General features: G+C 43.8%; 8 protein-coding genes across 35 annotated transcripts; 1 reads left to right on the top strand and 7 right to left on the bottom strand.

Moving 5' to 3' along the window:
- Positions 1-14,793: 14,793 nt before the first annotated feature.
- Positions 14,794-26,860, bottom strand: LPAR3 (lysophosphatidic acid receptor 3). Its single transcript, XM_005445511.4, has 3 exons — positions 26,720-26,860; positions 23,279-24,036; positions 14,794-15,645 (listed from the first exon to the last, which is right to left on the bottom strand). Exons 2-3 carry the CDS (start codon positions 24,012-24,014, stop codon positions 15,296-15,298), a joined length of 1,086 nt encoding a protein of 361 aa, XP_005445568.2. The 5' UTR covers positions 24,015-24,036; positions 26,720-26,860; the 3' UTR covers positions 14,794-15,295.
- Positions 26,861-27,015: 155 nt separating this feature from the next.
- Positions 27,016-58,163, bottom strand: MCOLN2 (mucolipin TRP cation channel 2). Of its 9 annotated transcripts, none has more exons than XM_055724622.1 (15): positions 57,993-58,125; positions 55,538-55,623; positions 54,524-54,683; positions 52,342-52,515; positions 48,609-48,753; positions 47,978-48,065; positions 47,732-47,828; positions 47,198-47,297; positions 45,540-45,655; positions 44,034-44,183; positions 42,609-42,710; positions 42,367-42,489; positions 39,538-39,744; positions 38,069-38,184; positions 27,016-27,241 (listed from the first exon to the last, which is right to left on the bottom strand). In XM_055724622.1, exons 2-15 carry the CDS (start codon positions 55,603-55,605, stop codon positions 27,034-27,036), a joined length of 1,854 nt encoding a protein of 617 aa, XP_055580597.1. In that variant the 5' UTR covers positions 55,606-55,623; positions 57,993-58,125; the 3' UTR covers positions 27,016-27,033. The 9 variants fall into 9 exon arrangements, with proteins under 9 accessions (XP_055580597.1, XP_055580598.1, XP_055580603.1 ...); XM_055724624.1 differs by lacking the exon at positions 27,016-27,241 and adding an exon at positions 36,287-36,663 and having other exon boundaries at positions 57,993-58,123; XM_055724627.1 differs by lacking the exon at positions 27,016-27,241 and adding an exon at positions 36,436-36,837 and having other exon boundaries at positions 57,993-58,121.
- Positions 58,164-61,606: 3,443 nt separating this feature from the next.
- MCOLN3 (mucolipin TRP cation channel 3) lies at positions 61,607-76,826 on the bottom strand. 11 transcript variants are annotated; one of them, XM_027814380.2, is made up of 15 exons: positions 75,492-75,680; positions 74,748-74,834; positions 73,939-74,195; positions 72,088-72,255; positions 71,393-71,546; positions 70,835-70,919; positions 70,658-70,754; positions 69,953-70,052; positions 67,850-67,962; positions 67,620-67,769; positions 65,563-65,664; positions 65,329-65,451; positions 64,592-64,798; positions 64,155-64,284; positions 61,607-62,443 (listed from the first exon to the last, which is right to left on the bottom strand). In XM_027814380.2, exons 2-15 carry the CDS (start codon positions 74,797-74,799, stop codon positions 62,433-62,435), a joined length of 1,749 nt encoding a protein of 582 aa, XP_027670181.1. In that variant the 5' UTR covers positions 74,800-74,834; positions 75,492-75,680; the 3' UTR covers positions 61,607-62,432. The 11 variants fall into 11 exon arrangements, with proteins under 11 accessions (XP_027670181.1, XP_027670180.1, XP_055581255.1 ...); XM_027814379.2 differs by lacking the exon at positions 75,492-75,680 and adding an exon at positions 76,620-76,826 and having other exon boundaries at positions 61,607-64,284; XM_055725280.1 differs by lacking the exon at positions 75,492-75,680 and adding an exon at positions 76,620-76,825 and having other exon boundaries at positions 61,607-64,284; positions 73,939-74,168.
- Positions 76,827-76,905: 79 nt separating this feature from the next.
- Positions 76,906-106,163, top strand: DNAI3 (dynein axonemal intermediate chain 3). 7 transcript variants are annotated; one of them, XM_055725270.1, is made up of 23 exons: positions 76,914-77,047; positions 82,811-82,942; positions 84,288-84,326; positions 88,277-88,458; positions 88,972-89,076; positions 89,934-90,083; positions 91,559-91,758; positions 92,037-92,153; positions 92,859-93,049; positions 93,984-94,108; positions 94,208-94,297; positions 94,736-94,825; positions 95,536-95,664; positions 97,609-97,682; positions 99,056-99,203; positions 99,982-100,069; positions 101,017-101,147; positions 101,957-102,020; positions 102,425-102,555; positions 103,366-103,570; positions 104,001-104,092; positions 105,200-105,322; positions 105,920-106,163. In XM_055725270.1, the coding sequence occupies exons 2-23, from the start codon at positions 82,825-82,827 to the stop codon at positions 106,061-106,063; spliced, it is 2,736 nt and encodes a 911-aa protein (XP_055581245.1). In that variant the 5' UTR covers positions 76,914-77,047; positions 82,811-82,824; the 3' UTR covers positions 106,064-106,163. The 7 variants fall into 7 exon arrangements, with proteins under 7 accessions (XP_055581251.1, XP_055581247.1, XP_055581246.1 ...); XM_055725274.1 differs by having other exon boundaries at positions 76,915-77,047; positions 105,200-105,333; positions 105,920-106,063; XM_055725276.1 differs by lacking the exon at positions 82,811-82,942 and having other exon boundaries at positions 76,906-77,047.
- A 4,771-nt stretch (positions 106,164-110,934) lies between these two features.
- Positions 110,935-141,464, bottom strand: SYDE2 (synapse defective Rho GTPase homolog 2). Of its 2 annotated transcripts, none has more exons than XM_055725269.1 (7): positions 141,199-141,464; positions 136,990-137,718; positions 127,679-128,778; positions 124,820-124,946; positions 119,203-119,384; positions 118,100-118,331; positions 110,935-113,442 (listed from the first exon to the last, which is right to left on the bottom strand). In XM_055725269.1, exons 1-7 carry the CDS (start codon positions 141,305-141,307, stop codon positions 112,940-112,942), a joined length of 2,982 nt encoding a protein of 993 aa, XP_055581244.1. In that variant the 5' UTR covers positions 141,308-141,464; the 3' UTR covers positions 110,935-112,939. The 2 variants fall into 2 exon arrangements, with proteins under 2 accessions (XP_055581244.1, XP_027670194.2); XM_027814393.2 differs by lacking the exon at positions 141,199-141,464 and adding an exon at positions 140,089-141,095.
- A 20,948-nt stretch (positions 141,465-162,412) lies between these two features.
- On the bottom strand, positions 162,413-164,824 carry C12H1orf52 (chromosome 12 C1orf52 homolog). The gene is made up of 3 exons (XM_055725166.1): positions 164,314-164,824; positions 163,978-164,185; positions 162,413-162,966 (listed from the first exon to the last, which is right to left on the bottom strand). The coding sequence occupies exons 1-3, from the start codon at positions 164,572-164,574 to the stop codon at positions 162,884-162,886; spliced, it is 552 nt and encodes a 183-aa protein (XP_055581141.1). The 5' UTR covers positions 164,575-164,824; the 3' UTR covers positions 162,413-162,883.
- Positions 164,825-165,731: 907 nt separating this feature from the next.
- On the bottom strand, positions 165,732-174,002 carry BCL10 (BCL10 immune signaling adaptor). Of its 2 annotated transcripts, none has more exons than XM_055725008.1 (3): positions 173,845-174,002; positions 169,278-169,566; positions 165,732-168,139 (listed from the first exon to the last, which is right to left on the bottom strand). In XM_055725008.1, the coding sequence occupies exons 1-3, from the start codon at positions 173,926-173,928 to the stop codon at positions 167,772-167,774; spliced, it is 741 nt and encodes a 246-aa protein (XP_055580983.1). In that variant the 5' UTR covers positions 173,929-174,002; the 3' UTR covers positions 165,732-167,771. The 2 variants fall into 2 exon arrangements, with proteins under 2 accessions (XP_055580983.1, XP_055580984.1); XM_055725009.1 differs by lacking the exon at positions 165,732-168,139 and adding an exon at positions 168,149-168,638.
- A 234-nt stretch (positions 174,003-174,236) lies between these two features.
- On the bottom strand, positions 174,237-238,823 carry DDAH1 (dimethylarginine dimethylaminohydrolase 1). Of its 2 annotated transcripts, XM_055725005.1 has the most exons (7): positions 238,444-238,823; positions 197,319-197,418; positions 196,066-196,139; positions 195,361-195,480; positions 182,829-182,972; positions 182,243-182,406; positions 174,237-177,364 (listed from the first exon to the last, which is right to left on the bottom strand). In XM_055725005.1, the coding sequence occupies exons 1-6, from the start codon at positions 238,747-238,749 to the stop codon at positions 182,290-182,292; spliced, it is 861 nt and encodes a 286-aa protein (XP_055580980.1). In that variant the 5' UTR covers positions 238,750-238,823; the 3' UTR covers positions 174,237-177,364; positions 182,243-182,289. The 2 variants fall into 2 exon arrangements, with proteins under 2 accessions (XP_055580980.1, XP_055580979.1); XM_055725004.1 differs by lacking the exon at positions 174,237-177,364 and having other exon boundaries at positions 177,781-182,406.
- Positions 238,824-239,324: the final 501 nt, after the last annotated feature.

The following is a 239,324-nucleotide window of genomic DNA, read 5'->3' as shown; positions in this document are numbered from 1 at the left end:
CACGCTTATCTGCTCTCTTTTTAAAACACTCAGTAATGGTGTTTATTCTCCCTAATGAGACAGGTCTAGTGCCCAGCTCAATTTCTTCAGCCTTTCCTCAGTGGTCATACTTTTTACAATTGCCAGATGCATTGCTGTCCTCTGGACACCTCCCACTTTGTCCGGAAAGTCCAACCTGGTGTTCCTGGATGTCCAAGCCACTGTAAAGCAAAACAAGATACCTGCCCCACCATGCTGCTGGTGCAATCATCCCATCAACATATCTCGGAAAACGACTTGTGCTTCTTTGCTTGCAACAGCCCAACACTAGTGTTTTATATCCAGTTTGCCACCCAGTATTTTTCACTGGTTTTTGTGATAGCCTTTTCTGGTTTTGCACTTGATTCTTCTTCCAAATGCAAGGCTTTCCTCACTATTTCATTAGCCTCATCTGAACCACGTGCCCAAAGCCATTGGGATGACAGCACAGGCAGGAATATCAGGCAGGTGAAGAGATGTGTATTGGGGAGGGAAAGGGCTGCATGAAAATATGATGATGGGAACAGAAAAAGCAGAGTGTGATGGAAAGGAACTAAAAATCAGAAACAGAATAAGAAATAGAAAAAGAAAACCTACAGAAGAAATGAAAAATCTGTCATGGGAAAGAAGAAAGAGAAGGAAATGAACAAAAGAAAAAGGTACAGAGAATGATGCTGAAAATAATGTAGAAGAATTACACAGAGATCCTTGAAAGAACAATGCAGGCAAGAAGGGAAACATGAAGTCTTACAGAACAAGAACTTTGTCCATTTTTAAGCTGTTATCAATCAACTTCAACCTGAATGAATGTTTATATCTAACAAGCAGCTGTTAGCTAGCCCTGACCTGCCCTGGGTAGTAAAATGAGCCCTAACAGTAAGATGTATTGAATGCTTTTCAAAGCTGCAGGACAGAGATGTGAATCATAGCTCAGAATGCAATATTTTAATTCTTGCCAAGAGAGGACAGAAAGTGGCCTGGAAATGTCCTTTACTATCAGCCTTGAAAAAAATAAACTTAGCCACTCTCAGATCTCCACAAGCCACTGGAGAACACTGTTCTCCCAGATGAAAGCTCAGGTGGTCCTTCCTTTTCTTTATTAAAAGAACAAACTTCTGGGGGGTATTTTCTCTAGACAATATGGCAAAATTACTGACAGCAAAGGCTCAAAGATAAGACCTCTGTACGTACAGTAAAATGTAAAGATATCTGTGCAAGTCAGTACTCAGGATTAGCAGGCACCCATACCCTTCAGGAGCAGGGATTGCCCAAGCAGTGCGATATTTGGTGGCTAAGAAGAGTGCTGAAAGCTAACAGTGCAGATGGGGTACTAACAGGCTGCACAGATGCTATTCAGTGTAAACATCGGAGAGGCCAAGAATTTCTCAAAACTCTTTCTCTGGGTTTTTTTGGGCCTTATTTTCGCTGTAAACTGAAAGGCAACTGCATTCAACTTTCTCCAGGGAAAGCCAAAGAGGTCTGCAACAGCAGTAGTGCTTGGAATCTGTGGCCGTAATCTCATATAACAGGAGGAACCCTCAGGAGAGATGCATAGCTGATTCAAGGCCTGTGTGCATCACAGAGCACCTTAAATAAGGTTTCTTATGAGTTTTATGCAATGTCAAATGCACTTTGATAGCCTGTGTACAGATGTTATCCCCTCCCATGCAGATACACGCAGTAGGCTGACCCTAAAGGAGCAGCAATGTGTGCACAGCAAAGGTGAATGCTGTACCTTGCCTCCAATAAACACCTTGTGTCTTTGCCTTTTGGTTTTTCAGTTGGGTTGGGTTTTTTTGTTTGTTTGTATGTTTGTTGGGGTTTTTTTTGGTTTGTGGGTTTTAGTTGGTTGGGTTTTTTTGGTTTGGTTGGTTGGTTTTTTTGCCATTTTGAAGCTGTTCTTTGGCTCTGGACAGCCCCTCCATGCACTACTTGGACTTCTCCACTACAGGACAACCTGAAGCTGCTCTTCACAGGAGGCAACTCACCTGGCTGGGTAGTTTGTGCAGCCTTTGAGGGTGCTGTGCACTGGGTGGACTTGCTCTGATGCTGTTGGTTGATGTACCCCTCACTTCTCCTTCCACATGTGGACAAAGGAAGGAACAATTAAACACCAGCCTTTCCCAGGTCTTATGTAGTACACTCCTTTCACCCCTGACTTGCAACTGCTGCTCCATTAGGCGGCATTTTGTCTCTCATACTTAGCAATCTTATGCCTCGCTCACCATCCCAGACTTCACCTCTTCCCCAAGATTGCCAGTGCTGAAGGTCTGTGCAACATCACTTGTTGCTGTAAAGAATTAGCTGGGGAGTCACCTCTGCAAGCTTTGCAGCAAAGGTGTATTAAAAGCAGTCACAGAGTCACTGAGGGGGTTCCCAAAGCATTGCTCAGTAAAATGGGAAAAAGTTTAGAAGACAAAAGAACTAATTTTCCTAGGCAAGCAATGCTGCAACTCTGAGGGGAGCTGGTAGATATTTAAAGCCCAATGGGGAAGTGACTAAAAGACCTTCAGCAGTCAGAAGAAAGGAGCACTCAGCAAACACTGGTGGTTTCATTCCCTCCTGTTTTAGCTTCAGCATCCTGCTTATAGGATTCAGGCTTTGAGGTGCCACATTAACCATACCAAAGCATCATCCCTGTGGATTGACAGTAAGACTCACACACATCCTTAGCTCAAAACACACAGCAGCAGTCCCAAAGTCAACATTTCCACACTTACTAGCACTATCCCTGGGATTTCCTATTCAGTCTGAGCCTTCTGCAGTAACTCGCAGCAGCTCCTGTTCCTGTTTCAAGGACACATTCACTTATAGGCACGCATGGTACCACACCATAGTGCTGAAGGAGAATGTAAAATTAGATAACACAATCCTGATAAGATACAGTTTTATAGAGGTTACAGTTTTCTAACTGGAAACCAGCCCTCTTATTTTTATTTCCCCCCTCACTAATATTTAAAAAAAAAAATCTCCCTGCTCCCAGCCATTGGCTTTTTTATTTCAGTGAAACATACTCACTATTTTCAAATTCAGAACTCAAGTCAATTTAGGCAGATCCATTAGGCCACAAACCCCTCTAAAGCTCTGGCCCCATGGCCTGGGGAGCGACTCAAGGCTCCTTCCGAGCCGATGCTCCACGTGGGCCCTTCCTGCCCCTTTTGTCACCACCTCCGTGGGGCAGGCACATGCTGTGGCTGTTAATTAACCCACAGTGCAGATTTGCACCCCCTCAGCTAGTGCAGGCGGGATGAGCAGCAGGAGTGGCAGCCCCTGGCACTGGCATTGCGCCGATCCCCTCCGAAGCGCAGCGGCAGGAGGGGCGCACCAGGTCCCCAGCCATGGCGGCTGCCCGAGGAGGAGAGGGGCCCGCTCGCCAGCCAGGCCAGCATCCCACTGGACCTCAGTGCCATGTTAACCATTGCCAGGGGGACGAAGGCAGCCCAAACCTGCAGCTGCCTGCCCTTGCCGAGAGCTTAATCATTTTTAAGCTGGGAGAATGAATGCCATGACCTGCAATTATTCACCTTTTGTGTTGTTAGCTACGGCTCTCTGTGCTGTGCCAAATCACATGGTTTCAGACCGGTTCAGTGGTTGGAACCTTATCAACAGCCCCATCTTCCCACCCCTCTGCCTGCCCTCCCTCTACACCACCCTGTCACCCCCCTGCCCAGCCTCCAGAGAGGGGCTTCAAGTGGCTGGGCAGGATCAGCGCAACACGGAAAAGCCCCCCGGGATGGTGAGGGAGCCCTCAGGGCTGGCACGTGGCCAGTGGGCACCAAACAATGATGCCACCAAGGCGCTGGGCCGTCCCGGCAGGCGCCGGGTGAGGGGGGGCCCTGGGAGCACCATGTACCATGCAGGGAATATGCTGTGCCACCCCCTGGAGTGGCTCCTGCCAGCCGTCCCACAGCAGCACCAAGCGTACTAGGGCTGCTGGGGAAAGAGAAAGAAAAAAAACCCGCACACCAAAAATACACCATACCTGACAGTGGACTGTTGTTGCTGCCACCAGTAAGAGCCCAGGCCCCAGCACAACCCCGTCCTGCCTCTGGTTTTAGCCCTAAAGCATGCATTTCTCCAGCGCATTATTTACACACCCCCGGTCTTGGTCAGGGAGATGCCTGTGCAGTGCCAGGAGAGCCACCGGTGCTGCCGCCGTGTCTTCCAGCTGTGGTGGGACCAGGAGCTGCAGGGCACCGCTCCCCTCTGTGCCTCCGCCTGGGGCGGACCCAGCCCCAAGAGCAGCTGGTGGCCATCACAGCATCACCCCATCCCTGGTGGGCTCTGCTCGGGAGAAGTCCTCGCCTCAGTGGTTTTCCAGGCAGGCTGAAGGACCAGTGGGTGCTGAGCCTGTGGGCACAGAGGTATTGGAGCAGGGATGGGGCGCCCGAGCCCCCTGCAACGCGCAGACACAGCCCTGCAGAACCTCTGGCTGTTTCCTCGTGGCAGGCCAAGGCTGTGGGGCTCCCTAGGGACACACAATCCATTAGGCAATGCTTGTTAATAGGAACACCTGCCTTCAAGAAGTCTTCAGAACTACTCAATTAATATAAACAATGTTTCATTTAATTTGTTGTCCCAATTATCACTCATATTTAAGCGCGCTATTCACTATGGAATTGTAATTTTCACTTCTAATGATACACAGGACTTAGTTCAGGACATCTCTTGCTTCACGAGCTATGCTTATAATTTCCCTTTCAATTTGACATGAAGTCACTGGGCTTGTACAGAAGCTAGGAGATGGGCTTGGCCCAAGTGATTCCTTTTTACCCTGTGTGAAGCAGTCCGGTCGTAGGTGCTGTCTCCCAGGGTTGGGGAACAGCCACACAGAATGCTGAGGCCAGATTTACACAGAGGGTTATTATATATTTGTACATGAGTTGTAAACAAGAACGTAACATTGTTTAAACCAGGAATAAACAAATAATTGTACTTATAGATGCGTCCCACCTCCCTCCTATGCAGGAGTAAAAATCCAGAGGTGCTATAAATAGCAATATTCCTAAAATCACATCCAAAGAAAGTTTTATTGTTACAAAACTTGGCTTATCTTCAGTGGTATCAGGGTTTAGTACTTTTTGAAGAAGACTAAATAAGACCTTTGACAGCTGCTACTGTCAGACAGTGGTATTTCTGCTGCTGGAACCATGGCATTTAACAGATGGAAAAGCAGATAACGTAATAATATAGCATTCACAAGTAACATTTCAGAAGCGGTAGTCACGGTCTTTAAATAAGACTGAGCAAAGCAGAGCGGAGACAACTTTGCTCCTGGATCAAAGCAAGCTCCAGCTGCTTCAACTTTGACAATGTCAAAAATGTTCCTTAAAAACTACAGGGACAAAAATTTAACTCCCCATAACTGGAAAGATGCGTTGGTGCCTGCGGGCTCTCCAGGGAGAGCAGTGGTGCAAAGACCCTGCAGGAGGGTTAGGAACTGGCCGCAGCACGCTGACTGACTGGGACCACCAGGACTCCTCCAGAGGCCACCCTCCAGCTCTCCTCCTCTCTTCCAAAACATGGCAGGGATTGTAAGGAGCTCCCAGCTGAGCCCAAGGTCCTCATCCTCCCAGCAACGTCTCCCACTTTAACCTATGCAGAAGAGAGGTAAACAGAAAGTGAGCAGAATACAGCAGTGCCACCCCCTCACAGAGAACATTTTTAGTTCACCATTCATGAAGACAACACATCACAAGAGCATTGCTTGTCCCCCAGCCAGACATGGAGACCAAATAAAGCACTAGCAAAAACCCACTTTGCTGGACTGGGTGAGGCACCTGTTGTGTCATCTTTGGCATGTTGATATGAATACATGCTGGATCCAGCTTGCCTTATGAAATAATAGCTCACTCAATCTTCATTATGGGACTAAATGAATCAAGAGCCCTTCAGGGCAGCTCCTGATGGAGCCTGTTGCTGCCATTTGTATCAAATCAGTCACTATCGGCCCACAGGAAATTATCGTAGCAAGTCAAAATACTCGGCGTGACTGCCGCAGGGGAGGACAAACTGCTCATACCAAATCCAAGTGTTATCGCTTCCCTGGCACCTCTCCTAATCAACATTTGTCTTTATTTGCTGAAAGCTCTTTGCGCTTCAACTCTGAAGCTCGCGTTGCTGCTGCAAAAGGTGAGGAGGGACAGAGGCCAAGAGAAGAGGGGACAGAGAGAAGTGAATTGCCGTCCACCAGGGACTCCTGTCTGGCAACCCTCAGCAAGTCATTCGGGCTTAAATCCCTTGAGATATTGAGGTGTCATCTCTTACTACTCCTTTAAGCTTCCTACCCTCGTCTCTGGGTGCTGAATGCCAATGCCTGGTCCTGCTGCCCCTGAGCGTGGCCGCTGAGGCTCTGAACACCCGCAGCACCACTGGGATGGCCCACTCCCGCTCAGATGAAAAGGCCTCACAACCACAGCTGTTAGCTGAACAGCCCAATGAAGAGACAATAGCATCAGGTTTAGTTAGAGGAGCAGCCACACAGGGAATCTCCCGTGACCATCTGCTTCCCCTGAGGCTCCCTCAGGTAGATCAGTCTGTGATCTCTGGCACATTTGAACCACTCCCACCGGACACAAAGGTCTCAGGATTCACACACAGAAGCAAATCCTCAAGCTGCTTTGCAAAACCTCTGAAATTTGGCCATCACGAAGTGAAGAGACCATGCACAAGCCAGGCAAGCATGGGAGCCTGATTTTCCTTCATTTATAACCGTGTGTTTACAGGTGGACTCACAGCTCTTCGCTACCCATCCTGCTACCTTTTGGAGAAACACAAGCCTTATTCACACTCCTGCAGAGAGTCAAACCTACTTCACCTCAATAATTCCTTAATGATCTTGTTGGCTATAAAATGGGATAAAGATAGCAGATTCCAGTATTTTCCTGGCACTGACTAGGTGAGATGAGTAGAGACACAGTAGTGGTGGGATATCAGGGTCCTAGGGGGTTGCTGCAAAGCAGCTTTGGGGATTGACTTCATCCTCCCCCAGGGAGCCCTCACCTACGCACAGGCAAGCAAAAAATTGCATCCATGACTTACACAGCTTGAACCAGAGAACCGTTTATCCTGATTGCTGAATGGAATGAGGCATGTGCAGCTGTATTGCTTTTTGCCTGCTTAGTGCCTCACAGTTCTGAAATCATCACTTTCAGTAAAACTTCCTGAGAGGAAGAGATCTAAAGATATTGCCACACCAACAGGTTTTGGGGAAAGTTGGGTAGAGGAGAGTCTGCTCTCGCCTCCACCAGAGGAAGGACCATGGGGGGTTCCCCAGATGCCACTGGGGAAAGGGGGCACAAAGACTTGCCAGAAAGTCTCCAGCCAGAGCTCACGCCATGTTCAGCAGAAGTTCCTCTGTTCTCGGGCTTTCATTTGTTTCTGTGAATCAGCAAAGCTCCTGGTGCCCATGGAGACAGAAATGTGGGGTGGAGCTTTGCTGGGGGAAGGGGTTCAGGAGATCACCCTCCAGCCCTGATCTCCCGTGCTGGGAAGGAGCTGAATGCGTGTGGCAGCTTTGCTCCAGTTCAGAGAAGAAATCAATTAGAGAACAGTTTTCTTCAGTTCTGCAGTTCAGAGAACTCACCAGTTAACCATCTAGGACTCCCAACTCAAGTTCCAATTGTGAAAATCAGTCATAAGCTTAGGATCTATTTTAATTTTGCTGAAGTATTATTCTCCAATGTTTTTAACTAATATATGCAAACATAATATTTTTTTTCATTGTTGTTATTCTGACCTTTCAAAAACCCAAGACTAAAATCTCTGCTCAACCATATTTATTTCTTTTTGTGGCTCTCTGGTCTGTGAAATTGGAGGGTTGCTCTAGGACCCAATACTGCTGGAATTTATCTGTTTAGAGAAAACTGTGGTTTAATCTATGCTTTGAAGAACAAAGCAGTACACACAAAAAATTACATGGACTGTGCAAAGAGATTATAAAGGAGAAAATAGGCCAAAACTACATAGGGAAAATTTGGGATATAATCCAACATTGTACATCTGTGCTTATGGGTCCAAGTGTTTCCTCTTTAAAATCAACAGTTGTGCCTGCGAGGGAATGGTGTGCGAGAGCAGCCAGGCTGCCACAGCTGTGCCTCTTGGCGAAGGGGCAGTTCCCCATACAGCAGAAACTTACAGTCTGAAACGAGACGTTAAATGCCCTCATCTCACAAATGCCAAGACACCTGGGACTCCTTCCACAGAAAAAGGTCTACTGAAAGCAATGCAACTGCACAGAAAGTTAAAGCTAAGCATGTGGGTGAGCAGTTGTGAGTTCACGGTCTGTGGGCCCTTTATCCCTATAGGCACAAAACCTTAAGTTTCTAATTAAATTAACTCTTTCATACCTGTGGGAAAATCCCAGCCCAGTATCACAGAGTGTGCTGTACAAACAAATACACTGACATTCATAGCAATTGATGCATTAACTGGGATTTGAATAGAATCATTTAAGCATTAATAATATTTCCATCTCTGGAGGTCAAGCCTTTTCACTCTCATGCACTTTGACATCCATTAGTAACTGAACATATTTCTAATGGAAACCTAATTAAAGCCAACATACCAAGCATTTGTTTGCATGAATACAAATGGAAGCTGGAGATAAAATTCACCCTACAGTACTGAGACAGTCTAGCATATGCAAGAGAATCTTAACATTTAGGGTCAAGATAGTAGATATATATTCTTAACTATTACGTATACGAAATGTAATGCTGGGTGAGACCAACAACAATGCTTGCAGGCCAGTATCCCATCTCCTTCCACAGCAGCTTTAGGAGGAAAGCTAAAGAACCTCTCTAGATGAGCAGCACATCCCCAGGAGATCCCCTACCAAAACCCCAAGCAATTACTTGTGCTCAGAAACACAACTTCCTTGTTTTCATATATACCAAAGCAAGTCAGGTAAACTAAAGGTTAGAGAAGATAAGTATGCTTACCTACTCCTGGCCTACAGATATGCCAAATTGGGTTTGGGGTTTTTTTTGTTTATTTTGTCATGGCTTTTTTAGTGGGAATTTCTGTTCACTTGTTTTGGGGATTTTTTTTTAGAGAAGTTAGACCATATCTATAGTTTCAATGAAGTTAACATTTAAGTTAAAATACAGCTATTGATGACAACAGATTAATAAGTGATTTGAACTTATTCTGCATGTTAATTTTCTTACAGGGCTGTACATCAGGGTACTAAGTGCACGGCTGGGATACTAGTAAAGGCTAGTTCAGAAAAAACATCCTATTCCTAGCACAGTTGTCCATGGTAAACATAGCAGATGTTAGCCTGAAAATTATTTCAACACACACAGGAGACAATGCACGGATGCATATACAGACAGTTCAAAACAGCATACCTATGGGCTGCAAAATAGCACTTCTAAGTAGGTTGGAAGAAAACAGATGCTTCTGCCTGCTGCAGTGAAAGAACACTCTCAGTATTATAAAAAGATGTATAAAAGAAGCCCAGGGACCAATTACTACTTGAAAGATAAAGCAGGATGTTTCGAAGAATGGCTCAAAACATAGAAGTGTCTAACTCCTTATCTTCCGAGAGACCTTGGAGAGAGGGGGGAAGACCATCGTGACCTAATTCCTTGTTTCCAGATGGACTTTTTTACTTTCCCTCTGATAGAAGCATGCCTAGTCACTGCCAAATGTAGCATTCAAAGTGGACTGTATTTTACAAAGATTTCTAGAAAACAAATCATCTACAAGACTCTATATAATGAACAGAGGAAATAATAGAGCTGCTAGCTCACTACAAGTGGAAAATTTCTCTAGTTACTAGCAACATATATCACTCAGGGTTATTTTTCAGACCCCACTACAGTTCACCATATGGTCTCACAAATGGCTGCACCAGCATAAGGAGGGAGTGGGTGCAAGGGGGAAAGTAGGATTACTTCTTTCAAGTGATTTAAAACATTTTAATTCATTGGAATTATAGGCTAAGTTAAATAGCAGTATTTCCCTGCCACCTTCTTTTCAACATTTCCATATATTCTCACTTTTTGGCCCTAATCATGCAAGCTACAGTTGCTTTGGGCCAGACCAAAGGCTGACCCTGCACTGCAACTGCTAGGATAGTGGCCAATAGCCAGGAAAGAGCATAAGAAATATGACAAGTTTAAAACGACCCTTCCTCCACTAGCTTCCAATAACTAGTAGTTTAGAAACATTCATACAGAGTTCACAAAAAATGCGAAAGAGTCATAGAAGTATTGCTCCTATAGTTAACTGTTACTTAGAAGAAAGTTTTAGGGGGAGGTGGGGGAAGAGTATAAATATATATAAAATACAGATCTGGTGAGAGAAAGGCACCATCATTAACATAGCTGCAGTAGCTGTTGCCGTTCACAAATACATGCACAAGCTGTCATATGCACAAATACAGATGTATTTCACCAGTCTGCAGTAATTACTTAAAAAAAAAAACAACACAAAAAACACAACAAAAAAACCCCCAAAGAACAAAAAAACCCAGAAAACTATACTGAGGGAAAAGTAGTCATGGTAAGGCATCCCCAAAGCAGTGGAGAAGCCACACTTAAGAGCCGCTCAAGCTGTAGCGATTTGGCTGCTGTCCCAGAGGGACTCATCACCCACACCACCTAGGTCAAACTGACAGTACAGATACTAGAGAAACTTCTCTCCCACGCACACAGTTATTAAACAATGATCAGTCTAGCTGCTTATCCAGAAAGATTCAAAAGCTCTATCGTGTAAGATAAAACCCCATTGTTCCCGGCTTTTAGTAGTAATTCTCTGAAAAGCATCTCTAATGATTGTGACCACAGAGGCTTTACAGGAGAGCTAGCCGCAGAGGACAGACCTACATCTTTGCCCTGGGAAAAGCCGTGGAGCGTTTCTTCCTGGACACACTGATCAACTGGAAAAGCAACTTTGGTTCAGGAGACAAGCAGCTGGAGAGGGGAAAGGGAGGAGAATATCACAAAGGGTTTCAAACCGTAATTGCTGTAAAGATGTTGTGTTAGAAGTTAGTTTGCTACTTACTGCAGTGCAGCAGCCCCCAAGGCACTCTCGGACACAGAGAGGCCTCCAGCATCACCAGGAGCACGCAAAACCTTGCAACTATCCACCTTAATGGTAATTCTACCCTTGCCTCCCTCTGCCTCTTAAGAATTAACACCCTTGGATTTCTGTGGGTGTTCACCCTAAAGCCTTCACCAAAAGAACAAATTTCATCTCACCCATCAGTACGCTGGCATATGTAAATAGAGGCAGGCACATGCAAAGTCAACAGATACCAATATCTCTTATTCTGGGATATTAGTGAAAAGGGCAACAGAGAAACACTGTAGAACTTGCCTTCACCAACTGCACTTTGCTTTTTTGCCTTTTTTTTTTTTTTACCTAAGTACAAATAATGTTTTCCTTGAGACAAACTATTCTGATAAATGTTTATGGAGTTCAAAAAAAAAAAATCCCTGCTACACAAGTAGCTGGATGTTTAGACAATTTGATGTAGGAAACATTATACAGTCTCTGTTGTAGCAGTTTGTAGGAAAGTTTGATGCAAGATCAGTTTGCTGTTCCACTTGTGTCACATTGTAATTTATAGTAGTAGGCAATGAGGTAGCAGCTCTGAGGGAAGCATCATGCTGCAATAGAGGACATGTCACTGCAAATAATGCCATTCACAGAGCACCAGTTCGTCAGCTTTTGGAGGCTGGTTGGTTGGCTTTGTTAGGTTTTTTTTTTCTTCAGATGAGGCAACAAAAGGATTAAGAGTGCAGACCTCAAATTCTCCCACTTTCTTATAGCAGAATGATTTATAGCACCTCTCAGATCTTAATCCAGACCAGGAGTTCGCTGTATGAGATGCTCAATAAACAATGCAGTCCTTCACCTTTACAGGAGTCACCTCTTCCTGCTTACCTGGAAAAAACATCCACATGCAGCTATTTTGCAGCCCAAATGTCAAGCTCTGCAGGAGACCTAGTATTTTCTCCACTGCTGCAGATGTTCCAGATCTTCACCCAAGCTCTCTTCAGGGCCTGACTCAACCAAGTATTACACTGCCTAGTATTGCTAGTAAACACGAAAATTTTATTAAAACATCCCTCCCTCCACCAGCCCACCCCATGGTAACATGGAACAACGTTTCCCCATCTTCATTATTATCTGCAGTTCGATCGGGTTTAGCCTGGATGTATCTGTGGAAACAAGTAAAAGTAACAGCAGCCATTTACAGCTGACTTTAGTGACAGGTAATATTCAACCACCATCTGAATAGGAAACAAGTATTTTATTTTGAAGTAGCATTTTATTTCCCATTAGCTTTGTATTTGGAGCTTCTGCCTAGCTAACAGAAACGGCGCACTACAGGTAGGGACAGGAATGCTTGCATGCCGTGCCTCTGCAATGCCACCTGCATCGGGTTTGGCATGGCAAGGTTTGGTGGCAGGAGGGGCTGCAAGGGTGGCTTCTGTGAGAAGCTGCCAGAAGCTTCCACCATGTCCAATGGACCCAATGCCAGCTGGCTCTGAGATGGACCCACTGCTGGCCGAGGCCGAGCCCATCAGCAACAGTGGTAGCATCTTTGTGACAGCATATTAAAAAAGGGGAAAAGTTACTGCACAACAATTGCAGTGAAGAGAAGAGTAAAACTATGTGAGAGCAACAGCTCTGCAGACACCAGAGCCAGCACAGAGGGGTGGGGGGGCTCCAGGTGCTGGAGCAGAGATTCCCCCCAGCCCATGGTGAAGCCCCCAGTGAGGCAGGCTGTGCCCCTCGGCCCTCAGAGGTTCACAGTGGAGCAGATCCCACCTGCAGCCCAGGGAGGACCCCGTGCCGGAGCAGGGGGATGCCCGAAGGAGGCTGTGACCCCACGGGCAGCCTGTGCTGGAGCAGGGTCCTGGCAGGACCCATGGAGAGAGGAGCCCAGGCTGGAGCGGGTCTGCTGGCAGGGCTTGTGACCCCACGGGGGACCCACGCTGCAGCAGTCTGTTGCTGAAGGATTGAACCCTGTGGAAGGGATCAGTGCTGGAGCAGTTTGTGAAGGACTGCAGCCCACAGAAAGAAGTCACATTGGAGAATCTTGTGGAAAACTGTCTCCTGTGGGAGGGACCCCACACGGGAGCAGGGGAATTGCGAGGAGTCCTCTGCACTGTCCCTCTGCACTGCTTGGCAGGGGAGGAGGAAGAGAAAATTGGGACTGAAGCCTGGGAAGAAGGGATGGGTTGGGGGGAAGGTGTTTTTAAGATTTTATTTCTCATTATCCTACTCTGATTTGACTGGTAATAAATTAATTTAATTTTCCTCAAGTCGAGCCTGTTTTGCACATGATAGTAATCGGTGAATGATCTCTCCCTGTCCTTATCTCAACCCACAATGCTTTCAATATATTTTCCCTCCCCTGTCCAGCTGAGGAGGAGGACTGACAGAACAGCTTTGGTGGGCACCTGGCATCCAGCCCCAGTCAACCCACCACACCGCTGGCTCTAGAAAGCACCACTCTACATACTTCACAGAAACACCAAAATAATGAAGTAGTATTTGCACAAGAAGATTGCATTATAATGGCAAAACGTGTAAACCTTTTTAGCATTACCCAAACGCAGCATCTACCTTGAATGTTAGGCCACGTGCCTACAAAGTAACTTGTGTTATGGGAGAGCTCCCTAAACAGGGGCTTGCTGTGTTTGTAAGCCAAGGCTCGCTGTGTAATCACCCAGCACCTTCTACAGAACTGCAACTTGGCCTTTGAGCCAAGTGCTGGCTCTGCTTTGACCAACACAGTCTGGATATCGACATGCAAGTTGCACCAGAGGAAGAATTTGCCTAAACCACAGCTGATCGTTATCTTTCAGACTCACACAACATGCTCTTGGTGTTGTTCTCTGACAATTCCGAGTGGCCAAAACTTCCAAAATTTTCCAGAGTGACCTCTGGTCATCATCACCTGCTTCAATACCAGGGATCAGACTTTCTAACACAAGTAACTCCTCCTGAAATTAAGATGGGTAGCAGGGAACTCACCGCTGTTGAAACCAGACAGCAGGAGCCAGGTTTTTAGAGTAGTAAGAAAATTACATTCCAATTTTTCATTGAAAAGTTTAAATTGAAAAACTTTACCCTAGGGCTTTAAATTGCCGGATGCTCCATCAGAGCATACTCCATAAGTAGAACTTCAGCTTTTGGGGCTGCGGCTGCATCGACACTAGACTTGGTTAGTCACAATGCTGAAAGCCCTTCATTGCTTGCTGTTCCTCACGTACCTTCTGGTAATATCAGCTTAAAAATCAGAGGCTAAACATAGTCCAGACAAGGTCAGACAATCAATGCACACTGTAATCTTGCAGGGGTTTAGGCTGGTTTCATGCTTTTCTCCTGTAAATTAATTTGTATTTACAATAGCTTGATTGAACCTGTATGTATGTATACTTAAACTTCCCTTAAAAATTTGCCCTCTTAAAACGGTGTTTTGGATTTCATTTCCCTCAGTGGCAGAGCAGCTGAATTGGGGTGAGCACACCCATCTGCTGTTATCTGGGGAAGTAAGAAATGAGCATAATGAACACAGCCACACCACTCTTCAGTTAACCCACCTCAACACCTGCCTGCACAACAGCAGCAGAGTGCACTGTATGTCCGTGCAGCTTCCACCCCACCATGGCAGTGATACTGGCTTTGCTGGGACATACTCACGCACACCGGTGTCAGGTCTGGGCTTCCCATCACAGCCAGGTTTCTGGCATAGTTTTAATAAACCATCAAATTACCTATTTTGAAAGCAAGATAAGGATGAGGAAGAGAGAAGGTAAGTGTGAAACATTTCATGAACTTAGTAAACCAAGAAAACAGGTCACAATTCTGTCCAACCAAGCCTATGATCCTCCTCAAGATGCACAGAAACTGTTCAAACCAGAAGTACTCAGTGAATGCCAAGCCTGCACAGTAAGGCAGGTTTATTCTCTCTGCAGGAGCTTAAGGAGGATCTTGCTACACTGCTTACATTTTGTTTCCACACACAAGAAGTCTCTGAGATGTATTTATTCCATTCATACAAAAAAACAATTTCATGTACTTAAAAGAAAAAAAAAAAAAGAGAAAAAGACGGCAGCACAGAAAGTTTTCTTCATTACAAAGCGTTTTTTCCATCAGGCAATTATTTATAAGAACTTTTGTTAACACTGGAGTTTAGACTCTGGAACAAAGTGGATATATTGTTTACTAGCTTTGCCAGTCAATCTTCTCTTACAAAACCTCTCCCTTCCCCCTCTCCTTTTCCAGCCAAGTCAGTCCCTTGAATAGCTCAGGAGTTTCCTTTGTCACCAAGATCTCCTTTTCCACAAATTGTCCCCTGAATAATGCCATCTTCAATGTAGTGCCCTGAGTTATCTGTGCTCCTGCAGAGAACTGTCGAGGGGATGCGCGATGAGCGCCTGTCCTGGGTCTTATCCTCAGAGGAGCAGCAAATCATCCTTTTCATGGTACCCCACATCTCGTCATCTTTGTATGAATAAATTATTGGATTCATGACAGAGTTCATCAGGGCCAGGAGAAGAAACCACCTTTTAACGTTCTGAATCCCACAGTAGGTGCAGTTCAGACCATCAAGCAGTAAGACAACCAGGCCAGGGGTCCAGCAGACAACAAAGGCACCTAGATATAGAGAGAAAAAAGAAAGAAAAAAAAGACTTCAAACTGCTGGAGATTTGGGGTGTTCTGCATCTTACAACATTATTTGGTTCATCACAATTCTACACAAAAATGATAAAAGCAGGAGAGGACAAAATTCTAATGACAGTAGCAAAATTCTGTCTACTGCTTCTCTTGCCAAGCCCTGAGCATGAGGCAGGGCAGCTCTCAGAAGGCTGCAGGGAGCAAGAACACAGCTGCTAACAGCATCAGCTCAAACACAAGTGGGAAAAGGCCATCGCAACAGCGATTCGCCCACGCTGATAAACAAACAAGAGCTCTGGAGCATTAACAAGTAGAGAACTGGTGCTCTGAGCACAGACTGCCTCTCTTCATCTTTCTCTCATGTGCTGGAGGAGAATCATAGAACCACAGAATCATTTAGTTTGGAAAAGACTTTTAAGATCATCAAGCCCAACTGGTAACCCTGGACTGCCAAGTCCATCACTAAACCCATGTCCCTAAGCACCGCATCTATGCATTTTTTAAACACCTCCAGAGAAGATGACTCCACCACGTCCCTGGGCAGCTTGCTCCAGTGCTTGATCACCCTTTCAGTGGAGAAATTTTTCCTAATATCCAATCTAAGGCTCCGCATCATAACTTAAGGCTGTTTCCTCTTGTCCTGTCACTTGTTATCTGGGGGAAGGGACCGACCCCCACCTGCCTGCAGCCTCCCCTCAGGGAGCTGTAGAGAGCAGTAAGGTGTCCCATCCCCCCTCCAGTCTCCTTCTCTCCAAACTAAAACAACCCCAGTTCCTTCAGCTGCTCCTCGTAAGACTTGTGTTCCAGAGCCTTCAGCAGCTTCATTGCCCTTCCCTGGACACGCTCCAGCACCTCAACATCCCTCTTGCAGTGAGGGGCCCAAGCTGCACACAGTGTTTGAGGTGCAGCCTCACCAGTGCTGAGCACCAGGGGCAACCACTGCCCTGATACCATGTGGCACATTTCTTCCACTGCCACAATACGATCCAAAGAAGAGACGAGTCTTCTGCCACACTCCAGATGACTCTGCAGAGCTATGGGCACACTGCCTAATTCACAGAACAAGAGTCATATAATTTGAACACGTCCTGGCTGCAAAACTCCACAGCTGGTGTAGGATGCCTGCCACTGCCTGCGACACACCAGCCCTGCCAGCCCCCCGGCCAGAGCAGCAGCCCACCCCTCTCCCCTGCTCCCCCCCCAGGCTGTGCACGCTGGATGCTTGAGCCCCAGCAACTCAGATCCAGGAAACAAACTCAGTTGTAACAGAAAAGAGAGAAAGAAACAAATAGATGAGTCAGCAAAGATGAACCAAGGGATGTAGCAGCCAGGGCAAAGAAATGAAGCAAAGAACAGAACAAAAAGGAAAAGAAAAAAAAAAAAGACAAAAAGGAGAAAGGATGAAGAAGTAAGAGTTTAGTGATAGGGGAACAAGAAAACTCTGCAAAAGAGGTATTTCCCCAAAACACATCAAGAAACCACAGGACAAGCCCAGGAGCAGCAGAGTTTTCCTTGTGTTTCAGCTGCGAGGCAGGAATAACAGCCACAGGGTGCTAATAAAAGCTGAAAGAGGCAGACAGACACCTCTCCCACCAGCCCTGTGCAAAAAAAAATACTTATTAAAGAAAGAAAGGGGGAATAAGAGAGATCTTAGAGTGAAGACAACATGAAAAAAGCAAAAAAGCCACAGCTTAGAAGGAAGTTCAATATTGCGCTTACATCCTTTCACGTTACTGTACATCCCCACCATACAGGCAGGGGCGTGGGCAGGACTGGTGGGGAGGGGGAACACCGTGACCAAACACAGCCTTGGCCATGAGCCTGGTGGGCCCCGAACTGCCCCGGCTGCCCTCCCACCTCCCCCGGCACCGCAGCCTGGCATGCCTCGCCTTCAGCCCGAGGAAGGAGTAGCCATATGCATGATAATACTAACTTAGCACAAGCCACAATTGCTGTCTGACATACAAAAATAGAAAATTACAACTCTGTACAACAGTCGGAGTTTCAACAACGCACTGAGGAAATTCCAATCATTTGTGACAGTAGTTTCCCCTTTTATGGGCTTAGAAAAAAATAATCAAACAAATAAGGATGATAGCAGCCACATGCTACAAAGCTCTCCTGGGGGTGTTGGTATCTGTTAATCAATTTTAGTAGGGAAAACAAGTCCAGCTCAGGGTTTTTTAAGCCACTGGTTTTCCCCTAACTGAGCTGTGCAAGCAAGCGGTGGGAGGGCAGCCTGGCTTATGGCAGGACCCAGGCAGTGCCGGCTGGAGCCAGGACTCGGCAGCACCTCAGGCATCCCATCCCATCCCATCGGCTGTGCTGTGCACACGGGTTGACCGCACGGCACCGGGCACTTCTCCTCATTGGGGATTTTAATGGATGCTGTGCCCATGTGATTGGCACGCCATAATGGTATATAAAGTGAATTCATGTGATTTAGTAAGCATTAGGATTGCTGCAAAATGTATCTAGGACAAGGTATTGCAGAGCTTGCTGCAAATCTGTGCTCCTGGAGTCCAGACAAAATCCAACCAACAGATAATGTTCCAGTCAATATTGAAGAGAACAGAAAAGCGAGACCATCTCCTTCAGGAACTGCATTTTCTACTCTTCTGTACCAAGATTTTTGTGATGCTGCTAAGTGCTGATTTCATGGTGTTAGTTTTGAGATACCGGTTAACATCAGTAACATTCCTCCATTGCCCACTGGCATCGGGAGCTGCAAGCTGCTACCACAATGCTTATTTTCTCTGGTCAGTCTCTATATTACACACAGATTTGCTCCAGCATGCTGAGTAAGCAGTTATGACACCAACTCTCATGGTCTATAATGGAGAAAATATTGTCCTGATTTATTGCCCTGGGGTTCACCAGCAAACCCTATCTGTTTTAACAAGCAGTGGAATTGGCCCACCCAAACAACAATACGGTGTCTAGCTGAGTGTCTCGGTAAGTATTTGGATGGAGAGCTTTCATTAGCCACCAAGGGTCATGGGCAAAGTCAGCAATACACCAGCTCCATGCAGAAATTAAGAGAGTGACAAACCCTCCTTAGAACAAGCACCGAAAGCATTTTGACCCCTTGTACCACAAAGCATGCAAAGTTCAACCATGCTTTCAGGGACATCAGCAGGAGAGGAAAGAGACCCCAGAACCACATTTAACAAAAGATACAGAAATCTCTCCTTCAAACAAAACCCCAAGATTGCAGGTAGGATTGCTCCATGAACTTCTAGCACATATCCCTGTCCACCTACACAGGCAAAACCCTAAAAGGTCTCAGTGGCAAAAGTAAGGGAAGATAAAAGACATCTGCAGACATCTCTCTGCACATTCCTCCTCCGGCACGACTGAAGACAAGGACAGGGAGCAGTGCAGACAGTGTCGGTTACTGCCTAATGCTTTCACAGGGTGTTGTTTCAACTCCATCAAAAATACATTTTGCTGTGTGTGGAGACAACACAAGCGATTCACACCCTGCTCTTAGCACTGCAGAGATGAAAGCAAGGCATGGCTCAGACTCTCAATCTTGCTCGGATTTTGCTATTTTTACCATGGAGCTTTCAAAGGGAACCATAGTTAAGCATAAATATATACCTTTGTCTTGGCACTTTGGTGATTTTCTTGTTTGCAGACTTTTTACCCCGTAGGAGCTCCTCTCATGACAAAGTGCCACACTCCAAAAGCAATTTTGTTTCTGGAACTCTCTAAAATTCACCGAAGTTATGTGAAATGTTGCCTGGATGCAACATGGATCAAAAGAACCGCTCTGAGCGTTCCCACCAGATTATGGGAGATCCGGTGTCACAACGCCTTGAGGTTAGTTTGAGGATGTTCCATTAGATTTAAACACGGGTTTTCTTGTAGGTTACATCATCTCTGCTTGAAAGTGAATTTCTGTGTACCTGGAAGCACTACTCATGCTTCAGCAGCACCACATCATAAAATTCTGCACATCAAAGCTGTCCCTAAGCATGCCAACACTGAGGTGAAAAAAAAAAAGGGGGGAGGGGGGAAAGAAGCACAGTAGCTTCCAGTTGCCTTTGCCACACCGTACACCCAAGTTAAAACAGCAAGTTACCAATTAAACTATAAATTCACTGAAACTGAAAATCATCCGCCCCAAAGCTGCTATTTCAGCAGAAATTGGACTTCTAAGTTCAGATGAGCTAACACATACATGCCACCTGAAAATCACGTACCCATGCAGCCACCCTCCTTCAAAGTTACAGTCAGAGGCTTAGCTAGGACCATGCCACGAGGTCAGCTAAGATGACTTCAGCCCCTTTTGCCAGGTTTCACATCTTCCCATTTCAACCAGATAGCTTCCTATGGTTTAGCATGCCAAAGGAAAAGCCTTGCTGCTATCCTGTGATGGACCACTTCAGGTGTCGCAGTAGAAAATGGCAGATGACAGGGACCTGAGTCCCAGCCTCTGGAAGGGGCCATCCAAGCCCAAAGGGTGGTGCAAGAAGCCTCCTGCAGCTGTGACCACCATGAATCCAGAGTCACACTGAAACCCAGATCCCCCCACCTCCTAGCTGTAAGAGCACAGAAGGAGAAGACCCAGCTAGGACAGCGATGTCTGTGGAGGGGCAGCCAGCCGCAGGTCTGGCCTCCCCAGGAAGGGGAGGGGTGCAGACAGGAGGAGCAGCGTGCCAGCACCACACAGCTACATGCAGCCGCCTTCCACACTGCAGCAGGATGTTGTCCTGAACCTCCTACGAAACTAACAAAGCACATTAACAAGAATTCTGGTTCTCATCATGCTTCATCCGGCAACAGAGCATCTTGGAATCGCTTTTAGTAAAGACCGTACCAGGCATGTGCCCCAAAGCACTTTCAGGTGTTTTGGAACAAACCATTAAAAATAACTGCCTTGGGCAAAATCCACATGCTGCATGTAGCTGTAGGTTGCTGCATCAGTGAATGTAAGCAGAATTGTGGAAGAATCACTTTGGTCACTTGGTGACTCGTTTGGTAACTGGAAAGCCCAGAAAACATACTATTCAGTTTCTAACACATTTTGCCGTGTGCTTGAATGGCTTAGCCAGAATACGCATTTCAAACTGTTTGAAAAAAATAAATTCTCATTCCTAGAAATAAACATTTATAAAAAGCCTCTCAGAGTCAAAATCTGGAGAACTGATATGAAGGTACATGCCAAGATCCACTTCCTCTGACACAGGAGTTTGGGGTAGATCCTGCACCCAGCAACACACGCACTAACTGGACTTCTTTGGAAGCAGGCTCTGTTTTGGTTTTGCTTTTGACTGACAGAGTAAATACACAAAATCATGATCTCTAAAGTAGCACTCAGGCTAAGTTGAATTTGCCTAGCCCAGTATACAGTATCATTAAATGCTTTGCCCGAATTATAGTTTAACCTGGTGGCTGAAAAGCCACGTTCTGCAAGTAAGAGAAAGCTAATGCTGGTCTTTAAATCAGCCCATAGCCCTAAGGCCCCTCTCCCTAGTAAAAGATAGAATAAGCTGAAAATGAAGTTTGAAGCGGGGTTTATGTCCACACAGCAGCACAGCTGTGGTAAGCACCGAAAACCTGCACAGGCTAAAGGACCACAAGGGATTAGTAAACAGTGGCCACGGTCACCGCCCTTCCAACTCCTACGCCAGCCACGCAGGTGTCCTGCCCAGCACGCAGACCACCTCTCTGCTCCGACCTGCAAACACGCACGGATGCCCTGACAGCTAACAATGTCATTCCAGCGCTCACTCAGCACCCTCCAAATTTGGCTTATACAAAACCAAAGCAATATTAACTATAAATATACATATAAATTAGGCATGACTATGTATCACGATTTATTTTCATGTGACTTCCCAGAAAGCAGCCTGCAGTTCTGCTTTCAATAGAAAGGCTCAGAGAATTGCTTTTTAAACATGCTTTTCTTTTTGTCTCTTTCCAATGCAGCAGTTAACAAAAGTCTACCCAATGCTTATGCATTAGGGCAAGATCATATTTGGAGCAATTCCATTTTCCTGCATGGATTTTCTCCTTCCAGGTGGATGGGTTAAGTTTCACTGCACAAGAGCTTCAGGCAGGGTGAAAGATCAAATCTTGTCCCTGCAAGTCAAGGGGGAAGGACAGGAACAACCACTACATTGTCTCTCTATAGGTGCCATAAAGTCAAGGAGGAAAAGAAAAGGACAGTTGGAAAGAGATTGAGAAGGGAAAGGCCCTGCCAGTGGACATGCCAATTGCAGAAGACACAGGAGTATAAGTGAGAACTTTGTACTTGCTTGAACCATCAATCCACTTTCTTTTCTGAGGTCAGGCACTGTAAAGTTTAACTGATCACAGCTTCTAAAGCATCGTAAAACATTATTTGGTAGACAAAGGCATTGTGTACTACAGCACTATTATTTCAGAAAGAAAGAAAAAAAAAGAAAAAATAAGAAGCAGGTACCAGACTGCAAACAGCATACATAGACCGTAAGGGGAAGAAAGTGTCCTCAGCCTGAACTTCCTACCATGGCAACTCCTACCTCCATGAAAAGTGGCACTTTTCTCCCAGAGCTCTCTAGCACTACCATGCTGCACAACTGTGTCCCAGGTATGCATAGACAACAGCTTTCCCAAAAACTCCAGCTTTTCCATGCTAGCTCACACAATATCAGAACAGTTGTCAGAGTGGTACGGCCTTATTTGTGGTTTTAGAGTCCCCAGCTCCACAAGCACCCCAGCGTACCCCCACTTCCACCCACACCGAGCTACACAAACCATGCTCATGCAGTGCCTGGCTTCCAGAAAACACTTTGCTCCGATTCAAGTCTTCCCAGGGAAAACTGACTGCTACAGCTAGTATTTTGTTCCAATGATCAATCATCCACTATGTGCATCTCTAATATAATAAACAGCTACATCACAACTAGCTGATGAGGTGATCTGAGATGCCCAAACATCATCAGTGTCTCTAGGGCAGAATCCAGGTCAAATCTCACGTTATGAGCTAGGGATCCAAGGCCATACTGTATCATCACTTGAAAGTATTTCGCACTGTGCAATCTTCACAGAATGAAAATTCATTTTCCCCTTACAAGACAAAATGTCCTGTCAATGTCACAGACCCACCAGGCATCCTCTCCTTTCACCAGGGAAGGTGCATTTCCAGGGAGAAGTCATTTGTATGTTTAGAAAACAGCCAAGAGGAAGAAGTGCAAAGAAAACTACCCACATCCAGCCATAGCGTTCATGGCCTTCTACAGATATTAAAGAATATTATTTTGAAAACATTCTGCTAGGCAGTTGTGAATCTTCACAAGGCTTTCTCCAAAGTGATTTTGTGTTCTGGCCCCACCCCCCAAAAAACCCTGCAGATAATTTTTCTTCTGCATGTTGACCAGTCCTCTACTTTGCATTTCTGGATGGTGCAACACTTATTTCACTATGTAAAGCAGAGCAAAGTCTAAATGCCTCCAGCACTTAAAAGTCTGGTGAGGGTGATTTTGTTTTCTTTTGGGTTTAGATGGTTAGGTTTGGGGGTTTTTGCTTTGTATTAAAACAAAGCCCAAAACAAGCAACAACAAACCAACAACTTATTCATTGGCACTGCCAGCCTTCCATACGATGGTTTGTAATCTCTTACCTAAGAGAGTCATGACAGTCTTCATAAGCTTCACAGGGGTTCTCCTGCGGCTAATGGATCCACTAGTGTGTGACGACAAGACATTAGTTTTCCTCTGAACATACATGTAGATTCTTATGTAAACCACCACCATAATGAAGAAGACAACTAGGTTTAAGACACTCCAGAACACCAGGTAACTTCTGCTGTAAATAGGTGCCAGGGATGAGCAGGCACTAATGTCACAGAGGCAGTTCCAACCCAGGGTAGGAACTGCACCCATGAAAATAGCAATGGCCCAAATGGATATAATTAAAAAAGTGACTCGCTTCTTCGTGAGATTACTGTGGATCTTCATCCGCATTATCGACATATGCCGCTCAACAGCTATGACGAGGAGATTCACCAGGGAAGCTGTCAGGCTGGTGTCCAGAAGACCCTGACGCAAAAACCAGCGGTTAACAGTTAATGTCTTAGACACTGGGCCAGTGTTGAACATCAAGAAGACGTAGGCTATTCCAGCAAAAAAGTCTGCAGCAGCTAAGTTGGCCAGGAGATAGTAAAAGGGAAAATGAAACCTCTTGTTCTTGACCACAGCTGCTATGACCAATGAATTTGAAATGAAAATGAAGAGGCAGAAAAATGTCCCAAAACACAGAACAACAATAAGCTGTGGCCCTGTCCACTCATCTACGGTGTCAGTGTTTGTCTTGTTATAGAAAAAGTCCATGCGCTTATCATAGTAGCATTCGTTCATCCTGGATTAAAGCCCCTGCATCCTAGGAAGGGTAGAAGGGAAAAAAGAAAGAAGGATTAAAATTCAACCACTGGTCCTTGCTTCAACCACCATACCTAACAGTTGTTGGGGTTTTTTTGGGGGTGGGGTGGGACAGGGATGCAAGAAGGTATATATCTGGAGGCCTTAAGTAAAAACTCATATTGTACAGAGTTAAGGCAGAAGGAGATATTCTGTCCACTGGAGGACTGCGGTGCACGATGCTTGGATGAATCATGGATTTTTAACAAGACTTACTTGCTTACAAAACCCCAGCACAGTCCCTTTGCACTAGCAGTCATACTGCACAGGCAACAAAGTGGAAATTAAGAGGTTAAAAGCAACTTTCTGGAGGTCACAAAGAGAATCTGAGCAACGGCCAAGCCATTCTTGCTCTGAAATCCTGCTTGAGCCACAGACCCATCATTATTTCCATTTCCTAAAGTATCCAGTCAGGACAGGGAAACATAAATCATAAATCTTCCACTTTACTGACTAAGCAATAAAATGCCTATTACTGGAAAAAATATTTTTTGGTTTTTCAATTATACATTAATAAATGTAAAAGTGTACGTATATAAGGTGCTACAGGAATATATATTCTGAGCACATGCTTGTTCCTTACTGCAGGATTTAAGTAAATGTCCTGAAAACGGAAAAAAATATTCTGTGTATTTGACTACTCTAAAGCCAGGGATTATTTTATTGGGCTGTCAACCAGAGCCCTGTGAGCACCACACAGTCCACTTATCTTCAAAACCAAAACACAGGTCCCTACCCAGGCACAGGACAGAGGAAGCCCCAGCAACAGCAGTAGTGCCGGGGCTTTTCCTTATACCCACTCGGCACTATTTTGGACACAGGGCTCTTAAACACGATGGAAGGGGAATCTGTGTTCCAAATTACATCACACCAGCTACTCTGAGGTCAATGTCAGCTGCCTTAGCAATTTTACTGCCTTTACTATGAACCAAACTGAACTTCAACTAATTTACACAGGCAGATCTGACACCAATTATTCATGCTGGCCAGACTCCAGGCAGGGTCTCTCAGCCTAGCAGGGAGAGTTTGTGTCTGATCATCACTAGCCCTCACGCTCTCCGTCAGTATCTACATAAGGGTTTTAACAACGACTTCATGAACAGATATTGTATACTTTTAGCAAAACCTAGGAACCCAACCATGGCACAAGATCCTAATCACGTTAGATATTATACAGAACAGCAAACCTGTGACTGACTGCAAGGACAGAGAGGAGGAAGTAGCAGGATACAAAGCTGCAAGAGAGGCAGCAGCACTAATAGCTTTTGTAAAGCACTTTGTGAGCCTCAGCCTGTCACGAGTGCCAGTGACGGACTGAATGAGGCTGAAAAGAAAAAATACACCTAGAAGTGGTTACAGGCAGAACCATACAAAAAAGTACAAGCTTTTCTGCTCTGCAGCTAAAATTGATCACAGATAAAGATCAGGTTCACTTAGTCTGTTATTACCCTGTGGTTACTTAACAGTTATATCTCATCACTCCAGGGACCGGGAAACTCATTAAGCAATTGCCAGCAAGCTGGCTAACAAGCCACATTTCTATTAAAGGTTCCTTCTGAGTTTTAAGAGAAAAAGGTTAATCTTCTGGCATATAAGTTACTGCATGAGAGAAATAACACAAATGGCATATTTGTATTATCTGATTTTAAACCAACTTGCACTATTCCATGATTAATATTTTTAAAGTTGGGGGGTTTTTTAATATTTCATTTTTCTGAATTTGCTCCATAGCCTTTTTTGCTTGGTTCCCACCCTACATCTAGTAGTCAACATGAAAGCAGGCCACTTGACATCGTTGACCATTTTATTACCCTCAAGAACCTAGGCAGCTACTTCTTTTATAGAATATTACTTAAAGCATCAAATTCAAGTACATAGTCAGAACTAAGAACAATTACTTAAGGATAAGAAGTGGAAGGAAACCAGGAAATCATCCCTTGTGCTGAAATATTACAGAGCACCCCTTCATCTATAAAAAAGCCTCAGCAACTCAGATCCACCGCAGAGAGTCACCCGGAATGCAGCGCCTGCCACTCCCTGTTCAGGGCAATATGGCAGAGTGGGGCAGTCGGCACATGCCCCGTTCTCACCTAGGAAGTACTCAACAAAAGTCAAATTCATTCTGCAAATACCCAGAAGTCACGGAGGAGCTGCAGACAACAGCTACTCGAGCAGCCAGGCGCGGGGACCACCACCAGCCGAGGTGGCTCTGCCCTCACCCACCGAGGCAGTACGGGACTTGCTGGGCTTGACATGAAGCTTTTACAGAACAGCCCAAATGCCTGCAAATAGAAGCAGCATTTTGGGCAAGAATGGCAGAGAAAAAAGAAAAAAAAAAAAGAAAAAAAATCTGTGAAAATTATAGGGAAGGTTTTCTGAACATGCTGTATCTTACTGTGTAATCATCTCAGCAGATGAAGCTCTTTTATTTGCAGCGACAGGAAAGATCTGCAGATACTTTTTGCATCTCATCTGGAGAACAAGCTTAAAAGAAATCCAAAATACCAACTATGAACCCTTTCTAAATACTTCAGCTTATTGAGATCCCATCCTCATTCAAAGTAGTAGCCCTCCCACCACCACAACAAAAAAAAAGTCATACACCCATAATTCTCCACTGAAATAATCACACTGCAAGCACTCACTGTCATACAGCAGAGCTCAAATGATTTTGACAAAGATGTCTTGAGATGTTGAGATAAGGCAGGAGGGAGCAGAAAAGCATCCAGCTGAGGTCTCAGAGTCCCAGGGCAGACTTTGGAGGTGTCCAAATGGAAGCTGCAGGATGGTAGCTGAACTGGAGCTAGTCTGCATCCCAGTCCTCCAGAGCAGAGATGTAGCACTTGGCTGTCTGTACTAGCCTATGTACAAAAAGCACTTGTCATGCCAGGGTCCTTCCAGACAGTTTATTTCACACCTTCATTTTATTTTAAGTCCTTCCAGAAGAACTAGTCTGGCCTCAGGGGAGCTGGGCAGCTGTGACAGAGCTCTGCAGCTGTATCCTCAGTGGTCCTGCCCCAGTCCACACCAGGCACAAGAGATGTGTGATAGGATATCCCATATTTCCTGGCACGTCACAGTTTAACACATTGCAGGACTTTATTCTCCACGTCTTTTCTTCTGCAGCCAAATCAGAGATGTTTAACTTAATCAGGGCGGGTTTAAACCTAAAAGGAAAACAAACCACCCTTAAATATTACATATTTCAGAGTTGTTTATTAAGTACACACAGATGTGAAGATGCAAGCAAAATACTGTTCAAAGTTTTAAAGGTAATAGAAACTGAAATAGTAATGAAACAGGTAAACTGGTCAGCCCAGCTTTATAAAGACAATAGCCTTCTGGAACCTGCAGCAGGCAGCTCCCCAGTTCTGCTACTCACCTCATGAAGAATTACCTTCTTTTGCTTTGAAAGCGGCTCTCACAAGCTTGACACTTCTCATTTTTTATGGGAAAGGACAGCAAACAATCTCCAGTCACCTCTTCTATGCCACACTGTATTTTACAGCCCTCCATCTAGACCTCCAAAAGTTTGACAGCAGTAACCTCATATTGTGTATTCTACAGATGGGTTGAGTTATTAACCTGCCACAAGTTACTCACAAGCAAATACATCAAAACTTTGCAAATGCCAAAAGCATACTTCCGTCAAAAAGGTTCTTCTCCTTCCTTCAATATATTTAATTGCTTCAGTTCAACCATTAGTGGCTACAAAGATCAGAAACTGATGGACTGTGAAGTGTGTTTTCCTCTGCCACTCTGAATAAACATAAGCTTTGAGTGGGAGAAATCATCTGTTCCAAAAAAAATCTCAAAGGATTTGGTTCAGTTAAACTGATTTCAAATGCAAAAGCACACATTAAGAATCCTTCCCAATCCAGCACTTCTTGAGCTCTGTTTGTCTTAAAGACAGCTTGTATATTTGAATTAATTTTGAATTCCTCTAACTAAGTGCAACTTGGATCAAGTCAGAATGTGTCCTTCACCATTCTTAAAATAAAAGTCAAGAATTTGCATGAGTATATAAGAATATATTACACTAGCTACCTAAATAAAGAGTTAGTGAAATAAAATATCACCTCTTGTTTGGGACAAAAGCTTTAGCTAGTTGCAAGCTAACATGCTTTAATACTCAATTAATGCAAACTATTCAAGTGAATCTAGTTTGCTTCAAGAAAGTTACTAAAATCTGTGTATTTACAATGAAATTTAATTAATTAAATTTGGCCTCTAAACTAGCTCCGAGTTACTCGTTATTAATGCAGCCATTTCTGAAAGAAAACCCAGAGTGTTTTAACGAGAAGGTCATTACAAAATTTAGCCTGCGAGCCCTAATGTGATTCATGGCACACCCCACTGCTTTCCTGTCCATTAAAAACCAAGTTGTTTCAATGCATCGGCCACAACCTGATTGAAGGGCTGGCGTCAGTTTGGGGGACTTTGATGGCTTCTGCCCTGCTCCTGGATGAATGAATGCAAGGGTGGGGGGTGAACAGACAAGCCTGGCTTGGCACAGTGAGATACTGTGAGAGGATTTGAGCAGAGCTGGCAGGTGGGCTGCAAGGCCTGTGGAGCAGGACCAGCCCTATAGGGGTAAGCAGTGAAGTCCTACAGCAGGACTGAACGTTACCGTGGGTGAAGAGAGGCAGGTTTGCCCAGGCAGAACCCCAGCCTGGTTTGCTGCTGCTTTTCCTGAGCTGGCACAGGGATTTGTTACAGACGCTGCTCTTCAGAAAGCAGAGTTTATTGTGCTGACTGATTGCAGGCACTGATGGCAGAGCAAGGAGGCAAGTCACTTCACTCTCTTTGCATTCTAAGTGTTACTGCAGAGAGACATTAAGCAGCAGCATCTGCACATACTGCTTATAGGCTGCTTAAACTCATCCCACCAGCAGCAGACAGCCCTCAACAGAGCAGCGCGACAGCTTTGCCTGGTGGTGTGCAGCCTGTGCAGCCCTGGGCTCCCCGCAGCAGCGCTCCCACCTGCCTGCACCCCATGCCACAGGCAGGCACGCACACCCTCTGCCCCCTCCTCTGCTCCCACATAAACCCCTGGTGCCGATTTTATTTCTCTTGTTACTGAGCAGCACACTCTCAGCTCATACCCAAGAGAAAGGCAGAGGCAGCAGCAGGACGCCAGGGTGCTGGGCAGCCCAGCTACACATACAAGTAGTACCAGTTCATAAAGGGAATCAGTTCCTTGTTCCCCTCCACACCCTGCATACATGTGTGGCCACAGAGGAAAACACAGACAAACGATTGCACGGTAACCCAAGAAACCCATTCAGGTTACCTCAGCTTAAAAAGAAATACCAGGGCAGAAAAGGGTGTGTAACACAGCAGAGGCCAAAAACGTTAATATGTAACTGTAAGAAGGGGGTTTGTAAGGTAGGTACTCTGGTTTGCTTTTAATTCTTTTTAATAGTTAATTGATATAACCAAAATCAATTTAGAGAAACAAACTGAAAGGAAGCACATAACACAAAGTTATGCCCAAATATCTCAATCTAAAGGTGGTTTTTTTTATCCGCTACTATTAGAGGACACAACAGAAGCTGGCATTAGTTTAACAGGTTTTACAGAGAAAAATCATCTCAGAAGTAACTTCTACACTTTTAAGGAAACTCTGTGGGCAGCACCTGTACTTGGAACAGCATGCTACATGGTCCACTTAAAGGAACTGAGAATACCCTTTCTAAAATACAGGTTTACAAATTGGAAAAAAATTAAAAAATTCTACAGCTCAATAATTAAGTTCTTAATCCAGAGAACAAACTTATTAGCAAGATAATCTACTTATGATTGCTTGGTTATATATTTTCTTTGTAACTTAGATACCCCCAATTTCAGATAATTGGCTGGACTCAAATTGGGCACGCACAAGCAGTGTTACCCCATTATCTTGGTCTTCAGTGTCTTTTAGACTAAGGAGAGCAGAGCACCACATCCACTTCCACTCCATGCCTGCTTCATCTGCATAACGTTAACTTGATGGTTGATGGAATGTACAGCAGCACTCATGCTTCCACTGGGGTTCTGGTCATTTCCAGTAATAGCCCATTTTAATGACATCATCTTTTGGATGGAAAAGGGAAGGGAGTGGGGTGAAGGGAATCAAGATGAGTCTTTGACAACTTCGATGTATCAGCGGTAGAAGCGCCTGAAGTTGTTATATATCATATACCCTGCATGAAATACCAAGGCTATATGGTACAAGCAAAAGAATCTTAAGTAGTATTAAGCCTATCAAAAGTATAGAACCTCAAGACTAAATATTTAAGTTGCAGAGAGAAAGTAGTACCGCCAGCCACAGACCACAGCACTCTGTACACACAGACTGATAAGAGGCACACACAAAAAAAAATTGGTTGAGGCACCGAAGTGTCACCCTGCCCATGTAGGCGACAGTGCTGTTCCTCTGAGCTGCCGTAGACTGGCACAGGCAGCTGAACTGTGAGACACAGATACAGGGGCACCTACACCGAGGTGTTGCAAAGCTCAGGCTCCAGCTCCTGAAATCCTTTTAGTACAGAGCTGCTCGACTGCACTAAATTGCTTTTTAAAGCTCTGACCCACTGCAGAAAGTTGTTAGGGACAGATACTAAGTAACTCACTAGTTACCACAAGTTTAGACTTCAGACTTCAGTAATTTAAGACTTTCTGAAATTATGGTTTACTAAATCTATATATGGAGTTCAAACTAAAAACTTCACTGCAAAGCTTTCATTTAGTCTCCTTTAAGTGTGGTTCTGGAAGGAGCTGGCAGGTCATCCTATAATGCGGAAACAGACACATTTAAAGTATTTAAAAGCCATTCAAACAGCCTGTACATTGTGAAACATGCTTAGAAGAAAATACCTGTTCTGCTTCTAAGCTAGGTTTTCCATTTCTGCAGAACTTGCAGGTCTGCTCCTCGACCACTACCAGCTCAATTTTATAGTTCAACAAATCAGCTTGCTTTCATGAAATCTCCAGCACACGCACACTATTTCAGCACTGTCACAACCAAGTGAACTTTTATTGTTTATTTTCAGCACACAGCTGATGAGGACCTGAATCATGCCACTGCTGATGAAAACAGGGCACCTGGCCGCACCCGATCTGGTAACAGATTCGGAGCCCCAGTTTGGAAGCAAACACTTCAGTGGAGCTGGTAGAAATGGTGGGCACCAAGAATTATTTGGTAGAGACTTAGAAGTGGACCTAACCGCCTAAAAGTAGAATCTAGGTATGTGAATCTTCAAGACTCTTATCTAAGAGGAACATGTCCTCTGTGATGTCACACCTTATACTTTAGAGATTTTATTTCACTCTCTGACAGCATAAAGACTGTGCTGGAGGATATTCCAGAACTGTGAACAGTCACAGCAGCACAGGCAGGTAAGGGCACAGTCAATCCAACTTGTCTGAAACTATAGTCTAGTATTCTGCAAAGAGCCAAACACACCTTGCAGCTTTATTTGCTGAAGCAGCTGCTGCTTCTCTATCGATTGTGCAAACTTGGTTGGTTGTTGGGTTGTTTGGGGGGTTTTTTGTTGTGTTTTTTTGTTGGTTGTTTTGTGGGTGGTTTTTTTTTTTTTTTACATTTCACTTCATTTTCAGTACACTGATGAACTCTGTGAAATCAGATTTTTCAACACCTAACTGGATTTGAGTGGTGCTTCCTACTACACCTCTTAAAATACCACAAGAACATGGAAGAAGCCACAGGCTCCGCAGAGCTTAAAGGGCAGAGCTGCACAAGGCACCCGAGCCACCTGCGGTGAGAAATGTCCTTTCCCCGCCACCCGCTGCCACCAGCGGAGCCGATGTACCCACCTCCACCAACACCGAGGCGGTACAACAGCACTGTTTCTTTCCTCTAGAAAAAAAACTAATCAAGAGATATAACACAAGTAATATCACTGTGTTTTTCAGTATTGTATACGTTAAGATGACACCTTGTGAAGAGCTCCCCAGCAGTGCCCCTGCCAGCCCCCGCGGCGCGTACTTACGGCCGGTGCCTCCGCAGGGCGCGATGCACATGCCAGTCCAGGGATGCGCAAACCCAGTGCCACCTGCATGAAGCTCACACTGTGCAGGTAGGAAGCGCCTATAGATTTGTGAACGCGTACAGATGGGCACAGAGCGGTGCCCGTGCTGCGGCAGCCCCGTAAGCGCCCCGGCAGCGCTGGGGGAGCCCCGGCGCGGCTCCCCGCTCACCGGCAAGGGCCGGGGCTGGCCGGCTCGGGGCACACGGCTTCACAAAGCCGCAGAAAGTTCCGCTCCGCCCGGCTGCGAGGGAAATCGCGAACAAACCGCGGCCGAGGCGTTCCCGTGGCGGCCCCGCCGCCGGCCCTGCCCCACTCCCCGGCCCCGCCGCCCGCCCCCGCCCCGCGTTAACCCGTACGCCGCTGCCAGCGGGAACCACATCTATATTTTTTTTCCCCCGGATACGTCCCGTCCCCGTCCCCCCGGGTGCGAAGGTTTGGCTCTCCCGAGCTGCGGGCAGAGCCCAGGCACGCAGGTCTGACCTTCGAGCAACCGAGAGCGGCAGAAAGCTAGAGGGCTGTGCTACCCCGAAGAGCCCGCCAGGTCCATCGCCATCATCCACATTTTGGGAAGCAAAAGGCAGATAAAACCGCAGTAACTTCCATGACTGGGTCATGACAGCACAGGCAGGCACATGTTCTGCTTCCTTCCAGCATCATACATAGCTGTTCTTTTAAACATAGTACAAAACCAAGCAACCCAGACCCACCGCACACCCAACGGCGGCACGGAAACCTGTAGCTTGGCTCAGCACCGAAGGGCAGGACCGCGCATACAGCTCGGCCACCAAGGGCAAGCCAAACTCAGACCTGGGAGCTGGTACAAGATCCAGGTTATCTTGAGACCACGATCACATGGATCTAACCATTACTACCTACCCTAATCAGTTACTGTGACCAGGTGTAGTGCCAAGGAGTACAGAGCTCCACACAGGTCTGCTCAGAGCTGGAGAATGGACAGAAGAAAACCTCAGCAGAAAGTCTCTGCTCCGCTCCTCAGAAGTCCTGATGATTATGGTGTGAAACCTGGACACAGTGTTAAAGACTAGATTGAGCCTTGGGTGAGAACATCATATACTTCGTTACATACAAAATGCCAGGCAGCCTCCGCTCCAGCAGCTTTTTCCCCGTTTTATCCACAAAGCCCCAAAGTACGAGCCCGAACTCTTATTAACCTTGTCCTCCTCACCTAAATGCTCACCTTGAAAATGGCTCAGGAAGCTTGCTGCTTCCCCTTCCTGCCCGTTTCCTTCTAATGCAACCTTCCCACCCACTTCTCTCCTCCTTTCATTAAGTCCTAAAGGCAATTAGCAAAAGCTTCATACTCCCAGGAAACAAGACAACCAGAAGTAACAGCTCATTTTCAGAACACTTTGCAAAACTTATGCTCCAGTTCTACTTCCATCACTGTGCATCACCTCCTCAGCAGTTGAAATGTCAGCAACCGTATTTAAATCTGTATCAATGCACGGATTTAAGAGACAACGTACATCAGATTTCCTGTTAAGTTTAACCTCCATGAAATAGAGAGCCAATGAGAAGCTCTAGCAAGTGGCCCTTATCTTTTTTCCAAGAGAAAAAAACCCCACAACACTAAACAGATGGTGAAGACACAGATTGGCTTCTACTACACAGTCACCTGCTCTAATATGCTAAGGCTGAAGCAGTGGTCTAGCCAGCAAGCATCTTTGAGTTTTTTTAATGTATTTTTTTTAATCAATACTGGACAAGAAAGCTTTGATTCTATTATAGAAATTAAGTCTTAAAATCAGTAAGAATAGGTATTTTCTACATTCCTTTGGTTGGTAATACTTTCCCCCTTAATCCCTGAGGATTCTCTCACAAACAAGCATTTATCTAAGCCATGGCTTTGGCAGGTCACACTCGATGCCCTACTAAATTGGAAAGGAGCAGCGAGTCAGAGCTTGGGGGCTCCTGCACAGTGGCTCACAGTGCCAAGGGGACGGGATGCATCTCACCTGCTTTAGGGAAGAGAGGCACTAGACCTCAGAAGGTCAAGAGCCTGTCACACTGTTCCTAAGTCAGAAAGTAATTCCACAACTTGCTGTCATACCTTAGATAGCACTGCACAAAAATTAAAGAGAAAAGAAAAAAAAAAATCCAAGCCCAAGGACTTCTGCTGCTGCCATCAAGTGTTGGCAGTTCACAGCCACTAGCAGTAACGACATCTCACCTTCACAGAAGGGGCAGAACTGCACGGTCAGGCAAGAGCCCTTGGCAGCATGTACTGCCCAAGGTATCTGTATGCCCTACCAGGGCAACACATACTGAAAGATGTTATATGAGTAGTTATCCACTAACGTAGTATTAATTACCTGCTTCTTCTAGGTCCAAGTCTCTAATTTAAGATTTCTGTTAGTACTGGCAGAAGGTACAACACAATGCATTTTCAGATGTGCTGGATTTTGGTCCTGTTTACTAGGGAATTGTTTGATTCGGAAACAAGGCATTCCAGAAAGCCACCAGTAAAACAGCAGTAAACACAGAACACACCAGCATCTTACACATAATAAAGGCAAGACAGCACACAGCATGGGCCAAGAAACTCTGCCAGCAATCAGTTAATGCTGATCACCTCTGTTGTCTGCAGAACACTTGGATTGTCCAGGGCTCCACAGCATACACTGCAAGACTAACACTGACTCCAACAAGTTCTGCACACGAACACTAGGAGAAAAACTGGCTCTTCTGTCCCAAGTGGAAGACAGTAATCCTCTGTCCTAGATTACACAGTTAGCATGTTTGATGAAAACAGTTACTGAAAATCTTTGCCAACAGTGTGAAATCTTGGTTATTGGTAACAATTTAATTTTTATCCACAAGCTGTAGTGACAGCTGAAGCCACAGGAAGGTATTGCGCAGGCTGGGATGGAAAGATTCTCTGTCCCAAAGACATTTCAGCAAGAGAAGCACTAAAATTTGCCGAGCCTAGATGCATAGAAATGTTGACATGAAAACCATCTCTCCTAGATATCTAGCTGTAGCCTAAGCAAGACAAAACGTCATTCCTTTCCAAAAAAAAAAAAAAAAAAAAAAGAGCCAGGAAGGCAAATGCTAGGCAGGAAATATTTAAACGGCACACCTTTCCAGACCTGAGTCACCACTGCTCTTACCTGATGGCCAGAAACACTGATGGAGAGTCTGCAGTTACCAACCTCTCTTCTTCAAACATCCCAGAGTGGAAGCAGAGAATGAAAACAGACCTGTTAAAAAAACAGGTCTTTCAACCTACCAAAAAAGGTATGAATCCAGCACTGGTTTTTCCCACTGTCCAGTTTCTTGGGCAGGGAGGGGAAGAAGCTGCTACTCACCTTATTCATGCAAGGGCAGCATATCTAATTCCCTTTGCCATTTGAAACATCAAACCACCAGAACTTGCAGAGTCCACATTAGTATTCAAGAACACGTATCAATCCCATGTCCTAGTCAATATACTCTGACTGAAGTGAACATCAGCTGCTACAGGTGTGGGTTTGGTTTTTTTACGGAGCAGATAGCCCCATTCAAAGTGGGGCACCTAATATAACAGTCTGCCCACCCAGGAACAGTCAGTAGCACTAGAAGTTTTCAGAACTACCTGGTTAACACATACACAGTACTATACTGGAAGTGCTTTAGAGCTACAGAAAGTGCTCTACTGTCATTGAAAAGGAGTTTATGAAGATCTAAGGGAAAAATACAGTACTTTACAGATGACCACCCCAAAGACACCTAGAAAAATCAGCTGCCAGACTCAGTTGTTACACATTTTCTTCCAATTAACACGTGCTTGAAATGGAAGTATTTAGGCAAGCCAACTCCATGGCATTGTTTTTGCCATAATCTGTCCTCCAGGATATAGCAACACAACAATGCAATACCCAAAAAAAACCAACCCCAACAACAAAAAAAAGCAATAAACTTCTTATTCTTCACACGATGCTTGCCATGGAAGTTTCCAACCACACAAGAAAAGAGTTTACATATAGCTAAAGTAGTAATTTCAACTTAGACACAGTACATACCAAATATTGTATGCATAATAGAAAAGACTTACAGCCAAAAAAAAAAAGCTTTTGCTTTTAGTAAAGCTCTTGAAGAAAATACTGTGATCTATACAAGGTTTGCATTAAAATGATACACAAGGGGGAGAATAGCAGTTATTTCACACTTTCGTGCAGCTTTGTAGTTTTACAAAAATTTATTTCAGGGAAATGGAGTTGTACCACATAGAAGTTACAGGCTGAATGCATCACTTTAAGTGAAGAACTCCTCCCTTCTTCTCGATTACCTTTTATTTAGTATTTTTAACATGGAATATTTTTTTTAAATTGTAAATTTTTCTTAGTAACAACAGCTTATTCAGGGCCACCTTCTTTCCTCCTAGATGTGATTAGCAAAACAGAGCTCCCACGGACAATGCTCAAGGATCAGCCTTTAACATGACAGACATTGCGGCAAGAACACAGAGTTCTTCACAGCTCTCTTCCAGATGCAGCTTCTTGGCTCTCCTCCTGGTCAGCCAGCTGATGTCACAGCAGCTTTTCTTCTGAAAACACCTTAATTAGGTAAGATTAGTCTGTTCACAACGAGGCAGGTCCAGATAGTGAGTTTCATTGCAATCTGGAGAATTATTCTTCTCCGTACAACTATGCTTTCTTAGCATGTATTAGTTGTGAATTTTAATGTATAACCATCAATTAATAAGTATCAAGCTGTCATCACTCTGTTGTCTGCAAAAAACAAACCCACAATTTTTAATTCAGCAAGAAATGCAATAGGAAGCGTTTACCCATACAAGTTGGGTTTTAATCCTCTGTTCTGTGCTCTCCTATTTCAGCATACAGCTCCAACACCTGCACTGGGACAATCAAGCAGAAACTGCTATAGTAGCAAAACCTCTAGGTTTTTACTCCAGCTACTAGGCTTGAGCCCTCAATACTCTGCAGCATGTTACTGTAAAGCATATTTATTACACTCAAGCAGACAGAAGTCTCTGATCCTGCACAATGACTTGGATGTGAAACCTGAAGCTGTACCTGGCTGGAGTTCCTGTTAACTAGCTGGCCTTCAAGCATCCACAGCAACTGCTGGGATACCTGCCCATCATCATCTCACATACTCCTTTTGGCTATGAGGTTTCCATCTACCAGAGTAGATCAAAAGTATGAAGTTGTATTTCACAAAAGCCTCAGTATCTAAGTAGACAAGTTCCGTACTGCTAAAACAGGATTTGTTACACCAGTCAGGATTGAGTAAGTGTTCACATTGAGCTCTATTCCTCCTCCCAAAGCCTGGCTTCCTTGCACAGTGCCCACAACCAGGTTTTCTCAGAAACAGAATTCAAAGAGTCAACTTCCAGACCAGCAAGCACCAGGCGAGATGTTCATCTCTCACCAACACAAGCTCAAAAACACTGCTAAGACCTCCAAAGGCCTGAGTTTGGTCACAACCAGACATTTACAAGTGTGTTTCCCAATATTCTGACCTATGTTATTGAACCAGTTTGCCTCACAGGCACAGCATAGCTTCAGGATTAAGTACTGGTCCCCTGGCCGAATTGCATTCTCTTACTTTCTGCTACAACTCTCAGCCTAGCTGTGGAAAAGCTTGCTGGAAATAGGAGACTGGCAGAACCCTATGAAGCGGACTTAGCTTGCTTCTGACTCCTCAGCAGTTCCATGTTATACTCTGCAGTCCTTCCATCAGCTTCCACCAGTTTCTGCATGGTAATTTCCCTATGAGCAAAACACTTAAAACATGCATTTAAGCTCAGAATGGCTGCTCCTGCACTATCAGCAGACTAAAGATCCAACACAAAGTAAAGCACAAGAGGAACAACAATGTCCAAATATTCCACAGGCTGAATTCTGGGTGCTCCAGCATTTGTGAAACAGCACTTTGCAGTGAGAAGCTAACTTGCATACTTCTGAGAAAAACACTCAGTAAAAACACCCTACTGACCTCCTACAGCAGCAGATGAATGGCATGGAAGTTTCTTCTTTTCTGTAACCAACAGTGCCATGGTCTTTCAGAAATTCATGTAGATCTGTTACTGGAAACCCACTTTGTTGGTATTTCTGAAAGAGAATGTGTTTCATTTGCAACACACAAGAAGTTACCAGGCATGATGTGTTCTAAAACTTCCTCTAGAATGTGATACTCAAAACCAGAGTACTTTGTTCACTTGTTCAGTGTTGCTGTAGGAAGAAAAAAAAAACACCATCCAATCCCATCCTAGAAACACCACATATGTAGTTGATGGAATAAAGCAATCTAAGTGACATAAAATGTAAGAGAATCTGTGACCAACATTAATTTTGTTTGCTATCCATAAGACCAAGAAAGTGATCTCAAATCATACTGACACTGATCCTCCCTTGTTCACACGAGCTGCTTCACTCACTGTGGGCGCCCTGGGCTCATTTTCTATAGCCACCCCAATGCTAGATTTGAAGGGCCCTAATGTGGATATTCAGCATTGCAGGCTGAAGAAATGCTCTGCAAAACACTAGTTCTGCACATTGGAACAGCTCCTCATTGATCCACATGAGTGCTTGGAAGGATGAATAACAGGGAAACATTTCACGGGTCAGACCATGCAATAAACTCAGAAGCAGAGACAGTTAAGTTTTATTTCGAGATGCTTAGAAAGTGGAGCTTTTGCTTGGCCTGGAAGCTGCAATTCATGCCAGACTAGCCTGATTCTGCTGGCCTGTTTATCTGATACTAAGACAAGAAAAAGGAATGAGAGCCAAAGAGCATGATCCACATTGCCTTCCCCCTGGTTACTGCAGCTACCAGGAGCACAAAGGGGACACAGTACTAGAGGACAAGAACAAAAGGTAATTACTGAAAACTTAGTTTCACTTTCAGCCAGTTTGTACTGGAAATGGATGGCACAATTTTAACTTGAACAAGAAGTAGCGCGTCTTTTGGAAGACACTTCCTTTTAACCACACGTTTCCAAGCAGCTCGTTAAGCAAGCCTGGACACTTAAATGAGTTTAGAGTTATCTGCTTGGCCTTTGCCACGCTACTGCCAAGGGGATATTCCCTGAGATGCCAGAAAACTCTTCCTGACCTCAGCTTCTGGTGCCATAAGAAACATTCACTTCCAACATGACTTACCCAGCTCTGTTTTCCTAAAAAACTGACTCTTTCCACTCATCCCTCCACTTACCTTTTGGAAGCCAGGTGAAGCAGCAGGAAATACAAAACAGGGATACACACTAAGGATTATCTTCCAAACCAATTATTGCTTAGTCATTTGTATGACTACCCAGTCATCCCCCCAGTTTCACAACAGGCTAAGCTAAGAGACTTTAATAGTCTCACCAGTCATCATAACTAATGCTAGAGACAGTATCTTACTGAGTGATTAACAAGAATCAATACAAAACTGATCAGAAGCATAGCAGAAAAATGTTTTACCTTGATGGTGTCATAGGAGTCAGTAATGAGTGCAATAAAAAGGCTGAGGATCATGTATATGAACAGACTAATGAAGGAATACAGATATAGCCGACTGAACACCCACACCAGGGTGCTCTTCTGCTGGATTTGAGCAAACGTTGCAAACATATCATCACCGTTGACCAAAGAAAACAGACACTCAGCCACTGTGTTCAGATCTTCAAACTAGAAAACAACAAGTACAAATTATTGACAGAATGTGAAGAACAGTCACCCAGATTAAATGGAGAGTGAAAAAAGGGTTATAAAAACAAAAGTAAATTTTGGTTTTGTTTTGTGTGTTTGTTTAAAAAAAAGTTTTGCTCATTGCAGAATTAAAAAGCCAACCCCATCAATCAAATGCTACCACACTTTCTTTCCTGTACATTCAGGCCAAAACATACACATTAGTAATAGATCCATGTAGAAATATAATCTTGGCTAAGCATTATATATTGACATCAGAAATAAAAGATTAACAAAAAATAAACTTCTTGTGCTCAACATGCAATACAGTCAATAACTGACCAGCACTGAAAGTTTAAGTTACCGAATTTTAAGCAATTTTAGACCTGCAGGAAAATATCATCCCATTTGCCAAAGCACAGATAATGCGATTCCACAGAATCTATACAGTAAATCAGTGGTGGTGCACTGGGAACAAAATGCACATTCTCTGGTTTCCCAGCTCGGCCGCATTACTAGATTATGGGTAATCAATCAATACTGTATTAAGGAATTGGAGACAGCATATAGCCTTCAGAGCTTGAACGATCTAAACTAGATTTGTCTTGCAACAACATCATCTACCTGTCATTCAGAAAGCCTTCCGAGTTGTAGGTACGAACTATAGCTGTATTGTGAACCTACTGAAGCAGACCCTGGACAAAAACATGGTTTCATTTCAAGGACATTCTCTGAAATTCCCAGCTCCATTTCCCCAGGCTGGAACATTCCCTGAGGCTAAATTCCATTCAACCACCAGGTAAGCACACTTCCCACTCTTGCTCCACCCCTCTAAAGAACTGGATTTGTTAACTATACTTTATTGGACAATATGAATTAACACACAATGTTTTAATGTAGTTATTATCAATGAAGTAACACAACTACACTCACTTGGACTGCAGTCCTATATTGAAAACAAGAGGTGAAGTAGCATACACTTGTAAGGAGAACACAGTTGTACAAGAATAGTAGGTCTGGGTTTAACTATGGCGCTTTTTTATTTACTCTTAGTATGCATTTTTAGAGCTAGTATGAAACCCAGCAGTATGTTATCTGGGAAGAAGTGGTGCATGACACAGGTAGTTTTTGAGCAACCCATGAGTTTCGATGCACTGACACAAAGACGGACCTGCGAAGGGCTGCTCACCTATAGCCCCTGGATCAACGTAACAAAACGCAGGATTCCCACTCCCTCTCCCTGGCTGTAGTAGAGGAAGGAAAAGCAACATACATATTCCCCTGGTTTTGAACATAGGGACTTGGCTCCTGCATACCTGCAGAGCAGGGAAAGCCCTTCCCATGTGTTACTGGGGGCACTGGTGCAGCAGGAGAGCCTGGCAAGCCCAGCCACGGGCTTGGGCAGCACTGACTTTCAGCGGGGAGCTGTCAGAACACCCCCCCCAGCTGCGCTGGCTTTCCTCCACAGTGATCGGTGACACTAGCAAGAGGTAACATTTTCATAGATAAGCACATTGACTACACCTCCTTCTGCTCAGATAATTAACGTACTTGCTGCAGGGAAGTTACAACAGTATTTACGCTGTGCTTGTTATAAATAATTGAGCCTCTGGCATGACTAAGGATCACGCAGCATCCAGCATCCCACAGAAATGTATTGTCACCAACTTAAAACATGAAAACGTGTGGATTGAATACCTACATTTCTCAAAGGAGCAAATTACATTATGTTAGAGGAATCCAAGCTCTGGGGAAACAAGAAGCTGAAAAAGCGCACTGCAGCATGTGTCTGTTAAGACTGTATACTGTCACCAACAAACAAGAAGTCATACATTTGTTACTCATCAATGGACATCTAGAATATCACAACAGGAACCTGCCTTTTTTCAAACTGTCACATAGAGCATCCACCAAAGGGCGGGGGGGGGGGCAGGGGGGAGCTTTACAGTTGTTTTTGCTTGTGTTTTGGAATGTATGAAGCCTTACTCCTGTACCCATGTTTCAGACAAGATGACCTACCAGGCACATACTCTGGTATTAACCTTAAGAAACAAAACAAAACACCCCACCCCCCCCAACATCCACGAAAATCCAAAGCAAAACACCCCACAACACACACCCCCACAGGAAGCCAAGTAAACGAGACAAGCACTCATCCAGCCCTTTATGAGTCAAGACTTAGGAGCTGAAGTCATACGGCACCAGAAAGATTTGGAAAAACAAAGTCAAAGCCAAAAGATTCCCAGGAACAGTAACTAAACTAGTTGGTGCATCTTCAAACCCCACTGAACCGGGATTGCCAGGAGAGGGCGAGAGAGACGGTGCAACGCGCTTGTGGTCTCCAGCCAGACATCGCCTGGATAAACCATCCACTCTTCACAAACCCAGCCTTGTGCTGGGGATTACATCGAGTTCAAGCACACAGTGAAAGCAAGAACAGTTATTTTGTTAAAAGAAGCAGGTGGCAGGAGGTACATATGGAAATGGAAACGCTCCCGTGTTCTTCACGTTACACTTTTTAAACAGAAACTTGAATTTAAGATCCACTTCTGTTGTTATAACTAGGAACTATACACAGATATGTGTCATTAAAGCAGAAAAAGAGTAAAACTACTGATGTACCTTTTCATGGTAAGGTCCGAGGACAATCCAGCCACAGAAAGTATAGCCAAGATAAATCATTCCAGCACAACAACAAAACCTTAGCACTTTGGGCAATGACGCCTGCATAGTCAAAATGAGCACCTACAAGTCAGGGTGGAGGAACAGAGAAGCGGAAAAAAGCCACAAGTTAAAGAGACCTGAATAAGAGTGACAGACATAAATATATGCTTTAATCGTTAAATATTTGACTCCTGCCTTACATTGTAGGTTTGAAAATATCCCAGGTATCTGATGACTCCAACCCAGACAAACAAAGTTGATGTTCCAAGTAAAATGCTGCAGACATCGTAACTTGTGAGGTTCTGAGGGATCCAAACAGAGCAGGTGGTCAAGTTACAAAGCAGTAGGTATGCCAACTTGACAGCTATTCAAGTTCCAGCAGCTCAAACAAACAAAGCAGGGCAAGCCAATAGTGAAGGGATGTTGCTACATCACAAAAATCAGACCAAAGTGAACAGCAGTTATTTACTGAGATCGCTCATAAGCAATAGTGCTGCAAATGAAAGCATATCTACGCTGATATTCTTGAAGTTTTGCACGAAGTCTGGAGCAACTAAAGACCTTACTTTGGTTGCAACAGTTTTAGAATTAGACTGAATACCTCCAAGTTTTTGTTTAAATTAGGTTAATATATGCAATCATTAAGCAAGCAAGCTCTCATTCACTATTTAGAAAAGCATGAGCCTTTATTTAAATGAAAAAGTAAGCCTCAGGACTACAGCTCTTTCCATGCTACATGTGTTTACATCTCTGAATGCAACAGGCTGGCAGCTCTTTGGAGCCCAAACATCATTTTTACTACCAGTGAAGTTTATAACCAATTCTACTTGCATTTTACTTCAGAAAGCTAGAACTGGTTGCAATAAGCATGAGATACCCATCTAGCTCAAGATTTCCTACCCTCATCCCCCCACCTCACCATGCAGCTGGAGGTTCTCAGGTGCCTCCCCTGAAGGCCACTCTGGGCATCTGCCCTTTGAGCCTTAGCACACAAGGCAGGAGCAGCACACTACTGACCCTGTTTTTCCCAGAACACAAAGTTTAGTGAACACATGAATTGTTGACATAATGCTCTATTTAAACAATTAAAAAAAAACCACAACCAAAAAACCTAACTCCAAAATCCCCCTGAAGAGTTGCCAGCTGGACAAAGCATATTGATTTCATCAAGCCCAGACGGGGAGGTCAAGGACTAGCAGGTGACACTGTGCCTGTAGCTCAGAGAGCCATCAAGACCCCTGTTTTATCCAAGGAGATGACTCTTGGTGCCTTTGTACAACGTACCATTTCTGTAAGAAGCTGTAACAACCCAAGTTGTTGTTAGACAGCTCCTAACAAAAAAAAAACCACACACAACCCAGGTCCTATACCAGGGATTAGGTGTCTTAGCACTGTGGAAGTAAGATGTTTGAATTGCTTACACGGTCTTACTGAAAGCCTTTGGGGAAAAGGGACTGAAACCACTTATTAGTCAACCTAGCACTAGGAACTGAAGTAGTAAGAACCAGCAAAAGTAAAAAATGAGCTATCATAGTTACTAGTCTTCTTGTTATTTGTCCAAGTTTAAACACATTACACTTGGTTGCAACAAGACTAGTATTTTATCTGAAGTATTAAACACTCACCTTGGCTTTTATTTCCATTTTTAGGATCGACCCAATGATTGTCATCACATCACTGATAATTACCAGGACATACCACCCATTTATGAACTCCAGGCGATCAGCGTGACAGACATGACGCTTATATTTCTCCAAGAAGAAGTTCACAAATCTCTATAGACAAATATTTAGGTGTTTAGTTACAGGTCACCTTAGATGAAAATTATGTACAGATGCTCCAGTAGTGCAGCAGTGCTTAAGTTTCACATACCCCCTTTTCCTATAGTATTCATCAGAATACTAGATTAAAACCCACTCAATAGCAACAGAAATAAGAAGAAAATTAAGATTGGTTTAGGCCAGTGAAAGCCAGCTTCCCACAGAAGAGCTAACTTCATAGCCAATCCCTACTAGCCTAACCATGACCTGTCAGCCCCTTTTTAACACCCTTCACAAAAGTTTCTATCCACCTCCAACAGAGCAAAGCCACCCAACTGAAGGAGTGAAAGAAAATTAATAACTCAAATACAACTCTAAGGTGAGAGCGCTCACTTCCAAGAGGGCAGACAATAGCACATCTCACTCCCAACACTGCCTACCTGCTTTCACTTGCTCTTTTTGCTCATGAATAAATGCTGATGTCCCTATTCCTGACAGGAGTTTAACAATGCCTTTGCTGAATTGTGTCCTCCTCACCCTTGTCTTGTTTACAAGCTACCAAAAGGATATATTGAACAAGATCAGCAAGTACCTGTACTTCCATATCCCACCTACCCCACGCTCTTCTCTCATAAGCTGTGCGCTTGCAAAGTTTGTGTCAATTAATGGTTATAAAGCCGTCACATCTCAGAGCCTCGCTGTTTTTTCTGCATCAGTATTTGGACCAGAAGAGCTGACTCTGCTCACATGAAGCTCTGCAAGCAGCTTTAGATGAAGTTGGACAGGGCTAGTCTCAGTCCACCAATGAGGGTGAGCAGGGAAGGTGACAGCAGACTGATCAGGGATTGCGGCAGGAGAAGGAAAGAAGAACTGAAAGAGGGTACTTCCAGCCCCAGAAAGACCAAAAAAACCCCAGCCAGTTAGACTCTATGCCATACTTTACATTTTCTCCAGTTAGAGCTGGCTTTGAGGGATGTTTAGATGGCATTAGTTTATGTCCAGACCTCTATGGGAATTCTACTCTGAAACCAGGGAAGGAAGAATTCATGTTTTGAAGGTACAAGGTGTGTTGGCTGTTAGCAGCCCAAAGACTCAGAAGTCTTTTTTTGCGTAAAATCCTGGACAAAGAAAAGTCTCCTTTTTCCATTGAGAGACATAATGAAATTCTTTCTCACTTACAGCACTACACAAACAGCTAGAAACACTTCATAGACATCTACACATCCTTTCCAGAGATTGCTGACTTCCTATTATAGCTATCTCCTGCAACAGATTTTACTACTCAATGTTTCAGAACACGTCATTTCACAAGACTAGTGACAAACAAGACAGAGACAAAGCAAGCATTGAGATTGCCAGCACTGTCCTTACCTTTTGTAGTCTCAAGGCAAGAACGATGGATCGTGTGCAGAGAATGAGAGAAGCAGAACAACTTAAAATGACAAACCCATCAAAGACTAGAATATATTGAGTGTTCTTCTGCAGAACTGTAAAGAGTCAAGGAAAGGATGTAGAGTTAGTCTTTTCACATCTCTCTCAGCACAAATTGCTACAAGATATTTAGCATTTAAACACTCTCAACCCATAAATAGATGGGTTAAGAAATATTCTTCCTGCAAGCATACCTTGAGCTTAACAGACCAGAGAATTCCATGAAAACAGCTATGGAAATTGGGCCACAAGAGTGAAAAGCATGTTCACTTTCTTCAAAATAAACCCCAAATGGGTGTATTAATACAGGTGACCCCCTTTTCCACTGTTTACCTGTCCGTCTGTGCTCAAACAGTGTTATGACTGCAGAGGGTAAGAGAAACACAGACTTTGGCCCATATCAACACTAAGTTAAAAAAACCAACCAAACCAAAAGATCCTGCCTTATTTCTTATGCCCTCACTGGCAATCAGAAACTTGTATGACTTTCTATACTATATTCTTTTCATCCGATGGTTTAGAAGCCATTATGTGAACCCAAATCAGGTGTTTTCCTTTGCTTACTCCTCTCAATTGTCCCTACCTTTTTCACAACATAGATTTTAACTATATGAAATAGGCAAACACCTATCTTTAACTGTTGCAATAGCACTTCACCTTACCTTTATTAAAGAATTATGCACGCTCCCTCAACTGGTTATTACATGCAAAATAAATTACTCAAGAACAGCTAGTTGAAAGACAGCCACAAGAAGTTATACATAGACACAAGCCTTAACACTTCATGGTTATTCAGAGTGTGCTCTAAGAGACCCCTTTAGTATCAGTACTCCGTGGTATTATCAGAGAAAAGCTGGCTTTGCCCAAGCAAAAGGCAAGCCAGTTGACATATTTGCTAATCAAGATCCTATATAGCACAGTGAAAACATTATTTCACCACAGTCCTTTACAGCAAGTCAACGCATGGGAGAAGCAGTTGCACAGTGCTCAGTCATAGCTACTATTGCTCTGAAGGGGCTTTTAGCATATATTCCTTAGCTATCAGACCAAGCCTTAACACTAGAAATACAAGGCAGATGCCACCCTTTGTTCATGCACATCATTAAATCTAGCAGCAGTGGTTAAAAAAAAAAAAAATCTCTACTTCCAGAAATAGTACACTTCAATTAGAGGAGAAAAAAACCCAACACAACAAAAAACTGAAAGCTGTAGAAGGTTTGAGTTAGGATTTACCATTGTTAGTGCATTAAAATTGTTTCAGTGATCTCAGAGCAGCAGAAAAATTAAAATCTATAGAAGAAACATTCACCCTCCTTCCAGGTACAGCTTGCTGCTAACACAGAGCACTAATACAGAGATGCCCATGTCACCTCATTTCAATACCCTCATGAAAAGGAATTATTTCGCAGCTCTTAATTACAAAGAGGTAATGAGTTGCATCAGGCAAGGGGTTTTGGTGGGGGTTTTTGTCTTGTTTTAAGGGCGGGAAAGGGAAGGACAGAATGGGGAATATCTTGCTGGACAAACTGTTATAGAGCAGGGGAAGCGATGGGAGTTGCCCAACACTTATCACGCAACCACACATGTGCCATACTTACCAGAGCTAAATATGTGCCAGTCCTTGCACTCTTGAATATCAGTGTCACTATCAAAATAGATTTTCATTTTTCCACTCTGAGCTCTATTATTGAAAGTTATCTGGGAACACAGAAGTATATCAGAAACAGAAGTAGCAAAATTTCATTCCAGAAAACAAATCCTGCTAACTGCAATATTTGTTAGTCAGGTAAGCTTTAAGAACACTGTCACCCTAAATGGTGGCGTAGACATAACTTGCGGATGTGACCCATACTGCATAAAAAGCAGTATTCCAAGAGGCCAAGCTTCAAGTTTAACCTTTAGAAGAATAATACTTATTCCTTTCTCAGGTTATGAAGTTACCAGCTGGAATACCACAAAACATTGTGCAGTGGCAACACCATTTCAGAAGCCTTTGGGAAGGAGGAGTAAGGGCCAGGACATGCTCAGCTGCTTCTCTCTTGCTGTCTAGATACAAGGACGATACCTACCCCTTAGCTTAAGCTTTTATTATACATAGAGCATTGGAAGTGCCATACACCATATTCACTTACAGTATTTTGAAATGCATAGCAGTCAGGCAATTCACGGGCATGGATTGTCTGTAGAGCAATGCCTTTCAGCTTGAAGGAGATTTCAACCTGTATAAGCCTGCATGTTTTAAAAAGCACATAAGTATATTTAAATACACACAAAAAAAGATACACACATACACCAACTGCATGAATCAGAATCCATCATATAATATATATGAAAGGACAAGTTGAAATAAAAAAAAAATTCCCCCCACCCCACTTTACCTGTAAAATTCAAGATTGAAAAAAGAGGAGTTCAGCTTCTGTTCAGCCTTCTTACTGGCTAGCTCCTGTGGCTTTAAAAAGATACATTCTGGAGAGAGAAGAGGAAAAGCTGTAATCTTAAAAACTTAGGAAACAGCATAAAACTGACTTAACTAGAAAACAGACAACGAGTCCTAATCAGGCAAAATGTTAATTCTGAGCAAGCCTATCCATACAGAGATCCAGCCAGTGGGATCAGAAGCAGGTTCATGTACTTACTCCAGAGTAGCTAGCAGCCAAGACAGCTCCAAGAGGCAGTAAGGGCACCCACCCACTGAAGGTACAGACCAACCAGCACCCCAGATTCTGTACCTGAACTTTGGGGTGTGGGGGGTGTGTGTGTGAAAAAATCCCCCCCCCCAAAAAAAATAATCAACCAAACAGAACAACCTGCTAATGACATCTTCCTATAGTTTAGGAACGACAGCTGTCATTTCTGGGCAGGTACTAAACACCAAGGAGGAAACAGGCAGGAGGCATGGTAACATCCCTGCTATTGCCACATAAAGCTATTGGTTTTAAGCTTTACTGATTTAGCATTAGAATAGTAGTACTCCATAGCAAGACATTTTTTAATACAACAGTACCATACCTGTTTCAGTAGAAACATCTATGTTCAGCGTATCATTGGAATGAAGCATTGTGCTTTTCTTATACTGTTGTTTACAGATTTTTAAACCCGATCCATCATGTTCATAACCAAGCGTCCCCAGGGATATGTTCTTTAATTGCTTGTACTAGTTTAAAAACAAAACAGAAGCAGAAGTTAGAGTCATCTTTTTTTGCATTAGATAGTAACTTGCAATCTCAGAGTTATGCACATCAATATTGCTTTTTACATTTAAAAAAACAAAAACCCCCATTTATTTCCACATAAAGTCTGTAAATTGAGAGTGGGTATCTCATGGGAAGCTAAGAGGGCTGCTGGACACTAATTATTAGTGATTTGCATCCTGGTGACACAGTGGCTGGCAGCCCCATACCTACTGGGCTGCCTGCAAACGATTACCCATGTGCCAGCCAGCAAGCCAGCAGACAGCTTTTAATTAGATGCCTGGCAGCAACTTCAATGCTGTATTTATTGCTACTAACCATACACACTCCAGGGATATCTCATGTGTTCACCTCATGAAGGCGTTAGTTTTCACATCACTTGACAGTTGATTGCTTTACATACAATCCAAATCACAGTTCTTATCAAATCCACCCCCACAGCAAACCCGAAGCTGTTCCCTGTGCAACTACAGAAGAGGAAAGCCATGTGTCCGCTATATAACCAGCGACCAAGGAACATACACAGAGCTTGAGCAGCCTCCAGAAGTAATTTAACCCACCTGCTTTACACAAGCACCAAAGCAACGGCAAACACACCTGTGAGAAACATGCTTTCTTTTTCCACTTACTCTAAACACATACAAAGAAGGTGACTTGTGCCGTAAGATAAGCTTGAAAACAAGGACTAGAAGTGGAAGTGACTAAAGCTATGCCAAGCCAAGCACTGTCCACACATGGATCAGCCCTGAGCACCACTGAAGAACTCCATTCAAGGCCAGTCCTCCCCCAGCTTGCCTTCCACACGTCCTTGGTGTCTGCTGGAAGCAAGACAGATCCTCTGATCCCTGGAGTCACACCTTGCAGCCCTGCACAAGCAAGGCAAACCCTGGGGCACAGCTCTCCCTGTGGTTCCTGGCTCCTGAACAGCTGAGCAATCAAGGACTAACCATGCAGGCAGCTGCCTGACAGCTCAGCTTTGCACCAGCTAACATCGTCCAAGAGCAGCCAGCCAGACCCATGGCCCTTTGAGGAAGAAGGCATAAGCATCTAGATATTCTTCAGATGTCATCAATACCTCACCTAGTGAAAGGGCTCAGGGCAGTGCACAGCACTGGTCTGCTCCGAGGGAAGCATCTAGCTTCCCAAGAGACCCAATATAAATAAACATGGGAGGTCAGAGAAAGTTTCCCATGCCTTAACTATCCAGCTGACTTTGATATAGATTAAACCCTTTTTCCCTTAAACATAGATTTTGTTATTATGCACCATTCCGTGTCATCTTATTTCCTCCTTCCTATGGGCATTACAGCCACTAGCTCATCTTGCGGGGTACAAAATCCCAGCAGTCATTAATAACCACATGCTCCACATCCAAAAGGAACTACCATGTTTCCACCCAAAGCTCTGCCTCACAGTGTCACTACTAGTCTTCACAGCTGAGCTTGCAACAAGTTTAGACAGCCCTGGAGAAAAGCACAGCCTCTGTACCATCAGAACGTTATCTTCAACTCAGAGTAAACTAAGGAAGCCAAGTCTAACTAAGGCAGGTCGAGTGAGTGGGAACAGTCACCACTCCACTCTGAGGACACCTCCAGATCACTGCACCCAACAGCTGTTGCTCCATCCACGTGCTCTTTCGGGCTCTGCCTGACTGACAGCACAACACGTGGCTCTGGGCTGCTCACAGGCCGCTTTCAAGCAATACTATGCAGCAGTAAAAGCAAAATTTCCATTTATACATTTCTAAGCAGCCTCAGACACAGAGCAGCCAGCAGAACATCCCAGTCCCACAGGCACTGTGCAGGGAAGGTTACAAGTGTAACAACTCCACACAGCTTCTTCGCAGTAGAAACTTCCCAAATTGGACCCAGGAAAGGAGCAAGGAAGAGCTGCACACTCTTCAAAGTGGAAAAGTATGTTTGTTTGGGTTTTTGTAGGGTGTTTTTATTTGCTTGTTGGTAGGGTATTTTCCCCAAAGAGTGAAAATATCCCAGTGGTACATTACACTAAGCCTAAAATTTATTTTTTTTTTTAACAACTCTGCTTTGCTGTGCCCTATTACCACCTTACACAACATCATAACCTTCTGCTCGCCCCACCTCCCAGCTGCACAGTTTAAACTAAAACGCAAAACACCAAAACCTACGGCTTCTAGCTGCCCAGCTCAAAATAAAAAAGCCTTACTTTTAGCTTAGGATCACCTGGTTTGGCTCTTCCTAGAGAGCATCCTTGAAAATAATTTAAAAAAAAAAACAGAAAAAAAAAGCAACACCATAATGTTCACCTGGAGGCACACTTTTTGAAGTCTTACATATGATGAAAAGCCTCAGGAACTCCATATGACACTAAAGAACCCAGATTACACAAGTTTAATCTCCTTAAAGGATATGTCTACATTTATAAAACATAGACATTTTATGAAGAGACCTTTTTCTGATGCCTGTATCACACATTGGCTCATTCTTGATGATATAAAGCTATTATTTCTCTACTGTCTTCTATCTGGACTTCACCTCAGCCTTAGTGCCTACAAAAGAAGGAGAGTGAGACAAAGCAAGCAAGGAAGAAGAAGAAAAAAAACAAACATAGTTTATAGCAGAAATAGTGGCAATATTGAGAGGTCAAAGCAAGGCTGAGAAGACTACTTCAACGCTTATTTAACATACCAGGACCGAGTCTTGGCCATGTCCCGCACAGCGGAGACAGCTGATGGTTTGATCTGTGGATGGCTCTGCTGTAGCTTAGAGGAGATGGCAGAGCAGGAGCAGCCGCAGGTGGGTGCATGTTTAGGAAGGAGATATAGCCTTCACACCACGCCTGACTGACAGCAGCAAAACTGCTTTAAACCAACTGCCAGAGTTTAAACAGAGTTTAACAGTTCCCAAGGAAAACAAAAGGTGATTTAAAGCCACTTTCCATTCATCCAGCATGAATTGTTTCTGGGCTTATCGGCATCCACAAACACAAGAGATGTTTCATTTTACACACACACTGTCATCTCGTGACTTTCAATATATCAATATTAGACACAAAAATGCTTACTGAATTTTCATCCTAGGCTTATTCACTTTCTTCCCATGATTGTAAAAAGGAACCTGTTCTTTAAAATACCACCCCCCTAACCAAGGCAAGTGCCCCTACACTCCTGGATGTATGATAGTCCCCATTTTGAAGCCTCTGGCACTCACTACAATGCTGCAACTCAGTATAGCTGTAAGCAAAATATTTTTAAATACCATGCATAGGTATGTTCAGGTCCATAGCTCTTCAAAGTAAGACCTAAACAAAGGTTCCAGTTCATGCAAGATGACCGATTTTCAAACTTGCTGGCTTTCAGTACTACACACTACCCGAGTAAAATTTTGGTTTGTATTCTTCTCCAAGAGACAAAAACACAGACAACAACAAACTTCAGGACACCCCACCTACAGTGATTTGCTGAAATATCAAAACTGAAATCCAAGAATGGAGACAGAAACCCAGAGCCTTAGCAGAAGCTTACGATGAACAGTGTCAAAGCCAAAGCTACAGCTGTAAACACACACACTTACCTGATTAATAACATAAAAAATGCTATCATAAGCATCCTGTTGTGTATATATACTGCAGCTGTAGTCATCTTCATCAACTCCAGAATAGCCTTTCAGGAATAGGTGTTTAAAAGCAACAGTGTTTTCCTCTTTGAATGAGACCACCAACTGGTTACTCAAACCAAAAAAAATAAGCTGACAAGAAAAAAAAAAACACAACCAAATTTGAATTGTGAACACCAGTCAAGCAGCAACATTTTGGGAACAGCTTTGACTTTAAGTGCCTGTGACTATAACCCTGCTACAACAGGAGCAAAGAATCTGTTGACTAATGCCATAAGACTACTAAAGTCAAGGTCACCACATGCAGGGCAAGGGAAACAGAAATCTAAGTCTCCTACCAATTCCAAAAATTACAGGCAGCAACTGAACAGCCAGCTAGATCACTGCCACCTTTCACACATCCTGGACCAACAACTCTAACTGGGATTTGCCAGAACTTTTGTTGAGGATGCAAATGGCAGAAAAGCTAACCTGACAGCACAGCCTGCTACCCCAGAAATGCCCTGCTTTGCTATGGGACAAATTCCTGCACCTTCTTCCTACCCCTGACACAGCACAGGATTAGAGCAAACCTATGTGGGACCCCACAGAAACAAAAAGCATCACCTGCCTGACCCAGGTGCTGGTTAAGGAGGCTGTAATAAGCAGCAGCCCAGCAGAGTTACTACTCAGGATTTGTGTTGCCCTACTGTTTGGATGCTCCCATTTCCCACCAGCACTAAGGAAAATGTATAAATGGAGCCTAGAAGCTAGAGACTCAAGCAGCAAGAGTTTCTTCACTAGTAGCAGGAAGATATCCCAAGCACCAAATAGCTAATCCTTCAGCCTAGGTTTAAACTACTTACTAACAGCAAATGTGAAACTGTCCCATTACTGCACGGAGCTTCCAAGCGCCGCAAGTAACCAGCAGAAGTAGGGAAGAAGCAAGAGTGAGAAACTACAAGCAAAAGAAATGTAAACTTAGAAACCTCTCAAAGCAAAAAGGAAGCTCCACTAACATCTAAATCCCTTCATTCAAAACAATGAAAACTGGAAAGCACACCTATTTTTTCCCCTTCACTGGAATACATCATCTTTTGATCCAGAAAGAATTGCTTGGAGATGGGGCACCCTTTCTTCATAGCTTATGCTGCCCGCTGCCTCCTTCCCCACCTCCACTTTAATACACTCCCTGTTCTCAGCAGCCCTGTCACCATGGGTCGCAATGGTGCCAGCACTAGTGTAAATAGCTTATTTTAGCTAGTCTGGCCCAGAGAGCCCGACCACGGCATCCTGCTTGTGCCTGCAGCCAGAGCCCCAGCAGGACACCAGCATGGCACAGCCCCAGCACCAGCTGCAGAAGCCAGGAGAGGAAGAGCAGGAGCTGCCAACACCCCGCAGGCACACCTAAGCCACCTTCATTCTAGAGGGCGAGTCAAACACAAACCTGGAACCTGCAAGTCTGTTTTTAGGAGCTGTTTGCAGACTGTCAGATGTCAGTCCTACATCTCAAAGGTCCAGAAGAGCAATTTCTACTTTCAGAAGTGTCCCACTTCGCTCCCCTCAACCTCCAGTCACCATTTCTTAGTGGACTGTAAAATAACCAACTGCACTGTGATACCAATGCACTTTAAAAACACCCTCTGCCTCTGCCTATCTAGGGACCGACTGTTTGAAATTCATCATTTGATGACAGAAGCAAGGGGCACATCTCATTCCTGTAGCCCAGCCATCACCAGAGACCACAGTACATGTTCTTCACATTACTGACCAGATTTCAAAAAAATATCACTTTTGAAACAGTCCAGTGAAGCTATAAACTCTGAATGTAACAGGAAGCAGAACACAGAGCAGTGGTGTGACAGCAAGCCTGAAGACAGCGTTGGATTTAGGGGGAAGAGTAATTTGCTTTAAAATGTGACCTTAAAACCAGCAAAATACCTGGAAAAATGCTGCCCCAAAGTCTCCCAGGAGGCTTTTGTAACTTAGTTTATGTTATTCTTCCCCCTCAACACGCCTTTCATAGTATTTTTTCTTTATGAAGCGGGACATTCAAGTCAGTAACAAATATCCAGGGATGGCAAAGGCCCAGAACTACAGACCCACTCCTCCTGCACACTATTGCTATGCTTTCTAAGAGCAAAAACAGAAGAAGGATTACCTGTGTAGTAACCATAAGTATCTTCAGAATCTGCAAAACCAGTTTCCACGGTATTTGATGTCTTGCTCTGTATTTTTCACATGGGTTCATGAAGTAAAACTTCAAATCCTCCTTCAGGGCCGCCTCTTTTAGATCTAAATCTGACTGAGCCATCATATTTCTGCCATAAATAACGTTAATTAGAAATCAACAGAATGCTTTGACAGACAAGTTCCTCATATTGCAGTTTCACCTCTGCTCACCACACGACATAAAAGGTCTGTAACAGTCTTCTGTTTGTTTTACAGCAAAATGCAAGAAATTTCCCTAAAATCACATCATTTAAAAAAAATAAAAATCATTCAATCACATTAGATCAAAACACAACACTTACACAACTGTTTCTCAGGAAACAGGCATTAAATAAAAGGATCTGTAACGCTAATAGGTTTAAGAAAGAAAGGCATGTAGACTTGCTAAGCATTTCAAATAGAGCCACTGTTAACACATTTCTCTGAATAACCCACATTCTACCATGAGAAAAGGTGTCTTCAAGACAGAGCAACCAGAGCAGGCTTCACAGCATGCTTCTTTTATGAACACACACCTTTAAGGGCTAAACTCATAGGCATTTATTTATTTAAATATCTAGGCATGTATAAATCCAACGAACAAGCACAGAGGACTTTTGTTATAAGCATCTTAAATCACTCTAAGTTTCCCCCTCTCAACTGAACGGGACATTGAAAAACTTTCCCCTTCTCCTAATCTTTTCAACCCTGTTTTCCAGTACCATAATTATCAGAACTTTCCTACTTCACACTAAGATCAGAACCAAACTTGTAATTTTTTTCCCCTCCCTCTACGTGTTAAGGTAGAGCAATCATATCTGAAACTGGCTACATTAGCCAATTATCAGCCCCATTTACCACCCAGAAAATTACTCCCCATGTTCTTAATTTTATAAAAGATAACATTTTCTCTCAAGGTCAAAACCAAAAGCATTTGATTTCAAGTTTTCAGATGCATTCTTACTTCTTTGAGTCCTCACTTGTCTGAAGTATACAGGTATTTAAGCCCAAAGCGCAGACTGCAAAGCACATTTGATTTGCTAGAACAAGCTGTCTCACAAGGAGAGAAACGAGAGTTAAAAAACACAGCAAAGTCTACAGACGCTGTTATGTTTCCTCATAAGAGGAAGTGAGAAAACAACAAAAGTATTCTATTTTAACATTAGGAGTTCAAAGGTTATCTTGATTATACAGCCCTAAATCAATCATTCATGAAGATGACAGGTGGTGGGCTGATTTTTATTTTGAGACAGTTTCAAGAAAAACAAACTGCAGAGTACATCCCTATTTAAATTTATCATTAAAAACATACTGAACTAGTTTTAATAACGTTTCAGATATAAACACTTTGAAAAATTTAAAGACCTCTGACAGAAAAGCACATGATATAGCTGTGAGTGTCTAAGGAAACTGGTACATATGTACTTAAGTCCCGCACCGACACCCAAAGACAGCACTGCTCCTGTACCAGCTTCTCTTGAACAGGCAGAAGCATTTTCGTGGGTACACAGCAAACAGCACCTAACCCAAAGCAAAAGTCATAGCAGTAGGTGGGAAAGAAAGAGGAAATGGAGCAGGTTTAACCTGGATCTGGTCAGTATTTACAGCATGAAGGTATGACACAAGAACCACTCCAGGACCTGGGCAAAACCCTCCCCTAAGCTTCTAATAAAAGCACATCAGAACTGACAGAACTTAATAAATACATCAACCAAACTTTATAGCAAACACTGTTTCCTTTGATATTCAAATACATTTCACAGAAGATGAGGTTTTTTCCAAAGTTGGCTTTCAAGCCCCTACAGCTATTTTAAAAACTTGATGCTGAACAATAACAATACTTCCACTTTTACACAACCCTCACTTTAACTTTACAGGCTAGGGATTATTTCCACTGATGTCTTTAGCTTCCTTTATTAATTAGCTGTAGAAACTGTGAGTAGGAAGTTCAGCCAAGGAAAGCAACATACTTTTTCAACTTAAGATGAAGAGATTCAAGCCTGTATCACTGTTGGACTTTGTCTTCAAATAAAGAACAGGCATTCTCTGGTATAGTATTTAACAAATAATTCATTTGGCAATAGGTGAGATATGGCAATTGTTTTCCACTCCATTTGCTTCCAGGATAGATTCAAAATAACATCCGAACAAAGTACATTAAAACTGCAGAACTAGAAATGTCAACCAAAGTATTAAGGCAGCTAAAAAACTCGCAGTGATTAATGGTGACTTACTACATTTACTAACATCTAGCTCTACCAACTGCTTATTAGCCTAATCATCTAAAAATAATCCAAAGCACCTAGCTCAAGACAGAGTAACGGAGCAATTTGATTCAGACACTGCACTGTAATTAACATTGCTCAACAGGTTTCCATAGCACATTTTGTAAAGCACTGATACAAGCAAGTTTTGTGAATGCAGACCAGAGCTACTATGCATGCTTAAATACATATCTAAATGTCATCGAGTTGTGTGTTACAGATAGTAATTGTTACTAATTCAATTCTAAAAGCTGCATTCCTATAGCCACCACTGCATTGCAATACCGTATCTGGTAAGAAAACCTACTGTTCGGCTAACATGTTGCAGTGAGGCACTTTAAGCTCAGTGTTCTATTGAAGAAAGATGTGCTTCAACAGCAATGACTACGACTTACAGTTACCTACTTCGGAAATACGCTTTCAATACGTAGCTCTTCACCTAGCAGAAAAAAGCACCATTGAATCAAGTGGCTAAAAAGCCACAGAGCATAGATCCGCTTTTAAAAAGAAAAAAAAAAAAAAGGTAAATGAGCAATTCAGTAGAGGAGCAACACTAACAGTGTCCGTCAGAGCTCCGTATTAACGACACTTACCTGCTTGAGCTCTAGGTCTTAAAGCGGTATTAACCAGATGGGGGGGGTGGGGGTGGAAAAAGATATCAAGAGAGTCACTGAGCTGAGTTCTACACATGAGACCGGGCAACCCCAGCTGCACCTTCACCGTCTTTCGCCAAGTTCAGGACTCGCCAGGGGCGGGCATCGCCCAGCGCTCTCTGCAGCGCGCCCCAAGAACGCCGAGGGACCCCCTCCCCGCCGAGGCTGCACCCCCACCGGCAGCGGGCAGGGCCCAGGGCACCCGCAGCTCCCCCGGGCCCGCGGGACGCACCGAGCCCCGGGGGGGGGGGGGGGGGGGGGAGGGGAGGACCGACCCTGTGCGGCGGAGGTAGAGCCCGGCTCGGCGGTAACGGCCCCGGCTGGCGGCCCGCCCGGCTCCCCTTCGGAGGGCACCGCGGGAGCCCCGCGCCACCCGCCCCCGGTGCCGTTACCGCGGTCCCGCACGGCCGCCGTGCCCCGCCCGCGCCCCGGGGCGCCCCGCTCCCGCTCCCCGGGCGCGCTGACCCCGGCGGGCAGCGCCGCGCCCTCCCGCCCCGCTCACCCGCTGGCGGCGGCGCGCCCGCCGGGCAGGTACTTCAGGGAGATCTCCATGGGGCCGGGGGCGCGGGGCTGCGGCAGACCCTCGGCGGCGGGGAGCCGGCGCCGCCACCCGAGCGGCCTGGGCCGGGCAGCCCCGTCCCACCGCCCGCCAGCCCCGCGCCCGGCCGCGCCGCCTTTATGGGGCCCGGGCGGAGGAGGGCGCCCCGCCGGCCACGTGCCTGCGCCCGGCCACCGCAGGTGGGGCTGCCGCGGCCCCCTCCCCCCCCCGCAGCCCCGCTCCCTCCGCAGCAGCCCCCTCCCCCCGCAGCAGCCCCCCTCCCCCCGGAGCAGCCCCCCTCCCCCGCAGCAGCAGCCCCCCTCCCCCGCAGCAGCAGCCCCCTCCCCCCCCGCCGCAGCCCCCTCCCCCCCGCAGCAGCCCCGTCCCCCCCCGCAGCAGCCCCCTCCCCCCCGCAGCAGCAGCCCCCCTCCCCCGCAGCAGCCCCCCTCCCCCGCAGCAGCCCCCCTCCCCCCCCGCAGCAGCCCCCCTCCCCCGCAGCAGCAGCCCCCCTCCCCCCGCAGCAGCCCCGCTGCGCGGGCGCCGGGCGTGGGGCGCGGGGGCCGCGGGGCGGGTGCGGGGCCGGATCGGCTGCCACGGGGCTGGTGGCTCTGCAGGTCCGCAGGTCCCTCCGGGAACGTGCTGTAACGGGGTTAATGCAGACCCGCGTGTCCCCATCTCCAACGCGGGCTCATAAGAGGCCGCGCTGCAGCGCCCGGCCCGCGGCGGGTGGCCCCGTGGCGCTGCCGGCCTGCGCTCGATGGATGCTGCCCGTGGTAACAGTCACGTTGTTTAAGGAAGAAGAAGGAACAAAAGCCCAAACAAACATCAATGTGCAGTGACAAAATGAGCAGCAGGAGCGTGTGTCGGCTCGTGCATGGAAGTTTTCATAAGGCTTTCTCCGAAGCATCTGGTGTCAGCCACTGCCTCAGGCAGGAAGATGCTCCCAACAGGTGCGATCACAGTTTTGGTCTTGCACAGCAGCATCTGTTTTTCCCATCCTCTGCCAGAGATAAATTAATGCCTTTCCATATATTTTTTTTTTATCAGAAAGGTATGACCATATCTGGACTTTTATTTCTTCCTCTTTTGCATGCACGCTCTTTACCTTGAGAATATGCTTTGGTCCAACATGGAAACTGGTAGTTAGAAAAAAGTATGGCCCCCACCTCTTTCTTCCCCTCGGTGTAATTTCATTCTGTTAAGAGATCTGAGCTCTGCTGAAAACAAGAAGTTCTCACTACCTGAGCATATGCAAAACATTGGCATGGAAATGAGCCTTGGTATGAAAACAGCTATTACCCAAGTTTAGGCCCCTGCATCTTATTTTCATGAGGAAATACTGACTATCAATACTTTTCAGGCAACTCTTTCCAGAGACCAGTGAGAATCAGAACAAAGGAATTCTCTTACCCCTCCACACCTTCTTGGGCAACACTGAAAGCCCTGTTTTCCATAGGATGGTGTTTTTAGGCATAATGAGTTTATCTGATGCTTTATCTACTTCTTTGCTCTCCCCACCTGCATTTTACAGTTCTGTCTGTGTCTGCTTAATTGTATCAGCATCAAGATACTGATGTCTCCAGGACGCAGCTTTACATGCCTTTCTAGCATTACTGAAGTTGAGATCACTGATACCGTTGAAGTCACAAGGTTTGTTTTAGAATAAGATCGTTGTCACACTTCTTGGTTCTTGGCTATGCAAGGCCATAACCAGCACATCATATATTGACATGAAATAAGATCAAAAAGCTCCACGACCACGCAGGCAACAGCAGCAACCACAGATCTCCTGGCTGAGGAGCTGTGCTGCACCTCAAATGCAGCCAGTAGGCTAGAAAACACAGCACTGACTGGTGAGGTCTCAGGTGAGCAAAATACTCAGGCAAATGAAAATCCGGAACACTGAGGATCAAGCAGGTCAAAAAACCGGACAGCAGGCGCTTAAATTGCCAGCAGCACTACTGAGGCAAACAATACATGTCTGAGTGTCTGGTTTTCTTGAAGAATGAAATATAGATAGGTGTCAGATAAGTAATACAAGCAGCATTTATTTTTCCAGTCAGAACAGGGCATTTTGAGCAGGTGTAAGCCAGGAACCTTTCAGGGTATTGCTCTTCTTTCCCCCATGTAACAGCCTGCACCCGTGGCCAGAAATATGCAATTGCTGCTCTGTTAACCTGTTAAGCAGTTGTCCCTTCTTTTCCTTCCACACCATCCTATCCTAGACTTTACATATCCTTCTACTTTTAGATAGCCCTCCCTCCTGGCTTCACACTGTGACCCTGCCCATTACTGTTTGGCATTCCTGATAGTGTTGAAAGTTGCCTTTCATCAACTCTTTCCTCCCCAAACCTACACAACGGTCAGCAATGCTCAATTAAAAGCCGTGCAGTCCAGCAGAAGTAGTAGAGTGTGGGTTTCCACTGAATTTCTGCACCTCAGTTGATTGACTTTTTAGCTGTAGCACAAGCACAGGTCATCACTTAAAGACCCTTAGCACAGATTGCACTGCAAAACAAGCTTCACAGTGAAGTTTGCCCTTCAGGCAACACAAACCAGTCTTCAGTGGAAGATTTCTCCTATTAGGAGTTGAAAGAATCTATACATGGTATCCTTTTCTACTTTGGCATCACCCATGATAGCTTTCCATGCATTATGCTCACAATGCAGGCTTCTATTGTGGTTTCTCCCTGCTTCTGTAAAACTTTGTAAGAATTTGATATTTTAGAGCTCTCTCAAATTTTGTTGAAATTTGTTGCCATTTTCCTAAGTTAACAGTCATCAAGCATATGCTCTGCCTCTTTTTTAAGTGAAATGAGACTACTACTTGCCTTATAACTTGTTGGCAAACAAAGTATTCCATACCTGTTTACAAAATGCACCTGCATTTTGAGCAGACTATTAATCTTAGCTTTCTCTTAACTCTGTGTGAGAAAGCCTTGCTAAGAAGTCAGCCTTCTGCATTTCAGGGATCCTAAAGTGCTTGCCATCCTTGTCAGAATTTCTTTCACAAACTATTTTAATACAACAGTGATGTGCACATTATATATTGAGCGTTGTTGGAGATCCATAAGGAGTTTAATGTGTCAACAGAAAATGCAGTCACTTAATAATTGCTTTCTGAGGCAAGATTGCCTTGAATCTCCTTGAAAAGCTTCAATCTTAGGGACTGTTGGAAGACAAGGACCTCAATACAGGAAACTTTCAGGTAATGTGAATAATCTGTTCTGCCTACACCTTGAACTTAGTTTGCTTTGCTGACTTTGAACTTCGTGCAATGTACAGGACCATTTTTAGTGTAAGGTTTAATACTTGCTTATTTGTTTCTATAGCAAACCGAAATGCTGTTAAACAGGATCAGCTGGGAACAAGTCCTTACCAGGGTCCACAGGAACTATCCTGACTACAGGAAACACAAGTTCGCACACTCTCCACACACTGTTTCATGCCAGCAATTGCATATTGCTCTTAACAAATAAATAAATAAATAAATAAATAAATAAATAAAGCGCTCCTATATTCCTCTATTAACCTGGCAACATATTTACTCTTAAGATGGATACTGACGCACACAATACTTAATGCAGCTGAAAGTGTTTATTGTAGCACATTTATAATGTGTAAACCTTCAGAAAGAACATGATTAGTGTCCTCCACCTTTGTGCACAGCATTATACGTTGTCACACACAGCTATAGGAATGTTGCTCACAAATGCAAGTTATCTAAAACATGCTTCCCTTTGGTTTTCTATTTTGCTCCCAGAGTGAAAAGACTATAGAAAATAAGGCATCCACTAAATGGTATCATGCTCAACAAAGTATATAAACTAAGTTGTCAAAACTGAACTTTTATAAGATCTAATGTTTCAGACAGCTACTAACAGTACCAGGTTATTAGGTTGGTGGGAAACATCCAATTTCTAAAGTGTGGGCAGAGATGATGCTCAGAGATGTATCTTCTGTGTATTTGACTTAGTTTGCACTTCAGGTTAATGCCTGTGATACTGAGTGCTAGGTTGGTGTTCAAAGTTGCAGTTGTCCAGCGCTGTTTCTACTTACAGTTGAAAGTTACTGCATTTCTAATCTACTCATAATCTAGCCAAGTCTCTGAACACATACAGCTTTTTAATGCCCTTTGCATTCTAGTGCAATTTAACTGAGGAAACAAATAGAACAAAGCTAATAAAAAAACAACCCCCCAAAACCCCTGAACTAGCAGTGAGAGTGCCTAATCAGAAAGACTTGAAGTTTATCATAAGCTTCTTCCACAGGGTTACACTGTTTTTCAAGAAAAGCAAATTCAGTCTTTAGGTATAAGGTCTTCCACCAGCTCCACTGTCCAGTTCTTGCTATGTGTGCTGCTTTAAAGCCTCCATGACACAATCCCACAACCCATCAAATATGTTAACTACAACCTGTACAGGAAAGGGGAAAGAAGTTGTCAGGGGCGTGCATCAAAATAATAGTTTCATTATACAAGGAGCCTTAAAAATGCATTTGAACTATTTAATTACTAATGTGACATGCACTGGTAAGAAACTCCTATGAACCACCATAAAATATTTTGAACATGTGAAAGAATTAAGAGAAGCCTTGTGTGTCCTGTAGGACCGTATGACTATTTTAAGGAGCAGAAGCCCTAGAACAGGTAATGCAACATTCTGCTGAAGGTACTTATTTATTCCTGCAGATGATTTGTTTCAAAGTAAAACCGAAAGACCACTGTACAGAGCTAATGGAGCAATGGCCAGTATTCAAAGGTAACTGCAAAGTCAGCCCCTGGTCTAGCTTCTAGAGAAAGAAACACACCATTTCCAGATGAAAAAAATCTTTTAACACTAACATGCATATGGTAGGAGGCATGCATGTGGATCGAGGCATTTGGTACCAGGATAAAAATCATCAAAGAGCAGGTAATCCATTTAGGAAACAAGGCTCTGAAACAAGGCACTTAAATGCCTACAGCTCTTTTCAAGTCCAGGGTGCTGCTGGATGCCCAATGGTCCTGAAGAAAATTGCTTGAAAGTAACCAAATTTTCCTTTTCAAATGTTCTTCTAGAGTCCCGTGCCTCACAGTCAGTGGGAAAAGCATTAGTATTACATCCCCATCCTGTCCCAGCTCACGCTGGGTTTCTTACCTGGTTAAACTGAGAGGTGTGTGCAGAAAAGGAAATATTAACACGCCCATGCCCTTTACCCAGGAGCAAGATGCCCTGCTCTGCTTCGTCCGACACTTCCATCTCCAGTAAGGCACTCAGTCAGAACAGTGGCTCTCTGCTCTGGACTGGCTCACAGCAGGCTCTGTTGTCTCCCTATTCCAAAATACGTCCCCATCTCCTTCCCCTCATAAATATATTCTGTGTGGCATATAACAATATAGCACACCAGAAAAGTCCAATACAAGGAGCTACAAATACCTTTGATCTTTTCAGTCAAGCTGCAAATATTTCAAGGCTTCCCCACCAAGGGAGCCTTCAGCAAGCAAGACTCAGAGTTGCTGCCAGCCAGGTTAAATATAAACCACATATCCTGCAAGCAGTATTCCTGAAGGAACAAAACTTCAAGTAACTGAAGCATTAAGCTCTCCACAGCGAAAGTTAGGCAATGCTTTTCCAAGTGTTTTGGTAGTATCTTAAATTGCATGCTGTCTTAAAACCTTGGCAAGCTGATTTTGTCTCTAAGTTTCAGGCCTTCTACCATTTAAGTTGGGACACCTTACTGCACGTTATCACTAAAAAGTGGGTGAGAAGACACTGAATGAGTTCTGCAAGTTCTGCCTATTACAGTGAGCACAGGAAGTGTTAATGCTTACACATTATACATATGGGGTTCCCAAGTTACTGGATATATTACCTAACTTTCTGTACTGTTTTCATGTTAAGGGATTCTTGATTTAAAAGTACCCTAACCTCTCCTAAGGAGTTTGTTGGCTGCAGGCATTTTGCTAAAGTGCTCCATTCTAGAGCATTAGAAGTAGTTTGGGACATTTTTTTAGGGGGAGGTGGGCGTGGTATCCACTCCACTCCCCAAAATTTAAGTACTCTTCATAAACATTATACCAGGGACATTTTGTGGTGGGTTGCTTTTGCATATACCTTAATGTCTAATTTTAATATAGGTACATACCATTACAACAACAGAAGAGAGATGCAGAACTCTCCTCCTCTAACCTGTACCTTCCAGAGTTTGGTAAGTCTTTGCACTGAGATATAAATCTCTGAAGTTCTGTCTCCGGAAAGCCGTCTTGCTGGTAGTGCTAAAAATTGACATTTAGTTAAACATTTAACAAAGCTAAAACACACAACAATCCACATCCTCCCCAGACCACTTTTCAGATGTTGCTCTAGCCTGAAATCAGAGGATTCACAGAACAAAATATGAAGTTACTGCTTTTTGTCGATATTTAGCTTCTGTCAGAGCAGGAAATCAGACAGGCTTGTAAGAAAACTGAAGCAGGGAGGGATTAAAAACCTGTCTTCATCACTCTACAGCCTCAAGAGTAGCCATTACATTTATTCTTAATGCATTTTTACTGCAAACAAAAAGTAAGAGTCCATGCTTACCTTGACAGTTTCATACGTATCTGTAATAAGTGCAATGAAGAGACTCAGCACCATATAGATGAACAGACTGATGAAGGAGTAGAGGTAGATCCTACTGAATAACCAAACCAAGTAACTTTTCTGCTGCATTTTTGCAAAGGTGGCAAACATGTCATCTCCATTGATCAATGAAAAAAGGCATTCGGAAACCATGTTCAAAGAACGAAACTAGAGAGGAGGGAAGAAGACAAGTACATCCATCGCCACTTTATTTGGATCCAAAGACTGTACATAACACAAAGAAGATACACAGCTGATGACTGGCTGCCTCAGATCTCTTTTTACACCCAGGGTATGACAAGGTGGAAACAGTAAAACATTTGAGGAATGTAAACATGCACATTCAATTCAGGCAAGCCAATTTAACTTTTAAAAGGGATAAGGATAAAATCTCCAAAGCTTTAGTCTGACACCAGGGTTCTGCAAGATGAAAATTATTTCTCAAAATACCAGCATGTGATTGGGAGTCACAGCAGCTTCCACTTCTGACTCAGAGCTTTCATAACTCAAGGAAAGTCAGATTGAGTCATGGAAGTCAGACTCCTCAAACAAAGCAGCAGCATCATGTTGAAGATGCACTATTTTTATATTAAGGGAAGCCTTGACATGTAAACTTAGAAGACAACAGCAGTAATCTCTCATTTGTTTGGAATCCATTCTGTTATTCAAGTTGTCTTTTTTCATGTTAAGTATATTACCTTCACATGGTACGGTCCCAGTACAATCCATCCACAGAAACAATAGCCCAGGTAGATCATAGCAGCACAACAGCAGAACCTCATTACGTTGGGTAATGCTGCTCGCAGTGTTAAGATGAGAAGCTGCACAAAGCAATGCAAACCGTTAGAATTCAACCAGACGTCTCTTCCAGTCCTCTTATAGCAACAAACAGAATAAATACCAACAGCATGAAGATCTCAGGAGATCCTTACATTATACTTCTGAAAGAAACCTAGGTAGCGAATGACTCCAAGCCACACAAGCATAGTGGATGTTCCTAGGAGTATGCTACAGACATCATAACTTGTCAGACTCTAAAAAACAGAAGGAAAAAAGAAATCAAGTATTATAACAACTGACAGGCTCTACATTGTGACTCTCATTACTACAAAGATCTGTTAAGAAACATTGTTTCCCCTGACAATCTCTTCCATTAAAAATTAGTTTCAGGCAATGTACATTAAAGAGCAGAAGTCCCACCAAAGAGCAAGGGCACTTTCAAGTGTAACTCATTTCACTTGCCTTTACATAGGGCAGTTTGTAAATAGCCTCTGACAAGACAAGCCTCATTTGGAAGACCTAGAGGGCAGCTGCACTGCAGGTACAGAGCCACCCCTCTGTGCCTGTCTCACTGGGACCTGCAGAATGGCACTGCAAACTATGCTGCTTCCAGACCCGTGGCAACTGCTTCTGGAATCTGCATTGACAGATTCCCCAGAGCTCAGGAATCTCTCCACTGCATCCCAACGGACCGTGTAGACATGACTTTAGAACCGCAGAGCAAAGAAGGTTCTTCCAGTACATAGGCAAAGCAGGTTTTAAAAAATAGCATGACTTGTCAGCAAAGCTCAGATAAACACTAAGGAGGATCTTGTTAGGTAGCCAGGAACTGTGAGGTGTAGAAAGTTATCAAGGACAAGACTAATTAGCTTCTAATTAATTCTAACTGGAACTTCATTTATATTTTATTGGCACTTCACTGGTTTTTTTCCACCTGTACACACTGGCCTGTTTCCATTTGAGTTAGCATATACCCTGTTCCCTGAACTGCAGCTCTGCTCTGAAACAGATCATGCCAGCTTACTTGAATAAGTTCTTACTATTTTGTGTTTTTATTCCTCTACGAGTTGGCTAATCTTTTATATCAGCGTAATTCATTTACAGCTTGACAAAACACAACTTTAGGCTACTTTAATATGAACTCGTTATTCAGCCACTGGTTTTCACACAGTAATATGGAACAAAATCTTGTTCTTATGGTCCACAAGTCTTGCAAAATTAAGTGAAACGTACCTGTAGAGAAGAGTTTTAGTAAAATTCTCTCTTAGAAAAATAACATACATAAATAAATGTATTTATATATATATAAGATACCGGAATCCCAAATGCAGGATCTTACTCCAGTCTTGTTCTCGTCTTCTCTTCTCCCAAAGCAGGATGGAGTTACCTCTTATCTTAGCCAACTTCCTCATAGCTTCTTTCTATTCCTAAGATCTGAGTTTATAGTTCCTAAGGTAAGATAAGGCAATTTGTACAGGGTGTTTATGATCGTCAAGCTGTCACCAGATGGATTTCAGACCCATCCCTTCATCACTACTGTCCAAAGTCTGCGGTGTTGCAATGTCACACTTCAAAGTCTGCTACAGATTCGGTGAAGAACAACATTATCTAAATATTAGAGTGCCTCAGCATAGCATATTGTAATAATTTTTCTTCCCTAATTCTGGCTGCACATTATATGTTTTAGAAAGACTTTTTTTCTATATCAAGTTTATTTTAGAAATGGAAGGCCCAGAACCTGGCTGTGACTGACCATTATGTACATGCTGGTAACCAGAAGCTGGAAAGGCAGCAAAGTGATGTTTAGGAGAGAGTCTCTGTGCTAGTTAGACACTAGTTAAATGGGGAACAGAAATTTAAATGCTAAATTTTAAAAAATCCATCAAACAAGCAAATATAAGTGGTCCTAAATAGGCAGGAGAGGAAGTCCACAGTCTTAACTTTCAGAGATGAAGTTCAGTTTATTCCTTGGAGTCACAAAGGAGCAATGATAATTGTAAGTATAATAACTAGTGATATCTGGAGTTTTTAAATCTCACAACTGGAAACTACACATTTCAGTTATAATTCCAGAGGAGAAGATAGGAGTTTTAAAATTTCATGCCACTCAGAATCAAGTATAGATGGCCTGAAGTCCTCCGAGATATTTAAACCTAGCTGGGACAGAAACAATCAGTTTTGCTTCCACCTGACAGTATGAAAAGCTTACCTTGGCTTGTATCTCCATCTTTAGAGTTGATCCAGCAATAGTTAGGACATCACTAATCATAATCAGGATATACCACCCATTGACAAATTCCATTTGATCACTGAAAGATACTTCTTTCTTATAATAATATAGGAAAAAGCTTACAAATTCCTAGGAGGAAGGAAGAAATAAAAAATTTAATGAGACTAAAACAAGATGTGAAGGCTTCCCAAGGAAAGAGTTATACCCACCCTTTGGAGCTGAACTCCTTTAACCACTGATCGTGTGCAAAGGACCAAGGAAGCCAGACAAGTCAATATCACAAAAGCATCGAAGATCATCATGTAATGAGTGTTCTTTTGTACTGCAAGGACAAAAATGTACATGTTTATAGTCTGATGCATTTCATCTTGCTGACCGTCTTGAGTATTGAAGTAAGAGGCAAGTTTTGATGTTAACTATGATTATACAACTGAATTAAGAAAAATCTTAGCATTTTCCCCACAAAAGTTTATCTGACATATTGTCACAAGAGACACAAGTGCATCTGCACTACAGGTACCACTTCAGTTCATTTAGGAAGGTTGATACCACATCGAAAGCATACCAGAGCATGAGTGCTTCTTAAAGCCCTGCAGAACTAGAGTGGGAGTTGCCCACTTTATAAGCACTGGAATGGCCTTTGCAGTGACAGAACTTATTAAAAAAAATTTAAAAAAAACATGTCTGGAACTTTAGAGTGTATATCTTCTCTTCCAGACCAGTATTTGACTATCAGATAGGTTTTCTGACCTAGAACAGTGCAGATAATTTGCAGTGCTGCTCAGCTAGCCAAGACCAACATTGAACTAGACAGGAGTTCACCATCACTTATGTTACTAAAATTCCTATTTTTCATCAACTAAATCTACAACTACACCTCTTTTGGGGTTTTATACCTATCATACTGCTGAAACTAGATGAGGCAGTATAAGGATTAGATTTTTAATGCTAAAAGAGTGATTGAGGAAAACAACTTAACGCTAAATTGGCAAGAAGGTGCAGCAATTCTCCCAAATTGGATACTGAAGTTCTAGTTGACATCACAAACTGCACTACTCAGAAAAAGCCCACCTACTTCTTGCTTATACCAAGGTTACTAATACATGTGCTGTTGCCATTTAAGTTAGTTTTGCCATGTAGTCCAGAACACCAACGACTTATTATTGTCCAATTGCAATCATTACCTTTGTATTTTCCCTTGGCTTTCAGAAGATAATACAGGGTACTCCAGGAAATTATTTTGAAAACTGTTATGGAGGCAATCTACATAGAAATCGAACGTGGATTATAAGGGAAGCCTGGTATCAAAACCGCCTTGCACTGCTAATCTGTTAGAGACAGCATGCCATCTGGTGTGCGTTTGTAACACAACAGCTAGCAAAGCTAGTTGATAAAAGGATATGCATTGCGTAAGTGGTGTGGTTTGTACTCTGTGATCCGTTTCGTTTAATTCCCCAAAATTAACTCCAGTCTGGATCTTTAAAAACAAACAAGCAAACCTATTTCACTTTTTTTTCACTACCAGCTCTTCATTTCCTAATGTAGGCATAGCAAAGGGGAAAGTAGCAAAGTAGAAAAATGGACCTGATTCATCCTATTGCTTATTTCAGCAAAAAATTAAAAATTAAGTGGAATTTAGAGTCCTGGAAAACTCCTGACTTTCAAAGAGATTGTTTTCTCTAATCAAAAAAGATCTCAGACAATGTTTTGACCAGACCAAAGAGCTGCCAAAAAAGGGTGCTCTTGTGAGTAACTGCTTAAGACAATATAACCATACTGGGTGTCTCAGTTACACCCAAATACACGCCAAACAACATTTAAGCAGCAGTCAGAAGTGTTTCCAGCCATTCCACTCTAGCAAGCCTTAGCAACAGTGCCTCCTTATCATCTTTCCCGGTGCTATGTCCTGAAACAAGAATGAATCAGTTTCAACTTTCCACTGCTATCATGTGTCCTTCTGTTGCCTGGTGCTAGAACAACAGTTCATGGCCCTACCTTAAGCAATGAGCAGCGTAAGTTCGGTAGCCAAAGCTAGAAGGAAGCATGGTAACGTGTGGAAAAATATTGGTTTGACAGTGCCAATGGTGCAAGGTTTGAGAACTTCTAAGGAAAGCAATGGTGTGACTGGGTTCCCAGGATTTCAGATCAGAGCTTGAAGAACATAATTGTTTAGAAAATCAGGTTTAGAGGGCACTCACTAGAAAATGTACGTCAAGAGTCCCTCATCTTTTAATAAAGAAAATGGTTAACAAATATTGTGCTAGTGTGACAAAAGTTTAGCATGAAAATTTGAACACGTTTATGTCACTTACTTGATCCAGAAACATGCCAGTCTTTACATTCCCTGATCGCTATGTCGTTGTCTAGACTTATTTTAATTCTTCCACTGTGTGCTTTATTATCAAACACTATCTGTATTAACAACAACCAAAAAAAAAGTGCATGTCTTTAAAGTTAAACCATTACATATGTAGCATACTGTATTGCTAAGCTTGTATAATGATTCAGAACAATTCTCCTAGGGGAGAAGTTACAAACCTTGTTTAAGCTTAATGTAACTCCAGTTCATTCAAATAAATACTGTCAAAGTGAAAGACAAATCTGGTAAACCATGTATTTGCCACAAATTGCTTGATCAACTAGATACTAGGTGAAATTCTTTTGAACTACAGCCCCATTCCTCTATGATCTGAAAACAACCTTTCCTAGAAGCATCTCTCTAAAGAGAAGAGGTTTATCCTTTCATTGCACTTCAGATGAATTAGAGCGCAGAAGGCTGTAAGCCAAGTCAGTGCTTCAGGACCACACCACAAGCACCCAAAACTGAACCTCCCAGCCACAGCTGGTGGGTGTTTGGAGGGTACACTAGGCCATGACAGAGTAATCCAGGCACCGCTGGGGACCAGTCAGTGGTGCCCAGCACTTATCAGAAAACATCTGCACTGACTGTGTATGGTAAACCAGTGAGAACGATCTCTCATTTCGAACAGAAAGACACACAGCAGGCTTCCACGTACCCGCAGACTGAAATCGTAACAGTCAGGGAGCTCATGGTGACGAACGGTCTGGAGGTTGATTGCCTTCAGGTTGAACATGAGCTGCACCGTCACCAGTCTGCAACAGAGCTTCGGATTAGCTTTTCACAGGGAAAATGCATGAATACCCCAACACAGGGGGTGCTGATTCCTCCTCACCTGTGGAAATCCAGAGTGAAATTCAAATTGTGCTTTCCCACTGTTGTGCTGTCTAACGGCGACGTTGGCTCAATGTACAAGCAGTCTGCAATGGATAAGTACTGACAACAACATCTCATGGGTTATCGTGCCCTTTAACTGTATCTGCCTTTCCCATGCCCGAGGCTGTAAAGAGCTGTTGACTATACCAGACAAGATAGCATGCTTAAGTGAGGAGTCATTTGGGAAGCTAGCTGACAAATACATTGGCTTCCCTCAATACCAGCCAAGTTACTCATCATGAATTCACAGGGAAGGCTCCTGAAATTAGCCCAGAATACAATATTAGATGTCCATCAGTGCTAACAGCTCATCACTTGTTTTGTGGCAGTGGACACGAAAGACTGTTACCTTGGAGGTGAGGGCTAGAGGTCAGTTATACAGTAGTTTTCTTACCAGTTTTGGCTGCTAGTAAATTCAATACAGATCATGTAATAGGACTACACAACACTGTGGGATTATTTTTTTCTTAAGAATTTATCCTCCCAAAGAACTGCTATAATAGATTAGGTTCATCACCAGTCACAATCTCTGGGTCTATATCAAAGGTGTCGTTTCCAGGACAGATGATTCCTCGCTTGTAGAACTGCTGACACACGGCCAGAGGTGTCTCTTCTGCTCCCTTCTTCTCATAAGCATGGTTTCCAATGGAGATGTTGGGCAGCTGTAAGTACTAAAGTTCAGAACAAACAGACACGCTGACTTATATGGCAACAAAACCATTAATCTCTAAAAAAACCCCAAAACCAAAAACTAAACTGAGAGAAGTTTGGATCTGTGCCATAACCCATCTTTTTTATTTAAAAGGTCACCCAAAGAACTCTGAAAACTACACCACACTACAAGCAAGTCATCAAATACTTCAAGGTATTTGACAGAAACACTAAGTGCAGGACTTGGATCTAAATACCTTGTTGTGTATCATTTTTCTCTCTTTACAATCCTTACTGGAAAGCCTAATTTGTTACTTGCAAAGAACTCTGGCTCAAATCCAAGGGCTGCATTTAGTGCATAATTAGCATGTTGATTAGCTTTAAGGGTGTCACCACAAGTACAATCCTCTGGCAATGACAGGAAACCTAAGTGAGTTGACACTCTGGTCTTCAGCAACTGGCCCAGAAGTTCAATTTCAGACACCATCAGGGAAGGTGGAAAAAGAAAAGGTATCCAGGTAAAAAGCATATATATTGTATATGTTGCAGCAACATCCTTACCTGGTTTATTGCAAAGAATATCTGGTCATAGACATCTGTTTGTGTGTATACAGCATAGGTATCATCCATTCTGTCCGTGTATCCTTTCAGGAAGAGATGTTTGAATGCAACAGTGTTCTCTTCTTTGAAAGCAACCACCATTTGATTGCTCAATCCGAAAACAACCAGCTGAAAAAGACGTATTTCCTGTTCAAAGTTGGCTTCTGGATTAACATACAAGTCCTGTCCTACAAACAGCCACTCTTTTGTCATGATGGTAGATACGGCAGTTACACACAGGCTGCTTACTCCTTTTCACATCTGGTCAAAAGAAAGTTTGACTTTAAGGAAACAATGGGTTTCAAGAATGTTCCTTTAACATGTTTACCAGCATCTTGGCCAAGGACTCTCATTTTTGCAAAGAAAAGGATACCATCTCAAATTCAAGCTACCTATATAATGTTACACGTGCTTTGTGAGTTCAGCTTGACATTAATATGATTTGCCTTGGGGAATATCAGTGTCCCTCAGCCAAAAAGGCAGGACAGGACTTAACCAGACCCCACTTTGAAGTCCTTACTCCGGTGCACAAAAGGCGAATTGAGGACAACTTAGAAAACCAAACATCTCTTCCTCATGTTTCAGTGAAAGGTGCTTTGAGAATAACTGACCAAAACTGTGCTTGTAACAGGATAACCTCTAACTGTTCACGAAAAACATAAAACCCTCCTAGCTACTACCCAGGCTCTAAAAGGTTTCTAGAAAAATGTGATGTAGTGTTTGTGGGAGCTCACAATTCCCTTCAATGACTATTGTTTCACTAGTGTCAGGAGTGTTGTAAAGAAATTCATCAGAGATAAGTCTGAATCGGTAGTCTACAGATTAGTTTTATGGCCATGATGCATAGTGGATATGTAGGTTTTGGTAAGAATAATTCGGTTACAGAGATACTGAAATGCTTTGTGGGCGATCTCATCGTGCAGGCATGCAGGAATACACCAGCAAATCAACAGTGCTAGGATTGCATTACCTATGGGCAGATTTTCTCTGAAAAGGCTAAATCAGCATTAGTTTCTTTTTTATTTAGGTTCTTCCACCATCAATTTTTTTTTCTAGTTGCAAAATGGGACAGATGACAATCAGAGAATGATGATACATTTAAAACTGAAGCAGTAAGGGATACAAACATGCTGCCAGATGTATAGCAGGAGAACTATTCATGCAACTGTGGCAAACATGCTGACACCACCATAAAGGTAAACCACATGTGGGCAACTCTGAAGGACCATCATCTGAGGTATTAGAAAGGTTTTATAAAGGATCTTCATCCTCCTTGACCACAGAACTTAGACAAACAACTGTGTTTTGTGCAGCAGGTAAATGGGTTGTATGAAATTTCTGGTGTAAGGCTGGGTGAGAGGAAGAGTGGGGCAGAACTTCTGGGTTTTTTCCAATACAAGAGTGCGTATACCATACACAAGATACAAGGAAACATCACTAAAAGGCCACCAATTTCAGTTCGTATCACTGTGATATTGAAAGACAAGCCACTGTTTCTTCCCTTGAACACAAACACACCCAAAGTGGAGATGCTGGGGGGAACAGACGTATGATGCCATCTTTTGCAGGGGAAGGAAAAAAAAAAAGTAAAAACATGGTTTCTCTCATCTCTGTTCTTCGGAAAGATCTTTTTTTCAGTCAATATTTTTAGGAGAAAATTATGCCAGCTGAGATCTAAGATACATATATGCAACTACGACAGTTTTGTGTTCTATCCTCTGCCTTTCTCTGCACCGCACCATGAACAGCATTTGTCACCTGCATTCATTTGACTTCCCATGAGCTAAGAAGAGTCCCTGCTTCCATACTCACCTGAACGGTAACCATTGCTATTTTGAGTAGTTGAATCCCAAGTTTCCAAGGTTTCCTGCCCCGGGCCCAGAATTTCTCACATGGGTTCATGAAGAAGAATTTTAACTTCCTTCTAAGCTGGTCTTCCAAAAGCCCCTCCTGTGATACTGACAGGTGCTGTTTGTAGCTGCAAAGATTTTCATCATCGTAAGCACTGCAGCTGCTCACAGCCGCTTCAGGATTTTCCATTTCTGGAATGAAAAGAAGGTCCATGTCGGCTGGAAAACATGCAAGCATGAATACAGTAGCATCAGATCGGCCTGCACTGACAACCTGGACCCCAAAGATGTTTATCTTCTGTGAAAGGCACTTGCACACTACACTGAATTTAGGACCTACCTCATGATACTCCACATGTTCCGCAGAACCCAAAGAGAAGTCTGGACAAGCTCTTAAATTTGCAGATAGGATGTCACAACATTTATTTAATAGTGGAATTTCTGTCCCTTTGGAATTATGGAGTCACTTGCAGAAAACTTCATCATCTGTCCCTTGCCAACAACATTACATATGCAAGACATCCTGACTCATTTCCTTCTGAGGAGGATACTCCAGAAGAGTATCAAAAGCCTCTCATGAGCATTCACTTTTCTGGAAAACTTGCCTACTTCTGTAGCTAGTATTTTCCCCCAAATCTAAAAGCTTGCTGTCCAGTCCTTGAAAGAAATGGAATTTCCAAGACAGCCAGCAGCTTTCTTAGACATTACTATTACCATCATTCCCTCTTGGAAATGGGGACCCAGCATGCCAAATTGCAATCCACAAATTACCTGAGCACATTAACTTGTCATTTAGCAAGATTACATCTATTTCTTTGGCCATAAAAGACAGAATGCAAACCAATGGTGATCATGAACCTAACAAAAAGACCAAAAGGTAATTGTATTCAAGCACTGTGATTAGCTGAAGAGGCTCACATTTTAGATGAGTATGAGGGGAAAGATTAGAAGAGAACCTTATAAACACAATTTGAGACACTACTCTCTATAGTATTGAATGTGTTTAGACGTTAATCTGTTGCTGACCTCACTGACTCACAAGTATGTTATAAATGCTTTAGAAAGTACTTAAGAGGTAGCCAGGAATATCTACTTCAAATAAAATATTGTTGACATTAAAACCAGAGGAGACAGGCTAAGTTGTGAATAAATGTAAAGATGCGCCATATGAGACAAGTCTATTTTAGTTTACCTAAGAAAATATAAGTCAAAGAAAAAATCATCACTAAGATTAATTTTTTAAAAAGTGTAGGTCACATGCCCCCCCAGCAGCCCACACACACCAGAACACCAGCCCGCTCTCAGACACGATGCCAGCCCTTCCATTTCCCCCGCTGTCAGAGGGAAAGAAAAGTTTTCAATCAGCAGTTTAATACTAAGAATAGGCCCATTAATAGGCTTAAAAATACGCCAGCTCCGCTTCTGTCAGGTCTCCATTGCCCTGTGGGATACAGCGTGCCACAGGTCCCACTCATTTATTTACAGCGGATCCGTCGCTTCTAAGTTAAGCCTTACTCTGATACTGCGATATTCGGGTCCACGGATGTGCTTGATTTAAAAATCAAAATAAAAAATTTTAAAACGTCTTGACCTCGGGGTATCGGCTTGAGCAGACGTTCCAGGCAAACATGACACACCGGCGGTATTTTCTCTTTAAGCCGGGCGGAGACCCCGCGGGTCCCGGCGCCCCCTGCCCGGCGCAGCGCTGCGGACGGGCACAGCCGGCACGGGGGTGGCGCCCCCGCCGCACGGCACCGGCCCTTCCCCGGCAGCCGCCGCTGCCCGCCCCGCCTGCCCGGCCCCGCGGAGCGCCGCAGGCCCCGCCCCGCCTCGGCGCCGGTGCACCCGTCCCGCAGCCGTGAGCTGCCCCCCCCCCCCGCCTCCCAGCACGCTCCGTGCTTTTGGAGACAAGGCTCCGACATACCTGCCGCCGGCTCACGTCGCTGCCGCGGGGGTCCCGCTGCTCCCTGGGCTCCCGCCCACGCAGGCAGCCGGGCCGGGGGCCGAGGGGGCGGCCGTGGGGGCCCGCTGCCCGTGTCCGCCCTCCCGGCTCCGCGGGGCAGGGCGGGGGGCTCCGCCGGCCTCCGCCAACCTCGCCGCAGCCCCGGGCCCGGGCCTCTGTCCCCGCCCGCCTGCCCCCTGCCGCGCCGGGCGGGCTCTCGGGCGGGGGGTGCCGGCTGCAGGTTTGTTAACTGGGGCTCCTGCGTCGGCAGAAAGAAAAGGCAGCGCGTGCCTTGTAATTAGCGGTGCCCCATCTCTAATGAAACCGCGCCGCTCAGGCCACAGCGCTGTATTGTGAAGAGCCGAGCGGGACGCCTGCCACGCTCGGGTCATCGCACTTAGGCGCAAGGAAGCCGTTACGGTTGTTGGCCGGGCTCCAAAGCGCCGCTCTCCTCGCCGGGCCGTGGCCGGCCTCAGCGCCCCGCGGCCACCAACCTGCGGGTCGCTGTCCGGGGGTACGGCCCGGGCCGCCGCCACTGCGCCCCGCCACCGGCGGGTGCCGCGGGGACACACGCAGGCGCTGGCGTGGAAAGAGACGGTAAAACAAGGGCGACGCAGACCCAGGGAGAGCAGCGGGCGTTTTAAGAGGGGGAACCTCCCGGCTGTAGAGAGAGAAATGGAAAACGGGTCCCTCCCGCTTACCACGAGCAGGGCGGGTGGTCCTTGGGGTGCCACCAAGGACCAGCGCTGGGTGCTCCGCAAACACAGCGGGAAAGGTACTCCGGGGCTCCCTGTGTGTTGCGTTGCAGCACAGCAAACGCAATTGCCTTTATGCATCAAAAGCGCGAAGGACGCTGCACACCCGTCCTCGTATCACCACATGGCACCGAATCACCCAAACCTCCTCCCCCGCGGGAGACGCCCCCCGCTGCCGCCCCCCGCGCCCAGCAGGCCCCGCGCCCCCGCGCAGCCCGCCGGCACCGGCACTCGTGGCGGAGGCGCCGCGGCCCCCGGCGCGGCGGGGCGGAGAAGCGGGGCGCCGCCTGCCCGTCGGAGGCGTCAGTCCCGGCCCGCCCCGGTACCCTGACAACGGCGCGGCGCCCGGACGCGGCGGGGCCGAGGCCGTGCAGGTAGGGGCGGCCGGGCGGGACGCGAAGGGGACCCGGCAGAGCGAGGGAGCGGGTGACAAGTGGCAGGCTGGAGAGCACGGGCGGCAGCCGGCAGGAACCGCGGCTTGGCCGGGCCGAGGCTGCGGCGCGGGGCCCGCGGCCTGCCCCGCGCGAGCCAGGCCGCCTCGGCCGCCTCTTGACCGCGGCCCGCCCGGCTCTGCGCCCCCCGCGGCCCCCGCCGGCGGTAGGGGAGGGCGCCCGGCCGGGGCTGTGCCAGGGGCCGGGGAGCTGCCGCTGAGGGGACCCGGGCGGCTGCTGGCATTCCTCGCAACGTGGAGCCAAGCGCCCCGCAGCCCCACCGGCAAGGACCCTTCAGCGTCCACAAAGCACCTGCAATCCCACCCCCCGGCCCGGCCTCAGGACAGGATTTTGTTCTAACAGCCTGTCACATTCCAATGAAGGAATGATTACTCTTCCTACCTTTGCTTAAAATATGATGTATAAAGCCTTATCAAGTGTAAACCTTTATGATACAACATTTCTGATTCAAAAGCCCTAACAAGGCACCCTACTCTGCTGTTTGCTTCCTGACAGGATGATGTTATGACAACTAAATATCACACGTTAAACATTGTAACTATTGAAGTACAGACCAAATAGTCAATTAATTTTAATTATATAGACCAGCTGTGCTGGCTCACACCACAAGTTCTGTCTGGACCAGTAAGAGCCAGGGCAGTTAGTATAACCTACTAAAGGTACACTTTCACTCTTGGCACCCTTTTTCCTTGGATTTGCAGCTTCATTTCTATAGCCAGAGGTTGGTTTTAGTAGCCCTCAATTTTTCGTCTTGTCAGTTTGCCCTGTTACTTTTTGAAATTGTACCCTTTGGCAGCTATCCTGCCCGCAGGCAGCATGCTCTGTAATCCAGCCACCTATTGTGCAATGAAATACCTCTGTGCTCCTTTTATTTGTTTTCAGTCTGTCCCTTGGTAAGCTCGTGATGCCAGCTAGATCTTGTGTTACGAAAGACCGTAAATAATCATCCCCTGGTCACTCTCTCCATGACTCTCATGATTTTATTGACTTCTTTCACATCCTCTTCAGTCCAGGCTAAAAAGAATCCTAGTTTATTCCTAGTACAAAACATGTTCCATATCTTCAGTCATCCATGTTACACCTTTTCAAATTCTATTCTGTTTCTCTTTGAATGGAAGAGAGAAACAGAACACAGCGTTATCCAATATTTTAATGTTTCTGTTCTGTTCTCTGTGCCTTTCTTATTAATTCTTAATGTATTGTACTTAACATCCCAGAGCCTGTAACTACCTCTACTGGTTTCTGTCAAGTAACAATATCTACACCTGGTTCAAGTAGGCCTACTTTAATAAAAAGCAGTATGTGTGAAATCAGGCACATTCAAACAGAACTATTCATAATGCTGAAATGATTTGGCAGTTGCCAAAACTTCAGCTTCACTCCCTACAGTTTATACGATGTTGTGTCCAAATATGCGCAAGCATTATTAATAATAAAAACTTCAGGTGTCTGTATTATTTGCTCTTCATGTAGAGCAAAGTAGAATAAATTTAATTATAGGAAACATTGTATTATGAATTTCTGGAGAGACTAGGTCATTCTCAAGGTGGTATTTTTAGCAAGTTCCTAAATGTTTACAGGCAGAAACGTGATTTTTAGCTTGATGGTGACACACACAAAAAACCAAGTAGCACATGTTTTCGATAATTTCCTTGTAATGCTTTTGTTAAATGGAAGAGCACTCAATTCTTACGCCAATCTAAATTGTAGTAAATTACAGTGCTAAATTAGTAAAGCACACAGGCTTGACCTTAAATCATTCAATTAGGCAACTAATGAATCATTCTGTGTCCTCAAACCAGACAGCATCTTTTGTAGTACTCATAGCTAATTAACTTTCCACTTTTGCAGTACCTAGCAACCTCACAGATTTGTTTTCTAATTGTAAATGTTTCAGTACATTAAATGATTAGGAGAACACTCTGATATTTTTTCTCTTGAGCCTAATGTTCAAAATATTACAGCCATCTATAAATAAACTAGGCTACAAAATGTTGAACAAAGTTGTCAATATTTACTTGGGCTTTACCAACTAAATAATGTAACACTGTATTCCTCTGAAAAATTGCTGAAAAAATAGACTGAACATATTTAATGCAGTTTTAATATTACCTACTTTTAAAAATAAAATATACAACAATACTTATGATGCTTTTCCAGAGCTATTCTTTTTTGTAGGCTTTGCACTCTTATATTATACAATTTAGGTTAATTTAAATGTTGTTTTCAAACTCTGCTCAATCATAGAATCATGAATTTATATAGGCATTAATGGAAAGGCATAATACGTTTGCATGTTTCTGGACAAATATATATATATATTAGAGTCCCCTCTAAATAAGCAATATAGAAATATCCCCAAGGACAGGAACCAACCACGGATTAAAGAAGTTGTCTTTTTTGTCATATTTTCAGACAGTCCTCTAATACAGACCCCAATTTTTTCATGGTTTTCTTGGTAGGATTTGGTACTTTGTGTAAAAACTTACGTAGTGAAAAAAACCAAATCCCTGAAAAGGTAACTTCTGAAAATACTAGCTTTTATCTTACACATTAAGAACCATTAGGATTTTTGTTCCTTTATTTAATTTTTGGAAGAGGGCGGTGCAAAAGATGGCTCTTCAGTACCTGTTTTAAAGTTCTTGATGCATTGGTTTCCTGCAGGGTGAGCTTGGGGGTTAGTAGCATAATCTTGTGTAAAAAACCAGCTTTGCATACATCATTTGTAAATGGCTATGGGTTTGATTATGTTTCCAGATAAGTTTTTAGAAGTTCTGCCTTTGCTTTCTTTGGAGGCCTTACATGTTTCCTAACAACTGACAATCATATGTCCACAGGACGACAAATGGGCAGAGGCGATACGGTATTAGGGGTATTGTGAAAGGAGATAATTACTTTGTACTTTTCTATCTGCTTTCCAGCTGGTGAGGTTCTGTGCATCACAGATGGAACCATGAACAGTCCTATTGATTTCTGTATTCATTTGCAACCCTTAAATGGGGATACTTTTTGTATTAACATACGCATGTACATACACACTCAAGTCACCGATGCCCCCTTTGCCAGCACTGCCCTTATATCTGTATAGTGCTGCGTGTACCTCTGCACCTGATTTTTTCAGTAAAGGAGGAGAAACTGCATTACTGGGAGACAATTTGCAGAAGCTTTAACTGGTTTTGTAAGTATAATATGCTTCAAGTCAGTTGAAGGAAAAGGGATGTTTTTACTTGCAAGTTACTGTACTAAACATAGGCATGTGACTTATCTCAGCCCTCTCAGTGTTTCCTCTATTCATGTGACTTAGGGTTTAGGTTACTCAGAAGAAAGAACTCAAAATTTCCAAATTGGCTTTGTTTCAGTGTATAATTAGGAAATGATGAAGTAAGACAACGTGACTGTAATATATATCTGGGATGGTTCATGTTGTCCTTCAACTAATTTCTAAAACGGCTGGCCTCTCCTCCTGTCCTAGAGGGCTATTTCTTCTATCCAGAGGCATCAAGGTTGGTTTCAAATTAGAGTAGTCACAGAACCCATTTATAAAAACGGGTCACACATTTTTTTTAATGTAAAATATACAAGGAGATGGATAAGAAATAGCTTTAGGTTGTTTTTTTTTAATAAGGGAAAATTCATCTCTTAACCATCTGAATTGACATGCACTCAAACTTAGGTAGCCCTCAGTGTTTCAGAACTATAAACTAAGTATATTGTTCAATGTAGACGCTCCTTTGAAAGACTGTAACTGGGAAAATATACCGAATGTTAGACATAAATATACTGTCAATGTTTGTAGTCCTGTATTTGACAAAACGACTGAGAATGAGGACAGAAAAAACTCCTAACTTTCTCCTTGTATTCATTATACGTGACTTGGTGTGTGTGTGTGTGTGTGTTAATCTTCCAAAAACATTATCCCTTGCAAGGCAAAAGTTTCAGAATTCTGAAACATTAGTCTGTTTTGCATTGTTATTATCATTGCTTTTTGGAAAAAGCAGATTAAATTGCTACAGTTCTTCAGATGGATTAATGAAGGGGGCTGTATTTGCCATAATGATGAAACAACAGAGAAATGCACAAACATCCCATGGATGCAGCTTGTCACCTGTGATCTGCAAGATTCAATATGATAGAGAAAAGAGCCTGAGGATTTATAGAGTATATTTTTCTGTCTTGCTTAGAGTGAAAAAGGAAAACACTTAATTGTAGTAAGTGTCAGACGCTGCTCCCATTAAAGTCAACAGCAAAATTTACCCTGAATTCATGGGAAGTTAGCATAGATCCCAAACCCAGGCTATACCACCAGGCATACATCCATGACCTATATCTTGCCATCAGTTGCCATCTGCAAACTAAAATTCAGATCAGAAGTTAAAATTGCATTGCTTGCTTCTGGAGTATTTGAGAACTGTGTTTCGAAACAGAAAAACACTGTTTCTCAATCTGGGAATGAAAGACCATCCCAAAGTCAGGGTGACCACTGAAATTGCAGACGCACAGGTCATGGTGTGTTTGCTTTAACACTCATGTTATTTTAGGCCTTTCATCAGGAAAGTGTCAAGATTGAACATTTATTTTATAAACTCACCTTTTCACCTTAAGCATCTTGACAGTAAATGTGCTGTTCACGTGTGTGGGCAGGCAGGCTGTAGCTCCTGTAAGAGTTCATCAGAAATAGTTGTCATGACACAGTTCCCGAAGGTGCTGTCTTTTTCTGTCCTGTAACCTGCTTCGCTTTTATTAGTGTTAAAATTATAATAGCATCCAAATACTGTAGGTGCTTTGTAGACATTTTTAAAAAATGGTTCCTCTCCCAGTCAGTTTAAAGTCTTAAAAAAAAAAGTGGGAACATGGGAGAGGGGCGATGTAAACAAATGGAGAGTCCCACTGTCCTTATCCCAATGGAATGCCTCTAGCTGTTGAATAATAACATCAAACCCTTTTTAATACCGCGAACAGAATTTGGACCATCCCCATGCAGTTGTTCTATCGGCACCTTCCACACGATGGTGCTGGCAGCGCATCTTGTGGCAGCGCGCTGTCCTGCCTGTACGGTGGGCAGGCTGCACGGCATTTCCTTCTTCCCAGTGGAACCGAGCCTTTTCTATGCTGCTGTTCTCATCCTTTATCCTTATTCCAGGTACTGGGAAGAAGGAGAGTCGATGAAACAAGAGTAGCCTTCTATACTGTATTGTCTTCGGTGTGTGGTTGCTACACATAATTATGCATACAACTTCCTAAATTTGTCCTCCACAGAGCTACACTGAAAAGTGAACTGGAAATAGAAAAGCGCAGAAATGCTTTGTACAGTTGAGACTATGGTGTACACTTAAGGACGTTAGGACAAACATTTATAACTGGAGAATTTCCACCTGCACTCTTCCCACTGTAGCTCAGGTCCTTAGTTTTCTGTAAGGGAAACACCTATTCTCATTTAACCCTTCACTGTTTTGCATCATCGATTTCCATACTTAATCACCCCTGGACAGAAGTATTTCCATCATATTTCCACATAGCAGATCAAAATACAGTTTATGATTTAAGATTATGGAACATACCTTTGGCAGTGTATGAAAATATTACTATAATGGTAAACTACATAAAGTCATGGACCAATTTTTTACTTGTAGATGGTGCATTCTGTTGCCTGTTTGAAGTTTATTGATGATATGTATCTTTATCTAGAGAAATCTGAAAAAATGTCAGAAAATCTCATATCCAGTGAGACCTCCTCAAAAGGTCCAAAAACCTCGGCAAAGAAACAGAAAGGTGAAAACAAAGCTAAGGAATCCTCAAAAGGAAAACGAACACAGCTTGGTACGTAAGGTACAGCAGCAATGAAACAGGCAGTAACCTGGTCTCACATGACAGCTACCTTAATTATTTTGGGCCCATGTATTTAGGTAAATGCGAGAGAAATAAGAATACGCTATTGTATATCAATGAGAGATCTACAATTACTGATTATGGGGTTTTAACTAATATATGGAACACAAGAAAGCTACATTGCAATATTTACACTCTGTCTTGGTAGTTTAGATGTAATAGTTTGTGGTGTCATAATAACAGTATTGAATGGGAAATTGGGAGGCTTCATATAAAGTGGGGAGATTCACAAAAGTTAACAGCCCAGAGAGAGCATCAGGCAGAGAGAGGTGTCCCCAGAAGCAGGAGTTCAGATGCTCAGGATCACACTGTAAAGGTACGATAATAGAGCCTGAAAATATACCAAAGTCTCACAACGTAATTTTGAAGTGCATTGTATTGTGTTTCTTCTGAGATGTGCTGACATACTGCCTCACTTGTGTCATTTAATAAGTGTATAGTTAATGAAGTGCAAGGCTAAAGAGTCTGCTATATACAAATATTTGTTTCCAGTGATTCACGCACGTTCTCAGAAAGGGTGGGCATGTACTCTTCCTTGGGTTTTGTTTCATGGATTATTTTTCTGTCATGACAGCCATCTTCCTGAAGTTGCTTTCACCTTTTAAACACCTTTTCCCTCCAGTTGATTAACAGCTGTGGTGCTGCAGAGAATATCCTGCACATCAGTGCTAATCTCTTCCTGTCCTACCTTGCTGCGAGGTTTGCAGATCCTCTCTCAGGAGCTGAAGAAAGCCCAGCTCCTGCAACACCCTGCCACCCAGAGCAAGCCTGCCCACCTCACCACTGTCAGAGGGCACTAACATCTGCTCCTACCTGCACACCTGCCAGTTCTGCTCCTGGCTGGTGTTTGTGAGCCTTGCCCGTTTCTCTCCTCTTCCCATGACTTGCAAAGGTTAACTGCCCCAGGCAGGTGCTATCAGGTAGCAGTCGCAGTTTTCAGCCATGGAAACTGCGGTGTGTGCCACAAGAGGACAGATTTCTTATGGCCTCTCTCTTATGCAGACCACCTGCTCAAAATAAAAATTAGTTTTAAAATCTCCATAGTTTCAAAATATGCTAACATCTCCTTAAAATAAAGGCCTATTTTAAAAGGCTTTGCACATTTCTTATACTAAATGCAAAGTGAATAGAAATTAATTTTTGTTTCCTTGTCACAGTTTAGTTTTAAATATAGAGAGACATTTTAAATATTGCCCCAACAAGGAAAGGACTGTATATTTAGAGTTACTTTGTTAGGAAGAAAAATGCCGGATAACAGAATGTTGTTATATTCCAGGTAAAAAAGATGAAGTTGATCTTTCAATGGCTGGTATAGGTAAGTGCTGTGTTGACTGGGCTTTAAAGTAATAGCTTTGGAATACTTCAAGCATTTTGAAGCTTCAATGTTACTGATGCCAGGGAAAGAAAAAGAAAGATTTTTTTATGAATGACAAAAAAAGAAACTATGAAGAAATGCAGCTATTACAGTAGTGATTCCATACCACTCTCCAAGTAGAGGGCAGTGCGACAAGGAATGCTGGAACAGGTAGGGGTTTGTAGAAGATGTTTTTATCTTGGGTCGAGAGGAGCTGAGATCAGGGGAAGTAAAAACCATCACAACAGAATTATAGGATGCAAAATGTTTACATTTAGTAGTAGTTAAGCAATTGAAAGAAACACTTGAAATATTATAATTTTTAAAGCTTTGATCTTTGTTAAATCATTAATAAATTTGGTAAGATGATTTTTAATCATAGATATCAATATACATTAACACCTTTTGCTTTGTAGGGGAAAAGATCTGCCATTTAAAAGTCACAAGATATCAAGCATTTCTTCTGGCTTATGTGCAAGTTTTAAGTGTGGCCATAGTTAAGAGCTAAAATATGAAATTATTTGAATTAAAGTATTCTTTTTTCTTAAACACCACCTAATTTTTAAATTTTTTTAACATTTCTGGTTGGATTTTTCTTCCGATTTGCGCTGTTCTTCCTCGGGTATAACTTACATTAATGTTGATGTCAATGTAAAAGTAATAATGGTTTACAGGAACAGCCCAAAGGGTTATCTTCTTAACTGACTTTTAACAGTACAGCTTTTATTGCTAAAAGCTAAAATAATGTGGTAACCTTTTTAAAGAAATTATAAATCACTTGTCTTCCTACATAATCCTATTAGCACACAGGTGGAAGTGAAAATTGCACTCCGATTAGCATCACTGAAATGGCTAAACTGCAATTAATGAAAACGGACAATAAATGATCCCTCAGATGGTGAAAGTACTACTTTAAAAAAAAGATTTATTTCGGTGGTGCTGGAGATACAGTTTTGTCAGAATTTTACCTCCACCTAGTGGCAAATAAGGTTAGAGTCATAATATCTAAACTTGCTAGAAACCTCTTGCTAAAAGCAGGAAAATAATGCTACTATATGCACACACTGCACAGATTTAAACTGTATACATGGTACCTCCTCAGCCTAAGAACTGCAAGTGTCTTTACTTCTCTAAGGGCTTCTTGGTCCTTTGTGAAGGACCATAGCACTAAGAGCTGTTGACTGTTGCAGATCATATGAGTAAAAATTGCTATTAGAAAAAACAATGTGAAGCCTCTGATTAGATGCTACGTACTTTTTACTGGAAAACAGCATTCAATAAAAATGTTCATAATAGTTAGAAATCCAGTATCAGCTTCTTGTGTTATATTATAGATTCTATAGTAGAGAACGTTATAATGTAGTATTCTAGAATATATAATTTTAGTCCATTAGACTAGAAGATGTACATATTTTAATTCTGAACATTATTTTGGTTTTAACTAGGACTTACAGCAATAGAGCATTGAAGAAAATGCACTTAGACTATCTGGCCTACTCTGCTCTCTCTCATAGTAATGTTGATGGTATTTTTGCTTAACTTTAATGCATGCTTGCATTGTTTCATTTGACATTGAAACCTACATCTCTTTGAAAGGATTTTTTTAGCGTTAGCATTTGTGAACAAGACTGTAGGCACAATTCAGCATTTTAAAAAATAACATCCTACAAACTTACTGAATAAACAACAGTTACTCCTGGTTAGGATTTTTGATGTATAAAAGAAAAAAATCTAATTCTGATGGGTTGAATTCTATTTATTTAAGCCATGGTAATGATCCAAAAAAAATTCACAGAAGAATCAGCAAAGTATAGATTTTCTATGGGTTCTAGCACTCCTAATTGCGCTAGCCACATAACCAACTCGGAGAACTGTGATACATACAAATTTCTTGTTCTTTTGCTCTCCTGTCCATTCTCTCTTGTGAGCCAGCTGTGTATGGCAGAGGGTGGAAGTTGCATTCTCTTCTGGTGCACAGCTCTAGGTTTCTATCCTCTTTCTATCCTATGAAATTTCATTTGCAAAAAAGAGGTCTAATTTTTTTTGCTCCATTATATTGAAATGTGAAGTGTGTCTGTAGTGTTGCAGTTTGTACTAGGGTTTGAGTCTGCTTCCTAACGACACCCTAATGGGGCCTCATGCCCTTGGCCAGGGTGACCTGGGGGTCCTGCAGATCAACTTCTGCGGTTCCTTAAAAGGATTAAATGTTGGTCTGCTGTTACCAACAGGGAGTTTGGACTGGCTGACTTGTAGAGTTCTTTCCCAATCAACATACCTATGATTCTGTGTTTTTTGGAAGCGTCCACAGAGCAATCCTGGAAATCCCTGAGATATCAAGAAGTAAAGTCATGCAGTATTGGCTAGAACTTGTGAAGAAAGTGAACTAATAGACTGTGCATGCTACAAATGGATTGTGCGCGCTACAAAATGACTAGTGAATGCTGAGTAAATGACACTTGGTGTAGTGCAGGGTGTAGCAGAAGCATCATGCATGTCATTAATTTTAGTGGATGACTACAACAGAGCAGATGCAGTGGAGGAGCAGCACTGAAAGATTTTAAAGGATAAATGTCAGCTTCATCAAACATTATGTATTATGTGATAGGCTTATGCAGAGATTTAGCTTCCCAAATGATAGAGATTAAGGAGGATTTATCATTTTGTCAGGCCTTGTTGGCTTAGGTTAAAGATGGCTTCTCAAAACATGCTGAGCCAGCTGGTCAGTATCATCACTTTAGAAGTATCCACTTCAGTTTAAGGCATACACAAAGAAAGATACCACAGGTGCCGGGAATTAAGATAAAATATTAAATAACTCAAAATGAGACAAAGGTGACAAAGTATCAGCTATTATCACAAAAGCCAGCCCACTGCAGTACATAAAAATCCCATGTATACATGTCCCTAAATCTTATACGCTTTCCAGTTTATCAAAAAGATGAACATTCAAAGTGACCATCTGCCAGCCTTCTCAGACCAAGTATAGTAGCTGCCATGGTAAGAGCATTCTTCACAAAGGCCGAGACAGAGGCTGCTAGCATGGCAGGACTGCAAAGGAGGAAAAGTCCCTTGGGCAGCAGGGTTCAGCTAGCTGGGCCTATAGTGCTCTTCATCACTTACAGCTGTTATGTAAGCTGGAAGGCAGAACGTGTAATATGGGAAGGACCAGTGTTCCTACATACAGCTGACACACACTTAACAAGAAGCACTGGCTATTACCTTCAGATTGAGTGTTTGCAAAGCACAGTTGATGGGGCACCTGACAGCACCCAGCCTCACTAAAGCCAATGAAGATAAGAGTGCCGGAGCCAGGATAAGGAATAGCTTGTTCTGAATTAATATGAATGATCACATGTGTAGAAAACAACAGCTATATATTCTCCAGCAAAGCTGAAAAGAAACATCTGGCTCAAATCTTAATGATCTTGCACTCTGAACTCAATGAGAGGAAGATGAAAGTCCAAAATCACAAAAGCGTCCTTACTTGTGAGGGTGTTGAAGCTTCATCTAGATTAAACATTGGCTTAAAATGGCACCACTCTACAGGAAAGGACTAGAGTATATTTATTCAAGGCTTTTATATGAGGCATGCAATTGTGTCCTTAATGTATTTAAAAGAGTCCATTTATAACTCTTCACTAAAGCTCTTAATCACCTGTTGATTGAGAGGAAAAAAAACCCCCTCATACTAAGAGTAGCATATTCATTAAGTAGGAAGTGTTGGGTATTTTCCAAGATTAACAAAATGTAATATAATTTGTATTCCATGCCTTCAAAAATACCAAAAACTAAGCTGAGAGATTCAAAAGCATGCTGCTAGGAAACAGTAAAGACCCAGAGTTATTGAGGTATATGTTTATGTTTAAACAACGCTGAATTTGTTTATCAAGCAATTTTACTTTCTCTCATAGGCCACCCAGAAATCTTTCCTTTATTTTTCACTGCAAAGACCCAAGAAATTTTTAATTGCCGAGTTGATGAAGATGTCACAGAAGAAAATTGTTTCAAATTTATTAAAAAAGAGGACATCATTCAGGACCTGAAAACAAGAGCTACAATTTCTGATTTCCACCCCGTCAAAAAAGTTGTCCTAGTACGTAGCTTATTTCATTCTCACTTTAAGACTTCATGCTCTCTAAGTGTATATTCTTTTGATGATAAGGTCTGTCCCTGTTTGACTCTGTGTAAATACACTAATGCTGTAATATCCAAAGGCTCTCCAGGCACTTTTTTTTTTTTAAACTAACTGTAGATTGGAAGTATGCTAAAAGTAATGTAAATATTACTAGTTTTGATTCTGTGAACTGGCAGAACTTCACATATTTTGGCTTCTCCTATTTCATAGCCCATTTATTGAGAATTATTAAAACAGTTTCTTTTCTGTTTGATTCTCTGTATGAAGAAATTTTGTTTGGACCAGAAATTTTTATTACAAAATAAAATCCACCTGTTCTTTTCAATTAGTACATGAAAATCTCTGTTAAAACCACAAGATTAATCAAAGATAGTGAATTTACACTAGTACTGGCTCTGCCAGTCACAGGCTCATGTCTGTTTTTTATGTTATTTGTTTTCAGTTTTCCACTAATTGTTTTAATTAAAATAGGAATATCCAGGGGAAGAACTTTTGGTAGTTTTTGATGCAAAGTTCCAGTATGGGCAGAACTTTTACTTTGTTGCTTCTGAGGAAGCCAAGGAAAACTTTGTGAAGGTAAGAAAATCCAAGTGTCCCACAGCATTGTTCTATCTATGGATATTTCAGAATCTTGTCGCAAACATATACCCCAGGAATGGTATTGTATTCGTAAGCATCTGATGTGCTTGGCATGCCAGAATGTTTCTCTAAAGGTTAATCTGATCATGCAAAAATACCTGTATCACTGTAAAAATATCTTTTATACTGAGAAAGACTGAATTGAATTTCTGTATTTTACTTCAGAGTGCCAGTTTAACCCTCATAAGTATTAATTTTCTCTGCCAAGACCCAGGTCTCTAAGCAAGACATAAATATAAAAGATAATATATTGGGCGTCTTCAAAGAAATATTATACTTATTTCTCACAAAATGTATGTATATGCTTTTCAAATTATACTTCAAAATGTTCTTGAGTTCTAAATAACTCTAGATACATAGAAGATTTCCCCTCGTGCACTGCATCATAGGAGAAGGCTTACGGGTAGATTATATATTTTTTCAACATGAGTTTGCCACCCAGCATCAGTAGAAGTAACAGTAGAAAAGCAAATTGCAGCTCCAGGCAGGAGGGCCTAATGTAGATAATCACTATAAATTCTTTTTATAGAATAGTTATATGCTTTCAAGACAACAGTCTCTCTTTAGCAGTTAAATATTAAATATGTCATGTTTATTGGAAAATTCTAATGCACGAATGAATAAAATGGGACCTAACCCAAGCCTCCCCAGGGGCACAGTGTAGTCAGGCTTACTGCATTGAGACAGAAGTAAAGAACATGTAAATAAAGACTGAAAACTGGGTTTCTAGTTTATACTTACATTTCAGCAACAAATTTTTGAAAAGTACTATGTCTCACTGTCTGATATCATAGCCTCCAGAAACTGCAGAAGAAAAAGAAGAAGAAATCAGAGAGGAAACTCTGGAAATCCATCCTTATAAGCCTTGTATCCACAAACCTTGGGTTTCTCTTGGCAGCGAAAAGGAAGTTGAAGAGGAATCTGTTAAAGAGAGTGTTAAAAAGGTCAGACTCAACAAATGTTAGTCAATAAAATTAATATCAAAAAAACAAATTTATTTTAAGTTCCTTAAAAAAAAAATAAGTCAGGAAACTGAAAGTTGTAATTCTAGTTTTGTTTGAGGTCTTTCAAGAAAACAAATCAACTTCTAACAAAAACTGAAAGTGCTGGCAGAAACTTTTTTTTTTAAGACTCTGCTCTCCTTAAACTGTGCAAATAAGGCATGTGAGACTGCATTAGACATACTTACTTTTTAAGCTGTAAATTCAGAAGTCCTGATAATCTTTGGTCATTAGCATCTCTGCCACTTTTTGCTCAATTTACTATCTGGCCAGATTACAAACTGAGTCACTGTGATATTCTAAGGACCTAGTCCTGTTTCCATGGAGCCCAGTGAACTCTGTTCCATTATATGGATGGCATTTAAGCAGCGCGCAACACTTTTAACGGCTATTTACCTTGGATTAAATGTTATTGACTACAGGTTACAAGTTGACTTCACAGAAGGACATATTTGATTAACTACACCTACAGATTATCCTGAGAAAATTATATATCCAAAGCGTAGATCCACTCACAGCTGTCACCTAACGTGATGTGTAGGGCATCTCCAAACATTTAACTTTCCATCAGTGATTTTTACTCAATACCGAAATCCCTGTTCAGGGAAGACTGGCTAAGTTTTGATAGTTCTCAGCAACTGGACATCTTTCTTATACTTAAAAAGATGTCTGATTGTTCTAAAGGTAATTAACCATCACTAAATTTAACCCACATTCACAGTCCAAGTAATCTGTAATCTATCTTGCTGGCAAGGTCCACTCAGAAGTATTCTCAGCCTACATTCCTTTCCAGTTCTGTGGGAGGTGTTGGGAAAAACTACCTGGTTACGAATCCAAGACAAAGCAACACCTCTCTACTGCCTGAAATCAAGTGCCTCCCTCCCTTTTTGGGTAGAAGTTAAGCCACTTCCCTTTTTCATTCCCAGTTCATGCTATAAGAAAACTCACTCAGATTTTTGAGGATCCTCTTTGGGGTACTTTTCTGTCCCTAGGCACTTCAATGGAAGCTGAAATATCTCACCCAAAATTGAGAATTGCACTAAGAGGGAAGGGCTGAACATTTAAGTCTTGGAAGTCCAATGCAGTATTACATAAGACCTCATACAAATCAATCCTTTAATTAAAGGTGGAGTTTTGATACTGTATGAATTAGAAAATGTACTTATCTTACTAGCAGTAGTCCAAAAATGTTACCTAAAGGCAACTTCTTGTTTTAGAAATACAAATCTGTCTTCTATTACACATGTAGGTTGTTTATATGAGCACTTCAGAATTTCAAAATGCAGAAATATAAGTAAATTCAGCACAAAAATAAACCATAAAACTAATTCTACAATTACATGAATGTTGCCATCTTACAAAACAAACTCTCCAAAACCTCTCTCCTCTGCTAATTACAGAAATAATCTCTTTTCCAGATTAAGTATATGATTTCTCGAGTACGCAGAAAGTTTGGTGCACCAATTACATTTACTGATAAGAATGCTTCACATGTAAAAGACAGTTACATTGAATGCATGTCCTATCAAGAAAAAACTTTCAGTATTAAAATGCTTGAAAAAGATGTGGGCATACAAATGGTTCCAAAAATAAGAGAAGCTAGTACTCAGACAAAATGGTAAGTGTGAAAAGATATTTATCAGCTTGTTTATTAAGCTATGCACCATTTCTGATCTCAACTAAAGTCATGTAAATTAACTCTTCTGGAATTGCTCAGTTACAAACTGATCAAGAGAACAGAATCAGATACTCTGTTTGCAACTTTCTTCTTTCACTCTTTTCCAAAGAGTTTCTAGAAAAACTGAATATGCTTATCTTTTAATTTTACACATTACATGGGTTTCTGTCTTTGAAATTGTTTGTATACTTACATTCAGATTTATTCCAATTGGTTAGGACCAATCCAAAAAATGCAGCCACGCAGTATTTTCCTAGACAGTTGTCAAACAAAGAGAAAGAAGAGAGTCTGTCATCTGAGAAACTGAAAGAATTTCTTACTTCAGTACATTTAAGGTAAATTAATGCAGCAATACACGTTAAAGGCTACCTGAAATAATATATAATACAAGTGAGAACTCCTAGCCGAGTGGACCATTTATGTGGTCAAATACAGGTCACATATATAAAAAAATATAAATACATTGTTTCTTTTATACAAATAATATGCTTATATATAAAAATATATAATTTTGCTTATTAGCTTAATATTAACAAAGATTAACTTAAAATTTGTTTCTGTGAAAATTAACATGAAGTCTATGCCATATAAATATGAATGTTGGTTTAAATAGATGTTAGAACTGTTAGAGTTGATAGTGATACATCTTTTTGAACAAGCTGCAAAGCTGATCTTTCAAACGCTGCTCACTCAAGCAGAGGCTTACACAGAAGAGCAAAGGTGCTGTCCTACAGCCCTTAGTCACAAGACAAGTCCCACTTAGTGACACCTTTTGCACAAGAATTGGACAATTGCACTGTACTCAATCAACACAGAACTAGAGTTAAATTATTGTTACAATTAGTTATTTATATTTAAATGGAAGAGGGTTTCCTTACAGTGATCCATCACTGAGGAATTAACACTTTCTTTTTTTTACTACTGTAGTCATAATTTTATGTAAATCAAAAGTTGCCTCTTTACAGAAATATTTGCGATTCTACTACCGAGTAGTGACATCTGGATTACTGAAAGTGTTAACTGTTCTTTTCACAAAACAGAATGGAAATTGCATTGCAGCAAAATGAAATTATGAATGCTTTTTTTGATGACTGGAAGGCCCTAGCAGAAGATGAAAGCAGTTCTGGTGGCAAGCCAGATGTCTGTCTTAAAGCATACCAAACACTTACAGATCTGCACTATCTCAAGGACAGAACTATTAGCTGCGTTTGCTGGCATCCAACCATTTATGGTAACGCAGTTAAAATACTAATTTGAGACTTGAATGACACGTATTAATATGACAGCTATAAAATATGCATATTTCATAAAATTATCAGCTTTCAAATTTAAAAACAAATCAAATCTGATTTAGTGTATCTGTCTGAATTACTGATTTGAGATGAAGTGAAAAATGAGACAGACAAATTCTTTGTAGAGTTCAGACAGGCTATGCGAAGTCCCTCACGCTAACATATAAGCGGAGATCAGAGAAAAGGGAAATTTCTCCCTTAAGAAGCTCATTTAAGTGGGGCTGCAACTGTGCCAGGTTCTTCTGGTGGCTTTGCATACCATTGTTCTTCTCCCTGGTCCTCATAGCATGCCTAATGCTTGTGAGGAATGTTACAGCCACAACGGGACATGCCTCTGCTGAGTGCCAGGAAGTGTCAGGAGGCACACTGAACATCTCCTCCTGCTTCCCGCTGTGAATTATTGCTCTACACAGCCAGGCTTAACGGCACAATTAAGTCCTATATAAATGTCCTAGCTGCACAGCATACTAATAGCTATCACTGCAGTCTGTGTAGAAAATTAATTCAGCTACAAAAGATTTGATTTCATGATGGGTGGCAAGGACTATGTGCCTGTCACATCATTTCAGGTGCAGTACTACACCATTAAGGAGTAGTAGCAAAAAAGTTGAATTTGATCTTAATGCTTGGGTTCTATGACTCATTGTTAAATAACTTAAGTAACAAAAATAATTTCCTCAAAGTTGATCTGTAAAAAGAAAAATATAAATACATGATTGGGTGAGTTTGGGGGTTGTTGGTTGTTTGTTATTATTTTTTTTGTTTTGGTTTTTTTTTTCACTGTATTCAGAAGTTATAAGTCACTTAGAATAATTGAGTGTGTTGAAACTTGAATCGTGTCTTCTGAGAAAATTCATTTTCTCTCTCAATCAGGGATTATAGCAGTGTCAGCAAGAAAGCGGCATTCTTACAAAGAGCAAGTTAACCTTTCTGACAAATCATTGCTGCAGCAGTCACTAATACTTTTTTGGAGTTCTTTTGACCCTATCCACCCTCAGGTATTTAATTAGGAATTTTAAATACACTGAGTGTTTAAACAACAAGAGAACAATCAGTGCAAATGTGTTTCTCAACTATTTTGTTCTTTTTCATTTTAGTTAATGTTGGAGTGTCCTGAAGACATTTACTGCTTTCAGTTCAGTCCCAGTGATCCAAATATTATTGCTGGTGGCTGCATCAACGGACAGGTGTTAATTCTCTGTTTAAGAATAAAATCTGATGTTTCTGTATTTTCTTACAGTATAAAAACAAGGTTGAAGAGATGTACTCAACATCCATAGTAACACATAGCGTCACAAGACAGGTGTCACAGTCTCAGAAATTCTCTGATCCTGTACTGAAGTTTCATGTCATTATTCCATAGCTGAACCATTACTGTACGATGCTTCTTTGTAGTACTGATAAATAGGTCAAGGTGTAAAGACTTTTTTTTTTTTTGTTGAGACAAATGTAGCCTTTCAACTAATTGCATCAGACTGAAGAGGCAATACTTTAAAGACTTCATTAGGTCTAGTACAGAGAGTGAATTTCTTATTTTTCCTTAAGCCTCCATGAATTGTGTTTGAAAAGATGCATATTAATATAAAAGATTAAATACTTTGTAATATACTCACTTCTCATTGTAGGTTGTACTGTGGGATATTTCTCAGCGTGAAGAAAAGCTGCAAAATGCAAAAACTTTTGCTGATGGAATCAAGATAACAGCTGTTAATATGGTAGATGCTTCCATTCCAAACATATTCTGGTACATCTGTATGTCTGTGGGGAAAAAGGGGTGATGGTATCCTGGCTCAAAACAGAGGAGCAGATAACCTTTGCACTGAGAGACTAGAAAGGATAAGAAACCTGATGAGTTCATGAAATAAACCCATTATCACAACGTAATTTCTGCCCGATTAGTCCATCTTAACAGCTTTACTGCATTTTGTGCAGACTTTGGCTTCAATAAGACTGTTCTTTAACGGGCACCAACATACACTCAGTTCTTGCCTTAGGAAGCCTATCAAACACATATAGCATTTGTTGTGAGTGTAATACTGAAAATTATTCCGGAATTTTATGGACAGAAAAAAGGTAGCTTGGAAGACGAGAAGAAGATTTCAGTGGAAGGAGATTATAAAGCGGATAAGTAGAAGAGACACTTCAGAGCAGAGGAGGAACTAGTAACATAAATGGATGTGCATATGCCTGTGGAGGCATGTTGGAATTCTTTTTAGAGCTTCATATCCAAAGGCCTGTTTTGATGCTTTCCATTTTTATTTTTATTTATCCAAAGGGAAGGTATTAGACCTCTAGAAAGTTCTATAAACTGATCTGAAATATGTGAAGAAGCATTAACAGCATGTAAAATAACCTTTTTTCTTTGACAGTTCTACTATCATTTTTTGGAAATACACTAAGATATCTCTTTTTAAAACATTTCTAGCCGTCACTTATGCAAGTCCAGCAGAGTAACACAGAGCCACCTCTAGTGAGATGCTGTGCAGTCTCTTCCATACAGTATAGTCATAAAAAACCAGTAACAGATATACATTGGCTCCCAGATTATTTTAAGGTGAGTTTAAAAATTCACTTTTCTTCTTTTGTTTTTCTATCTACAACCTCAGAAATCATAGTGTAAACTGAAGATAAAATACTAAAGATTCGATTTTTTGTAATAGCCTTCATTATTTCTCACTGCATTTTCTAAATATTAAATAATATGGTGCCACTTGTCCTGCTGTGCTTTACAGCTGTGCTGTGTTCTCAATCTGATATGAATCTGCTCTTACTGGAAAAAAAACCACTGTAGCTTTACTGAAAATTAGCATTCAAAATTACAATAAGCCTTCCGTATCTAAAATACGTTGAATTTCTACTTTGAGCAATCTAGCCTGCCACCAATAATTCAGAGAAATAATTTCAATTACCCAAATATCTAGGCACCCAAGAATTGTGTTACTGTAATTACCTTAATTCTTCTAGGTGCTGCCTGTGTACTCAAAACTTACATTTTCTATGATGATTTTAGAGCTCCATAGTACTTAGGGTCTATGTAGTTAAAGGGCTCAACACTATTACAGGAGTATTGGGTAATTTACCATCAAAATACTGCAAATCATTGCCCAAACCAATTTGAAATGAAAACGTAGTCAAATGCAAAATAATGACAGTAGAAGAGCAGGTCAAGAGGAAGAAAACTGAGATCTTTAGAAGGTTTATGAATGTATCAATAATTTTTAAAACAAATTTTTAAGACTTTATAGATACTGCAGGCCTTTGCAACATTACCAGAAAAGCGAGGAAAAGGGCGCACAAATATCATAATCAGCCTGATATAACGATTCATTATTAAATTATGCTGCAGTAGTACCACCCACGGATACTAATTGGTACCAGGCGTTTTACACAAAGAAAGGGACTGGATAGCAGAATGGTGTGGTTTTTTGTTGTTTGGGTGTGGGGGTTTTTTGCCAAGATTTAGGCTCAGAAAGCTGTTTTCATGTCCATGTGGGATAACAGATACAGGAGACCTGTGCTTGATAAATAACACTGGCAAAGGAATCGCTTTGTCAATGTCTAGCAACCTGTACTGGGACATACTTTTTGTTACATAAGCATGGAAGGTGTGTCGGCCTTTGCACAACATTACAGTTTTTACGGCACAGTTCCTAAAATTAGCAGTTTATTATTACATATCGATGAAAAAGTATTCAAAGTTATATCCAAAACCTAATTCAGTTTTGCGTGGTTCTGAGACTACCATTTTGACTCCAGGTAGGCAACTCATGAATGAAAATAAAAGTAGGATTTGGCCTAAAGAAAAAAAATAAAGTAGCTAAAACTTTGCCACGTAGTTGATAAGTACAGTTTTAGCCAAAATATATTTAGTCAGGGTCTAGCCTATAATCACTCATTCCCACCCTGACAACTTTCCTTTATTTTTCTGAAAAAAATAAAGGTATAAAGCAATGACTACTTGGTAAATGGTAAGTACTATAAAACCAGCAGAACCCCACATACACAAACTAAACTATTAATAACTAATATTTGAAGCCACTACTACCATCCTGCAGCGTGGTCTAGCTGAATGGTAAAAGAGATGACCTGTGGTGTAAACTAGACCAAGAGACAACACTCCCACTAGACTTAACTGTTTGAGATAAATTTCTCAATTATTTGCTTTTTGGTTAAGTTGGATTAAAAAACGTTGCAAACGTGGCAACCTAAGGAGGGCCTGACTTGCCGTGGTGCCAGCAAGTGTTTACCCTGCTGACTTAATATGAAATTTTAGGTGTTCAGCAGGCAAAACTGGTATCAGTTCACTTGAAGTACATTTGTAAAATAGCTTGACTTTATAACTACAAGTTAGTAAGTCCTGATTTGCAAACGTTACCCAAGCATAAACAGTGACTTTATTTCTAGAAGCCCATTTTACTTGTTTTAGTATTCACTTAGCAGAGTATGATTGTTTTGTCTCATCTTCAGTGCCTGTAATTATTATTACTGTTATTTTTAGGACAACCGAATGGGTGCTACTTTTGAAAACAGAGCTGAAATTTGCGTGCAGCTAGTAACCTGCTCTCCCGACTGGTATGTACAATACATACTCTGCAAGATGTTCCAGTTTCCATTGGAAAGCTTTACAGAGCTTGCTCCATGATTTAACTAGCATGCTCCTGGATTCCTATCAGCCTACCCTGAACAGCTGAAATTCTGTATGCAGAAGATAAGCACATCAAATTCATGGCCAGTTACACCCTTCACAGTAATGGCATTAAGGGTTCATTAACTGAAGAACCTCACACATAAACGTTTATATTCTGTGTATACCTTAAGAAGAGTGTTGATCACACATACACTAGCCTGGAGATCCATACCTTCACACTTACATTGATTATATGACTTGCACAAAAAGCTGTTAAATATTCTGAGACCACAGAAATACTGAAAACTATATTTACATTTGGAAATTTAGCTGGCAAAATTGTTCTGTGTGAATCTCTTCTTTTTTGGACTGAAGAGTCATGGCGGTTATGACCAGATATTATCCTGTGATAAAGGCTGGTGAGGGGGAAGAATACAAGAAGTGGAAATAAATGTTTAGCTTTCACGATAGCAAAAAGCTTAAAGCTTTAAAGATGCATGGCTGGGCTCAATCACGTATTTGCTAGTTACATCAAAAGGAGGGTCAGAGAGTGCAAAATTTGGTAATGATACAAAGTTATTTTCCCTAATCAAATACAGAGAAGGCTTCAAAGAATTAAGATAGAAGAATGATTACAGGTACAGTTGTTCATAAGTTTTCAGTGTAACGCAAGTAATGCACACAGAAAAAAATAATTTAAACTACTCACACATCAGGGCTCCAAATTAGAAGTATTCACCTAAAAGTAAGGGCAGGGAAGTCACTGTAATGGTATTCTTGAAAAGCAACTCCTGTTAGAAAACGGAAAGAGATTTCAGCAATGAGGAAAACTATCAGTCTGTATTAAATTCGGGAATGAATGTCCAGAGTAGAGCAACAGGAACAATCCAAGGGCTGAAAACTCCAATGAGATGACAGATTCATCCCAGTGAGTGGGACCATTTGACTTGAAAGTCACCAAATGGTATACACAAGAACTGGGGATGAGGTTCAATTTGGAATACTAGATTACCTGCTACAGAGTTCTGTCCAGTTTTCTCAGCTTCCAGGAATTTCACACAGTAACTTTCCCTAAGCGAACTATATGAATGCTATCTAGCTGCTTTGGTATAGATAACAACTGATGAAATAGCGAATAAAGGAACATATACCATAATTTACAAAAGCAGCAATTAGGTATCTAGCATTTGTCTGCTTTTCAGATTATCTATTACTACGTAAAGTTTGAAGATGAAAGGTTAAAAAAAAAAATAAAAGTGTGTGGCAAACTGATCTTTGAAACAAAAACAGGGAATAACATTATAAAATCATTTTGCAGCTCAATATTATTTTGGGATATTCCAGTCACCAAACTTCCTGAACAACCTTCATCTGAGAAAGTAAGAGAAGAGGAATTTTTTTATATGTCCCGTGATGTTCCAGACACTTTTAAACATCTAGATCTCTGCTGGAAGCCTCTCATAAAGGTACTGTGCACAAATACAGAACAAAAGGATCAAGCCAAACTGTAGATATGGCTAGAACTCCATAGGAATGTATTATTTTGCTACCCAACTCTTCAATTTTTTCCAGCAAATTGTGACTTCTTTGTGAATTTCCTTCAGATTATGAAATGAAAGACTTCAACATTCTTCTGAAACTTCAATAAAATTAATTTTGAAAAGCTAACTCACAAGAAACAGCATGACTGCCTCTTAAAAACTGCAGTAGAGGCAAAAGTAGTTATATGAATAGTGTAAGTTCCTGTCAGCCTTTTCTACCACTATGCTATCTCAGTGGGTCCCAAACTGTGAAACACAGTCACGGTCAACAGAACCATAATTACTGGCAACACAAAATTCAGTCTGATGAAAATGGTCATAGCAGTTTATGAAAAAAGTGAGGCTGAACATAATGCTGGGGAAAAAAAAAGAAAGAAAAAAAAGAAAAAGAAAACCGAAACTCCGTTGCTCTATGCTACTCAGAAAAGCTGCAGCTGGTACGGTTGTCAAACAAGCATGACCACTGGAGCTGGTTTTTTGCTAGAAACATGGCAAAATCCTCACAAGGAAAGGATAACACAAGAGAAGCCACGGGTTTGTATTTTCTCTGTGCTTGCATGTGAGGTGGCAGATATTGTTCATGGAGTATTACAAACACGCTCCAGACTGAAAAGACCTGTTCCACTACAGCAGAAAGTAATTTAGTCTTATACCTCCCAAGATCTGACAAAATGAGTTAGCAAATACATTTTCTTCTGAACAGATAAACCTGTGTGGAAGCGGTGCCAGCACAGAGTACGGTCCCGTCAGAATTAGTTTAAGGGAACTACATTATCATTACAAAACTCCAGGTAATATTTTTATTACACCTTACTGGGGAAAGTGTTTTTAATAAGCTTATATTTCAGTATATACATAATGAAAGCTGAGCAACAAAGTGTACGGCTAAATGCATCTGGGGAAAAAAGGTTTCTTAAATACACTGGTATTCACTGTGCGACATACATGTATTGACTCCAAAGATATGCACATGTATTGCATACAAAAAGACCAGCTCGTGTCCACAGTAACTCTGCCAGATTTCACTTAAGAGCCCATTCAGGTCCCCCACCCAGCCTCTTTATCCCTGAAACAGCCCTTACAGAATACTGTTTTCAGAAAAACAATCCTGGAGTAACAGTATATATTGTAGGTATTTCTGTAGTGCTTTGGATAGAGGTGTCACTTTTCGCTGCAGAATGTCAAGTTAGCGCTTCACCTTCCATAGCAGATCAGTTCTTACTGTGGTACTTTGTGGCAGGGACATGCTACTAACCCTTCTGTAAAGCTGGCAAGCTGACAGCCAGTAGCTGTGGTTGGAGTACCTGAAAGAGTGACTGCAAACCATGCCAAAAACCACCTCTCTGGCAGCTGAGCTGCTGTAGCATAGCTGCTCCCGTGCACGCTGTCACTGTTCCCTGGTGCAGAAAAGTTAGCTCCTGGCTGCAGCAGCGAAGGGGGATGCGTAAGGGCAGTTCCCATGGAGACACTACTGATGCTGTGTAAAACCGATGAACAGGACCAGGCTACTATAAGTGGTTGTCTGGGTATGGGAAGCAGTGACTTCAGAGCAGCTGCAGTGATGGGGAGATTCCACCAGGAAAGTTAACCTGCAGAACTGCCGCTTTCCTTGGCAGCATTCCTTCATCTCTCCTCTTGAAATCCCCTTTACGTGTGAGCTACCTTTATGAGTCGAAGGATTTGCTTGGACTGATAAATTTAAGCATATAATAAATAATGTGCCTCTATTGTTTCCCAGAGAAGGTACCATCTCTGAACACACTAGAAGTACCCACCAGAGAGAGCCCATACACAGAGATGAGTACTTCCTCAAGCAAAAACCTGAAAGCGCTAGAGAGCATCTCCACCAGCTTTTCTGTTGGAACTGAAGTAAGTGAAAATAGCAGATTACTAATGAAAATTTAATTCATGATATCTGAAAGACTAAATGATTAAATAAGTTTTCACAAGTGTATGAACTTGCACGTTTTCTTCAGGTGTTTAAAAACATCTTTCTGGACATGCCACATTTTACTCCCATTTTAATGCATTTATCCACATGCTTAAAATAATAAACCACCAATATTTTGTAGACTATGAATCTTTACTTCAAGGTTACTTCAGAATTAGAAGACGTTTCCAAAATATGCTGAACGTAACTACCTGTTGTCAGGAACGAACTAATACTTCCTTGTTCCAGAAGCAATAAGTACCATTTTTTTAGTTTCCCCAAATGTCAGGTAAAAACATTTATACTACATTTTCCCCCACAACGTATTTCTACTTTAGTAAGTCCCAGCCCTCTACCTACCCTACATATCTAAAATCCCAAAGTCTTTTCCAGTGTCGAGTTCATGTGGAAATGAAAATTTGGCTTCTAGCTACCTTTTTGCTTCCAGTCATGTTTTCCCCAAATACTGGAGCAAAACACTAACTGTAAAAACTGAGCACCTAATTCTGCAGGAAGGACTTTCTACATAACATCATGGTAAGTAAAGCTGTTTTGGCGATATGTAACTGAAAAATGCTGATCCAAAATTGTAGTGTTTTTCCAGTCATTAGCTGCAAATGTAGATTTTAATTTACTCAGAACATATTTAATGATGGCTATAATTAAGTCACAGCTTAAAAACAAGTCATTTTGGTATAAGCCACCAAGCTCTAATATTAGCATTTACTTCATTTTTCTGGCATCACAGGATGGCGAAATTGTTTATTCCGACTGGAAAATGGAAATTGATAGTGACTCAGCAAAACCAGTTAGTAAGTTCAAGTTTCTCAATACCTGCTTAAACCTTAATATATCACTAACTTTAAAGTATTTGCATCTATACCTTGTCTTTTTAGGGTTACAATAAGACTTACCTCACTGATGACACCAGGATTTAGCAGTACACCCTCAAAAGTGCAAGCAGTTTAGCTGTCATGACAGAATAGCAAAAGCCCTCTCCATTATCACAGGTGCATCACTAGTACCTATTGGCACAACTCATGGAAGTAACTATATAGTAACTCTATAGTAACTACCTTGCGAGCAAAAAAAAAAAGAGGCTAGTATCTTTGAAGCCTGTGGTGGATCCTGCGCTCATTTCCCCCTGCATAACTCCCATTGTGAAGATGACCACTAAAGCACTAATTAGAAGAAACTGCCTTTTTCGTTCCATTAGGTTGGAAGCACACTCAGAAGTATACCATCCACACTGAAACTATCACCACTCTCCAGAGATCGCCATTTTTTAAAGACATCATTCTAAGCATTGGAGGCCGGAATTTTGCCATTTGGAAAGAAGAGGTTACAGTAAGTTAACACAGTTGTAACATGATTGATAGATATACAAGACAACTATAATAGCCTCAGACTGTATTTTCAGAAATGTTTAAGTCATAAAGCTTCATAGTTTAGAAATAAATGGGGTACAAGGAAAGCATTTCCTTTTTCTTTACATCAGAAAACTATTTAAGTTTTGTAAACCTGTAGCAAAGCTTGTTTTGCAGAGCTCAGGTAGGAGGCACCTGAAGGAAACCTGGGTGACAGCTGGCAAAATTCCAGTGGTCCAGCCTGGCTACATGGCTACATGGAAACGCAATAAAAAAAAAAGCTTTGTAAACTTGCCTTTTATAGAAAAAAAAAATAAAAAATGAAGTGACCATCTTTAATTCCAACCTTGTGAAAACTGTAGCTTCTCAACAACTTAATTCTGCTGCTAGGGAAATGGAAGAATAAAGGCAATATGTGTGCTAAACAGGTCTGAAGAAACCTTATTTAGGACACAGTCTTTTCATCAGATGAAGACAAAGAAACATGGTTTTTTACATTTCTTCTCATGTAAGAATCCTGGTTAGCTGCACCTGGTAAAATCTGAAGACCACAGATTTTAACAGCAGATGACTTAATAGACTGAAGTGGGGAAGTAAAAAAACCTGATACATATATCTCACAATTCTCTTTATCTGCAGGCGATACCAGTTTTGCCATTGATACAACTTTAGTAACAGAAAAAATTTAAAATGTGAACATTCTCAAGTGATAGGAAAACTGAAGTAGTGAGTGGATAGCAATGTTTGATTGTTGGGTCTATCTTTTATTTGTTTTCCAAAAAAAATTAAGAATGGACCAATCCTTCAGTCAAGCTGCTCTGCAGGAAGATACACTGTGGGACAATGGTCCTTAACAAGACCAGGAATTTTCTTCCTTGGCAGAGATGATGGAAATATAGATATTTGGGACATACTGAAGAAAACTCATGAGCCATCTCACTTCCAGAACATCTCCAATTCAATGATCACTTTCATCAGCCCCTGGATTGCCTCACGTAAGTTGATGGTGATTGCACTTTACTGTGCCACTCTGTTTGCAAAATGGCCCATGACTCCAAGGCACACTTAATCCTGTTGGATGATCTTATATGATAGCATATTACAAGTACATACTTTTATATATAATCATATACTTGTACGCTGCACTCTCTATATAAAAAAAAATGCATACATCAGTTCTAAGTGTACTACCATAGCATAAGGCAACAGAAAACATTAAAAAAGGGTGGTTTGAAAAAGTATAAACTTTAAATGGAATTTCATTTCTTAAGAAAATGAGCAATAAGGCTGCCTTTTTGCTGCAGTGAACAATAAACCAAAGAGACCACAACAAAAATGATCCCTCTGTAGCTCGCGTTTGGGTGGAGGTATGCGTTACTGTTGGCATTTAGATTGTTTATATGTTTTTTGTCAAATATCTTTCAGCAAAGCAGCATTTTTTAGCTGCTTCTGATGACCTTGGAGTACTGCATGTTTTGGAAATTTGTCAGACACTAAGTCACCCTTCAAGGAATGAGGTTGGTAAGAATTTTTATTAATCTTTATCTTGAAAACACCCAGCACAGAAACAGGCCTGCCTGGAAAATCTTGCTTTCAAATGGATGGCAATTGGAGATCAGTATGGCCATGCTCTCCAAAGACCACCTGTAGCAAAGCTGGTTTTGCAGAGCTCAGGTAGGAGGCACCTGAAGGAAGCCTGGGTGACAGCTGGCAAAATTCCAGTGGTCCAACCTAGCTACATGGAAACGCAATAAAGAGTTCAGCATTTTTGGCCACATGCATAAGGTGACACCTGATTTCATGCATTAATACAATGCTATATAGTGCATAGTAATGTAAATATACTGAGTTTCTTTTTCTTTACACCTTCTTGTCTGCATTTGTGTCAGGTTTTTTTCCTGTAAATTTGGTAGTTCAATTTACATGTCTTAGTACCTGATTCTAGCTTAATTTAAGCACATTTTAAAAACTGTTACTAACATCATCACTCATTCATTCTCTTTTGAAATAACGACTATCTGTACCAAAGGGCCATGGGAACAGTTTTAATTTCTATTTCCACATAAATTTCAGTTGTTTTTTTCCCCTACCTCCCAGCCAAAGATCAAGCTAGTGTTTTCATCTCATCCAGTCTAGCAGTCTTGCCTGCTGCCTAGTCTTTTTACATCGCAAAATCTTCTTCCAATCCTATCCCAGTTTTATATTGTTTAAGTATGCACTTAAATAGTTTCTAAACATCCCATAAAGGTTTGCTGTGTGCAGAGCTACAGTACATAGCAATATAAGCCCAATATAACAACTACTTTGTACCTGAAGTTGGGTCAGTGAGGATTTGGACTGATTAGTGAAATCACTAACCTACAACTGGCTTAGTTATTTCAGCGCAGGTTCTTGAAAGATGATCTACTCAGAGTCAGTGTAATAAAAATTACTTAACCCCATGCATATTTGTATCCAAAATCAATTGGTTTCAATCCACATCTTCATATTGTTTTGCTGCAAATTATTCAGATAGAGATAGGTACATTCCCAGTATAGATAAACTAATAATACCTTTCAGATCATCAGCAATAATTCTGTGTCTTTGGGCATGTAATGACCCTTGTTTGTCATTGTGTTAATAGCACGCCAACATACTTGATTATTTTGAAAGAGAAGTCAAATATCTGAAGTACCGTGAACAAGAATTTCAAGAGTATCAAGAGTTTGAAGCCAAAACAGAATTGAAACAGAGCTGGAGGCACAGAGTGAGAAAACAGTATGTTATACTTGGAATTAAGAAAACCTTCTTTGTTTCTTTGGGTCTTTAAAACGCACCTGTTTTGCTAGGCAGGATTTCCCATAGTTCTTTCAAAAATCAGGATGCACAGAATCAGAACAGCTTAGCAGCTCCTTATTTCACGTTTACAATTCTTAGGAGAGGAACAGGTATTCCTAGTTCACATGAGTTCAGCTCTTGGTCAAGTGAAACTCCTGCAAGACTATTAGAGCCTATGGACATTTTAACAACTGTGAATTTGCTTTTCTTTTTACATCAGTTGCTCTTTCAAGAAATTATTTTGGCAACTTCCCTATAAATATTCCTCCTTCAAGCGAGAAAAGACTCCAGCCTTCCATCCTTTATTCACATAAGCAAAGTTTTGCCTGTCCATTCTTTGGTAAATGGTTTAATAATACCAACTAATCAACCAAGGAAATGACAATTCAGTTAATCTAGCCCTAGGTGATGCCTATTTTCAATGATTTGTGGTAACACTGATACTATCCACTGGAAAGCATTGGGGTTGCATACAGGTTTCAAAGCCTAACAGTGCATTATTGCCTGGTATGTTTTTTTCCTTCAGAGTATGACTACTCTACAGAAAACAAGAGAAGAGATGGAGGAGCAAGAAAATGCAGACTATACTGTGTTTCTGGACCTGGAGAAGCAGTTACTAATGGATTTAGGACAAGTAAAGGGTCAAGAAATACTTTCCTCAGATGCTTAGAGTCTGTTACCACCTTTAGAACCAGTGAGCTTTTTATTTCAGACCTCTTTATTTCAGCAGAACATGTTTAGCTTCAGAAATAAAGCATCTTGCAGTTAGAGATTATAGTTTCATTAACTTCGTTTGTTTGTTTACTCACAGCGTGGTTAGAAAGCAACCAGTTTGGGCACACTTATACAGTTATATATAATGCAGTTATAATGAATATTCTATCTGTTTACGTAATAGTTTTCAAAGTTCTGTGTCTGTCAGGACTCTATAAGCTGTAAAAATCTTAAATACAACTCAGCCAGTCAAACCAACATGCCAATATTCACGCCTCCAGCCTGCGTCCTCCTGCTCCCACCAGAGGGGAAGCCATTCTGCTCCAGTAGTTACACTCACATAGGCCACCCAGATTCTGCTACTCCACTCCAGCAAGCATCCCCTCCTTCATCCCCAAAGTATCCACACCTTTTGAAAACTTAGGGACAAGCAGTAGGGTGTTTTCTGAGATGTCCAGGATTTCCTGCTCTGGAGCTACAGTGACAGAGAGCACTCCAGGGTGAAGAATGCTCACCTGAGACTTGGCAGCTCAGGGGCATGGGGCTGCACATTGAAGGCAGAAGGGGTGGCCCGCAGGCACACGGGCACCTCAGGTGGCCACAGTGATCACAGGAACATAGATGGAAGGAACAATTCCTTATGCAAAGGCTCTACTCTCTCCTAAAGGATTTAAAGATAAAAACCAGACCCCAAATTGCTCTTTTTAATCAATGAGTTATTGCAGCTCACAAAGTATAGGAACAAAGGTATTTTTTTTACACTAAAGCTGATTTCATCATCAGCCAGCCTTGCTCTACCCACTACAACTTCCACAAGCAATTGTTTCCCCAATAGCATGTACAGTTACCTGGACTACAGCAGAGAAGAGAGATGGCCATCACTGCTACGAGAGGATCTATGCCAAGGAGATTGCCACAGTGCTCAAAAGGCATCATATAATGCTGCTGCTTATGCATCAACATCAGTGCTCCCTCCACAAAAGCAACCTGGTTCTGTTTTCTTATATGCAGCCACAAGAAATATTCACCATGCTATAAGGTCTTCACTTTGTTACTTACTTAAATGATAGAGGAGGCTCTTGCACCTCTGCTGAATCCATATGTTGATATACTAAGGGAGGAGCACAGAAATTTCTAAACAAATTGCAGGGGCTGCTGAACCAAAAGCACAGATCTGACCACACTATTCATAAACCCTTCAAGCTTCACAGGCTGAACCACTTTTACTCGGCATCATCAGATTAGGAAACAACTGTCACTTAAGCCTGCCTGGTGAATGCTTACAAACAGAAAATGAAAGCCATTAAAATATATCGTCCCCTCAAGGAAATCAGTATTATCTAGAACAAACTGCATTTACCAAGCACACTGCAGCTGCTGAATGTGCGCATTTCTGTTGAAAGATAATTATTCTTGAGAGAGATCAAATGGTGTTATATGGAAGTTTTAATATTTACCAGCATAAATGAGTAACAGCTTATGAATATTAATGTTCCTCCTGCATCTACAGAGAGGGCTCCTCCACGAGCCGTGTTCTGCTGGCTGCTGAGTCTCGACAGCCAGGTCAGATGCCAGGTAACTGAGCTGAGCCTGCCAAGCAGAAATTAAATCTGTCAGAGGCGGCCAGATTAAACTCGATACAGGTGAGTTCACTCTTTCCATGACTCACTGAACTGCCCGAGGGCCACAGACTCCTGTCAAACAAATGTCCATATGGTCACAGCGGACACTAAAGCACAAAAGATGACTGACACGTGGGAGATTCGCAGAGAGCATCTTTGGCTGATGAGCGATAGCCAGCCCCGGTGCTCTGCTTGGTCAGAGTAAAGCACAGCCGAGCACAGAGCAGGAGCACTGTGAGCCTCCCGAAACAAACACTGCACATTTGGTTTAGGCAGTGTTAAAAAGACGCCCCTCCAGCTTTCTACTGCCAGGATTTCCCCATCACTTTTACTGCTTTGATTGAAATTTAGTCAGATTTAAGAGAGGTTTGGTGCCACCAGATAGGACTTGGTTTGAAAAATAGTCTTGTTTGTTAGTGTATTATAGTAATAAACTACCTCTAAATTAAAACCTAGGAAAACACAACAAGCGCATCCCTACCACCTGCAGCAGTGTTTGCAGTCAGAGCTCAAATAGGAAGAGAACACAGCTCCTCTGCTAAATCAATATTTAACTAACAGCTGCTCCATACAGATATGTACATATCCCACAACCCACTAATTAAAAAGCTCAGCTCTCTTATCAGACCTGGTCTTTTGTTAGACCACCTCAGATCATCTTCCACAGATTTTTGATTAAAAAAGCCCCGCCACCGGCGCGCTGCCTGTGACCCAGCAGAGGCAGCAGCCTCCACACCAGCCTTGTTCCCCACCACAGAGGCACACTTGGGAGTTTTGATTAAGAAAGTATTCTGAAAAGAGACGGATTTCAGCTGGGTTTTACTAACAGTGAGGACAAGGCAACAGATCAGGGCTCTGCTGATCAGCTCCCCACACTCCCCAGAGCAAAGGAGTCTTGGGAGCCGCAGGAATCCCCCAGGGGCAAGGGAGCAGCCGTCCTCAGAGCCACTTCCCTCCTCATCTCTGTTCCCAAATAACACCAGAAACATGGGATTATACATCCCATCATGATCTTTTATCCTCTCTAATGCAATCCTAGACATTCAAATACCTGTAGGGTCAGCTTTGCATTATCTCATGGCAGGCTGTTCCACAGGTTAATTTTGCCTAGCAAATTTTATTGTTAAGACAAATTACGGTGTTTCCTGCATGGTCAAAAAAAAAAAATAATCAAATAGGATGAAAACAGATATTTTAAAACAAATGCATCAGTTACACAAAATGTAACACCAGTCCTCCTGCCACCCCAAATAACCATCTTTCAACTGTTGCCGGCTCCAGAACCTGAGCTAAAGACCTCTTACATCAAAATACATTTTTACTGTTAAGAAAGTCCTGAACCTTGGGATGGGGAGGAAGGTGAAGGGGTTAAGATCTGGCAGCAGAAGTACCAGATGTGTCTCTGGCTTATCAGATTTATAGATTTATTCTGTAAAAAAACCCAGTATCTACTTCTGTAGGGACAGCTCCCTCTATTTTTAGAACATGTCCAAATAGCGGCAGCTACATTTCTTGCCTGGCGCATTAACATGCACATACGTTACGCATTTGATAAAGACAAATGTAAAGATGTGAAGTTTCTGAGGATGTAGGTCCCCAGTGGCTTCAGCCAGCCCGAGGACATGCTGCCACCCCCTGCCCCACACCCCTCACCACCTCTTGCGTGCTCCTGTAATGAGCTGCTGTGGGAAGCTGAGAAAGGGGCAGAAGGGATTTGGTGTCAGCTGGGTCAGCCACACAGCACAAGCAGCATTTGGACAATCCCGTTCAAACAAACGGCAGTGGATTAATGCTCCATGAATGGGCCTGGTTCATTCCTGGACCCACCCCGGTTATCGTACCCTTAACACTTGGCAGCAGAGCAGCACAGGCCAAAAGATGCATTTCTGCTTTTCCCTGGGGAGTACAAACTACAATTCTTGGTTGCCACCCAGCCCAGCATGTGGCCATCACTGGCCCGGTACTTGGGTATAACACTGTATGCAATTTTGGTGCAAGTCTTGGAACTGTTTCTGCAAGAGCATCTACATCCATTTCCTTTACCTCAGCAGCAGAGGTCACACCTGGAGGAAGTCCATACGCTCCAAGGACATCTGCTCTCTGAACTCAACTGCAGGCTCTGCCTCTGCTTTTAACCTCTTCCAGCAGGAGCTGCTCCTGCTGACAAACCGAGCTACACCAAGCTGGCAACAACAAAGGTTAGTACAGTAAGAGAAGCTCCTGGCTGTGCCCACGGGTTTCAACAGGAGCTCTGCCCTGCAAAACACACGCAGCCCAAGGCTGCTCCTTCGTATAAAGAAAAAAAATGTTCATTACTACTTTAGTAGAAGCAGGTTGTTATAATCTCCCAATTTCTAGATTAGGGCGATTCCCACAATAATCCTGTTCCTTGAGAGTCTGTAACAATCATGAGAAGGATGCATCTTGACTGGATCATATAAGTAATTTTACAAAATGTAATAGTATCTATAAGAATATATGTAAGGGACAACATATAACAAAAATACCACTTGGAAAACGTCTCCTTAGGAGAGGACTTCTAAAATACACAACATGTTCTACAAACAATACAAGTTGTTATAACTAGATTAACAGCAAATGTTTCATTTGAACAATACCAACACTTTAATTAACTAATTAGATTAACATTAATACAGTTTGTCAACTCATTAACTTCCCCTGTTGTAAGGTTAAAATACTGAAGCCAACAGAGCAGTGCACTGCTGTACTGAGTTACAGAACCCTCCTGTGGGAAAAGTTCACGCTTATTCTAACGATGCTCATTTACATCATCTAGATTACTATAGACAATTAAAACTTAACATACCATTCATCAAATAAGTATAAATGCAAACAACTTTTAACCAGTGCTAATACATCTACACACCCGGTGCAGAAGCCAGGCTATGTTCAAAAGCATCAGCATCCTGCAACAGAAGAAGAAATGCTGCCACAACACTGGTTTGACAATGTCCTTAGAATATTATTCCTTTTGAATTTAAATTAAGTAGTGGCCTGGTGTTCTTTTAAATTATGTAACGAAATGCTGGCTCAATCTAGAAATGACAACAGAACAAAGCATCTTCTGAGAAGCTCAATGTCTTTATGGAATTAATTCACATGATTAATTCACATGTGCAGCCTGTGCAGATGGATGGGACCAGCTCAGACAGGTTTAAATAAGCACTAACTAGGCTTAGGCAAATTTTGTTCTTAATTCAAATTTTATTTAGAATTTAACTTTATAGTTTAAAATGTATGCACATTCTGTAGGTATAAAAGTTTAAAAAAATACATCGATTTATTGATAAATGCTTCAGGTTAAATTTACATTTTCATACATTATCATTATATTGCAATAATTGTTTTGCATCTTTTAACACATAAAAAATAAATTAATGCGATTGAATAAACCATTTGAAACCATGCTAAAATAATTCCTTAGAAAAGAGGGGTGAAGTATGCCATAGCGATTCTTAATTCCTTACTACTGTAAATAAATAACTCTTCAATTAAGCAATATAAGGAAGTACAGGTTAGCAGAAAAGCACTTACCCACAGGGTGAACGGAAAGCCATGGCGGGATGCCAACATCGTACCAAAAAGATGAGGAGAATTAAGTTCTGCCCAGCCAGCTGAGAGCGACTGGGTGTTCGTCCTCTCAAAACACACCACCCTCTCCCCCCGCCGCCCCAGTGCCCCCTTCCTCACAGGGGTGACCCGTGAAGTACAAGGAATGGCTCTGTATTGCCTTTTGGTTAAAGGGACTATCGAAACATCCGTGTATGATTTGGTAACTTTTTTTAATTAAACCAAGAATGTGTTTCCTTAACACGAAAAATTTAACTGCTCACCATAAAGGACTACAGATCCGAGATGGTGATAGCAGGATTTAGTAAGGTCACAGTGAGCTGCAATCCCACCCAAACTCCCCAGGAGTAACATCACTCAACTCACCGAACCTCATGGAACAACTCAGGTTTCTATTTTTGGGAGATTTAAAAAAAAACAAACAAACAAACAAAAAACAACTCAAGAGAAAAAAAGTAACTGCCTTTGTAAAGAATTTGAATCCTGCATCTCCAGAGCCAAAGCCCTTCAGAGAGGGCTTGAACATCTAACTACCAGCAGCCAGACAATGGTACCTCAACAAAAATAACATAAAACTCTGAAGGGGAAAGAAAATAAGTATCGAATAATTTAATAGGTCACAAGGACAAACAAGAACCATTTATTTTTAGAAGTAAATACCTTCCAAACCTTCTTTATATTTAAGAAAAACCATGGAGGAAAAAAACCAACCAACAAACAAAAAAAACAGGGAAAAAAAAAGGGGGGGGAAAAAATGAGAAGGGGGGGGTGTCTGTGTGAGAGAGAGTTAATAGTCAACACCTGCAAACCAATGCCCCTGCAACACACAAGGTCATTTATATTAATCATTCACCCTGCTTTCTCTCTGGCTGTGTTTCTGTGCGTAAATCAAACACTCTGTTACCCAAGGGGTAACTTCATCCTGGCATCACTGAACACGTCTTCCTAGAAACAGGGACATTTCGTAATTCTGAGAGACCTCCCCTGTCCAAAGGTGGCTACAAACAGACACATGCACATTTATACACAGATATATACAAACAAGGTTAGAAAAATATTTAATTTTTGCTTGTTTAAATTATTACTGAAAAGTGTTAATGCAGGAATACGTTAATATTTGTACAATTAAAACTTCATATATAAATATTTTATATATATATATAAAGCATTTTTCATAGCAGCCATTGCATATACAGTAAAACAAGTCTATCTGAAGTCCATGCTGCAAAACTGAGGCCAAGCAGCGTTCATCCTCTGCCAAGAGGAACATCTGTACCGGAGCCAGGATTTCAGGAATGAGGAGTTCTGCTACCGCTGACAGCAGAGACATTGCTTCACCCTCCCCCAGGTGTTGCCCACACCACCTAAGTGCACCGTGTTTTCAGGGAGAGATGCCACTATGTGGAATTACCTCACAGTCGCTAAGCTTTGCCTCCAAACACCTGAATCAGGCCAACACCTTCTAACCAAGAGGCAGCAACGTAACGGAATGGCTTAAAATTTGTTAACGCAAGGTGGTCTTACAAGGTGTCCAGGGGCACCGTCACTCCTCGCACCGCTGTGGGAAGCCTGATGCGGGGCACAGAGGCGTGAGGAGGCAGCATCATGCAGGACAGGATCTAGTAACTCATATTTAGTTTGTTTTTGTTGAGTTCCCTTTCCAGGTTTCCTATCAGAGTATCAATACTTTCCTGCAGGTCTTTGAGGTTTGCTCTGTGATCCACGGCGGAGTCTATTGCTTGCATTGTCAAATAGCTCTGGAAGGCGTGCTCCCTGGGGACCGGTGGCACCTGTCCCACTGGGGCATCCAACTCCTCAGCTTTGCTGCTGTCATCCCCGCTCTCTGTATCTTCCGAAGGGACGTCGTCATAATCTGCTTCACTCAGGCAGTCTTTCGGGTTTAAGAAGTAGTTCTCCCCACAGCTACTCCAGTCTCCAGCATAGCGGTTGCTTGATGGGCTGTCCAGACCTGCTGGCCTTGGTCTGAGCACCCCAGACATCTCGGTACCGCTTAGATTCAGCATCTGAGGTCTCTGCCTCTTGGGTCTCAGGTAATTCTGGGAGGATGTGTGCTCGGGAAATGCATTCAGATGTGCTGGTTCTTTTGCAGGCCAGTGATGTACTAGAAGAGAGAAGTTAAACTAGTCAGGACTGAACCCGTGCCGCAACAAGAAAAGTCCATGACAGATGTCCACTGTCCTCCCTTGATGTCACACGGTAACAGCATGCATGAATACATGCAAGCTTACAGCCAATACATTCCACTGCTACGTTTTCTGCCACTGTTTGATATAAAATAATTAGAAAAACTACCATAAAAGCTCAGTTTTCAAGACTCATGCCAGATTCAAATTGCAACAGAGAAGCCTGTCCAAAAGTAGAAACTCCAAGAGCACCGATTAAATTCACTGCACAAGTTAATCACCATCCGGCTCTGGGTCAAAGAAAAGCAAACAGCTCAGCTCGCACGCTTTGTCCAGGCTAAAGGAGTAACAGAAAGCAGGCACAGCAAAAGAGGTTAAAACACAAAAATACCACTGCTGAGAAACACCTAGAGAAGCTGAAGACACACCAAGAGTTGAACTCTTGCACTTCTCTTTTGCCCTAACGTTCTGCGCTATTAGAGAAGCTCATTTGCATTAACTTTTCTAAGCAGCCACAACCCCGTGTCAGACATACACTCAAACAGGTTTGATGGCAGTGTTACCTGAGCTCACGATTATACACTGTGAGTTACTAAGCCTCCTCCACTGTTACCGGCTTCCTATGGCAAACAGTACAAATATTTTTACCCACCTTGCTTATTAAGCATCTGAGCTGCAAAGCTTTTTTTGCTTTTATACAGACCATTACCTCTTCTAATTAGCAGCAGAGATTTTTCTATTCCCATTCACCGCTGAAAAAGCAGCGCACACAAACCCGTGCAGTTCAGTCTCTCCTTGCACACACGCACACACATACAAAGGCTCAGTCCTGAGACGTGCCCAATGCTTCTCTTTCTGGGTCTGCTTTACAGGTCTCTCCAGGGGATTTTAGTCTCACTTTACCTCTTGCAAGCAACATGCAATAACTACCACTGCTCTGCCCCCACTCCCCTTGCTGTAACAAAAGCTCTTCTGTTCAGACTATGCTCCATTAAGAAGGAGGGCCATGGGTTAACAATAACTTGCCAGTATTACATGGTCTAACCTAACAAGGACTATTTGTTTTCCATTGGAAAAATACGGAAATTGAAGTATTGCACAACGTGTTGATTATCAAGCTGTCTCAATCTACAGAAGATTAAACGTAAGGGACCTGACTGCAACCCTTCTGTTGGGTCCAACTGTTCTGTTTACACTGTATGGTGCTCACCTGCTTCACATCTCTGCATTCCTGTTTTACCTCCCTTTTAGCACAATGTCCTGCACAGTTCTCGCACACCAAGGGATAGTGTTTGGCTTGCTCTTCAAGGTGAAGGAAAACACTACTGGTAACCCTACTCCTGCCCCCTCTACCGTGGTGCGTGCTCCCTGTGGGCAGAGGTACACCTACCTGCTTTTGCTCCCTACAGCAGCCATGCCATAAACCATGCCCAGGGTTTCAGGATTAGCTCCTGTGCAGTTACTGCTGCCCAGACAGCTCTTGGTCTTCCCCTTCCTCCACCCGTGTTCCCCCTCTCTCCTGTGCGGGCTCACTGACCTGACTGAAAGCTGCTTTTCATTTTTGGTGGTCAGCAGCTTTGGGGCTGCCCAGCTGCAGCTGACTAGGGAGCACAAGTGTCCTCAATCACCTCAAGCCCACCATGAAGCTGCACAGTATGTCAAACCAACTCTCCATCTTGCTCTTATTTTCAGGCAAAGGAGGTTTCTGTGAGGCTGCAGCAAGCAGAGCCAGCCGCCGGCAGCACCCCAGCAGCGCTGACCGTGAGCGTGGCCAGCGTGTATGTGCCACAGCTGCAGGGTCAGCTGTTACAGGAGGTGACTCCAGGGCACGGCCACCAGCAGGTCAGCAGAGTATGGAAAAAATGTTAAAAGTATTGCCATTTACATCGCCCACAAGCAGCTCTTCAAGCTGTCCTGCCGGTGACATCCTTCCAGCACCTGCGCCTGAGTGCTGGAAAGCAACTCACCCGCTCAGCTGAACAAACACCAGGGCAGTGGCTGGCACTGCCTGATTTCCCATGCCTGTAAGCTGATTTATAATAGTTTGCTTGTAATTGGACAACACAACCGAGACTTGCGCTCCAGTACACTAGTTGTCTACACTGACTTTTTTCCCAAACTCACCTTTCCCACTGCTAAGCGACGGGGGCAGGCGCAGGGGCTCACTGACCCTTAACCAGCAGCACGCCCCGATTCACAGCAGCTCTCACCAGCGAGGTTTGTGGCAGTAGGAAGGAGCCTAGCGATACCCCCTGGGTGCAAACTGCTGTAAGAGGAATGACGTAGCAGCCCACGATGGCCGAAATACTGTCTTGCCCAGAATATTCTTTTAACTAATCAGTATCCGATAACCTGATATACCGCAAGAAATGTTCAAGCACCTGAAAGACCTCAGGGGGCTATTCACAAACCTGGCAGCTATGCTGGGCTGGTCAAGCGAGCTCACAGTCAACTCTTTGGTATTTACTTCACTTGTCCTGATACTTCATAGTTTTACCCAAGAAAGGATTAAACCTTCTGAAAAAAGTTTTCTCTCTCATAATGAAAATAAAAACCAAACCAAAAAGACCTCAAAAAACCCCACCTTACAAATATTTTAAAAACATCTCTAGATAAAAAAACTAACAAATATTGCTGGCTAAGTAGAGCAGAGACTGTTAAGATGACCTGTGTAACAATACAGCGCAGATTCCTCTACTTTTTTTGTAATCACAAAACCCTGTTTAATTAACAGCAAGATCATGTATCTTGCATAGTTTGATTAGGAACTGGTAAGACAAAGACTACACATTCACATGACTATCCTGCACTTTGTCTGCTAGTGCACACTCATTTATACCTCGTGTCTAGGAATAGGCAACAAATCCAGACAGGTGGTTGCTTGGTTTTTTTTAATTATTGTATAGAATCTGCCAGATATAGGTCTTTGCCAATGCATGCTTACATGTCAGGAGCCCTTCCTGGGCCCTCCAGAATACAATGCTTCTAGAACCACCTAGCTAAGAATGGCAATTGCTCTTTATAATATTTGCAACAGAGGGGATGCTGGAGCCGGGAGCCTTTTCCCAAACACTGTTTAAATGCATTGGGGAATATTTTGTGTCCTCAACAGCGAGCAGCAGAGCCCACCCAGCTGGCTCCAATGCAGTATTGCCAAGTCAGGCCCTTCACGACCCTCCATGTTTCCTGGGTGACCCCAGGTCTCCCACAAAAAGCAGACCTCTTCAAAGAAAAATAAAATAAATTTAAAATCAAACAAAATCATACGTATTGTTCACTTAGATTAACTGTAATTCCATTTCACACATCAGCTGGTGCAGAAATGCCACGGTTTCCCAGAAGCAATCATTGTGTTACAAAAGGGAACAACTGAGAAGCTGTTTAGATGAGCTGAATCTTCTCTTAGCCTCAAGAATTAAAGGGTTTACACTGCTCAGATTTGAGAAGTGGATATCAAGTTCTTCAAGTTACCAAACAGCTCAGTTCCCCACACCAGTTAGCCAGACCACTGTGAAAAAGGAAGAAGCCACAGCAGAGCACAGCAGACCCCTCTTCTGCATAGCCTTCCACTGCTTGGCCAAAGACTACCCGAAAACAAAACTAAACTCATTAGATCCAATATTAAGTCGTTTCACAGCACGACCCTCAAACTCCCCCCGTTAACTGAAGAGCTGCTACACGTTTGCCCGCTCCGACTTCAGGCCGCGCTTGTGCAAGAGAAGGCTGTGGTCCGGCAGCGACGCCGGGGAGTTCCCTGCAGGCTGAAACCCAGGGCTCCAGATGTCGTCCCGACTATTCCCACTTACGCCTCTCTGAATACCAGGGGAAACATGAATACTGGGCAATCATTTCCCATCTTAAATCTTAGCAGAAATAGTTACCTTCACTTCTACTTTGTTATTTTATTAGGAAGATTAGAATTTCACTTCCCTTGTTAGCGAGAACTGACCCCAAATTGTGCAAAAGCACATAACCTCTCAAGTTCGGAAGCGAGAGCTAAAAGGTACTTAAGAGTATTTTACTTTGGGTTTTGTGGTTTGTTTCATTTGGGTCTTCTGTTGCATTTTGTTTTAAAAACATTTTTCCTTATACAAAGCTCTGCAAAAACAACTAGAATTTGCACAGGTCTTACTGTAAGGATGTTCCCAGCTCTGCCAAATTACAAGGGCAGAAATAAAGTAACCCTTCAGGTATCTTAGGGACCAAACAACTAATGAGTTCCATACACAGATAAACCGGAATGGTCAAATCGGGGGCGCACAATGAAAAAAAAAAAAATCCATCCCCAAACCACTTAATTCAGATGCGGAAACCTTACTGTCACTAAGTTTGTTTTTTCCAGTGTCTTTACTCACATAAAATACTCATCACCATTTCTAACATACTCAAACTCTGCCATCTGGTAAGAAAGCAACTGAAACGACAAACTTCCCATTAAACAAAGTGACCAAATACAAAGAGTAGATTATAAAATTGTCATGATTTCTTTACATTAATAGGTGATGTCATAGTACCACATGTTTTAAGAACTCTGATGCTGCTCAGTCATCCTGTGAATTAACATAGACTGTCACACAGTAAAAGCAAGCAGTAGTGGTTTGACATTTTCCCTTGATCAGATTCATGAAAGCGTACCTGGCCACAGCTGGAGTAAATAGTGAAGAACCTCTATATGTTTTTTGAAGTCCAGGGCACTAGCAAGCTCTTCTGAGTCCGTGAAGACTCTGTTGTTATGGTTGGTGGTCTCCTGCCTCTGGCTCAGCAACACAGGCCCAAAGCACACAGCTAAATTCTGGCATGTCATCTTATTCACTTCGTGGTAAGAAGCCACCAGCTTCAGGTGATCCAACAGCATCTTCAGGGTAGCCTAAAAGAACAAAATACCACTCAGGAAACAAAACGCTAGACAAAGGGGGTGTTGACATCCTAATGTCACTGCTCTGGAGGGGCAAGATCAAGGCTGATCGCTACGTTTTTTCTACCAGCACCCATCAATGGAACATTTAAATGCTGAATTAGAAAAGCTGTACTAGACCATCCCAAAGCAGACTAATTAAGACAGCTTTTCTGGTAAAATTCAGCTTGTTTCTTGCCTGACCTCAGTTTTACATGGATGAGTTTTCTCACAGTGGAAAGGGGACATCAGGGAAGGGAGAGAAGCTGCAGCAGCTGCCCAGATGACCCAGGCACATCAGAAAATAAAGAAACCCTCAATATGACCTCAGCATCAGAACAAGCTTCCAGGTAATTTCCAGGTACTCGCGTTCTCTCACCCCAGAAACGGGCTGTGGTTTTGCACGGAGGTGAATCTGGCACGTAACAGCACAGCACTATTACACTGTATGGGAAGTGAAGGCTTTATTGCACATATTTAGGAAAGAGGAATGCATTTGTCCGTGTAATTACAGCATACATACATCGGAGACCTTCACAGAAACGGAGCAGGACAACACACAGGAATAATCTTCAATCGAGCAATGTAAAAGTAGCAATCGCAGCTTTTCATTCAGTTTTACAGGACAATATAAAATGCAATCTGGAGTAAACCCAGCGATGCAGACCTTCCAATTAATCACAGCATGGAAGTATTCTCAAAGACGTGGGGCATCAAAAAATCCAAGTGGACTGTTAAGTCACCAAATAGGTGTACACATTTTGACACATTCCATCTCCAGTGTGAAAATGTTCCTTTACTTTCTGAAGCATGCAATTTACTTGAACCCTCTAATACCGCTCACCTTCTCAACATCTGGCAGGCAATCCAGAAGGGCTGCTGTGTGCTCAGAGTCACTCGGGTCGTTCTCACAACCACTTGCTGTCATTTTCAAGGGATTTTTCACCATGGCATCCAACACCGCTTCGTAGAGCTGCTTGGTTATCAGGGGAGAGGGTAGCTCTCGCAGATAATCCTTGAGCACACCTTCACAAGAGACACAAGAACACCTGCCTTTAACAAGCTGCAGATTCCCTTTCAAATTATTTTTGGGAGCACTAAAGCACCACAGCCTCTCCCGTCCCATGAGAAAATCCTCTGTGTCAGCGACAAACCTTGCACTCGGGAGCGAGGCGGGGGGAGGACAGCAAAAGGGCACAGCGAGCAACAGGCACATGAGGGCTCCCCGGGGCCAGCCAAGAGGCAGGGGCTACCTGCAACGTCCCCCCCAGGCCGGGGCCACCAGCACCCCTTGTCCTGGCAGCTTCTCCAAGCCCACGCAAGGCAGCTCATCGCAAACGAAGGGGTAGGGAGGTGCGCTGCCACCGGAGGGGTGCGTGCAGGGGCTGCTGCCTGGGCAGGAGCAGGCACACCGGGCACAGGGCGAGCATCCCTCCAGGTCCCTCTCCCCAAGTGTCTCAACAGGACACTTCCTATCACAGGAAAGGAGCTCCTACAAACACCAAAGTCCTCAGCTTGGTGGCACCTCCTCCTTTAGACAACCAGCAGTTAATTTTTCTGTTCAGTTTGTTTTCAGCTGTAAAATCATGAGCAAACAGCCCAGTGCCAGTGGCATGTTTGGTGAAGCACACAGTTTTCCTGCCTCCCAAAGCACAAACCAAACAGATGTCCTCGAGAGGGAAACACCAACTCCCCCCTGCCTCTGGATGCTCTGTACCCCCAGCACACCACACGCTTCTGCTGTGACAAATGTAATTCACGTACACAGGAGACACTAGCTCACACACCACGCGCTGAGCCATCCCAGCTGCAGAGCCACACCACACCGTTCCAGGAGCTGGGGACATGCTGGAGGAAGGCTGTTTCTGGGGGATGCAACCACCAGGCAAGCGCCTCTTTAACCCCCATTCCTTCTGCAGGTGCAAATCAACAAAAAGGAATAAGCATTTGCATTCTTGTAGGCTGGCTTTAGAGGCTGGCTGATATTCAGTTTGAGTGGGGTTGCAGGGATTGTAACAATAACCATTAAAAGACCCAAAACATTAAAACTTTTAACAGCAGCCCTCTAGAAAGGACACAGCAGGATGCTATCCAGGAGCAACAACACATCCAGTAGAACTGACAGAGAAAGCTTTGAAGGAAACAAGCCTGCCTCCCAGCAGCTTTTATTTTCCTAAAAAAAAAATGCATTCTGTGCCACAAATATCTACCCATTTTAGCTAGATCACAACTGAATTCCAATACTTCAAGAAGAAATGGTGGATTAAAAAATCCCAAAACTTTCTGAAAGCAGGTACTGTCATTATTAACAGCCTGTCCTCCAAAAAGGCGAAGTTTGAAAAGTAGAAGATTTTTCAGTACGCGCTCCTCATAGCCTTGTAAAATCCCAAACCACAGCAAATACCATCACACTGTGCCACTTCACAGCCCAACAGTTTTTGTAAACTCGGTCTTCATAACCCAGCAGTAAACTGAGCTGTGTAACAGCAGGCTTTGTCATGAGGTCATTTCTAAAAAAATACAGAGGATGAAAGTTAACATTTCCCCCTCCACAGCCATGTTCACATGCAGAATGCAAGTAAAAGTTAGCTCCTTCCCGTATAAATATTATTTTAAAAATAATGCCGCACTTAACAGTAACGCTGCTATTGAAGCCACATCGCACGAGCGGCGCTAACCCAAAAAGCAGCCAGAGCCAGAGCTCTGCAGCACAAGGCACAGGGCAGCCAGGAAAACCTCTCTGCAGACCAGCACCCAACAGCTCTATCCGTGCTTAAAATGGCAACATCCCATCAGGAATATAAAGCATGCGAACAACCATCAACATATTTTCCTAAAAACATATTCCCTCTGGTGGTTGGTGGGTTTTGTTTGTTTTAAAAAGAATATGTCGCTTTTGCTACTGCTCCACTTAAGTGGCTATCTTTTGCTTAATAACTCATACTCCTCCCCCCCCAACAAATTTTATTTCTTCCTCAAATTTTAGAGGCCCATGTTCCAGGCGTGGATTAGCTGGTTAAAATATTTGAGACTAACGTGGCTGAGGCTGGTGCCGTACAATGTAGTTTGGGGTGTTTTCCCTCTTCTGTAAGCAAAATGCTAGCAAGAAATGCTGACTTTTAGCAGGGTATTTGTTTCAGCTGTGCTTTTTTTGGAGGGGGAGGCTGAAATCAGAATCAGCTTACAGTAGGAAATGGTACATCGTAATCAAATCAGCTTATACTGTTGAAACACTCACAACTGTCTATTAATAATCATTTAGTAGGAATTCCTGTAATAGCATCCACAGTCATAGGACTACCACCTGCTAAAGGACTTTCTCCTGTTTAGCCCTGAATAACAGGATAGTTTGAGAGCCATGAATGCCCCTTGGCCTTTCTAAATCCTTTTGCTATTCACTCAGCTAAATTAGCCCTGTAAGAGGCTGCTGTTATTTTTCCATGAATCTATGCTTCCCACTGCTGCCAGCCCACTAGCACATTCCCCTTGACACAGCCACATACAACAAATTTAGACAGCGAGCAGAAATTGCCATCCACTTCATTAATTCCTGATTTTTCTGACCCACTGAACTGTTAACAGTATTGCATACTTTATGCAGAGATATGAATTCACGTGGATGCGAGCAGACACGGTGCAACAACATGACTACTGGTCAGCTCTGAAAACGGGCTGCACGCTTCAGTTCGAGCCACGAGCACACTTAATTGTGCGTAAGTCTGTGCCAATCCCAAGAGCATTTCTCAGTCAAGATTTAATCATTAAATGTTCATTCTTCAGTCTTTGGAGAGCTGTCAAAAAAAAAAACCAACCAAATCTTTTTAATCTTCTTGGAAAAGAGCGCTACTCAAATTTCAAAAAGGACACAAGGCGGCACTTCTCTTCAAATCAGCCAAGATTTATGCTGAGGATTCATATTTTATGGAACACATGTTTTGGCATACACAGCAGTACGAATCACGTGCATCAGCCTCGGCATTGCAAATACAGTAGTAAAACATCAGGGAAAAACCATTCCGCCCCAACCCACCTCTCGAAGGACACGCAAGAGAGCTCAGCAGGCTCTTTTATTCCTAGTGCTAAACACAATGAGTACCTCAGGTCTGTCAGCAAAAACCGCAGGTTCCCCTTTCAACCCAGACCACACTCTCTGCAGTAATTACAGCGGGCTGCATCTTGGTCAGCAGAAGTTATGGGCGCAAACACCCCTCCCCCGCAGCTCACGCAGGTCCCTGCGCTCAGTCCTCGCAACACAGCACTGACGCAGGCACTGCAGCCAACCGCACAGCACAGCTGCGGGGCTCCAGGGGAAAGAATTCAGGTTTTGGAAATGTAATTTCTTAAAACTATCTTCTCCTTGTAAGGAGCACGTAAGTAAACTCTTGCAGTATAACATATACAATAGCATACCCAGTATTCTTTCTGTAAGACAGACACCAAGGCTGTAGTCTTTTCACTCTTACAACAGAAATTCTGGATGCAAAAAACTACCTTTCAGTAGTACAATCAAAAAAAAAAAAAGACCCAAGAGTCCAGCAGGACCTGCACGGACACAAAAATCCACCATCACCAACAACGCCTGCAGCAACATGTATTAAAAAACTGAAGTACACTTTTCTATTTAACTACTACATCATAAACTTGTGATGGAAAGATCAGTCAGGCTGCACCACTGCCCTTCCAGGGCTTTGCATCAGCACCGAGCTCTCCTGCAGTTCAGACTTCAGTTTCAGCCAGTTCTGGTTGGTTCCAAGCATACAATGTACTCAGGAAAACCAAAGTGCTTATGAAATGTTACAGGCTGTTTTGTATATGGATGAGAATTAATTTCCCACACACCTTCCCATGACACTCCTGAACAGTTTCTGCGAATACTCTTCTACTGTAATGATTACTTGAAGCATGGGAGTGCAATGTCACTTTCATTATTCTAAGATTTTAAAATATTATGAAGTTTTCCATTATCCAAAAGTTTACATTAACCAAATAGCAGTTTGCCATTTGTTTGCCTACAAATCAGCATCAGACAGTTCCTAATGTTTTGCAGAAAGCAAGAGAGGTTTCACCCCTCTGCCCTTCAGAGCTGATTTACAAAAATCAGGAAGAAAACAGGACTTCAATAATTTCATGGAACAATCTGATCTTAGAAGTTATCACTGCTTTTTCTTCTTGAATTTGTTTGTAAAGAGAGAAAATTATCCAGTGTAAAAGGTTTTTATACTATTTACTTTCACTGTACACCTCCTGGTTATAAAGGGTGCATGCCATCAGGGTGAAACACAAACACAAGCTTCTGCTGCTGAGAACATCGCTGCTTGTGAGCAACACCGAACCCGACAGCGAAACCAGCCAAGGCAAGCAGGGCAAACTGACTAGCTGCACATTCGGAACCAAAAGCTCTACCTCAGTAAACGTCGCCGAGTAGTAACTTCTGATAACACTTTGCATAATTATAAAGTGTAATGAACAAAATTAATTCCCAATACACTGAAATGAAATAAATCACCAAACAGGGTAGGGACTGTCCTATACAGCCAGATGTCGAATGTTACAGAAAGGGCTTTGGCACAGAAAATGTATACCCCGACTACTGTTGCTGTATTTTCCATCCCTGGATATGTAGGAAACAAATGCTTCCAACTAATTTCCTGGAGTGATTGGTTTACTTGGCGATACCCGAAATTAAATCAACTTTGGCTTACATAACAAGTTATCAATAGTTACAAAACCGCTCCACTTTCAAGCAAACCAAACAAACCTCAACAACTTTGTTGTTGTGCGGTGCAACTCTAGTGAAGACACTCGTGTAAAGAGCTGGTGTGGATGCAGACAGGCTTCTTAAGAGTGCTCCTGTGTTCCCAGCGCTCCTCACCCTTGCCTGGTGTCAGCAAGTAAAGGGCCACTCTGGTGAGCAGGAGAAAGCTGCTATTTAATGATGTTTTAAAAGAAGCAATGATCAAAGGAAGGCACTTCCCTGCAGCTCTAACTAGCCTGCACAAGACTATGGGAAATCTGTTTCCAAAAACCCTGCAATCTCCAACAGAAAAGGGAGGACAACGGGTCGATCCCAGACGGCCCTCGGATCACATGTTGTGGAGCATCCAGCGCAGGGGATGTGCTTGATCACAACCGAGTGTTTCAGGATGTGCTCCAATACAAACCAACAGCTGAGGGGATCTCTGCTCCTTCCAGACTTCCACGTCCCTCTGTAACTGGTAGAGCAGCTAGTGAAAGCGGCTCCTTCCATACCCTCCTCCCTCCAAACCACTGCTGCTTCGCAGCTGCACACCCCCAAGGCTACAGCACTCACCGTCACCTGGCTTTTAGCAACACGAAGCAGCAGTGAACAGCTTGTTCAATGACAACAGAAAACTAGTTCAGAGCACAATTTCACCTTTTAAAAGGTACGTTAGGAACACGGCACAATTCTACATTAAAAGAGAATCAGATAAGTGTATTACCTGTTATGACATTAATATCTGGGTACTGGCTTTCACAGAGAGTAACAGCCTTGCTATCCCTCTCAAATGCCTCTCGAAGCTCTTTCTTAACCGCTGCCGAGCCACACAACCGATACAGGCCTACCACCTAGAAGCAAAAACAACGGCCCCACATCAGTCATTTTCCTGCAGAGGGACTAATAATTGACATCATGCATTGTCTCACCTGGGAAGCACAGTAAAACAGCTGTTTGGAAACATACGTTAAGGAAACTCAAACATTGCAAACACCAAACGGTCACATACATACAGCATCAAACGTTTCACAAGAGACACAGTCAGGACTGTTGAGCAGTAAGTGAATAACACTGATGCTTTCTGTAACAGTGAACACACTGAGCAGTATTTTATCAACAGAACATGAGTTTTAAATTTGAATCATTTGCTGCTTTGCTTTTATGCAAACTCAGGAAACAAAGAAATATAGGTGAAACATCTGTTTTCTTCTTATCCTACTCAGTCAGATCACCATTATTTATCCTAGTATAACTGTTTAATAATACAAGATAGAACTGCAACTTCAGCAGAAAGAAATGAGAAGTGTTTTGAGCTTTATGTATACCAAATTACAGTATACCAAAATACATTTATTAATCATTAGCAAAAAAAAGTAGCCATCCAACTATCTACTAAAAATAAGAACATATTATCTAAACCAATTGGAAAAAAAACAAACAAAACAAGCAAAAACATTTTTCCTAGAAGATTAAGTTATATATTGAACAAAATATACTTTTTATTTTATTGCAGTAACCAGAGTTGCAAGAAAACTGTGAATACTGCATTATTACACTTATATTATGCTGTTTTAAAGATGACAAGATGCTGACTTCCACATGTTTCAAATTATATGAAAAGTTTCATGCAAAACAGGGGTTATTTAACATGAAACCCACAAGGCTCCTGGACTGAATTGCTAGTTAAATCGTGTGCTTTCATGCACTCAGATTTTGCATTTTATGATAATTTATTTTTCATTTTCCCCAACACCATTTACACAAAGCACTCGTGATCTGAAGGAACTAAATCTTAAACATAACTCATTTTATTTCCATGAGCTTTATAGGCAGTTGTACTGAGCAGTCAACGGTTAGTCCAAAACTACCATGGACTCAAAAGACAAAGAAAAAAACCCCAGCCAAACCAAAACCCCCTTAGATTATGTGCATCTAGGTTTGCAAACAACAGAATTTGTCTGGCCATATATTATTTCCTGTTTAAATAAATGGAAAGTTACCCAATGTAATTTGTACTCCCTCTTCCCCAAGTCTGAATATGATTCTAGTATTTGCCCAAGAAATTTTTTTTGAACTTTTAAAATTTTCTAATGCCACATCTGAAACTCAGGTGGAGATAATACATCTTGACAGTAGTCTGCAGTCTATAGGAAAGTCAAAACCATCTGACAAGTACATGGTTAAAAAGAGAAGTTAACAGTATATTTCGCATTTTTGGTTCTCCCTGTGCAAATACACAAATTAGATTTCATGCTCAAAAGCACCAGGTACATTCAGACAATTCAGATCCCAATCACTTCATTACCAATGTTGCCTTGATTACCCAATACCATCTGCATGACTAGGTGCTAATAAGCCCAAAATAAAAAGCTGAAACCATGGGACACATACATTGGAAAGAATAAAACTTCTCTTTTCCACTGATTTGCATTATGTTAGGGGAAGCATTCACAGTAAGAAACATACAGTTATCAGTAGTGACTTTCAGCAAAGTAATCACATAGAAGTACTGTTTCTCTTTATACTTTATGACCTAGGTTATAAATATCAGCATTAATCTCATAACACCTGGGACTATATCCAACCTGTCAGCAATTTAAAATAGTAACAGTGGTAGGTGTGACTACTTCTCAATTTCACCTGAGCAAGAACAGGTGTAAAAGAAACTGCAGGCTCACACATGCTGTGGAACAGCATGCAAGAGTCCTCCCACCAGTCTCAAATTAATTGCCAAGGGGAACATCTGACCTCAGGACTGTGCATAATTCTTCCTAACAGACTTCTTGCCTAGCATCCGTAACTGGCAATCTGTTTCCATACCTCGTTTCTCACACGTATTTTTGTCCATTAGGTTGTATCAAGCAATAAACTGTATTAGGATGAAGGGAAGGCACTGGGCACTGCTGCTTTACAGCATTCACCTCCTGTCCTAATTTTGAAAACAACCTGAAGAAAGACAAGGAGCAGTGGCATGGGGAAACAACTACTTCAGCCCCTCAGAGTCTCCTCCTCAGCTTAATGCTGTGCACAAAGCAAGGGCAGAGATAAGTCTCTGGCATGTCAGCTTGAGACTGCACACATGTAAGTAAAGTTTTGTCAAAAGACCTGCCCTCATCGCTTTGTGTCGCAGCACACAGTGCCTCGGTTTGGGGTAGGAGGCAGCATTACACTAATTTTTGCATTTAGACACATGTCCTTACAGAGTTACCCATGCCTCAGGAATCAAGCATTTCCAAGTTCTCATCTCAGCTCTGCTTTTTGAGGGTGACTCTGCACGCTGGTGGCTGCAGGTTCATTTCACTACCCCTAGCCCTAAAGCACTACTGTGAGCATCTCCTGTGAGCAAGCGTACAGCTCCTCTACAAAGGCCAAGTTGGAAGCACTGATTTCACACAGTCCTGTTATTCTTCCCACATTACAATGACTAGTGTTCACCAAACAGGAGCTGCAAAGCAAAAATGAAAAAAAAGGGGCACGTAGAAGTGTTTTTCATTTCCCCTTTCCCACTCACTGCTCACACATTCCAACAGCAGCTATCCTGACACAGAAATACTAACAAAACAGATGAAAATACGCACAGTACCTGACAGCCTCTCTTTTCAATCTCCAGAATGCATTTCTGCATCAGAAGCGGCACCATCAAGCCCGCATTTTCCTTCTCTACAACTTTCCGAGCATCTACCCCAAACATCACGGGCTCCCGATCTGCATCGAGGCCATCAAGAGAGTTCTCCCACTGCTCCATAAGCGACAGCTTGACGTAAATCAGCCCCCTCGGTTCCAGTTTGACAGCCAGCTGATGCGTCTTTGTCACTCGGAAGAGAGTGGGAAGAGCCACGGTTCCATGACAACAGACCCGGTTTTTCCGTGGGGTGGGCTCCCAGCTGAACACCACCAGCTTTAAGTGCTGAGCATTTTCAATTTCTATGTTGAACGTGTGGTCCATATCTAGAAACGTTGTCCTACATGTAAGCAGGGCTGTTCTCGCTTTGTTTACTGAGTCAACCTGTATTGCACAAAAGACATCTTTTGAGTCTATCCTTGGTGGTTTTAAGTCTTCAGCACCATAAAAGTGAATGCTCATGAGTCCAGAGATGTACTGAGAGCACTTGGGTTGATCAGAAAAGTTGTAGTGTCTGAAGGCGTCAATATCTATTTCTGGTTTACCGCTGTTACTTGGAAGGCTCTCCTTTCCTTTCCCACACTTGGTTTCATGCCCATGTTTACCTGATTTTGTTATAAGCTCAGGAGAGTCACCATCACTGAGGTAACCACCTTTGCTGAAGGATTTGGAGCTCCTGGAGCTTTTCTTTTTGTAGGTGTGTTGCGATGACACACTGCTGTCAAGGTGGTAACGACTTATCACATTCCTGCTGGCAGCTGTGGTTGAGTTTCCAGAAGATGGCAAAGACACCGTATGGCTTGTATCCTGGCAGCTACCCTTCAGCAGGGGGGGAGGATTATCTGAACTAGTATGGCTTGAAGCTCCCTTGACACTCCGCTTCCTGCTCAGCTCTGGCAGCTTTTTCATTTTCATGGAAAGCTTCCTCACAGTCCTGGGAGATTTAATTCTATCAGGGAAAGGCCAGTTGATTGATCCGCTTTTTTTCAGAGGACTGGGACTTGGAGGAGAAACCTCTGTTGAGGGTATGTCAGCCTTGTGCGCAAGTGCAACTCCAGACCCTTTAGAGGAAAAAAGAAGGAACAGTCATTTTCAAACGACTCGGTAACTGTAGTTCACAGCAATGAGAAAATAAATCTTGAACTAGGGGAAACATGTTGATTTGTCATACCTTGATAAAAGCAATTCAATCAGTCAACCATCGTTCAGTCAGTCAGTCAGATGTTCACGAGCATTCAGAAAACTGTGCTCTGCTGACTCGTTCAGCCAAATTTGGCAGTTCATCGTCAAAAGCCAGATTTGTTCTGCTTTACGGAGATGAAAGGGCCAGAAACTACATATAAACGAATGAGCTATCTCACCCGCTACATTCAGCTCGATCCGTTTGTGCTGTATCTCCCATACAAGCAGACATGGCTGCATTCCTGCGGCACAGGTGCAACAAAATCAGCCTTAACTGGGAAAACACTGGAATATGGCAAATGCAGCCTTGTTTACAAAGCAGTTAGCTACATAGCCAGCCCATCAGCACTGCCCACTCCTCTTAGGTCCAGAAGACAGACACTCATCTCTAGTAAAGAATATGGCTACTCTTGTGCATGTCAGTCTATTATCCCAAAGAGCCCTAAATCCCTCCTGTGTAGGTGCAGGCAGTGCCTCACACCTCTTCCATTTCTCACAGCACCTCCTTTCTGCCACAGGGTGGAGGAGGCGGCACAACACGAGGATTTATTCCTTCCAAAAGCTGCACCCTGCACTGCCTTATTCCTGCCAGCAAGTTTCCATCTTTCCTGGCACAACCATCCTACGGCAGAGCTTAGAAGTACATGGTTCCCAAGTGACGATCTCATGTGAAATCACCCACCTTTCAAGATAAAAAAAAAACCAAACAACAGTAGGCACTGATCCTAAAGAGCAAAAAAGATTCTCTCAATTTAGCAATAAAAGACAACTATTTAAGGAACACAACCAGACGTAAGCCAGCACTGCACATAGTCCAGGAACCTGCTGTTCACCTCGTGCTCCAACAGTCGAGGAAATCCAGAGACCAAGTTACAGCTTAAGCTTTTCTCACTGTCACCAGCATGAGGCAGTAATGACCGTAGGAAAGGCAATGAATTTACACCAGTTAATGAAGCATGCAAGAGGGGAACTGAGGTTAGAATGATAGATATTAATAAAATTATATGAGCACTTCCACTTAAAGTCACTTTTCTATCCCTTGAGAAACCAGCAGTGGTTCTTGCTAGCAATAACCACCCCATGTACTCAGCACTTTGCAATCGTTAGCAGCTCCCAAGAGGACCCGCGTAGCCTCCCCTGTGCAGGTGATGGTGCTGTGGAGACCCCAAGCACACCAACCCTGCCAGGTGGACTTAGCCCCAGCAGCACATCGAGGCTCCAGCGTCCCTATCTGCCTGGCATCCCCCCGCTTCCTAGACAGGGAAAGGGAGAGTCAATTTACAGCATATAAACAGAAAAAAGTGTTGGTTTCATGAGATACCCAGCAAGACATACTTCACAGAGATTTCTCTTACAGATTTCTCAAAGGCTTACTGCTTTGCATTCTAAACTTCAAGTCCAACTCACCATACATCTAGTGATTTTTACAAGTCCCTTGTTCATCCAAATTAATTTTCACCATTTAGCTGTAACTTACTTTTTATACTTCACTTATACAGCCAAATCAGGCGATCTGGTCTTTGACCAAAGTGATTTGTTGTGGGTTTGGTCTGACCCCATCCCTGTCCTGTCCCCCTGCAAAAAACCCAACAACCCTATGAAGACTAGTTCTGGTCCCAGCAGAAGTTTGCCTTCAGTAACCATTGCAGATAGTTGCTTGGAAGAGTATCTTTATAAGGGAAAGTTTCAGTTACGGAGAACAGTACATAGAATCTTTTCCAGAGTGACAGAAGAAAACGAATTTAGTCCTGCATCTCACGGAAGTAGTTCCCTCGCAGAGAAAGGGCTATTTCTAGCACGCCTGCTGTGCTTTTCTGGCAAGCAGCTAGTTAGAAATGTGGCGTTTGATAAAAGCAGACAAAGCCTTCCCTTGTACTGCAAATCACGGCACGGTCCCACGGGTGGGCTGGCCTGGAGTGCTCTGTAGCCATCCGTGCCACACTGCAGCCCGCTAACATTCATCTTCCCTCTCTGTCAAAAGTCTCTGGCACAGGCTTGGAAAAGCAAGCCAGCAAATTAAACTTGCCCTCCAGCTCATTAAAACTGAAGAGTCAATCTAACATTCTGACTTTTATGTGTCCGACTTCTGCTGTGTTCAGCACCAACCAGTTAAAATGAAATATGTGGCTGGGAGAAACTTAACAGTCGAGTATTATGCAGGATGGTATTCCCACCAGCGTTCAGCCACATGCTGTTCCACTAAAGCCAGCAATGCGCTGAGGTATGCATGCAATTTTAAAGAGTGTACATGACTACTCTGAATAAGCTGCAAAAGGAGCTGTAGCACAGTCTGGGAACACGTCGCTTCCCAGCCTACCCATCCGACGTCGCTTTCCCACAGGGGTGCCGGAGGAACTGAGCTGTGCCTTGTTCCTTGAACAAGCTGCAAGGCTGTGCTGCAAACAGGCTCCTCGCTGTCCCTGTCCCCACTCGCTCTGCCACCACACACCCCATCTCAGCAGTTAAACTTCAAAAATATCCTTACAGCAGGATGGTAGAAAGAGGTGAAACGTAAGAGGCACCTGTTGTGTAAGTGACTACCAGACCAGCAAGGGGATGGTCAGTTTTATGTACACAGCTGACTATATGTGTGTGTGTGTGTATATATAAATTTATTTTTTACAATGATAACACTCAATCACTAGAACAGCCTCTCCAGAGACATAGTAGAGTCCCCATCACTACAGGTTTTCAAGATGGAACTGGACAGGGTGTTAGGTAATCTCATCTAGGCTCCCTTTCCCACCAAAGGGTGGACCAGATTATCTTCCCAGGTCCTGTCCAGCCTGAGCTGTTCCATGATATACCATCTTTACTACATTTACCTTATGCTTTCCAGAAACTTTACCAGCATGAGTAATACAGCAAAAAAATTGCAATCCAAGTCAAATGGACTCAACATCATAAGTGACTGCTTCCATCAGCTATTTGTGCAGCTTGACTAGCAAAGCCACTTCTTATTTTGTTCAGCGATACGGCTGCGTGAAAGGATAAAGCCTTCTCATGATCAAAGAAACAGAGCTGGAGAGACACAAACAGCCCACAGTGCCTCACAAACCCAGACCCCCTCTCCCACCCCACCCGGCCAGGTGTCTGCTCTGCAGGGCAATTGCTGCGGCCCCCTTGGTCGAGCAGGCTGGCGCTGACGGACCGGACCGTAGCCCAACACAACGCTGCCCTAAGGGAAGAGAGGACTCAAACTGTCTGAGTACATACGACACAGTGCCTGCCAGACAGATGTAGTGATCTAGCACAGCAAAAAAGCTCGTCTGACCCTGCTTAACATTATTTACATGTGCTTGGGCACATATATCACAGTCATACCCACTGCCAGCAACACATCCTATTCTACAGACACATTTGATTACCCTGTTATACGTGTTACATTCCTCATTGCTTAAGGTAGGGTTTCTGAGTCATTTTAAAGTTCCTCAGAAAAGCTGTAAAGTCCCAATTGGCCACTCTCATAGCTAATGGAAATGCTGAGTTCCACCAAACTAAACCTGATAGGTAATTTAATTTCCCTACCATTCTCCAGACCGCTTCAGAGTTAGGGAATGGAGAAATTATTAAAAAGGTTAAAAAAAAAATAAACACACACAAAAAAACCACCACACACAAAAATTACCTCCAAGAGCTCTGTAAAGGTAGTTTGCTTTCTTCAAATGCTATGCACACTGACATTAATTAAGTCATGATAAACCCATCAACCCAGGGATCACTTTTACAGAAGCAAAAGATATAAAATAAATTGCTTTAAATAGCCTATTGATTGAAACAGGAGGGGATTAGAGCATAACCTCTGGAGACTCATGCCTGCTGCGAGGTGACAGGGCTGACCACTGCCTGCTCTTCATCACAGTGGCAATCCTCAGAGCATCCTCGACAGCAGCATCTCATCAGAGAGAAGAACAAGCACATGTAACAGTACTTTAGATGTCTGACCGGACTTGAAGAGCTCGGTATCTACAAACAAGCATGAGTTTGTTGCAGATATTTTAAACACTAATGATTCTGCAATGCACGTAAACCAGTCAGCTCTATTCAGACACTGGCATCCCACCAAGACACAAGCGGCAGCTGTGTGGCTGCTGCCAAGCACTGTCCAGTTGGGCTGCTCCCACCAAGATTTCCTCCCCTCGCTGTGTCTTCTGTGGCATGAAAAGGAGTTTTGCCCCCATTTCCCTAGTCAGAAGATATAAACAGTTACTCGACACAAATCAGAAACTGAAAAAGGCAGTAGCTATTTTAAATTTACTGCTTCCACTTCACAAAAGCTACACCCTTTTGCTTTTCACCAGCAGGTCGTTATGGCACTGGCACTCCATGGATCAAAGACACATGCATGGATAAGCCCTTGACGTTCAAAAGGTACACAAACTCCCCAAAAGCCCATCGACAAACTGGCTTCAGGTCTGCAGGGGAAAGAGGGAGCAGAGGGACCTTTCTGCCACACACCAAACCATTTTGGCATCTCAAATATAACACAAATATTTCGCACGAATGCTTTTCCACATCATTAAACCAAAGCTCCTTGCACGTGGAAAAGAGTTATATCACAAAGCATCTTCCATCTGGAAAAAAGTAATTAAGCAAATAGTATTTGCAACGTGTGGAAGGAAATTGGTAGATAGGATTTGCTGCCCAGTATACGTATATTGCTGGGAGCTTATTTGCAACATTTAAGCATGCAAAATATTTGCCTGCATTGGCCCCAACAGATGTATTTGGAAACCAGGATGGTGGTCACAGTCTCAGTGGAGAAGAGCAATGTAGTTTTAGTGTGATTTAAACCAAGCTCCAGCTGGCATGTAATGGGGTTAAGCAGGAATATGCCATCAATCTTTACTTCCTACAACACTGGGAAAAAATTACCTGTTTATGGTGATTCCTACCAGGATTTTCCATCCAGATAGCCAAGACATGTACATTTTCAGTAGCAAAAGCACAGTGCAGAGCCTGGCAACCTACAGTGTGTAAGTCCTACCAGGATGTCTTCAAGGTACAGACACATGACATGATTCCACTGACTAGGTGGACACTAATCCCAACAGTAATCCTCACCAAAAGCAAAAATATTACAAATTCTTCAGAAGGCACTATTCCGAGCTCCACAACGTAAATCTGTCACAGGGGCCAACATTATAAAGGGCTGGTTTTCTTCAACATTTTGCAGGTGATACATCTACAAAAACATACAGTTAGAGCTCAACCCTGAAAAGCTGTAAAGAGAATTTACTTTAACATTTTACATATGCAAAAAAACTATATTTCTAATTTTTCATGCTGTATTTATTTAAAAAAAAAAAATCCTATTTTCTAATCATAACCATTTGCCTGTGCAAGGAGACCCAGGGTCCTTTTCCACTTAAACTCCTCCCAGACCTGAGAGCAAGAGCTGGCACTATGTTTCTACATTACTAACTCGGAACCAAGTTACCTTCTTATTCTTACCTCTGATATCCTTGCTACAAACAAAATACATGAATTATTTCCCCTAGCTCTGCTATAGGGGCGCCTTATTTTTAATCAGTTTCTTTTTAAAAGCCATCATGTCTAGAATTATTCATTAAGGAATTACCTGACAAATCCTATTAACACAAACGGCATTTACTGTAGAAAGTAACCAGATCAACACCAGGAACTAATGGTGTAAATTAAAGACTATGGAGCAAATTAGCACCTCTACAATGATGATCCATCTTATTGATAACATTTATAGAAATATCTACTCGCTGCTGTAGATTCCCCCAATAACTGAATTCTATCATTCATTTTTTTTTAATCTTCTGTCTAATAATGAGACTCTAAAAATAAAAAATCCACGACCATTTTCCCTCTACTAAGTGGGAAATCCAAATAAGGCAGCAACGTGTAATGTTTGGAAGGTAAAATTGATTCCCTTATCCAAAGAAGGAAACAGCAAATGACAAAACGAACAACTAAGATATTTTGCTGGCTTTTATATTCCCCACATTTTCTGTCTACCCTTCCCAAGATCTAATACTTTAGACTCTAATGTTAACCAATATTGACATACATAATTTCCTATCAATAAGGAAGGTAAGCAGACTTTCCCCCAAAGCAGTAATTGCTTATTTGTCAGGAGTTATTGCTGCTTATTTGTCAGGAGTTACTGCTTACCATACCCAGCTCTCTGCAGACAGCTATTTCATAGCGGTTGTATAATCAGACAAGCTCCTAACACAAAGTTAAATTGGCCATGTTGCCCTTCATGCAGCGATTTTGTATGGATGAGCTGTCATTTTAAATTTGACTGAAAATAACTGTAGATACCTTAACTGGATTAAAAAGAAGAACTAAGCCACTTCTCCGTAATAAAGCCAATTACTGAGCAGCAGGGGTCCACTTCATCATCAATTAATCTATTCAATGTGATCACTATTCAATACATGCAAAAGGAAAGCTGCTTTTAAAGTACCTTAATTAACTCACTGCATAACAAACCTATCGAGTGAAATATATAACACTCCTCCTGGCTTCACGAGACAGTTTAAATGGGCAATTTTGCTTTGAGAAATAAACGTTTCTTCAGTATGAAAACAATTTTGACCTTTTTCTTCTTACATAAAGAGATTGATTTTTTTTAAAAAAGTCACCTATATACTGAGAGATTAACCACCTAAACGGGGGTTCAAACAGCTTGCAGGATACACATATACAGCTTTCTTAAATAACCATGCTTATTGACGTCTCCAAAGCACCTAGAGATCCAAAGATGACAAAAAAATCTACCTAATGACATGGTATTCCATCCCTCTTGCAAGCAAATACAACTGGTCTAAGTATTTCATGCAGCAATAAAGTGAGCTATTTCTAAATAAACACCCGACAACTTTAACACACTTTGCAACTAAAAATACACTTGTATCTGCAGCACTTCCACAAAAAGAACAAAATGTGAACTCCCAGAAGAGAAGACCAAGTGTTTTTTTGTTCCGCTGTTTACAGCGGTTGCTCTGGTGCCTTTAAAAACAAGCCCCATTCCCAGAAGCAATCTCCGCACTGGGAATCCAGGCACAGCGGCTGCCGGCCGGCAGGGATGCGGGGCCAGGGCCTTGCTGGGATGGCGAGACCAACCCCAGCCGTGGGCTCCGGGCTCCAAAGCCAGCGTTTCAGGTCCTCGCTCCTGAGCCACACAGAAATACAGGCTCTTAAATGGCAGTGCAAAGAAAAGGTGAACTTTCTCCAAACCGGGGAACATGGAATTCCCTGTGTCTTGAAGTTTACACTGTTTCTAACTCTCAACAGGATACTAGAGTTAAGGTCAAGATAATGTAAGACACATCACTAATTAAAAATAATACCTCTCTGGAAAGGGTTGGGGGTTTTACGCTTACTTTTGTTCGGTGTGGCTTTATTTTTGTTTGTTTTTTTTTAATAGACTGGGAAAAATCTTTAATAAAATGTTGAACTCACACGCTAATGGAATTATGGAAATGAGACTACCAAACACTCAGCCAAAGATAACAAGAAACAAAGAGGCTGGCTTCTGAGAGTGAAAACCACTCCTCTCCAGTCTATTAGATTAGCCTGAGACAGCCAACAAGACAGCAATTACAGAAAGCGACGTGATGAATAGCGTTTATACAGTCTTCCAAAAAGTCTTTAATAAAAAGTCCCAGACAGCAAGTTAAAGAAACTTATGCAGATATTAAGTAGCTTCGAGGCTGGAATCCAAGGCCAGGGTTAGACACTAGCTAACAAAGGAAAGCCAGCGTGTCCTCACATTACCAGCCTTTGGCAAGCTCGCTTTGTAAAGCCTTCATCTTCAGCAAGATGGAGGCCCAAGAGCACAGAGGACAACTACACCTGGACATGCCGTGAACAAACTGACTGACAAAAAACTGTGCAGCTCTACATTTAGTAGGTATCAGTCTCACAATTTGAGTCTTTTTTTATGAACATGACATGTATTTCCACCTTTTTGCTTGATAAATGATAACTCCACAAGTTTGCTTGATAAAGATAAAAAGGGGGAGAAATAGAAAAGAGACATAACGAGGGTTTATTATTCCTCTAAAAGAAAACAGAGAACATGGCACTTTTATGTTCCTGAAGCCTCTTACCTGTTGAAGGGCACTTAAAGGCAGGATTGTCCTCTACTGCTGGCACACTGGGAGCCTTGCAGGCAAACCTCTGCCAGTGCTGCTGCACGTGCTCCCCAGGATGCGCGGCATCAGCCTGACTCTCTTCGCTAGGCTGAGCCATCCGACTGCTCCCCACACTCTCTGTGCAGCGTGGGGGACCCTCACTGGGACTCATGGCCATCCCAGAGTCACCCCCAGGGGTGGGGTGGTACCAAACAGCCGCGGAGCCCACAGCACCAGGGCTATTCACAATAGAAAGGCAGATCCTTGGCAAATCAGGCTCATCGTCTTCAGGGATCGGGTTGTACCATATTTCTCCTTCATCATCTGCATCATCATCCTCACCAAAGTCCAAAGCAGCGCTCCTGGGCGCAGCAGGGCTCGCGGTGCTTGGTAGGGCACCCACAGGAGCGCAGCTTCGTGTGGGGCGCTGCCGCCCCACTGGGGATGTGGAAGGAGCCCGTGGCACCACAGGCTCAGGCAGCGGGATGGGAGATTTGGGTACCAGGATAACGGCCCCGTGCGTTTCCTTACAGGGGTCATCTTCTTCCCGAGGAGGAGGTCGGTGCGTGCTCTGCTGTAGCCAGCTGCGTTTCTTAGAAACAGTAATGCTGTTCACCTGTGGCTTGTGCTCAGGGACCTCGCTGGCCTGGGGGGACTTGGGCTCCTTCCTGCTTCTCGAAGCTATGTAAACATTTTCTATTAAATCTGTTCCCAGAAAGAAAGGCAAAAAGAGAGGGAAAGACAAATATTTAGTTTATCGTTTTGCTTTTGACAGATGAACACATACGCTGCCACAAGACATCTGCATTAGACCTCATTCGAGAGGACAAAAGATAAGTTGAAATCTAGTTTTGTGATCACATCAGCCTCTCACAGGAGAACAAGTACATAATTAATAGAGTCAGGCTTGTTTGGCTGTATTTTTAACACCATGTAATTTATATAAATGGCAGTGAGATAGCTCTGCTGAAAGGTCACGCATACTTACATAGAAATAGCTGCTTTTTTCCTGCAAAGTTCAGGTAGAATTGGTTTGAAAAGTTGCTACATAGTATTTCTCCAGTTTACTTACATCAATGAAGAAACAGTCCCCGATTTCCATGTAATGTACCACTTAAATGGCTACAAAAACCCCACACAGCCTCCCTTCTAGACTTACATATAAATAAAGGTCAGGCTATCTCCTGCACAAAAACCTCCAGAAAGGGCTGTCCTTACCAGCTTTATCCTATACTTAAGACAGAAGCATCCCCTGATTTGTGGGGAATAAAATGAAACACACCACCTTGAAAGGAAGGCAGGAGGAAGAAATGCTGGGAAGTTTTGAAGTACCTTATCACACAACAAAAACTGCATGCGACACCTGATCAAATTCCACTGACTGCTCCCAGAACTTGACACAATTTCTTTAAAGCAACAGCCAAATGTTTAATCATGCATCAAAAAAGTCACTTTGTTTAGGCCCCGTGTCTGAGCACGCCCAAGCAGCCCACCAGCAGCAGTGCCATACCCCTGGTACCCCCAGCAGGCTGCAGGGCACCACAGCAGTCCGGCCAGGGGGGTGCAAGAAGACAGCACCTCACGCCCAAGCAAGCACCGGCCCCTTCGCTAGGACTGGAAGGAAAGCTGCAAATGCATCCAACTTACAAACAGGGAATGGAGGTCAGCCAACCCTCCGCGGAGGAGGACAACCCAGACAGGGTTTGCTCAGCCACCAAGTCTAAATGAGGATAACTGCCTTCTCATAAAACAGAAAACTTGTTTTCATGCGAAGCCCTCTGCAACTGGAAATTCCAGCTGGAAGCAGCTATTTGATACTGCTTGAACATTATTCTCAGCAAAAAATTATTTACACACCAATAATGGATCTTAAAATATGGGCACCTCTCTGGAGGACTCAAGGAGCAGCTCTGTAAAGCCAGCCAAGTTCACTGTAGACAGGGAGACAGGAACGAGACTGTCACTTGAACACCTTCCCTTCGACCCTTTTTTTAGGTTTGTACTTTTAATGATAGAAGAGATCCTTGATAAGATCTGAAACACCATCATTTCATTTGATGAAAGATTCATCATTTAATGATTTTATTTTAAAAGTGAGGTTTACTTGTTTAGCTAAACTACAATATAAACACCATTTGTTACCTGAAGAATTAACTTGGTTCAAAGAACTAACAAAATTAACCGTGCTCGTTTTGAAGCCTGTACACACCTTCACTGAAGTGCTTTGCTACACTAGGGCCCAAGTCAGCATGTTAACAGAATCTAGGGAAAACGTGAAAGCAGGGCTGAGGACGCAGATCTCTGGCAAAGTTTCAGTGATTTGGCAGCAGCTGTATTCCTTCCCCCACCCAGAGCCTGGAAACGTAAGCGTGCCACCGTAAAGGCTCCCCTTCACACAATTTTACTACTCTTTCAAATAAGAACTAACCAAAAGAAGAGGAAACCAATCTGCAGCAGGCACAGGGCTATGGCTGCATTTCCAAGAAGTCAGTTTGGATCGGTGACCTCTTGGGCAGGCATCCTCCCGCCGGTGACGGCAACCTCAAAGCCCTCCAACTTCTGCATGGCCAGCCCAAGGCACGGCCCCTGCTCCAGTGGCACAAATAGATGGGAGCATCCGAGAGCTATATTTCCACAAAGAAAATTATGTCCTTGTTTCAGCATAGACACGCAGGCCCTTCCACATAACCTCCTGCCGTTAAGGCAGCCTACAATTCCCAAAGCGGCAGGCTCCTAAGTAGTACAGGGTGCCTAAATATATACCCAGTGCCACATCTGGCATCAGCCTCTGGCTGCCCTTTGGTCCCAGCCACAGCAAACGCACAGAGCAAGTTCACCTTTGTTTTCAACATGCATCCGGGTACCTCGATAACAAACCATCCGCAAAAGCTTACCACAGAAACATTAATAAGCAAGCACCTCCAGCACACTCCCGTAATCCTACTGCTTGCAGAGACACGCCAGCTACCACACGTACCCAAAAGCAGCCCTTCTCAGTCTCCCACCCAGCCAACGTGCTGACAGAGGTCATCGATTGGAAGTGTTCACTGTATCTCTTCTAAATGATGCACTTACCCATACATCTTCCAGCTGCAGTTTTTGCAGGCGATAGCAATATTTGCAAGCGTTGCTTCCCCTCTGCTCGAACTTGGCCCTGCTCCTGAAAGCCCTTATGCCTGTGTTTATTTTAGTAACAAACTGTTTCACATGCAAGTATCTGCACAACCAGCGGTTCAGTATCACAGAGTGAGTTTTCCAGGTCGTTAGATGTTACAGTAACGAGCCAATTTTAAATAAATACAAAGCTTTCAGAGATACACAGGTCAGGCACGGAGTTTTTGTTCTGGAGCAAAGTTTCACTCAGAAGAACGCTGCCTACTGTCTATTTGTACTTTAATATATTTAACATATGCTAAAAAGGCAGCCCAGACCTCCGTGCAAATACAGAACGCGACAACGGTTCCTTCCCAAGAGGCTTCGATGCAGTATTTAAGGAGTCGGGTGCCCCCTTCACCTTCCCCTCTACCTACGGAAACTTAAATGCATTTAAAAAATTTAAAAATACACTGAAAAGCTAAGCCATTGCGGTAACAACAGCGGCACGGTCCGAACGCGGAGGCGCCGCGTGTGAAGCCCAAGGGGGCGACGGCCGCCCCCGCCCCGCCCGGGGGAAGCGCCGCCGCGCACCGGCGTTGCCCGCACCGGGACACAAGTCCCGGCCCTTCTGGCGGCTATTTTCAACGCGTTTTCTTGCGCCACTAAGTTTTCTAGCAAAACTATAAAATAATTAGGAGTTTAAGGGGAACTACAGCAGGACTCAACACCGCTCTGGAAGCCGTCAAATGCACCTCGAGAAGCCAGCCAAGCAGCGCGCAGGAGCCGCAGGCGGCGGCGGGGCAGGGAGCCGCGGCGGTTCCCGCACGGCGCGGGTGCGAGCCCGGAGCCGGCTCCGCTGCGGGAGCCCTCACCCCGAGAGGAAGAGCGGTTACTGCCGCGACGACGCTACCGCTGCGGGCCGGCCCGAGAGCCGAGACCAGGGGCGGCCCCGGCCCGCGGCTCCCCGGGGAGCGGGCACGGCGCGCCCCGGGGCTCCGAGTCCCTGGGCGGCGGGGGCACCGGCCGCTCGGCTGGCGAAGGGGTGGCCGCGGGCGGGCGGACAGCCGGGGCCCGGCGGCGCACACTTACCCTGCGGGGCGCAGATCCCGCCGTGGCGGTGCCCGGCGCCCGCCGCCGCGCCGCGCTGGGACCTCCTGCCCCGCAGCTTGGAGAGCGTCCTGCGGAGCGGGTCGGCCATACCTGGGTGCTGCCGCCCTCAGCGGGCGCTGCCCCCCGGCCCGCGGGAGCCGGCAGCCCCCCTGCGCAGCGGCGGCGGCAGCCCTGGGCCGCGCTGCCCCATGGCGGCGTGGCTCCGCGCGCCCGGCCCCGGCTCCGCCGCGCACATACTTGGCATAGCTGAGCGGGGTGAGAGGGCGGCGCGCACTGCGCATGCCCGCCGGGGGGCGCCGCCCGCCCCGCCCCGCCCCGCCCCAGGGGCGCCCGCTGCCGCGGCGGGGGCTGCACCGCCCGGGACGGCCCCTGCGGCGCGGAGGGGAAGGGGTGCCGCCCCGGCCCGCCGGAGGGGACCCGGCCCCTACGGTGCGGGGCTGGGGGCCCGCTGTGCCTGCCGGTGGCGGCCTGAGCACCTGGGGTCACCGCGGGCAGGTGGCCGGGCTGCCCCGGGCCCGCCCGCCTCGGGCACGGTCGCCCGAGCCCGTGAGCCACCATTGCCGGGCTGCACCCGGGCATCCTCCGTCACCGTGCGCACGGCCTGCCCCGCCACAGCGCTGGGGATCCACGTTTTAAATGCTGCTTTCCCCCTCACGGTAATTGCCCCCCAAGAAACCAATCTGTAGGCTGCGAGCTAATTTCTCCCCTCTGGGCTCAGGCCGTGCTGCGGCAGCCCCGCTCCCCGGCAGGACTTTAGGCCGCTCCGGGCAGCACGGCTGGCCCTCCGAGAGCCTTTGCCCAGAGCAGTGCCAGCAACGCGGGGGCGAGGTTGGCCTCGGTGGTGGCCACTCTAGTGTTCCAACCGAAATGCCACACAGGTGGAAGACACGTGGCATGAGGGCAGCATGGATGCTGCACAGGCTGCTGACGCGGGCGAAAATTCGGGGTTTGTGTGCGTCTTGCTCAGCTGCATCGAACATCAGTTCCATTAGCAAGTGCACAGCCCCGAAACCTGCCCTGGGGAATGGAACGGCACGTCGCTGATTTTTGTACCCAGATAAAGTGCTGCAGCACCTTTCATTGGTGAACACTTCCATGGGTCCGTGCCTCCTGCATTTCGTTTTGTTATAAGCAGCTTCAGGAATATGTTTTGCAACCTGTAGGATACGACACGTCCTACAAGCGATCTGCAACACGCCTATCTCGCGGTGGGTCTCCTTCGCCGTCTCCTACCCGTCAGTGGCAGGTGGGATGCAGCCTTCCCGCACCCGAGCACAGCACCCCCGGCACACGGCCAGCCCCGCAGTGGGCCAAAGGAAGCGCTCATTTGGTCCTGGGGAAAACCACGGCAGCTCACAAATTCACACACATTCACAGATTTCCCCTCTTAACAATTTTTGAGGGTGGTTTAATGATTCAATCATTTGAAAGGAAATCTTCCTGAAGAACAAAATTAGGTTAAAATTTTGAATGTTTATATGTGAGACACCACCAGTAGTAACCCAGTAATACCTGTACTTCTACAATGTAGAAAAGCCCATTACAGAGTAGTTATGATTTCTCTTCATCTAAAATAAATCTCCCAATAGTTATCCTACGTCACATTGCAACAACTTGAAATGCCATTCTGCCATCCTGTCTTTTGAAACCATTTGCACTCCTTTAAACACACATATTGGGAAATATCTGTGTACCATTTTAGGAGCAAGATGTAAAACCATTCCAGAATGCCTTTGTTTGGGAAAAATCAGGTGAGATGGTGGTGGCTGAGGCTCCCAACGCTCACTACTGTGCAGGTGAGGAGCTGCAAGGCCCAACAGCTCTGCCTGGCCCCTGTTCCTGCGTGGTCACATCCTGCCCCTCTGACAGCCGCATCACAGCATGCGTGGGCTGGGTTAGGAGCAGCATCTCAGGCAAAGCAGCAGGCAAGAAATGCATAAAACCAAAACTGTCAGTGCTTTTCTGACAGTGCACTCACTGTGCACAATTAATGCATCTGCCTCCAGCAGATCAATTCATAGCTACATTTCCTTTTTTACCTATGGGCCCAGGCAAAGCCCAGCGCCGCCTCCTCCAACCTGATCCTACCCGTTTGAGTGGTTAAGCTTTCATTCCCAAAAACCCCTTTGATTTCCAGGCTGGAATCAGTATGAAAAAGTCAGCCTTTTACTATACCTTCCAGCACTGCAGTCCTGATCTGCAAGGATACAGTCAAAGAACAAAAGTATAAACATATTTGATGTTGGGGGTTTTTTGGTGGTGGTGGTGGTGTTCATAGTATAGTCAGATGCTGAAACAGGTTGCCCAGAAAAGCTGTGGGAACTCCACCTTGGAGACACTGAAAACTTGGCTGGCCCTGGCCAAGCTCACCTACACAGCTCCTGCTCTGTGTTGGGGCTGACCAGAGGACCTCCAGAGCTCCCGTTCAACCTATATTACTCTCCCAACTCAAAACCTTTCCTTGTACTGGAACTGCCATTCTCCCTAGCTCGCACATGGTTTGGGTAGAAGGAAAGAAGTCCAGCTGAGCAGAACATCAGTGACAAAATCCCCGGTAAAATTCTGCATGGGCATCACAGCTCAACTACGCTGACCTTACTGATGTTATCAGGAGGTTAGCTGTGCCACCAGCAAATGTATGCCTGAACCAAAGGGCATGCATTTGAAGTCTGGAAAAGGGAATCTGCTCCGTTAAAACCCACTGAAAATATTCAAAACAGCTAGCAGATGATCTCTGGGCTGTTTCTGCAAGAAAAAGTTGTTGCAACCATTTCAAATTGAGTGAACAAAAGAAGTCTATGCCTACCTTCACTGTCATCTCCACACCTGCAGATTTCCCACCTGTTCTAATGGGAAATCAGATTCCTCCTGTCTACCTGTGCTTTAGACTGTCTGAATTAGCTCCCTAATGAATAATAACTTACTGCACTTGAAGTAACTGTATGTAACTTTTAGCAAGTTCTTTTTATTCAGGTGGCATTTTTGGAAATTTTTGTTACCTGGATACTTTCTCTTAGCAATTAAAGCCATTTCAGTAAAAGTCGCTGCTAGCCAGAGTAAGGACCAAATCCTGCAAAGAACTGGGGCGGTGATGTTTGGTGTGGAGTACTGCCTTCTCCCATGAGTATTAGCTACGGAAACAAAAGAAAATTCATCATCATTGTGTCTCCTTTGCTGGTTCACACAGTATTTTCTTCATGTTCTATACGGTTTTAAATGTTAGCTTAAGCATTTAGATTATTCCTCTATGCAATAGGCACACAGGAAATAGCTCGGTGAAAAGCTGCCAGTAGTTGAGTCTATAAACACAGTTTGATCTGTATCTTAGAAAATTGTTTCCATTCCAAACTGTGGTTACAAAGCACTTTTTCTTGTTGGCAGCTGGATATTTTTTAAATCCCTATGCATCCCGTATTTGCCCAATAGAGTTGGCATTGATCTCACACAAAAAAAACCCCACAACCCTGCAGATAAAATAACATTAAGGATCTGGCTGGAACTAACTTGAGCCAGTGGAGTAAGAGTCAAAGCTGAGCTTTTGTTTTCAGCTCAGCCTGTTTTGTTCAGGAGCTGCAAAGCACACACTGCTGAACGCGAGTCCTTTTACTCAGCCTTCTGCAAAAAGTAGAAGCTACTTCAAGACGATGGGACTAGAGCCTGCATCCACTCGAAGAGGCTTCTTATTAGGAGATTGGCAAATATTTAGGACCGGTTAAATGGTGTGACTTTAAACAAATAGAAAGCAGTATTCTTCTGAAGGTACAAAGAGAAGCATTTTTAAAAGTTTTTCTTATTAACAGACTGAGATTTCGCCAATCAATTAATCTTTTCTGAGTTGATGACGTGAGAATTGTGAATGACTGTGCAAGCAAAAAAGTCAAACTTAAGCTGCAAAAAAAAGTGCATCAATGAGAATGACATCCCCGGAGTGAAGAAGCTGCTGCATAGGTGGCAGTGTTTGGGCACTGATATAGCTGAATGAAGAAATTACGCAGATAATTAGTTCCTAATAAAAGACTGAAGAGTAACCTTTACAGCCTTGCTGACAGTGTCAGAGATCAGCTCTGCCCCAGCAGATATGCTGAAGAAGCTGTGCTTTCCTAAGGACACAGGCTTTTGTTTGCGTGCACGCTCAGTTTTGAACTGCTCTGGTCTGACTTCAGAAAATTCCATCCCTCACAGCATATAAGATGTCTTCAGATGTCTGTCCTCAGAAATAAAAGTTACATATTAATTTAGGATGTAACTGTGCAAAGATATACCTTATTTTACTTCAGTGAGATTCATTTGTGTGAGTAAAACTAAAAGTGCCTGGAAACGTGAATGAGTCTCCTTTTCATCAAAGCTTTGCAAATCGGTGTCTTTCTTCTCTCAAGACCTGTCGCAGACAGGGGGATAAAGTGACAACTATATGACTAAAGCGGAGCTGATGACAGCTGGGAACTGGAAGCATTTGAATGCCCCAATAAAATCTGTGAGCACTCTTTTTATTGAAAGCGTCTGCCTTCCTGACATCGAAATGGACTGAAACAAGAGTCCCATGAAACTCTATCAGGCGGTAACAGCCGTGTGCATTATCCCCAGCCTGCCAAATGACTGATGTCTCTCAGATGCAGACACCACTACAGTCATCCATACCTTTTCTACCCCCAGACCCTATTTTGAACTGGCCAGCCGAGGCACCCCAGAGGCCCAGAGGGTCCAGGATACAGCTGATTATCTTCTTAGGAAGACAAACTAATGGGAGAAAGAAACATTTATATTCTAAACCTGAGGAGGTAGCTAGACAACAGGCTGAACAAAGCTGAAGGTGTTCATTACCAACACGGCTCCACCATCTGCTCCCCAGTCTGAAACCATTTGCAGTTGGGGTTGCACTTTTTAAAAGCAAATTTTAGAGCCTCCAAGAGCAGTCAAGTGTTTGGCTCAGACCATCAACTCCCTTCTAGAGCGCATCCTTGTCAGAAACCTCCTTAATCCAGAACTGCTTTAAGAGGCACTGCAGTCAAGATCTTATACCCAGTGCACCACCCCTGCGTTGCTGGTGCTGGGCCGTGTCCAGCCAAACAAGGTGCCTCCTCACAAAGAGGTAATGGACCTCTAAGAAGGCACCACCACCACCAGTTCCTCTCTGACTCCTGTGGCATGGGCTGCCTGGGCTCTGGCAATGTGACTTGTAGCATCAGGATGGTGGCTACCCTGCCTGGATGTGAAGTGCTGAGCCCATTGCTCCAGTGGCATGGTCTACTTGCCTTGTTAAGGTGTAATTAAAGTTAAACAGGAGAGGATTTTAAGAACCACGTAAGGTTAGCCTAGATTCAAACAAGCGGTGTTGTAGAAATACTTCTGCTCATAGCTATCAGCTAAGTTAAGCAGCAGGAGCATTCATGGCTCTGCCTTCTGTGCTTTGTTTAAACAGACAGTAATTCATGCTCTTTTTAGTATCTTGCACTTATTTTTTTAAGTTGGTATTTGTCTTTTTAGAGAATGCAAGCTAACATCCCTCTGAGCTTTTCAAAACATGTTACTGAACTTCAGGGCTGTCATTACCACCTCTGGCTGCAATCTTACAGCATGCCAGTGCTATGGTAGGGTGCCAGTCTCACTGAAGATATGCTAAAAATACCAAAGTATTTTGGACACAAAGAAGTCAAAGCATTACCCATGCGGTAAAAATAGTCAGTATCATGACCATCATCACCATTACCTTCTCCTAACATGGAGACAAAACCAGCAGACGGGTGACACTCCACCTTGGTTGAAGAGAAAATAAACACCGACAAAGAGTGTAAAATGTTTGGGCAAAAGAAAGATGCATTCAGATTTATGCTCAAAACACTAGGATATCCTCTACAGAGGAACTGAAATCACTAAATAAGCATTTCTCTGTCTGTTTTGTCCTATCTCTCTAGGCCAGGACCACATTTGCAGTCCTGCCGTTTCTGCCCCTGCTTTCTGCAGGGGAGAAGTAAAGCTCTTGGCTCTCACCCACGTCCGCCTGTGGGACATCCTTCCTCTTGGCCTTGTGCCTTCACAAAGTCTGTGCCATCGTTTGGTCTCTCACAGTATTTGGCTATTAATCCAAATTTGGATTAAACACAATATTTGCGAATCTCATCCCCTAACTAGCTAGAGTCATGAAGTTTTTGAGCTGTGTCCTGTAGCAGCTCCAGTTAATGTTGTAGGGGAGTGCTGTACCGACCGACAGACCCTTAGCACAGCCCAGGGTCTGCCAGTCCACACAACAGAGTCCAGGAGATGTTGCAAGGTACATCTACCATAAATCCCATTATGCACAGGGTCCTAAAACATGCTGCATATGCAAAATGTACTTATTAAAAATCCTGCAAAACTTAAACACTGTAAGAAGAATAAATGCTGTAAGAAGAATATCCTGAATGGCTTCCAATCACCTACTAAAAACCAACAAAATGCCAGAATGGGGGAACACATTTAATATATTCATAGGGGAATCCACTTTCTTAAAGTTCCTTACTTTCACCATTAGAAATAGCAAACTGGTTTTTAAATCCTCAGCCTCAAAACTCTGCATTTCAAGTCAGAGTGAAGTACAGAGTACTTCTAAATGCTGTAAAAGGAAAGGCAGTATTTAAAAAGGGAAGTGAAAAAGTCCTTAAATTGCAAGGGTGATCCTTTTTAAGAAGTGTATATAGTGTACTGTGCTCAAAGTACTTAAAATAATCACAGGGATGCCTTAAAGATGTGTTTTTATAATCTTAAATTTTAAGTAACTCATGTTGTTTCTGTAGCCAAAATCTGCCAATGACTTTCATGTGTTGAAAGGATCTAGTCTATTCTGCTCTTTTGTGCAAGGTAAGTAATTTTATTAGTAAAAAAACTTTCTATGTGTGCATATATGATCATTTTATAATAGTTATCCTGGATATTACAAAGCAAAAATATGGGGAAAAGAAGCCTTAGAAACCCAGCATATCACCTCAGGCTGCTGAGAGATCTGTGGAATTTCATATGTGAAATACTCTCTTCTTTCTGTTGTGTGTGCATCAAATGGAGCAATCAGATAAGTTAATGGTAAGAAACTATGACAATGAAGTCTGTGCATGCATTAGCATGTTCATACCCGGCTTGTCTGCAGAATCTGAACAACACCGCTTCAGCACAGTGGCTGAAAACTAGAAAAGCATTCTTGTATAGCTACACAGGTGAACCCCAGAGTTTTTTTGCATCTCCTGGAGCACACCTATCAAGTAGAACAGAGTAAGACTGTGTTTCACCATAGAAAAAAAGTTTCCCTACTTAGGCCAGCCACTATGGAGCATGTGTTTTGACCTGATGAGCTTTCTTGACTTGTAAAAAACAACGAAGCAAGGAGAAGATTAGTACTGGATCCTGCCGGCTCCAGCCGAAGTCCCCCATTTGCAGACTTGCCAGGGTTGCTGCCTACTGTCTGCTGACAGCTTGCTCCCAACACTCACTCACTGCTGTGACAACAAGGAATGACAAAAATACAGCAGCTGATGGGAAGATGGCACAGTCAAGCTTCTCTTATGTTCATTACAACATTCAGTCACCCCTGGGAGGCACAGCCTAATCCAAGAAAATGGAGGTGAAGAAAAACAGATCTATAATCTCATGCGTGCTCCCTTAATCGCACGTCTTCTTGTTTGCCCATATTCAGACCAATCTCGTTTTAAATATCTTAAGTTATATGGTCCTATTATCCCGACAGTCTCACCAATCATGTGGTTAGGAAGCATTTCCAAATATTTAACCCAAATGTTAGTCCACTATTCTATCTAGTCATGTGTCACGTGATGTATTAGTGTAATGCCCTGCTAGTCTTCTGTGGCTGCTCAGACCATGGCACATTGTCCTAGGTGGCATCTCTTCCCATCCAGCCTAACAGACCGCACAGCAGGCACAGGTGACACCAGATGCTGTCACAGGGGGTGTCATCCAGTCCTTCATCGGTTCCTCTGAGTTTCCAGGAGTGTTACCTGGACAATAAAATATATATTTAAATGCGATTTAATCTTTCAAAGAATTGAAAATCTATTTACTTTTCACTTTGAAATATTTTCTGAGTGGGAGTGGAAAGTCCTTGTATCTCAGCTGATTTCAATCAAGTAGACGGGAAAGTCTACAAAGGCTTCTCTAGTGGGCCCTCACAGTAAGGGCACTCTTCAGGTGAGACCTGTTGTTGAGAAGTGTGAGCTATTGAAAATATTCAAAATATTTACATTCTTTAGCAGATAGAAGCACTACTTTATCCTAATCTCTAATTACTTGAGTTTCCAGCCATGCCTGTGTAACGTCCACAACAAAGACCCACAGCCTTCTAATACAACAAATTTCAGATAGATGTCACGAAGGTGGGGTTCTGAAAGACCATGTATATTTACTAGATTACATCCATTTTTCAAAGTCACTTTTCTTTGTTTAACCCCCCAACCTTCCTTCTCATTGCTCAAGTTTGTTCCCAAATGCCACATTTTTCTCCAGAATAAAAAGACTCATAAAAATAATAAAAAAAATAAAAACCAAGTATTTCAACTTCTGGATTTTTTACATTGAGCTGTGAAGATCTAAAAAGACTGATTTTTTTAGATCTATTTTTCAATGAGGTTAACTTTGTGTGTTTCCAAACACCAGTTTCTGTTCTGAAACATCAGGTGTGAAGTAATTTTCAGTGTTCTTCCAGTTTTGCCTGGCAAATTCCCCGTCTACATAGAAAAGAAACATCGCTAAACCGGATACACTGAGTGTACAAACCAAATTTGCATGGGAGGGACAAGGGCAGAGGGAAGTCTGAAACTAAAATTAACTCCAGCTGGCTTTTCTGAACTGTTGTTTCCAAGGTGACAGAAACCCCTTTATTGCAAGGTTGCTCATTTATCTTGAACGGCTGCCAGGATTTTGATCTAATTTTTAGTTCTGAAGAACTAAAATTATCCCACTCCTCCTCAAAATAAAACTCAACCGACCAAACACAACAAAACAGATTTTAACTGTGTAGTGGCTTCTGCCTTTACCACCAGCAACAAAGAAAAATCAGGTCAAGCTGCAGAGCTGCCAGTTTTAGCATCCCTTCGGAAGATGTATCCCCACATCACATATTCTGATCACACGTATAGTTCATCAGGTCTCACAGGCTAAATTGTGTGCTAAGACCCTGTTCCAAGCTTGCAGCCTTTCTGAGCTGACGCGTTACACACTTCTGCGACAGACAGGACCCTGTCCAGGCAACTGTTGGCAGGTCAAAGCCTGAAGGCTGGGAAAGGTACATGTGTGTGGGGACACACACATGTGTCTCTTCAGGTCTTCATATGTGTTCACTACTAAGTATTTAGGGGGAAAAGAGCCCTAAGCAAGCACCAAAGACTGCCTCCTGTGCTCTATTAACAACCCCAAACCCGACAGTTTGTTTCAGCAGTGCTACTGGTGCAGTAAAGCTGATGCTTTGTTAACTCCAGTATTGAGTCTCAGAGCTTTCACGCCGAGATATCATTAACAACTTGTCTTAGGATTGAACACCCTGGCTTGCACAGCATGTTTTCCTTCTTTATGGACAAAACCTGTTACATTCCTTTTCCTTCCCCAGTCCTGCCCCTTCCTCCCACCAACATCCCGCACTCACAGAAAACACTCCAAAAATTTGACTCAGAATCATCTTCCCCCTCCACTTCGCCTGCTTCTGAAACACAAGAAATGAATTAATGCCCTAAGCCAGCAATTTTTCCTTTCTAAACAGCAAATGGGCTTAATGAAAACTCTTAGATATTTACCTGCTTTACCTGAACAACCCCAGAGAGCGATACCCCTGGTTTTACTTCCTCCCTTCCCCTCATCCCCTCCTTACCCTCACTTACTCTGCCACAGCTGAGCTCACTGTGGGGTTTTGGGGCAAGCACCGTGACACAGCTCCATAGAAGGTTCATTACCTGAAGCAGGACTTTACTGTCCCCAGTCCTCACCGCTACCGCAGCCCTCACACGCCTCTCTCTGTGGCTTTGGCTGTAACGCTGCCAGGGCCGTGAGCTTTGCCACACACAGGAGCAGAGCCCTCCCTAGGGAGCTACAATGTGTGTATTGGCCTCTTCGGTGGTCAGTTAGTGAAACCAGTCAGCAGCATCTGAACAGAGACAGGTTTACTGAGCGATCCTTTCAGCAGGAGCCCGTGTCTCCAGGGTCTGATGCGCACCAGCAGCAGCACGCGCGGCTGGTCCCGCTGGCTGCCCCCACCTCTGCCCACCCCGTGAAAACCAGTCCCTGACTCACAAAAGCATCCCGGTCTCCACTGGCGTTTCTGGTTCCAAACATCAGTTGAGAAGGACAACAATTGTTATGGATGGACATTAGGAAGGACAGCTTCCCAAGAAGGCATTTCCTTCACCGCCAACAGACGTGAGCCCTGTGACTCCCTGTGCTCAGTGCGGGGGCTGCTGTTGCCTTAGAGATCTGCACCAACTGAAAAAGAATCTGCTCTTCCCAGGCATCAGGGTCTCCTACAGGACTGGTTGATGCTCAGCTTTCCCCATTAAGAAGTCCTCACGCTGTAACCATTGGAGACTCCTGCCAGGCAAGAGAGCCAGTATCAAAGCAAGCATTGATTTCTTGTGCCAGCGGTAGTGACTGCAGCTGCCAACGCTGCTCACGCTCTGCGGGGAGGCAAAAGAGAGTGTGGCCAGCAGGATGCCAATGCACAACCATTCTCTCTGACTGGGTCTCTTCTCAGATAACACATAAGACATCAGCTCTCCCTGCTTCGCTAATTCAGAGCACACCCCAGAAGCCCAAAGTCAAACTACTTGTCGTTCGCTATGCCAAGTCTTGCCAGCACTTAGTGTGCAATGTTTAGGAGTCCCATTAGGAAACGTACCCAAAGCATCAAAGAAAAGGTGAATGATGTATTTTTGTACGTCTGGTTCAGCAAACACTGCTGAGCCAATCGTCTACTGTAAAGCATGGGGAACACGGCATCTGTGTTTCTGTCTGAAAAGTACATCCATCTCCTCTGCTTGCCAGCTACATACAGAGAGGGAAGCTCCAAATGCTTTCAGCTTATTCAGCAGGGCCAAGCCCCATCTTATTAATGCAGCTATGACAACGCAGATCTATGCATCTCAGGCACTTTTAATATGCTTGTTGTACTGGCTTGCGGTCTCCCTGTCAGATTTGCATACAATTTTTTATTTTTTTTTTAAATAAACTCACAAATGTTAACCTGAAGCAGAATTTTTCTTTGCCTATCAGCAAAGAGCATCTGGAAATGATCAATCTCTCTTGCCACCTTGCCCAAATGTCCTCAAGGAGAAATTAATCTTTTGAGACATCTATACTGAAATGAAAAAATGCTTTTGTAAGCTTGCTAAATTCAGATGCTAGTTAAGTTTTCCTGCAAAGGAAGCAAAGGGAGGGGAAAGGGACCCATTCTTTCTAGGAGTTAAAATCCACAAATCACTGTCCTTACGCTACTGCTAAGTGCACAACAAGGCTTCATTCTCTATCAAGAACCAGAGGCTCCATGCCATGGCCCATGGCAATGTAAATTCACATGTGATTAGCTTCATATCCAACAGAATTTTCATTGAGTGGAATTCATACATTGCTGAGCTTCATACACATGTATAGATTCTTGCAGGAATTAATGCAGCATCTCTAAAGAGAAATGTTACCAGTCTGGAAACAGATAAGCAATGATCAGTGCTGCAATTTACCCTTGCGCCCATTCTCCACCACCCCTTGTACTTAATACAAGATCCAGGGAATCAATTAATAATAATAAAAAAATCTAAGGTGAGGAAAAAAGCTACATTTAGGAGGCAACACTGGCATGGTACCAAGAGCACAAACCTTGAACACAGCGGTGTTTTTCCCAGCAAGGCACGTTTTGGGCACAGAGGTGTGTCCCGCAGACACCCGGGTGCCACGCGTGCAGTGCTCCTGGCTCAGGTGGGGTGTGACTGCACAAGTATTTCGGTTTGGATCGGGAGGCTGCTTTTGAAGTGACTCTCCCTATCGGCCCGGCAGACTCTGCTTTGGTTTTCAGAGTGCATCAGCTGGATTCCTTTCAGACAAAGCCCGAACCAGAAAGATGCACTCCAGGAGCATTTAATGCACTTGGACTGCTGCTGAGCGTGGTGCCTATGGGGGCAAAGCAGTGCCAGCCCGCAGCACTGCCTGGCTCACGGGACAGGCACTCTCCTGTTCTCCCAGATGACTTATTAATGTAAATGTAGTACAGACTGAACAGCATTCTTCAGCATGATAGGAGAAATGGAATTGAAGCGGTTATATCACATACAGCTTCCCAGCAACCCTATAGCATTAACCAGGAGAGCCAGTAAACCTGCTTAGTCTTAAAAAACCAGAAGAGCTACTTATCTAACAAACAAAAGCGATGTGCACTATAATTGAGAAAACCAAACGGGTTCAAGATGGATTTGACCTTCTGAAATGGATTATTTCCCAAGTACCAGGACAGACAATTTGCCAGCCACTTTTGTTTCTGGTTCTTAACACTCAAGTGCATATGCATAATCTTGGATATAAAACAAATCTGATGGAAAATCCTGCAGAGTTTCCTGGGTGCTATTACTAAATGTGATAGTTTTTCAGGTCAAGTTCTGCAGAATGCTATCAAAATCTATGGGACTTCTGCAGAATGAAAAGGAAAAACAAAAAAATCGAGGTCTGCAAAATATTCCCAACATCAAATAACTGCTTCACTTAAGCCTCTTCATGCTACTTACCAAACTCTGAATTTCAGAGCAATCCATGAAGACAACTGTGTAGCCCTCAGTGTTGCCGTTTCACTGCAGGCAAAGCAGGCAGCGAGTGAAGTTTCCACCTACTATATGGCATATTCAGCCCTTTTAGGCAAATCACATCAGGTATTTCCACAGCAAACAAGACTGTTAACTTTCAGCTTCCTAAGTTGCCAAAATCCTGTGAAAATTTTAAATGAGGTCTTTTAATTAAAAACCTAAACACATACAGTGAGTGGGTCAGTTCCATCTCTAGGACTCCATTTCTTCTCTCAAGTATAATGGTAGTTTCTTCTGATTCCTTCTGAAGAGTCCTGAGGAAAAAAGTTGCCTTTAAGGGCTAATTTAACTTCTAAGTGAACTGCAGGGCCTGACTGTTAAATCCTGCCCCGAGTTACCCCACTACAGCCGCAACACAATCCTCCACAGAAGCCTGCTCCAAGGAAACTTGGACGCAGTGCACTGGGGCTGGTTCTATGACCAGACAAACTGCCCTCAGAAATTATGCCTTTTGCTATAATCCTGTCAATTTCCTTAGAATTAGTTGTGGGTTTTTTGTTAAAATGAGGTAAAATGTTTTTTCCCTTGGCTATGCCACAACCAAGGAGCCAAGGCAAAACCTGAGATCGATCACATTTTATAACTCCAAATACGTCACCCTGAGCCATCCACACCTGTGCTTACACAGCAGTCCTTGCTCTGTATGAACACGAAGCTATGAACCGTAAAGCTGCTCAAAAGGGTTATACACTTCCCCAAAATAGGAAAGAAAGTTATAAACTCTCTTGATCAACTGCATGTTTTTGCTGATTTCTACTGATACTTTGCAGAAATAAGGCTGTTTTGGAGCGTTCTTAAATGTAACCCAACCATTACTCTTTCAATCACAAGATTATAAACCCCTTGTTCTCGGGCTTTTCTCTACTAAGCTAGAAACTTTGAAACTCGATAATTAGTTTGTCCAAATAGAAGTTTAGCATGACATTTCACCAGTCATTATTTTCGTACTGGTTTTCACTGCTTTGTTGCGGACAAACACACTCAACTAAAATTGTGTTTGCCAAATATTTTTTCCATTGTGATCCATCAATGTAAGGACTATTTTTGAAAGAGGAAATATTATGGTAACTCTCCTCAGACAGCATTCAAAAATTATGTGAAATTTATAGTGCAAAACCTGTCTGAAATGCCTTTGTAGTACGAAGAAAATCTAGAGCAAGGTATCAAGAAAGCAACCAAAATAGACATGTACTGTTTCAAGAGACACTTAATCAAGTATTAGAAAGACAATCAGAAGAAAATCAGGGTCCGTAGTTGAAAGCAGTACCGCAAATTCCAACAGGCCTTATGCCAGCAGTAAACAAAAGCACTCTGTACTGGGGCAGCACAGCTGGAAAGCCAGCAAAAATTATTGTAGGGCTTCATTTGCCCAGTGGTCCGTTGGATGGTTTTGCCGATGGGGCCGTGCATCTTTCTGCCAGCTACGTACTTTACCGGCTCAACAGCTGTCCCAAGAAGGCTGAGAAAAGGCAGGGAAAGAGGGGATCCCCAGCAGGAGGGTGGGGGGGATACACACCTGGGATCCTCCCAAGGTCACAGCAGAATTTGTTTGCCACTAGCTCTCCAGCATTAAAGGAGCCCCGGATTTAGACACCCCCAGTCTGTATCAGGTACGTCTCCCTTTTTCACCAGCATTGGAATGACTTAATGATAAGGATTCTGCTTATTTTCATATTGCCAGCTGGAGATACGTTATGCTTCTGTGGGGAAATAATGCAATGAAGCCATTAATGTTATAATAAAGTAATAATCCTAGGGCATGTAAGTCTCCGTGTTGCCTTACATAAATCTATGTGTTGCTTTATACAGATACTTTGAAAAACGTAAGTTTGTAAGATGTAAGCAGTATTTCATTACTATGTCAAAGATCACAGCAACATGGCTTACTTAAACTGTCAGAGAGATACAGCTTATTTACAGCTATCCAAGGGGCATGCACCAAGGTTCCTGTGGGAACAAGTCAGTAACGATAAGCAAACCTTAGATCTTGTATAAAAATCAGTATTCCTACCTATTAACACAATATGCTTCCAAACAAGCCTTTGCCATTGCCAACCTTGTAACTACATTAAATAATACAACTCTTTGAAATGTTTCAGACAATATATAAGCTCTTAGTCTCACAAAACACAATTTTATCAGTCCTAAGGAAGGGATTTGTGCATTTCTCTTAAGCATCTTCTAATTACAACAGAAAGTGACACTTTTTCTAGACCAGAAGCCTAACAGAGAAACGTTTTTTTGTAAAACCCTTTTTTATGAGTTTATTAAGTAGTTGTGATCCTTCCTACAAAACAAGTGAAATTAGCCTCTCACATTACCTGGTCTGGTTCCTCAAGGCATCCCTTATCACCCTGTGCCAGAGAAGTCACCTGTTTAACGAAACCGGACCCATGATATCCTTCCCAGCAGAAAGGCTCCCCAATTGCTTTTGGTGAGAGCGTGCTGCTGGGTGGGAGTGTTGGTCAGTTGGTTTGAGGAGAGTGGGTTAATACTCTCCTGATAAATCTTGTGGTTTAGGTTTAACTTCCCGTTACACTTTCCTGGGGTTACCCTGTATTAATCCGGTGTTTGTTTTCCTATCAGTTCGTCTACAGCAAGAAACAGTGGGAGAAGTTTAGCAGTGTTTGCCTCAAAAAGTGAGTTACCTTGTTAGAAGACAGCAAAACACAGGGTCCTTGTGTTGCTGCTCACAGCTACAGCAAAGCAGAGATTTATTTTTTGAAGCTACCAAGACGAAAACATTCTAAAGATGAAGAGCACTTCATCTTCTAAGTGAAGAGCACTGATAAAATGATTTGATAAGGACCAAAAATGCTTATCTCCATTCATTAAATTCATTGCATTCTTCTGTCAATCCAGCTCCACAGGTCCTGGCTTCCCTGAAAATTCCTGCCTTTTTTCACAAGTGCCCTGAAGAAAATAGTTCAAAGGAGCCAGCAGCACAAACCCATTCCAATCTCTGGTGCGACTCCGCCTTCCAGTTCCAACTGATCTTTGCACATTTCTATCAGCAACGCAAGTTCTGTGGACTCCTCTGAAGACAACAAAGCTCCCTTAGGTCTGTGGTACTCTGCGCAGGGCAAACTAGCTCACTGGAATCTCTGTCCCTCTGTTTTTCCTACTATTACTCGGCTCCTAATTATATGACTTACAAGCCTTTAGAAAGCAGTCCACTGCTAGAAACCTGTCTGCCTCAGGAACAGAACCGTTCCCTGAGATTCCCATGTCCCACGGGAAGCCTCCTGTGCAATGAACGCACTGTGTTTCTTTCAGCAATTTACTGTATTTTGCCAACGTTTTACTCTATGGAAATACTGCTTTTGTTTCAGTCTTGACATTGAGACAGCTGCAGACTGCCTAGCTAACGACTGCCTCTCCTTGCCTCGCTCTTTAACCTCCACCTTAGTCAATGCATCCCAAAACCACCTTTGGCAGTAATGGAATCAGATTTCTTAGCAAGGTGCATTTGCTCAAGGCTTTTCTAAACACATCCCATGTTAGCCATCTTTTTGAAACATTTTTTTTTCTCTGTGACATTCACCTTCCTGTGGATCATTGAGAGAGGAGTCGGTGACTCCTCCTGAGCATGCCTGGGCAACGATTTCCCCTCTGCTGCTGCTAGAGCAACTCACCTGTCGACCAGCTCACCTCCGTCCAGGCCGAATGATACCAGCATTTTTCCAGTTATTTGGAGACCAACCTTTCCAATTTTCCCAGCCTAATGAGTAATTGTGGGTGACCTTTTACATTTTCTCTCAAAATGGAAATGCTGCATTAGCTGTAGCCATCGCCACAGGTCCCTTTCGACTAGTACAGCCATTTATCCTCGAAGAACACACGTTTCAGCTGTAATCAACTTCCAGGCTTTAAGGACAGTCCTCCCTCATTCTCACATCAAACCCACACCCAAAGCAAAAGCACAAACATCTGTCACCAGTAGTCCAAGTGGTTTGGAGAAAACCAGCAAGCTAGGATAGAAACCCTCACAAGGGCCTTACAAGCCTAAAAAAGAAAACCCAAATTGAATCCTGCTGGTGACTGAAAGCATTATATCTTTTCACCCAAATTCTGCCAGGATTTTGCAAAATTAGCAAACTGGCAAATGAGCTTCCTGTCACCTGAGAGTCAGCCAGCACTGCACAGCTGCTGTTTCTCTCTGCTGCTAAAAAAATCCCTCTTCCTGTGCTGATTCCAGGTTCACGATAAATCACTCTTTGTGGAGCACACTGCATTTCCCTAGATTCACTTTCAGATTGGCAACCTTAAGCTAATCACAAACTATTTGTAAGCAAATCAGTTCTTCAATAGCTTTAGGATGCATCAAGCTGTCGCATAGGAATAGCAGGCTAATAAAGGGATGCCTTGCAACAGCCCCTCCCTTGGCATTTCTGGGAGGCAGCCTGCCTTCCTTGAAAGCCATTATCCTTAACAGCTGTACTTCTATACTGATGTGAGTTCTTCTTTTCCAGATCATCCTGCCTTTCTCGGAAAGCTAAGAAATGTAGCTGCTATTGTGCCAGCATCTGGAGGCAACACAACGTGTTCATCGCAAATGAACTGCCTTCCAGCCACTGTTTTTCTAATCTTGACACATTTTTTTAAGAGAATTTTCTCAAATCAAACTTGTACACATTTTTTTACTGCCTTTTTCCCTTGTTACACATAATGATCATCATCACAGAAACAGCGCAATGATGAGTGAATAGAAGGCTAATTTTCAGAGGCAATCTTCCCCACTTGTCAGCAGGGGTGTATGTTTGCTGTCACTCTCTCCTCTTGAAAGACAATCCAGGATAAACTGTTCTCTATTCAAGAGATTTTTTTTAACATCTGAGCTATCAGTTTAAGTTTAGGAAGTGTTCAGTAATGCATTTGACATCCTGATGCACAGAGTAGCCACTTTTTCATTATTGGCTGCCCAAACCTGAAGAAAACCTACAAGTTTGTTTCTTGTTCCATCAAGCTTTGTCCTTCAGCTTCTTCAGAGTCCTTCCCTCTTCTACTTTCAAAACAATCAAGAAAAATCTTCTTGTTGCTCATTTCTTCAGTTACCTGATCTGCTTCCTTTAAGCACTGCATCATTATCACTTTTTCTTGGTTTGTACATCTGTGTCACTTTGATTCATGCAAAAAGGGGATGGAGAAGACTCGAATCCTCTTTTGGGGACTGTTGGATGCATCCCTATAATTGCAGGGCTTATCATGACTGCTTCTTTCCTGGTAATGCTCCTAGTGACTTATTGAGGAACTTGAACAATGGCTGGTTATTTTACAGCTTTGTCGCTATGAATGCCACAGATGTTATCAGTAATCTTGACCTAGAAGCCCAGCTCCAGATGAGCATTTATAATTTAGCCTGTTGCCCATTCTTCTTAGTAGCTTTTTATGGTACCTGAATAAGACCTTATAGATCCTTGGCAGAATCAGTGGGATTTCTCTCCTTTTCTTCCCTCCTGGCTAGTAGTTCCATTCTATCTGGTAATGTCTGGGCTGAGCTAAACAGCCCCTTTGTACCAGCTATAGATACCTGTGTTTTTTCCCTGCAGAAGCAAGCACTGCTTCATAAGTACCACACTATCAAGCCTATCACCAGAAACATTTTGTGCCTCTCCAGCCATATTCTCACCACAGCTAGGACTGCAGCATTTTTTCCACTACGAGGAGTTCTGTAGTTGTTTGCATTACAAGATACAAGCATAACATTTCTTTTATGTAATCCCATTTACTTACAATAAAATGCACATAGTCTTATGTCTGAACTCAAGACACGTCAGTCTTTGCCCTGCTCTGGGCTTTTTTGTATACCCTGTATGTCAAGAAACCTTCTGAGTCGCTTCAGAAGCTGCAGTACTAGTACTTCTCACACCATCATCTCCTGAAGATGATGCACTGAAGCATCTCTAACCAAAGAAACCTTCCAGCAGCGGAAGCAATTCACCCAGATAGCTTCAGACAGCTTTGTTTCAGATGTCTTATTTAATAAAAAGAAGCAGGGCTGATTTTGCCATTTCTCCTGAATAGGAAGGCTGTCATGGTTGCTACTTACAAAGATTTCCTCAATCTGTAAATAACATGACTGATCATTCTTCCCCCACATTAGCCATGCTGGTTTTGACCTTAGAAGCTGAGTATCAGATGGTGTTAATGTCAAGACAACTGGATACTACCTATATCATATGATTTGAAAACAAAAGGAGTGATTAGCATGGTAATTTCCTGAGGTGCCCGATAGAATAGTACAGCAAACAATACAGAACAAAAGCCTCCTTGGTCACCACAGCCATAGGAATGCATCCTATTTCCAGAGCTGGTGACATTAGCCTTCAGCTGTAAGGCTCTTCAAGGAGCAATTCAGCTGCAAACAGAACTATTGTAAGACTTGGGAATTAGGTAGTCCACTGAACAGCGTACTTCATTGTCAAGTCCTTCAAATTTCAAGAAACGGTACCATTCATCCCACGTAACCTGGGATAAATTCTGTACATATAGGACAGCAGAGGCAGATTTCTCAAAAAGTGTCTTCCTAGACATACCATAATCTGCAACTCACTCCCTGGACACAAACCAAACCTTTGGGAAACCAACCAAACCTCCAGTTTTCATATCTGAATAGGAGCTTGCTGCTATTCCCTACTCTCAGCTCTCTATGCCAGATACAGTATAAACACATTCCTCTTAAAAAAGGAGCATAAGCAGTCTTTTTTTGTACCACGTTCTCTGAAGATTAGCACCTTCAACCTAGCTACATATAGGACAGCAGATACAGGGAAAGTTTCATTCAGAAACTTCATGTTCAGCACTTCAAGAAAAACACCCTTCATTTCTTTGTAAGCAAAGCTCACAGAAACCATTTGATTTCAGACAACCAGGACCCTACGACCAGTTTGTGACAATCCACATCCTGAAGTGGATGATGTAAGGCATCCTCACCTGCATGGAGACAGCTGTTCCAGCAAGAGAGCTGGTCTGCATAAGATGGTAATTTTTAGTGGAAGTTTCACACATTATTACTAGAACGAGGGAGAATTTATATTAGCATTCTAGACAAAGCAAAGTATGGCATTTAGTCTCTCAACTCAACAAGCTCCAGGTCCCCACAGTTCCTGAATTGTCATGCCACACTGGTGCTCTGCCTAGTAAAAACTCCCTTTCAGCAAGCAGGCAGTTGTATTTGACTGCTGCAAAGGGGTCTTTATCCCAGCTGGAACTTAGCAGGGTCACCATGAAGGGTATGGGAGGCTTCACCTTGCAAGCCAGAGGCCAGCTCTGCTCTGCTGCCCCTGCACTAGCCCAGCCATCGCAGCCCAAGACAGAGCGGTTTGCGAAACTGTACACACATCTGGCACTTCATAAGCTTTGCCCACGATGCTGTCCCTCATCTTAGAGCTTGCTATGACAGTGTCAGATATATAGGTTTGTGCTAGGAGAGCTGGGACATGGGGAACCCTCAGCTGTGAACAGGTACCATTTTTTGAATCATTTCCAGACTGGCAGCACAGAAGGCGTGGAACGTTACCACAGATGTGGCCTAACAACCTGTAAAACTGGCAAGGAGTGGCTGCAGGGTCTGCAGGTAAAGAAAGATGCAGAGAAAGCATTATCGTGCTGCCAAGGCTGGAACTGCATAACTTGTTGCTAACTTCATATACTCATCAAAAATGAATACACTTTTCTATATGTTAAGGTTCAAAATAATTGTTAAAAAATCACTTTTAAAAATACTAACATCGTATTAGCATATATGCATACAGAATCTGTTCTGCCAAATTAAAGCTAGTCCAAGACAGAAGGAAAATAAGTTATGAATGTTTACATTAGTAGTTTAATTACATAAACTTCTGTTAGTATGCCTGATCTCACTGCAGATTTCTTAAGGCACAGAACCTTTACTTGAAAATAAACCTAGAGAAACCCTCCCTTTAACCCACTTTTGCGGGTACTTTATCATATACAGACCCGAAAATCCATGCAGCAGCGTATCACAAATGCAACATATACTGACTAGCACTTTGAGATTACCAACTTTTTGTACTGAAATAAATACAGTTTAGCAGTAAAGTCTCCATCACAGCTTTGTCATAATTATTTTCCACATAAATGTCCGGATTCTACTTTCAATTTTAGGAAGAATACATTAAACGCGTCAATTCTTCCTGCACCAATTAGTCTCATGTTTCAGATCCATTAACATAAAAAATAATTATCAAATATTAAACCCCATTATTAGGTCCTTTGTTTTCTTCTTGTTTGCAGTTGTGTATTTATTACAAACAAAACCCTGAGGAATCTGTTGAGTCATTAGAAATACATCACTGAAATGCATACAGTACAGAATTCAACCCTCCCATTCACCAAGCATGCAATGCAATATTTATACTGCATATGTTTTCAAATGTAGTTTTATTCCAGTGACCTATTTGCAGTGTTTACATACATTTCAAAACAACATTATGCAAACATATCACAGGACACTACTTAATCTTTAGTATATACTCCTTTATAAAAGGTTTTGACACAACGAAGTCAGTCCAGAAAAGCTAACGTTACCAGGTTTCTTGATAAACAAAATACCATGAAGCCCTGTAACCGGCATGAGCACAAGTATCCATCAGAATGGATCCCTCTTTTAAATAAACAGGTTTAAGTTTTGTTCAGTAGACGAGTTTCTGTCATGACACTGTCCATTTAATTTTGTGCTTTCCAAAAGGCAAGCGTACTACAGAAATAAAGTTCCCTACCCAACGGGAGAGAGAAATTCAGTAAACATGTATGTGTTTCCCATTCCAGCAGAAGAATCCAAGTTCAATGAAATTCTCATTTGGCTCATTATGGCTAAATCCAGCACACCCTGCTTATACCTTCTTCTTCTTTGCCTGCTCCCCAGAGTCTAGTTTACGTTTCTTAGCGGAAGCTGGTTCATCGTCTTTTTCATCATCTTTAAATAAAAGACAGAGTTAATCAAAGTCAGAAAAGCCAGTTATTTTTGTATCAAACACTGTCCTTGTCTCAGAACAACAGACTTAACCATGTCTGAGATGCCTGGAAAAAGGCCACAGTAATATTAACTGACGATATCTTCATTTTTGGAAAGTGGACAATACGTGGACAGAATAGGAATGATTACTTATTATCACTACCACAGACCACTGAGGATAACTAGGAAGAGGCTTTGCTATGCTAATGTACGGTACCTGTTCTAAAAACCTTATTATATGAATAGATAAGACAAAAAGCTAGAAAATCACATTTTAGATGCAGGAAGTAATGTCAAGGTCAATGAACAGTTTATCTTCTCAGTTTTTGGATGAAGGCTGACTAAGAGAAATATGTAGCAGTCAAAAAGAAAAAAAAAGCACACAGAATAAATGGAGCAAGACAGAGAAACTGCCCCTGGGGAAGAAACACAGAGAGCAAAAGGAGGAGGAAGACACTAAAACAACCTTCCTTTGCAAAAGGTTTGTAACAACTTTACTGGTGAACCAAAATATTACTGTGTGCTCCGGAAGTCCTGAATTTCTTCTGGTTTTGGACTCCTGATTGTTACTGACTATTCTCTTTCCCCAGCAATTTTTTAAAAAAAGTAAGTCCTCCCTCCCTCCAAATATTTCTTGACTTCCTAGATTACCATTACAGCTTGTACTGTGAGAGCAGTAAATATTTTCTTCCGTAACCTGTCACACAGACATTTTATTTAATTCCCCTCTTAGCCCCCATGCTTTGCAAACACTATAGGCACACCCTGCCCCGCACCCGCGCCCCGGCTCAGGGCAGCGGCGCTTTCGGGAGCTCCCACGCCGCTCTCCGCTTTACCCGAGCGCGGCCGAGCCTCCTGGCGCCATGGGGCGGCCTCCGCCGGTCCCCGCTCCCGCCAGCGGCGGGGGAGCCCGGGGCCGGCCGGGGAGCCGGGCCGCTGCTGGGGGAGCCCCCACCGCCCGCGGCCCCTCACCCGGCTCCGGCGGCTCCTGCTCCTCGCCCGGCAGAACCCCGGCCCTGCCGGCCTGCCGGGGCGCGTCGTCGCCGTTGTCCTCGTAGATGTTGGACCACTTTATGGCCATGTCGAGGGCGGGGGGCGGCGGGGGCTTCCTCTCGGGCGGGCTGTAGGTCTCCGGCGGGGGCACGGCGTTGCTCTTCCACACCTTGAACTCCTTGGGGGGCTGCAGGGGAGAGCGGGGCACCCGTCACGCCGCGGCTCGGCGCCCGGGCCGCCCCCCTCCCCGGCCCCGGGCCGCCCCCCCGGGTCGCCCCCCCGACCCCGGCCGCCTCCTCGGTCCGCCCCCCGCACCTCCTCGGGCGCCCGCAGGACGCGGCTCTCCCAGTCGATCTGCTTGTTGAGCGGGTTGTAGAGGAAGGCGGGCGGCTGCGACACCCTACGGAAGAGCTCGTCGGGCGGCGGCAGCCGCGGCCGCCGCCCCGGGCTCCCCCCCGCCGCCGCGCCGCCTCCCGCCTGGCGCTCGTCGGGCTGGGGCTCGTCGGGCTCCGAGTCGGAGCTGGAGCTGCCGTAGGCCGCGAAATAGCCCAGCGGGTCCTCACCCTCCGCCGCCATGGCGGGGCCTGCCGCCGCGACACCGCCCGCACGGAAACCGGCCCCGCGCCGAGGGTTCCGGCCCGCCGCGGCCCCCGCTGCCGCCGGCCCCCGGCCGCCCCTCGGGAGGCGAAGGCCCCACCGTGCCGTCTTGGGGTGGGGTCCCCGCTCGTACAGGGCGAACGGGGGGTAGGTGGGAGACGCGGGGGCTCGCCCTGGCTCCTCGGGGATTTTCTCCCTCCGAGCGGTGAGACACAGCGGACGGGACGCGCGAGCGAGGCCACCCCCGTTTCCCCTCCCCCCCCGCAGGCCCAGGCGGGGAGAACGCGGAGCCGCCCGGGGCACACGAGCCCTGGCCGGCCCCGCCGGTGCTCGGAGGCCCGCGGGCTGCCCGCACCGACACATCCTGACATCTGCCGGGAGCAGCTGGTACCAGCCCCCCCGGTCAGCCAGGCTTGTGTCCCTGCTGTCCCACCGGCTACAGCACGCACCGGGGCTGCCCCGCCACTCACGCCGCCACAGAAGCAGGGTAAGGCCCAAGGAAGGGGCTTTGGTTATAATATGATCAATTCCTTACAGTAAAGATACTAAACCACGAGCAGCTGATCTCTCGATCAATATTATAATGATTATTTTGAAAGAAACCTTACACACAGAGTACAATGAAAACAACCGCTGGCGTGAGCCTCCACAACCCCTGCAACGTTTGCAAATCCATTTTTGAGTCATGCTGCTCAGCACCCAAAGGTTTTGTTTCTCCCCCGCTATTAATAAAAATCTTAATTTGAGAATGAAGTCAATGGACACATGGCTGGAAGCAACACTTCTCCCATCTTTAAGAAGCTGAGCAATTGAGTCACCTGAAAAAAAAAAAGCAAGAATCAGGTTAGCAACACTGATCATGGACCACAGAAAGTGTAGTTCAGCAGCCAAGCTCCAGATCTCATAGGCATGTTTTTCCTACACGCTGCTCTCGAATGCAGTCTTACACGCACAGGTGTTTCACATTAAGTCAGTTTTTCCAACAAAGACAAACCTCTCTAACAAGACAGAGAACAAAAGCCTCCCGCACACACAAAACCGAAACCACCCACCCAGACACTGGCGTGAACTGCTCTTACAACCTACACATGCTAATAAGAGAGGTAGGTAGGAAAACAGGCAATTATAAAAAAGAATTTATTCCAAAAGTTGTGATAAAATTTATTTTTTTTTTAAATGCAGATTATAAACATTTGGTAAGACAATACATTCATCTAAAGTCTCAGGTTAACAGGCTCCACCGCAGGAGCGATCCCTCACAGGCAGGCAGCATGCTTCACGTGTTCAGATTTAGATGTGCAAGGCAGTCTTCACCCTGAGCTGATGCTCTTTTTCAGCTAAGAGCAAGCTTGTTCGTGCTCCTCCATTTACAAGATTCCAAGAAGGGACCCAAACCTAAGCCCAGCTCTTTAAGTGGTTACAGCAGGCATTTAGACAAATCAATTTCCAGACAGCCCCAGCATGTACAACTACATTTCAAGTTAATGGAATAGAAGGATTAAAGCCTACCCTCAATTTTTTTTTGTTAGAGAGCAAAATGTTGCTTATGCCTTCTGAACCAAGCAGTTTTGTTGAAAAGCACTGTCATCATCCGGAAGGTTTATGATCTTAGATGTATACAAGGAAAACAAGACTTTTATAAACACTAAACAGAAGCCCACATCTTTATCAAATGTAAGCTATTCGTGTACCAAGCATGGAGCGTAGTTGGACATTGTAGTTTATTTTAGCCTACTTCCTAAACCAGAGTAAACACGAAAAAAATTTAGAGACTATATTGAGGTCCTGCAGATGGCCTGTCTCCACAAAAAGAGAACATAGTTTAGAAATATCACCTGGGTTTGAATTTGAATGCAATTACACAGCTATAGCACTGTATGAGCGCCAAAATAATTAAGCTTTAAATACAAACCTACCCTTTGATACACCAAAAACATCCCATCACTTCAAAGTGTAGTACTGCAGAACAGAGCGTAACACATTTCCAAGTAGGAGTTTGTCTTTGCTAGTAATATTAAAGTGATTATATACTTAACAAAAAGTAGACTACAACTCAAGAGTAGAGTGTGAGAGGAATACAGCATGTGTACTCTTGTGTCGAGAAATGAGAACCTTCCCATGTTGAAACAGTTTAAAATGCATTTGACACTGAACAATTTGAAACATAAACTTCCCTATCTGTTTGAAGAGTAGGTATCTGAAGTGCACCATTTCCAAGCGTCCTTCAGGTATGGATACCTTCTTGCTACAGGACGACTCCTCTACTTACCTACTGGGGCAAAACATAGAAGCTTTGCTCCTTAATAGCATTATACAACAACATTTTCTTACAGCCCACATGATGCTGTTACAGCAGTTTACATTCCTTTTCCAGTACTAATGAGGATTTATATTTAAAGTGCATCTCAAATCAGAAATGTTTAACTAATACACAAGAATAATATGCTAAGACTTGTGGAAGTATATTTGCTAACTCGAATCGCTGCGATACTGAGTGCCTGTTGACTTACTAGTAGGACAAAGTTCAGACAATTAAAAGACACCTTGCAAATAAGCATAGCTACAGATTTTGCTGGATTCAGGGTTTTTTTTGTTTGGGTTTTTTGTTTTTTGGTTTTTTGGTTTTTTTTCAAACGGAGTTGCACACACATATGCAGAGGGCAGAATTTATCCTACAGAGAAACACTAAATTTGGTAAACAAGTTTAAGCTTTTTGGTAAGTAAGCTTAAGCTTTTAGTTTAGAAAGTTATTTTTTGACACTCAATACTTTTCCTAACTATCTTTCCCAGTTCACTTGTCATGAAAACATTCAGAACAGCAAATTTGTTGGTTTCTGTAGGAAGAAAAAAAATAATTGTTCTATAACTGCAGTTTAAATATCTGCAGCAAAATGTGAAACCTTGAATACATTGGTTTAAAAAACAAACCTTTGCTGGTATAATACCATATTTTGAAGAAGCTTCCTAAAGAACATAAAATTAAGCAGCTCCAGAGTAACCCAATTAAAAAAAAAATATAATAATAATTAAAAAAATTACTACTTAAAACCAGTAAATAGCATAGATTGTTTTCTCTGATTTTGCTAGTTAACAGTTTGAACACATTTTTTTAATTTTTATAAGGCACCACACAAAGTTTCAGTACCATTTGGATGAACAGACAAAAGTCACTACGTTCACTGTGGTTGAAGAGAACGTGATCTTAAAGGCAAAAAGCAATTGTCACTTGAACTAGTACATGGTTCCTGCTGCTCTGACTGGAGCTCTGGGGGGAGTGGGGGTGCACCAGGGTCTCCAGGCCCTGGAAGGGTTGCTGAGAAAACAGCACACTCCGCATTTCCCATCTCTGCAATCGGTAAATTCATTGAATGAAGTGAGACAGCAGACACAAATGCAGCAGTGCTATAATCTTCTTCTGGATGATGTATCTGGGTAGATTCTTTGTCTTTTGTTTTATCAAAAAAATTAGATTCATCAGAAAACGATCTAGAAAGATCATTTGTTCCTCCATACAGCGAGGTCATACAGGTGCTGCAGCTTAGACCTAAGATAAAAAACAGAAACTGGATTTAAATACAACGTGGTCCACTCTTAAAACTGTGCTCTGATTTAATATCACTAAGAATGTCAAAAGATCAATAGTATTTTTAACAGACTAACCTCTTCATCTCACCTCTCACATCCCGATATTCATGACAAATTAAAAAAAAAAAATATGTGCAGGTTATCTAGGCTGATGTGAATGATTTCTTGTTAGGGAAGAAAATTAACTCTATCCCAGCCGAAACCAGGACATTTTTCCTTATCTCTGTATCAGCTATTATTTGACAAAGATGCACCATAATTTAAGCTTCATTTTAGGAAGTCAAAGTAGCCCTTTGACCCACCTTTTGACAGATTTTTTCACTGTGTTCTTCAAACTTTTAAAACTTTCAGCTACATGGTTCTACTCCAAAGCATTTGAAGGCTGTTTTACCTGAAGCCAGAGAAAACTTCAGGACTTTCATCTTTCGGGTTAAAATGTGCTTCTTCCTTCTTTATGTCTGTTTTGATGGGTGTGGAATGGGAAGTAAGGTTTTTGGTTTAGAAGGAGTATACTTCCTTTATCTGCCTTAAAATATGAGCACATATAGTCACTATAAGTTTTGTGTGTCAACAAAACCTCCCTGCCTGTATGAAACAACACATCCAAACATTTACGGTGACTAATTCTAAGTTTTGGCATTGAAGGCATATAGGGAAATTCCCCTCAGGTTGCATTTGCTGGCTTATCTTCTGCTGAGGTGGAAAGTTGAACAAAACCAGAGCATCCTGCCACTGCAGTAAATAGCTTCAAGAGAAATGCAAGATGGAAGATAACCACCTATTCTAAGTTCTGAATTAGAACCTCATAGAAAGCAAAACTAAAATGTGAAGACAGACCTATCCATCATAACAACACGATAGGTTTTTTGCAATTTTTTATTTATGATGTGTTCAGATAGTAGAAAAGGCAAAGCCAGGATACATGTACTAGGATCTTAAACCCAAACTAGTGATATTTTCAAGAATGTTGTCCCAAGCACTAGAGGAATTAAAAAAAAAAAAATCAGTACTAAGAATTAAATAATTATTGGAGTTTAATTCTGCAGTCCCTTAAAATAAAACTTATGTCTTACAAAATATTATTATAAACTTCTTACCTTTGAGAGCTTCAAGTTTTTCATTTTTGACTTTCAATACTACATCAGTTATCTTTTGTAACAGAAAGTTTTGTGTTCTTTCTCGTCTGATAGATTCAACCAAAGCATCTAGTCCCTTTGGGTTTTCTGCTAAGTAGTCCAGTAACTTCCCAGTTTTTTTCCTACTGGAAGATCGAGAAGAAATTTCTTCTGTATCCTCTCTCGTGAGTATTTTCTTTGAACGTAGGTAATCAAAGTGTCTCTCAGCTATAATTTTATCACACAGGTAAGGACGCATCCTTTCTAAAGCCTGAAAACCAAAACAAACTAGTATTAGTCAATATTTCCATTTATTTAGAAGCTTGTTATTTGAAACCCATATGATTTTGATACACATTAATGAAACCATTTGTAAGGCTGCCACCGTATTACCTAACACTTTTTTACACTGAGAAAAATCTATTTAAAAAACCCAAACACGTTACCTAATTTACTTATCCCTTTCATTAGTTTTTTTTTTAGTCAACTCAGGAGTTTTAATACATGTTAAGTAATGAAGTGAATACTTACAAAAAATATTAATTACACCAGGTCTGTGGTTATCACATCTCAGAACAGTCACCAAGTAAAAATGAAAGGAAATTACACCAAGAAAACACAACAGCACCTATTCACTTTGTCTACAGACACTCATTTTCACTGACTACACGACTGCCACATTTCCATACTATTTGTATCCACGAGGCACAACTCCAAAATACTGCAATTATTGATGTTTGCTCTACATTGAGTAAAAGCAGTCTCGGAGCATTGTTTAAAAGGATGGTTAAACAAATGCAACTATTTACAAGTTCAACAGATTACTGGCACCCAAAATAACATGCACTTTCATCCACAGATGTACCTACTCTCAACAACTTTACTGGCTGCTTTTCATCTTCATCAGGCTGCCTTCTTTTGGTTTATAGATTTTAAACACCTGAAGCAACTTGCACACCTCCAACACGCTGCACAGACCACTGAAAGTGCAACTGATTACTGTGGCAAAAGCAAAATGACTCTACCCTTTGCAGTGTAACTTCAGCTTACAAGTGTAAACTGGTTGCTTAACTCCTCTCTATAGCCAGAAGAGGTGGAACAATCTGCCCACGGGAGGGGACTCCGTCCACCACCTAAAGACCCTAACATGCCTTCACTGGGTATGATGCAGCAGACTCATCTGCCTTGAGCACTTCAGGAGCAACGCCACTTCGCATCTTCAGGAACTGTAACACCCAGTATCAGATCACTTTGCCTCAGAGATCTTCCTCCTGAGGAAACATGCTGTATTTTGTAACCAGATTCACTTCTAGCCTGACTACCCATTTATTTTGGAGGTACACCACTTTGACTTCCTCCTCGGAAAAAGTGAAGTGTCTTCTCCTATACTGACCAATTTATTTTTACAGTTATCAAAACAAAACCCAATCTTTCTTCAGCTTGTTTAGCTGGTACATACAAGCACAAACATTGCTACAATGTAAATGATATTAATCTTACTTCAATCTGTACATTAACAACCCTGCCTGCTTGATATCAATATTGAAGCAGAATTAATGCATGTGTTCACAACTCTCCGGTTTCAGTATCTACTATTCTGTGAAGATGAGAGTCACAAATGACGTCTCTGTGCTTGAAAAACAAACTCATTTTATATAATGCTACAAAATCGGCAGTTTCTCCCAGCAGCATTTTTCTCTGTGCAGAATTACACAAGTAGTCAGATACCCACTAGCTGAGTGTTACTGATGTGAAAAAACTAACGCCCCCACCACGTCTCAGTTGATTCAAAAAAAGAAAAAAAAGAATATGTGAAAGCCAGAAGGAAAAGCACCTTCACATACAAGAACAAATGAAGGGATGAAAAGAAACAAAACTTTTTTCCTGAAGAACGTTTTCAAATATCCTCCTGCTTTTTGAGATTAGATTCCATAACAGCAGCATTTAAAAATTAAAGTGACAGTTTGCCTTATAGCCATTTACTAGCTCAATAAATAGAAGCAGAGGAAAAGCTAGATATAAAGACACACTTTAAGGCAGACTATTTCAAACAGCAAAATACTGTCTGGCATACTGGTGCTAGGGAAAGCACCAACAACTCTTAAAGAAAAAAACTTCTTGGACTGCTCCATTTAGTACAGCAGAGAACAAATGTCTTCTAGTCATTCTTCAGGATTCAACAAATATTAAGCTATCAATAAACAGCCTGTGGTTACCCGGCTGTTAGAGCAAGCATCAGATGAGCATGCACGGAAGGAAAAGGAAGGCTTTGGGCAGTAGACTATCACCACTAGGTTTAATACAATTTAAAACTGAGAACGTAAGGGTGCAGCTCCATGGTGGCCAACTGAAGTGCAAGGAACACTCTGCCGTGCGCAGCAGCTGCATGTTTCTACCCTCTCCCTTGTACTGGTGGATCAGAGGATCCAGTCAAGAAACTGAACTGGTGCTTTCCCCGCCCCCCCCAGCCATATTAATTATCTGATCCAGTTTAGTCTGCAGTCATGTTGGCACTAGTGGTAGCATAACAAATACAAGAGCATAGGAGTGCAACACTACAGCTTACATCAATTTAGGCAGTCCTGGAATACTCTCAAGTGTCCAATTGCAACAAGCCCGCACCTGAACGGTTACAAATGTAGTAGGCTATACGGGTTTTTTTCAGTTCTCATGGAAATCTCATCGTACCATAAGAAGGATCAATCAACAAACTCCACTCCGAAACAGAAGTCAGTCAACGTTACAACACTAGAAGAATAGGGTGAGTCATTATTGCATAGAAAGACTATTGTGTTTTGACTAACACCTTCCTGTGATGAGTCTTTTTCACTGTATGAAGTGTATCAATTCTGAATTTCCCTCTGCACTGGCCTCATAAGTCAACAGGTTATTAGGGACAGAAAGAGTAAACACATTAGAACGGAAGCTTTAAATATACTTTGCTCTATTTCAATGATTTTGTACGGATCACAGTCTCCTTCCCAGCTCTTGAATATAAGATTCCAACCGTTATAGCTCTTCCTCAAAGCAAGTTTATCCAGACCAAGTTAACCTTTCAAGCTAATTTTCTGTGGTATGCTGGCACATAATATACACAGAACTTCTGGTAATGCAGCACTGCAGTGATGCTATCAAGTTACCTGAGCAGCTTTGAAACAGCTAAGTAAGTTTACACTGAACTGGCGCTTGGAATTGTGAAGCCGCAACATACGAGATCTGAGAGAAGAAGCTCTGAAGTCAGATCTACGGGCCTGTATTTAGATGATAAAACTAATGTTATTTCTTTCTACATATTAGGTTTCCAAAAGTCCTCTAATTACTGTGGGAGACCCTGTAAGATCAAGGGCTAAAGCGACATTCATGCACTTTTGTGAGATGCAGCCGTGAATTCAGTCACTGACACAGATGAATGTACATATCATGTCATATATATATAGTCTGATATAAGCGGCTATCTTTTTTTTTTTTTTTTTTAATGTAACTACCAGATGCTAACTATTGCTGTACAACCCTGTGGTTCCACAGAAGCAAGTAATAACTTGAAAAACAAGCCTCACAAACTGTGACAAAGCATTTAAAATTAAAATTACGTATGCAAAAAGCTAGTAAGAAACTAAAACTGAACTCCATACATTCTTAATTGTACTTTAAAGTACTATTAAAAACCCCCGAAATAAGTCAAATATAAGACACTATTGATTACAAACAGAAGGACGGATGGTCAATAAATAATTGATAAACTCCGATTTTATTTGTTTTTTTTTCCAAGTGAACCGATAACTTGTTGAGGTGGATTAGCACGTTGCTTGCTTCCCAGTCTAACAAAGAGATCAGTAAAACCAGACCGAATCCGGATGGAATCTTCCCTCAAATTCTTGACACTAGTGAATAAAACTGGGGAGGGGGGCGTATAAATTCGGGAAAACATAGAACAAAAAGCCTCCAAGACAGTTATCGGTATTTAACCCAAAGCGCCTCGCTCTGTAAGGCAGAGTCCCACCCCCCTGCAGAGAGGGGCCCGCACCCGCGGCGACCTCCGGCCACCCGGCTCACCGCTCGGCACCCGCACCCTGCCCCCGGTGCCCGACGGCGGGGCAGGCACCGCCAAACCGACCCCCACCCGCTGTCCCCAACGGGCGGCAGAGAGAGACGGCAAACAGGAAAACGAGGGGACCGAGCGCTCCGGTGCGCTCCCGGCCCCAGAGCTGAGTGTCAGCAGCACACGGCCAGCCCCACACCGGGAAGGCGGCGGATCCCAGCGGCGCGGGCTGCCGCTCTCGGCGAGCTGCGGGCAGGAGGGCCGGCCCGCCACCCCCGCCCCGCCAGGCGTGACCCGCCCGCCCCCGCCGGCGCCTGCCGGGCAGGCGGCGGGGAATTCCGGGCGGCGCGGCAGAGGCGAGGCGAGGCGAGGCCAGGCCCAGCCCGGCCCAGCCCAGCCCCCCCGCCCCCCGGGCCGCCGGCTCTGACACAGCTTCCGCTTCACCGGCCCGGCCCTGGCCCCACCCCGCCGCCCCGCGCACCCCGGCCCCTCGGGCCCGCGGCCACTTACATCCTTCTTCACCTCGGCCATCTCGTCCTCCGTCAGCGGCCGCCCCGCAGCCCCCGAGCTCGAGGCCGGGCCGGCGCCCTCCATAGCGGAAACCGCTCCGCCGGCACCACCGCTGCGGGGGAGAACGGCTCCGGGCAGCGCTTCCGGTCCGGGCCCCGCCCCGCGCCCGCCCCCGCCAATGGGCTCCCAGGGCAGGCACCCCGCCCCCAAGGCCGCCCCGCCCACCCGCCGCTCGCCGGAGCGCGGCCCCGCCCAGCAGCGCGTTCGCGGAGGGGCCCGCCCTCGCTGGCGCGCGCGGGGGCAACCGGCCGCGCTGTCTCGCCCCGCCGGCGGCCGCCCCGGGCCGGGCCCGCGCATCGGGCGCAGGGAGCGACGATCCGCGGCGGCGGGGCTCCGGCTCCCCTCGGCGGCTTAGCCCTGCTCTGCTCCGGAGCCGTGCCGCGGCGCCCCCCGCCCCCGTTAAACCAGGCGTCGGGGGACGAGGGGCGGAGCGGGCGGCTCGGGCTGCGGCTCCCGGGGGCAGCAGCGTGCAGGTCCCTCTCGTCACCGTGTTCGCAAGCCGGATGGCCGACGCCAGGCGGGCGCGGGGATTTGCGGTGGGCCCCGGGCGCTGGCGGCCCTCGAACCCCCCCGGCCCGCGGGCCCTCCGGAGCAGGCCCGTGAGGGAGGGCCAGGGGACACGGCTCCGTTAATCGCCGTTTTCCAGCTGCCGGGCAGACCTCAGGCTATTGCTGCCGCCCTGAGCTGGGCTCCCACCAGCAGTTACACTGGAGGCGTACCGAAGCAGAAGCGATCAGCAGTGCGTTTTGCTGTCAGTAAGGCAAAAGTACCCCTTTTACGGTGTTTGGTAAAGTCCTTGATGCGCCTCATTAATTAACGCAGTCACACTCTGCATTGTACCAGAGTATAAATACCAGCTGCAGTGGTATCTGTTCTACAGCATTCCCAGCTTTTCAATAAACACATTGGATAGCAAAGGTCCTGCCCAGAACATTTGGAAAATGAAGGACTAGTCGCCATTCTCACCTGGGGACCGTGCCCATTTCCGTAGCGCTGGGTGTTACAGTCACTGCCAGTCCTCAAACTGGTGGCCAGCTCCGCTCCCTGCCACCGCTGTGCAGGACGCGTCTGCCCGATGGTGGCTCACCCCCACCATCCAGCCCTGCAGACCAGATCGCTGGTAATTTGGCAGCACACCTCTGCTCACAACCCAAATCCTTCCGTGGTGTTATTCCCACCCCAAGAAGCTATAGTTTGCTGTAGTGCATTTGAATTTCTCAACACTATCTCTATATCTCTGGATTGAACACGTGAAATATAAAGTAAATGAGTATTTATCTCCCATCTTCCTGCCCAGAGAGCTGCAGGACAGGCCATTTTTCAAGTCCAAGTGACTATGCTGATCCTCCCTAATCTGTGTCAAGCATCCAAATACACGGAACGGTTTCAGAATCCAATGCTCCAGCCAGCCCACTGTGGCACTTCTGAGACAGTCAGGCGTCTTCCCAGCCCCCTGACTCGCACCTTGTTCATTAAGCCAAATGCCTTCCAGCTCCTGCCCTTCAAGGTGAATTATATTGTAGACTTTGCAGGCTCCGTACAATACTGCTGGTAAAAAAAGCTCTTGTGCATTCCGGATTTAGAGTATTTGTTAATAACCTTGCTCAGTGAGAGGCACAGTTCAAAGCCACGCTATGTCTGGAGGCTTAGGCTTCTGGATTCCTGAGCCATGTACAAGACAAACTGAAATGAATTAACTTCAGCAATCAGGAGAAGAGCATGTGGTTGGAGAATACAAGAATAGAATATATTTTAGTAGACTTAATGCCGATAAACCCTAACAGGATTTAATGGTCCAGGCAGCTGGAAGAAGACTACTCTCAGCAAGAAACTCATTTCAGGAGGTTAGTATCAGTTCAATATCAAGAATTTAGCCTCAATGAAGAGTGAGTTAGAGATCATTTCTTCCAAGGTAGCTGGGAAGATTTTGGACACTGCATTGGTTTCATGAGTATGTACAGATGTAATGCTCATCTACAATAAACTTCGAGAGTAAATTTCCCAGTAAGTTTTGGAAACTGCTTACAACCCAGAGCTGTTAAAATCTTTCATGGTATTGGTCCTCAAAAATGTTGTAATGCTGTCACAGTTTGTAAGAACAAGTTGGTCAGTTTTTGAGAGCTGTGAATAACCCCAGGTTTTCTTCCCCCTCTGCCCTCATTGAGCAGCCCATCCTTGCTGCAGAGCAGGAGCCTCTACCTGGGAGCTTCATGTGCTCCCATCCCGTTTTGCCTCCTGGTCCTTAACTCAAGGGTCTGGGTCCTGCCACAGGACAACCCCTTTTTGGAGCTGGCAGAACACCTCCAGCCCCTTCAGCCCCTTGATAGAGTGAGAGTGGCAGGGCTCTACACCTTCCCTAGGGAAGAGGAAAGGTGCCAGGCAGAGAGAAGGGACAGAGAATTTGGTTCAGTTACAGATCTAGATCCAGATCCAGGGCCTTGCCCAAACTGAAGCGTTATCTGCAGCTACCCATGGCAAGTTTTCAACTACAAACCCAAAACAGCCAACCTACAGCTCATGAATTTTTGGGGGTGAGGTTGCCAAGAGCATCAGAATGTCTGGACTTCACAATGCAGGAGACTGTTGATTGATGCTTTTTTGGCAGGACATACTTACGGTGGAGAGTGAATTCCTACACTCAAGTGCAGAAGTCTCTACTTGCTGAACTAATATTCTACAGCTAAATGTTGCAAAGGGCACTCCTAAATTACTATTATGCTTTTGTTTTTGCTACTCTATGACAAACTTCTTAATGTGGCAAGTGGGAGTGGACTGCATAGCTTTTGTTATTTTTAATTATTGCCACTTAGAAACAAATTCAAGTAAATTGGTACCAACTCTCCTGTAGATATGGGTACACAAAGATGCAGGTAAGTGTGGTAGTTTACTTTAAATTGAACCAAGCTGAATGTATCCACATAGATGTAAGCACAGATTTAAATTTATCAGTATAAACCCCATACTTTCAACCAGTGTAGTTAAATTAGTACAAAGGCTGTATTTAGAGATCAGCCCTAATGAAATCCTTCCTTGTCCCTGCTTCTCCACCAAGAAGAGTATTAGATTATGGTTTAAAGTCGTATTACTTAGCAAAGCTGTACAGTTCGGAAGTGATGGAATTCTTTTACTACAGTACTCTTAATTTATGTTGGGTTTCTTAAGAAGCTGAAGCACCAACACTGAGGCCTTGAACAACTGAATCTTGGCTTGCCGCAGGGTGGCACTGAAGGCCCACGAGCACTGACACATGCCCATGAAGCCTGGAGCAACCGCCTTGTCCCGAGGTCGTTAATCCTCATATCATAACCTAATAATACTAGAGCATCAGCGTACACGCAGAGATTAGCCCCACATGCACTATTTGTAGCACGCCACAAGTAGTATTTAGACATAAAACGTGCGACCATCTGTCATGTTACCACAAAGCAATGTCTGAAACGCTGTCACCTCTCTTGACGTCCTGGAGGAGAAAAGACACAAGAGCTATGTGAATAATTTAACCATAATGGTCATCCCAATAAACCTTTGTAGCTTCACCTTTTGTAACTTACAGTAAATATAGGAAATGCAGAAAAAAATACTATACTACAGTAACATCTGTTTAGTTATCTTGGGCAGTAATAAAATTTAGTCACAACCATTGTATCTAGAACACACAGGCAATATCCCCTCTCTACACATTATTCTTAAATGTGGAGCCTAAATCATGTTTGTTTTCAAGGAGTCAAGATTTCTTCTAACAATCTTTTAGCACTAGTGTCTATAATTGGCTTTATTTCTAGGCATGTAACAAGCTTCCAAATAAAAGGATGGCATGAAACAGTATTAAATGCATATGCTTTCAGTTTCAAAACAAGAGGCAAAAACTACACAGTGCACAGTACAACTGACACTTTATTCCTTTGTGATGGGGATATATAGTATTGAAACTGCAAGAGCCACAAAAGAAAAATAATCAAAGTGCAAACCTCTATTAGAACAGATGATGGAATGTATTGATGATTTTGGCACAAAAACTGTGGAACTATATATACTGCAACAAGATTTTAAGTTTAATGAAATGTAACACTTCTGTGTTCAGTAGTCATATTTGTGCACTGCAGAACGATACAATGTAGAACAGTGACTAACACGATTCACATGCAACTCTATACAGTTACTCCATAGGTCCAGTTAAAACTTTTCTGAAAATACATGTGAGATCCAATGATACTTTGTTCACTATCACTTAACAAATACCAATCTTTAAGCAGTCTTATCTTTTCTGCTTCCTTATTGACAAAAGCAAAAATAAGAGAAACAGTTATTTTCCTCAAATGGTTCCATGTGAATGCTTATGTTTTCTAGCAAAGTAATTTGGCTCTGACTTCACTGATATAATGTATAAGAGGCTGAATGAAATCAAAAGTTCTTTTTTTTCCCATATTTCATCCCCAATTTGCTGTGAACAAACAGCATTCTGTGCACTGACTTTTTGTTTTTAAAACTGGACATAATGTTGCCTATGACATGGAAATCACAAAAAAAAAATTTATAAAAAAATCAGAGTATAGCTTCAAAAAGTGGCATCTATTTAAGACCAAAAAGGAGTGTATTAGCATGGAAAACACAAAAATGCAGATATGGAAGAATTCAAGTTTATCTTGTAAGGTACATCATGCATTCACATTTTCATTGCAGAGAGAGACACTGTATTCACATTCTGGTGAAGCAAGAAACCCACATACCACAGCTCTCCCTAAACTCTTAGCTAAGGTAACATCCATGAAAGATCTGTAACGTCCATTGTAGCTCTTTCATTTGAATGGAGCTAAACTGCTCAAAGGAAAAAAAAAAACCCCAAACCCAAACAACCTTTGATGAGTAATTCAAGCCCCATTGCTGAGCTATTAACCACAAGAACTTCTGCCCTGCCCTGCTGTGTCATATAGCCCAACAGTTGTTATCAAGGGTTTTATGTGGGGAGCTATTAGTGTTCAGTGTCTCATCTCCTTTTTTGGTTTGGGATTTTATTATTTATATTAATCAAGGATGATGATTTATATCGGGCATCTGAGAAATGTTCTGGTGACAAGATGTACAGGATGCCCATTAGATGCATATGTATCACAGCAGAAATGTCCTCCCACCTGAATTCTGTTTGGGCAACAGCAAAAATAGCAAACAGCAAGAACAAGAAGCATTTGGCATGGTTTTCGTTCTTAGTACCATACTCTGCGAATGCACAAACTGAAGTGCTCTTAATGTTTTTGCTTTATAATGCCAAAATAAAGAATCAGGCTAAAGGCGGAGAGGTGAGGGCAATCCCACTAACCAGTTTAGGTAACTTTTGGCATCAGGCTAAGATGTAATTTGAAGTGTCTATGTTAGGAGGCTGTCATACCTACCAAGACCAACAGAGAGGAAGCAGGTGTGATTTAGAGCACCTAAATTCTGTGCCTGAAGTTAGACAGTTTGAATACAACTTGAAATCATCACCTGAGGGAATTCAGGTCCCTCAGCCACTCCCTTGCTCTTTCTGTATAGCAAAATGTAGCCTTGAAGCCAAGGAAATCTAAATGGTAATAGGCAAAAGACCAACCTCTGTCAATGCGGATGTTTCTCAGCTCCAAGATCCCAATTCCCCCTCCTTGGGTCTCCAAGGGAATGCACTGTCACCTATACTATGGCTTTCAGAGACACAAGATACCAACAATGTCCACCACAAATGTTTCTCTTTTCTGGAGTAACTCTAAAGGAGAGGAGTCACCTGTGTCACTCTGTGGATCTATAGCTCCTGTTGGGAGTCATCCTTCCCTCTCAAAAGAAGTTGCTCTGAGCCAAAGCGGACCCCTCGGTTTCTCCTCCCTCCTGGCAACTACTGAGGGAGGGAGTGAGTTTAGGATAGTTCAGTCTGGGTTGGGGTGCTTTGGAGTGAACAGCAAAGAGGGAGGGATACAGAAAAAGAAGACTCAAGTAAGAGAACTGAGGCAACAGAAGGCAAAATCACTTAGGGTTAGAAAAGTGCTCGTCATGCCATAAACTAGAAATGAGAGTCTGAGGAAGAGACACACAGATGAGAGGTGAGTAGAGGGTGGAAGAGAAAAAACCGAACCACAACAGAACACTTCAGAGAGAAACTGAACAGGAATCCCACAGCCTAACACTGTCCTAGTGTCGCTGGATGCTCTGGCTCCCTAGCAAGAGGAGGGAAAAGAGACTGAAGGACATGGATGGGGGCCAGGCCCCAGGAGGTGCTCGGACAGGTTGGGGAAGATTCTGTTCTGGCTTTGTCTGACAGCTCCCATAGCTGCACAGGTTTCTAACAGCACAGCTTGCCTCTAGAAGGTCATAGTTAAATACTGCAGGGTCACTTTTTGGCACAAAATCTTTGTTTAATGTCAAGTCATTATGTCATTTTAAAACGCAAGATGCCTTATCAGGTATTTAAAAAGCACCAAGGGAAGGTAGAAGAAGAGATTCCCCACTGCAATGTTTACATCCTCAGAGCCTGATCACCTGGGTCAGTCTTAAATGATAATGCACGGGAACGGAGGAGACAGAGGGGAAACATCAGGACAGCTCTTTGGGACAGCACAGAGTCATAAAACCAGCACTTTCCGTTTGGCTGACTCCAGACGTCCTTTGGGACATGCTCTCTTTTCACATACATTATATTGGCTCATCATTGTTCTCTCCCTTGTGATAGCTCATGTCATCACAACATACAGTGTGCCCACAAAGCATCAGGTGCATTCTGGTAGCTGCCGGGAGGTTTTCTCCTCATCAGCCACTGACTCGAAGCGAGAGATATGCTGAGGAGTACCTACGGATGTGAGTACCTATGTTTCCTCCCTTATGATTGCACAAAAAAGCACGCAAGTTTCCAAAGGATATCCAAGTGTGCGCTTGGTTAATATTGTTTGCTTTCCTGCAGACCACATTGCCTGAGCTTCCTACTGTACTTTAGCAACATGTCACAAGTGGTTCAGGAAAGGTGGAGGAGATGTCTAGGAAGTTGACAACATGTTCAGACTATTTGTCAGTCTCCAGAGAGTTCCCACTACTGCCTCTGTTTGGGAATTTCTCCATCCTTAGTTTACAAACGATTTAACAAGAAGCATGTGAATACAATGGTGTATGCTTCGCTTTACTGTGGTGAGAAAAAGTATGACTCAGTGGGTAAACATGCTGTGGAATTTGCTACAAAAATTATATTTGTTTTAACTGAATACCACAGAAAATATTCATGCAATTAAAAAAAAATAAGATGGTTATTGTTCCAAGGAAAACTACCCCAAAGGCAGATAAAGTACAAATGCCAATCTTTCAGGAAAAAATAGCTTCCCTTATTCATGAGCCTAATCTAGGAATAGCTGTCCTTCAACTCCTATCACCCTTTTCTTTTGAATTTTGCTAGTAAGTGGCCTCCAAAAGAGGAGAAAACAGAAAGGAAAGAGAGAAATAAATTTAGAAACTAAACAAAGAGAATTAACACAACCCCTCGCCCTGTATTTTAGATTACTTTTGTAGGTTTAACTTCTCCAAAAGCACTTCAGTCTTCCATTTTTGTGGTCCAGGTGCTCCCTGGGAGCTGGACTTCTTTAAAAACTCCTCTTCTGTTCTCACCAAATTGAAAGTCATGGCATTAGCAGCAATCTGGGACCTGAACTTGCAGGATGTCTCTTGTGTGGCTGCACTACTCTCTCTCTTTTTCTATCATTCAAGTCTCCCAGGCAGACACTGCCCTTGAATGCTCCTGTCAGAGGAAGCTTTTTCCTAAGTTGCTACCTGGTGCCTGAAACTGATTCCAGCCACAACTCTGCCCAGCAGCAGCAACGTGATACGGCCAAGACAGTGAGCACAGTCCACTGCCCACCATTCCAGCTAGTGTACAGAAAGTTTCCCTACCACACAAGATACCAAACTGATGAGTCCATTGAGCTTTCTTCAGTCACCCCAAAACCTTGCATCACTGAAAATAAAGAGGACCGAGGAAGGAAAAAAAGATGCAGAGCAAGGAAGCAAGAGAAAAAAAGACAGGAGAAGGGAACAGCGTAAAGACAACAGAGGTGCTTGAAATGTTGAGAATTAGCTGGTTTTCATAAAATTTTCACACAGATATGTTAAATCACTAAAGTTAGGGGTTAGCCATTATAATTGTCTTCTGCTAGCCCATGGAACTAACAGACTTCAGAGTTATGTGCCCCCCAACAAACCGTACACCCACCTTAAATACCATCTGCAAGGACATAATAAAAATACACAAAGCAAAAAATTTGTAAACAAGGGTTAGTAGCACAGTGGTACAGTAGATTGTCAATAAAAACAATAAAAGTGTGGATACAGATTCGTCTACCTTGTATGTAACATTATTGCCAGTTACAAGGGAGGGACTCTGTAAACTCATAATACTGCAGTTTTGTTAATAAGCACAGAGCAACAGGTGAGTGACCCGTCTACTTTCTCCAGTTCCGTGTTGGCTATAGGGATCAGCATGTGGTCCTTCAGTTTTTCAAATACCTGTTAAGGAATGAAAACAGAACAGAAATCATGGCACTTTATGTCTCCCTTTTCCCCCTCTTCTCTAAGTATTTACAGAATGAGCAGGCATGGGTTAAGCCATCTCGTCGTTTGCAATCAACACCGACAACTACAGTGTACATGGCTTTCCAGCTATGGGATTCACACACGTCAATTCTGCAGCACGGGGACCGGTTGCTACATCCATTTACACAGAAGAAGCACCAGGGGCACAAGAGACAAAGTAATTAGATTAGCGGAGACAAAGACAGAGCCCAGGCCTCCCGTATTTTGCCATCTGATATTTCCATGATGGAAATACAACAGCCCATTCTGGAAAGCACCTGGTTTCAATTCCCACCAACTTCCCGACCAGGTTGGGACACCGGGGGTCTCCCTGCCACCCTCAGCACAGCTCTCACCTTTGCACTCTCTGGGTACTCCTCGGGGGCTCGGTGCAGCAGGACGTGGCCTTTGCTGGGAATGTTTAAGTAGATGCAGTTTGCCGCAGCATCGTCGGGCACTGTCAGCTTGTCGTAGCGGTGGTCGCTCATCTGTTGCATGGTCTGCCAGGAGACAAAGCACAGCTACTTAGACCAAACACATTAGCAGCCCCAAACAAATGGGAGAACAGAGCTTTTAAAAAATACCTAACTGTGATTGCCAAGTCAGCCAAGGGCCATTTTGCTATGCAGCAAGTAAGGAGATCTCTTTTCATCTCTGCCCTTCGAGGAAGAATCTACAAACCCTAACTGAAATGAGCAGTAGAAAACCTTTGTGAAATGGCTCCTGCAAGCAGCAGGATTAAGCAGAGCACTCAGTAAGCATCCTCCGTGGGGTCTTTTCCTCAAGGAATGCACATTGAGTATGCAAAAACTCCTGCTCACATTGATGGAAACTATAGGTGCTCAGCACCTTCAAAAAAAAGCAGCCATCATTCAATATTTATAAAATGAGCCTGAATTAACACAAACAGGACAGGAACAGTTCACAGCTTGGATATAAGCCCAATCCTAATTCTTTTCAAGAACCTCCTTTCTGCTTTCCAAGCAGTTACTCTTTCACTAAGCACCTGTGCCGAGGAGCGAGGAGGCACGTCTGCGCTAATCCTCGTTCCCAAGGGGACAACACAATAACCTCCTCAGAACAGCAGAGCTAGTGGGTTTCAGAGGTTTGGTTTATAAATATAGGGCTCATACACAAATTTGGATCCTGGCTGGAATTTCAGAGGCAGAGACTCTCAGCACATGAGAAGCATGAGATCCCGTGGTTTGGATCAGACTCAACTTTTTAATAAGGATGGGAAAAGCCTGGAGACGAGATGCTCGACTCCCCATTGTACTGTTCCAGCTTTACATCAGCTTCACTCTGACAAAGACCAAGAATAACACAGAAGTGAACGAAGTTCAACGTCAAAAACTTTGGTCCCTCCAAAACCCTAAGCAAACGCAAGTGTTTTGGTTTCTTTCTCTCTCTCTCTCATAGCCCTGCTATGTTCCCACATACATTGCAAACAGAAAGAAAAGGCTTATTTTCAGTTTCAAAACACTCACACTAGTATTGCCTTAAAAATAAACAGGTATTCTGTTAACCATTTTTTTCAACTGAATTCCCTTCTCAGGGAACCCCCACCGATTTACATCGCATAGCAGAGAGCAGGCTTTAATTTCAGGCACAGTTAAAGCTGATTGTTAAATTATTTGCAAATTCATTCATTTGTACTACTACTCATTCATAAAGAAAAATACTATATACAACTGAACTACAATGAGGATCTCCAACATATTTGGAAGCAACAAAGCAATTCATGCTTGCACACACCTACAGCAAGTAATTCTTTCATAGGTCTGGATACATTTTTTATGTTGTAGCCTGAGTCATCCACATCCCGCGGAGAACATGAAACTCACAACAAAGAATGCCATGCATTCTTGAGAAGTGTTATCAGATTGCCACTTCTTGTTTCTTCAGAAGTTATGAAACTTTCCCGAGTTCCCAAGGTCAAATTTACCTCCATAAAAGGTTAATATTTTTCTGGGGAAAAATCCTTGCACCTTTACTTCACCGGATGTATTTTTGTTACTGTGCTTACCATGGTTGGCTTTCCTATTTTTAGTTTTGTTTCTTATGTTGCCAAGAGGTATTTTCTATTATGCTTTCCTCGATACTGCAGACATCTAGCAGCAGGTGACACGGCTGCACCAGTGCAACTTCGTCCTGGTAAGCAGAGCCAACAGACACGTCCCTCTACCGGCAGCTTCTCTTTTCTTCCCTGCATAATCTTTTTAAGTCTCGAATAAGGAAACCTATTTATTAAATCTGCACTAAAACATGCGTATCAGTAAAGGAAAAGCCACCATGCCTGAATTTCACTCAGCTCCCACAGAGTTATGCTTTCTCCAGTCCTTCTTGGAAACAGAATCCCGATACTGTAGGGTTTCTTTAGGAACACCTCATCAGAAACATATCGTGAATCACTGTGAAACACTTCCATACAAAATTACAAATGAACTCTTAAGCAGAAGGGTACACATGTAACTCCCGTTCATTTGCCTCTGCAAAATGGTGAAGCGAGAACAGCAGCCACAAGCAAAAATGAAGAACAAGCGGCAGGGCTCCGGCTGTGCCTCAGGAGCCAGCTTCGGGGAGCCTGGGAGATGATGGCAAGGGCACATTAGGAGGATTGTTTTCAAGATTAAAAAGCACAGAAGTGATGGCTGAACTAATTCAGAAACAAATGGGAAAAAAGGGGAGAAGTGAGATGAAGCAGCATGGGAGTTTTGAGTACACAGCTGCACCAGTGGGAACAGGATCTCAGAGAGCTTGAACACCACCACAAGACAGCATTTATTAGTAACTGGAGGTTTCACTCTCTTCCTCAGCTCTTAAAATAAGAAGGAAATCGTATTTGCAAGCTTTCATTGCTGTTACAACTATGCCTGCGTGTTGAAGTACAGTTTCAAAAACTACTTTCTTCAGAGAGTGCCTAGGCAGTACCAGCCCCGACCTGCCCCACAGGGAGGCTCTGGATGCAGCAGCAATGCACCACACGATGCAATCAGGTTATTTTAAAGACCTGTGGGTTTTTCTATATTTCTATTATGTAAAGTCATTCAGCACATGTGCCTGGCCAGATGGGACTCCAGGGCAAAGAAGGAGATAAAAAGCAAGGTCTTTTGATTGTATTTTCCACCAGATACACCCCAAAACCATTTTTTTTTTTTTTTTTTTGGAAATCACAAGTTTACAAAGACTATGGGGCTCACACAATGTATCTGCGGAGGGGCTGGCTTTCTGCCCACAAACATTGTATGACCAGCTACGTTAAGAGCCAGGCATTTCCCACATGCTTAGTTTTTCTGGGAATTTTCTTCAGCCTGAAGAGGGTAATTTTCATAGCGCATTCTCTCAGCCCTTAGTCATGCTTTCCTTATGTTGAAGTCATTCACATAGCCTAAAATGCCTTTTCTATACTTTTTTTACAGTGTGTCCTCAGACAACTGAGGTAATGGATAAGCTAAATAATCCTAAATATGAAGCAGCATTATGCATGAAGGAAAAATGCATACGCATTTAGGGCCTATTATCACTGACAGAGTTAAGATGACCACATGCACTTTTAAAACAGGCCAAGCCTAGTTACAAATTTTCCCCCTCCATGCAGAAGGCCCCAGTCTGAGCCACGCTGCCATCTGGGACCCACTCGCATCCAGACTCCTGTGGGGCAGACAGCGACCAAACCCACCACACCTGCAACATGCCCTTCTATCTCCAACACAAGCAAAACCAAACATACAGCGAATGCTCCTCTTGCTAACACGGCAATGAACGCTGCACTTAAAGATGCCTGTGTCATGTTGATGGAGAAGCAAGAAGCGCAGATATTCAAGGTCTGATTTTGGTTTTGATGAGCCCCTGCACCCCCGACCCCCAACATCTCAAAGAAATACCAAACTTAAGCCCAAGAAAATGCACCTAACCCTACACACATGGGATCATTCCCCCACCAGATTTCAGCCATCCTTTCCTAAATCCTTCAAGTCACAGTATTCTTAAAAGAAAAACATTCACTTAAAACTATTTAAGGTATTTTTTCCATCCCATTTATCTCCCTTCTTTACAAGCATGTTAAAAGTTTGGCCTGTTTTACACTGATGCTTAAGTAATGTTTGACCTGGGGTACAGAGCAAATTGGAATATTTTAATCCAAGAGATCTAAAGTTGTGAGAGAGGATTAAACTACATCAAGATTTTTTCCTACGATGATGAAAATTAAGTATTGCTGTGTGGCAGGGCAACTAACACCGATGAGAAGAATACCTCAGCAATATGCAGCCACATCCCACCAGGCTGGCCGAGAGTTTGGAAGGACAGCACGTTTCTCTTCTGCTTGAAGGAAGGACCACTTGTCCAGGAATGTCAAGCTTATGCCCTTATACACTTAAGGCAAAAGATGAGGACAGGTACCTGCCCAGTACATTTCCATATGGAGGGAGGACCGAGAAAGATAAATTGTTGCATGCTACCTGGAAAATATTGCCGATTACCAAACCTGCCAATTTTCAATGCTTGCAGAACCTGGAAGAGCTGCTTTTTTAGTGCTGTGTGATGGGGGTTTCCAGCCCCATGTGAGAGGTGACGATATCCCACTTCTGGATCCTAAGACAGGCACTACAGGCTATCGAGATTTGGTGTGTGGTTCCTCGGAACCTCAACTTATCAGCTGTCACACAGAGCAATACCAGCTACAGCACTGCCCGAGGAGTCTGCCCAGTTTACTTTTGAAGCTGTAGCAAGGTAGCTTCAGAGTTCAGACAGAAACTGTGTGAGGAAGCATTGCTTTTCCTATCTTTTCTGAACTTGCCATTTGCCTTTAGAGCTTCCCTGATCCTTGCACCAGAAGAGACTGCAAACAATTGATCCCCGGTTGCCTTTTCCACATCATTCCTGATTTTATAGGCACCTGTGATCCCACCTTTATTGTCTCTTTCTCAGGTTACAATTGTATTTTGCTGAGTTTACCTCTTAGGCAAGCTATTCCAGGTATCTGTCCATCCTTACTGCACTTTTTAAAGTCTTTTCAGCTTGACTCTACCTTTTTTGGAATGAAGGGATTGTGCACGCAAAGTGCACACAACAGCCAACATCTCATTCACTGCTTTATTGCCCTGTCTCTATTAAGTTCCTTCCTTGCTTCTTCATATTTGGAGAAACAGTCGGCACTGGAGAGAGAAAGCAGCAGCCTTAGGGTTCAACGCAACAAGTGCAGAACAAAGTGGGGCTGGCGAGCTATGCCACGGTGCCACGCGTCTGGGTTACAGGGACTCAGCCTGCCGTGCAAACCACGCTACTCAACAGCTTCTCAGAGTTTACTTGAAATGCAACAGTGCCAACAGTGCCCACAAACAGCTAGCCAGGCTGATCAGAGGGGACAGGAAAACAGAGCTGGAAAAGCCAGCTATCTTGCTTTTTTTTGATCTGAATGTCAAGATCCATCAGGAGCGTGACCTGACCCCTGAAATACAGACAAACAGGAGAGACAACAGCGGGGCAGACTCAGTACGCCGGGGACAAGACAGCCACTCTGGGCAGCATAAATCACAGCGAAATGATCTCGATGGATGCAAGCTGCATTTGAGATCTATTTGAAACAGCAATGCCCCAGTCTGCATGGTCAATATGCCAAATTTCTTAGCCCGTATACAGCTAGAATGTTACTTTAATTTCCACCTACCACCCACACTCTTAGCAGCTGGGCTTCGGGCTTTTCCTCCCTGCTGCACCCTCGCAGTCATCTTTTCCAGAAGGCAGAGTTCTTTAAGCAACCTCTCCCACCCTGTTCCTCGGCTTTTCCTGGCGCAGGAATTTTTTGCATCACCACAGATGTGATGGGAACCATGTACCCTTCACGTGCGCACCTGTGCTGCTCTGCACCACCTCGTGTCATGGCCATGCTGTCTGTCACCTGCCTGCCAGCTCTGCACAAGGACTGCTGCAATGGGAAATCGCAACCTGAGAAGGGGAAAAGGAAGTGGCTTATGCGTGTTGTTGCTTTCAGTCAAGAAGGAGAGAGGACAAACATCCTGTCTTTTGGAACAGGAACCCAGAGAGAGAATAGTCAAGGAAAAAAAGCAGCAAAGGAATTAGAAACATGAGTCCCCATTTACGCAAGTCAAATGACATCGTCTCAGTCAGCTCTGACCCAGCTCCTGTGGCTGAAGGTTTACTGGTGATGACAAGTCTGTATGGCAAGGGATATTCTCCTCGTCCTTTAAATAAATGTAATAAAATAGACTAATAGACCAGTCTCTGTTCTATAAACACATACTTTTGAGTCTGTATCTTCCAAAAGACTAGATTCTTCTGCATATATGCAAATTTAACAGCACTGACACTCTGTTAAGCACAGGAGGTTTATTATAACATCTAACTTTTAATTAAAGAGAAACACAACTGGTTGCCTTTTTGTAGTAGTACGTCATCCAGTAATCAGTGAAGTTCTGTGTCTTCTGAGATGCTGTACACTCCTAATTCATAAAGTAATGGAAAATCAGAAGAAGCTAAAGAAAAGTACACAGAATTTTATAAATTGACTGATTTTCCTATCTATAAGGCTAACAGCAGCAAAGCCTCATTTTTTAAATTTTTATTTTTAGGGGCAATTTCACTATGGATTTTACTAACCTTTCTTTGTTGCTGCATTACAGAAAAGTCAGCATTCATCTGCACCTTTCTGCTAATTCCCTACCTGATGTCATCCTCTGGGTTATTAATATTAATAATCATTTCCACAGCAACCCATTGTGATATCGTAAACAGAGGCTTATGACTTCATGTGGGGAATAAGCAGAGGCACAAATGATTAATTCTTAAGGAAGAGGAGATAATGATTTCATGCAAACTTGTGCATTACTAGAAAAGACAGACACTACAGACAATAGGAAGAGCAGATTTAGCTGAGCCTTTCCATGCAGCACAAGGGTAGGGACTGCTTTCTAAGAACACCAGATACATGAAGTTTTCCCTTAGATGCCTGTTCTGAAGGCACTTCTGTGGCAGAGCTGGGAAGCCCTCAGCTTTGTGCAGGCACTACAACCCTGCTCTAATGCAGGAAACAGTACCCAGCTTTTTAAAGCTGGCACGCTGCAGAGACTTCAGTTATACAAGATGGAATAAGAACAAAGGGCATTGAATCACAGGGACAGGGGAAAATGCTAATGCTAGAACAACTCCTTGCGCCCAAGTCTTTAAAAGCACTGCTCTGATCATATCCACCGCTTTGGATACCAAGGGCCTAACTGCCCAAAAGAGACTCCTTTCTGTTTTATCCTTATGATGTAGTTTCAATAAGCCTCCCTTGACCTCTGTCAAAACAGCTGTGTTTGCAATAGCATCCTTCAGGAAATAATTCAGGGAATGAATGAGCAGCTCCACTCCCAATAGAAGATACTGGAGTGTCAAGAACAAGGCAGAGCAATCATGTCCAACCTTTTACTGAAAGCAGAGGGGGAAAGAAAAAAGTATTTGCTGAAGTCATGGTATTGCGCTACTGTATATATTCTGTTACACTCCTGACCATAATGAAATAGCATCGACTAATGAGGTCAGAGCCTGCGATGCTAAGAACAAGCTCAGAAGTGCAGATGTCACCACTGCTCCACATCCTGCTGGGGCAGGTCTGTCCAGGGGGCATGAACATTACCTGCTCTGCCTCGCACCCCATCTGGCAAAGCCACTCAGCCCTGACATGTGCCATGAACACGCTGCCTCTGTAATTAGCATCCGTTCTCTGAAATGACCAACTGAAAACCCAGACGCATCACATGCAACTCCATTATCCCTGATCTCAGAAGGAACACCCCAGACACAGCTGGCCACAGAGATTAAGCTCAGGCCATATGGTGGGATGAGTGCTCTCCACATTGCAGCCCTCACCCCTAGGTACTATGCCGGATTTCCTACCTTCCTTCCAGGTCCTCTACTCCCTTCCGAGATCCATCAGCAGGTTCACACCAAGGCTTTCTCTACCAGTTCCATGGGGAGACCCTGGGGCTAGTCCTTTGGAGAGTGCCCAATATCAAGAGTCTACCCAAAGGACAACCTCATTTCCCAACAGGTGAGAGAACAACTTCATTAGCAGGCACTTGCTACAAATACAAAATGTACTGCTCGCAAGGGAATAGTTGAGCTTGCCAAAGCTGGGAACACGTGTAACCCTCAGACCCTTTGGGATTGCTAGCAAGTTACCCATGGGCTGACAGAGAATGCTTTGACCATAGACAAAGCTGCTTAAACCAAGGACTGTGTCCACCATCTGCTGCTGTCCAAGTCTTCACTCATCACAGGAAGCAGCGGGGATCTGTCCTCTGTACCAACCAACACAAACAGCCGAAGGACAGAAATGCGGCGTTTCAGGATTTAGTATAGAGGGAGACAGTGCAGAAAGGCGTGTGTAACAGATGCTGTATCATGGTTCCCATTGTCATGTTGCCTAGTGTTTGCCTTTGGTTCTGGAACCTGACCTGGATTACATCCCGGGCCAGTACCTGCTCTCCTGCTGACCCAGCAAGACCCCAGGGCTGTGTCCCTCATGGAAAAAGCAGCGCAGAGTGTTTGCCTGCAGCACTGCCCTGTCACCTCCCTGCGCCGGCACCAGCACAGCCCAAATTCATCCTCGTTCACACACAGAGTAAAGGTCAGCGACTGCAGCCATGCAGGATCAGAGCCCAAAGGTGACACGTTTGGAGGAAATCCTGGCCTCACTGAGGTAACAGAAAAAAACCCCCAGGCTTTGAAGGCTCAACAGCCACAGCCAATGTTCAACCATGGAATTACACCTAAGGAATTATGAACAGGTTTAACTACAAGAAGGAATTAAATGCGTGCTGAAAACAGTGGAGGAAAGTTAAAATTTCAGACGTGATAGCCACTACAGGCCCTGGTGCTTTCTGCAGTTAATTTGTCTCTCTCACCGTTTCCTCGAGTACCACTTTTCAGCTGCAGCCCAAATAAATATTCTATACTTGCCAGAGCCTGAAGAGGATTTCACGGTTAAAATGTCACTTCTGATTTATTATCTGCTTCTAGCATGTGCTCTATAATCCTAAACTCTGTGTGCTCATTTCCTAGCTCACTTGCAGTGCTTTGCATTACACACACCGCACTCAACTCAATCAATTGCACTCTGCTATACATGAGCATCAGATGCAATTTCTTTTTCTATTTTTTAAGTATTTTAAGGATACACGAGTTGCACTAGTAAGAACAATCAAGAAAAAATTCTCTTTCAAACAAGAGTATTAGTAGGAAGATAAATCCTATTTCAAATATAACATGTTAGCATAGTATGACATAGCAGTTCACTTGTTGCCTAACAAGACATGCTACAAAATGAAAATGACTCAACTTCCAGAGGTGGTGAAAGACAGATTGATCATCTTGCTTGTATGATCGCATTTCCAGACATGGAAAATGGCATCAACAAAGAAGAGGTTTGAAATAACAAGCTATCACAATGAAGGCGTGGCATGCTGGGCTGTGCCAGCCATATGACTCAGTAGAAGCTCAGGGGACCGTACTGCCACACAGACTGCGATGGGGAACGAAAGGAACAGTTAACAGCACTGCTATAGCTCAGCTGATCTGGTGAAATCCAGGGAGCAGCTTTTAATTCTGAGTATCAGTGCCTCAGAGATCTTCTCGCAACTGCATCTCCACAAGACAGCAAGAAGCTGATTACCAACTGAAATGTTTTTCTTCAGAGGCAAGTGAACAAATACGAGGAAATCACAGAGGTCAAAAAGCAAGAATTCACATGTCAGAGGAAGCCAGTGATAAGCAGCACTGCCCACTCCGTAATTTCCAAGATGGACGCTTTATCTATTTGTTTTCCAATAATTTCTCTGAAGATTTAGACTCCTGGAGGAACAGCTACATGTTCCCCAGGATGGCAGTGGAGTTGGATCCAATACATTGAGCAAGAAACACTCTGGGTAACTTCATATGTTGCTCTCACTGCTATGTGGTTGCCTGATGTAACCTGTCAGCTCACTACGAGCATGAGAAGGCACCTGCTATAGCACAAACCCACTGCTCCGGGCCACAGTCCCTAACCGCAGCTGGCAGGGTGTGAGCAAAAAGGACCATCACACACGTGTAAACACACTGCTAGATGTCAGATGAAGAGAAACACACTGAACACTGACAGCTGACATCCTCTGTAGAAGATATCCACCAACTGTTAAAGACTGCTGGATTATCTTTTTCTAAAAATGTATCTGCTTTTTACTGTACCTTGATTAATGCTGGTATTTACTTGACGGCTAGTTACCAGCAACATTGAATCGGCTTATGCAAAAAATACTTTTGGCTACAATAGCTAAATTGAAGCACTGCAACACGATTAGCAGAGCTGTGCAAAAGGCCTTAATCAAACTGATGAATTCTCAGATTAGTCCTGGCTCAAGTTCAAATTGCAGCTCTGAGCAACCAGTATTGTACTTTAATTTTGCTCATGTTTATAAACACTCTGTACAAGTGTAGGGCTGTTTGAATATCTGCAAACTTCATCAGGCTGCTGCTCATGATGCATTTCAAATTTGAGCCTGAATGTTTGGGTAGTGCATATTTCACAGGGAAAGATGCAGGGCACCTTCCATCCCAGACTAAATCAATCTCACAGCATCAGGAACATCAGGCTTGTCTTTACAAGCAAAAGCATTTGTCCTAAGTTTCTCAGGGGAGAACACATGGGTGATAAACTGGGAATGTGCTCCCAGAGCTTCACGTAGTGATTTTTAATGAGAGTGACTTTGACAGCTAGTTCAAACGAATGAGCAAACTTAAAGCCACTTCGAACGATGTGGGAAGTTGAGGAACTGTCCTCTTGTTTAAGAGCTCCCTAAAGCTCAGGTGGAGCAATCGGGCTGCTGTGCTATCCCCTTAACTGCTGCCAGGCTGCAAGCCTGCGCCAGCCAGGACTGCATTTTCCTGGCCTCCATGTCCAGCCCGGGAGATTCTGAGATTTGAAATGTTGGTTTTATTGTATCTGAAGACTGAGACATTTTAAATCATGGACTGTCACAGGATAAAAAAGAAAAAAACCAAACCAACAAGTCTCCACTGAGCTCTGAAGGCAAAAACAATGCTGCTGGGAAATTGCTCAGGAGGAAAATAGGTAAGATCTGAAAAGCTAATGTGCAGTGTAGTACCGCAGCATGGCGGTAAGGACAAGAAGTCTCTCAGGCCTCCATCTTGCAAATATTTAAGGATGTTTAAAAGTAGTAAATACCACTAGCTTACTGAAATCAAGGAGGTGTACAAGACATGCAGGACGGGCTCCTAAGCTCTTTGGGGGCTGGGGACGATGATTTCTGAGTTACATACTATTTCTGTTGTAAATGTTGTGCCTGGCACAGATTCAGATGAGTAGCCTTAGGCACCGATAGTAGTGCTGTTCTTAAAAAATAATTCAAGTTTTAGAGATACAAGTCAGGTTGCATAAACTGAGTGGATTTCAGAGAGCTTTCCACTAGTACAGCACAACTACTTCCACCACTCCTCATTTATTGGAAGGGACACACAGCTGGCTTCCTCCATGCATTAGTGATCACGTTGCATCAAGGAGGCTTCTGCAAAGCTGAAGAGCAAAGCCTGCACTTCGGTTCTTATTTATCGGCAAAAGAATGAGGATAATTGTAAGCTGAAAATTTAGGACTTGCCGCCATCACTGAAAAGTTAAGTTTTGGTTTAACCTTTGCAGGTAAGTCTTGATAAAAATGCTTAAGACACTTAGCTGTAATGCTTTCAGACATGCTCTGGCTTACCTGCATCTCAAACCAAAGTGTGCAGGATGGCAGGTCCTAATTTATCAAGAGGGACAAACTTGCTCAAGCTTCACTTCATGTAAAGTCTCAGTTGCTCTTTGCTGTCTTGGTGCCCCAGCCAAAGTTTCTGCTGCAAAGCATCAGTGCCTGCAGCTGCACTACCCTGCAGGAGCAGAGATGTTGATCTCTAGGGTGAGCATCTCCTTGCCTATATGCATAATGAGATTCATGGCCTCAGGTATTGCTGTGCTCCCATTCTGAAAAAGCTTAATTTGGTAGATTTGCTCTGAACACACCCAACAGGCAGGAAAGCTACTGAGCCCAGTGCAAACCACGGCAGCAATAAACATTTCCCATTGAGGACTGACCTGCTACACAACAGATTACCAGTTTGCAAGTCTGCCAGCAAAGAAAGATCCAGATTCACAAGGCTTCTTAGCCTGAGGGTTCAAATTCACACATTCCACTTCAAAGGAAAACGTTTAGACATTGAAATAATTGGCCAGGCTGCGGTGAGGCTACTCTGCCTTCTTCCTGTCGAAGCCACGCTGTTATGACAGACCCTCACGGGACCAGAGGAAAAAGCATGACCAGGAAAGAACCTGACTTTGCAGCCAGGTGATGGAGGAAGGAAGGATGGAGAGTCCTGGGCTCTGATCCCTGCGGCTGGAGTGACTTATCGATTTTATCCCAAGAGCCTACACTGTAAAATGCATACACAGGTCCTCTTTGCAACAGGGATCAGACCGCCCTCTTCCTCATGATAAAACTTTTACTGCCCCTCTGGCAATTTTAAAAGCCCTGTTTCCTCATGGCAACATCTGAAGTATCTCCAGCACTCTGATGATAGCTCCTTCCTCCTTACTATCACCTTTTTAGTCAACAAAGCTGTAAGTAATAACCTGTATAATCCATTTATTTCCCGAAGATAGCTAAAGCTAAGTTAATGTCACAGTTCTCTTGCCTGATATAAAAGTTCTTTATGGTTTCCACATACAGGAGACCCTGAGATGTACTGATTTCTTCTTTCATTGATCTATATATCTATTAAAATTCCAGCATCCTTGAGCAGATATTAAAAACAAATAGCCCAAATTTGTTGTTTAGAAAAATTTCCTATGCGCTTTACCTTCAGGGCTTTCTGTGCAGCTTCACTTGATCCGATAGCAATCAAGTTTGGTCCAGCCATGCTGCAAAAGCTCTTCAGATGCAAAGAATCATGAACAGGGACTGTGGAGACAGCATAATCCTGTATGGGAGTGAAGAATGGTTGCTATGAATATTTTTAATTTGTCCTAGTTCCATAACTATATTGAGACATTCCGTAATTAAATTTACTCTCTGCAAATTAACAATAGCAACATATCCGAGGGCACGGTGTCAACTGTTTCAGTGTGACATACCCCTCTGGACCAGCTTGTCTTGTCTGGTGCACTGGAGTAAAATCCAGAACATGTTTCAAATATTACTATTGTTGCAACTGTAAAGAAATACATTAAAAAGCGTAATTAAACAGTACGTACATAAAACCTCTACAGGGACCAGCTGCTGACACATGAGAACATTAAGAAAGTGAGTGTTGATATGCTCTCAAATAATAACAGCCTCCTACCATCCAAGTTACTTTAACGAAGCAATAACACATTTCAAAGCCAACTTCAGCATCTGGCAATTTACAGGATGCTCGAACCTTTTCTGTAACTTGCACTTTTAAAAAAAAAAGTAAGTCCTAAATAAAGCACCTGAGTATGACAAATGTCTCGGCCGGTATAATTTCTAAATTGGTTCAGTGGATGATAGCTTGTATTTCCTATGGCATGATGAATCTACAAACCTTAAATGTGTCAGCCAGAATTTCTGCACCACGTTGATTTGTCCGCCTGGAAAGACCCACAAAGAATTCTCTGCCTGGAATGAAAAAATATTAAGGGCAAAACTATTACAGCTTTTGTTTTGGGTTTGGTTTTTTTTGGTTTTTGTTTTTTTTTAAGCCTGCCTCAGCTCCTTCATCAGAACATACACATTTTAAAAACAGGCCAGCTTTAGAGACATTCTGAAGTAATTTTTCAGATATAATTTTCTTCCTTTTCTCAAGTTGAGTAGCAAAACTGAAAATTCAGCATAGAAGAACGCAACCTGCAATTGTGAGCTGATAATTTAAAGCAATTATCTTTTTCCAGAAGACACAATTCACCAGAAGCATAAACAGCTTCCTCTTCTAAAGCTCTGCAATGGTCATTGAGTCAGGAAAGAGAACAGCTGGGCTGGATTAGTACAGCACTGATTGACCATTTCCCTCTCCCTCTGAGATTTCCTCTGGTCTCAAAGGCAGCTCTGCAGCCACCAGCATCTGCCAGCTCCAGAGAAAATCAGTGCTGGATCTGCACCACCTTAGAAAGGCCTCCCTTCCCCATCTGCCTCTTTTGAGGCTCTTCTTTCCCCTTGGTGAACTAAGGCAAGCGGTCAGTCTACTGTGATGCTGATCAAAACAACCAGGCTCATTCAGCACAGGCAGGGTGCAAGCGTGTGCGCAGCCGATGCGAGAAAATGCCTAATAGTTTGAATGACACAAAAAACACAGTCAGTATCTTCATCTTTGAGGTCAACCATGCATATAAGTTGTCTAGCCCATGACATCTGGCACGCAACACCACCACTTTCTCCATAAACTCAATATGCATTTTTTACATTTGATTTATTGAACTAGTGACAATCGTCTGCATCAATCTTTTACAAGTCCTGAAAATCAGTCTGGTGAATGTAGCCGCTTGTAATAAGAAAAATGAAACAACTGCAGGCAATTGACTACTGAAAGCTTTTTTCTTACTAGCACTTTACAAGCTAAAATAAAATTTGCATGCACAGTGCGACTCTTTGTACTACATGTACTGCTACTTCATTTATTCAAGGCATTAGGTGGGACATTGAGGGCTGCATTGAAAATTCATCTCTCAGCTACCTTTCTGACATTTAGTAAGCAGCTGATTTAACAAACTGCACAAACAACACTTTATTACACAGACAACAGGTAACATGCAGTCTTCAAGGCAGTCAGACTATGTGAACAGAAAATTCATACCACTGTACCTGTAAATAAGACGTCTCCACCATCCAAGGTTGCATTTTCATCTATCATCTCTACTATATTGAGGTTGAGACTTTCTAGTACTCTCTTCATGGCTTCAACCTGATTAAAAGAAAGTTGTTTAGGATATACTGTATCATTGAAAAACTTTAAAAAACTACCAGAAATACACAGAGTTAACAAGAATTAAAGTCCTTTAATGAGCTTTTAACAACATGGACAGCAGGGTCCTTTGTGTTCCTGCCTGTTGCAGTTCCCCAAGTCCTTCCAGAGGCCTTTGTGCTCCGGAGGGCACAGGGCATCAAGCAGAAGAGATTGGGCTCTCGCCGTTGCACGGGAACAACACAGCATCCAGGGGAGACAGACGAGGGCTCCAAAACGCACGTTAAGTCCAGTCCCTCTGCCCCAATATCCCCTCTTGCAAACCCTGTCCCTTGGATGTGCGCAGGAAGCAGCCCCACCAGGAGCACTGCTCTCTCCTTTCGCACTGCTCAGACCCAAGACAGAGCTCTACCGCCTCTGCCCCAAGCCCCTCTTCAGTCAGGGGGAAAGAAACCTAAAATCCCCAAATCAGTAAATGTTCATTTTCTTTATAGTTTTGCAGCTTGACTCAGCACTAGCTCTCCTTGCATTTTTGAGCTACCTTGCTACAGAATTACAGGAGCTTCCAGGACTACCTGTTGTGCAGCTGGCTGCCTGCTGCAGAGCACCACACGCATGGCACGGAGCCTGGGCTGCCGAGCCCATTTTGTGCTGGAAGAGGCTCGTAACAGGAGTGGGGAATGCAGCTTCAGTGGCTTCCTCTTTCCCAGTGAGGGCTGCTGAGGATGCCTAGAGCGGAACCTGTTTCTATAGAGGCTCATGTCATCGGCCATCCATAAGAGGGACTTACACTTGCTGTGTTCAAGCACCATCGTCTTGGTGCCTTGTAAGCAAAAAGAAGCACCTACACGCAACCAACTGCTGACCAAAATGGCTACAGCTTGCAGAATGCCAATATAAATACAAGTTGATGCACAGAAACCCCTGAATCTAATCCCACACAGCAGCATCTTCATGTTTGGTGAAACTTCCTCACTGTGGTTAACCAGAGGTGCCCAGCAAGTATTAATGAACATGGAAGATGCAGCAAGAACCTGTTAGCTCTGATTTTTGCATGTTCCACAGGTCATTTATTTATTTATTTATTTAATGTGATAAATTAAGCATTGTGACAACAAACACAGGAAGATGACATGGTACTTGTCTTCTAGCATCACATACCAACAGAAGGAACTCTAGCAGCCCTACTCTTGGGCTCTGCCAAACTAAACCTGCCACAGTAGCGAAAGGAGACACGATGGTGACCAGTCCTTCACCCCCATCGCAGCAGCCTCAGAGCAGCAGCAGCGCTTGCTTTGGCTGACATACCTTCCTAGGAGCAGTGCTGGCTTCAGGGAGTAAGGGAGGGGGCAGGTGTGATCCAGCTAAGCCCCCTTTTCCTGCTCATTTTCCATGACTCAGCCATGTGGCATTTGTGACTGATCCCCTCAACCCCAAAGCCCAGTCCCAAAAGGCAAGAGCAGGTCTCCACGGGCTGCCGGGACAGGTGAGGTAGGTCTATAAAGAACATACTTGGAAGCATCATGTTATCAAAGGTTGATCTGCTCTCTGGAGATTCCTTTTTCTCTCTAGCACATCCTCACCCTCCAGTCACTTTACAGAAAATCCCTTGGATAAGCATGCTGTTAAAGTAGGTGCCTCAGTTTAAGTTGGGCGGGATGAAGGCAGGTCTTTGTGCCACCTGGAGAATGCTGACACGTGACACTGCAACGCAGAACTGTACCCAGAAGCTTCCCGAGACCACAGGACTTGTCATCCCCACACAAATCCCATCGAAGTCTTTGGCACACAGATTGGAGCGAGCCTGCAGCATGCCCTTTACAATGATTAATGCTTCTTTTTACTCCTCTACCTTTCGCTTGATGCTAAAATGACTTAAGGCTGAAACCTGGCACTCAAGAGTCTCCAGGCTTAGTAGTAAGGCTTCACCTTTCCCAGTCTCGCTGCTCTACCTCCGGTGATCTTTAAGATCAGGTTTATAAGGAGGACTAGACCCATATGGCATTTTAAAAATAAATGGGAAATAGCTGGGTTATTATTGGAAAACTGACTATTGTACAGACACAGCAACATTTTGTAACATCCGTGTGCTGACAGCAGAATGATTTCTGTTGCCTGCAAAGCCCAGTGGTTCTTACCGTGCAGGTGCTACGTGCTTAAGAGCCATAAGACCCCAGAGAAGAAAACAACTGCTTACTATGGAGCAGTAAGGTTGTGACATTATATAAGGTTCTCCATGCAAGATCACACGGACTCACTGTTCTGTGCCAGCATGAAGCAGACAAGCCAACTCACAACCGGGAAACCCTGACACACAAATACACCAGCCACAGGCAGTTGCACTAAATAAATATATACATCAGATAGAGTTATTCAAGGCAGAAGGCCAAACCACAGGAAAAAACAGGATCATCCACCCTGTTGTGTGGTTGCCTATCTCCGGTTCATCCAACACCTCCAGCAGCTTCCAAAACCAAAACACCAAGAAGGGAAAGCCCTTTCAGGAGACGTGCTGCTGCTCGGGTGCTCCCAGCAGAAGCTGTCTGGACTCAGAGAGGAAGCCAAGCCAGGGGCTGCCCTTGCCAAGCACCCTGTACCCCTCCTGTCCTCCTCCCTGATACCATGCCCCCAACCAGTCCGGAGCACCAGCGGAGCTGCAGGTCTTACTGTGGCAGAGGACCACTCAACTTGCTTTCTGCTGGGAGAGCCAAAAGCTTCTCTGGACCACAGAGGAACATCTGAGAAAGCAGAGAAGCGTAAAACCCGGACAGCCTACAAAGATGATGTGAAGGTACCTCCTGTGCTGCATGGCTGCCTGCAGACCTACCAGGGCCAGGAACAAGCATCGCAAGCAAGCTAAGCACGCTGGCTGGAAAATCTGTGCCTGTTAACAGCTTAATAAACTTAATGGTCAGAAGGAGGAAGATTGAGGGGAGAAGGCAAGCAGCAGGCATCTTGGCTATGAGTAGGATGTTAAGGGGTACAAAAGCCCAAAGGTGGACCTACTTTTTACTGGAGCTTCGCAACCGTGCAAAATGCTTGCGCTGCCCTGAGAAGCGACTCCACGGCAGTCAGCAAAGGCACCACAGAGCTTCCTGGGGAGAGGCAGGCAGGGAGGCAGCAGAATCGCATCCCTGGGCCAAATGGCCAACTAATAACACTTGCACTGGAGTACCATTTAAGTAAAGTGTCTAGCTAATGAGAATAGTGCAAGGTAAATGCTGACTTTGGATTTGTGATTTGAGTCATATGTATGTTTCAGTCAGCAGCTGCTGATTACCATTTAATCACCAGTCTACATCAGAGATGCCTTGAATTGTTTCTTTATTTAATTTATGGGGGTTGATGCAGCTGTAGTACAGACATTAAGAAAAGTTATCAGAACTAGAAGTTGTCCAAAAATCACAGAAAACTAGTTTAATTTGCTTCATGATTGTTCCAGGCTTTGAAGGTATTTATAAGATGCTCAAAATGTTTTTCCCCCCAACAGTTGGGCTCATTTTAGCTTACGAAACCAAATTTAAATAAATAGAATTACTGCCACATAAATAGCTGGATCTTTTTCCCATGATGGGTGTTAACGGATTCAAGTCCACAGTTCAATGTTTTGCAGGGGTTTTAAGCAACCAGTAAAAATTCCTAAAGTTTAAATTGGAAAGTGCTGTTCACACATCTGGTGACATATGCTAGGAATATCTTTCAATATCCCTTGCTTGGGTAAAACAGAAGTCTCAAATTACTGTATGTTTTCTATGGACAACACCAGGAACTTCATTCAGTAGAAGCAGAAATGAAAAAAAGAGCACAAATAGAGATGGAGAAGATCAGAGGGAAGACGTGACCTTATTAAAAGGGCAACTGGAAAAAAGAACTTGCAAACACAGGATTCCTGAAAAACAAAACCAAAAATGAACAGCCAATCTGCTTTTGCATATAGCAGTTTCCTGCATGTGGGATAGCACAGACTCACATTACCCCACCACATCATCTTTAAACCCATCCTGCAGCAGTCCTGAGTAGGGTCTCCAACGCAGCATGTCCACAGTATGTCTGACACGCAACCATCTTGGGAACAGCACACTGCATCATTCAGAGTTCAGGTTAGTACACGGTGAAGTCCACACAAGTAGCTTGAGTCTGCATCTCGTCACTGCAAAAGGGAATTGAGAGCTTGGCTCCATCCTTAAGCCCTCCCCTATCAGGAAGGATTGTACCAATTTCCAACAGAGCTCCTACCCCAGAAAGAAGACAAGATACAATCTCTTGCTGAGGAAGGACAAGTGATGGTTATCCTCAAATAAGTTAAAAACAGGGATGCAGCAAAGCGGTTTGATTTCACAAAGCCCCCTATCCTCCTCACCTTTTATCCTCCCCGAACAACTGACTTCATTTTTCTGAAGCATGGAGTCTTAACACATACTGGTGAGATTTTTCTAACGAATAAAAGACTAATTCACAGAGCTAGCTTTGATGTATGAACAAATAACCACCTCTTGCTTTTTTTTTTCCAGGAGAGAACTGAAAAAAGGTGGATGGAAAGAGTCCTCTGTAAAGCCACAGTTACCCAGGAGACACCAGTAAAACACCGAAGTATTTGTACATGACCTGATTACAAGCATATTCACTATGAAGAAGACTTCCTGCTTGCTTTTTTGGTAAGTAGCCAAGAGGAAAAGTCACCTTCCCTCACTCTATCTCCTTTATTTGAAAACTAAAATCCCAGGTAATCAGAATTGTAGCACACAAAACTCACCTGCATCCTTTAAGATTTCTGTATCATATCATTTCAGGTCAGCTTAAGGTTTGTAACACGATATTGGGTTTTATTGTACATGTACCCATTAGTACCTTGGTTGAGTGTTAAAGCTTGTATGCTCTGTGTAGCGATATTTTTTCTAATAAGCACATTCCTGGTGTGAGATGGGATGTGTCTAATCCACAGCAAAGCTGACAGAGACAATGGGCTCCAGCCAGCTCAGCTCTGTTTCAAGGAAAGAGGACAATAACTGCATTTGACATTTATAAGAATCTAATTTCCTCGTGCTTTAAAAATGGAGCTCATTACCCTCCAGACTGGTGCCTTCCACCAATTACTGTAACTGATGTGTGGGGACTTTTTTCTTCTCTATATTAGTGTTTGCTGCACTCTAAGAGGCTGCTTTCTAAATTATTTACTGGTCTTCTGTGCACTAACCATATTACGGGATTTATGATATTGACAGTAAAAAGGAAATTATTTTTTGAAAAGACAGCAGGAACAGGGAAATTATTTTGCAAGTCACGGGCTCTCCCCTGCCAAGACCAGGGCAGCTCTTCCGCTGGGGTGCCAGGGCTGGGCAGCGGGGCCACGGACAAGGCACCAAAGCTCCCAAATGCCCCACAGGCAGGGGCACAGCTGGGGCTCGGCAGATGCTGTGGAAGGTACCAAACCAGGCACCCCCTAACGATCACAATCACCCATCTGCCTTCGCCTCTGAGCTCTTGGTGAAATGGGGAAGGTGTCTGCAGACCTGTTTTGAATGAAAGGACGCAGAGAGATTCAGAGAGAAGATGACCATCCAATGAGTCAGAGATTAAATGAGGTTTCTAAACCAGCAGAGCTCGGCTCTAAGTGCCAACAGCTCGGTTCTCCGGAGACCAACTGCAGCCCTAACACAAAGGGCTCTCAGCCCGAGACATTATTACCGTACCATCTCCTGAAATTTTACATCCACCACCAATTTCTCCGGCATGGTAAATCACAATTATTGGCTTTCAGTCCCCACTTCATTGTGTTTTAAGCTATCATTCATAGCTGTGCAAAGCAAATGTCAGACTTAACACATGCAGAAGTTAAATTGTTATCTCCAAGATTACTATTTCTGTATCCATTAGCTCTGAGTTCAAAGTGCCACTGTCAATATATAATGCATTTTTCAGCAAGGCTCCAAGTAAAGCTATAAATAGAGATGGACAAATCTGGGGTCAGGGAAGGGTAGACTTCAGTTTTGCAAAACCAGATACCAGTCTTGGTCATGATCCAGGCTCTTGCCTAAGTCTGCTCCACTTGGAGATGGGGAAAGTCTGCCTTCTCTTGATGATAAGCATTGCCCTTCTGGGCTTGCAGGGGCTTCAAGGAAAACAAAGCAGCACTGTAACAGCTTTGAGGTTTTTGAGAAGAAAACCCCCTACTGGTCGTTTTCTTGCTTTAAGTCAGTCAGATATGCACCCTCATGTATACAGGTTCAGAAGTTTGTGGGATGTGGGTTGTGGCAGTTTCGGACTCCTGCTCCCAGTGTTAACACCAGAAAGGGCACCGGCTCTTCAGAGGTTAACAGGAAAGCACTGGAAGAACAAGATGCTCCAGCACTGCTATTCGATGCAGATCACACTCTAAGAGTATGTTAAATGCAAGACAAGTAAGGTCAGCTCTGTCCCACAAATAGCCACCAGCACAGCCTGGTAAGGACGCCCTGTACCAGCCATTCCCACCCCTGCCAGTTGACTGACCACAGTTTACTTTGGCAATCAATCCCCCTTTCCACCCACACAGGGCCTTTTTGTCCATCCCACTGCCTTTTTTTGGGGAAGGGGAAAGAAGGTGAAGACTGGCAGCAGCCTGGCCCTAAAGCAAATTGCCAGCTGCTCAGCAGCACGCTTCTGGATGGCGTGGGTGGATATGCAACTCCCGAGGCAGCCAGACCCTCAGAGTGATCCGAGCGTGACTTCAAACTAGGCTGTGCATCACAACACGTGGAAAAGTGTTACATCACAACAGCCAGAAAACCCTTCTTGGGAGTTTCAGTTGATTCCACCCTGCCGCTGTCTGCTGACACGGAGCTCCAAGGCCAGGTCCTTACCCAAATGGTGGGGCGGTTGCACTGTGGCATCTGACACGCAGCGCTGCAGTGGTCGTGCTGGAGCACCCACCAGCACACAGATGGCACCACGCTCTGCTGGCAGGCGCACTGCTCCTTCCACCCTGCTCAGCCAGACACACACATGCAGCACGGCTTGTCCTCAACCATTTTTCAACAACTGAGGCCACGGGAGGGCCCAGAAGGAACAGAGGTACTGTATGTACCTCAAGCCATGTCCTCAAGCAGGAGATAACTTGTTCATTGCTCCCAGTATACAGATCCCACACCAATGCTTTCAGGTTGCAGCTCTGAGACAATTCCACCCTGCCCAAGCAGACACAGCTTTTGGCAGAGTTTGGTAGTTTATGAACCGTGGAGTTCTGAAAGGGCAATAGGGATAACTACCCTGTTTACCATTGCCCACACAATTGCTAATTAGGGTTCCAAACCCACTTACTGCCCTACTACTGAAATAGTCACAAACTGTGTCTAAAGTTGATGCATCTGGTGCCAAATGTCCATTGCCCCCAGAGAGTGACCTGCGATCAGGGCGAGTACAGCACCACTAAGGATTAATGGGGAAGGGGAAACACAGAAAGAGCTGGACCAGAGGCAGCACAGAGAGTGGCACATAAAGAAGGAGCAGAAAGTAGCAGGTGGCCTCTGGGGCTTCTTGCCCCAGAAAAGCTTCTCAGCCACACAGGAGGGGAGCTCCAGCCTGGCAGATCTTGGGAGGTCAAATGGCAACCTCCTCTACCAGGTACACACAGCTGAAAACAACAATTAATCTGTATGTCCTTGGAGCATGTTGTGTTTTAACAGGTAAGTAGAACTGAAGCACATGAGGACAACTACACAGCTCACCAGCAGTATACCATGCCTGGGCTTCTCCCTTCTTCTCTTCTACCACTTTGCCTTTAAAATGCAGGGACACTATTTCCCACAAAATGAGAGCCAGCAACCCGCTCACTTGCTACAAAAAGTTGGGCTGAAATTTCAACCCACAGCAAGTGTAAATAATTTCAATCACAAAATCACAAAAAAATTCACAGAAAAAAAAAAGAGATGCTTAAAAAGACAGAGATTTAAAGTCGCTAAAAGAAAAGGCTCAGAGATCCACTAAGCATAAAATCAGGTTAGTGGAAAAGTTTAAAGCGGCATGAATGCATTGTTATAGAGAAACAGCAAAGATTTTGCTGGATAAAGACGATGACATGAAATTTAAGTCGTATGCAGGCATGCTGAGAAAGTAACGTTCTAAATACTTTCTGCTTACAATTACAAAATGATCAATTGTTAAGTGTTGGACAGAGAAATAGATTCCATTCTGCCTGGACATGCACAGTGGGCCAAGAATGCACCTGGATAAGCCAAGCATTCATTATCTCCCAGACACTCAATATCCCATAATACCCCCAGTGGCTGCCAGCTCCTTGTCCACCCTTGACCACACGCCATGTGCCCCATTTCACAGCTGAAAAGTATTTAAAATTCATGAAGCCTGTTGAAAGCTCGACTGTCACATTCTGCTCATTCCACAGGGTATGGGAAAACTGTGCAGAAGGGACATTTCAACCAGGGCTATTATGGCTCTTGAATAACCAATATTCCATTAAATTGCTAATAAACCCACTTGAAGATAAGTTGATCACAATCAAACTATACAGTAGCATTCCTTTCCTTTAACACCAAGTTGTCAGGTTTCACTCTGTACTGTACTACTGTTTCTGTGCCGTTTGTTCGTGCCTTGACACGGCGCATTCAAGATACTCACTTTGTCCCCAGTCATCTAAATGCCCTGTTCTAAAGAGGCTGAAAGATCTTTGGCAAGGATAATACTCTGCTTATTTTAAGGTAGGGAATTCTTTTCAAAGGAAAATCTATGCTAAAGAAGCGAAAAATAATTATACCTCAACCAGGACATTTGGGGTTTTGTAACTTCTTGAACAGGGTGCTCACAAGTTGAATGCAGTGGTAAGTGGTATGAGCACCTCCCGGCTTCCCTAGCGCCCCGTCAGGCTTGGTCGGTCTGAGTTCTCATGTGAGTTTGCAGTTCAGCAGCCCAGTTCCTCCTCCCTCCACCAAATCTTAAGTTTTATTAATCAAAATAAATATTTTGAAAGTCTTACAAAAAACTTGACTGTTTATTTCGCATTAAAATGGATTTTGTCGGATTCCCCACAGTTAACTGTCACGCTGCTGGCACACCTGCTGCTGCCTTCTGATCTTGTTGCGTGCATGTCACTGTGCTAAGAGTGTCATTTCTAACACTGAAAGGCATGTCAGTCTCCTTCTCGGAAGGGGATTTAGAAGCTTTAATTTTATATTAACTAATTCAATAGTGCTGAAAAGCAGCTCCCACCCAGCTCCATCCCAGCATGGAACCACCATTACTACCCAGGTCTGAACTCTTCCCATCACCTCTGAGGCACGTGAGAACCAGCCTCCAGATTTCAGCTGCACAAATGGCCAAGGATCACCACCAGGAAGATTTGGTCCCATCTGGTCAATCGGGTGGGGAGCCATGGACAAAACCCAGTGGTCACCACCAGGTCCCCATTGTCAAGTACTGAGGACAGTCAGGGAGAAGAAGCAACAGTGGGCACATGCCCAGAGTCCCCAGGAGCCAGCCCAGCTCAAGGAGTAACGACCATCGTCACAGGCAAAGGGAATATTTTTCTTCACACTGAATTCACTCTGTAACTGGCCTTTCAGTGAGGAGCATCCAGTTGCTCCTGTGTTATTTTATCAAAAGGGCCCCAAGGGCAGAGGTTATACCAACCCAGCATTTTTTCTTCCCTAATAATACATTTCATTCATGCTTTCAGAGAAGTTGACGTGTCTGTCTTATTTTAGCTGTGCTAACACATCCTGCAAGAGTGCCCTAAAGTGTCCAGACACATAGAACAACAATAATGGCAGAAAAATGTGAATTCTGACCATCTTGTGTCTCCCAACTAGTTCCAGTAAGGTTTCCACTGCCAGGTAAGAGACGTGCCATCCCAGCAGGATTATGGAATTTTGGTGGTATACAAGAAATGGGGTTAAATCCTTGAAGACACACCTACAGTTTTTAGTAGTCAAAAATACATCTCAATACAAATAAGGAAACTGGAAGTTATCTGTTGAACAAACTGGCCATTACAGTGCTAGCTGGGACATTTCAACCTGATAATAACCTTTTCCTAGACTATAACCTTTCTAACTATACTGTCAAGTTTTAGTAAGTTCTTAAGCTTTAAAGAAAAACATGCAGTAAGCATAAGACCTTATGCTCACTGTTCCTTGAACCCAAACTGACAAAGGCGAAGAGCCAGCCACCTTTGCAAGTCCTGCTCCTGCACCAACATCCCATTTGAGGCTCACAGTCATGAGAAGGAAACGAGGATAAAGCCAGCAAGCACCAAAACATGAAGAGCACATGCAAGATACAGCAGTTGGGTGCAGCCTCTCCATAACCACACAAAAGTTGATACCTCTTAAAAATGTATATGCGGTGCCCTGCCTTTCCTTGCAATCTCACCGAGTGTTCAGGCAGCTGGGCTGAGGAGAGCCTCTGTCCCCCCAAGAGACTGGCACAGAGGGAAGATGCTGCCTCTCGGGCTGCTTTGTCAGGACATCCCTCACCCTCCTGTGCCTCTAGCGACAGAATGACCGCAGTACAAGCTCTCCTCTTGCCTTTTGCATTTTTAAACCATAAAACTCACAGGGCAATATTTCATTTAAAAATACCAACAACTGCAGGCAGGCTACCGTCACGTACATTACGTTAGCTTGATACTAAAACACAGCTCCTGCTTTCAAGCCAGCCTGCTCACACCCTGCCTCCCCTCCTTCCCCTCACTAACGTCCTGGGGGACTTGGGACACTTGCTCAGTAAAATTACAAGGCAAGAGAGTTATAGAATGGGAAGTTCACAGCAATTAAACATCCCATGTGACAACATTGAGTCCTACTGCCCAAGAGGGGACAACGACCCACCAGATGCAGAACTGCCCGCAGCCCTGAGGAGGGAGCATAGGAGCCTTCCCAACACTGTTCCAAAACCTCGCCAGCAGAACTGCTGTGAAATGCACCCATCTGCCCCGTGACTGACAACCAATTTCACACATAGGAGATACATCACCAAAAGCTCTGAAAAATTGCGCATTTCTTGTTTATGACAGACATCTAAATGCTTGGAAAAAGGAAACAGCCACGTGTCTCTTTACACAGCGATGCTTCCCCCAGACAAAAAAGGGTACACATACAAAGCCCTGATCTACACAACAAATATTAACAAAGTACAAGCCAAAGGAACTCCTTTAAGGTCCCCCTGCATTTAATTTCCTTGAAGTCTACATGAGTTTCAGTGCACTGACATTTACACAATTCCCCCAAACAATTTATATAGGCACATGGGTAGAGAATGTAAAACATTTTTCAAAGCTGCAGCACAGCAACGTATTTGTACTTTTAATACTCAATGATGGATGAGTACTGATCAAGTTTAAAACCAAAAGCTAGATTAGAATACTACTATTTTATTTTTAAACAGAAATTGCTCACGTGCTTATTCTAAGTTCAAGTCACTGTCACTTCAAATCTCAGAGGGTCTGATCACTTGCAAGCATCATCAACACAACTCCACGCAGATTTGCCAGGAGAGCATTTGGTTGCAGGTGAGCATTAGGAGGGTCAAACCTGAGCACAGGACCTGAGCTCTAGGCAGGCAGCAGAGGATGAAATCCTGGCCTGGCCAGAAACCCCCAACCCGAGACGTCCCTTTCCATTTTATACAATAAATGCAGAAATGTAAATGTCAGTATGCCCGTAAGGGAAGCACTCTAAGAGCACTAAGAGGTGCAATATGGTTCATTGTTTTGCTCCCTTCCCTACCAAACAAGCTCCTATACATTTTTATATACCCTGAGATAATGTTCTTTCAATAGAGCTAAATCCTGTGTTCAGCTAATAAGCACAGTGAAGTCTGTGGTGGTGGTGTTATATTTTCAAAAGAAATAAATTTCCTTGACAAATCTGTAATTCAGTCACTCTGCACTTTGCTACCGCATAAAATTCTCCTACTTGTATGTGCATAAAATACAAGTGGCTATAAAGAAAGGGAATCTTACAACGCACAGGGACAGAGGGAAAATGAAGAAAAGCAAAATAACAGCTAAGTAAAAAGTAACTGTCCAAGATTCTACTTAAAGCTCTTCTAGTAGAAAGACATTTTAGGTGTGAGACTGCTAACTCAATCGTGCTCCTTTAGCGAGGTCTGATTTTGCAGACCGAGCCGCCTGCCCTTCCCTCACCCCCAATCCCACCCATCAGGCACTGTGCTGCAGGCGCAGCTGCGTCCCTATCTTACTACTTTGTTTTGCAAACGGTTGCTTTGGGAAGGGAAATCTCTCTGCAGGCTTTTAAACACACCTTAGAAATAAACATTTCACTTAAGGTATTCAGTAAGAGCTTCTCTGAAGGGGGAGTAAATCAAGTAAGAACTCTTCCCAGCTACACTGCGCTGGGCTAATTGAATTTGATGACCTACATTTCCTAATTACGCCTCCTGTATCTGAGGCAGCACATGCCCATGTTTCACCGCATCCAAGCCAGCACCCTTCACAAAGCAGCAGTGATGCTCCCAAAGGGTTCCACACCAGAGCATCCAAACCCTGCCCTCCTGCCCGCTCTGCATGCAAGGAGGCACTGCTCTGGGGGGACATGGTGATGCCACGATCCTCCCAACAGGGCCCGTGTTTGGAGTGATACCTGCCTCGCAGGAGGTTGGCCCAAACCCACTGCTGCACAGAGCAAACAGCATGGCACAACTGATGACGCAAAGCAACAGCAGCTCATTTCCAGACTCGCGTGGGAATAGGGAGCACGTCTGCTGGAATAATAGCCAAGAGTCAATGATACAGCAGACTCCAGTATTACTTTATAGTTGGCCTAATGGCTTTTCCTTTCTCTGCACAGTACTACATAACTTTGCCACCATACAGAAATAAAGGGAAATACTGAAATACATAAGATTATAACTAAGTGGAAAGTATTACCTCACCAGATGCTATCAATACCATCAGAGGTGTGGAATTAACCTGACAGCTTGTAACTGCAGCGCTCCCAGACAAAGACTATGCCAGAGCCTACAGGTACCTGCAGGACCTGCTGCAAACAAAGGGTGAGCTTGGGGCTGGAGCAGCAATAAGTTGTGAAAAAGTTAAATGAAGACCACTTACACCACCGCCACTGAGGAGCTGAACTTTGAATTTCCCTGGCAGCTGTTTTTTGTTTCAGTTGCTGAGGGCTCCTGCTCTACTGGGGTGGATGTCACTGCTGCAGAGGGTGGCAAGTCCCACCCCTACCAAGAGGGCTCAGCTGTGGATGCGCCATAGCATCCAGTCTGGGAGGAGGGAAACACCACCTGCACCACATAGCAAGGATGAGAGAAATTGCTGTGAGCACCTGGTCTATGGACAACCCCCTTTGACTGCAGCATCAAGCCCTTAGTGTGTCTCCTGCAAGCATCCTGGAGAAAACAAAGATGCCCTAGAACTTGCTAGTTACGTACCCCTTATGTAAGGAAGACAGTTCAAGAGTTCCTCATTCAGTCCTTACGATGACTGGGTTATACTTAGGAAGACCAGAGACAAGTATATATTCTACAGGAAGTTTTTTAGCTGCTTCAGTAGGAAGGGTCTTCTGCTGGCTGGTGTAACTCCACACTGCACACACTTAACAGATCTGTAGATCATGCAATAAAGTGGAAACCTGTGAAAAATAACGACTGCTATATTCTTTGTAGATCTCAGTGCTGTTTTAAAAAACTGCCTCAATCTACTGCTGAATGTTTTTAATGTCCTACAAGCGGTAAGTGCTCAAGGGGAAAGATAGAAAGCCTGTTTTCCTACCTGTTCTGGCTGGTGAAAGTAAGTTGTAACTGTAGTTACACACCAGTGAAGAGAAGCTGCAGAAACAAATACAGTCTGCAAGGCCAGAACAGAAGGCATATGGTATTTTGTTTGGCCTGTTCCGCATTCATCTTGCACTTCAGCAAAGGAACAGGTTAAAAAGAGGGCAAAGGTAGGAAGCAAGTCTCCAACACACTGGAATATACCAAGTCTTTTCAATACTCACTTGGCTCTAAAGAAATGCAGCTTCTCCTTCAGAGATCAGCTGTTACAGTGACCAGAAAGATGACACTCCTGAAAAACCTAACACACAGTTAGCAGACATTAATTTATAAAGGCACAGTAATTTGTTCAGAATACAAATAACACTCACTCCCTGCTCTTTCAGTTACAGATGAAGTGAAGCCAGAACACGTCAAACAAGTGACAGACATTTCATAGACAAAATTGATGTCCCTAATAAGTAAAAGCAGTTATATAACGAACACACAGAATTAATAATTTTCAAAAGCCTTATTTTCAAAGTTGAGCCAAATCATTAAGCAGCTAATTCACATGCTAAAAATAAGTGATGCCCAGGAGCAATTTTAAGAAAATGTCATTAAATGTCCAGAAAGCCCAGTCTCACATGTGAGAAAGAATGCTGTACTAGATTAAGGATTAAAGATAGTGGCTAAGTTAATTGGCATAGAGGAGAAATTAAAATCAGATATAAAACTCAAAACAATTATAACATGTTTTAGTGCAATATATCAGAAATTAAGAGAACTTAGAAAAGCAAAAGGACCTAGTGAAAATCTCTGGATAAGGGAATCAAGATTCACAAGGGCCTTTTTTTTTTTTTTTTTCCTCCTTTGCTTCTGTGCCCTAGGAACAAGAGGAACAGCAACAGTGGTGCTGATTCATTACTACCCAGAAAAGGTGAAATTTTCACTATTCACACCAAGGTAGAAGTACTGAATAAACATTTCTGCTCGGCATGGGGAAAAGAGCCAGTTCAATATTCAGATTGTATTACAGACAGTAATTTTCATCCCAACTGTAACACAGAGAACATTAAACAGCACTTACTAAAAAGCACTTTTAAAACAGCAGGTCAGGATGATTTCTACCTAAGGAGGCATTCTGTAATGTCTATAATCCTTCACAGTCTAATGGGGATGCCAGAAAAATTTGAAAAATGACTGACAGGGGAGTAATAAGGAATTGAAGGATAAAATAATTAATACCAATCAGCATGTTTTTACAGAAAATATAATCCCTAGGCTGATACAGCTTTGGATGAAAGGGTAACTCCAGGGAATAGCAGTGATAGCCCTGATGCACCAGGCTAAGATGTATGCAGGTTGATACTGCCACTTGTACCCAAACAGAATGTTTTCACAGGTGTCAAGACCTGGTGAGCATGGAAATCATTGCTGAATAGGTGTGTTTCAAACAGAGACCCATAAGTGCAAGGTCACTCAAGTTTCATTCGAATAGCCTGAAGGCACACAGTCATCACTGGTCAGCGAGCAAAGGCATGTTAAACTCTGAGCAAACCAGGTCACAGGCAGGGAGGATGGCACAAGAGGTACAAGTGACCAACCCACGCCGCCATATGGCCTCCGCAAAGGCTGCATGGCTGGCATGAGGACCTCCGGCCACAGCCAGAGGACAGACCATCTGTTTGGGTTTGTAAACCGAGCCACCGCAGAGGATCATCGCCTGCAGGTGGGCTCTAACCATGACCCTGCGACTGAGGAGAGACCTTCGGACAGACAAGCAGGGGAACACTGTATAGGGGCAGAGAGATCCACCATCCCAGCACGTGCTATTGCCACAGCTGCTCTCCAGTACCACATCCACCGCACGGAGAACATCCAATAGTCATGAAGGGCTTGGAGAGGAGCCACCAGGAGGAAGGCGTCATTTCTAAAACCTCAATCAAAGCAGCATTCACAGAGCTCAATCTGTTTCGCTGATCAAAGAGAGGATTATAAAGTCCTTCAATCATGTCTGCAAAGACCTACGCAAGGAATAGAAATTCAAAAAGGAATAGAAGCTCTGACAAATACAGCACTTAGAAGCTGAATCCAAACCAGAAGCCATGGTTGATACAGGGATGGTGTTTTTATTTTTTAAAAGGAAAATTTATACTTTAGATAACTTAGCAAGCATCGTGTTGGACTCTTTCCCTTCTTTGCAGCCGAAGCAGAGGGCACCCATGGCTCGGCAGCGAGCAGCCTACCCCCCAGTGCAGACAACCATGGGTCTAGGAGAGGGTGATGGGTGAAAGGCTGAACCTGGGGACCTGCTGCTAGTCCAGGCACCAGAAAACACTGACAGACAAACCATGACTTCACAACTTTTCCTCCTTGTTCAGCAAAGGGGAAGATACAGAGCCTGGTGAGAAATGAAGGTGCTTTTCAGACAGCGGGTAATGCCAGAGCAAATGATATAGTTTTAGGAACAGATGAGCCTGAAAATCTTGACTACAGAACTTTTTTCTGGTTTTTTTTTTTTTTTTTAATTGCTGCCACACATCTCTGTGCAGAAACAGATGACACACTCTACTTTCTACTGACAAGTGGATCAGTTTTCTCTTTGTGGGTAGTATAAGGCCTCCCTGGAAAAGCCTGTGGCTATTTAGGACAGACAAGGTGCTGTAAGATATCTTACAGCACCACTTACTCACCACTTCTGCTGGTATACTTCGCAAATGGGAACATTAAAGAGTATGATCTTGAATGAAAGCACACAGCATCTGCAATACATACTGCAGCACATCCAAACGATGGGCTAGCTGGGGAGGAGCGGTGTGAACAGTAAATTTCACTTGGGAGGGGGCGGGGGGCAAGGCAGCTTGGGAAACACTGACGTATTGTCTTTCCATTACTAAAAGTTACACTTTGTGAAATAGCATTAGATCATTTTAAGAGGTTTATATAAGGACACTGAAAAACAAGTCCTTTTGCAAATTCTGTTTTTCTAATGTCTCCCTCCCCTTTATATTTCCACTATGCATCAGGTTGTGAAAATCCAACACGCAGTAAGTTCCCAGACAGAGAAGACTAACCTTGACCTAAGTTAAATCTTCCATCTGTTCCCGGCTCCTTCTCTTCTGTCCATCAGACAGGCTCATAGCCGTGCCTTAACTACTTGTTTAGGAAGGATGTGACATGTTCCAATTTAATACATTTAGCCCTTCTTAGAGCAAACGTAGAATTAAGCCTCAGTATGCACTTGACAGATCTCTTAGCAACTACAGTGCAATCAGCCAACAATGGATGATTCACAGTTTTAGCAAGAGTGTGCAGAACTGCCTGCCAAAAGTCTGAATAAACTCACATTGCTAGACACTATGGTAAAATGTACCCTGATCTCTTTTAAACTATTATATCATAGAGGAAAGTTAAACTGCATGCATTCCAGCAGCTCGCCTGAGCCTGGAAATACAATTGAACTGCAACATCTTGATTTTATGATAACTGAGACTTTTCAGTGGTTATTTTTGATTAATTAGGATAATGGTACCCTTCAAGGGAAACCGCTAAAATCCATCAGTTTGTCTAAATACGGGAGAACCTCCTCTGTTGCATTGCTCTGAAATGGGACCAGAGTCCAGAGGATACTAACAGGGACAGCCTATCCAGAGATCCATTGATTAAAAGATGGGCTTAATCTCACACCTCCTGCTGCAGGGCCCACTGACACTTAAAATATTTAGAGATCTGTGTGCAGTCCGTGAGTCAGAGCGGAATAGCAGGAAGCAGCACAAGAGAGTGCAAATACCCATCCTGACACATGGCTCTACTCTCTTTATCGCCCTCCAAAGCCCAGCTGAGGACCAGGATGTCACAACAGAGACAAGATTGTTCGTATTTCTGCAGCCAAATTTCTGCCTTCATTGACCGGTTTCACTCCAAGCGTCAGATTTTGCTGTGGAAAGTTTCCTCTATGCTCTCCATGTGGATATCTTCCTACACAAAAACAGACTTGAGCAAATCCTTTACGAAATACTGTTGAAAAAATAAACAAAACCAAAGAGCACAAGAATTAGTCCCACACACCAAGAGCACCAAGGGACAGAGGATAAGTCACAGACCATTCCCTGTCAGCTACAACCATGAATCACGACCAGAGCGTTTCCTGTGGCACACTGGACACCAGAGTAAAGCCCCTCGTGAGTAATGGGGTCTGGTCACAGGACACAGGGACAACCCTCCCCCAGCATTCCAGCCTGATCTTAACATCATATTACAGTGAAGAATCCCTTTGGATCTCTGGCATAAACTTCAGCTCCAGGGGTCAGAAAAGCTTTTCACTATATTTTACGGCAATTTATGTATTGCATCTGCCCATACATACCGCACATTTTGGACTCTTGTTTTTCACCATCCCTTCCCTGAGGCATCAATATTCATAGCCAGAAGAGAGCCGACACTGTTGCCTTTTCTACTTTTAACTGCCTCAAGCCGCTGCTCACTTGGTACCCAACTGAATGAAACCCCATTTAAAAACACAGACGTCTTAGCAGCACAGTGAAGCCAAGCCTGAGTTTGGATCCTTGCGTGTTGTGATAATCACCTCTCTTTACCATTTTTTCAGCAGGCCTTGTCCTCCAGCTCTCTCTCAAGGGTGGGGGATGACTCTGTGACACTTGGTGGGAGACCCACCCCTAGCTCCATGCAGGCATCACACAAGTGCTCTGACCCTGCATTGCTCCCAGGAAAGAACAGACCAGGCACAGACCCAAGACGATGAAAAGCTGCAGCGTGCTAAATCTGTTTACCATTTTGGCCATGCGCCCTGGCAGCCTCGTGCTGCCCCAGCCACCAGCAGCCTGGGGATCTCTCCCACTGCAGGCAGGAGCCTCGCTCCAGCAGCCCTTTTCCAGGTAAAGCAGATATGCTTGGCTAAATAAGTAGCTTGCTTTGGCATGGAAAAGCAGGGCGCCCGAGTCGGTTGGCAGACTTAGTCTCTGAAAAAAAGAGGGCTGTGGTCAGGGAAAGGAATTTCAACGCACTGAGCTCCACACTGTCTTTAATACTAGGATAGTCACAGGTTTCCATTTGTATGGGCTGACAACCCTTCAAAGCAGGGGAAATACAGCGAGCGTCAGGAAGATGCATTAAGTGCAAAAAAAATACCACAGCTGAGAGTTTCTGTAAATGCACAAAGACAAAAATTAGACAGGTAAAGAGAGGAGCAGGTACAAAGTACAAGGTGCTTACACATTTATTGCTTTTGTAAAGAGAAGCTTCCCATTGACAATGCTCTCAATAGACAAACCAGAGCCCAGGAGATTTTTCCATCAATTTCCGTAAGGATTAGACCAAAGGGCTGAGAAGAATGTGAGCAGTGGGGCCGCAGAGCGCTGGGGCACAGGCGCCTTGGTCAGGGAGGGAGCAGAATCTAGCATTTGACTTCAATCAAGTAGCAACGTGTGATCTTTGCCATGTACTACCAGCATCATCACATACCACCAGCTAAAAAAAAGTGCTGTTATATCTAAGAAAGAAAATACACCGGGAACCGATTTTGCCTCTGCTCCAAGCAGGCTATCGTTTGCCTCGATGCAGGCAGAGGGGATGTCATTTTTTCCATCCTTGAGCTGTTCTGCTGCAGCTCTTTTGGGAGCTCTGCTACCGCCTCAGCCACGGAGCACATGTGGTGGTGTTTCTGCTTTGGGGAACGCGGTGTTACTCAATGGCTGACGTGAAACCCCGTGTTGTACAAGGCAGCACGGCAGAATTCCCTCACTCCCTGTTTTACCCTATAAGGGCATTCGATGATGGCGCTGCAAACCTGTGCCTTTGCACACATTTTCTGCAGCTGCTGCAGCACAGCAAAGCCAAGCCCAAGTCTGGATCCTTGCGTGTTGTGATAATCAGCTGGGGTTCGGAAAATCCTTCAAAAAAAAAATCTAATGTTCTGGCAACTTAGCAAGGCTTCTGAAAAAATAACAGTTTAACATCTGGAAAAAAAATACCCTGAGGAAGTCCAAGACCAACACAGCACAGAACATTTTCCCCCCATAACCGTTACTGTACAGCACTTCCTTGTCCCCAGCTCAGTGAAACTGGAACGTTTGCATCAAGATGCTGAAACATTTTATTGGAAGTCATGCAGGAAGGTGGAAAGATAAAGAGCTATTCATACACTTGAACATTTTTTTTAATTTTCTGGGTTTTGTTTATTTTTATTCCTGTCCCATGAATTTCCTCGGTCTTTTAATGCATCTTAATCTTCATCAATATTTAACTCCGCAGCAGAAATACTGCATACTTTGTTTTCCCATTTAACTTGAGTGAAGGGGGTAAAAAACTTCTATGGGAAGAAGAAAAACAGCCAGTTCTAAAGGAAATGACTTTTCCTTTTTCCACAAGATGCCTTGGAATAGAGTCAGGGAAAAGGATGAAAGAGGTGGGCAGCAAGAACACCACGCTATTTCAGAGAGTTAGCCAGGGTCATCATTTAGGACACTCTTCCTGCCTCTGGGTCCCAGGTTTAAGACCTGCCTAAGGTCAAGACAGAAAATATTCCTCAATGGATTTAACTCTCAGCAGACATAACCATGTAAGAGCAGCTCCCGGCAGTATTGTTCACAATGAACAAGTAACCATACGTATACACAACTATACGCTACATATATATACACATCTACATATGCATGTGTACAAGATCCTTTAAACTGGGGATGGGAATGCTTAGTGAACTTTTTGCAAGCTAAGGGAGATCTCCCATCATTTTCAGTATTTCCTGGAACAGCCATTTCCCATCGCATGCAACAGACAGGTCTGTAAGAAACTGCCCAGGATAGGGCAGAACTGACATAACCCCATGCTAGCAGAGACGCTCCACATGACACTACCTGGCTCATCATACCATGCTAGAGCCTCCAAAAACCACTATTTTTTGTTTTCTTTGTCTCTTACTGGAAGTAAATCTGTAAATTCAGATCATGACCTGAAAAGTCTCAGATACCTACTTTTCCACCTGCCTGCTCTGCCATGGAGCAGCACTCCAAGCAGCACTTGCACCTGGGACACCAGCAGTCTCCATGCATCTGATTAAAAATAAAATTAAGAAAATCTCAGTTAAAATGTATGGAGGGTTAAGCTTTCCAACACAGTATTTTCAGTGTTGGCTATGAAATGCTACATCGTTTTTCCTTGAAAAAACAGAGTTGCTGTGTTTGGACAAGCTCATGCTCTGCCCTCCATCGGTTACTGGGGCTCATGCTACAGCAGATCAGATCCCACATACTGACTACTGTAGCATTAAAAACATGGAGCTACCTGCACACTGTCACCCATCAGTCTTCAAAAGATCCTAAGGCCCCTGAAGAACCTGCACACACCTTCACTCAGCCAGAGAAACCAGGTACAACAGAGCTGCTCTAGACCTTGGATTCAACAGGAAGCAAACCCATACGACATTTTTATTCCCATGTATTACATGGAGGATTTATATACTTTAATCCTGGTGCATCCAGCTCTCCTGCAAAGGAGACTTGGACCTAGCAGAGTGTAGGAGCTCAGCACTTCTGTCATCCCTCCATATGATTATTTCTAAGGATTTTCACTGTAAAAGGACAGCAGAAATGGGCCCTGCAGTATTCAGGTTTGTGAACGTGTTTGGATGCAGCCTGGCTCAGCAGAGGGGGACGATGCCATGCAAAGCCTTGTGCAGGAAGCCATGCAGGCTACAGTGCCTTGTGACTCACCTGCATTAACTGCAAAAACCAGACAAATCAACCTAATAAATCTCCTGTGCAGGTACAGCTCCCAAAAATGTGGAAATACTGAAAAGAGGAGCTCTGACAGAGCCACCTGTGGAAGGCTTAGATTACAGAACCAAGACATAATTGCATCTCTCCCTTCCCACTTGCAGCTGAACTCTCGAGTCACATCAACAAACACTTGGCACATAAAACAACAGCTTTCAAGTGCTCTTACACAAATTAATGACTCCCTCCCACACCTCTGTGGCTCAGGGGTTTCATTATCTGCTGTGGATATACAGAAAATGGCATGTCCCTGCCCAGCCGGTTTGGCCAAGGGAAGGTACGGGTGCTCCGGGAGCAGGGGAGCTCCCCGCTCCCCACTGGTGCTTTGCCACCACCTGTTGTCCCAGCACATGGCATGGCAGTGCCAGGGCACTGCTTCCTCGTGGCACACCTCTGCTTATGCAGAGCTGGCAAAGGGAACCCTGGCCACCAACGGGTGACTGCAGCAGGTAGAGAACTGAAATGCCTTCACATGCTAAGGAGCAGAGTGAGAGCCACAAAACTCATGCTAGAGAAGACCCTGCACCTGCTATTTTGTGGGTCCAAATATGGAAAACCCTACTCAATTAAGCAAAGAGCAAACCTGAACAGACAGGAAGAACTGGGAACAGAAGAAATAATTGTTGGTTTTCAGAAGGCTCCTCACAGAACAGCAGATCTGACCAGTGATGCTAGACTTCCCGATGGTTCATTTGTTCATTTATTATTTTTCCCCTCGATTTGATCAAACAAGATCAACAGGCATTTCAGGAGAAAAAAAAAAGTACAAACATGCTTTTTAAATTAAAAAATTCCAGGCTCATGAGATTTATACTCAAATGCCCCTCTCCATGCAAGTTATGCTTCTTCTCAAACACAAATTTCAAATACAAGTAAGACCGATCAAACCTTCTTTCATGTCAAGCAAAGACAACCCTAAACCCCCCCAAAACCCAATACACAAGGCTTCATCCCTCCCTTGAACCAGAAGTTGGATCTACAACTTAGTGGCACATATAGATGCTCCAGCGGCACTGCTGTACCACTTGGGGGAATCGTATGACGCATTTTCCAGTGCAGAGCCAACAACCACCAAGGACCTTGACACAAAAGGTTTTCAGGTGTCTTTGGAAGTGTGTGTTGCTGAACAGCTACTTGAGAAATCACTCTTCTCCCCATCACACAGCTGTGATACAGGGACAAAAACTAAGCCAAGCAGTTGGGGTACGAGCAGTGTTCCTGTCTCAAACTCTGGTGCACCATTTTACGGATTTCCATTATCAGCTGCCTGGGCTGCCATTTCCTTATTCCCTGGCGAGACTCATATTACTGCAAACCATACAGGTTTTGCAAAAGACTGCAAAAGTCCATCCTCTATCTTTTGTGCCATCTACAATAAGCCTTCTTAGAGGGCAGCAGAGGACAGCGAGAGGTCTACCCTCCCACCCACAGGCAAGGTAAGTACATCCCCCAGATGCACCTAGCCTCTCTCCAGGGCTGGAGACCCCCCAGACACACACATAACCTATTCTAAGACTTTACTATCCCTCCTATTCTCCCCCAGTATCAAACATGTATCTTGCTCGCTGCCATTTTTATCCCACAACTTCTTACTCTGATTGCCATAGCTAATCCCTCCCTTTCAGCAGCTGGCTGCCCAGGGGACACTTCTGCATTTTCACTGTCACACTATACAGAACGTAATGAATCTTTAATTAAATGGGCTTGATGAGGAAAGTCATTCAAATTAGGCTTCATCAGCAAGACAAAACCCCAGCTGTCTTTCCTAAAGGATATAATGATGCACAGTTTAAAATACCTGGAATCCAATTTTAGCACTGCAGAACAACAGTCCTCAAAACCAGCATTTGTTAGGTAAGTGGGGAACGGCTGAAAGAAAAATCTCAAAGATCTTAATCAAGCACATTTTAAGCCATGCAGCTTTTATGGCAATTTCTTCATAAACCAAGAGCTTCTGACAATCTAACAGGCTTAATGCAACCAATGGCAAGAGAGCAACTGGTTTCACAGGGGTTGTCATTTGCACATCCAATGTATGACAGCAAAATGGTACAAGTACCCTGGAAAAGACACCTCTGGGAAGCTTGTTGTAGCTCCATGGAAATGGAGTAAATAAAGCATGCGTCGTCAGCACATCCTCAACATGCTTCTCATCCCTTTAGGATGACAGCAACACTGGGAGCTTCTCTTGTTTAATCTGCACAAAAGGATTCACGTGCTCAGCGCTGAATGACTCTTCACGTGGACTTCAGTGGGAATAAGCTACCCTGGATTTCAGAAGAAAAAAGCACTAACAGAAAGTTAATGAGGTACAAACCAGGTTATGAATGGACCAAAGAAAAAAATTCTCCTTAAAGCTATTTCCTGCCCTGCTGTGATCGAATACATGCCTTTTAAGGCCTCACCTTACCCCCCTCCTTTCTTTAAGCAATGCTTTATTGTACCCTGAGACTTTCTCCACTTTTCTAATCAGTTTCCATTATGTCCTTTTCCTTTAAAGTCTCCCACTGTTACAGCTCCACCAGGAGCAATAATGCTGAAAACGGCAGCATAGACTGGCTATGGCCTTTTAAATAGTCTTGAAATGGAGCCAAGGTGGAATAAGTCTACTGGACGGGGGTGTTAAAGCACCAGGGCTCTTACTGCCAGTGCCTGCATCCCTGCTCCTGCCAAGGCAGCTCTGCACACGACAACATGGAAAGTTTTAGAGGGGAGTCTAGCCTTGGGTAAGAAAAAATTCCTGACCCGCAAGTTTTTAAAAGGACGTTATGAACCAGGGGGCTGGATTTGGCCCCCTTCAAACCAGAGGGAGACCCAAAGGCAGAGCACAGCGGCAGACCGACTCTGGCAGAGGAGCACTCAACCCATACAGGGAGCTTTCCCCATTTCCTCCTCCACTGGAAGGAGGGTGATGCAAGTTCACTTTGTGGATTGCCTTCTGCTTTTATGTTCAAAACAGAAAACCACCACTGTGCCTTGCATGCATGCTCTGCTGTCACTTCTAATGAACCTTTTTACCCACCTTCAATATTTCCCTCTCATCCACATTCCCACCTCACCAGCTCATACAACGAGCAACCGGCAATGCTCGGAGCTGGATGGCAATCTCATGAGACAGGCTCTCGCAAGAATTTCCTGCTTCTGGTTCAGCCAGACATACTGCAACAACAGACGCTCTCGCAGGATTTTGGCACCTTCACTCCTCGTTCAGGCCAAGACCCAGGAATGCAAGTGAAAAAAACACTTTTTAATTTTTAGAATTTTGAAGTAACTCAGCTCTTCCCTCTGCTGCCGTGGGTGTCTGGTTGGCTTCCATGCTAAAAGACTGCTTCCACTGAGATTAACTGAATTTGGAAACCACAGAGCTCAAAGTATCACAAAAAAATTTGCTTCCCAGAAAACACCTCGGTAAGACACCACCACAGTAGGGTGTCAGAGCAGTTCACCCCAGAGAAGAAAGTTTTAGGGAAAGAACAACTGACTGACCCTCCAAGTACATGGGATTAGGTTTTCCATGAGTCCTGGGGTACTTCAGCAAGTGTTTCAATCAAGATGACCTAGGTAGTGAAAATTCTGCATAGCAGCCTTGGGCAAGACCTACAGATCTTTTGTGCATGTTCCTAAAAGTGCAGCTCATGATGGACTGAGGAAGCCGGACCTTCTCCATTTTCTGGTCTCTTCTTCATTGAATTACCACGTAAGCTTGCACTACAGCTGGATGAGGCCATTTCTCAGTGTGACTAATATCTCACAGTAAATGCTTCAGATGCTTGTAGACTGCCACAGCTCACACCTGTGCTTCAGGGAGCATCTTCCTAGGCATCACTGCTGGATCAATACAGTTCCCACTGACAAATCAGCTCAGGAAAAAGCCTTGCTGGAAATTCAGAATTTAGGCCACATACAGATGCACTCTGACAAATCCCCTCTCCTCACACCAGGCCTCACCTTGCAGGAGAGCCTGAACCGATGTCCATGCTGCTGACACACAGTAAGGACCACACTGGACGTGGTGGTGGGTCCTGGCTCCTTTCAGGAGGGGTGACCCTCAGACATTCTTCTACTTGTTCACTGGAAACACAGCTTCCTTCCTGCAGCCCGTGCTGATACAAGCAGTGGTCATAGCTTAAGGTACTTTCAAACACGCCTTTCCTACCTCCTGCGTGTGATGGCCTCACACTTGGCTTTCTTGTAGTAGCAAAAGCAGGATAAGTGGGGGCAAGAACACCTTTTGTGAAAAACTGTAACCCAGCTCCTAGCATATAGGCAACTCAGGTTTTAAGTAGGAGTTCAGAAAGGCCAGACTTCTCAGTACGAGTGCCTATAGCTGGCCTGGGCTCCTAAATCACGCATAGGTTCAGGAGGAAATAACCTGCTTTTCAGAGACACTCAGCATTCCCATTCAGGGCTTCAGCCAGGGGTCAGAGGACATACACCATGGTGTAAGTAGTTATTCAGGCATGTTAAAATACTTTTAAAAGATTCTGCTGCTTATCTCATCTACAGGAGTTATCCCCTATGCTGGTATCTGTGCAGGGCTGGGGTTAATGCCTTGTACCAGACACGGTACACGTGACAAGGAAAGCTGGTGTCGATGGCAGTCACCTCCTCGTCTTCAGCTCCTCTGGAGTACCTTCCCAAAGAGCTAAATGAGTACGTCTGTTTTCTACCAGGTATAAAGGAGCAAACTTACAGAAAATCTCATTACTAGAGCAGTCAACACATATGGGAGGCGTATCAGATGCTTTATGCATCAATGAAGAAACAGCTTTCCCAGCCATGCAGGGGCATGCAAAAAGCCAGTCACATAGATTAAGCGTTCTTTAAAGACCTACACTACACACGGATTTAGCTTGTTCTTAAAACTCATTGCAGAATATATTTAATATTGTTACATGCTGTATTTAATATTACTATGCATGCAAGCTCTATTGTGCTATTAACCACACACGTTCATGGGCACCACAGTCTAAAATCTCCTCGTCAATATTTAAGGCTAAGAAACACTTTAAAAGCTAAAGCCATGTCATCTTGACAAATGTTACATTACTTCAGACTTTCCACTATTGAAAAACATGATCACGAGATCAGCTCAGAGAGATGCTAACTAAGCAGACACAGGGCAGGAAAGAGTTTAAGTGCTTTAAACTAAGACTGATTACAGGCTTTATGTTAAGCACTGGCACCTTACAGGATTGAGCCCCAGATACTTATACACTTGCGTCACAGGCACAAGCCTTAAAGGAAAAAGTCCCTCTCCTTGAATTACAGCATAACATTCAGAATGCACAGCAATTGCCTGTCCTTACCCTTTCATTCCTCCCTGGACTGAAACCATCAGTTAGATCTACAACCTGCTCCGCCACTTCCCCCCCACTCCAGATCCCACCAGCTTCAGAGCAGGCAGCCAGCGCTTGCACTTCTCTGATAGACACCCCCCCCAGGCTGCTTCACATACTGAACGCCTCCTGCCAGTACCAAGGCTGAAGTCCATTACATGTGTTTAAATATTTAACATGACTGTCAATATGTATTTTGTGAAGCTAACAGAATTAAAATGTGTTTTCAGTACTTTTCGTAACACTCCCAAGAAGTCCGGTTTTGTTACTGGCATAGCACTTCGTGGCATATGGAGGTATGTGGTGAATCTGCCTTCAGGAATGCAAAACGGGGCATTCTTTTCAGGCATGGTCTCAGGATTTATATAAATCTGAATAAGACCTTACACACTGTTTCGTTAACAGCTCTTTGTTTACATTCCATCCTGAAGAATTACAAACCCATTTCTTAAAAAGCTTTAGGAATACTGCTGTGCGTTACAGGGCCAGCAGCCCTTTAGGAGCTCCTGTTAGGCTTCTGGTGGCGTGCAGCAATGTTGTAAAGAGGGAGGGTAAGGAAACCAAGCAAAGTGGAAACTAGGTTAAAATCAGAGAAGCCTGGTGCAGAATTACAAGCAGTGCCTTTAGTCCTTAAGATGAAGCGCGGACAGAGCACATTTCAACTGCACAAAAGCTTTTGGCGGTTTCTGGTGGCTGCTGGCATCTGTGCCAAGGTTCCCCTAAGGATGGAGAAATGAGAAAGCAAAGCCACGCTTCGGAAATATCAAAGCCAGGACATGAAACAGCAAGCCCCGGGAGGGACAGGACATGCTCACAGCTAGCGGAAGGGACAGTCACGGGAGTATTTTCCCATCTGTACCACAAACCCAGCTGTCTTTGTCAGAGCCTGGATAGCAGTCGCCCTTCTTTGTATTAGTTTCACCTTCCCTGGCGTTTAGTTTTGCTACTGTCCAATCATCCTGCATGGCCAGGACACAGTGCCACAGCAATCCAGGCTGCAGGGGAGCCACGGCTCCGGCTACTGGGTCAGGCAAACCCATTGGGAGTGTCACTGCAGCCAAGCGAGTGGCACCAAAGCAGCAGAGATGCAGCACAAGGGTCCTTCCCTACCTAGCAGGCTGTAATACCTACAGACCCCAGGCTCCCCCAGCCCCTATTTGATCAGGGCACTGCTGATGCCATGGGTCCACACCAGGCTTCCATGCAAAGGGCTGAAGGCTGGGAGGACTTTTTGGAAACACGGCCACAGAAGAGTGTTTGCCATCCAACCCTGGCCACACCAGTTCTAGTCCTGCTCCTGTAAAAGCTCTCCAGTCAGCCCTGCACAATGCATGGCTGGTTTGATGCTCTTCTGCCAGAAACAGCTTTCAGGCTGCTTGTGGCGTTATCTCCGATAACAAGATGGACGCCACTCCTGGCAGCCTGCCATTCGAACCCACCTGGAAACAGCTCCTGCAGGCACAAAAAGCCCAGCAGTTTTGCTTCATGAATTTTTACGAATTTTTAGTGATTCAATTAGCTGTGAAGCAGGGGTATAAGGGCAGAAATAGAGCAGCGCCTTTTCCAAAAGGCTCCTTGTGCTCTGATAATGAGTTTCCTATCACCAGTGCTGGTATTTTCAGGCTCACTTGATCTATGTCAAGCTACTCAGGAAAAGTCTATCCATCATCCCCACCGCACAAACTGGCATGTTATCAACTGTCCCACAACAACACAGATCTCAGGGCCCACGGGAGACTGTCCTCCCCTGGCACCTTTCTGCCAAGGCTCTTCTAGGACACTCTCCTCCATAACATTAAGCCTGGCTCTCAATATATCAAACCTCTGGATGCCAAGTATTCATTACTAGGCCTTTCTAAGAATAATTTTGCAAAGCTTGGATGGCAGTATGTTTTCACAGCTGATGTGGAAAAGCTAGAAACAACATTTCCCAATGAGAAATCTCTGCTTTACAAAGTGTGCACTGTTTCTTAGGGTTAATCTGACTTGCTAAGGGCAGCGGGGGAGGAGGGGGAATCCTTTTACACTGTTGACATAAAATGTCTCTGTCTTAATAGCTGAATTTTTCCATTTTCTACTATCTGCACTAGGATGGATATACCAAGGCAGGGAAGGAAAAATACATCAACATCTGACCTCACAGCATGCATTTTATGGTACTAGTGATGGCATAAGATGGGCCATCAGAAACCCTGGTTAAGCCTGAACGCAGGTTCCCCTTGCCCAGTGGGACAGAAACACCAGCAAGATCTCTGCAAGGTTAAGGCAGGGCAGCTGTCTCCTAACTGGCAGTCCTTGGACAACTCCTGACCTTCAGGATCACGGCCAGCACCTCATTATGAGCCTGCTAAACAGCTATCAGTATTACAGCTTATTCATAATACATGAACAGCTTAAGTGGGTCAGAGAAACCTGTATATCCAAACAGCCTGACTCCCAACAGCGGTCGGTGCTGGCAGCTTAAGGAAAGAATAACAGAAAGAGGACAAGTATAGAGTGCCACTGTCTCCAGTATATTTTCCGCAGCTTATTGTAAGAGGCAGGGTACATATTTCCGAAGCCAGATACTGCATCTGGATCAAAGTGTTAAACAGCTATTGATGGATCTCTCTTTCATTAGCTGACACCCAGCTGTACTTTTGGCCCCTGCAACATCCTGGCAACAAATCTGACAGTTTGGTTGTGCACTGCATGACAAAGTACTTCCTTCTGCTGGGATCTGCTGCCTGGGTATTTCTCTGGGTGTCATACTACCATTCCCAGTTCACTTTCTCTGTACCATTATGAGATACTGTAGAGCTCTCCAATTTCTCCCCTACCCAAAATAACTATGAGCTGAAGGCATTTATCTAATTAGCACCACTTCATACCTCAGCAAGGTCTTCTCATCCACCTCTACCTCTTCTGCTTACTCTGCATTTCCAGAATGGGTAACCAGAACCTAACACAGCATTTCAGGTCCAGATGAATAATCAATTTAAGCCCAGTCAAAAAAATAAAATGGCCTTTCAGCAATACTGGAGGTATACAGCATTTAGGACTTTTGGAAATGCTCATCTAGAAGGGACTGTCCTAACCCAAAGCCCTGTGGTCAAGGCAAGCTGGTTGTTTTACTGTGTGACAAGGTCACATCCAGAACAAGAGGAGGATTAACAGAAGCACTTGCTTTAAGGGTCATAAAAAATAAGAGACTGCTGTATGGTACTACTGAAGCTCCATTTCATAGGGATTGGAGTTTCACAGTTGGACTTGCCACCATCAGTGAAGATGTGGCATCCAGGACAACACATGAAGTGCTAACAAGGGCTCCCCCCTACACAGACTCTCAGGTCACACCACACCACGCACCCCCCAGCCTTTTTCTTCATACTGGCTTTGACAGCATCTGTCTTCTACTCAGACTTCTGCCCTGACTACTCTTCCTGCATTGGTAGGGTTTCACGTTTCAGACAGTTTCCTTTCTTAAAACCAGGTCAGATCAAAAGGATCAAAAATTACTGGACAAAGATCACTAAGGCCAACAGCAGAGTAGTATCTGTGACTTCTTCTAGAAACTACACTAAAACCAGTTGTTCTCTGCACACATTTTGAGCTGCTGCAACCAGGAGGAATGTGGAAAAGGGTCTATCACAACCTTGTGTCTTCTCTTCTAATACTCGCTACTCCAGGAATGTGCTACATGTGGAAGTTCCTGAATACAGGACACTACAGGAGTCACTTTGTATCACCTTGAAAAAAAGCCAAGCAAACTTACAGAAGAATTCAGTGTTTCCTGGAAAAATACAGGTATCCAATTCATATCATCCTCCATTATTATTTATTGCTTCTATCATTTCCCATTTGTCTCTCAACAGCACTGCTGACTTCAGCTCTTGCTACCACAGGCACTGGTATTCCCATCAGAGGCTTGTAACAGATACTGAGCCATGAGATAGCACATTAAACTTCAGCAAACACCTACTGACTAGCAATAGTCCACCACTACCAGAACACCACTCTCCTCTGTACAGTGTTGGAAGAGCATAAGATACTTGAGCTTCATCACTTTTGCTGTTTTAAGCACAGTGATGACAGGCACACTCAGTTATCTGGGTAGGTGAAACTCTCCAAAGCACTTGTACTGTTTGAAAAATTAATTCCTGCAGGGCTGGTATATGTCTTTCACCTTTAGAAAGGCATGGTCTGGAGTTTACTGCTAAAAATTTTAAGTACTTTGCAAGGTATATTTTTTAATTTCTAGACATCGGGCCAAAAACCTTAGCTCCATTTCTAAACCACTTTGTCTTTCTAGCTTGGCTTTGCATGGAGATGACCATCACCATGGCTGCTAGTCTGTGACTCAAAGGGCATCAATGATACTGAAGTAGAAACCTATGCACAAGCAGGATTCTTACCCTGTAAGATTATCCTTTCTACAAGGTATGGGATTCAGCTTCCCTGACAGCTCTTACATCAAGTCTCAGAAAAAGAAGAGAAATGCAAAATCAATCACAACACTGCCAAGTATCCAATTATGTGGCAGTCTTGTTTCAGCTTGTTTCAGTGGCCAGCTGGGATTGAGCAGAGACAGACAATTTCATCTTGCCAGAGAACTTCAGTCAGCATCCAGAAACAGATGTGGATAGCCAGTTCCTTTACTATTAACATATATAAACCTTCTAGAAACAAATTACCACAATTATTTTTCAAAGATAGTGCCCAATACTGAATCGCTACTGAAATGAAAATGTGTTCTGCAAGTCTTGAACGAGCTACTTTTGAAATACTTGTTCGAGTTTGCTATTAACTCAAAATGACAAAAAAAAGGCACATTACAGTGCTGTCATCTGACTTACATGTGATCAGTAGCCTTGGACGAACGCAAGACCTGACTTGGGTATATCTCAGCCATAAAACATTCCATTTAATTTTTCCTGAAATAAAATTTCCTAACTGCTACAAAAGAGGCAGCAAGGATAGATACTGTCACTTGATGCTGTGGTGCATCATTTATCTTAACCCTTGATCTGTGACTACCCAGATGTGATACCAAGAACGAAGCTATCTCATACCATAAGCCTAATTGATTAGATAAGCTTCTGTAAAAAAACACAACAAAACCCAGGTGGGTTTGGTTTTTTTCTAAGCAACTGATGAGCAGTAGTTATCAACAGTATTTTCTTTCTTGGTAGAAACACATTCTCTGCAGAAAGACTCTACTTTGTATAGGTCAGATATTTAATAAATAGTTCCACATTTTTGCTCCAGCGCTATTTACTAGGAGACTTTCGACAAAGACAAGATACCCTCTGAAAATTGAACACAGAAGAATAGACACCATTTGCTCAGGCTAGGCTAAGCTCCTGAGCTCACACAATACTCCATACAAGTGGAGTATTGCAAGTTAAAGCTGGCTATGTGGTCACTTCCCATAGCATCCTCAGTGGAGTCATGCTGTGTCCACAGCAGGGGCAGAGTAGCTGTTCTGGAGTCACTCCAGAAGAAATGGCAAGGGAAGAATAACCAGTAATATTGGTAGAAATTAAAGTCTGCATGCATTTATTTTAACTTAAAAAGCCAGTGTTTAGACCAGTCACGCTTGCTGAAGAGTTGCAGACCCCTGTCACCTCACCAAGAGGGACAGTTTGAGACAGTGAGTTTAAGGACACAACTAGCCTTGTTGATCAAATGTGGTTTTGGGAGAAACAGTGAAAAAACAGAGGTTCTCTGGCCTCTGCCATGTTTATGTTTCTACATCAGGAACATTTTAGAACAAACCAGTCCATCCATTGTCAGAGCTGAGACTGATATTCTTGAAATAGCATCAAGGGAATTGCACTGGTTTTATGTGCAGTATTAGGAGTTTTGTGTAAGATAATCAGGACTCTAGATCTGGAAAAAGCTTGGCAAGATGCAGTGTTGGGGTAACAAGTGTACACCATGAACTTGGCACCACAATGTGGAAAGTACTGTCCTTGTAAAGCCAACTGCCAGAAGGGCCTGCAAAGAAACACACTTAAAAAGATAATGGGAATGTCTGTTCTACTAGCTTATATACATAGCTACGCAAACACCACTGCGTAAAAACATGAGGCAAGTCTCTTCTTAGAAAGCAGAATAAAGGACCTTGAAATGAGCAGTGTACAGCTTTTCTCAGGATGGAGTGTTATACAACAAGAGACCCATATCAGCTAAAAGACCTGGCATCACACTGCTCAGACAAAACGCTGGATTGCTATGTAAACCTGCAATGCGTTCGTTACTGAAGAGTTTAGGGGAAAGGGAAACTAATCAGGTTTTGAGAACTTGAATGAAGTGACAGGCACATCCCCATATCATACTGCCAGCAAACAGTAGCACTTAGCCTCAACCACAGCGCAGCCCTGCAGAGATGCTGTCAGAAGTGTGCCCTGCCTGCAGAGATGCCATCCCAGCTCCGTTCTTCCCATGGGAAATACAGTGCAGCCCAGCAGCACTACAGCCTGTGCTCTGCATGGGAGCACACTGGGCAGGGCAAGTCAGGATCCTGGCCTGGGGCATCAATACACAGGGGCTATGGGAGGCCAGCCTGGAGGAGGGCAAGAGAGGGGCCCAGGTGGAAACACATGGGACTGGAGGCAAGTTGGCAAGTGAAAGCATATGGGAGGCAGAGAAGGGAAAACGAAGATTATGCTTCTCTGTGTGTCCTGGCACACTGCTGGGAGCAGCTGCTGCTTGTGCCATTGGTACAGCATGGGAAATCTCAGCTGGGGACTTTGCTCACCATACCAGAGCATCCCAGAAGCTAACAGGCAGAAGCACAGCACGCAGGAGCTCTTCCATATCACGCTGTGCTCTGCCACTCTCCAGAGATTCTGTCAGATCCCATGATGAGCAAGACAGCACTGCTGTCTACATACCAATCCTCTCTTTTGCCAAGTGTGTAGGGAGTTGCAGGCTTGTATGGAGCACGGGATTAAAACCAACCCACCCATCAGGCAACCTACACTGGGGATGTTATGATCCATCTCTGATTCTTAAACCCAAAATTCCAGCAGTGACTGCGGTAAACTAGTTTATTATGTTTAAGTGAGGCAGTTACCAAAGAAAAAGATTTAGGTTCAATTTGAAAGTCTGGATAGAAATCTCTTGGGGAAGGAGCAGGGTAGCTCCAAGCCATATGTTTAAGTCAGAACAGAAAAGGCTCTTTTCACATTTTGGAGGAAATGCTTAGTTATTTGGAACCTTTAAACACTTCACATTTGCACTGAACCATAAGCTCACCAAGGGCTATTTATCACAGCTAAAGGAACAGTGATTAACAAGGTACAACAGCTGACATCAGGCTTGTACAATAACAATCAGTGTCCACAGGAAATTTAAAAACCCAGGCATTTAATTTGGGGTTTGCTTTTTTAATCTTATGGTCAGCAACATGGATATTCCTGAGAAATTTGACATTGCAATTTAGTAACAAGGTCTAAATATTGCCTCTGCTAGAAAAGCATGTAACCCAAGTTGCTCCTAGACTGTCCTTAAAGATTGTTTTACAGTTCTGTAGATAGAAACCAATTACAATGAAAACAGTCCACTTATATTGATCTGACTACAAGCTACTTCCTAACGTTTTCATTAGATCTGTGATCACAGAAGCAAAATTGAAAGTGAAAAAATACAGTTCTTTGCATAGCCAATTCACTTGAAGTGCCAGCCCTATTAATGTAGGGTCAGAGAGCTGTATCAGCAATGACCAAAGAATCACCTACCCAAACCAAGAGGCAGCACTTAAAGCAGACTATTTCAAAAGGAAGCTTGATTTCTTTATGTGGTTATGCCCCTTCCATCTGCTTTGCCGTTTAGGAGGCTAAAACATCCCTTATGTCTACCAGTACCACCATCATACAGACTCCTGATACAGGTCTACCTGATACTGTTTAAATAACTGTTTTTAAGTTTAAGAGTGAACTTAAGTACTGTTTAAGACTCTTTTCTCCTCTATGCATGCTTTTCAGTTAATTTATATGCTAACATCAAAACACTGAAAACAAAAGTTAATGAAATATATTAAAGAAAACACTAATGCAGATTCTGACAAGTTACTTCATTGCCTTCTGCACCCCACGATGGGCATCACTTCTTAGCTCGTGGAGAAAGCCTTCAAGTGACACATGCTTTGTGGAAGACTACATTTGGTTCTGCCAATTATACGCTCTGCAAAAGACAACCAAAGCCCACATTAACACTCAGGTATACATCATAACTTGAAGTCTGACTGGTACTTCTCAACTTGTTTCCAGTGTAACTGAAATTAACACACTGACTATCTTACACACTTTCACTCAAATTCTGAGGTTAGACTGGGAAGACTGTGAAAAGGATAGACTAAAGAAGGATGCATATGGCTCAGTGTAGAATAGGAAAGGTATTCAAGAAAAAAACATCTGACAAGAGGGTGGAAATGCACCTAGCACCACTTCTAAGTTTTATCAACCTTCATGTAAAGCTTTTCCCCACGTCTACTCACCTGCTGCTCTAAGCAGTAAGCAATGACACAACGGTAATCTCTGTGCTTTCTATCACTAAGATTTCTAGGCAGAACACCAAAGCTGGTCTGTAACATCAAGGGTAAAGCACAATAAGGACATGCAAAGTGGTCAGTGCAAATGTACAAGGCCTCCACAATTTGTTGCAACAGTTTAAAGACTTATGAATTATTTAAAGTGGTAATAAAAAGTTTAATCTCTTGCCTCTCTAGTGATCAGCAAGTACTAATCCCCCATGAAAACAACAGATCTTCACCAGTTGTGCAGAGACACACTGGTTTAAGTGGTTAGTCAGCAAATATAGGTTCTTTTGTACTAGCACGTGCTATAAAATAAAAACCCCATAACCTAATTAAGCTTGGGAGCTAGCAGAGCCTTGAATCTGTTTCTCCTGAGCCTACCTTTTCTATTACTTTGCAACAGACATCATTATTCTACAGAACTGTCTAGGTCTACAGAGGGAGTGGAGAAAGTGTCTACCATTTAGCAGTACCTACGCAGCAATACCTGAGTCTATACACATACATGACTTACCAAACTATTTTTGCCTTCTTTTTTCTCAGAAGCTTCCACCAATTGGCCTGAGAATCATTCGTGCAAGCTGTAAGCTGCAGCTGAGACTGCATCCCAGTACAGGGTGCAGGCTCTAGTTCATACATGGCTGCACAGCCCTGCAGAAACTGTACAGGGTGGGAGCAGGGGCTGGCAGCTAAGCAGGTCATGGTGATCAGCACTAAGAAGCAAAGTTACCCCGCCCAGCACAGCTGGAAGCTCTGCAGAAGCAGTGCTGTGAACAAAGCCCTGCAACCCAGCAAGCAAGTTGAGGAAGAGGTACCCAGACATTCTCAGAAAGCAATTAGGAGGCTTCTCCAATGCCTGTCAAGAGGATGGGATTTGACAAACATACTCGTTCTCTGTCCTCACTTCTGAGGGACTGTATCTTCCAGGATACACAGGAATACAGCCCACGGGTTGTCCACAGTGGGTCTTGGGGGAGTATGGAACAGCAGTATTCTTGGGTGGAAGTCTCCTCTTGTCAAGGAAGTAGCCAGCAATCTCTTCTGCAGCAGCTCCTGAAGCTTTCCCAGCACCAGTTGTTTTCCCTTCCCTATGCCACAGCCAAGAAGAGGCGAGGTCTGTAGGGGCATTTTGCTGAGCTTTTGGGTTTCTATCTGTCTGCATAAGCACAGAAGTGGTGGAAATACTGTTTTGTGCTACCCTGAGCACATTAAGACAACTTGGGCAGTAAGAGTAACGTGCTGATGAAGGCTCTTCTCAGCGACTAACCCTGTTGTGTTCAGAAGGTGACATGAGGAGTTTATACTAGAGGAATAAACAACTGAGAACATACTGCTGGAACTGGTCAACTGATCAGCAATCACAACATTTCTATTTGAGTTACTCAACTTGAACATCAAGCACACTGGCAACTGCACTCAGCTAAACAAAACACCAGTTTATCCACATTAGCAATCTACCTCTGGCTTACTTGAAAAGCCTTTACCTTGCTGCCAAATCCAAAACTTTCCAGAAACTATAAATTTTAAAATAAGTTCAGAAGTTGATAACACAAAAAAAATAATGCCTTGAAATAAGCCTGACTCTTGCAAACAAATTATTAAACGCATGACTAATTTTTCTACTTTGCTAAAAAAATACTGGGCTCCTTCCCAGTACTGACTGAACATGACCAAATTTAATTCAACTCTTTCTCCCTACAATAACTTGGAGCAAGAACAGACATAACCCCAGATTTTATTTTGTTTTGTTCCAGACAGACATCCAGTACAGAATCCAGTGGTGCTGGAGGGGTAAGCAATAGTATCTATAAAGCCTGAAAGCTCAATCAATGCTATTACAAACTGCTGCAGAAATTGCCTGCTGCATACAGTGTTACAGTAATTGATGACAAGCCTTCTTAATAAGGAGTCTAGTCAGTGAAAGAACACACTGCATCAGTTCTTAAATACTGCATTATGAGTTTTCAGTGGCGTGAAAAAGGGAAGATTGAGACAGTAGTACTCAGTTCATGTATCTGGCAGCCAGTTTATGTGGAGGCACAACACACCTGAAGCCACACTGCTCCAGCTGCACATTCAACCAGCTTTAGGATGCACCTTGGCGTCCTCCATGCCCTTCAGCTTTCACTGGTCTGATCAGTTTTCAGAGTCTGACCCATCACATGCCTCTTGGCAGGTTTACAAACCCTCCCTCCATTAATACTCTGCAGAAATGGTACCCTGCAACCCTGTTCCCATCACCACTTCCTTCTTCCACTGCTCCTGCCCGCTCTGTACAGAAGTCCGTTAAACTGTTAAGAGAGCAGTAAGACAAGCCTGGATGAGTCCTGCCTTATGGGAAGGCTCAGGTCAGGAGCGCATGCTCAGGAGTTGGGGTTTACTTTAACTGGGTTAAGCCAAGCATACACTAACTATACTGCTAAAATATTCATGGGGTTGTGCTTACATTACATAAGGAGAATAAGAAATTGCACTTTGAGAAACTGGTGCTGTACGTAGACTGCATCCATCTTCCTTCCCTCCTTCAGCCAGTTGACCATACAAGTGACAAAGCACTACAACATCCTTGGTTCACTTTCATACCAGGCTGACTAAGCCAGCTGAGGCAGGAATACCGCAATTTCACAGGCAGCATGAAGAAACTGGTTTCACAGGGCTTCATCCTTCTGGTTTTCTAGCAGTACATCCATCAGACCAGAAACAATCCAGATTTAACCATTATCTGCTGTCTCAACAATGAAGATTTCACAGCAGTTCAACTGACGAACCCCTGACTCCATGTATCCTAACATACAACTAGTTTCATGCTCACAGAATAATTCAGGTTGGACAGGACCTTGGGAGGTTTCTAGGTCAACCTCCCACTCAGAGCACAAACCAGGATGCTCAGTGCTTTACCCAGCTTGAAAAGCTCCAAAGATGACTGCACAGTTTCTCCAGGCCTTGTTTCACTGCTTGGCTGTCCCCACTGAAAAGCCTTTCCTTATGCCCCATTAAAACCTCACACTAACTTACACCCGTTGTCTCTTGCCCTCCTGCCACAAAACTGAACAGCCTGCTCCACGTTCTTGGTAAGATACAGTCTGCAAGTGCCAAGCAGAGAGGGTAATCGCTTCCCTCAGACCACTGGTTCTGCTCCTGTTAATACAGCCCAAGATCCTACTGCCCTTCTTTACCACAGGGACACTGAACTGGCTCACAAACACTGTGCTGCCCACCAGACACCCTCTCCAGGGGGGGTTCTGCAAAGCTGTCCCGCACCCATTTGGCTCCACCCAGGGATCCTTCCTTCCCTGGGCCAGGACTCAGCATCTGTCCCTGCTCAACTCCATAAGGTTGACTCTCCCACAGGCCAGCCCCTTCCTCCAGCCTGCCCAGGTCCCCCTGAACAGCAGCCCAGACCCCACGGCTATTGCCTCTTACCCTTCCCCCACCTTGCCCCAGTTTGGGACAGTTCAGAGCTCGATACACGTGTCCCCCTCTCCAAGTCACCAATAAAGGCATTTAACAGGGCAGATGCTAGGACATACCCCACAGCAACTTCACTTGCCACCAGCCTCCAGGTACTGTCTTTAATGGGCAATTCAAAGACTGAATATAACCCTCAGAAAAGACCTTGGGTGGCTGCCAACAGCCACCCACCAGGATGAACAGGAGGGCCTGGAGCAGGCACTAGGCTCCCTCAGCTCAGGGTAGCTGCAGGCCTCAGTGCCTGGACCGCCTGAGCACCTGTAGCTGGTACCTTCAGAACCAGCCTTGGAGGCAGCAAGAGAAGCAAAGCTCTGACGACAGTAGGAAACACCCTCTGACGAAGCTACAAGAAATACTGCTGCTTCTTGTAGGGCTCTTTATCAAAGTGAGGTTATCATAGACGTTTGCCAAGATGTCCAAGGCACATGTCAAGCCCTCCACCAACACCACACAGAAATCTGAGTGAACTAGTCATGTACACATTTCTGTTTTCTAAAGCCTTGACTAGCCTACTGTTTTGAAGGCAATATTCTGGTCACTAACTACTCAGACAAAGAAGACTAACTAAACACAGACTCGGTCACCATGCCAGGATGGGGAGGCTGTCCCGGGGGATGCCTCAAAGGGGAGAGGGACCAGGAGCAGACAGGCATCATCCCACAAAAACAAGCATCTTCTCCCCCTGTCCGCAAAACACTGCTGTAACGATGTTCCCAGGAGGAAGAACCATTGTAAATAATTAGAAGTTACGTGTTCAGACAAGCACTACATTGCAGTGTTATAGCTTTAAGAGAATGTTTGTTCAATTATTTTTTCTTTTTTACTTCACAGAAAGCTCAAGGGAGAGATTTCTCCATCATTCAAGAAAACTAAAAAGATTCAAATTATGCTTTAAAGCTTTTTTTCTCCTCTTTGTTCATGACTGACTGGACAAGTCACCCACAGAAAGAAGTCAATCTGTTCTAAGGGGGAAAGAGTGCAAATGGCAGCAGGAGTCACATGGCTACATACCAGTGAGTCATAGGAAGGACCAGTGAAAACTCACTCAGACTCTGGCTGCTTCCAAGAGTAGCATGTGGCAAACAGACTTTACTCTGATGCTGTCACCTTTAAGAGCATTCGTATGTGCTTCAAAGAGTAAATACACATGGGTAAGCACAAGGAAACCCACGTGTGCAAGATGTGTACAGTATCACGGAGTGCTGAGCAAAGTAAACTTTGCAATTGCTAGAAGAGCACTAGATCAAAACTACCAAGTGGCGACGCTCATCCATTGCTCTCAGTGGCCAAGAGCAGCCACAGCCAGCGGCCCAGCCCTACGCCACAGGCACAGCAGGACATGCTTGTGGATCACAAGATGAGCCATGGGACCACAAAGATGGGAACTGGAAGAGACAACAGGGTTACGTTAAAGCATGCTTACAGGAAGGCAGGTTACCAGTGTAACAATTTTGCAGCTTCAAACAAGGAGAGGTTTAATTTGCTACTCACAACTTGTTGAGAGGGAGACAACAGGACAGCACTTCAGTGCATGCGGAGCCTCGTGAACTAGCCTGTGAATGGGCCGAGCGCATCAGACAAGTCCCAAGCACATCTCCAGCGAGGCTCCTGCAGCCGGGCAACCCCTCTCCAACGAGCCTGTCCGTGCCCCGGTGCCCCCACGCACCCTCAGCCCACCAGGCCCGCCCGGGGAAGGCGGCACCAGGTTCACGGGCGCGCAGGCTAACGGAGCGCTCCACCGCTCGGTAACCGCGGCGGCCGGGCACGCGCGGCCCGAACCCCGCTGGAGCCGAGCGCGGGGCGCGGATCGCGCCGCAGCGCGGCCACCACGGCCGGTAGCCCACCCCGCGGGACCCGCACGGCCCGCCGGAGGGCATGACTCACGGTTTACACCGTCCGCTTGTTTTCGCCAGCGGAACACCACGCTCCGACACGCCCCCGGCGCGGCCCGGCGGCACCGGCCGCCGCCAGCCCAGCCGCGGGGAGGGGAGGCCGGGCCGGAGCCGCTGCCCGGGGCCCGCCGCGCCGAGACCCGCCGCGGGGGCGGCTGCTCGCTGAGCAATCCCGCCCGCCGCCGCCCCCTCCCGCCGCGGGCCCGGGGATACGCCCGACGGCGCGGCCGCCCCGAGCCCACCTGGGCGGCGCGGGCACCGCTCCCCCCGGCCCGGCCCCCGCCGCCCCGCACCTCCTTCCTGCGGCTGGGCGCGCCCGGGCGGGTGAGGAGCGCCGTCTCCTCGCAGACTACGGCCATGTCCTCCACGAAGGCGCAGTCGGGAAGGCTCTCGTCGGCCGGCAGCTCCAGCACCTGCAGCCCCAGCTTGCCCCTCAGCACACCCACGTACAGCTGATGTTCCCGCTCCGCACGGGCGTAGTCCACCTCGGGGCCGGCCGCCCTGCGCAGCGCCTGCCGGCACAACGACTCGGGCAGCGCCCGCACCACGGCGTGCGTGCAGCGCCCGAAGGCGGCGGGGCCGCCGCCCAGCCCGGCCATGCTGCGCGGCGGGGCGCGGAGGAGGCAGGCAGGGACGGGCAGCCGCGACCGCCGCCGCCGGCCCTGGCAGCTGATAAAGCGCCGCCCGCGGCCCGGCCGCGCCCCATTGGCTCCCCACCAGGCACATTTCCATGGGGCCGCCGCGAAGCGCGCTCCCATTGGCTGGCGGCGGCGGCCGGGCCGCGCCATTGGCCGCCCCCCGCAGGGCGCCGCTTACCTGTGAGGCGGGCGGGAGCCGCGGCGCCTCTCGCCGAGCCCTGAGGGGCCGAGCCGAGCCCCGGGGCCGGGGCGATTCCCGCAGGGGCAGGGGCCCGGCCCGGCCCGGCCGAGGGGAGCCAGTGGGGCCTCGACCCTCTGCAGGGCGGCCCCGGCGCTTGCCCCAGGCCTCGCCCCTGAGCGGGCCGCTGGGGCTGGCCGTGCCTGCCGTGGGCCTCCGTTACCACAGCGTGGCTCGAGGGGCAGCGCGGTTTCACATAGAGACTCCACGGAGCCGTGTGGGAACGCATACGGACGCTGACAGAATTCAAACACCTGCGTCTCCCCACATTTCTCCACGCATCCAAGCTGAGCAGGGT

This window comes from Falco cherrug, chromosome 12, assembly GCF_023634085.1.
Source record: "Falco cherrug isolate bFalChe1 chromosome 12, bFalChe1.pri, whole genome shotgun sequence".
Lineage (NCBI taxonomy): Eukaryota > Metazoa > Chordata > Aves > Falconiformes > Falconidae > Falco > Falco cherrug.
The sequence above is the reverse complement of the archived record's forward strand: the minus strand, read 5'-3'. Positions and strand labels throughout refer to the sequence as shown.

Bases quoted from the DNA above. Each gene is read 5' to 3' on its own strand.
- LPAR3 (XM_005445511.4), bottom strand. From the start codon at position 24,014: ATGAACGAATGCTACTATGATAAGCGCATGGACTTTTTCTATAACAAG. The intron at 15,646-23,278 runs GTAAGAGATTAC...CTCTATATCTAG, and splicing joins GACTGTCATGACTCTCTTAG to GTGCCTTTGTTGTCTGCTGG.
- MCOLN2 (XM_055724622.1), bottom strand. From the start codon at position 55,605: ATGTGCTTTGCAGTCTGCGCTTTGGGCTTAAATACCTGTATACTTCAG. The intron at 47,298-47,731 runs GTAAGTGAATAT...CTGTGTTCCCAG, and splicing joins GCTATGCATTTCAAAATACT to ATAACTTTCAATAATAGAGC. The intron at 42,711-44,033 runs GTGAGTGTTTAA...TGGATCCCTCAG, and splicing joins AAATGGAAATAAAAGCCAAG to AACCTCACAAGTTACGATGT.
- MCOLN3 (XM_027814379.2), bottom strand. From the start codon at position 74,799: ATGGCCAAAGAAATAGATGTAATCTTGCTAAATGACAAGTTAATGTGC. The intron at 65,452-65,562 runs GTAAGGATCTCC...TGCTTTGTGCAG, and splicing joins GTTTCTTTCAGAAGTATAAT to CTTCTCATCTTAACACTGCG. The intron at 64,285-64,591 runs GTAAGCATGGAC...GTCAATTTTTAG, and splicing joins ATACGTATGAAACTGTCAAG to CACTACCAGCAAGACGGCTT.
- DNAI3 (XM_055725270.1), top strand. From the start codon at position 82,825: ATGTCAGAAAATCTCATATCCAGTGAGACCTCCTCAAAAGGTCCAAAA. The intron at 89,077-89,933 runs GTAAGAAAATCC...CTGATATCATAG, and splicing joins CCAAGGAAAACTTTGTGAAG to CCTCCAGAAACTGCAGAAGA. The intron at 94,826-95,535 runs GTAGATGCTTCC...AAACATTTCTAG, and splicing joins AGATAACAGCTGTTAATATG to CCGTCACTTATGCAAGTCCA.
- SYDE2 (XM_055725269.1), bottom strand. From the start codon at position 141,307: ATGGCCGACCCGCTCCGCAGGACGCTCTCCAAGCTGCGGGGCAGGAGG. The intron at 118,332-119,202 runs GTGAGCGGTATT...TTGTTCTTTTAG, and splicing joins GCCTGCCAGATGTTGAGAAG to GCTACCCTGAAGATGCTGTT. The intron at 113,443-118,099 runs GTACGCTTTCAT...TCTCTCTTCTAG, and splicing joins TTTACTCCAGCTGTGGCCAG to TACATCACTGGCCTGCAAAA.
- C12H1orf52 (XM_055725166.1), bottom strand. From the start codon at position 164,574: ATGGCGGCGGAGGGTGAGGACCCGCTGGGCTATTTCGCGGCCTACGGC. The intron at 164,186-164,313 runs GTGCGGGGGGCG...TCTCCCCTGCAG, and splicing joins TCCTGCGGGCGCCCGAGGAG to CCCCCCAAGGAGTTCAAGGT. The intron at 162,967-163,977 runs GTGAGGGGCCGC...TTTTATTTAAAG, and splicing joins GCAGGAGCCGCCGGAGCCGG to ATGATGAAAAAGACGATGAA.
- BCL10 (XM_055725008.1), bottom strand. From the start codon at position 173,928: ATGGAGGGCGCCGGCCCGGCCTCGAGCTCGGGGGCTGCGGGGCGGCCG. The intron at 169,567-173,844 runs GTAAGTGGCCGC...TTTGGTTTTCAG, and splicing joins TGGCCGAGGTGAAGAAGGAT to GCTTTAGAAAGGATGCGTCC. The intron at 168,140-169,277 runs GTAAGAAGTTTA...TTTTTATCTTAG, and splicing joins AAAACTTGAAGCTCTCAAAG to GTCTAAGCTGCAGCACCTGT.
- DDAH1 (XM_055725005.1), bottom strand. From the start codon at position 238,749: ATGGCCGGGCTGGGCGGCGGCCCCGCCGCCTTCGGGCGCTGCACGCAC. The intron at 195,481-196,065 runs GTTTGTAGATTC...ACTCCCATACAG, and splicing joins TTCTGGCTGACACATTTAAG to GATTATGCTGTCTCCACAGT. The intron at 182,407-182,828 runs GTGAGAGCTGTG...ATTCCTTAACAG, and splicing joins AGTACCCAGAGAGTGCAAAG to GTATTTGAAAAACTGAAGGA.